The sequence below is a fragment of the Crotalus tigris genome, unplaced genomic scaffold (genome assembly GCF_016545835.1).
Source record: "Crotalus tigris isolate CLP2741 ecotype Arizona unplaced genomic scaffold, ASM1654583v1 scf7180000017633.3093840, whole genome shotgun sequence".
NCBI classification, from domain to species: domain Eukaryota; kingdom Metazoa; phylum Chordata; class Lepidosauria; order Squamata; family Viperidae; genus Crotalus; species Crotalus tigris.
In genome coordinates this window covers 1,276,527-1,564,884 of record NW_024096527.1, presented here as the reverse complement: position 1 = coordinate 1,564,884, position 288,358 = coordinate 1,276,527, and the positions used below count along the sequence as shown (strand labels likewise).

The window sequence follows — 288,358 nt, the reverse complement described above, 5'->3', positions numbered from 1 at the left end:
TAGGTTGGATCTCTCTTTGATAAGTTTCCATCCATTGTTTCTTGTCCTTCCTTCTGGAGCTTTAGAGAACAGGTTGACCCCTCTTCTTTGTGGCAAACCCTCCGATATTGGAACATTGCTATCATATCACCCCAATCCTTCTTTTCATTAAATTAGACGTACTCAGTTCCTGCAACTGTGAAAGTTTTCATTCTTCCATTATTTCTTGTGCTATTATCAAAAGCTTAATATGTAACATAAAATAAAACAAAGGGGTATAAGAGATGGAAACTATCCTACAGTCCAGGAACACCTATGATAGGAGCATGGACAGAAATCTTTCACTCAGAGTCCTGTTATCTCTAGGCAGCTATATGGTCCAATCAATAGACTCTAATGAACTCTTTCAGGAGTACAGTATTTATGGGGTTGGATCAAAAAAGTCAAGATGGTGACTGCAGTGACATAATCAGTGCCTTGTCTCTGGACTCTTTTTTTCTCTTTTTTGGCATACAAGCGCAGAACGGGAGAGCTAAATGACCAAATTGCATGGCCGCAGCAGAAAGAGAGTTCCACACAAAATATCTTAGAAGATTATGGATCCATTGCGATATGGGCGTTTGTGATTTTGGGCCTTCTCATCTGCTGTGTCCAATGTTGCTCGAAAGAGTGGTAGCATTGCCATTCAAGAAGGTCTTGGGATAAACGACGGACACTGCTGCAGCTTGAAAACGAAGTACTCCTTCTTATTTGCTCATTTGAAAAATAAATGTCTTTGTCAATTACTGAATTTGTTTCCCGACAGAGATATATTTATGTATCTTTTTTTAAAAAAATATTTCCTAACTATTTTAAAGTTGTACTTTAAAAGTATTATGGTTGGTCACCCAGTCAGCCAGATGTTTGGACTGTATTTGCCATTTTTATCAACCTATTAAGTCCTTCTCAAGGATTTGGGATAGGCAGATGTGGATGTCTTATAGTGTTACATCCTGATTGTCGCAGGATGTAAGATGTTCTGAGAAAAGCTGTCTTTTGCAATTGACCGATGGTGATTTTGTCAATGCCAATGGCGTTCAAGTGGTGCTCCAGCCAAACTCAGAGAGCACCAAGGACCCCTCATTTCAACCCTGAACTACAAATATTCTCCTTTAATGGTGCTCCAGGTGTTTTGGGATTACAGCCAAAGTGCCTATTGCTAATAGTACTGCCTTTGTTTTCTTTTGCCACAGTTTCTCTATTTCCATTTGCAGGTCTTTGTATTTTATTATCTTCTCCAGTTCTTTATCTTCTATTCTGCTATCTCCAGGTACTGCCATATCCATGATCAGAACTTTTTTGTTTTTCTTATGAACAATTGTTAACTCTGACATGTTATGTGGCAGGTGCCTGTTTGAATTCTTAAGTCCCAAAGCACTTTAGCTTCTTCGTTTTCTTTTAGTATGATTATAAACACAATAACATGAAATCACAGTTGCCAGTTCTTTAGCTGGCACATGGAGTTCTTCTCAAGACCAAGAAGTCGTAATGTATTGGCATAACATACATGTGGATCAAAGCAGTGTGGCTTTTTGTAATTGACAGATGGAAATTTTGTCAATGCACAGATGTTCTTGTTATTATTGTTATCTATAATATACTAATATTTCATGTGAAATAAAAACACAATACATACTTATCTATATAACTGTGTCCTCATCTTGAAGGCAGATGCTTGTTGTCTAGGAACTTTCCACAATAAATCTCTATTTAACCTTTTCCAAATATTTAATAATTTTGAATTCTAGAGATGAATCATTTGTATCTTCGTGGACTACAAAACAGCATATACTAAAATTGGATTGGGTATCCTGCCAATGTTTAGTATGAGCTAAGCTTCATGAACATGGTTTAATTTGTTTGGGCACAACATCTTCTGTGAACACTGTCATTCTTTTAGGGTTAAGGATGATATATGAACCCTTCCTTTGGTGAAAGCGATTTCTTTCCATTTCCGTGGCTGTATTTCTAAATTACAGTTATTATAATTAATGGCATGCAGGGAGAGTGTATTTTGGCAAGCAATTTTCCCAATCCAATGGGGCTTATGCATAATTCACCCATTGTGTGCTTAATTAATTCTTTATGCTGCTCCAGTCAAGCTACCCGAAGTCAAACTAACAATTTACAATTTGTCCATATGGTATTAGAGTTAAAACCTATAAAATGCAACAAAACTCCACATTGTTCCTCTCATCTCATGACCTGGCACCAACTACTTCATGAGCAGCTATTGTCCTCTCTCTGTAGTCCTTCCAGAAGCCTCCCAACATACTAACATGGATACCAATAGCAATACTGGGTAGGACTTAGACATAATGCTTTACAGCACTTATGAGTGATTTACAAATGTCAGCATATTGCCCCCAACAATCTGAGTCCTCATTTTACCAAGAAGATGGTGTCCAGAGGAAGGGCACCATCACCAAAAGAGTTCAGCCCCAAATCCTGGGTGTTGTCATTTACTTAAAGTAGGGACTTGTAGCACGTCTGCCTTCCTGAATCACACTGGCTAGGCAGATTCCTTAAAAGGAAACCAGGCCTCCAAAGAACACGATGGCTGCACACCATCAAAGCTGACACCAGCCAAAGCATAAAAAAACTCAAAGAAGTAGTGCAAGAGTAGAAGATACGGTGTTGACCCGGAATCAGGAGAAAGCATAGATTGTGAATACGTGTGGATGACCCTGCTATCTCTGGGTACTTGCAGAGTCATGGAAGGTCACCCAGGAAAACACCCAATGTCCCAAGTCACCCGAGAACATGCAGTGTCTTTAGAGAAACACACAAAAAGAACATCTTTAGCTATTTCTGCTTCCTCTTACCTTATCTATGGTGTGCTAGACTTTCTGGGTGAATTCTTAATCTTATGTGTGCCAGCTTTGCTGGGTGAATTGTTTATGTAATCAAAAAGTATAAATGTAATGATTTCTTGTCATTTGGGGCTTCCTCTCTTTTAGAGGGGCCCGTCTTTGTTCAGCTGAATAAAAACGTAAAGCTTAAAAGGCAACTTCTGGTTTCCTGCATTTCTTTATAAAGCAACACCTCAGATCCTGCACAACAGTGGGGAGACCTGGCCCACAGAATCACCAAGAATAGGATAAGACTGAATGGATCATCATCAGGCAGATTCCACAAGGGATGGATAGTCTTGGAACTATCTAGATTGTAAGCTGTATGTGAAATCCCATAATAGGATTTAAAGGTAGAACTCAACAATTTGAATTGAACTCAGCAGCCTAATGGTATGGTAAGTAGTATGGTTCCCAAAGCAGAGGTGGCAAAGTGAGTCAAGATCATTTCTATATATGCTTCTGGATCAGCTTCAGCTTTCAAACAGTCTTCAAGAACAGCCCCATGCAGAACAAGTTACAATAAACCAAGAGTGAGATGAGAAGGATATGCATGACCATCAAAAATGCCTTCTGTTTCAGAAACATATCCAACCAGTGCACACAGGAAACAATGGTTGGAAACAAGCAACCTGGAATTAAGGAGAAACTTCCTGACAGTGAGGACAATTAACCAGCAGAACAGCTTGCCTCCAGAAATGAGGGCGCTCCATCACTGGAGGTTTTTAAAAAGAGACTGGACAGTCACTTGTCTGAGATGGTATAGGTTCTCCTGCTTGAGCAGGGGGCTGGACTAGAAGACCTTCAAGGTCCCTTCCAGCTCTATTCTATTCTATTCTATTCTATTCTATTCTATTCTATTCTATTCTATTCTATTCTATTCTATTCTATTCTATTCTACAATAGAGTTTACAAAGATCATCTTGGTCATAGCTGCCACCTGTTCTTCAAGCTGGAGCTTGGAGTTAATAGGACTCAGGGCAGATTAGTCCACATTGGAGAACACAACTGCATCCAAAACCATAAATGGATTATGTCTAGTTTAATGAAGAGAAGGACAAGGGGGGACAATATCTCAGGGGCTGCCACAAAGAAGAGGGAGTCAAGCTATTCTCCAAAGCGCCTGAAGGCAGGGCAAGAAGCAACAGATGGAAACTAATCAAGGAGAGAAGCAACCTAGAACTAAGGAGAAACTTCCTGACAGTTAGAACAATTAACCAGTAGAACAACCTGCCTCCAGAAGCGGTGAATACTCCAACACTGGAGGTTTTTAAGAAGAGACTGGACAGCCATTTGTCTGAAATGGTATAGGGTTTCCTGCCTGAGCAGGGGGTTGGACTAGATGACCTCCAAGGTCCCTTCCAACTTTATTATTATTGTTGTTATTGTTACTGTTATTGTTGCTGTTGTTGTAGTAGTAGTAATAGTAGTAGTAGTTGTTGTTGTTATTATTATTATTATTATTATTCCAGAATCTATTGGCTTCCAAATTCCCAGGTCATCCATAACAACAATCCATGTCATCTTAATTCCCATACCCAGCCTTGAAACCCAACTGACCAGGTCCCAGATAATTTTCATCCAGAGATCTCTGCAACTGCTGTTCCATGTCATCTCATCACAAAAACTCAGACACAGGCCAACAGTTGTCCAAACTCACCAGATTAAGTAAAAGCTTTTTGAGAAGGGGAACATCATCTCAACTTTCAAGGCAGCTCTTCCAAAGATCCATTAATGCCCATGCCCAACCTCCCATTATGTCCCAGGTAGCTCTCACCATTCAGATAGGATGGAGGTCTAATCCATTAGTGGCAGAACTGACTCCATAGAGGATTCTATACTGCTCCTACAAATGCATAGACTCTGAGGCCCAGAGAACCAAGAATGACACATGGAGTTACTGCTAAGTAATTTCTTTTATTATTTGTCTACAGACAGAATCTTGCCAAACTAAAGCAATTATCTGAATTACTGTAAATGTACCATGTTTCTCCAAAAATAAGACCGGGTATTATATTAATTTCTGCTCCAAAAGATGCATTAGGATTTATTTTCTGATTAGGGCTTATATTCAGGGAAATATGGTACTATGGTACTATGTGTTCATCTGTCTGACAATGTTAAATGGTGCTTATTTTGGTGGTGGGGCTTATATTATGAGCCTCCTGATTTGTGCAGCTGATTTCCTGGTTTGGTCTATCCCAGTGATGGCGAACCTTTTAGAGACCGAGTGCTAAAAGAAAGAAAGAAAGAAAGAAAGAAAGAAAGAAAGAAAGAAAGAAAGAAAGAAAGAAAGAAAGGCATGAAGTTTTCCATGTCTGCTGCCAATCCTCTCCTGCCTCTCTTGCTCCTCTTCCCAATCACTGCAGTCTCTGATTTGATGCCCCACCCCACCCTGTGACAAAGCCCAACAAATTTTGCACACCTGGAGGATGTCTTTGGATAGCATTAGGGAGAACATCTTTTTTTTTTTTTTTTGAACACTTGAGCAGCTAAGGGTGTCCTAAGGCCTGTCCCTCTCCTGGGCTTGACCTTAGACAGGGCCAGACTGAAAAAAAAGAGGGTTCATTAAATGCAAGTGAGGACCCAGCAAAAGTATGAGCAGGGAGCTTTCAGTATAAAATATCAGCTGCTCTGTGCTTTTGACCTTTCTGCCAGATCCTGAAACTCTTGGAAAGGAAGCCCCGATGAGGTAAGCACTTGGGAGAGGAGGGTCCTTCCGAAGCACACAGTTGCAACAAATCTCCAGGGCAGTGGAGTTGCAAGGGCAGTGGCTTTGCTGGTTTCCAAGAAATCTTCAGCTGCCATGGGTGGGCGAGACATCCCACTCCTATCTGCAAAAGGAAAGATTGGGAAGGCGTGCGCCCTTTGCCTGGGAATTGCCACTGTCCTTTTCCTGTTTTGCTTTGTTGTTTTCCTGATTTTGTACACGCAGGAGCGCCACGAAAAGACAATTGCCCATCAGGCTCTGGAAAGCAAATCCCGGGAAAAGGATGCCATGTGGATACAACTGCTGTCTAGCAATCAGACCCTGATTGAAACAGAACGTCTTCTGGAGATGAAGAAAAGGGAAAACGAAGACCTCAAGTGTACCTTGGCCACCACTAACCAGACTTTAGGAGAAAAGATACGGCTTTTGGAGGAGGCAGAACAGGAAAGGTCCCGGTTACAGGAGCAACTGGGAATTGTGAAGCACAACCTCACAACGATGGAAGGGCACTGGAACTCCTGCCAGGCTGAGCTGGTAAAATACTTTAATAATATTTAAAAGCAAATTCCTAAAAGAATTCTAATCCCTCAACCGGATGCCATCCGGATTCATGGGAATGGGAACTTACACTGTCACCCTCCAGGATAGCCATGGTGTAGTCTGGCTGGGAATTCTGGACATTGTAGTCTCTGTGTATCAGGAAAGCATGACATTGGGGATGGTGGTTCTCATTGTGTGTTTTAGGGTCTTCGCCCACTGCTCTCCATCTGTCATTGAGTCAGCAAAAAACAAACAAATCCACCAGCATGAAATTGTGGTCAATGCTTCTGTTCCCAGCCTTTGTAATCTTCTGATTTTCCTTCAAGATAATGGTGGACAAAACATAATAGTTCTTACACATATCTCCAAGCTGACCTTGGGGTAGGGTGGGGTGTCAGAATAAGAAAGAAAATATTGCTTTGCAATTTTGCATTGCAAAACATTGCAATCAGTATTGCTAAGGACAATTTAAGCCTGCTTCACTCATGAGCCAAGGCAAGATGAAGGCAATAATATGGGAAAAGAGCAGAAAAAGAAATTGCTAGCCCATATTACTTTGGTGGTTAGGCCTTCAGAACAGTAGTTCATCTCTCAGAAAAGTAGATGAATGTAAATTAGCAGAGGAGCCAAGGATGTCTTCTCATTTAGCTCCATCGACACATTTAATCTCAATCTGGGGCCCTTCTGAAGTTTTTGATCCTAATTTATTAATCCTTTGCTATTTGGTTTGGGGATGATGGAAGTGGCTATTCAAAACATCTGAGCAGGATCAACTTAGTTCCTTCCTTCCTTCCTTCCTTCCTTCCTTCCTTCCTTCCTTCCTTCCTTCCTTCCTTCCTTCCTTCCTAATCTGAAACTTCTGTATTTTACACATAGAAATCCATCAGGAGACAATAGCTGTTAAGCAAAAGTAACAGTCTTGACAAGGTCACAACAAGGCGACACAGAATTGCCTTTAGTGCTGGATTGCAAGAATAGTGTTTCTCCAGCTCCTTGTCTGCAGCCCATGGCACATGTTACGTTGGGCTGCCAATTCTGGGCAGTGCAGTGAATGGACTCCTGGATCCCCAAACTACAAAATGCCTTGCACTTTAACCCCAGTGATTTCAAGAAATGGGCCAAAAATATTGACTTATTCCTGGTGACGCCACTGCATCATTGATTACACCCCCAAGCAGTCATTGGAGGTTGGGGGAAAAAACCGGCTAGAAATGTTTAGTGCCCTTGTAATCTAATTGGCAGCTGAAAAAGACATTTATTAAACCATTCATCTTAAAATTTAAACCGAGTAGACTAAACAATTTGGGGTAGGGTCTTAAGGTCTTTATCTATCCTAAAGACCTTAAAACCCTACCCCAAATTGTTTAGTCTACTCGGTTTAAATTTTAAGATGAATGGTTTAAACTTTAAGTGCTGTATTGTGGATTTCTAAATATATTGTGCTTGCTGACATGTAACCCCACTATATATCATGGGAGAAGGACACAGACATAAAAATGGAGCTTAGATATGGGAAAGAGGGAAATGGTGGCTTGGTTGCTGTTTTTAACAATGAATGCATGTATGGCAAACCTCAACGTTGCCGATTCATAACAAAAATTGCCAAGAGGGGCATAAATCGCCTTCATAACATAATGGCACAGGAATGTGATTCCACTCCTCCTCCCCCCCCCCTGTTCCTATAAAGTAGGGACCAGGGAGGTGAGGGAGACACAAGCTTTGGGAGAGATCCCCCTGTGTCCTTTCTTCTGCGTAGAATAAAAGTTGTCCTATCACTCTCTACCCTGGTGTGCGGGTCATTGTTCTTCCACAAACCAGGCACAAACCCAGCTTTTCTGGGACAGCAGTCCATTACCTGAATATGCTGAGGATCAAACACACCTGCAAAGTGGCTCTTCCCACTGGGGGGGAGGAGTGGAAGGAGAAAAGGTCCTGCTATTTTCCTGCAGATGTTTGCAATCTCAGTAAATGCCAGGCTTCCTTTTGTGAGTTGCGAAGTGGGAGATTTAAGGGCACGGTCCTTTCCCTAAAAAGGGGAAGGGCGTACCTCAAGGCAGAAAGATGGATTCGCTTAATGAGCCCATGATTCCCTTAACAACTGCGGTGATTTGTTTAGCAACTGATGATGGAAGGAAAGGTCCTAAAATCAGTCATGACTCAGTTAACAAATGTCTTGCTTAGCAATGGATATTTTGATCTCAGTTGTGGCCATAAATCAAGATTACCTGTAATTCAGGATTCAGGCACCTGTAAAAAGGGTCAATAAAGTAAAAGAAGGTAGCCTTGATTGTGCAGTCACTGCCCTATTTTTTAAGGAGCATCATAGTCTACAAGACATGAAAAACAATTTCAGTTGCACAATTGTGACTGCTGTTTTGGTTTTTTTGACCACCCTCCCCCTGGCAGCCTTGCAGAACACCATGGTTATCCTCAGTTGTTGTGTTCTCTTTAGTGGAACTTACAATATGGACTCCAGAATAAAATATAACTTAATACTCTTTATTACATAAGACTTGGATACATAGCATTTGTCTAGTCCTCTTCCTGTCTGTTGCAAAGCCTCCTGGGACTTGTAGTCCAATCGTCTCAAAAGACAATTTTTGCCCAACTATGAAATGAGCATTTATTTGTTATTTTTTGTTAATCAGATTTATATAGTTGCTCAGAGCCACCCAGAGTTGCTTCTGGATGAGATGGGCATCACATAAATCTAATAAATAGATAAATAACCATAGCCCTGACCAAGCCTCTATCTTCCCAATTTCTAGCATTATAGTTGGTTAACCTTTATCTTCATTTCTAGCACATCATTCACGAAAATATTACATTTTTTGTGGCAACAATCACCCAACAAGCTGCAGAAGGACAGAAACTCAAAGGTGAGGCAAGAAAAGGAACATGTAATATATTCCTTTCAGAACTAGACCAACGAGTGTGAAAACAATCCTGCAACCATGAACAAACCTTCATCCATCAAAATGAGGAATTTGGTTCTGATTTGCTGGCTCTCGTTTCTCACGTCCTCCTAGGCATGAGAAAGTTCATTTTAAGTTCTATCTTCCTGGGCTGGAAATGAAAGCCTTGTATTCTGTTCCTGTTCATTCTGACATCACTTCTTCTATCAGTCATGCTTGCTTATAAATGGCATGAGTTTTCATGAAGGTGATCATTAGACATGTGATAAACAATGATTGAACATGTTCACTTTCTGTTTAAAAATGGGCACTTTGGAATTTGGTCAAGTTCTGAATGTAGTTATTTATTTTATTTATTAGATTTTTTTTTGTTATCCAGGCTTTATTACTTTGTAAATAATTCAAGGCAGCAAACATATGTAATACTCCCCCCCCCATTTTTCCTACAATAACAACCCTGTGAAGTGAATTGAGCTAAGAGAGAGTGACTAGCCCAAAGTCATGCAGCTGGCTTTCATACCTAAGGCAGAATTAGAACTCACAATCTCCTGGTTTCTTAAACCAGTATTATACATTAAAACTTTTATCTTTTCAACAGTCCATATCCCATCCCAATACCCCTACATACAATTTTAATCTACAATTTTAGGCCCAGTGCTCTTCAACATCTTCATCAATGATTTGGATGAGGGGATAGATGGAGAACTCATCAAATTTACAAATGACACCAAGCTGGCAGGAATAGCCAACACTCCAGAAGATAGGCTTAAGATACAGAAAGATCTTGACAGACTTAAACATTGGGCGCTATCTAACAAAATGAAATTCAGTGGTGAAAAAATAAGGTTCTACATTTAGGCAAGAAAAACCAAATGCACAGGTACCTTGCTCAATAGTAGCAACTGTGAGAGCAATCTCTGAGTCCTAGTGGACAGTCTTAAATATGAGCCAGCAATGTGCTGCAGCTGCCAACACAGTGCTAGGCTGCATTAACAGAGGGATAGAATCAAGATCACGTGAATTATTAATGCCACTTTATAATGCCTTGCTAAGGCCACACTTGGAATACTGCATCCAGTTTTGGTCACCATGACGTAAAAAAGATGATAAGACTTTAGAAAGAGTGCAGAGAAGAGCAACAAAGATGATTAGGGGATTAGAGGTTAAAGCATATAAAGAATGGTTGCTAGAACTGGGTCTGTCTAGATTAATGAAACGAAGGACTAGGAGTGACATATCTCAGGGGTTGCCACAAAGAAGAGGGAGTCAAGCTATTCTCCAAAGCACCTGAAGGCAGGACAAGAAGCAACAGTTGAAAACTAATCAAAGAGAAGCAACCTGGAACTAAGGAGAAATTTCCTGACATTAAGAACAATTAATCAGTGGAGCAACTTGTCTCCAAAAGTTGTGAATGCTCCAACATTAGAAATTTTTAAAAAGGGATTGGACAACCATTTGTCTGAAATGGTATAGGGCAGTGTTTCTCAACCTTAACAATTTTAAGGCATGTGGACTTCAACTCCCAGAATTCCACAGCCAGCAGTGCTGGCTGTGGAATTCTGGGAGTTGAAGTCCACATGCCTTAAAATTGTCAAGGTTGAGGAACACTGGTATAGGGCTTCCTGCCTAAACAGGGGGTTGAACTAGAAGACCTCCAAGGTCCCTTCCAACTCTGTTATTCTATTCTAAGTGCTAGAACTCAGCAACACTGTTTTTCAGTTGAGAGAAAGAAACCAAAATGCATTCTAATTTAGATTTTCTATAGTTTTTTAAAAAAAAAACAGAAAAATCTGAGGTCCCATTCCCTAAACATAGAAATCCTGGCCCTGTAGTGATTCTCGCCTCTCAATAATGTTAGAAGATTGTTTAACAGATTTATTTTAAAACACTTTTTACCTATTTAGCAGGACAGAAAACGCCCTCTAAATTTAGGGATATTTCAAACTTGTTTGTTGGATGCAAGTACAAGAGATAAGCAAGAGCCTCAGCATCTAGCATATGGTTGCTAACTCTTCAGGCAAAAATTTGGAAGTAGGTTGCCATTGCCTTGTTCTAGGGCAGATATGTCAAACACAAGGCCCGGGGGGGCTGGATGCAGCCCGCGAAGTGGTTTCATGTGGCCTGCGAAGCCATCCTGGAAACAGTGAGGGAACCGCCCCCTCTGCCTTGGCCCTGGCCCAGGCCAGCCAGGAGCCAATGTACAATTTTGTGGTGGCCATCTATGCTGAAACACATTCAGTCTTAGCTCCATAAGCACCTCCCCCCGCATGGCCTGAGAGGAACAGTGAGGCTCCTCCAGTGGACCATGCCTTGGCACTTGCCCTGGTCCCACCCCCTTCTGCCAGAGACCTTCAGATCTATCCCACTCCTGCCCAGGCCCCCACAGGCACCCTTGACACGAATGATGTAGAGCTGGCCACACCTACCCTGTAGGCCACCCCATCCACGCCCACCCAGTAGGCCGCACCCACCCTGGCCACACCCACCCGGCCCCCTGAGGGCAACTGCAATGCTGCTGCAGCCCTCAGTGAAATTGAGTTTGACACCCTTGTTCTAGGGTTCCTCAAATTCCCAATGTACAGAATAATAGACTTGGAAGGGACCTTGGAGGTCTTCTAGTCTCAAGTAGAAAATATCTATATCATTTCAGAAAAAAGGTTGTCCAATCTCTTCTTTAAAACCTCCCGTGTTGGAGCACCCACAACTTCTGGAGGCAAGTCATTCTACTGGTTAATTGTTTTATTAAAAAATTCCTCTTTAGTTCTAGGTTGTTGTTGTTGTTGTTAATTGCGAAGGTGTGTCCGACCCATCGCGACCCCATGGACAATGTTCCTCCAGGTCTTCCTGTCCTCTACCATCTTCTGGAGTCCATTTAAATTCACACCTACTGCTTCAGTGACTCCATCCAGCCATCTCATTCTCTGTCGTCCCCTTCTTCTATTGCCCTCAATCTTTCCCAGCATTCTCCAGTGAGTCCTTCCTTCTCATTAGAGTTCTAGGTTACTTCTCTTTATTAGTTTCTATCCATTGTTTCTCGGCTTGCCTTGTGGTGCTTTGGAGAATAGCTTGACTCCCTCTTCTTTGTGGCAGCCTTTTAGATACTGGAACACAGTTATCATGTCACTCCTAGTCCTTCTTTTCATTAGACTAGACATACCCAATAATGTAGTTTACATTGTTGCTGGTTCCCTCTTCAAGAAGTGAGCAGGGCACTCCTTAGTCTTTTGGAATAGGCAAGGTTAGCTAAATACTTACAAGGTTTTCTGCAAGATGTGGTCAAAAAAGTCAAGATGGCAGCCACAATAGTATGATCAAAGTTTCCTGTTTTATAAGTACTAGTACAGTAAAAGGAGCCGAGGTGGCGCAGCAGTTAGAGTGCAGTACTGCAGGCCACTTTAGCTGACTGTGTTCAGCAGGTCAGCAGTTCAAATCTCACCGGCTCAAGGTTGACTCAGCCTTCCATCCTTCCAGGGTAGGTAAAATGAGGACCCAGATTGTTGGGGGCAATGTAAATATATATATATATACATTGCTTACTGGTGTACACTGCTTAGAGAGTGCTTGCACTTAAAGCGGTATATAAGTCTCATAAATAAATAAATAAATAAACTAGCCATTGAATGTGCTGATTTAGAAGCTTACACTTTAGGGAAGGGGAGGAGATAAAGAGGGGGTAGCAAGCAATTATCCAGGTAAAATGCTTATATGGAAATCTGATGCGCACTTTCTTGCCTGCCTTAGATATAACTGAACATCTTCTGGAGCAGCTCAGCAGCAAAACAACGCAGTTGGCAGATGCAAAGCGTGAATTCCAAGAGGAACGGTAAGACCAGCCAGATAAAATAGGGCATATTTACCTTAGTTTCCATAAAAATACAAAGATTTGCTTGCTGGATTGGGTCAAAAATCCATCCGCCTTATAATCAGATTTCCAGCAATGGTCATCCAGATGTTTCTACAAAGTCTACAAATGGGTGACAGAACCATAGTCTTCTCCTACTGCTGTTCCCCACAATTGTTTGAAGGTTGATTGCTTCTGTATAAGGGGGAGCTCTATTTTTCTAAAACAAAAATTCTAATGTCTGGAGGTTTCTCTTGAAAAGTCTACTTGTAACAAGTTCTATAGCTGTTGTTTGATTAGCTCCCATCATCTTGGCATTAGATCCTGGGAATATTGCGAAAAAATGGCCACATGAAGGCAAGAACCCTTTGCAATTTGTGTATATTTGTGTATATACCTCCTTCTGATGTCTCACATTGGAGTAAGAAATTCAACATTACTGTATTTATAAAATTTAGCAGTATGTATTCATTTCAAAGGAATAGAAAGTACAGGATCAGCCGTTTCTTCAAGAGCTAGTATATTCAGAGAGATATTGCCATGCTGGCCATTCTGGCCGGGCATTATGTGAGCTGTTGACTTTTCCTCCAAATCAAAATGGTCTACTTTTCACAAGAGTTTTACCACTCCCTGTAGGTTTATGTTCCATTTTCCACTGACTTCATTGTTTCTTCTTTCGCCCATCCTCCTATTGTGTGAATACACAAATCAGCTCTAACAGGAAGGAGGTAGGCAGTTCTTAGAAATTTATTTTGGCAACTACCAGAACCTCTCAAATTCACATCTGAGAAAATTGTCCAACACACTGGACTTTTCCAAATAGATCCTAGATGAGTTTAGTGCGGTGTTTCTCAACCTCAGCAATTTTAAGATGGGTGAATTTCAACTCAGCTCTGCTGGCTGGGAAATTCTGGGAGTTGAAGTTCATCATCTTAAAGTTGCCATGGTTGAGAAACACTGGTTTAGTGGATTTTGGAACTGAACCAGGGGCTGGACTAGATGATCTCTAAGCTCCCTTCCAGCTCATGCATTGGATTACTCCTCTTCTAAGTTCCTCCTCAATCCCTGAAGCGATAGGACCTTCCTTCTCTTCTCTTGAGACTGTGATAGCTACTGCAGAAATAAATGCAGAATCTCGCTGGTAGTTGCTTGAACTCTGTGCTTTACAGTATTCACTTTCACATCTAATTTCACCAATTATTTATTTTCCCAGAAACAATTTTGACAGATATCGGCAAGAGGTTGCAAAGCAGGCACAAGAAAATGATATCCCATGCAACAAAGGCATCCTTAGTGATTTCAACCTGGTTTTTCTGCCCTTCATCCTTGGTGAACTTCTCCTCTTCTTATAATCTGATTGATAGGAGATGGACATTTCAGCCTCTTTTCTCTGCACTTCTGTGATGGACAGTTGGTTTGGGAGGTTACTCCTCCACTCTTCAAAGCCCTTCTAACTGTTGGAGGTGTAACTGTGGGTTCAAACGGCTTATCACCATTTTAACACTAAAACAGGTTGTATTCACTTAAAGGCCAGCATTTGCCTGTCTCTCGCGCACTCCTGGAAAATAAAAACTGGTATCTTATTTCTCCTGCTGGGTTTCTCCTGTTTTGGTTTTGATATATACTGGAATCTCTTATGGGGTGCAAAAAGTTGGAAAACTTTTCCATGAAGTACAAAAATGCAGAACACTGTCAAGCACCAGGGAAATCAGGGGATTCCGGCAGTTCAAAGGAATATAAAGGTTTATTGCAAGCTTAAGTTCTCTACAAGAATCTGATTAACTAATGGTCAAAGGAAATGAGTGGGAGATAAGAGAGGAATTCAAGGTGGGCTGGACTTAGATCTCTTATGGGCCCGCAGCGACTCATGACTTATGATGCGTTTGACCCCTCCCTCAGGTTAGCCTGATCATCTCCTACAAAAACATCATTCATGGGCCATTGGCAAAGTGTTACTGAATTTGTGTCTACTATGTGATACCAAAGGAGAGAGAGAATGTGTGTGTTGGAGCTCAGGACAATTTGACATTGACTTCTAAGCAGCCAATATGGGCATGGGGCCCTGTTCCATCTCCAAATGCCTTGTATTTGGTCTACTTGAGCACTGACGATGTAAGCTTAGTATGGCAATGAAACATCTGCAAGAAAACCACCAAGCTCGGAGAGCACCAAGGACCCTACAATTCAACCCTGAGCTAGCCATTTGTAAGGCTTTGAAGTCGCATTTTGCCACTTTGGACATCTAGCTGCATAGTAGAATCTGCTCAACGGTTGCATTAAATATGGCAAATTTTCTTTATTTTGGCTGCTGATTACATTATATGGTTTTTTAATATATTTGATATGGGGTTTATGTTTTATATGCTTTTTCAATATATTTTGTTTATTGTTTGGGGTTGCGTTTAGTCGTATAGTTGAGATAGGCAGTTATACAAATTGATATATTGGTAATATATAAACAAACCAGGACTACTTGGAATAGCCATACAATACCAATAGTTCAGGAGCTACGCTGTTAACGGTTTGTTTCCTGGTACTGGTTTGTTGTGACTGATTATTGTTCTCATTTGCTTTTTCCAATCTGTAGAATGAAAGAAAAAAAGTCAGCAAGGAACAATTACAAAGCAATCCAATCAAGCGAGCTCAGAATCCAGTAAACAAGTATTAACCCTAAAACAACTAGCAACGCTTTAAAACAATGTACCTTTGAAGCTGGAAAAATAATCACTTTTATAGCCTCCCTTCCTTATGGAACCTGGCTATTGGGCAGTTGCTGCTCCAGCTCCAAGGTAGACCTAGGTCAGGAGTAGGCAACCTTGGCTCTTTTATGACTGGTGGACTTCAACTCCCAGAATTCCTGAGCCAGCCATGCTGAGGGGAAATGGAAAGGTTTCTAAGCTGAGCCATGCTGGCTCAGGAATTCTGGGCGTTGAAGTCTACGAGTCATAAAAGAGCCAAGGTTGCCTATCCCTGACCTAAGGTTACCAAACATTCATCAAAAAGAGGGCAGGTCCTCCTTTTTCTCTTCATATCGTTTGTCTGGTAGTCATAGCCTTAAAATCAAATAGTGTCTCAATCTTTTGAGCCTGGAGGAACCCTTAAAACATTTTTCAAGCTTCAAGGAATCACTGTACACTCAGGCTCAAGAATGGGCCAGAGGTTACCAAATATTATATTCATTTCATAGTAGACCTGTATATGCATCAACAGTGTTCTTAAACTAAAAATAAAGAAACTTTTTCCTTTTCTCTGCCTCCTTCTTCTTACTCCCAGCCTCTGTGGGTAAGGAGGGGTAGGGCCAGCCCAGCCCCAGATCTCTTGCACCTGCCCTAAGATGGAGCCTCCCAGGCATCTGCAGAAAGGCAAGCATGCCAAGGTGGCATGCAGGTTTGGAGGCTCTGGTGGCATTGGCGTCTCTCTCTTGCACATGCTGTCTTACCACCTGCTGCCCCTCCCTCCTCTCCTCCTCCCTCCTCAGCTCAGCTCCACTTACTTCTCATACCTCAGCCTGGACTTTGCTCACCTCCCTGCTTGCATGTGAGTGATCCTTGTCCCCCACCCAGGGTGCATGCACATTCTTGCACTCTTTGGTGGGGAATCCCAAGGTTGGAAGGCTTTTGTTTGGTCTCTGCTTTTTAAAAATAAATCAAAATCTCTCAAGGAACCATTAAGTGACCTCTCATAGAACCCTAGGGTACCATGAAACCCAGGTTGAGAAACCCTATTTTAATTTCCAACCGAAACTCCTTTCCCAGAGTAGAGTCAAGTTAATAAGCATCACTTTAAAATGACAAAGAGTTTAATTAGTTGCATGCTGAAGGTTTTGTCTCCCAACCCATCCCAGCACCATAGGCCAGTGGTGGCAAACCTATGGCATGCATGCCAGAGGCGGCACTCAGAGCCCTCTCTGTGGGCACTTGTGCCATTGCCCCAGCCTTGCCTCCCCTGCAACCCCCTCCTCTCCAATAGCCCCCCTGGAGGAGAGTCGCCCCTGAGTGTGGCCCACACGGAGCAACGCAGCCAAGGACATGGCAGCCAGGCAGCGTAGACAAGACTCTGCCCTCATGCCCCATCGCGCACAGTTGATGCTACGGGGCGTGGGCAGAGGGTGTGGCTGCCACGGCACTGCTGGGCTGCCTGGGTGATCTGCGGCGGGCCCTGGAGGTGGTGAGTGGCCATGCGGGCAGGCAGGTCGGAGGATGGGGGGTGGGGCAGGGGACGGAGCGGAGGCAGGGTCAGTTTTTGGGCATTCGGTCTCTAAAAGGTTCACCATCACTTCCCTAGGCCAACAGCTCCTGCTAGCAGGTTTTTCCTCAATGTGTTCCCTATTGTGTACCTGTTTATTCTCTTGTAATCCCTTTCTCTCCAATGAATGTAAATACAGATAATAAACAGTGTGTCCTTTTTTCCCCATGTGTCCTCTTTTCCAATTAGCCATGTTGTGCTTTGCCTACTCAGATAACTGGTGACCCTAGACAGATCTGCAGAGCACATGTTCTGTCTCCAGAAAATATGACAAGGAGGGAATCGGCAGCAGGCATTTTCAGCGCAGCCTCCCTGCTGTGAGAACTCCGTTAACTCTGGATCTAAGAATAGTATCTTCACTCCTGACATTTAGGAAATAGTTAAAATCTTGTTCTTTTGAAGAATATTTGGGCCATAAAAATGAGGGATGCACATGCTGGAGGTAAAATATAGCATGGAGTGAATGTAATGCTGGTTAATGATGGTTCTGAGAGAGTTTGTACTTTATGTCATTAGAATGCAATTTGAGATACATTATTATTGCGTTTCAGGATAAAAAGTGTCCATATTTATGGCTGACTAGATACCCCTTATAGACTTTCATGAAATAGAAAAAAATGCACATATCATTTGTGGTTTTCATGATTAGAAGAAAACTGGATAATAAAAAATAGCTTTTTCTGGAACCATAGAGCAAGAGATACAGTAATATTGTAACTGTGTATTTGCTGCAAAGAAAATTGGGGAGCTCTTCTTTCTATTCCCTTTTACTTTTTTTTCTAACACTTCTGCTTTTTTTCTTTCTTTGCTCCTTTTACTCGTTATGTGTTAATTTTATGTTCTTTGTAAGACTTTTAATTAAAACTATTTTAAAAGATTCACTATTTTGTTGAGGTTGCTTGGGTTTGTACTAACTGAAGTAGCACATCAGCCCAGTAAACTCTCCCATTATGAATCATTTTTATGGTGTCCTACACTGTGTGAATCCAATTGTGTTTTATACAGTAAGCCATAGTTTTGTCACTGTTTGAAATGTAGGAATGGAGACAGAAACTGGGAGAAATAGAAACTGTGGGAAATGGATAGTTAAAAAGGGGGAGAGAAAGAACACAGGCTTTTTGTTGGCTGTGTGTTGCCAGACCCACAAAGTAGCCAAGCCCACATTACAATATGTACAATATGAATTTAGCACTGTGGTTCATAAATCCCACCATTCTGGAATAGTGGAATGAGCCAAGGGCAAGCCTACAGCGTAGCCCAGTGCTTCCCACACCTGGATAAATTACCCCAGATTGTCTAAAAGTGGTTTTTCTTTAGGTATTGACACACAACCCATTGCCCTATCAAAACAGCGACTTTCTGATAAGCTGCTTTGGATAACGAAGAAAAAACTTCCGAAAGTCCCGCCCCAGCCAGATCTAAGCAGCAGAAAGGCAAGCCCGCTTGACAACTGGAGTACATCTGCGCAGACTAATAAGAAGAGACGTAGTGGCGCCTCTCTCTGGAGCCGGCGGTCGCATGAGGCGGCCTTGACCAAAGCTTCGGCAGAACTTCATTTCCCAGAAGCGATTGCGGCGGCTCCAATCTATCTCTCTCTCTCTTTCTGGCTCAGCTGGCAGGTGGGCGAGAGGGCTGGGAGAGGTTGCAGCTGCAGGCGCTTTGCGCTTAAATCTCCAGGCGCGCCTCTCCGCTGCGCTGGTTAGGCTTTTTGTTGCGGCTTGGCGGAGGTTCCGCCGAGGAGTAGGAGAAGTTGCAGGGGGCGCGGAGACCCGAGGCGCTGGGAAGAGAACGGAAGTCAAAGTCCACTTCTACAGGCGCGCCCCGGGAAGCCTTTTCCTTCTCCTGCTGTTTGCGAACGACCTCGGAGGCGGAGAGCTGCTCTAGCGGGTCGGGTCCTGTCGCCGCTTGTACCCCCATGTCAGGATTTTCAGTGTCCCTTCTTGGTTTTTTTTTTGTCCTGATTCTACCGCCTTGCCCCAAACTTGGCAATTTGCAGGGGGGGGGGGATGTTTCTTGGGGTCAAGGTATAACATGCCTTACAATGTCCGCCTCTTCTCTCTCTTGCCTATCGGAAGACCGATATAAAACCCAACCGGGATGAAAAGGCGGAATGGCTTCACGACGGATGCCCTCGGTTCCCTAGCGTCAAGGTCTGCTGTTTAGAAGCCCTCCCAAAAGCTGGTGCTTTTTAATCTGTATTTTTTTTCCCTCCTCTGTTGGCTGAAGGGTTCCGTTCCAGTCCCGCGGTTGGCGAAAGGGACCGCCGGGGATCGGCCACCCCCGCCAGCCATGGCCACGGCAGGAGGAGAAGGAGGAGGCCAGCCCGGATTCCGCTGGGATAATTGGAAGGCGTGGGCCGCTCTTTCCACAGCCGAGTTTGCGATCATCTTCATTTTAGCGGCCGGACTAGCGCACTTCGTAATTCATCGAGAAGGGGAGGCCTGGCCGGATGGAGACACATTGTCCCCCTTGCAGAGAGCGAACCAAACCATCCAGGTGGCCGCAAAGCGCTGGGAATCTTGTCGAAATCACACGGTAGGGCGGATTGTGATTGACGGATGGCGTGGGAGTCGGGGAAGGGAGCGGATCCCGGGCATCTGCAGCCCACGGGGAGCCTCCATTTAATAAAGCGAATTGCATTCCCGTTATGCCTACTCTTTGTCCCATAGGCCAGGTTTCAGTTTCTTTTTCCAGAACTCCTGCTGAGGTGCGTTACGACGCGTCCAGCTAAGTAAGTGCATGTCTGAATATAGCTGTCGCCACTATCGACGTCAGAACGTTTCGTTTTTCAGTTTTAAAAGTTTTTCTTTACACGTTTACTCAGAAGTAAGCCCTGGTAAAGTCACGTGGGAGGGGAAAGAGAGGAACTTTCATAAAAGTGTGCAAAGCAATCTAGTTTTTTGTTTGATAAGGATTTTTGTGTGAACGTTAGAATGCGGGTTTGCTTGTTATTTGCTTTTAAAATGAGATGGAAAGCATTGAAATGCATCTTTGATCAGGTGCCATCTAGCCATGAATAATTATTTTTGCCATCATTTAAAATTTTAGAAATTGTGGAAACAGTGACACTATTTCCTACTGTAGCTGCAGACACTATTTCCTACTGTAGCTTTATTGTTTGTACAATAAAGATGCTGAATCCTTGAACTGGATCATTGCTTTGGACAGATTTTGTGGTACTGTGTCAAACACTAGAGGGAGACAGAACAGCATCTCCATAAATTGCTTCATTTAGTTTCTATTTCCCAGTAAAACTCCAGGATTGGGGGAGGGCAGAGGAATGAATGACAGGTGTTCCTTCCAACCACAAGGTATCCGGAACTCCCCAATCACTGAGAGGGATGTTAGTTATCTATTGCTTGCAATACTATCAACTTTGAACTTTCAAATCCCAAACTCCAATTATGTTTGAAGACATTTTTGTAGACACAAACAAAAGAAAGAGCAAAGTCCAAAACTTGTTTCCCTATGATCTTATCTTGAAAACATTTTAAAACTGAGTTTCCATATACTTTGCTTCTATCAAATCCCTAAAACCAATATCCAAACATCTAAATCAAAACTATCCAAAACTCTTTTAAAAAATGTTGAAATTTGGACACGGATTATGGCACCAACAGAAAAACTGTGACAACGTTTTGTTATCTTGATGATACTTATACTTCAGGAAGAACGTTTTCCCAGCTTTGATTCAGGTAACTCAGCTAAGCAAACGGGGGGGGGGGGGAGAGAGACAGGAGAGGTCCTTCTAGTTTAATGGTCCAAAGAGATGGTGTGTAATAGAATACATAATTTCTATGAAGAAAAATGAAATAGAAATGTTTCATCTTGAGAAGACTGGCAAGGGAGATGAGTTAAAATGCAATGGAGTTAAAGTGCAATGGGGTGTAATTTCCATTGGTGGATGGTTCTTCAGAGAGCCCTGGATAAGAGTCGGGGGTACCTGCATATAGGGAGGAAATGGGAGGAAACTTACAGCTCCATGTGTAGCTGTATTTTGAAGATACAGAGACGATTGTGATGATTCTCCTTCCATTGAACAAGATATTTATATCCCATCTTTATTTTTCAATGCATAATTCAAGTTGGCCAATACTTCCCCCCGCCATTTTCCCCTTTACAACAACTCTGTGGAGTAGGTTGGGCTCAGAGAGTGACTGATCAAAGTCACCCAATTGGCTTCCATAGCTAGGTCAGGACTAGAACTCACAGTCTCCTAGATGAGTGGTTCTCAACCTGTGGGTCGGGACCCCATTTGGGGTTGAACGACCATTTCACGGGGGTCGCCAAACAACGCAGTCCGCCATTTTTTTCCCCCTTTTCCTTAGCTGTGCTACTCCCTTTTATTCTATTGGCTTTTGAAAGCCAATAGGAATTGTCCAGGCTGTCTCTGCCCTGCTGAGCCTGCCAAAAGTCCCATTCTGCAAACGGTGCTGCACCAGTTGAGTAGTCCTCGACTTACGACCGGTTGAGTAGTCCTCAACTTACGACTGGGGGGTCACGGCATTAAAAAGGTTGAGAACCACTGTCCTAGATGATTGGCCCAAAGTTACCCAGCTGGCTTTCATGCCTAAGGCAGGACTAAAACTCAGTCTCCTGGTTGCCTTAACCACCTAACCAAACTTGGTTTCTTAGAATTAGAAACCAACAGACAATTTTGGTAGGAAGGAGATAAACTGAGAACAAGTTAATTGCAGGTTCCTATTAACTTTTGCAGAGAGGCAGTAAAACATCTAACTTTACTGTGATCAAAGACCTAATAATTTATTATTCTGTTTTCCTTTTAATCTTGTTTCCCTACAAAACCCACCCTGAGAGGAGATGTGCTTTATAAAAACTGTATAAAAGGAACACTCATTAAAAGGGCTGGGGCACTATGCTTGTTTTGGAGTCTATTCTCAAATATGTAGAATTAAACTTTACAGCAGTGTTTCTCAACCTTGACAATTTTAAGGCATGTGGACTTCAACTCCCAGAATATATCACTCAAGGAGCTAAATTTAACCTAGTATTTCTGCCTCCTGTTTTCCTCACAACAACACTATGAAATTTCCTAACAGGACAATAAACTAGTGGAATAACTTGCCTTCAGAAATCGTGGGCATTCCATCACTGGAGATTTTTAAAAAGAGGCTAGACAGTCACCTATCTGACATGTTATAGGTTCTCCTGCTTGAACAGGGGACTGGACTAGAAGACCTCCAAGATCCCTTCCAGATTCTATTCTATATTCTATTCTATTCTATTCTATTCTATTCTATTCTATTCTATTCTGTTCTATTCTGTTCTATGTTCTATGCCAATGATGACGAACCTTTTAGGGACTGAGTGCCCCAAAAATGGCTCCACCCATGCCCTGGCCCTCACTCCGCCCCCGTTCTGCCCACTCTGCCTCCATCTGCCCCCAGATCCGTCCCTGGCCCCACCCACTCTGCACCCGCCTGCCCTGCCCCCACTCCACCCCTGCCCACCTGCAGGGCCACTTACCACCTCCACGGCCAGCCGCAGATTGCCCAGGTGACCCAGCAGTACCATAGTGGCCATGCCCTCTGCCCGCGCCTTGCAGCATCAACTGCACACAACGGGGCATGACAGTGGAGTCTTGTCCCCGCTGTCCGGCTGCCATGTCCTTGGCTGCGCTGCTCCGTGCAGGCCATGCCCGGGCACAACTCTCCTCTGGGGGGGGCTGTTTGGGAGGGGGCTGCAGAGGGAGGCCGGGCTGGGACGTCAGCATGCATGCCCACAGAGAGGGCTCTGAGTGCCGCCTCTGGCACACATGCCACAGGTTCGCCACCACTGTTCTATGTTCTGTTCTATTCTATTCTATTCTATTCTATTCTATTCTATTCTATTCTATTCTATTCTATTCTATTCTATTATTCTATTCCATTCCATTCTAGCTGAGAAAGAGACTGACCCAAAATCCTCCTGCTGGTTTTAAAAATATTTTATATATACTTATGTTGATTTTGGGATGCTGTTTTTTTTTTTTTTTTTGTAATGGAGTGTGAAGTTTAATTTTTGTATAGAATTTTTGTCTGGCAAAATCCAGCCCTGCATATAGCATTGAGACAAAATCTCTGAGACACAATTGCCTTCAAAACAGATGTAGAAAACTTCCTCCTCAACAGCTCATCTTTGAGGTTTGCTTGTAACGACGATGTTCTCTGAAAGGATTGTGGGTTTTATTTCTTTTTCCTCCCCTGTCTGCTACAGAAAATGCTAGAAGCAAATACATCCAAACTGAGCTCCCAGGTGGCTGAGCTAAGCGGTCGTGTGCGTGTGAAAGAATTAGAAAATAAAGTTCTAGAAGGTGAGAAGAGCTGGGGGGGGGAGTTCTTCTCATACTTTCCAACCCAATGCAATGGTAGAATGAAATTATATATAGGTTGTCCTCGACTTATGATTGTAATTGAGCCTGGACGTATAGCTGTAAGTTGTGCTAGTCATTAAGCAGATCATCATGTGACCTACCCAATTTTACAACATTTTTTGTAGTATTCCTTAAATGAACACCACTGCCATTAAGAAAATGCCACAATCGTTAAGCAAACCCATTGTTCACAATGGGTCGGGTTGTTTTTTTTTACTGGAAACTAGAAATAAACACCAGTTTCCAGCAAAAAAAAAAAAAAAAAAAGAGCTGCAATTGGAAAGAATTCCAAAGAGATTCTGTTAGCAAAGCTTGGCTCCTATATTTATTTTTATACTAGCTGTACCTGGCCACATGTTGCTGTGGCTCAGTCTGGTTAAATCAGTGGTTCTCAACCTGTGGGTCGGGACCCCATTTGGGGTCGAACGACCATTTCACGGGGGTTGCCAAACAACGCAGTCCGCCATTTTTTTCCCCTTTTCCTTAGCTGTGTTACTCCCTTTTATTCTATTGGCTTTTGAAAGCCAATAGAATAGACTCTCTTGAATAGAGTCTAATTCTATTGGCTTTCAAAAGCCAATAGGAATTGTCCAGGCTGTCTCTGCCCTGCTGAGCCCGCCAAAAGTCCCATTCTGCAAACGGTCCTCGACTTATGACCGGTCGAGTAGTCCTCGACGTACGACCAGTTGGGATCACGGCATTAAAAAGGTTGAGAACCACTGGGTTAAATGGAAAAGAAAGAAAAGAGAGAGCGCACGTAGCATGTGTTGCTTTTACATCCAACAGATGGCGCTGTTTTTGAAAAAAAGCATGGTTTTACCTGTCACAGGTGTGACATCTATACAATATAGGTATATAAAAACGTGCGTATTTGAATGCAACGTTGTGTCAAAATTTCAAAGCAATCAGTGAAGAACTTTCGAAGATTTAAGATTTTCAACAAACAAACATTTACATTTTTATTTATATAGATTTCCTCTCTTGGGGTTTTAGTTAGCCAGCACCTTCTACATATCTTTATTTCTGTAGAGTTAACTTGTCTGAAATTATGACTTCCAGGTGGCTTCTCCTACAGAACTTTAAACTCATTAGAAATTTCTGATTAATCTATTCCTTTCACACCCCTCGTCCTTCTCTTCATTAAACTAGACATACCCAATTCCAGCAACCGTTCCTTATATGTTTTAGCCTCCAGTCCCCTGATCATCTTTGTTGCTCTTCTCTGTACTCTTTCTAGAGTCTCAACATCTTTTTCACATAATGGTGACCAATTTGATTGAATATTTTCTGGGATAATAGCAGAAAAACATTGATATGTGGTCAGTTGCTTTGGGGCTTCTTATCTAGCTTTGTTTCTGCCTGGAAAACCATTTTTTGTCTTTTTGCTTCAAAGTAAAAGAAATGAAACTTTTATTTATTTGTTAAATTTCTACACCACTTATCTCACTACCCAAAAGGACTCTTGACTGGCCTGATTTGGGGACTTGACGATTAGAACTGTCTATGATTATAGAAATACTGTTTTATATTTGTGTCTGTCCTGAAGAAAGTTGGAAGTTTTTTATTTCCTGACCATTTTTCCTCTTCCACAAGCTTAATATTGATATTTTCCTGATCTTTTCTTTCTCTAATTCCCTTTATTCTGTTTCTTTATATTTTATCCTTTGTTGAAATTTAATATTTTTTTTTAAATTGCTTTGGAGGTTGTAGTAGCATTTCTTTTTTTTTATAGTAGCTCTTTATAATAGTCTATAATAGTCTTTATAGCAGCTCTCCTTTTTTTCTCTGTCTGGCAGATGAACTTGAGCTCTTGAAAAATTGGACTAAGAAGCTTCAGGATTTAACGTAAGTAAAGTTTGCATTTAAAAACAGTCCTCAACTTGCAATATTTACTTAGTGACTGTTCAGAGTTATAATGACATCCCCCCCACAGCCGCATGATCAGAATTTGGACACTTGGTAACTGACTGATATTTATGACAGTTGCAAACTTCTGACAAGCAAAGTCAATGGGGAAGCCAGTTTAATTTTAACAACTGTGCTACTAACTTAACAACTGCAGTGAGTCATTTAACAACTGTGGCAAAAAAATTATAAAATGGGGCAAAAACTCACAGCCTCCTAGTTTCTAGTCTGATGCCTTTTAACCACTACACCAAATTGCCTTTTAACATCTTGATTAGCAATAGACAATTTGGGATCCATTGTGATCATAAGTCGAGGACTACCTACAGTTTATTGATAGTATGACCATTTGGGTGGGGTAGGACTCTACTGTGACTGTAAAGATCAGATCTAAGATTTAATCAGCATTGTACCCTCTAAGTTATGTTCTGCAATTAAGGTGAGACAGATGGCAAATAAATCAAATAAATAAATTTACTAATTAATTCATGAATTACTGAACTGACAAATGGCTCTGAGAGAAATGCATTTACTATTATTTATTAAATTTATTTATTATATGCCACACATCTCACTATCTAGAGCAACTTTGGATAATTTACAAATACCTAATCAATATCAGGATCAACACAATAATAAAGCTGAGGTAGGACTAATTTTTAAAATCAGGTTAGCTTTTCAGGAGCATCTGGAGGTGATGTCAAAGAAGCTCTACCCCTTTTCCACACATTCTGTGGAGCTTCAATAGTATGGTTGCCATCTTGACTTTTTTGACACACACATCCCGTACAGGGATGTCCTGAATCCCTTCATTTAGCCAGCCCAAACTCTTCGCAGGCTTGCTGGCTGACTTTCAGTTTGTCTTTCTTACAGCAACCGCCAGAAGGAGGTTATTGTCCATTTGCAACAGCAACAATTGTTGATACCTGACACTGGGCACCAAGTCCATCTCCACGTTGGCCTAACCTCCGTGTTGTTTGCCACTATTGTCATCCTTCAGGTTTAAGAAGCACAAGTGGACGTTACAGGGCACAATGTGAAAACAACCAATGTTTTGCTTTTTCATATCAGCGGCCTTCTTGGTGCTGTCTGATGCCATATCTAGCATATCATCTGAGGGATACGGGTATTAACATTATCTAGAAGAATGGTTCTCAACCTTGGCCACTTGAAGAGGCATGGACTTCATCATGCTGGCTGAGGAATTCTGGGAGTTGAAGTCTGTACTTCTTCAAGTAGCCAAGATTGAGAAACAATGATCTAGAATACAGTGGTGTCTGCAGCATGTGGTTAAAAAAAATAAGCATGGTGGCCACAGTCACAAATCCACTTCATATATTTGCAACACTATGTGGCCACCATTTTGATTTTTTTTTTAACCACACCTTGCGTACATCCCTGTTATATAACTAAACTTTGGAACAAGACCTTGATAAGAGTGTTTAAGGACTATCCAGAAATGTTCCTTTCTTATCCCAACAATGTAATTCCTCCCCTATATCACCCCCACACAAACACAAATCTTAAGTTCAGCCATGTTTAAATTATTTTATTTCTCCTGGAATTCAAGGAAGGCAATAAGTATTTTCATAATACTTTATTCATGTTAAAGTGTCTACCCAGAACTAGGAAAGAAAGGGATGAAACTCTGAGTTGTGATTTCTGTCAGCTCTTTGAGTTTGTATTCCGCTATATTCACTTTCTGCCTTACATTTGAATTTTTTTAAAGTATTAAAGTTTGTATGCAGCTTTATGTGCATGTCATAATTTTGCCTGACCTGCATAGTTTGCACCTTAATTGTAATTTTATGTTATTTTAACTCTTTTGTGCATTTTGATATTACTTTGCCTTTGGATTGTTTGTATCAAAAAGCGGGTAAGAAATTTAAATAAAACAGACAAATGTGTTCAGTGCCTTCTTGGATTGTATTGTATTGCAAACTTTAAGGTTGTGCAAACGTAAAAAAGAGGATAGCGTTTCAGGTTGCCTAAAGCTTGGAAAATGCAAAAATTAAAAGGTTCCCTGAAAGTTGCTAGCCAAATGAATTGCCCAAACTTAAATTGTGGGATAGCCCTTCTAGCAAGTGCAGCTTTCTCCCACATCAGAAAGAGAGTTTCCATCCATGTTTGGTTGGGGAATTCTGGGAGTTGAAGTTCACACATTTCCAAGTTGCCAAGGTTGATAGAGAATTTGCTGTCATGACTGATGATGTGGCAGCAAATTGATCTTGGATGTTTAGAGACCACATAGTGATTTTCCCCATACTGGTCTTCAACGGGGTACATATCACTGCTATCATTGAGACCATCCATCTTGTGTATCATCCGACCCATCCACTGTGATCATCAAGTTCGCAGATGACACCACCATGGTGGGTCTTTACAGGTGGAGATGAGACAGCGTACGGGGGGGAGGTACAAAAACTATCCTCATGGTGCCTAGAGAACAACCTGCACCTGAACATTGGCAAGACGAAGGAGATGGTGCTAGACTTCTGAAGGAAAAGAGAGGAACCTGCCCCACTTTACATCAGAGGGGACTGTGTGGAGAGAGTTTCCTCCTTCAAATTCCTGGGAGTCTACTTCTTTGAAGATCTTACCTGGAAAACTAATACAGCCCAGATGGCCAGAAAGGCCCAACAGAGACTCTACTTCCTCAGGATTTTGCAGAAGAACAGGGTAGAACGACGACTCATGACCTTCTTCTACCGGTCTACTATTGAAAGTGTTCTCACGTATTGTATTGTGATTTGGTATGCTGGCCTGACAGCTGCGGACAGGAAGGTATTGCAGAGGGTAGCGAGCACGGCACAAGACATCGTGGGCTGTTCCCTGACTCCACTGGATGACATCGCCAGGGCCCGTTGCCTTGGCAGAGTGAGGAAAATTCTCAGGGATGACTCGCACCCTGGTCAGTACCTTTTTACTCTCCTACCATTGGGTAGGAGATACAGAAACATAGCCAGCCGTACCAACAGGCTGAAGAACAGCTTTTATCCATGGGCTGTCAGGCTTCTGAATGGGACATAACTTTATAACTTTATGCATGACAGACTTGTGAGGTCGGCATGATGTGCAATTAGTTCACAGGGTGAAATAAGTTGGGGATTTGTAGTTACCATGAGTTTGTGGTGAGGGGGGGGCACAGAGGGAGGCTCAGTCAATTTCACTGTATACATGTTATACTTTGATAATAAAGGGTTTATTATTATTTATTATGTTTATTATTCCTCTTTCCTTCCACTTTTCTCAACATTATGGATGTCTCCAGAAACCACAATCCTACTTCTACTCCAGTAGTCTTCAACTTAGAACCATTTGTTTAGTGACCATTTGAAGTTACAAAAGTAACTTATGAGTGGCTTTCAAATGTACGAGCATTGCAGCATTGCCATTGTGATGTGACTGCATAACTGAATTGACAACTGCAGTGATTCACTTAACTGTGGCAAAAGTCATAAAATGAGGTGCAATTCACTTAATGGCCTCATTTAGCAACAAATTGGGCTCAACTGTGGTCATAAGTAAGGACTACCCGTACAGAACTGTAATCCAGCTATGGTAATAAGGTTGGTATTCTCACAGATTTATCATGGGACCCATGAAGAAAAGTGATTAGTGAACTTCAGTTAAACAGAGCACATGTATTTGTGCTTCCTGGCCAATTCTTTGTGCTTGGTTCCTCCTACTAATGTGAGCCTAGGCGATTATGTCCATAATTTAATTAGTATTACATACAAATCAAATCAATGACTTCTCTAAATTTAGGGCTATGGGTTGATTCTGGCTTCAACAGTGATAAATCTAACTGCATAAGGGAAGGGAAGGGCTTATGAATGATTATACAGGATTTTTATTTTTATTCATTTACGATATTTATATCCCACCTTTATTAAGAGCCGTGGTAGTGCAGTGGTTGGAATGCAGTATTGCAGGCTAACTGCCCGCAGCCAAGAGTTCGATCTTGACCGGCTCAAGGTTGACTCAGCCATCCATCCTTCTGAGGTTGGTAAAATGACCCAGATGGTTGGGAGCAATATGCTGATTCTGTAAACCATTTAGAGAGTGTTGTAAAGCACTATGAAGCAGTATATAAGACTAAATGCTATTAATATTATTTTCAGAAATAATTCAAAGTGGCAACCCAACCCAACATACCTTCCTCCTATTTTATACACAGTAACAACCCTGTGAAGTGAGTTGGGCTAAGAAAGAGTGACTGGCCTAAGATCACCTGGCTGGCTTTCATGGCCAAAGTGAACTTGCAGCCTCTTGTTTTCTAGCCTGGGGCCTTAACCACTACACCAAACTGGCTAAGAGAAATATCTCAGAATTGATTTCTGACAGGTATTGTCTTCAGACTTTTTTATAGCTTTGTCAAATAGATGTCTCTGCCAATTCGGGAGTCAGATTCCAGAATGGTGCTGAGTGTCTTCTCCAATAGGGTCTAGGACAGAGGTAGGCAACCTTGGCTCTTTTATGACTCATGGACTTCAATTCCCAGAATTCCTGAGCCAGCATAGGACAACTCACTGTAGCCAACTTGTCACGGTCAACTTGCTGCAAGATAGCAGCAAGCTGGCCATGGTAAGTTATCCCATTCCATCTCCAATAAATTGTTCTTATGCCCAGGTTCTTGTTATGCTCCATCAAATCACAGCCAACTAATGATGACTGAATAAAAGTTCTGTAAGTTGTCCTGTTGCTGCATCATGAAATTCCAACAGTGATATGTTAATGACAGACAGACCCCTTTCTGCATAGAAATCTATCAACTGTTGTCCTGCAATTGTTGCAGAAAGCTCCTGTCCTTTACCTGCCGTGCAAGCCCAGATAGGGGGAAAGGATTAGACTTTTATTTGCAAATAAAAGGTTATCCAGAAGCAGATTCCAAAATGGGCACACATACAATTTGGAAAAACATACATTGCCATGAACCAATCATGGAAGCATACATTGCTATAATCCAATCATAAGCAACATCATGCACACATTTTCAGAACTTGACTTGCAACCGGTCACTAGGTGAGCGTGCGATTACAACAGACCTGAACAAAGGTACTAAAGACCCAGATTTGAAGCTACAAAAGCATTGAAAAAAAATGACTTATGACCATTTTTCACATTTACAACCATTGCAGCATCCCCATGGTCATACGATCAAAATTTTAGATGCTTGGAAACCGATTCATATGTATGACCATTGCAGTGTCCTGAGGTCATGTCATCACATTTTGTGACCATCTGAAAAGCAAAGGACACTGTAACCATCATAAATATGAGAAAGTTGCCAAGAGCCTGCTTTCATGCCTAAGGTGGGGCTAGAACTCACAGTCTCCTGGGAATTAGCCCAAAGTCACTCAGCTAGCTTTCATGCAAAAGGTGGGACTAGAACTCTGAAGTCTCCTGGTTTCTGGGCCAGTACTTAAATCACTGTACCAAACTGGCTCTCAAAAGGATGTTTATAATAATAATAATAGTACAGTTGGAAGTGACCTGGAGGTCATCTAGTCCAACCCCCTGCTCAGGCAGGAAACCCTATATGTTTCAGACAAATGGCTGTCCAGTCTTTTCTTTAAAAATTCTAGTGTTGGAGCATTCTCAACTTCTGGAGGCCAGTTGTTCCATTGATTAATTGTTCTAACTGTCAGGAAGTTTCTCCTTAGTTCTAGGTTGCTTCTCTCCTTGATTAGTTTCCACCCGTCGCTTCTTGTCCTGCCTTCAGGTGCTTTGGAAAATAGCTTGATTCCCTCTTCTTTGTGGCAGCCCCTGAGATATTGGAATACTGCTATCATGTCCCCCCTTGTCCTTCTCTTCGTTTGCCGTCGCTTTTGCCAGTTAGCAAAAAAGTTGGCAACATTGGGGGTGGTACACAAGTTCAAAAGCATGGCTCCCCTCTAGGTTTACAGTCTAAAATTGGCCAAAGCAAAACAAAGAAATTGTACTCTACGCTTTGGATGAAAAGAAGGCAGAAAAAGTGTGGGTTATTACTTAACAAAAAAAGAGGTTACATTTGAGATTCTCTGGATTCTTCTCTCAAGATGCTCTTTCTGAAGATGCTAGTCTGCCGATAGCTGAACATATTGCAAAGAGCTCTACTGTGGTCTGTTTATTGTGGTTTGCCATAAGCCACAAATGAAGGGTTTCTCTTACTTTGAGGAGGCCCACGCTGAGCAATTTTAGCAAACGAAGAGCAGGCAGAGCTCGCAGTACGTCAACAGAGAGTGGATGTAAGAAACCTCACCTGAGAAAGCCATGGAGCCCTCGGCCACGCGAGCCACACTAAAAGTGCTGGGTTTGTGTGCCCTGTTGCTGCTCCTGGTGGCTGCAGTGACCATCTCAGTGGCAGTGATGGTGAGGCAGTCGGAAGCGGCCCGCCAGCTGAGAGGGTGCCAGGAGCGGGCATCGAACGAGACGGCATTCCTGACATCGCGGGTGGCCGAGCTGGAACAGGAAAGAACCAGGCGAGAAAAACAACTGGAGAAATTGGCACAGAGGGAGAAAGACCTGCAGAAGCAACTGAACCAAGCCAAAGAGGGCAAGAAAAGACTCAATGCCACTTTGATGGGCTGCTTGGACAACATGGTATGTGTGGGGGCAGTGGGGAATGATCTTTGGAGGCGGGTGGCATGTTGGAAGGCTGATTACGTTCATGGTAGCTAAAGCCCAAGGAATACGAAGCCGTGCTGCATCAGTCTAAAGCAGTGTCTCTCAACTTCGACAACTTTAAGATGTATAGACTTCAGCTCTCAGAATTCCCCAGCCATCCACTGTGCTGGGAATTCTAGAAATTGTAATCCCCCAAAAAAGCAGGGGACATCCAATTAGGAAAGGCAGGTTTGGTCCAGCACCTTCCAGCTGGGGATGAGGATAGCAATTCAGTGGTTGCTTTGAACCATGAGATGAGCGGCATATAAATTTAATAAATAAGTTTTAAAAAAAAAGCTTCTGCAGGATCCAATCTGGGTCGGTCACCGAGACCAGAGGTTTATCCTTCCAAGCTTTCAGACTCGTATTGGAGTAATTTTTCCATGCCATCTGTACCCGTTGTGTTGGTACTTGCCAGTGTCTTAGAAACTATGATAGACTGCCCCTGTACGGGAAGGTTCTGTTTAGCTACTGTGGCTAATAAATGCTGACAGATCTCCAAAAATAAAAGTAGCTCATTTGGTTTAGTGATCATTGCCATAACATACTAAGGGAAGGACTTTTGGTTTGTGCCTCTTGAATTTACAGCCCCCCAGGTTCTGTGGGTTCCCATTGAGCAAGTCAATTGGGTCGCGGGATGGGTGAATTAAAGAGCCAAGTGCTCTGGATCCCAAACTCAAAAGCAGCCCATTCTCTCAGCCCAACCTACCTCAGAGGGCTGTTGTTGTGGGGAAAATATAACGAAAGAGTAGGTATGTTCATCGCCTTGAGTTACGTATAAAGTAATAAGGGTGGGATAAAAAGTATATAATCTCAAATTTAAGATTATTTGTTGCATTCAAAAACATAGATCTCATTCTTTTTGTGACCTTGTTTTGTTTTAATGTGTCAGCATTTTTAATTATACTTAAAGGTTTTAAAAGTTGAAAGTCACCCAGGCCAGCCTGGATCAGAAAGGTCCCTGCCACTGAGTGGGATGGTTCCCCTTTTAACAGCCTGTAATTTGCTTTTCTGCTAGTAGTCCTTTAAAGACAATGTCACAATGGTGCAACTGATGTTACACCATTTTCATATGCTTCTATTGATCATCTTGACTATTTTGATACAGCCTTGCTTTCTACTATACCAGTTCTCCCAACCTTGGCAATTTTAAGATAGATGGACGTCAACTCCCAGAATTATCCAGCCAGCATGGAAGTTGAAGTCCACCTATCTTAAAGTTGCTAAATTGGGACCTCTGTACTTTATTAAACTTTTCTCCTTACTTTGATGCCCTAATCTTTTGGATTATCCCCTTTTCCAAGGCTATGATTCCCATTTTAAGAAAGTACTGTTAATGTATGGAAAAATATTAACTTGCCCCAAAAGGAAATAAGAAGCTGGAGATTCTCCATCTGTTTTGGAATAGGGTCAAACAAGCCTTGGGAAATTATAAGCCTATAAGGCTGAGAACACCACCTGGTAAGTTTAAGATATGTGCTTTGGCTCCCAGAATTCCATGTTGATTGGGTAATTCTGGGAGTTGGTCCACACATATTAAAGTTGCCAAGTGTGAAAATTATTGGACTATATAGTATTTGAATAGAATAGAATAACAGAATTGAAAGGGACCTTGGTGGTCTTTTAGTCCAACCCCCTGCTCAGGCAGGAAACCCTATCCCACTTCAGACAAATGGTTGTCCAATCTCTTCTTAAAAACTTCCAGGTTGGAGCACCCACAACTTCTGAAAGCAATTTGTTCCACTGATTAATTGTTCTAACTGTCAGGAAATTTCTCTTTAGTTCTAGATTGCTTCTCTCTTTGATTAGTTTCCATCCATTCCTTCTTGTCCTGCCTTCAGGTGCTTTGAATAATAGCTTGACTGCCTCTTCCTTGTGGCAACCCCTGAGATATTGGAACACTGCTATCACATCATCATGATTTGTAGTATACTAGTTGCATTCTCTGAATTGTCCCACACAATCCTGCAAAGAATCCTTTTTGCAAAGATGCACACATCCTTTGGTTAGGAAACCTATTTTTAAAACACCACTGTAGGTGAGAGAGCGAGAGCAAAGAGGTCATAAAATGGAGGCCACAACCGCTTATTCCTAGCCTGGCACAGACACCCTCAGGAGACTTTACAGCTAAACCTATAATTTAGCAACGCCTCCAGGTTGGCAGTCCCGTTTTAAAAAGACTAAAAAAGAAAAGTTCTGACCAGCCCCTGCTGGAAGGAAACATGGTTGACAGAAGATTGTGGACCTGCATCTATTAAAAGAAGTATAAACAGATACAATTACCAAGTTTGCTGAGAAAAATAAAAGGCAGGCAAGACTATAAAGGTTAACCAGGAAAATCAATTTTCTCCCTTCATTGTTTTCCAAAGCTGCTGCATTGTAAGAGATGGAATAAAAAGTGGAAGGGATTTTTGAGGGAGTTGATAGCAAATATATGCAATTATCAAAAGGATATCTTTCTGTTCACGTTGATTTTCATTTGGGGCAGTTTCCTTGCCAATGAGTCACTTAACATTAAAAAAGTAGGCTCGTTGTACATGGAGTTCTATCAATATTGCTGTTCTGCAGCTCAGAAATTGATGATCCCTCTTTTCTATTTGAAGTTGTCTTCTGTTGGATCTTTTGCCTCAGCTTAAGCTAAATGTTAAGTTGGCTTCCTTCCAATAGCAAGCTCGCTTGCAACATTTTTTAAGCTTTGAGCAAATTTCTGGAGCAACACTGCATGTCAAGGAATGCATGTGTCTGTCATTCAGAGGTGGTTGCATAGCTGTTGCATTTATCCTTAAACCTCCTGCTGCTCCATTTTTTTCACTTGAATGTGTCTTGCCTTCTACCCGCCTCTCAAGAAGAAGTCGAACCAACCAATCAGTATGCAGGATACACAACTCCACACAACATGTAGTTGTGGTTTGGGAGGTGTGAGTGTTGGCCTGTCTGCAACCATCTGCAACCTATGCTTTCCCATCAACCACTTTGTGGTGTAGGTATACATTGATGCCTATGCACAGATATGCACAATTCTAGAAACATTCTCCAACCACATCCCTTCATCAAACTAATATTTCCTATAGGTGGTACATGTCCACAACATTTTCTAGCAAGCATCTGTGCTAGTTCTTATGTGTCATTAAAATTATTGATTTCTGCTGGCAACCTGGTTGCTAGTTTATCTGATCTAGGTTTGCTGAATCTTATTTGACCTAGGTTGCTGAATCTTAGCTCATGACAAGCTTCTGTTTATCTAGCACTAATTCATTATGGCATAACTTGTGGCATAGCTCTGGCTGAGGCTCTTTCATAAACTGAAGTGAAAGTACCAGGCCTTCAGTACTGCAGGTGTTCAAGCAGGGGTGGGCAATTATGGCCCGTTTATGATCTGTGGACTTCAATTCCCAGAATTCCTCAGTCAGTGTGCCTGGCTGAGGAATTCTGAGAGTTGAAGTCCACAAGTCATAAAAGGGCCAAGTTTGAAGATCCCTGTGTTAAAGGATTTGCCTCAGCTAGACTTTGAAGGAATAGCCGATTCTCTCTGGACCAGCTAAAATACAGCCTTCTCAGGGGCAGAGAAATAAAATGGGTAAAGACTTGCTGTATGTGCTAGGTTGTGTTCTCAGGAAAAAAAATCGCAATTAGGCATATCCACCTTAGTCAAAATGGCAGATGTGATGTGAGGAAGCTCTGCCTTTTTTTTTAATGTGTGGCACAACTTCCATTGCAGTGCCATGGCCCCCATCTTGACTTTTTTGGCCATATGCCCCTGGCCTGACCATAGTAAATGAAGGCCTGGAGAGGGTGGAGTCACACTGATTCTGGTGAAGTCAAAGCTAGTAGTAGGCAGACAAAGACAAAAGTGGGTGGGGAAAATTTCTTTTTGTTATACTCCATAGCAAGGGTCTTCAAACTTGGCCCTTTCATGAGTTGTGGACTTCAACTCCCAGAATTCCTCAGCCAGTGTGCCTGGATGAGGAATTCTGGGAGTTGAAGTCCACAACTCATAAAAGAGCCAAGTTTGAAGACCCCTGCTCTACAGCATTGTTTCTCAGTTGTGGCAACTTGAAGAAGGATGGAATTCAACTCCCAGAATACCCCAGTAGGCTCATTGTGCCTGGTTTTATTACCTTTTTTGCCACATTCATTAAGCAAATCACTTCAGTTTTTAAGTAAATCAGGTGGTCGTTAAGCGAAGCTGGCTTTCCCCATTGACTTGCTAGTCGGAACTTGCTGGGAAGATTGCAAATGGCAATCATGTGACTCTAGGAGGCTGCAATCATTGTAAATACACGCTGGTTGCCAAGCGCCCAAATTTGGATTACCTGGCAGCAGGGATGCTGCAACGGTTGTAAGTGCAAGGACCAGTAATAAGTCATGTTTTTCAGTACTTTTTGTAATTTCAAACAGTCACTAAAATAATTGTTGTAAATTGAGGACTACCTGTAATTGTTAACAGCAAAGAAACAAAGTTCTTTTCTTTTTAAACTTGTGATAATTTATTCTTAGAATATAATCGCTATGCATGGTCAGGAAATTCTTGTTCAGAAATAGAATTTAGAATGCTGGGAGTGCTGACTTAATACATATGGAAGGCACCTGACTAAAGATGGAGTCACTTTGGTTTAAGCTCCATGTAGGCTTTTGGCAATAATATGGTTTTCCATCTTCTTCTGAGATTTTGTTTTCAATTACCAGTCAAGTTTGCAGCCCAGGGATTCCCAGGATGTTTGAACAGGTCCAACTCTGCCTAGGTTTGGGTGAATTTGCTAGGGTTTGTTAGATGGTTGAGCTATATTACGAATAGTTCTCCCTGCTCCCTCCTATTTTACACCATTAACTTCTGTCTTGCTTGCAGATCCTCTTGAACGCTAACCTGTCAGCTCTTCACAGTGAAATGTCCACCCTTCAGGCAGAAGGTATGAAGATGGACAGCCAGAATGGCGCCTTGCTAGGTAAAGCATCAGGTTGTTATTATTATTATTATTATGGTTCAATGCACAGTCAGTCAGATATTTAGACTGGATTTGGCATTTTTATCCACCTATTGAGTCCTTCCCAATACAGGCAAATGTTATTGTTTGATGATGCCAGGACTCTGGGCAGTGTACAAAGTTTAAAAAATGATTAAAAAACCCACTAAAACAGTGTATAAAGTTTTAAAAAATGATTAAAAAATCCACTAAAATTTATAACTACAGAAAATCATTAATTAAAATGTCTTTTTATGTTTATGTTATGGTTTTATGTTTAAAATCATAAAAAACAACAGGTTGCAAAGTTCTTGGACAATGATAAGGAATACCTGCAGAGAATAAATGTGAACTGGTAAAGGATTGTATCCTGGAATATATCACTCTGATTTTGCAGGCTTTCTCCCTACCTGACTGTGGTTTGTTTCTTTCATTTAAAAAGTAAAATAGGACTCTTGACAAAATTCAAAAAAAGAGATGACTGTCTGCCATACAACCCCTCCAGTCTTTACAATTTTGGTGTGGCCAAGAATGGGACACAAGGCACCAAGTAACATTCCAGTTACTTAATTCACCTGTTTTGTGATTCACACAGTACATGGAACTGTGAATGCATTGCATGGGCTGGTTTCATAAAACATTCAATGGCACAAAAAACTAAGGAATGTTAGAATCCTAGGCCTGAAGGGGGTGAGGTGGTCTACTCACTGCTCTGCACAGAAAGCCAGATGAAAATAACCCAGGCTAATATCCATCTATCCCAATGTTTCTCAACGTTGGCAGCTTTCAGATAGGTGGACTCCAACTCCCAGAATTCCCCAGAGGAAACCACTTTTTCAGAAGTGGTTTGCCACTGCTTCCTTCCTAGGGCTGAGAGAATGTGTCTTGCTTAAAGTGACTCAGCTGTCTTGTGCCTAAGACAGGGGTAGGCAACCTTGGCTCTTTTATGACTCGTGGACTTCAACTGTGCTGGCTCAGGAATTCTGGGAGTTGAAGTCCACGAGTCATAAAAGAGCCAAGGTTGCCTACCCCTGGCCTAAGAAGACTAGAATTCACAGTCTCCTGGTTTGTTAACCACTAATCCCTTTAACCACTAGACAAACCTGACTCTTCTAAGGAGTTAAGGGAGACCAGTGTATCTATGAAGGCACAGGTTTCCCCTGATGCAGAGTTGGATGCAGGATCCTTGGCTTGAAGCTTTCTCTTTCCTCTTCCCCAAAGTGGAGATGACCAAACTTGAAGAGAAACTGGAAGAAGCAGTGGGAACACGAGATGTTATAGAGGCAGAGAAAGGATACTGTGAAGCACGGGAGAAGGCGCTCCAAGAAAGCATGTGAGTGAAATGATTCGCTCTAAGTCAGGGGGTGTCCAGCCTTGGCAAGTTTAAAACTTGTAAACTTGAACTCCTAGAATTCTGGTTGGAGAATTCTGGGAATTGAAGTCCACAAATCTTAAAAGTTGCAGAAAGGAATGGAGCATTATGCAGAAATTTCTAATGAGCCTAAAGGTTGTTAGAAGAAGCCATCTGAAAATCATAAATAACAATAAAGGTTGTCTATCTATCTTATCTAAACGTTGACAAGTACAAATGTGAAAAGCAGGAGTTGCTGGCTAAATGAAACTGCAAGTAGAGCAGTGGTTCTCAACCTGTGGGTCGCGACCCCATTTGGGGTCGAACGACCATTTCACGGGGGTCGCCAAACAACGCAGTCCGCCATTTTTTTCCCCTTTTCCTTAGCTGTTCTACTCCCTTTTATTCTATTGGCTTTTGAAAGCCAATAGAATAGACTCTCTTGAATAGAGTCTAATTCTATTGCCTTTCAAAAGCCAATAGGAATTGTCCAGGCTGTCTCTGCCCTGCTGAGCCCGCCAAAAGTCCCATTCTGCAAACGGTGCTACAAGTTGTCTGCAGCGAAGGCGAGCTGTCTGGAAGTTTCCACCCCTCCCTGCTGAGCAACTACTAAAAATGTAAGTAAAAGAGGGCCAGGGGTGGGAGGTAGGAGGCCGGCGGGCGCAGGGAGGGTTGCTAGCGCGCGTGGGTGCCTTACCTCCCTTGGGCTGGGCCAGTTGGTGGCCCAGCCGGTGGTCGCCCTGCGCCGTTGCTGCCCCTTGCCAGCTACGCCTCGGCTGGCGCAGGGGGCGGCACTACGCATGTGCGGCGCTCCCGGGCAGGGAAAGTCCTCGACTTACGACCGGTTGGGTAGTCCTCGACTTATGACCAGTTGAGTAGTCCTTGACTTATGACTGGTTGAGTAGTCCTCGACTTACGACCGGTTGGGGGTCGCAGCATTAAAAAGGTTGAGAACCACTGAAGTAGAGGAAAAACAATACCTGTATATAAAGTTTAGAGCTCAAGGCATAACAGCAGACAGATGAGAAGTAAGCTTTTTTGATAGAAAAGTAGATAGATGAGTAAAAAGGGCATGGGGAGGGCAGTGGTTTTAGGCTGTCCAGATTAAGGTGTTGGGTAAGATAAGGGGTGTTGAGTGTGATGGGGGGGGGTAGGATATAAAAATGTGTCAAACAGCTCTTTAAGGTGTGGCTGAACTCCTGTGTGTGTTTCAGTTCACCGAGCCTTTGCAAACGCTTCTTTTTAAATAAAACTTTGTTGCTGGAATTCCAAGTGAGTTTGTTTGTTTTGGGATCTTCAGCCACATTCCAGACATTGCCAAGACCCCTGCTCTAAGTGGATTCAGAAAGACCAGAATGTCTCAGTTAAGAAGATCCTCTCTTGTATCATCACACAAAAGGGTCCGTGAAAGAAAAGCTTAAAGAATTTTAATTTGCTTTTTTTTTTAACCCTTTGCCCCCAAAAGATTCCACTGCAGAGCACTGGAGGTAGAATGAAACAAAACTCCAAATATATCCAGCTTTTTCAGATAGCAGGTGCTGTGCTGACAAGCGTCATTCTTCCCCTTGCAATGTTTAACAATGGACAAAATCTCAAAGGATTATTGAATCTCCTGAGAATGCAAAAATCTCAGCCTCCTTCCTTTGCCTAGGATTTCCTGGATACACTTGAAATCTTGCACAATTTCAAGAGGGATCGCAGCCCCATCTTGTGAGATTTCAGTGTGGTTCTCTCTTTATTATTTGGTTTTGCTTTGGAGAAAGAGAAGAAATCTGGTGTATGTTTTGATCTCTGCCTCCTGAAGTAAGGAGGGTCAAAGCCATCAAAGGGTTTATGGTCAGCTGGTCCTTTCAGAAAGTAGGGCATGGAGTGAAAGGGACAGGAAAGGCAATGGAAATAAGGACATTGAATGGAGTTAACACTGTGTTTCCTTTCCAGGTTCCAAATTAGAGTAAAGCCAGATAGATAGACAGACAGACACACAGCAGTTGGTGGACTAGATGACTTATAAAGTCCCTTCAAACTTTGTTATTCTATTCTGTTCAATAGAATATCTGTAGTTCGGGATTGCAATGTGGGGATCTCTGTTGCTCTCTGAGCCTGATTGTTCGCTTGCAGGTGTTTCATTGCCCAAGTAGGTAACATAATCAGTGTGAGGGAAGGTAGGGTTTGTGCTTATTTATATGTATTAGCTTGCCCTGTCAGTTTACGTGAATGGACGGATGTCCCAAAGATGCTTTTTCAAAAGGCAACTAGACTTCATTTTTCTTAAAGATGTTGTCAGAACTGAAGAAGCTTCTTGGACGAGAAGCAAAACATCTTCAAAGAAAAACAGTTGCCTTTTGAAAAAGCACCTTTGAGATAACCATGACCTGGATGACTGAGAATCTCCATAGACCAGTGTTTCCCAGACTTGACAATTTTAAGGCATGTGTTGAAGTCCACATGCCTTAAAATTGTCAAGTTTGGGAAACACTGCCATAGACGGATGGAGGGATGGAGGGATAACAGGGTATTTATATATCAGCAACAAGAAACCTGAAGGTCCTGTGATAGACTCTGGCATTGGCAGTCCCGTGATGGTAGTTAGGGGATTCCTTCCTCTGTGTAACTGTTTGGAGGGCTGTTGGCAACCAAAAAAAGGAATCACAGCTAAATGGAGAAGGGGAGAATGATCTGGTTATTGGGGTGCTTCCAACTCCTCAAGTGATCAGTTATAAATCTGGCTGGGCCACTGACCCCTTTGCAAAGTGGCAGGTGGAAGGTCTATTCAAGGCCTTGTCTGAAAGTGCAGCTTCTGGATCTGCTGCAGCAGTCGAGAGCCAGTAGCGTTTCCCCTTTGACTGATGTGCCTTCCTGCCTTTTCCTTCCAGGCACAGCTACCTGGCTGAGATCGCCTCCCTCCAGCACCGCCTGCAAGCCCGTTCCTCCTCTGCCCGCCGCAGGTGCCCCCCCTTCTGGTACTTATTGTGGGGACTGGCCAGTTTTTGCATTCTTTTCCGGCTTGTAAGTTTGGGAGCAGAGAGAAGGGGGTCTCTGGGGCAACCTTGCCCAAGGGGGTGTGTGAGAGTCCTGAGGAGAGACAATCTAAAGGCAGTTGGGAAGCAGAGGTCACCTCTGTGTTGTTGGGATGTCAATTGGTAAATGATGGATGGAAATGGAAAGTGGAGCGCTCCACCCAAACTTCAAAGCTCTTTGCAAAAGTTCATTTTGGACTTTTTTCAAGAATGAGCTATCTATTTCTCTAAAATCTGCTCTTGGAGGAGGAAAGGAGAGAGAAAACAGCAAACAGAAAGTTAAAAAAAAGGAAAAGGAAGTGCTAGAAAAACAGAAGAGGGGAATCAGAACGAAAAGGATCTGCCACCTTTGCTTTGGCTCCCCCCACCCTTTACTTTGGCTCCACCTATCCTTGCTTCTGTCCCACCCACCTTTGCTTTGGCTCTTTCCACCCCGACTTTGACCCCACCTATCTTTGCTTTGGCTCCACCCATCTACTTTGGCCCCACTCACTAATGTTTTGGCTCCACTCACCCCTCATCAGTTGATTTAGCCCCACCCACAAAGGACAGTGATGTGCAATAATTCCAAAATATTTTCTTTGGCAGAAAATAATTTGCCCCTTCCAGATTGCATGGAATAAATAATTCTGTACATCATTGGATCAAAGTTGCAGGGGGGCCACTGAGAACATCAAGCCCACCCCTCAGGAATCCAAGATCCTCCCCTGCACTCTTCTTCATTTTGGCTCTCCGTGTTTTCTTGCTTGCTTATTGGCATTTTGTCATTTTTATCAAAGAACTGACACATTTTTTCTTCTAGTTTCTAATCCAACAACTTAAAACGCTACACCAAAGTGTCTTTTTTTAGCCTCTTCTGCTCTCATTTTATTTTCACTGCAATTGTATTTTCACAGTTTCCTCTTTTAGAAACTCTCACTTATTCTGAGTTTTTTTTTCTCCTATTCCTTCTCCTGCCTTGGAACTCCCCTTGCTGTTAATGTATGAAAATCTGCTTTTCTGAGTTTCAGCATTCCCTGTTGACTACAATGGATTTTAATTTTCTTTAAAATCAAGAACTCCAGCTGTTTATGGTCATTTCTCCCCACTCACCTCCTTTTTCCACCTAATCAGTGTAGTCCTCCGTATAGGATCAATTCATATATTCAAATTCCACAATAAGTCTTTGCAATTAAAAGTCCTCTTTGAAATTAAACCAGGACTTACACTGACCAAATCACAGAATAAGGGTGATGAGACTGTATATGTAGGCTGAACTGAAATTAACCCAGAATAAAACATCAGATTTTGGGTTGCTTCATCATTATAATAACATAATACTCTATAAGAGGAGTGTCAAACTCACTGTATCATGTGACCTGTTGCGACATATTGCAATTTTTTCCCCTTTCTGGAGATGGGCTGGGCGCCGCTTCTGCATGACACCCCTGTTTTATAATACCGAGATCAGACGAAACCCCTGGTCCCGGTGACCAACCCAGATTGGATCCTGCAACATTGTCCTGGGACACGTATATTTACCTTCATCTGTGACATACTCTGCATATGTTCAGAGAAAGTTTTAAAAATTCTGATTTCTAAGTTCTAAGAAGTAATTTCTAATGCATCAGAGCACAGCCATAGATTCTGTTCATAATAAAGGAACATATTTAATTATATAAGAAATCAAACACTGGGAAGGTAGTTGTATATATATATATGACTTAGAAAGGAAATCCCATTAAATACAATGGGATTGACTTCTAAGTAGATAGCAGATACAGGAATGAATAGTAAAGCTGCTTATTCCATTCTGATCTTAATGCCAAAAATCAATCATTGAGGTTTTTTTTTTTTAGGAGTTATTCATTCTTAAAAGAGCAGGAAATCAAATGAATTCAGGGAAGGCTTTTTGGCTGTTTATTTTTGCTAATATTTATTTTTATAATCATATACAGTAAGGATATTTTCAGCTCCTAACCATCTGGTACCTTTGTCAGGCTTACTAAGAAATCAATTTTCCACTTTCATATAAAAAAGCAGCACCAGGTTAAAGGAAGCTGATTTATGCCATCATAAATGTGTGCAAATTACTAAGGTGCTGTGAGAATCTGCTTTTTGGTTATTAACTCATGTTATTTTACTTCCTTCCGTTTCCTTCTGCTTAAACACATTTTTATTATGTTTCAGGAAGGGCTGATCTTTTTCCTCTAAAGCAACTAACCGGACCCTGAAAAAGATGGGAACTGATGGAAGATATCTTTTTTTTAACCCTTTCCCCCCATACTTTAAAGGAGGAAGGAGAGCAGATAGATCCTCGCAAGAGTGAACTGAAATGCAGCTCCTCGACTTACAACAGTTCACTTAGTGACTTTTCAAAGTTACAACAGAGTTTTAAAAAGTGATTTATGAACATTTTTTTATATTTATGACCTTTGCAGCATCCCCCTGGTCACGTGATCAAAATTCTGCCGCTTGACAACTGACTCATATTTATGATGGCTTGCAGTGTCTCTCCAGGGTCATGTGATCCCCTTTTGCGACTCTTCTGACAACCATGTTACTAACTTAACAACCACAATGATTCACTTAACATCTATGGCAAGAAAGCTCATAAAATGGAGCCAAATTCACTTAACAGATGTCTCCCTTAACAACAGAAATTTGTGGTCGTAAGTCCAGGACTACCTATATTATGTTTTCAGGAAGAAAGCAAACAGATAAAAACAGCTAAAGATGTTTAAATTGGAGAATAAAAATATACCAGCCTGAAGTTTTATGCTGAATTAAAATCATTTTCTAATTAGTTGACTATTTTGTTATGTAATTTAATTTCAGTATTTCAAGTATTGAGATTAGAAGCACACTGGGCTCTATGTGTCTATTGAGATTCTCAGGTCATGGTCGTCCCAAAGGTGTTTTTTCAAAAAGTAACTGGACTGTCTTTGTTTTTCCTTGAGGACATTTCGCTTCTCATCCAAGAAGCTTCTTCAGTTCTTTTCCACCATTCAGTCAGAACTGAAGAAGCTTCTTGAATGAAAAGTGAAATGTCTTCAAGGCAAAACGAAGAAAATCCAGTTGCCTTTTAAAAAAGCACCTTTGGGACTGGGTTCTATATTAGTGAGTGTCAACTTTGACAACTTTAAGATATGTGGACTTCAACTCCCAGAATTCCCTGGCCAATGAATTCTGGGAGCTGAAGTCCACATGTCTTACAGTTGCCAAGGTTAAAAGCATCCTCTTTAACCAATGTTCTCCAGATATTTTGGATTTCAATACTCATAACCCTTAAAGTTATAACTGGGGATTATGGATTTAAAACCTAAAATGTTTACAGGACAACAGGATGGGAGGACTTATTAAAACTTTGGAAAATTTTAAATGAGGAAAAAAAACTCAGGCCAAGACTAGAAACAGTAGAAACTCTAAACTTATTTGTGTAATGTTTTCCTTTTTTTATTATTAAAGTAATAATAGAATCTGGAATTCAAATTTTGAAATTACTGGGTGGAAGAGTCTGGACTAAGAGATTCAAAAAATAAAATAAAATCCATATCATATGCCATCCACATTTAAATTAGGAAGCTCCTTTTCATGTCCTGTTATGATAGCCTTCAAAAGGAATTAGACAAATCAATAGAAGAATCCGATATCATTAGTTATGTGGAGCCTCCAGTTTAAGGAGTAATCTATCTCTGTACAGCACTTGTTAGAGGAGGTCAGGAACGGTAATAAGCTGTTCTTTTTCAGCCCTGCTTGGAAACTTTCATTTACTGGGAGAGAGAATACACCAGATAGACTTTTGTTCAGATTTTGTCCAATTCTCAGGTCATGTTCTCAGTAATGCAGGAGCCTTCCAGCAGAGGGCAGTGCCTGCTTGTACTATATTCTCTGAATTTATTTTTATGCTCCTTCATTTTCTTTATTGCAGCCAGAAATCTTAAAATGACAGGTTAGCTCAGCAGGGATGGGCTTAGGTGGCAGACCCCCAGGAAGAATCCTACGGCTGTAGGCTAGACTGAGAAGTCACCCATACAACCCAGACAATAGCACAACATGCTGTAAGGTTGCCAAGGAAAATACCAGGATGCATCCCGTTCAACTATAGAGAAGACATTATCTTCTAACTTTTTCCCTGCTAACATTCAGCAAGAAAGGGGGAGTTGTGTGTCAGAAGCACCTTCAAATTATGGGCATACAACCTTCAACACTGAGCAAGTAAAATAAGTTAAAATAGGTCATTAGATATACAGGTGGACCTCAACAGACACTCACAATTCAGTCCAAAATTTCTATTTGCTAAGTGAGACATTTGTTAAGTGAATTTTGCCCATTTTACAATCTTTTTTGCTACAGCTGTTAAGTGAATCACCCCAGTTTTTTAAGTTGGCAATTCAGTTGTTAAGTGAATCTGGCTTCCCCATTGACTTTGCTTGACATAAGGTAGCAAAAGGTAATCACATGTCCCTGGGACACTGCAACTGTCACAAATATGAGTCAGTTGCCAAGCACCTGAATTTTGATCATGTGACCATGGAGGCGCCACAAGAGTTGTAAGTGAAAAATGGTCATCAGTCACTTTTTTCAGTGCCGTGGTAACTTTGAATAGTCACTGAATGAACTGTTGTAAGTCGAGGACTACCTGTATAGCACATGTAAGAAGTATGTAAAATAAATAGGATTAAAACTAAATGACATTTGCCCACTATTGGGCTATGTCAACAGCATTTTCTCTTGCCAGCATGAGGTCTTCCTCCATACATTGAAGGACATTTTATGCACCGTAACATATGTGAGACGGATTATTCTTCTCCACATTCACACAGAGTGTCTTCTGTAAAGAAGCCCCATTTTCTTACATCATCCTTTGATCTTCCTACCCAAGAGCTCAGTCTATTTAGTTTTATTAACTTGAGAAGAGTTCATTTAAAGTTCCGTTCCAGTCTACCCAGAAATTAAGCCACACTTTCTAATTGCTCCCATAAAGAGCAATTGGGATTTCTAAATTGATACCAGTCATAAGGCATCAGTGGGAACTTCCCCACCAGCTCCCATCCCATTCTGCTCTGTTTCAAGTATCACTGAGGAAGTAACAGAACATTCCAATCAAAATGGAAAAGAAAAAAAAATGGATGGATGGAAAGATAAACTTCACAGACAAGCAGTAAGGCAACACCATTTGGAAAACAAAATCTTCCTACCAGCTCTGGTTTAGAAGCCTAATTACAATTTGTCTAGACTTTTGAATCTTTTCATAGCTACCCAAGAGGCCAAGATTCCATTAAAGAAGTTTTTTTTCTGAAAAGGAGATGGGAAAATAAGGAAAGCTTAAATTACTTACTGCTATCCTGACCTGCTTTTTTCATTCATTCATTCATTCATTCATTCATTCATTCACTCACTCACTCATTCACTCATTCATTTTCACTAAAGCAAAAACTGAGGGAGCAGTTTTTGGTGAATTTGTGTTCGAAGAGATGAAAAGATTAGCTGCCTTGCTTGTAACCATGGTGGAGCCTTTTAAAGGACATTAAATTCACAAGCCTCTCTCTCTAATCACTTTTGGAAATGGCCTATTAAACATCTTTAACTATTAGAGATCTTTGGAAAAACAAACTTGAAGAATCTTCATTGACTAAGTTTATCCTGAATTCTTAACAAAAGAAAAACGTAACTATATGCTTAAAAACAAAGAATTTGAAATAAACAACAAAACACTAAGTAAGATATGGATCTAAGAAAGTTATAAACAGATTAAGGGTCCAGATAAATTTAGAATATTGACTTTCCTATAAGATTTTGGAATTAATTTTTCTTTTCTTTCTCTTTTTTCTGCACTTTTTGTTCTTTTTTTATTCTCTTTCTCTAAGTTTAGTTTGTATTAGTTTTGACTATTGCAATTAAATTTTTAATAAAAATTATGTTTAAAAAGGTTGAGAAACAATGGTTAACTGTTTCTTGTGTGTATACCCATTAACGAATAAGCTGCCCCTTGAATTTTTAACCAAGATAGCATGAAAATGTGCCACCCACAAATAAGCTGTCCTAAGGGTTGATATATCTGCCAATGGGACTGTGCAAGGGTATACGAGAAATACGGGTAGTATAAAAAAGTATAAGATAAGCCCATCTGCAGATATTTCAAACCCATTTTGTGTCGGGGGGGGGGGCGATCTGTATGGTTTTGTGGTTAAATTTTTCAGCTTATCTGCAAGTATATACAGTAATACAATGCGACGGAAAATGGGTGGCTGACAGTTAAGAAAAAGTAAACACAAAGAAAGAAACAGATCACAAGCAGCCAGAAGACAAATTCTACACAACAATAAAAACATCCTAAGGGTTTAAACCATCCCTTTTCTCCCAGTCCTGAGAGAACAGCCAAATTTTCAATGACTTCCTGAATGTCAACAGTATAGGAGCCATATGGCGGCTTCCTAGCCTGTTTTTAAAACCTCCAAGGATGGAGGACTCAATCTCCAAAGGCTGTTGCCTAGTTCTCACTCTCAAGGAGAGCTCTTCTATATATTTAAATGAAATCAGTGTTTCTCAACCTCAGCAACTTTAAGACTGGAGGCTAAAACATATAAGGAACGATTGCTGGAATTGGGTATGTCTAGTTTAATGAAGAGAAGGACGAGGGGGGACATGATAGCAGAGTTCCAGTATCTCAGGGGCTGCCACAAAGAAGAGGGAGTCAAGCTATTCTCTAAAGCGCCTGAAGGCAGGACAAGAAGCAACAGGTGGAAACTAATCAAGGAGAGAAGCAACCTAGAACTAAGGAGAAACTTCCTGACATAACAATTAACCAGTGGAACAATCTGCCTCCAGAAGCGGTGAATGCTCCAACACTGGAAGTTTTTAAGAAGAGACTGGACAGCCATTTGTCCGAAATGGTACAGGGGGTTGGACTAGATGACCTCCAAGGTCTCTTCCAACTTTTTTATTATTATTATTATTATTATTATTATTATTATTATTATTATTATTATTATTATTATTGGTCATCGCACAGTCAGCCAGATGTTCAGACTGGATTTGGCATTTTGTCTACCTATTGAGTCCTTACCCAGGACCTGGGATAGGCAGATGTGGATGTTTGATGGTATTACAGATATCGTCGCAGGATGGAAGCAGTTCCTAATAAGGCCGCCTTTTGCAATTGACTAATAGCGAATTTGTCAATGCCAATGGTGTTCAAGTGGTGCTCCAGTTGTTTTGGGATTGCACCCAAGGAGCCTATGACTATTGGTACTACCCTTGCTTGCTTTTGCCACAGTCTTTCTATTTCTATTTGTAGGTCTTTGTATTTTGTTATCTTCTCCAGTTCTTTCTCTTCTATTCTGCTATCTCCAGGCACTGCCACGTCCACTATCCAGACTTTTTTGTCTTTCTTATCGACAATTGTTAAGTCTGGGGTGTTATGTTGCAGGTGCTTGTCTGTTTGAATTCTGAAGTCCCAGAGCAGTTTAATTTTATCATTTTCTATGACTTTCTCTATTTTATGATCCCACCAGTTTTTGCTTACAGGCAAATGATATTTTTTGCAGATCTTCCAATGCACCATTGTTGCTACTTTGTCATGCCGCTGCTTGTAGTCAGTCTGTGCAATCTTCTTGCAACAACTTACCAGCTGGTCCACTGTTTCTTCAGCTTCTTTGCATAGGCGACACTTACTGTCTGTTGCTGTCTTCTCAATTTTGACTTTATATGCATTTGTCCTTAAGGCTTGGTCTTGTGCAGCCAGAATTAGTCCCTCGGTCTCTTTTTTCAATTTTCCTGCTCTTAGCCATTGCCAGGTTATTACTATTACTATTATTATTATATGATGGGTGGACTTCAACTCCCGGAATTTCCCATGGCTGAGGAATTCTGGGAGTTGAAGTCCACACATCTTAAAGTTCATGAGATTAAGAAACACTGGTCTGGAGACTAAAACATATGAAGAACAGCTGCAGGACTTGGGTTTGGCTAGTCTAAAGAAAAGACATAATAGCAGTATTCCAGTATTTGAGGGGCTGCCACGAAGAAGGGGGGGGGGTCAAACTATTCTCCAAAGCACAGAGGGCAGGACAAGAAACAATGGTTGGAAACTGACCAAAGAGAGAAGCAATATGGAATTAAGGAGAAACAGTGAGGACAATTAATCAGTGGAACAGCTTGTCTTCAGACATTGTGGGCGCTCCATCACTGGAGGTTTTTAAAAAGAGACTAGAATAGATAGTCACTTGTCTGAGATAGTATAGATTCTCTTGCTCGAGCAGGGGGCTGACTAGAAGACCTCCAAGGTCCCTTCTAGCTCTATTCTATTCTATTCTGATCTAAGAAGGAGTAAATTACCTGGTGCCTAAATGCTAATTAGATAGCCTTTTAAGCTGTATTTAAGACAGGATGTTTTTACAGTTTTGATGCAGCCATTTTATTGGAGAAAGAAAAGGGAATAATCTCAAGGAAATAACAGCAAATTGTAGAGTTATAAAAAAGATAATAGATAGTAAAACTGCATGCAATTGTGAGGAAATTATTAAACCAACAGGACATGAAATGTGAGAACAATAGGACAGTTTCCATGGAGCAGAGATAAACAGGGCTTTACAGAAAATAAGCTAATTGGAGATTCTATTTAGTGATAACAGGGAAGCAGCAATGGTGGGAACAGAAAGGCAACAAAAGATCTAAGACCCAATGATTTATGACTGTATAGTGATAGTCCTTTAAGGGGACATGCTTTGTCGAGAATTGGATAAAAGGAACTTATCCTGAAACAGACAACATGCTTGATTTGGAGCCTATTCCCAAGCATCGTTATTCTGCAGAGAATAAAGCTTTGCAACAATCTCTACCTCTGTTGTAATTCAATTGGGTGGAACACATCAGGCTAAGAATCTCCAGTATTCCTGAGACAATCTCTCTCTCTCTCACACACACACACACACACACACACACACACACACACACAGAGAGAGGGAGAGAGAGAGAGAGAGAGAGAGAGAGAGAGAGAGACTTCTGCGACTGCTCAAAGTTACAACGGCATGGAAAAAAATGAATTACGACCAGTCCTCGCACTTATGACTATTGCAGCATCTCCATGGTAATGTGATGAAAATCGGAGTGTTTGGCAACTGACATGTATTTACAGCGGTTGCAGCATCCTGTGATCATCTTTTGTGATCAGGGGAAGCTGAATTCACTTAATGATTACATGATTCGCTTAACAAGTGCAGTGATTTGCTTAACAAAAAGATCATAAAATTGCATGTGAGTCGCTTAACAATCACCTTGCTTGGCAATGGAAATTCTGGCCCCAATTGTGGCCATAACTTGAAAACTACGGATACTTGCAGACAGCTGTCAGAGGCATCATAGTTTGAGATGTAACATCACAAGCAGTCACCCATTAAAAAAAAAAGATTAAATAAAACCAAGACCTTGTTTAAGGAGCGACTTCTGACCCTAATTATCTGTATCTGGGGCCCAGTCCAATGGAGTTTTGTCAAGATTGGAGGGATTAGAGCAGTGGTTCTCAACCTTTTTAATGCCGCGACCCCCAGCCGGTCGTAAGTCGAGGACTACTCAACCGTCGTAAGTCGAGGACTACTCAGCACCGTTTGCAGAATGGGACTTTTGGCGGGCTCAGCAGGGCAGAGACAGCCTGGACAATTCCTATTGGCTTTTGAAAGCCAATAGAATTAGACTCTATTCAAGAGAGTCTATTCTATTGGCTTTCAAAAGCCAATAGAATAAAAGGGAGTAGCACAGCTAAGGAAAAGGGGAAAAAAATGGCGGACTGCGTTGTTTGGCGACCCCCGTGAAATGGTCGTTCGACCCCAAATGGGGTCCCGACCCACAGGCTGAGAACCACTGGATTAGAGGTTGTTTATATAAAATGAAGGGTGACAAGCCTCCCAGAGATTTAGCATCTTATTCTAAGTCTTCAATAGATTTTCAAAAGACCTCCCCTCCTCCCCAAATCACAATGCCCCAAATTGCCATGTGGTCCTAGAATATGGAGGTGCTTTCCAAAGAGCTTATGGGTCCCTCAGATGATCGCTTGGGTGGCCAGAAGTGACTGTTCAACAGTTCACTTAGTGCCCGTTCGAAGTTACAACAACACTGAAAAAAGGGATTCATGACCATTTTTCACACTTGTGACCATTGCGGCATTCCCACGGTTACATGATTTACATTTGGATGCTTGACAACTGACCCACATTTATGACGGTTGCAGTGTCCCAGGGTCATGTGATCCCCTTTGGCAACCTTCTGACAAGCCAAGTCAATGGGGGAAACAGATTCACTTAACAGCCGTGCCACTAATTAAACAACTGCAGTGATTCATTGAAGAAATGTGATGAGAAAAGTTGTAAAATGGGGCAAAACTCACTTAGCAAATTTCTCACTTAGCAACATACATTTTGGGCTCAATTGTAGTTGTACGTTGAGAGCTATTGTACCTGTAGGAACCACCTGTAGCCTAAGGAACCATCCAGATTCTTCATGTCTTTTTACCCACCAGAACCCACCAGAGCAACAAAGATGATTAGGGACTGGAGGCTAAAACATATAAGGAACGGTTGCTGGAATTGGGTATGTCTAGTTTAACTAAGAGAAGGGCAAGGGGGGATATGATAGCAGTGTTCCAATATCTCAGGGGCTGCCACAAAGAAGAGGGGATCAATCTATTATCCAAAGCGCCTGAAGGCAGGACAAGAAGCAACGGGTGGAAACTAATCAAGGAGAGAAGTAACCTAGAACTAAGGAGAAACTTCCTGACAGCTAGAACAATTAACCAATGGAACAACCTGCCTCTAGAAGCAGTGAATGCTCCAACACTGGAAGTTTTTAAGAAGAGACTGGACAGCCATTTGTCCGAAATGGTTTAGGATTTCCTGCCGGAGCATGGGGTTGGACTCGATGACCTCCACGGTCCCTTCCAACTTTATAAAATTTTCCTTTCCTTTCCAATCTTATGCAGGGGCATATAATTAGTAGGTCTCCCAACACTGGATTTCTAATTCAACCCTACATCTCCATGGCTCTCTTGTTCGTGATTCAGTTTTGGAGGGCAAAGAGGAGGAAAAGGGCAGGACAGGACATGATTGCTCTACTCTGTTTGGCTTCTGTGCAGCATAGTGTGTGCTGTTTAGGTGACAAACATCACTTTGGGTTGATCCCACCCTCTGCCAAGAGATGTCGTTGACGTCTTTCAGAGGGTCCTCTGAGACCAAGTTAGTGAAGAGGAGGCCATGCCGGCCTTGTTTTGACAAGGGGGTGAGAGTGGGCCGGCAGAAAACAAACAAGGAAAGAGGAAGCCTTCTTTGATTCACTGATAACAAAACTGCCTCCTTGGAATGGCGGCTGTGTTATGCTAACCCATAACCACCAGCTTCTCCAACTAAGCAGGAAGGAAACAAGGAGCCAAGTGGGAGGAAATATTAATCAGATGCCATATAAACAATTGGAGATGTATGTCGCCACCCAGTTGAACCCAAAGGCTGAATCGCAAACTGACCAAGGCAGTTGATAATATGATGGAGAAGAATGCATACACCATGGCCACCTTGGGCCTAGACACCAAGGACGGCCAGCCAAAGCGGGATTGTGGCTTCTACATGAAATATTTCTTCCTCTTCCTCTCCCTCATCCAGTTCCTTATCATTCTGGGACTGGTACTTTTCATGATCTACAGCAACCCCCTGGAAGGCACTGAGAAACACCTCAAGGGGTTGACAAACCAGCTTCAGGAGAACGATAAGAAGATCAAAGCCCTCAACGAAGAGATTGGCAAACTCAAGCGCCAGCTGAATGCCACGGAGAAGGAAGGCCGTCTGTTACAGACTCAAATGCTCAGGTTAAACACCACCCTGAGGCTTTGCAACAATGAAAAGGTAAGTCCTGGGAGAGGAAGAACATCGCCCCAGACCCAGCCTTTTTCTACTCACTTATAGTCATGAAGTTGAGTTCCTTTTCCAAAGGAAGGAGGAAAATGACAAGAGCCTGGACAACGAGGGTGGATTATGAAGTGCATGAAAGATCTGCCCATTAAATAGGGCATTACAAATTAATTAAATATTAAGTTATTTAATTTAATTTAAATTTAAGTTGTTACCCTATGGCATGGGTAGGCAACCTCGGCTCTTTTATGACTCATGGACTTCAACTCCCAGAATTCCTGAGCCAGCTATGGTAAGGTTGGCGGCCAATAAATTTTATAAATAAATCAATAAACAAATTTAATATATTTCATTTCTTTATGGAATTTGCTGTTATTTCTGGTGACAATTGCTTGCATAGAGGGAAAGCCAAATCTTTCAGTGAAGGCGAAGGGTGTGGAGACACGTTTGAATACAAGCACGGCTATTAGTCATGATGGCTACGTTAAACTTCCATATTCAGAGGCTGTCTCTGAAGTAGCAGATACTAGAGAATAAACACCAAGGAAAAATACTTCTGCCTTTAGGCATTGTTGGAAATAAGATGTGTTGGATTCTTTCAGCTTCAGATGATAGCACTGCGATTTAACAAAGTAGGTGTTTTGCAACCCCCAAAGCTGTTCAGATCTTTTCTAGAGACTGTCTCCAGTCCTAGGAACTTTGGTGGGGGAGGGGCAGAATTCTAGATCATTAAACCCTTCTAGGATATTGAACACTTGCTGACAAACAAAAGAGGGATGGCTTTGGGGATGCTGCAGAAGACAGAATTGAAGTAGATTGACTCTAAGAGGAAGGGATGCACAGACCCATGGAAAGTGAACAGCTCCTTGCAAGAGAAGGTTAAACACCAGGAGTGGCCAATTTGTGAACAATCTTCTCCCAGGGAGTGGAGAAGGACATTTGTGCGAAAATAGCTGATGAGATTGCTTGGGTAGTGGGGGATTTGTGCCCAACCAGGCATGGAAGAAACATAATGACAGGTTGTTTCCCATTTCAGTGTAGTTTGTGATAGTTAATTCTTGTATAGATTGGATATTTTTTAAATGAGATTAACCATTTCACAACCACAGTGGTGTTTATACACCTATTGGAGGCTGATTTAATTTCTTAGAACTCATACAAGCCATTGGTTAAAATCTATTTAATCAGAGGAGTCTCCAAAGCTGAGAAGGCTGGAAAGCAAGCCAGCAGCTGTTCTGTTATTCCCCAGCAGCTATTGAAGAAACATAATAGATTTTCCATTCTTTTCTAGATAAAGCTGAAGGAACAACAGCTGAGCAATACAGCAGCTCTCTCAGCAGCAAATGAAAATAAATTCAACTTGCAGCTTTTGAATATTACTTGCGTTGGTGAGTATTGCAAACCCATCTTTAGTCTTTAACACATAGCCAGAGAAATCTAAAGTGATGTTTTCTACCTATACCTCTTTCTGATTCCTCCTTTCAAATACTGTTTACATTGTCTTTGGGCTGTCTTTGAAAACAGTTCAAGAGGTTTGATTGGTGCAAAATGTCAATATTTGGAGGGTGGATGGGCCAGGAAACCAGAGAACTGATTTGCCATGCAGATAATCTTTCACTCCCTAACTCTGGTGTCTGACCATCTCTGACCATGGTGTGGGTAGAATAGAATAGAATAGAATAGAATAGAATAGAATAGAATGGAATGGAATGGAATAGAATAGAATAGAATAGAATAGAATAGAATAGAATAGAATAGAATAGAATAGAATAGAATAGAATAGAATAAAGAGACCTTGGAGGTCTTCTAGTCCAACTCCCTGCTAAAGCAGAAAACCCTATACCATTCCAAGCAAGTGGCTGTCCAGTCTCTTCTTAAAAGCACCCATAACTTTTGAAGGCAAATTATTCCACTGGTTAATTGTTCTCACTGTTAGGAAATTTCTCCTTAGTTCTAGGTTGCTTCGCTCCCTGATGATTTTCCATCCATTGTTTTTTGTCTTGCCTTCTGGTGCTTTGGAAAATAGGTTGACCCTCTCTTCTTTGTGACAGCCCCTCAAATATTGGCATACTGCTATGTGAACATTGTTATGGGAGGCTGCAGTTCTAAAAAGTGACTTAGCTTAATTATATGTAATCAGTATTTTAATTTTTTTCTGATTATAATTGCAAAGACATCTGTGGTGATGTGGTGGAAGAAGAGGGTTCTTTAATGCACACAGTCTTGTTCAGTTTTGCAGTATTGACCGGCTGGCTTTTGTGCTTGTTGCTTGGTCTACAGCACAAGTGAGTTCTCTGGAGAAGCGGCTGGTGGCCACAGAGCTGACAAGCCAGATGGAGCGAGACAGCTTAAGCCGGGACAGCAAGTCTTGGCAAGACAAAGCCGAAAATGCAGAGAAAGAGAAGAACGAATGCCAGCTAGACAAACTCCAGCTGCAAACACGGGAACAGAAGTACCAGGAGCTCAAGTCCACAGTGGTCCAACAGCTAGAACCTGCCCTTCAGAACTTGAGGACTTCAGGGGACCAGTTTTTGAATTCCTATGAGGGTCGTGGCTGTTACCGCTCTGAGGTTGAAAACACGTTCCGCTCTCTCTTCAGAAATCTACAGACCCATCTTGATTCTGTGGGACAACAACTTGACAAGAAGGCCAACGAGGTGACTCAAGAGAATGCCCTGTTGCAAAGCCAGAAAGCTGCCTGTAAGCAACACCTGCAGGAACGGGACCAGCAGATCAGAGTCCAGCAGCAGCAGTTTGAGTGGCAGAAGAAGGCCCTGCAAGAAGCCCAAGAAATTCAAACTCAGAAAATAAGAGGCGAATACAGGAAGATGCTTGATGAGACCGAAAGCTTGAAGCTGCAGCTCCAGCAGACCAAACAGGCCTGCATCAGCCTGAGGGTAAACAAAGACCCCACTTTCTGTTCCTTTTGGGCAGGGTTCCTCCCCTGGCATTTCCACTAGACCCGATCTCAGCAGTTCAGAGATTCTACAAACAGCTGCTGCTAGAGTGGCCCTGGGCTGTAGAAGCTTCTACAAGGGATGGCAGTTGACCCCCCAAAAGCAGGATGGTGGCTGAGGCTGAGCCCTGCTCTTTTATACCAGTGGTGCCCAAGGGATCTATGTAAAAGAGGGGTGGGCCCTCAATTGCACAATTGTACGCACCCATTGGTGGGATTCAGCTGGTTCTCACCACTTCAGCAGAACCGGTAGCTAATTTTTTGTTGCCCAGGGCCAGAATGGACTTCCGGAAGCAGTGTCCACACAGAGAACCGGTTATTCACATATTTGAATCCTATCACTGTAGGCACCCCTGGGACCTTCTCATCTGCACCCAAGTTACTCCTGGGTGGAAGGGCTGGTCTCAGCAGTCCCAATTTAGGGTGGGGGCAGGCTAGCGTTGAAGAGCTATGCAGAGAGTCCTCAACTTACAACCACAACTAAGTCCAAAATTTCAGTTGCTAAGCCAAACAGTTGCTAAGTGAGTTTTGCTCCATGTTACGACCTTCTTGCCATGGTTGCTGAGTGAATCACTGCAATGGTTAAGTTAGTAACATGGCTGTTAAGTGAACATGGCTTCCCCATTGACTTTGCTTGTCAGAAGATTGCCAAAGGGGATCACGTGACCCTGTCATAAATACATGCCCGTTGCCAAGCGCCCAAATTTTGATCATGTGAATATGGGGATGCTGCAACGGTTGTTAAGTGTGAAAAAAAGTCATAAATCACTTTTTTTCAGGGCTGTAGTAACTTCAAACTGTCACTAAATGAATGGTTGTAAGTCAAGAACTACCTGTAGATAGTATGTAGAAATAAGCAAATCTGTTTTTTAAAAAAATCCCTTTTTTATGAAACGTCTATTTAGTCTTTAGGGTTTATGTTAACCCAGCCTCTTTGCTATCCTGTATCTCCTCTGCATTCCATTCACTTATGTAACTTTAAAGATTTAAATAATTTTCTAAGCCAGAAAAGGGGATTCGTTGTGGCAATAGAGCAAAATGATACTAAAGGAAAAGAAAAAATTAGGAGGGTCCATCTCTGATTTTAGAAAATGCCGCAAGATGTTTTGTAGGATTTCAGGATGCTAAATATATCTTTGTTTGCAAGTGGCATTCATGAAAATAAAACACGTATAGTATAAAACAAGATAGCTTTTTAAGAAAATAAGTATTGGAAAATCAACTGGAGTTTCACTTACTCTCTTTTGTTTAGTCTATTTCTGGAATTAAAGGCCAGGTTTAAATTGGCTGGCCTGATTTTTACAACTGCATGATCAGGCTGCTGAAATTAGGAGATGCATTGTCTATTTTTGGTGCTGTAGGTTTTTTTTTTTTCATTTTTTTTTAAAAATATAGGTTGCTAGGGGTTGCATTCAAGTTTTGTGGAAAGGTCAATGAACTTATTATTTTAAAAACAACATCCTGAAAATAAAACACAGAGACTGAAGACTTTAAGAGGCAGAATTGTGGCTATTTGTCACAAAAAAAAATATTGATGATTTAGAGTCATCAAGTTAATTAGAGCAGTGGATTCAAGATAGACAAATAAACTTGGCACTGTAGAATTCTCTTACAAAGCTCAGTGCTGGTTAGAGGCTTATAAAATTAGGAAAACAGGTAAATTCATGGAGGATGGATTTTGAAATGAGGGCTAAATGAAAACTCTATTGTCCAGTGACAGTCTACGTTTGATGGCCAGCTATTTTTGGAGAAGGAGAGCAGCAGGTAAAATCCATGATTCGCTTTGCTATGCATTTCCTCCAATCTGGTTCCTGCCGGACCCATAATGCATGATGGAATGGACCTTCAGTAGATCTTACACTTTTGAAAAAAAAATACAGTGTATTCCTCTTACCATTTCTTTTAGCTGGATCTATGCATTTAATTTTAAATAAAAAACAATGCTATGCTTGTTCCATAGACTTCAGCTCCGGGCAACACGGCTTTAAGGAACCCGTTAAGTCTGGGTCCACCTAATTCCTTTGGCACCTTTCCAAGGAGTTTGGGGAACACTGGAAGTCTCGGGAATCCTATTGGAGCTGCAGCAAGCTCTAATGCCTTCAGCAATCCAAACCTATGGGGGAGGCCAAGTTCACCTGCTCAGCCCAGTTCTGGATCTCAGCGGAATCTAAGCACAGCTGGTAAGTAACCCTTTCCTGAAAAGAATGGTTCCCTAAGATGCCTCTAACTGACCTAAGACCTCATGTCTACCACTCACATCACATTGTTGAGAGATAAAGCAAAAGGCTCAGTGCTTTTAGCTTTGAGTATATTTAAAATTGCAGGGACATAATTATTGCTTATTACTGGATTATAGTTGCTAGCCAACTGTAAGATTGCATCATCAGTTTTCTGACTCTGAAGGGTACAATTTTGTAGAATAACAGAATAACAGTGTTGAAAGGGACCATGGAGGTCTTCTAGTCCAGCCCCCTGCACAAGCGGGAGACCTTATATAATTCTGGATAAATCTAGTCTCTTTTTAAAAATCTCCAGTGATGAAGCATCCACAACATCTGAAGCAAGCGACTCTACTACTTAATTGTTCTCACTATCAGGAAATTTCTCCTTCTCTTCTTAGTTGCTTCTCTCCTTGGTTAGTTTTCATCCATTGCTTCTTGTCTTGTCTTCTGGTGCTTTGGAAAATAGGTTGACCCCTTCTCGTTTGGGGCAGCCCCTCAAATACTAGAATACTGCGATCATGTCACCCCCTAGTCCTCCATTTCTCTAGACTAGACATACTCAGTTCTTGCAACCGTTCTTCACATTTTAGTCTCTAGACTCCTAATTATCTTTGTTACTCTTCTCTGCACTCTTTTCAGAATCTCAAGCTATGGATGATTTGAAAGCGAACTCCAGATATTTAAAGTCCTTAGCTTATGCTAAGCCAGTGGTTCTCAACCTTTTTAATGCCGCGACCCCCAACCGGTTGTAAGTCGAGGACTACTCAACTGGTGCAGCACCATTTGCAGAATGGGACTTTTGGTGGGTTCAGCAGGGCAGAGACAGCCTGGACAATTCCTATTGGCTTTTGAAAGCCAATAGAATTAGACTCTATTCAAGAGAGTCTATTCTATTGGCTTTCAAAAGCCAATAGAATAAAAGGGAGTAGCACAGCTAAGGAAAAGGGGGAAAAAATGGCGGACTGCGTTGTTTGGTGACCCCCATGAAATGGTCGTTCGACCCCAAATGGGGTCCCGACCCACAGGTTGAGAACCACTGTGCTAAACTAATGTAACCTCAGCAAGCTTACAACATGTGGACTTCAAATCCCAGAATGGGTGTGCTGGCTGAGGAATTCTGGGAATTGAAGTCCACATATCATAAATGTGCGGAGATTGAGAAACCCTGTTCTAAAGTGATACTGCTTATTTTCCTGCTGTGATTGCAGTTCACCTGCCTTTTGGTAAACGGTACTTATTTTAAAATAGCTACTCTTCAGTTTTCCCTTACTCCAATATACAAGAGCTTGAAGGCTCCACCTTAAGTTTACTTGGGTGGCAGATAGAATAACTGTGTCATTGGCATGTGAATAATAAAGACAATAGAAGGTGAATTTCATTTTTTTTTTTACAAAGGTTGAGTTATAGAACAGACCCAGAAATTGAAACGAGACCTAGGGTTCACCCTTGCGTAACCCCGTTTTGGATAGTGCTAGAGCTGGGAATCACCAAAGGTTGCACACCTTACTCAAACAGTTTTTCCATGTAGCTTCATAATTAGCACCTGAAGGCAGGACAAGAAGCAATGGATGGAAACTAATCAAAGAGAGAAGCAGCCTAGAACTAAGGAGAAATTTCCTGACAGTTAGAACAATTAACCAGTGGAACAATCTGCCTCCAGAAGCGGTGAATGCTCCAACACTGGAAGTTTTTAAGAAGAGACTGGACAGCCATTTGTCCGAAATGGTATAGGGTTACCTGCCTGAGCAGGGGGTTGGACTAGATGACTTGCAAGATCTCTTCCTATTATTGTTGTTGTTGCTGTTGTTGTTGTTGTTATTATTATTATTATTATTATTATCAACCATCGCACAGTCAGCCAGATGTTCAGACTGGATTTGGCATTTTGTCTACCTATCGAGTCCTTACCTAGGACCTGGGATAGGCAGATGTGGATGTTTGATGGTATTACAGATATCGTCGCAGGATGGAAGCAGTTCCTAGTAAGGCCGCCTTTTGCAATTGACTAATAGCAAATTTGTCAATGCCAATGGTGTTCAAGTGGTGCTCCAGTTGTTTTGGGATTGCACCCAAGGAGCCTATTACTATTGGTACTACCCTTGCTTGCTTTTGCCACAGTCTTTCTATTTCTATTTGTAGGTCTTTGTATTTTGTTATCTTCTCCAGTTCTTTCTCTTCTATTCTGCTGTCTCCAGGCACTGCCACGTCCACTATCCAGACTTTTTTGTCTTTCTTATCGACAATTGTTAAGTCTGGGGTGTTATGTTGCAGGTGCTTGTCTGTTTGAATTCTGAAGTCCCAGAGCAGTTTAATTTTATCATTTTCTATGACTTTCTCTATTTTATGATCCCACCAGTTTTTGCTTACAGGCAAATGATATTTTTTGCAGATCTTCCAATGCACCATTGTTGCTACTTTGTCATGCCGCTGCTTGTAATCAGTCTGTGCAATCTTCTTGCAACAGCTTACCAAGTGGTCCACTGTTTCTTCAGCTTCTTTGCATAGGCGGCACTTACTGTCTGTTGCTGTCTTCTCAATTTTGACTTTGTATGCATTTGTCCTTAAGGCTTGGTCTTGTGCAGCCAGAATTAGTCCCTCGGTCTCTTTCTTCAATTTTCCTGCTCTTAGCCATTGCCAGGTTTTATTATTATCTGCTTTCCCAGCTATTTTTTTCATGTATTGGCCATGTAGTGCTTTGTCTTCCCATGCCTCTATTCTGTTCTTCATTTGGTCTTTCTTGTAGGCCAGTTTGGTCTCTCCAGTAGTTAGTAAGCCTTCCTGATATACTAATTTCAGTGCATCTTCATCATTGTTCTTCAGATATTCTTCCAAAGCCATTTTTTCTTCTTCAACCATCTGATGTACTTGTAGCATTCCACGCCCACCTATTTGCCTTGGTAGATAAAGTCTATCAATGTCACTGCGTGGATGAAGGGCATGATTCATTGTCATTATTTTTCTGGTCTGCCTATCCATTGCTTTTAGTTCTGCTTGAGTCCAGTCCACTATTCCAGCTGTGTACCTAATGACTGGGATTGCCCAGGTGTTGATTGCCTTTATGGTATTTCCTCCATTGAGTTTGGACTTTAAGATCTTCTTCACTCTCTTGATGTATTCACCTCTAATCTTTTTCTTGACTTCAGTGTGCTTGATGTTGTCAGCTTGAAGGATACCCAAGTATTTGTAGTACTCTTCCTCATCCAGACTCTTAATGTTATTTTCGTGGGGCATCTTGATTCCTTCAGTTTTCACTATTTTTCCTTGTTTGATAGTAAGTGTGGCACATTTGTCCAAGCCAAACTCCATTACAATATCTTGGCTATATATACGGACAGTGTTGAGCAGCGATTCTATTTCAGATGATGTTTTTCCATACAGCTTCAGATCATCCATGTAAAGGAGGTGGGATAGTCTAGCAGATGTTTTTGATGTTTGATAGCCATGTCCTGAGTTATTCAGTATTGTTGACAGAGGAAACAGTGCAATAACAAATAGTAATGGTGATAATGAATCTCCTTGAAATATTCCTCTCTTGATATTAACCTCTCCCAGCTTCTCACCATTGATCTGCAACTGTGTCTTCCATTGTGCCATCGATCTTTGCACAAATTTTCTGATGTTTCTACTGACTCCTGTTATTTCTAGGCACTTGATTATCCAATCATGTGGCAGAGAGTCAAATGCCTTTTTGTAGTCAATCCATGCCACATTCAGGTTGGTCTTCCTTCTCTTGCAGTTTTCCAAGATCATTTTGTCTATTAGGAGTTGATCTTTTGTTCCTCTGCTATTGGGGCGGTTTCCTTTCTGCTCAGGTGGAAAGAGATTGTTTTCAACTAGATGCTGTTGTACTGCATCAGCTACCACACCAGTTAGTAATTTGAAAGTTGTTGGTAAGCAGGCAATTGGCCTGTAGTTACCTGGTGTTGCCCTTTTTGCTGGATTTTTCATTATTAGGTAGGTTTTCCCCTGTAGTTACCTGGTGTTGTCCCTTTTGCTGGATTTTTCATTATTAGGTAGGTTTTCCCAGTTGTTAGCCACTTTTCAATTTCTCCTCCTTGTAGTATATTGTTGAATTGCTTGGCAATGAGTGGGTGTATAACAGTTAGATGTTTCAACCAAAACCCATGCAGTTCATCTTCACCTGGTGCTGACCAATTTTTGATTTTCTTTGCTCTTTTTTCTACCAGTTTTGTTGTTATTACTAGTTCTTTCATTTCAACTTCTGTTTTATTTGCATCCACCTCTTTTAACCAAGCCGCATCCTTGTTGTATTTCTTTGGGTTATCCCATATCTGCTTCCAGAACTGCACTGTTTCTTCCTTGTCAGGTACTGACTGATTCCTTGCAGTTTCTCCATTGATGGATTGGTAGAAACGTTTCTGATTGGCTTGAAATTGGAGGTTCTGCCTATAGTTTGCAATTCGAGCTTCATATCTACTGATTTTCCTGGCTATAGCTGTTATTTGTTGCTTTATTATTTCCAGTGCTTCCTTGATCTTCCTTGTTTCTAAGTGGTATTTCTTGATTAGGTATTCTTTGGTCTTCTTTTCTTCATCTTCTTTTCTTTCATCTGTTCTAGCTTGCTTGCATGTGATCTTAACTTGCTGATCTTATTTTCTAGTCTAACCTTCCATTTTTGTGGTGCACTGGTTGTTTGTTTTTCTTTTTTGTTGATTTTACATCCCAGGTATTCTGTTATAACTGCAGCTGTGCTGTACATTAGTTGGTTTGTTTCTTGCAGTGAATTGGTGCTTATACTTGCTATTGCAGTATTTGCATCTTTTAATGCTTGTGCTAGCTGTTTCTTTGGAACAAGCTTCAATGCAGGCAGCCTTATTCTGTTGTTTTTGTGCTGTTCTAGATGCTCAATTATTCTTTGTTTCAATTATATTATTATTATTATTATTATTATTATTATTATTATTATTATTATTATTATTATTATTATTTGAAGCAGTCAGCAATTTAGGAGACGGTCACATTTTTGCCTGTAGCCCCTTTCTAGGGATTGGATCAAAGGCTGTCTTTATATCTGAAAGGCAGCCTAGAAAGCAAAACAATTTTCTGCCAGCTCAAGACAATGATGAAACTTTAACCATCCCATCCTACACCCAGCTCATTCTCTGCCACATTGTCATAAAACAGTGAGTCACCTAGCTTCCCCTGAAAATGTATGGCATAATCTGTTAGAAAATGCTTAATGGGCTGAAGAATTTGGCCAGAAATTTGTCAGCAAAGTCTTGTCCCCATGGTGTTGGAGCATTCACAGCTTCTGGAGGCAGGTTGTTCCACTGGTTAATTGTTCTAACTGTCAGGAAGTTTCTCCTTAGTTCTAGGTTGCTTCTCTCCTTGCTTAGTTTCCATCTGTTGCTTCTTGTCCTGCCTTCAGCAACTGTTCCTCATATGTTTTAGCCTCCAGTCCCCTAATCATCTTTGTTGCTCTTCTTTGCACTCTGTACTCTTTCTAGAGTCTCAACATCTTTTTTACATTGTGGTGACCAAAACTGGATGAAGTATTACCCACCAATCAGAGCTTATTGTAAAGAGTTCAGTTGTGATCAGGTTTCCCAATAGCTGAAACCTGCAACTGGAAGCAAAGTTCAAAGATCTCAGCAGGGGATATAGGAAGTCAACTAAATGGAGCGTTCTGTTATTTATTTATTTATTAAATTTATATGCCACCTGTCTCACAATCCAAAGTGACTCTGGGCGGCTTAGATTGCCATAAAAGCATAAATACAAAAAGATTAAAATTAATCCAAGAGGGATTGGATTGATGCTAAATGCAGCATGGTAATGCTGAACCAATTTTCTCAAATGAGATTAACTGACCCACCCCAGAAGGGGGGGGGGGCGGAAAGGCCAATGCCAAATTTATCTTTAATTTATTGTTCCAACTGAGCCTCCTGCTTTCATCTTTGAAGCAAGATCTTATCGAATTTTTCCAGATCAAATAGTGTATCACTCAGTGTCTATAATTATCATTAAAGGCCCTGTAAATTTCCATTAGTTTCACACACTCTTGATTATATTGGGGATTTGTGTTACACTTAGTTCTGCTATTCTTTACTGAAACTTTAACCATTAGATTCCTATCTGGATGTCGAGTCAAGGCAATTAGACTTCTTTTCTTTTTGGTTTGAAACATTTTGCTGTTTATCCAAGTAACTTTCAGGAGTTACTAAAAATGTCTAATATGTCCATCTCATCTTTTATGATTCAATGAGCTGTTAAGGCTGGAAAACTATTGATGAGCTATAAAGATGGGCAATAGCCCTTTTAAATTCCCTCTACTGTGTAATTTGATAATTGCTCTCCAAAAAGATTTTCGCCATCCAATATATTAATTAGAAATAATTATTTCTAGCCAGCTAGTTGTCACATTGGAAACTAATCTTGCAAAAAAAATAAGGGAATGATTGCTGTCAGGCTAAAACAATTTTTAAAAAATTATAGTACCTTGTTGGTAACATTTGAGGATATTATTGTGTAGAAAATGGTACTAATATCCATAAAACCCCAAAAGGTGAATTCTGCCCTCAGGAGCTCATTCAACCAACCCATTTATACTAGATTAAAATGGTGATCAATTATTTAGTTATTACATTTCCCCCCACTTCCATTTTGAAGATGGTCAACATAGCAATTATTTCATGTTTTTCCTCCATAACAACAACCTTCTAAGAGAGATTGGGCTCAAAGTCATCCATGGAGCCCTGTGTCTTGGGCTGGACTTGAATGTGGGTCTCTCCACTGCTTCCCCAATAACTACCACTGTACACCTTTCTGGCTTTCTATTTAGCCAAGCCACACGTACCTCCACACACATTATTAGTTCCCTTATTTTTTACACAGTAAAATTTAGGAAGGAATAGACCACTGGGCAGATGTCATACCATTGCATGAATATATACGGTACTGTACCTAACAAAGGGCCAGTATTAGGGCCCCACCTAGTATTAAGATAACCAGCAAGAATTAAATTAGTATTTGGGTGCATTAGAAACAATTCCAACAGACAATCCTCAAACTCAGTAGTTTGGTTTGGTAACTTACGTTATAGAAAATAAATGTTCATTTCAAACTAGTGTCCCTAGCCAGAATAACACTGGCTCATGACTAAAATGGATAAAAATCAGGAAGGAGAAGAATACAATTGACTAAGAATGCACTCAAGACAATCGAGGCATTGGAAAGATTGTAAGGGACTGAAAATTGAGGCAGGGTTACATACAAATACCGCTGCTCTTAAAGCACTGCTAGACTCCAGCTTTTAACCACAGATCATTGGGAATTAGCTCCTGCAGTCCCAAATTTAAATTGAAAATATTCATATAATTTCTTGCAAAGTGATAGAGGAAAACTTCCTTTGGCTCCCATTAGCCAGCCCTAATCTTTATTCTGCACTACATCATGACTGATAAACAATTGTAAATTGCTGCAATGGTAGAGCAGAATCCACCAAAAATATAATTTAGAAGATACCTGCCCTAAGATAACATGGCAAAGAACATGAACCACCCTTTCCAAATTAGCAATATAAATATCAAAATTTGGAGCCACCGTCCAATTGCCTTATGTTAGAGAGAAGTTCTGACACTTGCTTGGACCTTCTGCTTAAGAATTTGGAAATGATACTTATAGAATGATTCTTGGATGCTCAACAGGAGATTTTTGCTGATCTCCTGGAATAAAACAGGAGGAGCAGTTTTTCCTTCAGGAACTTATTGGACAGTATTGATATGATCCTCTAGTACAGGGCTTTTCAACCAGTGGTACGGGTACCACCTGTGGTACATTGGCACCTGGCAGGTGGTACGTGACCATCCTAGAAAAGTGGTAGCGGGGGAGGGGAATGAGCTGAGCACAAGCCTGAGCGAGAGATGGCTGGAGCTGCAGGGCTGTCAGGGCTCAGCGGAAGTGCCAGGATCAGTGCCGCTTTCCAGCTGATTGGCGCTTCTTCAGGGCTGTCAGGGCTCAGTGGAAGTGCCAGGATCAACGCCAGGCTCCAGCTGGAGCTCGGCACTGATCCTGGGGCTTCTGCTGAGCCCAGAAGAAGCGCCGATTAGCTGAAATGTTGCAGCATCTCCAGGGTCTTGTGATTTACATTCAGATGCTTGGCAAGTGATTCATATTTATGACGGTCACAGTGTCCCAGAATCATGTGAAGTGACCAAAACCTGCTGCAACCACCCAGCAGATGGGGGGAATTAAAAACCAAACACCCCCCTACCCCACTCCCGCTGCCAATCCTCAACAGAAATGCTCACAACAATGAAAACCTCAGCCAGGAGGAAGAGCACCGCCGGGTGGGCAGACAGGTGTCTTGCTCGGCTGTGGCTTGGGGGGAACTTTTTTCAGTTTCTTGTAACTTCGAACAGTCACTAAGCGAACTGTTGTAAGTCGAGGACTGCTTGTACTTTATCACTTTTTTCCTTTGTTTTTTTTTTTTTTTGGTCATCAAGTTTTTGACACCTTGCTAGGCGACTGGTGGTACTCAGATATTGCCACATCCTAAAAGTGGTACAATGGGTGAAAAGGTTGAAAAGCCCTCCTCTAGTAAGTAATCTGAGAATAGGATAGTAGAGTTTAATGATGTTCATTACAGGCTACCCCTAGCTTAAAAGATAGCTCAGGCCAGAAAGGACTTGGTATTGTAATTTTGGTCAAATTCAAGCCAATAAGAAACTTAATTGGTACCAGCTCTTAAACTAAAGCAGAAAAGCAGAATATGTATGTATGTATGTATGTATGTATGTATGTATGTATGTATGTATGTATTAAATTTATATGCCTCCCATCTCACTATCAAATGACTCTGGCCACACGAGGCGTTATTATCACTAAGAAGCACAAATTGGGGAATGGAAATAGTTCTTCATTTCTCCAGCGTAGTTACTGTTCTCTGATCCTTGTCCCAAATTACACAACTGTCTTGAGTTCCTTCTCAGTTCTTTCTTAACATGATATTTAAAATATGTGAGCATGGATTGTTAGAGTAATAATTCTTCATAGTTTATTTTGTCACTTTAAGTAGAATGGTCTTTTGCAACCTGGTGTCTTCCACATATGTTGGGATGCACCTACTGAAGAGAATTTTTACCCAAATATTTTGACTTGGGGGGGGGGAATAGATCTTGTGCTTGTGGTAGGAAGGCTGGTGTTCCTTTCATTACTATGTGCAAATTTATCTCTGCTTTTTCTTTAGAACAAAATAAACTCCAGGAGATCTTAAAGGCTGCTGCAGAGACTGGAAAGTTGCCAAACATAGTACCAGTGAATCCAGTGGGGCAGCCAAGGTATGTTTATATATCTGTGGTTTTCAAGTTTTCCAATCAGAGGGCAGTATCAGGTTATATTTGAGTGGGCTGGAGAGCAGAGTTTGTGCAGCAAATGCTGATTGATTTTGTACCAGAGGGAGTTGCATAAACACTTAGGTCCATCTCGAAGTTGAAATATTTGGTCTCCAACAGCAAAATTTCTGAAACTGACTCTGAGATTAAAACAAAATCAAGAACAGGTAGCAAATAGCGGTTTCAAAGAATTAGATTATGAGCATTAAAGCCATGTAATGTGATGCCACCATAATCTCAGAGGTTTTCAAAAGATTATTGAAAAGAAGGAAGATGAAGGGGGTGGGATCAGTTCAAAGTTATTCACTGTGATGGCTAAGCAGACTGCAAATCACAAGCAAACCATCTCCGTGAGGTATTGAGAAAGGAAAAGCTGTGGAGTGCACACAATGTTTTTGTGTGCTTCCCAAGAACATCCAGTTAGTCGCTGTGAAGAACAGGATGTGAAATTAATATCAACCTTGACATGTGTCCAAATTCTAATGACTGACTAAGTTATTTTGACAATCCTCTTAATTCTTTCCATGTATTTTGCTTTTCTTATTCCAGGAGCTAAAGGAAATGTTGACAAAGACAACTAAGAATTCAAAACAGCCCCTGAGCATAAGACTGAAGTGTTGAGTGGGGACAGGAAAACATTCACCTCTGTGGAAAAGACTTCAAGCAGTAATTGAAGAGAGAAGGCCTGGAAGAGCTCTCCAGCCAGTGGAGTGGATCTCAAGTTGGGATCCTGCCCTCTTCTCTAACACAACTGACATTTAATTCTAGCTCAGTCTTGCACACTGATCCGGTCTTTCACTGATCCAGCATTGATTTCCTTCAGTATCTTTAGGTTCATTCAAATATCTTACCCTTTCATCAAATTGAGGATCCATTGATGAACATTCCACATGAATCATTCTATCTCAGGTTGTTTTACTTGTAGAATTATGGCAGGCATAGAATGTGATCCCTGTGACATCAGCCAGGTGAGATATGGATGCCATCCGTCAATATTTTCAGTGATTTCATACCTCTACTACACTTGTTCGAAATGAAAGCAAAAAGGATGGAAATTGTAAATGCACTCTTCACCTAAATGAAGAATTATTGTTCCTGCAGTTTTGTAAAATGCTGTGGCATATTTATGTATATAGCTTTATGTAGGCATGCACACATATATTGGAGAAGTATTTCTCTTGATTATTAGCTGAGATGAAGGTTTCCTGTTCACCACTGGCATCTGATTATCCAGTCCACGGAAACTGGATAATCTGTGGTATCCCACTAAAGTTGACCACAATTACTGTATGTCTGATAACAGAGTTGAAAAGCTCTTTCTCTTCCCTGGTTTGGTCAGTAAACCCATCTGACATTTGTTCTATTACAATAACAAATCGTTCTGTGGAGATAAACTGCTATTTACAAAATATATTCCATTCAAATGATTAAGAGGAACAATATGGAAGGTGCACAACTAATAAACATCCTATGAAAATCTAGCAGAGTAGTGCTTGATTTTGATAAGAACTGTTGTTTTTACTTCGTGTAACAGGACTGGGAAAGTGAGCTATTTATGAGAAAGAACAAGGGCGATCTAACCTTAGGTTGCTTTTGTCAACTTCCTCATCTCCCACCCACAAAAATCTTTGTGTCGCAGGACAGAGTTTCAGTTTTCTCTGGCAAGCAAAATTTCTCAGAGAGAAATTCAAAATAGGGCAAGAGTAAATTACTAAAAATGCAAACTTTTTTTCTAGGTATTTGACAAACATGGATGGCCTTAGCTCTGGTTATGTTGGGAAGCAGTGATGAACACCCCCCTGTGTTATATTTCTTGAAATAATACAGGTAGTTCTTGACTTACAACCTTTCATTTAGCAACCATTTGAAGTTACAACAGCACAGAAAAAAGTGACTTACAATGGATCCTCACACTTACAAATACCGCAACATCCCCATGATCAGAATTTGGGTTCTTGACAACTGGCATGTATTTACAATGGTTGCAGCATCCTGGGGTCGTAGGATCACCATTTCTGACTTTCCTGCCAGCTTCCAACAAGTAAAGTCAATAGGGGAAAACTGATTTGCTTAATGATCATGTGATTCATTCAACAACTGCATTCTTTTGCTTAACAACTATGGCAAAAAAGGTTGTAAAATCAGGTGTGACTCACTTAACAACTACCTTAATGAAAATTCTGATCCCAATTTTGGTCGTAAGTCGAGGACTACCTTTACTGCGCTCTCTTTCCCTTGCCCCACTCCTGATATTATTATTATTATTATTATTATTATTATTATTATTAACAACAAAACAACAATAATAATAACAATAGTAATAATATTAATAATAATAATAAAGTTGGAAGTGACCTGGAGGTCATCTAGTCCAACCCCCTGCTCAGGCAGGAAACCCTATATGTTTCAGACAAATGGCTGTCCAGTCTTTTCTTTAAAACTTCTAGTGTTGGAGCATTCTCAACTTCTGGAGGCCAGTTGTTCCATTGATTAATTGTTCTAACTGTCAGGAAGTTTCTCCTTAGTTCTAGGTTGCTTCTCTCTTTGATTAGTTTCCATCCGTTGCTTCTTGTCCTGCCTTCATGTGCTTTGGAGAATAGCTTGACTCTCTCTTCTTTGTGGCAGCCCCTGAGATATTGGAACGCTACCATCATGTCACCCCTCGTCCTTCTCTTCATTAAACTAGATATACCCAATTCCAGCAATCGTTCCTTATATGTTTTAGCTTCCAGTCTCCTAATCATCTTTGTTGCTCTTCTCTGTACTCTTTCTAGAGTCTCAACATCTTATTTACATCGTGGTGACCAAAACTGGATACAGTATTTCAAGTGTGGCCTTACCAAGGCATTATAAAGTGGCATTAACAGTTCACGTGATCTTGATTCTATCCCTCTGTTAATGCAGCCTAGCACTGTGTTGGCTTTTTTGGCAGTTGCAGCACACTGCCAGTTCATATTTAAGTGATTGTCCACTAGGACTCCAAGATCCCTCTCACAGTTGCTACTATTGAGCAAGGTACAACCTGTCCTATACTATACCTGTGAATTTGGTTTTTCTTGCCTAAATGTAGAACCTTACTTTTTTCCCCACTGAATTTCATTTTGTTAGATAGTGCCCAGTGTCCAAGTCTGTCCAGATCCTCCTGTATTTTAAACCTGTCTTCTGGGGTATTGGCTATTCCTGCCAGCTTGGTGTCGTCTGCAAGTTTGATGAGTTCCCCATCTAGTCCCTCATCCAAATCATTGATGAAGACGTTGAAGAGCACTGGGCCCACTACACACTTCCCTCCATGTAGATGCAGTTTCATTGAGGACCACATGCTGAATATGGCTGGTCAGTCAGCTACGAATCCATCTGGTGGTGATGCTGTCTAGGAAACAAAGCTTCACTGGTTGAAGTTGAGAAGAGAATATCAAGAGAATATCTACCATGGATGAAGAGGATTCAGTTTGCTTCTGAGAAAAATCCAAATCTGTATATGCACAGATAAAGGCAATAGGAGGGAAGGAATAACAGAATAACAGAGCTGGAAGGGACCTTGAAGGTCTTCTAGTCCAACCCCCTGCTCAAGCAGGAGACTTAATACTCTTCCAGTCAAGTGGCTCTTCTTAAAAGCCTCCAGTGATGGAACACCCATAACTTCTGAAGGCAAGTCATTCCACTGGTTTATTGTTATAACTGTTAGGAAATGTCACCTTAGTTCTAGGTTGCTTCTCTCCTTGATTTGTTTCCATCCATTGTTTCTTGACTTGTCTTCTGGTGCTTTGAAAAATATGTTGACTCCTCCTTCTTTGTGGCAGCATCTCAAATATTGGAAGACTGCTATGATGTCACCTGTTGAGTCCGTCGCGAAATGGTAAGACACGAGAAGCAGTTGTAGTTCTCAGGAAACCTTTATTCTTCAGTTCAGCTTACATTGGAATATGGCGGCAAAAGCCCACACCTCGCAGCCTCCTTTTATAGGACTTTCCCGGGTCAATGTGTTACTTTTCGCGCGCCAGCACTTGCGCATGCGCACAAGCACTGGCGACAGCCTATCTGGTCCCGGGCAGCTTGCACCTGCCCGGGACCGCCTGCAATGCCCCGAGCTGACTTGCAAGGCTCAGGACATAACACCCCTTTTCCCCGGGCTAAAACTACGACCAATGCCAAATAATACACAACCCACTCTTAGTACAATGCTCTGCTCCCCTCCATGTTCGGAGTTCCCCTGTTTCCATTGCCTCAGTGTTTCTACCCTTCTACTGGCTCTGTTTAGCCAATAGTGTTATGTAATCCTCTAAGTACTTAGGAGATTTCCTTGCTCTCTGTGACCTCCTAAGCTCTGGGTGCTTGCCAGGTACTCCCTGACTGAGGGGTGACGTGTGCCTGTTCCCTCCATTCTGCCTTGGTGATCCCCAAGGACTGTGCTCCAATGCCTGGCCTGCTTGTTTGCCCACCGGGCTCGTCAGGCCAGGGCTTCTTCCAGTGTATGACCTAGTTGTCCCGCCTAGCTGTAGGCTCTCTGGCCCTTCTAAGTGATTGTCACTGTTGGGCGTTTCTGTAGAACCTCCTAGGTCCATCCAAGACCTGTCAGGAGGCTGTCTATCCCCTGAATCCCGTTCTGTGTCCGGGCTTGTGTGGGTTTCAGTACTGTCCCAAAACTCAGTTGTCCCCTGAGTGTAGTCAGAGGTGTTGTAGTCGGGATTTGGTTCCTCGACCACCTCCCTGTGTGTTTGCCCCCTTCTAGGGACAGGGTTGAAGTCAGGCCAACTAGGAGGAGTGTGTGTCAGCTCTCTTGCAGGGAATGGATTGTTGGGATGCTCCCGGGTATTCTCTCTGACTGGAGTACTGGGTGATACGGGTGAAAAGTGATCATGCCCCCGGGGTGACTCCCTGGCTGGAGTAGGCGTGAATGCCTGATAACTAGTTAAGCTCCTAGAATTCCTGTTTGGAGCACTCGCGGAATTTTGGGATGGAACGTTTGTGGCTCCCTCATTGGTAAAGGGCAGCATTCCATGCCCCTCCCTTTGCCCAAAGGGCTCCCCCTCCCCCCCTGGAAAAGACCCAGGAGTCTCAGCGGGAAGGTCCTATCTAGGGCGAAGTTGGTCAATGTGCCGACGCAGGACACGACCATTGTCCAGGGATACCTCGTAGGATAGAGGACCTGTGACCCTGGATATAGAAGAAGGGACCCATGTATGACCAGGCCCGTAATTACGAGTCCAAACCGGGGCACCCACAAGTAGTTGCCTAGGTGCCCTGGGGTGTGAGACAGAAGGAGGCAGTCTGTCCGGATGCAACCGGTCAAGCTTGGTAGTCAGTTTGCGCCCCCAACGAAGTTCAGCTGGGCTTCTCCCTGTAGAAGTGGACGGTGTGGTGCGATAAGAAAGGAGGAAGTCAGCCAACCTGTGATGCCAGTCCCCGTAGGTGAGCCTCTTCAAGGCGTCCTTGGTGATGCGAACCATGCGTTCAGCCATACCGTTGGTGGACAGGTGGAAAGGTGCAGAAGTGGCATGACGAATCATGTTAGCCTGCAAGAAAGCTTGGAATTCGGAGGAAGTGAATTGAGGGCCGTTGTCAGACACAATGACGTCTGGAAGCCCATGTGCAGCAAAAATCCCCCTCAGTACCTGAATCGTCTTTGCAGTGGTGGTGGAAGAGACAGGTACAACCTCAAGCCATTTTGAATGGCTGTCAACGAGGGCCAAGAAGAATTGACCCTGAAAGGGCCCAGCGTAGTCAATGTGCACCCTAGACCATGGAGATTGTGTTTCCTCCCATCTATGCACAGGAGCTTGGGGCATTTCAGGGCGTGAGCGTTGACAAAGGTGGCAAGCATGCACCTTAGCTTCTATGTCTTTGTCTACACCTGGCCACCACAAGTGGCTGCATGCAAGAGCCTTCATTCGTACAATGCCAGGATGACCCTCGTGGAGGGAAGATAAGACCCTAGTCCTCATTGAGGTGGGAATGACAACTCTGCTTCCCCAAAGCAGACAACCCTGAGAGGTGGACAACTCGTTCCTTTTAGACCAGAAACTCTGAAACTCAGGACTAGGACAGTGCTCAGGCCATCCAGACAAAACCCAAGAAAGGACACGTGAGAGTGTGTGATCTGTGCCTGATTCAGCGGCTACATCCCTGGCATTCAGGGGGGACTCGGGCAAGGCTTGAATGGAGAGAATATTGATGGCTGGCGCGGGGTCAGCCTCTATTACCGGCAGGGGTAATCTACTGAGGCCATCAGCATGGCCCATTTCCTTCCAGGCTTGTGAAGTAGGGAAAAATCATATGCAGACAAAAAGATAGACCACCTGAGCATCCTGGGGGAGATGATTTGGGGAGTTTGTTTACGTGTGGTAAACAGTCCCAACAAAGGCTTATGGTCAGTGAAGACCGTGAAATGCCTTCCATACAAAAAATCATGGAATTTTTTAATTCCAGCAACAACAGCTAAGGCCTCCCTGTCTATTTGAGCATAGTTGCGCTCAGCTGAAGACAATGTCCTAGAGTAATATGCAACAGGAACCTGAGTTCCATCAGCCTTGAGGTGGCTCAGTACAGCACCCACCCCATAAGGGGAAGCATCACAAGCGATGCATACAGGAAGGGACTCATTGAAGTGAGCAAGTACACTGTTAGAAGTGAGCAAGGCCTTGACCTCATTGAAACTGGCCTCATGTGTTTGAGACCACTGCCATACTGCCTGTTTGTCTAATAGCCTGTGAAGAGGCTCAGCTACACTAGCCTTATGTGGAAGAAAGGAATTGTAGAAATTCAGAAGGCCTAGAAAAGCCTGTAGTTCGGCCTTAGACTGTGGCCTAGGGGCTTGCATAATGGCTTTTAGTTTGGATTCAGCAGGATGAATCCCAGCAGCATCAATTTTGAACCCCAGAAACTCAGTAGAAGGTACCCCAATTTTACATTTGTCCTTCTTGAGTTTGAGTCCCGTTTTCCTGAACCTTAACAGGACAGCCCTTAGCCTTTCAGCTAGAATGTGTGTGGAGTCTCCTGCAATTAAGACATCATCAAAATAGGGGCAAACCCCTGGTATACCCCGTAGTGTGTTTTCCATTACGCTTTGGAAAATCCCAGGAGCGACATTTACTCCAAATTGAAGTCTCTTTACCTTGAAAGCCCCTCTGTGGGTCACAATAGTCTGAGCTATAGCAGCGTCATCATCAACAGGCAGCTGTTGATATGCTTGAGCTAGGTCAAGCTTTGCAAAAACGCGCCCCCCCTTGAGGGAGGCCAGGATATGACTGACCACAGGAACAGGATAGGCATGTTGCTGCAATGCCTTATTTAGAGTGCATTTGTAATCAGCACAGATGCGAATGTCCCCATTTGCCTTAAGAGGCGTGACAATGGGGGTCTCCCATGGACTGGAGTCAACAGGTTCTAGAATTCCTTGTTGGATCAGTTTGTCCAACTCAGTGTCAATTTTACTCTTTAAAGCAAAAGGGACCCTTCTTGCTTTAATTCTAATGGGAGTGACCATGGGGTCTAACTTTAATGACACAGGGGGTCCTTTGAACGTGCCCAGCTGGGGGCTGAAAACGTCTGCAAATTCTTTTGGCCTCCCCCTTAACACACACTCTGGAGTTTTGAAAATCCGTTAACACAATGTCAGAAGGCCTTAACTTGGCCTGGGTTCCACTGCCGGAACAAATCTTCCTAAATGTGTGCATAGAAATGATCGAAAGTGCAGACCCCGTGTCCAGTTCCATAGTTAATGGAACCCCTTGTAGCTTCACCTTAAGTGACAGCTTTTTCTTAATGGGCTTATGTGTGTCTGTCCTGTAGATGCTTCTTCGCGAAGCGCAAAACCCCACCCTATTCTGGCTGGGGACCCTGGTACCTTTCAGGCGCAATTCTTCCTGAGGTTGTACCTTCTGACGGCCCAGGCACACAGCTGCAATGTGTCCTTGTTTTCCGCACGCCCAGCAGATAGTGGAGCGGAACTTGCAGTCGTCTCTCTTGTGGCGACCCCCACAACCGATGCACTTGGGGAGAGCTGAAGAGCTTCCTCCTGGTTTTCCTTTGTGGGGTGGAGACGGTCCACTTCCACGTCCGGATCCTCCTCGAAGTTCCTTTGGACTTCTTCCTGGTGCACGGATGCAGCATCTGGACTGTTTCTGATCGGCCGCATGTTTTTGATGGCGCCGCCCGCTGCTTCTTCTGCGGTGACCTCTCTCAAGGCATCTTGGAAAGACAAGTCCTCCTTGGCAAAAAGTCTCTGTTGCAACTCTCGATGCCTTAGCCTGCACACAAATCAGTCCCTCAGTCGTTCTTTGAGGTCCTTGAACTCGCAATGTTTGGCGGCTTTCCTTAGTGCGGTGATATACTCCTTGGCCAATTCTCCGGGTCGTTGATCCCTCTGCTCGAAGGTGTGGCGCCACGCGATGATGGACATCTTGGGTTGGAAGTGCTCCTTCAGTAACTTCTTTAGATCTGCGTAGCTGACAGACTCTAAAGGAACAGGTGCTGCGGGGTTCTCGGCGATTTTGAATGTGTCTTGACCGCAAACGCACAACAGGGTGGCAGCCTTCAAGCTCTCTTCCCTCACCTGGTTCACCTTGAGGTAGTTTTCCACCCTAGCTACGTAGGACTCCCACCTCTCTGGATGTGAGATGCCGAATTCCAATCTTCGCCATTTCGTATCAGGAAGGGTCTATCAGCCAGCCTACCCCCGAATGCATGCTGGATTGGCGGGCAGCTGCCGAGTCAACGCCGTTCCTGCCGCTCCGGACTCACTCGGGTAAGCTTACACCTTCTCTTCTTCGATGTAAGGCATCCCACCTTCGTCGCCAGCATTGAGTCTGTCGCGAAATGGTAAGACACAAGAAGCAGTTGTAGTTCTCAGGAAACCTTTATTCTTCAGTTCAGCTTACATTGGAATATGGCGGCAAAAGCCCACACCTCGCAGCCTCCTTTTATAGGACTTTCCCGGGTCAATGTGTTACTTTTCGCGCGCCAGCACTTGCGCATGCGCACAAGCACTGGCGACAGCCTGTCTGGTCCCGGGCAGCTTGCACCTGCCCGGGACCACCTGCAACGCCCCGAGCCCACTTGCAAGGCTCAGGACATAACATCACCCCTGCTCCTTCTTTTCACTAGACCAGTGGTGGTGAACCTATGGCACAGGTACCAGAGGCAGCACTCAGAGCCCTCTCTGTGGGCACGCACACCGTCACTTCAGTCCTAGGCCTTCAGCTGGGTTTTATAAAACCACTGTGTACAAAAATAAAAAGGTTCAATCAATCAGTCAATTTCAACTTCTCGTGGGGGGAAAATGATCTTGCAAAGTTGGAATTGATTGATTGAACTTTTAAGTCCCACCCAGTCTGCCATTACCACCGCAGCCACATGCACCCAATTGGCCACACACACCCAATGGGCCACATCCACCCGGCATCCGACGATGCATAAGTGGGTTTTGGGTTGCAGTTTGGTGTCTAAAAGATTCACCATCATTGCACTAGACTGTACAAACCCAATTCCTGTAGCCGTTCTTCATATATTTTAGCCTCCAGCCCCCTAATCATCTTTTCTGCATTCTTTCCAGAGTCAAAACTGAAAAATTGGAGTTAGGATTTTGGAAATAATTTTTCCTAAAGCTTGAGCGTAAGAGTTTTTTTCTTTTATTTTTTGTAGCATGAGCCTGAAAGCACAGAACAAACTAGTGGAAGAGGAAGGGGTTAAGCTGAAGATGAAGGAATGTGAGATGACAATGCCTAGCTGAAGTTAAGCAGAGTCCCTTCATACTTGGTTAGAGATTCATCGGAAATACCATGGTGGTTAGCTAAATAAGGAAGGGGAAAAATATAGAAGAACAAATTGAAAAGGATGTTGGTTTTGTTGCTACATGACTACATGCACGAGCTGATCAGGAGTTGAACTTAAGTTTTTCTTTTTCAGAGAGACATGCCACCAATTATAACTCCAGAATCCCCAATACACCCCTTACCCCCAATTTGTTTTCCCTGAATTTCACATCTACTGTCTACCTCTCTAGCTTCTTCTGAACTGCAAGAAATTGTCTTGTGTGAGAATCAGTGGTAGATCTGTCTTGACTCTTAGGAAGGGACATAACTCAGCCTGGAGCAGGTGAGGGGGAAAAAATCATGGTTGCAATGTGTGGAGTTGCAACTTATGTCGTCTCATCAGCTATCAGGTGGTGCAGATATAACGGTGACAATTCTATGATGACCTCAAGCACAGGTTGTCATTATGATCACAGTGTGGTTGCCTGAGGGCATTGCTGTTCAGCTATAATGTGGCTTCCTTGGCTAAGCCATAATATAGTTTCCTTGGCTTTGATATGATCTCCACTCATTGATTTAACCTCACTCACCATTGCAGTTTGTCAAACATGATTTATAGTTAATACATTATATGCACCTACCTAGTTTGGGTTTAGTTGTTGAGTAAACCATGGATAATTAAAACAAAGCTTAGGGTGCTCTGTGAACACAACTAGAGTGTTTGTATGTCAAAATGTGATTTATTTATTGGATTGAATTTATTTCTTGAATTTAAATAGCCACTTGTTTCTTGCATATGGCTCTGGGGGGTGTACACAATTAAAACAGAAGGCTAACCAGTGTTTCTCAACCTCGGCAACTTGAAGATGGGTGGACTTCAACTCTCAGTATTCTCCGGTCAACATGACTGGCTGGAGAATTCTGGGAGTTGAAGTCCACCCATCTTCAAATTGCTGAGGTTGAGAAACATCGAGCTAAGCCAGTGGTGGCGAACCTATGGCACAGGTGCCAGAGGCGGCACTCAGAGCCCTTTCTGTGGGCACGCGTGCTGTCGCCCCAGTCCTAGGCCTTCAGCTGAGTTTTATAAAACCTTTTCGCTTTAGGCCTCCACTGCTGTGTGCCAAAAAAAACAAAAGGTTCAATCAATCAATTTCAACTTCTCGCAGGAAAAAAAAAGATCTCGCAAAATTGGAATTGATTGAACCTTTTAGTCCCACCGTTACCACCGCAGTCACACTCACCCGATGGGCCACGCCCACCCGGCACCCGATGATACATAAGTGGGTTTTGGGTTGCAGTTTGGGCACTCAGTCTCTAAAAGGTTCGCCATCATTGAGCTAAGCCATCAACATAATTCAAACACAATTAAAAACTAGTTAGAAAACTATGGATGTTGGGTAGAGAAAAGCCGGGATTGAAGAAACGAGAGTGAACAGCAAACATAACCGGGTTTGCTGCAATGCATTCCACTACCATATCTGCCTGCTTTCTTATGCTCCACTTAGTGTGTCAAAATCTGCAAGATGGCAGGTGCCTTGTCACGACTGAATTCTGTTTTACTTATCTTGTTTGTTTGTTTGCTTTTTAAAATTCCCCCCCCCCCGTTCTTTTTGTTGTCATACACCTACCGGTATTAAAATAAAGAGATCTTTAAAAACTTTGCCAAGACAAAATTAAACAGAAAAAAAACCTTTGTGCATTAAAAAGATGGATTTTTTAAAAATATAATTTTTACTGAAGTACTTTTTAACAAGATAGAAATAACACCAAAGGAAAGAGGAAAAAGGGGAAAATAGTGAATAAGAAAGAAAATAGAAAAACGAAATAGAAATAGAACAAAAATGGCATCAATCTTTTTCACAGTAGTTATAAATATAGTTATATTTTATCCCTCTCTCTAAGGCTACATCATAATTTTCTTGTTTCCCTAGCTTACTCTTTTTAATCTCCAAATCCATAAATCACAAATTCTTTTTTCTCCCTTTTCAGTAAAAAATCCATAAATGATTTCCAGTCACTGATAAATGTAGCTGTTGTCTTTCTCTAATTAAACAAGTTAATTTTGCCATATCTGTTTGTTCTGCCATCTTCACCAACCAATCATCCTATGTGGGTATTTCAGAATCTTTATATTTTTGCACATAAAATAGTCTCACAGCAGTAACCGTATGTAAAAGTAACCTTCCTGAATCTTTTCTAGTTGACTGTCCACTAATACCAGCAAAAAAAAAAAAAGTTCTGATTTCAGATGAAAGTTGATCTTTGAAATTCTTTGTATCATTATATGTATTCAGCTCAGAAATTTCTGTCTTTTTATAAGTCCACCAGACATAATAAAAATGACCCTTCATGTTATCCATATTTCCAACATAAATTTTAAGTACTTTTAAACATTCTAACAATTTTCCAACATCATTTTATCAAAATTCACTTTAAAATTAATGTAAATTTCAATCCTTGTAATATTTTCCCACTTTTCCATCAATATGCTGTGCCCAAAGTTTTTAGCCCATTTTATCATACAGCCTTTCAACTTGTTCTTTTTCTGTTTCAGATTTCATTTTGGTAATTAACATGGTTATCATTTGTCCATAGGTCAACTTCTGCTTCTGTCTTTGGCTGCTCAATTTCAAATGTCCTATTATCTGCCTTAAATTTTCTCCTTAACTGAGAAGATGGAATATTTTAAGGAACATTTAATAAACCACAGACAGAAAGAAAAAAAATCCAAATGACGTGCTTGCTACGTGAGTCCTTGCAAATTATTGGCGTCTTCTTCCCTCCCCATAGAAAATTCTACTTATAAGGTTTTCCTCTTCTGCCAGGTTTTGGAGAACGGTAAGGTCAAGCCCCTTAGTAATGTTCATTCTGAGTAGTCAGACAGGAAAGGAGTTGATGACCTTCATTGTTCTGGCGTTTAGCAGAAATCTGGTGTCGCCACCAGATAAAGAATGCAGCCTCCGGGTTTCTCCTAGAAGGAAAGGTGCAAATCAGAATGATTGATGCCTCCTTTTCAGAGGCCATCACATCTGAACAAAGACTGGGACGCCTAGGACAAACACAGGGCAGAACCAAGAAGCTTAGAGATTAAACTTTCTGTTTCCCATAATGGATGAATGGCTGCAAAAGTTGAGGCAGTTAGCAGAGATGGCTAAATTAACTGCTTTGATTAAAGGGGAAAAATGCAATTACTTTTCGTTTCTACTTGGAAACCGCTTCTGAACTTTGTGCTTGAGGTGGAAAAAAATTGAAACTTTTGATTTTGGGTTTCACTGATTAGATAGGTTTGCTGTTATAGAAATGGCTAGTTTATACTATTATGTAAAAGGAAAAAGTTGAGATTTCATATTATTATCATCTTATTCTACTGCACCAAAAGGAGTTGGAAGTCAATGCCTTTTCTTTCTTTTTTCCCCTTTTCCCTAAACTTCTCCCTTCCCTTCCCTTCCCTCTCCCCTATTTTCCTACTATTTTCTTTTTTTCTTTTATATTCTAAACTAATAAAAAATAAAAGTTTCTGTTTCTAGGAGCTTCAGAAACAGAAGACTACATATCCTTGGTTCATTTTATTAGTGCACAATCTCATTTTTCATGCACAATCTTTCAGAAATCCAATTTTAAATGAGAAAAGTACTGCAAGCACATTACTGAAGTGCAGTTGATCCTTTGTATCTAGGCTCATTTACAAGTTTTTTTTTTCCTACACCATGAAAACAGCGTTCTTGTACTAAGATTCTCTTTGTTTAGTGTTGCACCAATGTATATGTGATATAAATCAAGGCTGCTTTTGAAAAATTGCCAGTGCTGACACAGTAATTTGCATTGTGAATATTTTGGTGTGGTATTTTCCTGACCAACCCAGGCATTTCTGCTCCCACAAAACACCACACATAAATACCTTTGTTTAAAGTTTGCCTTTTTTTGACAAAGTTCATTAATGTACGCGGCTACCACTAGCTTGTTAGAATCATAGAATCATAGGGTTGGAAGGGATCTTGGAGGTCTTCTAGTCCAGCCCCCCCCTCCCCCCCCAAGGCAGGAGTCCTTATACAATCCTGGACAAATTGTTATCCAATCTTCTTTTGAAAGCCTTCAGTGATGGAGAACCCACAACTCCAGGAGGCAAGCTGTTCCATTGATTAATTGCTCTCGCTGTCAAGAAATTCCTCCTTAGTTCCAAGTTGGACCTCTGACAAGCATCCACCCTGCCATTTCAGTCAACTCAAAGTGGATGCTGTCCAGAGGCAGCAGCCTAGTTATTTTGACAAGAGGGAGAAAATTTCATCCCTCCCCTCCCCTGGCAGTAGTCATGCAATAATTAAAATCAGATCTCTACCAACCACCCAGTCATTCATTCCTTGAAGTGGCCACACATCACTGGTGGTCTTAAGTCATCCTTAGGAATTTCTTCCAATCCCTCCACTATATTTACTGGAAGTTTCATTCCACAGGTTAAAAAGCTAAAAAGTTAAAGTTAAATGGTTAAAGGACTAGGGGAGACATGATAGCAGTACTCCAGTATTTGAGAGGTTGCCACAAAGAGGAGGGGGTCAACTTATTTACCAAAGCACCTGTAGGCAGGACAAAAAACAATGGATGGAAACTAATCAAGGAGAGCAGCAACCTGGGACTAAGGAGAAACTTCCTAACAGTGAGGACAATTAACCAGTGGAACAGCTTACCATCAGAAGTTGTGGGTGTTTCATCACTTGAGATTTTTAAGAAGAGACTGGACAGTTACCTGTCTGAAATGGTATAGGAGGGGGTGGACTAGAAGACCTCCAAGGTCCCTTCCAGATCTATTCTAATTGATATTATAAAAAACAGAATAACAGAATAACGGAGTTGGAAGGGACCTCGGAGGTCTTCTAGTCCAACCACTGCTCAAGCAGAATACCCTATACCATTCCAGACAAGTGGCTGTCCAGTCTCTTCTTAAAAGCCTCCAGTGATGGAGCATCCACAACTTCTGAAGACAAGCCGTTCCATTGTTTAATTGTTCTCATTGTTAGGAAATTTCTCTTTAGTTTTAGGTTGCTTCTCTCCTTGATTAGTTTCCATCTATTGTTTCTTGTCTTGCCTTCTGGTGCTTTGGAAAATAGGTTGACCCCCTTTTCTTTGTGTCAGCCACTCAGATATTGGAACAGTGATATCATGTCATGCCTAGTCCTTTTTTTCATTAACCTAGACATACCCAATTCCTGCAACCATTCTTCATATGATTTAGCCTCCAGCTGCGTAATCATCTTCATTGCTCTTTTCTGCACTGTTTCCAGAGTCTCAGCATCTTTTTTATAATATAGTGACCAAAACTGGATGCGATATTCTAAGTGTGGTCTTATTAAGATTTTATAAAGCGGTACTAATACATCACATGATCTTGATTCTATCCCTCTGTTAATGCAACCTAGGACTGCATTGTCTTTTAATCTTTTCTTTTAACTGTGCTGAATTTCTCCACCATTCTCCTTGGCTGAATGACACCACTGTTGGGTTCATCTACGGACAGTCTGACAGACAGAAAAAGAAAGCAGTTCTTGTATTTTTCCACCTCTGACATAATCATACACTTGACGTTCCCCCTTGTTTGTCTTTAGCAGCTGACAGCTGCTAAAGAAAGCATGCTGGCCAATTGTTGGCTGAACCTCCAGGACTCTTGTTATGTTCATAAAACCACGAAAGAGGGAACATTCCCACCAGGCACTCTCTCCCCACCATATTTCCTTTTGCATTGTTTGTGACCAAAGATTGTGAAACCGATTGATGGCACAGACATCAGTCGAGTAATTAATTACTTTGCCATTGTGGAAACCTTCCCCCCCATCCACCCACTTTCTTAGTTTGTGTCCTGGCAGAGGTATAAGTGATGCTGGAAATCCTTCATTTGTTATTCATCTAGCCAACGTGAGTCTTTCCTGTTTGTTTGAACTTCTGTCATCTTCATATACATGTGGATTTGGTTGTGTTATATTGAAATGGAGGTGGTGGGTTTGCTCGGCCCTCCGCCTTTTTCCTTTCCAGTGACTCATAAATTGTAGCGATAGCTGGCTCGCCCTGTGATGTCCCAAGATAAAAATAATAAAATGGAATGGAACAAAAACCAGGATGTACTTAATGAGGCACATGTTCACGCACTCCCCTACAAAATTGAGAAGTGGCTCAGTGATGGCAAATGTCCTTTTGAGCCACTATAAATAATATTTTACAAGTCTCTTGTTTCCTCCTCAGAGATTGCAGTGACGGGAAGCGGGAAATGTCTGCGTAGTCTTCCTTTAAGAATCCTGTCAAATGACCCAAGGCAAGGCACACAGCCTTCATGACAGCTGCTGCAGTGCTTCCAAGCATGGCCCAAGAGGTTGTAGGGTTGATTCTCAGCCCCTTCTTGCTTCATTAATTTCTTCCAGAATGGGATGAAAGACTCTAGCAGGGATACTATTATCCAATAAATTAGTAGCATTAAAACTAGCCATCAGTTACTACAACAAGCAAAACTAAAGAAACAACAGCAAGATCATTTTACAGAGGGACAAAATAATTGGATGCAAAGTGCCGTTGGCAAATATCAGGATATCCATGCTGAGTACAGAGAGAAGCCAAAGCTTGTTTAGTTGGGAGTGTTGTTTCACAGAATCATTGACATGGATGTCCTTAGCTTTGAAGAGCATTCGGAAGCTTCAACTGATGGCAGTTCCTGGGGTCCCTAGGATTACCCATGTTACACCACTGCTCCGTGAGCTGCACTGGCTGCCAGTCTCCTTTCAAGTGTAATTCAAGACCTTGATTGTTATCTTCCATCTCTCTCTGCTCCCTTTTACTGTTTACTCTCTCAGCTTAACATCTTTTTTTCCAGCAGTGGGCAGATTTCCAAACAAAGCACTGGATTACAAATGTCTATGGAGATTCTTAGTCATCCAGGTCATGGTTGCCCCAAAGGTGCTTTTTCTAAAAGGCAGCTGGACTTTGTTTTTCCCTGAAGACGTTTCGCTTCTCATGCAAGAAGCCTCTTCAGTTCTGAAGTCAGAAACTGAAGAACCTTCTTGGATGAGAAGCAAAACATCTTCAAGGAAAAACAAAGTCAAATTGTCTTTTGAAAATGCATCTTTGAAGACACTGGGTTGCAAGTTGCCTACTTTTAGTGCTTGTTTTTTTAATAGTAATTTTATTAAAAGTTACAACTAAAAAGATTAATACTAATACAAACCAAAAAAAGAAGAGAGAAGATGCAGAAATGAAAAAATAAAAAATGGGAAAGAAAATAAGGGTAAAGAAAACAAAAAGAAATATATAAAGAAATGACTTCTCCCTTCATCACAGGTATAAACAATTTTAATAATGTATCACCTTCTCTTAAAACACAGTAAATGATTTCTTCTTCTCCTCATATCTCATCTCTTATAAATCCTTAAAAACTCTTCATTTCAGTCCTGATCAGCGAAAGTCAATTAAGGTTACCTAAGATAACTACATATCTATTTTAATGCTGATCAAATAAATCAACTTTCTATTCTTTTTTGTTCTTGATCTCTGATCACTACAAATAATGTCTCAGAACTTGATTTCTTTTCATTTTTTCTTTGTCCCTTTTTTACAAAACTATTTGTAAAAGCATGAACAAATCTCTTTTGTAAATCCAATATAGGAAAGTTACCTAGGTCCCTCTTTTGTTTTGTTGTTTGCATATCCCATTTAATTATTCAGTTCCATTTTTAGTACTTGTGAACACCCAAGATATTCTCGGAAATAAATATGGAAGTTTTGCAATACGGCAGATTCTCATTTGTTTATTTTCCTTGATTAAAACAATATAAAATAATACCAATAAATTCAAGAGAGACAAGGAAACTGGGCAGGCGCCTGAAGATATGTTGGTTCCCTCGGCTATTGTGTAAACTATTTCAGGGAAAGTGGAAATAACACAAACTCCACCAAGAGCAGAAGATAGCATCAGTTCCCTTCTCCTCATGCCATGATCCAGCTGGAGAGAAAACCAACTCCATCAAACCATAAACCAGGATAGACCCAGTCAAGCTTAATCAAAACACGAAATGTTCACTTCAGAATAAGTTTGAGTCTCACTGTCAAACGTTGGTGTGGGATGGAGCCTTGAGCTTTTGATAAAGAAAAAAAATACAGGAAAGAGAAATACAAGGATATGGGTAGGAAAAAACCCTTTGCTTTTCTTACCTGCTTATTCTGAGATGCTAATAATAATGTAAAAATGCAAGGCATCAAGAATAGGGTGCTTTACATCAGTGTTTCTCAACCTTGGCAACTTTAAAATGAGTGGACTTCAGCTTCCAGAATGCTGGTTGCAGAATTCTGAGAGATGAAACCCACCCATCTTAAAATGGCCGAGATGAGGAAACACTGCTCTGCAGTACAAGGGAAACCTCACAAAAACTATGGCTCTTTTAATAATTTGTTAAAACACTCCTGTCTTTTGCACAGTTGCTCCAGCTGTTCCCAACTCTTATGTGCATACATTTGGGGAAGCTATTTTCTCTTGCATGCCATTAATATTTTACGCATGTGATGGTTTGCTCCATCGTTATGGAAAGTTAGAAGGACAGCCAAACTTATTTTTCTTTCTTTATGATCAAAGGATAAAGAGAAGGATTAGTCTTATATTTACATTCTAAATAAAGCTGCTTTTTGGAGGTTTCCTTCCTCTTCACCTTGAGAAGAAAAAACTAAAATCCTTTATGAGACAGATCACTCAGCAACAATTAAAAGTGAACGCCTCTCTTCTGCCTACGAGGAGAGGAAGACCTCTTCGGAATCTGAATTTTCAAGTGGCATAAACTTCTGGAGAGCTGGAAGCAACTGATTCTAACCAAGATACAAATAGAGATACTCAGTATCTGGTACCTTCTCCTGAAGGCAACTGAAGCTGCTAAAGGAAAGACAGAACGCCAGGAGGAAAAAGTAGGCAGGACCAGGCCTTCTCAAACAGATGATTTAGGCAACATGAACATTTAGGCTTTGTCACCCCTGATTTTGCTTTGAATCCAGATTCCTCTCTGAGGGACTTCTCAGACTGTAATCACAAGCAGATTTGAAGAATAACAGAATTGGAAGGTACCTTGGAGGTCATCTAGTCCAACCCCCTGCTCAAGCAAGATGGGTGGTCTTGAAAACCAGGTGGGCAGGATATCTCTGCAAAACAAGGAGGAGACAGGACTGTGTGGGGAACTTGGCAAAGAAGGAAAGGGCCATTTGGTCTCTCTCTGTCTCTCTCTCTCTCTCCCTCCCTCCCTCCCTCTCCCTCTCTCCCTGTCTCTCTCTCTCTCTCTCTCTCTCTGTGTGTGTATTAATCAAGATGGGAAATAGATGGAGTTGGGAGAGCTGGAATCACCCAGTGCACTAGGCCCACAAGTCACCCACCTGTTGGATGAATGAAGTCAAGGTCCAAAATTAACACTGCTATAATCTTTAAACATCCAGAAAGTTGGATAGGAGTACAGCATCTGCAGAACAACTGCTGGGAGAAAGGACTATGGGGTAGGCATAAAAAAAAATCAAGATGGTGGCCACAGCCATCTGATCAAAGCTGATTATCAAAGCTTTAATGGCACTGATGTGATTGCCATCTTGATTTTTTTTTAACCCTATCCACAGACACCCTGCATACAAGCAACAGGAAGAAGAATGCAGCCCATTTATGGCTTTGGATAGTTCAACTGCTTCTATTGACAGCAATAACACAGGATAGGTGTTACATAAATTATTATTTTGCAGCAGGGATTCTTAACTGTGGATAGATTTCAGGGGCTCCGTGAACTTAGATGGGAAAAAATAGCCAGCTTATATTCACTAAGCTCTACCTGAAATTTAGCTGAGAAAGAGTCTGTAGGTTTCACCAGACTCTGAAAGGGATCCATGGCACAGCAAACTTTCAGTGGGTCTCAACCCAAGATTTGAGAATCCCTCTTGTATATCTTTGAAGCAAATCTCAGCTTCTGAACCAAGACAGATCTGGCTATGGCAATCAAGTCTTTTAGCTGGATACAAATCTCAATAATTCCTAATCAGCTTTTCTACAGGTAATTCTTGACTTATGACTGAATGATCATAAAACAAATGTCCCTTTTAATGACATTTCAGTGGTCATTAAGTGAACACTGCAGTCATTAAGCAAACTGTTATAAGCTGGTTTTACAGAAAACCAGCATTTATTTCTGGTTATTGGCAAAAGAGGGGGTGTGGTTTTGTGTGCTGCCTGCATCTCATGGATGGGGCTTTGCTTGTGTGGACTGGTTGCTGGCATGGCGCAGGCCGGTAGCTGTCCATGGACCAGGGGTTGGGGACCACTGATATGGCTAGTCCATGTATGATATGCCATATGTTAAATAAATAGACTGCATGATATGCCAGTTTCTTCTATAATATATATATAGGTAGACGTCATCTTGCAATAGTTCATTTATTGACCCTTCAAAGTTACAACAGCACTGAAAATAATCACTTATGACAGTTTTTCACACTTATGACAATTGTAGCCTGTGGTCATGTGATCAAAATTCGGATGGTTGGCCACTGGTATGTATTTATGATGGTTCACTCTCCAGGGGTTAGGTGATCACCTTTTGCAACCTTCTGACAAGCAAAGTCAATAAGGAAGCCAGATTCCTTTGACAATTATAGCAAGAAAGGTCGTAAAATGGGGCAAAACTCACCTAACAACTGTCTTGCTTAACAATGAAAATTTGGGGCTCGTTTGTGATCGTAAATCGAGGACTACCTGTAGCAATTGTGACTATAAAACAGGATACCGCCTCATTCAGACTAGTAAGGGATACACCCAGCATGAAGCATCTTGTTTTAAAAGGACTATAGAAGCATGCATGATGTGTGGATTCCACAGAAATCCTGCAGTTCTGCTGTAAGCTCCCTAACCTGTTCAGGGAAGTTGCACTGAGATCCCAACTTACAAAATTCTTAGCACATCTGGAAGGCGCCAGGTTAGGGAAAGCTTCTGTAGCAGACACTAACTCCACCACTCCCAAGGCTGCCTCTGGAGGGATAATGGCGATGGCTCCCCAGGAAATATCTGCTTCCCAGTTGTGTTTATGATTACAGATGGACCGAGAGCCGCCTGAGAAGGGAAACTCCAGTCAGCCATTTCCTGAATTGATTTTCCGCTCAGAGTCCCGCAGCAGGAAATCTGGCTGTGTTCCCAGTGTGAAGCCTTGATGCAGATAGGTCTGCCAGGAAGGAGAGAGAGAGAGGGAGGGGGGGAGGGAGGGAGAGGGAGAGAGAGAGAGAGAGAGAGAGAGAGAGAGAGAGAGAGAGAGAGACTGGAGAGTTTTCGGTGGCCATGTCCTTTCTTTTACCCAGACCAATCATGTGGGACCCCCAATTTAAAGAATGAAAATAGAACAGAAGAAAAAAAACTCCACCCATGCCTTGTTCAAAACCCTTTGAGCCCCACCCCCACCCCCCTGGAGCTTCACTGAAGAGAACCTCTGCTAATGTTACTGAATAAAACGCAACTGGCTGGCTTCATAAATTGGTCTAGTAAATCTTTTTAAAGTCACAACGGCTGGGGGGGGGGGTGGAACCATTTCAAGATATGGGAAGCAATCAGTAAGGAGAGTGTTTCTGGGTTTTTTCCCCCTAAATTAGCATCCTGGTTCCTGTAATAGTCATCCAATTCCCACTCACCCACCCAAAATTTCATATGCAGGATCCAAACACCATAACTTTTCCTTCAAACTTAACTAAAAAACTCAGCTATTTCCATGAATTTGCCTGATCCCTTTCGTGACTATTTGTCTTGAATACAATTCATTTCCTTTTTAAAGCTTTAGATAATTGTTGAAAACTTTAATCCAGAAGAAATTAGACAGTAAAGTTGGTAGAAGCCACTTAGTCACTCATTTAGTGGGAGAGTCTGATAATTATATTTGAAGGGACCACTTCAACATGCCTTCTATTCTTCTGCCAAAATCCTCTTTACCACCACCAGTACAGCTTCTAACCCTAAATCAGTGTTTTTCCAACTTTGCTGGGGTATCCTGGGAGTTGAAGTCCCCACATCTTAAAGTTGCCAAGTTTGCAACACGCTGCCTTAAATAAAACTCCCATGGCAGCCTCTCCCTTAATCTTCCACAAGCACTTCCACAAGTGCAGAACCACCTTCAGCCTCTGGATGGCGCCATGTGCTGATTAGTTCAGGGCTTTTCAACCAGTGGTACGGGTACCACCTGTGGTACATTGGCACCTGGCAGGTGGTACACAACCATCCTAGAAAAATGGTAGCGGGGGAGGGGAATGAGCTGAACTGGTGGCAGCACCACACAAGCCTGAGCGAGAGATGGCTGGAGCTGCAGGGCTGTCAGGACTCAGCGGAAGCGCCAGGATGAGTGCTTCTTTGGGGCTGTCAGGGCTCAGTGGAAGCGCCAAGATCAGCACCAGGCTCCAACTGGATCTCGGCGCTGATCCTGGCGCTTCTGCTGAGCCCAGAAGAAGCGCCGATCAACTGGAATGTTGCAGCATCTCCAGGGTCTTGTGATTTACATTCAGATGCTTGGCAACTGATTCATATTTATGATGGTCACAGTGTCCCAGGGTCATGTGAAGTGACCAAAACCTGCTGCAACCACCCAGCAGACGGGGAGGAATAAAAACCAAACACCCCCCTACCCCACCCCACCCCCACTGCCAATCAACAGAAATGCTCACAACAATGAAAACCTCGGACAGGAGGAAGAGCGTCGCCGGACGGGCAGGCAAGTGTCTTGCTCGGCTGTAGCTTGGGGGGCACTTTTTTCAGTGCCATTGTAACTTCGAACAGTCTCTAAGCGAACTGTTGTAAGTCGAGAACTACCTGTACTTTATCACTTTTTTCTTTTTTGGGAGGGGTCATCAAGTTTTTGACACCTCGCTAGGCGACTGGTGGTACTCGGATGTTGCCATATCCTAAAAGTGGTACAATGGGTGAAAAGGTTGAAAAGCCCTGGACTAGTTCATGGCTTGTGGTCCTCCTTCATTTGCCAATACAAAAGTCTTTGAAGATGATTGCCAAGAGCTCTTCGGTGCCCACTTGGCCTGTCAGCCGCCCTAGCTGTCGCCGTGCCAGTCGCAGCTGCTCTGCAGCCAACACCAAGTCCGTAACCTGGTACTCAACAAAGCATCTCAAGGCCTCCAGACATTTCTGCAAGCTAAGCTGGTGACGTGCTTGCGTTGGGCTCGGGGAATCAGTTCGGGGGTCGCCACACCTGCAGAGTGAGAATATAAGATTTGCAGTTCTGAAATAGATGGTTTATTGGCATGCATGAATTACGCTGCATTGTTACTTGCATATTAATAGGAAATGTGCAGCTTCTGAGCATCTGCAGCTGAGATCCACAGAAGAATGCCTCAACAAGATACAAGATCTTCTCAACCTGTACAGGTAACCTTCGACTTATGGCCGTAATTGATCCAGAATCACAGTCATAAGTCATGGTGGTCATTAAGCAGATCATCATATGACCATGCCTGATTTTGCAACTTTTTTTGTGGGGGTCATTAAGCAAACCCATTTTATTCAATGGGTGTCTTTTTTGCCAGAAACTGGCAAAAAACATTGAAAATCACACTCGTGTAAATGTGAACTGGTTGTCAAAACATCCAAAATGCAAACATGTGATCGTGGGGAGGGGGCACTGAAGCTATCAGAACTCCAGAACCAGGTTGTAAGTAGCTTTGGGGAAGTCCATCATAACCTCAAAAGTTTGCTAAGCGACTGGTTGTTAAGCAAGGCCTACCTGTATATATGCCTAAGGTTAAAGGTTTTATCTCCAATTCCCAACAACTTAAATTAAGATATTATCTCAGGTCACATCCACACAACTTCTTTGATATGCTCCTGTTTGTGTAGCTGGCGGGAAATATTGCCCTTTATTCTGTAGCCACCGTATTATCTCACTTACTATACACCCCCAACAAGCCCATGCTGCATTGTTGTCTATACAGCTTTAATGCACAACATTCTAAGAAACATGACTGGCAGTTCCCTCATCAGATATTTCAGCCCCCGCCCAACATCATCCACCATGTAAAAAGTGCAAGTTATGGAGTTTTTAAACATATGTTTCTTACAATATACACATCCACCCTCAATTCTCCCCACTGCCTTCTTTTCTCCTGTTCTCACATGCGTGCCAGCTGTTCCTGCAATGCGTTCAGGAAGGCCACAATCCCATCTCCAGTTTTGCAGGACAACAAGCAGGCAGGGCCTACACCTAGTCTGTCACAGGTTCTCAGGAGATCTGCTTGGTCTTCTTCTCCGAGTAGGTCCATTTTGTTCAGAACCAGAAGGTAGGGCTGTGTCTCATTTGACTTGTCGGGAGACAGGACATCTACCATGGATATAGTTAAGTGGTCAGGCTGCTGAGCTGCTAGTTTCCCATCCAAAATGACCAGAACAAGGTCTGCATCATGGACCCTACAATGAAATCATCATCATCATCATCATCATCTGCCTATCCCAGGTCCTTGGGAAGGACTCGATAGTAGACAAAAATGCCAAATCCTGTCTGAACATCTGGCTGACTACGCGATGATCAATAATAATATTTCTTAGATATTTTCTTTTTTTATTATTATTATTTTTTCTTTTTCTGTTTTTTCTTTTCTTTCTTCTTGTATTTTTTTTATATATTGTTGTTAATTATTTTATAATTTGTTTAATTAACGTATTTAGATTTGTTTATGGTTTATAAGTGTTTCAAGATTCTTTTAAAATTTTTTTAATTAAGCCTGTATTCAGCTCTGGGAAGATTGGGGGAGGGTAGGGGAGGGGTGGGAGGGTGTGGGGGAGGGGAATCTTTTCTTTTTGTAAAACCTAAAAATTTTCAATAAAATAATAATAATAATAATAATAATAATAATAATAAAAACAATAAATCATGCTTTAATTCTCTCCTAAGCTACACCCTCAAGAATCCTTGTTAATTTCTAATTATAAACCCTACAAGGAAATAATTTAAAAAAACATGCCTTAATTCTCTCCTAAGCTTCACCCTCAAGAATCGTTGTTAATTTCCTAATTATAAACTTTTGTTCCGAGAGCCATCTTAAGGTTTATTTTAACAGACATCCCCAATGAAAAGATGCAGATCATAAAGAAAGTGAAGCTTTTTCCATAATGCAGCCTTAATTACTGCACATATAAAAACAGGGTGGAAAGGAGCTTAATAAATTACCCTCTGGATGTCTACCCCTTCTCTTGTTTTGAGAATGATGATAGCCAGATGTTCTATCTGGACCGCATTTATCATGGCTCCCAATTGATGGATTTTTCTCCTACATCCTTACCCTGTACTTTGCACTAGGTAGGAAAGCAAGCACCAATCACTTTCCTTTTGTGGGTGTTTGAGGCCATATGATTTTTCACCGTTAGCCCAGTATGCTGGGGGGTTCTGAATCCCTACATCTTAAAATTGCCAAAGTTGAGAAACATTGGTCTAGTTCAGGGATAGGCAACCGTGGCTTTTATGACTCGTGGACTTCAACTCCCAGAATTCCTGAGCCAGCATGGCTCAGCTTGGAAACCTCTCTCTTTCCCCTCAGCATGGCTGACTCAGGAATTCTGGGAGTTGAAGTCGACGAGTCATAAAACAGCCAAGGTTGCCTACCCCTGGTCTACTTAAATATTGGTCTAGTTAAAAAAAGATGGGTCCGGTGTTTCCTTCTTCCATAAGTGAGCTTCTTTTAAAAAAATTCTAATGCAGTGGTTCTCAACCTTTTTAATGCCGCGACCCACAACCGATCGTAAGTCGAGGACTATTCAACCGGACGTAAGTCGAGGACTACTCAACTGGTGCAGCACCATTTGCAGAATGGGACTTTTGGTGGGCTCAGCAGGGCAGAGACAGCCTGGACAATTCCTATTGGCTTTGAAGAGAGTCTATTCTATTGGCTTTCAAAACCCAATAGAATAAAAGGGAGTAGCACAGCTAAAGGGGAAAAAAATGGCGGACTGCGTTGTTTGGCGACCCCTGTGAAATGGTCGTTCGACCCCAAATGGGGTCCCGACCCACAGGTTGAGAACCACTGGTCTAGCGTTTCACTGTTCCACTGGTAAACTTATTAAAAAAGAAAAAAGAAAAACCACCACAGAGGGCAGCAACTACTGACTGCAAGGAAGGGTGCTTTCCTTCAACCATTGAGAGTAGTTAGTTCTACAGGTAATCCTTGACTTACGACCACAATTGAGCCCAAAATTTCTGTGGCTAAGCAAGGTGGTTAAGCGAGTTTTGCCCCATTTTATAGCCTTTTTTGCCACAGTTGTGAAGTGAATCATGTGGTCATTAAGAGAATCTGGATTCCCCCATTCACTTTGCTTGTTGGAAACCGGCTCGGAAGATTACAAATGATGATCAAATGACCCCTGGACAGTGCAACTGTCATAAATACATGCCAGGGGCCAAGTGTCTCGATTTTAATCACATGACTATGGGGAGACTGCAATGGTTCTGTAAAAACTGGTCATAAGTCAGGGTTTTTTTTAGTGATGTAACTTCAAATGGTCACTAAACGAATGTTGTTAACTCGAGGACTGTCTATAGTAGACATGTTTGTCTATCATGAAATTTAGTGCTGCAGGCAAACCAGACATCATTGCTGGGATGAATCCAGTGGAACCCCTAGTTTTGATGGGCAGCAGGAAAAGATAAGCCGAGATGGCCTTCCTGGGAGGGGAGGGGGACCAGGGACGAGTAGAAGATGAAGCCATGCACCCAGCCCTCATGCTTTTTGGGATAGTTCTTCACCTAAGAAACTTGCTTGCTGGATGATCTAAATCTGTTTAATTTGGATCCTAGGCTAGGCCTTTGCTTGTGCCGAACCATAGCAGAAGCATACTTGCGACCTGCTTGTTCAGCTGTGTCCCCATGAGGTTGCCTCCCTCTCCTACCCAGCCCATGAGACAGGCCCAGATTGTCCATAGTAGGACTGCAGTTAAAGCCAGATTTTCCTCCTTATTCCAACAGGCTCCAAAGGCAGCTTCAAGATGCGTTAAGACCTGTTAGGCTCTGCCAGGCATTATACTGGGGACTGCAATGATTGCAGATGGAAGCAATCAAAGCAGGAAAGAGATTGACAAGAAGGACAGCCAGTTTCATGCCACTATAGGTAGTCATCAACTTACAACCACTTGTTTAGTGACCGTGCAATTTACTTAACAACTGCAGTGATTCACTTAACAACCGTGGCAAAAAAAGGTCCTAAAATTGGGTGCAACTCACTTAATAACTGCCTTGCTTACTAATGGAAATTCTGGTCCCAACTGTGTTTGTAAGTAAAGGATTACTTGTAAAGTTGGATGGATAGCACTCTTCCTCAGCAAGGGGGAAAGACCTTAAGACAACCATAATTAACCACAACTACTCAGTGAAATCTCTAGAGATAGCTTACATTTGACTTCTCATAGCCACATAGCTAACCACTGTTGGAAACTGGAAGTTGGGTCCCCTACTTACATTTCTGTGCCCTGTACTGCAATATTTGTGAAGTGGGGGGGGGTAAAGGATGGCTCCCAATGCACAACCCCCTCCCATTCTGATCCTCCCCTTCCAGAATTCCTTTCACCTCTGCCGAGCTCGGCTCACTCCTTCCATCTCAATCACATCTGTGGTATTTCTCAGGCCTGCCGTGTCGCTTAGCACCACAGGGAAGCCACCAATGTTCAAGGCAGTCTCTACTATATCTCGTGTGGTCCCTGCCACCGGAGAGACGATAGCAGTTGGCTTTTGGCCTACAGAGTAAAGATTGTCAAGAAGAGGAAGACAATGGGTGAATTCACATGATATTCTTAGCTTAGCTTAGTTACAGAATTAACCCACTTGCTCGGTTCATGCAATACAATGAACCATAATCTAACCCAGGGATCTCCAAACTTGGCAACTTTGAAGACTTGTGGACTTCAGTTCCCAGAATTTCTTAGCCAGCCATGCTGGCTGGGGAATATTGGGGAGTTGAAGTACACAAGTCTTAAAGTTGGACAAGGTTGGAGACCCCTGATTCAACCAATTGTCTGTAAACTCCCACAGACTAAGCCAAACACAAGATTGAAAAGATTCACTTTAGAGATTCAGTGATGTAGTAGGGACAATGTTGAACCAGGCCCAGTGAGATTTAGGTCTAATCCACCCATATCCACCAAAGCTCATTTGGTGACTGTACGCCAGTCACTCTCTTCCAGCTCAACTTCTGCCCAAGGTATAATGAGAAAAAAATGGAAGAAGGAGCTATGTACTCCCTTAGACAAACTCCTAAAGAAAGCTGGGGTATAATTCTAAGGAACAAATACATTCACTTAAGCTCAGCATCTTCCCTGAAGCTGCTAGGTTTTAGCTATCTTGGTTAAGCTACATAAATTAATCCAAGCCATAAGTGTAAACTCTAAATTCCCCAAACTGCCCTGGAGACTTTATATGTGATTATTGGAAATAAATACTATATTATTCTGATTTGTTTTGCAGCATGCTCATTTCCTTCTAGATAGTTTTTTTTTTCAATTTAAAATAACATTGGGGGAAAGATAAGCTGTGTGGGAGTAGCCTCGTATTGGGAATCCCAGCCATTAAGAGTTTCCTGAACCATAAGTGGTTGCCATAACATAAAAAAGGCGAATATGGCTAGAATTTCCCTTAAACCTAATGGGCAAAAAATTTTTCTGAAGGACATCTGAAGACGTTTCCAGCATCTGGAAACCACCCTCCCTAAAATAATTTAAACAAGGAAAAGCGATCTCCCCTTGGCTATTTATAGAATAACACAAAGCTAATTAAAATGAGTCTCCGCAAAAGGGCAAGAAGGAACAACAGGGAAAATTGTTAACGCGCTTTGAGGTGAAAATATATTTGCTTTGCATATTATTGGTTTGCTCATGGTTTGGTAACTATTCTCATAGCATTATCAAGCTGACCTTTAATAGTCTGTCCAAATGAATCTTCCTCTGATGTGCAGCGGACAGGATTTCAGCTTCTAAAAAAATACCTTTCCTAAAGAACAGTTTGTCTTTACTTGCTTATGATTTTTTATTCATTCAATAGACAACCAGTGACCCATTGGGTCATCCTTTGTCAATATTTATTTATCTAAAGAGATAAACACAGGCAAATGACTTTCAATTTCCTTCTCCAATGACTTTGTTTGTGCAAAGCTGGCAGACAGTGTCACCTGACTGTGACAGCACTGCAGTGGCCTCAAAAGTTTGCAAATATAATTGGTCTGAAGATTCTTAAAATTTCAACTCTACAAGAGTAATGGGTCCTGGATTTGTATATATTCTTTAAGTTGGCATACTTGAGATACTTTGATTCAAAAATTGCTGGGCTGTGATCCACTGTTTTGGCTAATCAAAGGTTACAAACAGACAGCAGAGTTTTGGTAATATATAAATTTCATTTACCAGTGTAGCGCACCCCATGGGATAGGTTTGAGTGTCCCAAAGTTTGAGAGTTTGAGTGCTAGGGCCATTTGCTATTACCATTCCCTTGTAACGTTTACTGATTTGGGACATTTAGGCAGCTGAGAAGCTAGAGTCCTGTAGTTTCTCTTTCTAGCCCAAGACTAGAAAAATGGTAAAGCAGCTCACTTTTTACTTCCATCTGAAAAACAGCCCATCTGACAGGTTGGTAGAGTAAAGCAGCGTTTTTCAACCCTTGTAATTGTTAAATGTGTGGATATCAACTATCAAAATTCTCTGGATTTTGGTGGCTCTGGAGGACCACCAAGATTTTCACCTGATATTCCTTTTCTATTCCATCAGCCTATCAGCCAGTCTATTTTTTGACAGAGGTTTGTCTGTCTTGCAGAAGACTAATAAATAGGCTGACCATTCTCAGTGTATTAAGCAGGATGTACCTGTAATGGAAGCAAGAATGGTTTATAAAAGTAGAAATGGATGAGATATATAATGAACAGTATCAGTGCAAAATACCTTTAGTTAGATTTCCTTTTCTTTTTCTTATTTCATGCTTTAATTATTTTTATTACAATTTCTTATTCCTTTTTAATAGTTTTGTGTAACATTGCTAAAGCTATCTCAGGATTGTTCTTTGTTACTCCAAGGACAGTAGTGTTTTTAAAATGGATTTCCTTGTTATTGTTTTATTTCCTTGAATTCTTTCAGAACAAATCGTAGTATTGTTAATATTATTTTCCGGGGGGAATCTTTTACATGCTCTATTATTAAACAAAATTGACAAATCAGGAAAAGGACCCTGAACTTTTCACTAGAAGACAAAGATACGTATTTGCGTATTTAAAATTACTTGCATTCAAAGTTACATCAATTAAATTTTACGATATGCTATTTCTGAAAAATTGCACTTCGATCATTTTTCAATGCTAAATGGGCGTTATGGGGTATGCAGGCATTAACATTGATTTTAGAAATGACTATTAGGAAGATTTAGATAGATGCTGTGGTTTTTACTGTAGGAAATATGGAAAAAAATATTATTATGGTTGGTCACATAGAAAGTCAGATGTTTAAACAGGATTTGGCATTTTTATCCATCTATCTTTCTGAAGGACCTGGGATAGGCAAATGCTGTTGTTTGATGGTGTTAAAGGTACTATCGCAGGATGTAAGCTGTTCCAAGTAAAGCTGCTTTTTGCAATGGACTAGTGGGGATTTTGTCATTGCCAACAGTGTTCAAATGGTGCAACAGTTGTTTTAGAATTGCACCCAAGGTGCCTATCACTATTGTTATTATATTTGCTTTCTTCTGCCACAGTCGTTCTATTTGCAGGACTTTGTATTTTGTAATTTTCTCCAGTTCTTTCTCTTCTATTCTCTTCTCTCTCTAGGCCAGTGTTTCTCAACCTTGACAATTTTAAGGCATGTGGACTTCAACTCCCAGAATTCCACAGCCAGCAATTGCTGGCTGTGGAATTCTGGGAGTTGAAGTCCACATGCCTTAAAATTGTCAAGGTTGAGAAACACTGCTCTAGGCACTGCAATGTCCACTATCCAGGTTTTTTTTTTTTTTGTCTTGCTAATTGTCAACTTTAAGTCTGGGATGCTTTGGGGCAGGTACTTGCATCAGATGCCTTTCTTTTTTTATTTATTTTTGCTACTGTTTCAGTTTGTTTTGTTTAATGAAATAATGGCAAAAAAGCATATTAAAACACGATCGCAGCCTTCAGAGAGCTCATGTGGTAACTATTCCTTTGTCTTAATGGTTTCAGCTTTGTTGTTCAGGGTCTTGAGGAGGTTTCTCATAAAAGGTGACTGATGAACTTTTGAACTTTTTAGCAAAATCCTGAAAGACTCCTGTCTTCATCCCTTGACCACTCTGACCACCCACTCTCCCATTCCACCATTCCACATGTCCCCGGTGCTACTCACACAACTGGTTGAGAAGGCTGCTCTTCCCAGCATTAGCAGGTCCTGCAATGACTACATGGACCCCGTCCCGCAGCCTCTGCCCGCGGCGGCCATCTTGCAAATGTTCTCTCAGCTCCTTCTCCAATGCCTTGACAGTGTCTTCCACTATGGGGGGGGGAAAGACCATCATGGCGGATGCATTGGCCATCCCTCCCTCCCTCCCCTGCTTCTTTCCCTCCCTGCCACTGTTTTGGAGGACTAGGATCTTGCAAGAAATCCTCTGGTTCCTTTCCTGGAGCTCATGTCTAGGAATGATCCTCAATCACCCAGGTCATGATTATCCCAAAGGTGCTTATCTAAAGGCAGCTGGACTTTCTTGGTTTGGGGTTTCTTCCTTGAAGATATTTCATTTTTCATCCAAGCAGCTCTTTAGTTCTGGCTTAATGGTGGGGAATTCCCTACCATTCAGCCAGAACTGAAGAAGATTCCTGAATGAGAAGTGAAACATCTTCAATAAAGTCCAGTTGCCTTTTGAAAAGCACCTTTTGGGATTTCCTGGAGCTTGTTCACCAAAGGACAGCTTGGACTCAGTGAGTTTCTAACAGCAATTTCCAAAGAAAAGAAGGGACACAGGGGTGTACAATCACTGCAGCACCTATGTGCAAGGAGTGATTAAAAAACTCAAGGACTGGCCTAACTGTATGATTTAAGCTCTGGCTGCTTTTTATGTGTGTCACATAAACAGATGCTGCCTTGATTGCGCTGCTGTGGCTGACATCTTGCCTTTTTGACCACACCCTGAGGACCCCCCTGAGCAGAAGAAAGACTTACCTTGAGCAAGGACATCATCCTCAATATTGTCATCTTCACTGAAGTCGATGTAGGCCTCGAGATGAGCCAGGGTCTGCAGAAGAAAAGGACTGAGAGCTATTTTTCTCCAGGGGGAAAGAAAGAGGAAGAGGGGGAGAAGTCTGCAGAGAAAGGATATTTAAATATTTATGGAATATTTGATGACTGTTCCATATAAATGAGTAATAGTCTAATCTAAAAAAATGAGTCTGACAGTGCCTTTTCTGATGGGCTAATAATTCTATTAAAAGACATAAGGTTTTATGAGCTGATATGTCCCCCTACATTGGCCTAATCACTCAATGCATGAAGTAAGTAGCAACTCATAGGGCTGGAAGGGTCCTTGAAGGTCCTCTAGTCCAACCCGCTGCCCAAGGCAGTAATCATTATATCATCCTGGAAAAATGGTTGCCCACTCTTGTCTTGAAAACCTCCTACGATGGAGCACTCACAACTTCAGGAGCCAAGCTGCTCCACTGATTAATTGTTCATGCTGTCAGGAAGTCCCAAAGGTGCTTTTTCAGGAGGCAACTGAACTTTCTTGTTTTTCTTTGAAGATGTTTCACTTCTCATCCAAGACGCTTCTTCAGCTCTGACTGGATGGTGGGGAATGGAAGGATTTATACTCCTTGCAGACAGCTGGTCATTTGCATTCTTTTAGAGAGTCCTTGGGGCCATTTGGAGGTTTACCTGTGTCCTCAGGGTCACCTAAGTTGTGCAAATGTGTGTGGAGCCTTCTTGGCTGCAGGATGTTTTCTGCCCTGTGTCCCTTCACTGTTGAAAACAGGTGCAGGCTGTTGGGGATGAGTCTGTGTTGTCTGCATCCCAAACTGAAGCGCAAATGGTTCCTGTAGTCTGCCATGTTTTCTGGAAATCCATTTATACTCCTGCACCCTTCAAAGGGTGTTCATCCTGCAGCCAAGATGTCCATAATGCTGAGGGGAAAGGGAGAGGTTTCCAAGCTGAGCCATGCTGGCTCAGGAATTCTGGGAGTTGAAGTCCACGAGTCATAAAAGAACCAAGGTTGTTTACCCGTGCCCTAGATTATAGAATATGGTGGTCCCCTTTTGGGGAATATGTGGGGTTGAAGGCTATGCTTTATTAATCTATCTTGATGTTTACCATCTTGTATGTTTGTGTGTGTGTGTGTGTGTGTGTGTGTGTGTGTGTGTGTGTGATTATAACACTTTCAACTCTTTTTATTACTGGACACAATCCAGAGTTATTATGCAGCCAGTTCTAGAAATTTGACAAAAAATACATCGGCAATGGTCCAGACAATAAAATGAAGGCATACATAGCATTTATTTTTAAACAAAATCCAGGCTTGAAAGAAATGTGTTTCCTTTCCTTCCTATATCGATCCACATTTCAGGGCTTTCCTGCTTCCACATAATGCTTTTTTTAGCCTCTCCAAATATTTGAGCCTTTGTTTGTTTACTGTAACAGATACCTCATTCTTCAGTACAAGGAATTATCAGGTGTGTTTTAGAGCAGATTTTTTCAAACTTGGAAATTTAAAATGTGTGGATTTCAATTTGCAGATTTCCCCGGCCAGTGGTAGCTGAATAGCTCTGCAAGTTGAAATCCACACAGGTTAAAGTTACAAAGTTTGAGAAGCCCTGCTCTAGACTAGAGTACTAAGTAAGAGGGTGAAAGAGATATGCACCACACAGAACATAGTATAACAGGGCTGTAAGGGACCTTGGTGGTCTTCTAGTCCAAACTCCTGTTCGAGCAGGAGACCTAGTACATTCCAGACGAATGATTGCCCAAACCTTTCTTCATGAGCCAGCAATAAAAATTGAAAGTTGGTGGAAACGCAGTATCTCAGACAGGCTTGGACAATGCTAGTTATTGATTGATCTCCCTCGTTTCTTCTTAAATGCTAATAATAATTACAACAGAGAATCCAAAAATAACATCAAAAACAGAAAATAAAACCAACATACACCTTGCCAACAGTTAAAGGCCTGAGGAACTAAAATGTGGGTTTTTTTGGCCCATCTTTTTAAAGGCAGAGAGAATGAGAACAAAATGAGAAAACCTTCTCATGCTTGCCAGATTTTTAGGAAAGGTCTGTTTTGCAAATGTTAACATCTGGACAAGTTCAGATGTTGCAATGAACCAAAAGGGCATTTTAGAACATTAAAAAAAAAATGTGAGAGGCTGACAGATTTATGAGAAAAAGATTTGTGTGAACTGACTACAAGCCCTGTGCTGTGGCAGTTTATTTCCAGCTGATTGGGTTTGCACAAGGCATTTAACTATAAATGGGGACTAAGGCCTCATAGCTAGGAAGGCACCTTCCAGTTTGTTTGTTTATACCCAGTCACTCTCTCTCAACCCATTTTTATACCCATCTTTATTATTTTTACAAATACCTCAGGGTGGTAAACACATCAAACACACTTTCCTTCTATTTTCCCCACAACAACCTTGTGAAGACATTTGGGTTGAGAGAGTGTGACTGGCCAAAGTCAATCAGCTGGCTGGCTTTCATGGCTAAGGCAGGTCTTGAACTCATGGTCTCCACTTTCTAGCCTGCTGTTTTAACTGCTTGAAGTCAAGATTGCCAAACAAAGGCTATCATATTCTGGCCATGTCATGCAAGCTGACTCACTTGAAAAGTCAATCATGCTTATGACCACTGCAGCATCTCTGTGGTCACATGATCAAAATTCAGATGCTTGGCAACTGGCATGTATTTATGACAGTTGCAGTATCCCAGGGTCATTAGATCACAATTGCAACCTTCTGACAAACAAAGTCAATGGAGAAGACAGATTCATTTAACAACCTGTATTATTAATTTAACAACTGCAGTGATTCACTTAACAACTATGGCAATGAAGGTCGTAAAATGGGGCAGACTCATTTAACTATCTTGGTTAGCAATGGAAAGTTTGGGCTCCATTGTGGTCGTAAGTCAAGGACTATCTGTATTAATAACTGTTTTTATATTTCTATTTTTACTATATTATAAGCCACCCAGAGGCACTTTGAATAGCAAGATGGGCAGCATATAAATTTAATAAACAAATAAACGGAGATGTTTCAGTTTCTAAGACTTCTAAACACACACACACACACCCTTCAAACTTGCTCCTTGCCTTTGTGAGGGTGTCAGTCCAGCGCTGATAGAGCTGACCCAATTCCCCGTCCATCTGACGTAAGGCCTGCCGACGCTGGCCTTCCGTCTCAGCATGAATCAGGTCTCCTAGGCCTTCAGCTGCTGTGAGGTCTAGCTTGCCATTCTGGAAGGCCCGTTTGGTGAATTCTCCAGGTTCAGCAAAGCGCAGCTCAGGAAGTGCACCTGAAGTCAGGAAGAGACTTTCTATTGCTTTCCCAGTAAAGAGAAAACCTTCCCTTGCACCCCTAAAAATGGTTGGGAAAGAAAGATTAGCCAAAATATTGAAGGACCCACCCAAAGCGTTCAGGACGCCGCTCACCACAGCTGGGCCACCATGCACATGGAACTCAGCACTGTCCTCGCCTGTGAAACTACCTGGTCCTGAAGAAAAATAACGAAGTTGGAATTAATTCAGTAAATGAATTCAATAAATGACAAGGTCCATTCAGTTCCTCAGAGAGAGGCTTCTGCTTCCTCCCTTAAGAGAGTTCAAGAGAGTTTTTCTGGTGGCTGAAGAAACTTAAGACTCATAGGGCTGAAACGGACCTTGGAGTTCTTCTAGCATAACTCCCTGCCCAAGGCAGAAGTCCTTATATTATCCCAGACAAAATGGATCTCCAATTTGCTCTTGAAAATCTCCAGCGATGGAACACCTACAATTCTGGGAGGCAAGCTGTCCCATTCATTAATCATCCTGTCAAGAAATTCCTCCTTATTTCCAGATTGAATCTCTCTCTGAAGAGCTTCCACCCATTGCTTCTTGTCCTGCTTTCAGGTACTATGGAGAACAAATCAATACCCTCTTCCCTGAGACAGTCCTTCAGGTATTAGAAGACAGCTATCATGTCATCCTTAAGGCTTCTCTTTGTCAGGCTAGTTCCCTTAATCGTTCATTGTATGATTTAGCCTCCAGAGCTAAATTATTCTCTGCACTCTTTCTAGGGCCTGAGCATCTTTTTTGTATCATGATAAGCGCTTCATAAAAGTATCCGTGGTGGGTATTCAAAAATAAACTGTCCTCGATCTGCAGGGTTTGAAGTCTGCAACTTTAGACTATCCTGGCTTAATTTATCATTCAGACAGTAATGATAAATTCAGTTGGATGATGGGACTTTTTAAGCCAGTACTGGCAATGATTTAACCACATTAGATGAAGAAATAATTTCACACATCCTGAATCCATCTCTAAACAATCTGATCAGAAAACATTGAACTCTGATTATCCCAAAGGTGCTTTTTCAAAAGGCAATTGGACTTTGTTTTTCCTTCTTCAGAGCTGAAAAAACTTCTTAAATGTCTTAAAGCGAAATGTCTTAAGGAAAAGCAAAATCCAGTTGCCTTTGGGACAACCATGACCTGGATGACTGAGAATCTCCATAGACACTGACTTCTGATATTGTAAGAGGAGAAAAACGTCTCTCTTTATATTTTCTTCAAACTGGTCTTACCAGCTTAAACTATTTTTCCATTAGTGTTTTCCTTTTCTAAAAACCTGAACACCTTTCCTGGAAGGAAAGAGATTTCCTTTCTTTCTTGTTTTTGGATCCTGTTTTGGAGTATAAACTTGCTCGACCTTCAGATCAATCTCAAAAATTGCTTTCACAGGCTTAACAGGCTAACCAAAGATAATGAGAGAACAGGAAATGGCCAATGGAATATGGAATGTGGTATTGTCAGCCGAGGCTGAAGCATACCTAAAGATGAAGGAGGCACATAAGCAGGGTGGACAAAAAGCCAGGAATCTTGTCTAAAAGATCCCTTTGGGAGACAGATAAGAAGGGGAAAAAATCGTTAAACGAAACAGAGGAAAACTTGTCACCTGAACCAAACAAAAGAAGTTGGGCCTAAATACATGGGAACCCCTCCCACCAAGTCCCATCAGTTGCTACCAGAGTTGTAAATCAACAAGGCTAGACTAGCTGCCAGTCTACAATCTACTGTATATAAACAGGCAGCAAACCCCACACTCAACTAGCACTGAAGATGTTACCTAATCAGGTAATGAAACATCTGCAAGCAAATAACCAAGCTCAGAGAGCGCAGATTCTGTTACTCTACCCTATACAAATAGTTTCATTCTTGGAATCCCTCATTCTTTACCTTAGCTACTTCAAAGGGCTGACAGATGGCCAATACTTTTTTTTTCTTTTTATGATCCTGCAATCCCTTAATTCATAGTAGAGTTGGGGTGACTGAATGGAGTTGAGCGTTTACTGGTCCAGATGCCCTTCCTAACATCTATGCAGAGTTTGTAGCAGATATTTTCTCTTTGCGCCCTGAGAGAGAAACATCAGCTGCTACCTAGGATTGAACTCTCAACCTTCCAAATGTGAGGTGAGCGTCTTCACCACTAAGCCATCAGGCTGCTCCAGTCAGTACCTTAATTGGACTATAGCAATTAATTGTACACACAGCTGCCCTTGAGGAAGCTTGTAGTGATTCAGCATTCAATGGCCTAGTTTACGGGTGTCAAACTCACCGCATCATGTGACGTGTCACGATGTATCGTGACTTTTTTCACATTGCCGGAGGTGGGGCGGGTGCAGCCTCCTCATGATGCAACCAGCCTGTGGGCAGCAGTTTGACACCCTGGCCTACATAGTGATGAACATTTCTGACTTGACTAATGCTACACCTCTACAGTATGAATTGCATTAGCTGCTAGTCAGTTTCCAGGTGCAATTCAAGACATTGAATTGCTTACTTGTAAAGTCCTACATGGCTTAGGATCTGCTTATGCTGCAGACCACCTGCTCCAAAATGAATGTCTCCATCCTGTGAGAATTGGAAGAGAGGACCTGCTATGGTCTTGTCCCCAAGGAGTTGTATCTGCAGAGGTTTTTCAATGGTGGCATTCCTCTTATGGAAGCTCTCTGTTGGATTGTGTCATTATGGTTTTTTTGATAGTCTGTTATTTTAATCCTTATTTTTGCTGTAGATTTCTCAGAAATATTTGGAGTGGAATAGCACAGAAATATCAATAATACAAATAAACAAAATGAAATCTATACATTCCAAAGGGCACCAATGAAAATGATCACCGGCAGAATTTTAGTTCTAGACTGAGCTAGAGCCAAAAGGAATGCTACCTATTTCTTTATTGTGACAGGAAATCTGCTCCATTCTGTAAATTGCTGGGTTCTTGGGGTTTTTTGAGCTTGGGTGGCCTTTTGCAGATGTTGCAGGCTCAATAATATCATCTCTCTTCCATGCTCTGATAATCTAACCTAGTAATCAAACGTCTGCAGAAAAACAACCAAGCTCAGAGAATACCAAAAACTCAACAATTCACCTCTGAACTATGTGTAGAGTCTGTACTTCTGGAATCTGTACTTGTTGTTGTTCAGTCTGAGAAACTATCTCCTACCAGTCTAATTAAACATGACATCTTTTATGTGGTAGTCTTGTGTAGAAGGTCTTTATCTGTTTCATTTCTTTCCTCAAGGGGATCATGTTGCATTAACTGGTCCCTTCAACTGAACTTGATAATAACCACCAATTTTCTTCACAATGATTATGGATTGTGCCCTCTTCCTTCATAGGTTACAAACCCATCTGAATGTTTAATTGCTGTAATAATTTAGGGCCAGAATTACAAAAATTACTACTCCAGAGGAACACAGCTGAGCATAAACAGCCAAGAAAAAAAGTGCTTATTAGAAATAACAAGGTGCACGAAGCTGATGAGAGCATAATACTACTGCATGATATTTCAGAAACTTTTTAAATATAAGAGATATGCTGCTGTGAAGGATTTGGGGGCTTGTTTAATACAAGCAGTTAGAGCCAAAGAGTGACTTATTTTTTAGCATATCCCAAAGCTCATTCTAAAAATGGCACTATTCCTTATAAATGGCACTATTCAACAAGAAGCATTTTAAGAAAATGTAAAAAGATGAATTTTGGGATCTAAAAAGCCATTTATAGAAGACTTGCCAGCTTGGTGCTGGTCCTGCCTGCAGAAGTTAAGAACTTAATTGCTTATTTAAGACCAGGAAAGGCTCCACAATGATTCGATTCCTGTGTTAATTAAAAGTAATTCAACTCCGTGAGCACCAATTTTGGCTTTACTGTTTATATTTATAGATAAATATGCCTATATGTCTATTTACTTGTAATGATAATTCCCATCTTTACAAAAGGGAATTCAACAAATTACAGACTCATCGGTTTGCTTAATTAACTGCAAATGTGATGCGATGTCAGATGTGTGTGTGTGTTTGTGTGTGTGTGTGTTAGAGTGACTGAGAAGTGGAGAGATTGATTGGAACAGGAGAGCCTCCTGGTGGAAGAACAAACTGGCTTCCAAAAGAATTATTCTACTATTGACCGACATCTAATGCTCTAATAATACTTAACAGAGACATATTAATCGTTAGTAGATAGTGGATTGTTTAAATCAACAGAGGGGAATTAATTTCTCTTACTGTAATGTAATTGAGGTAGAAATCCAATATTTCTCATATATTTGTTTCAATACCTGATCTACCTTGAAGGGCTGCTATAGTGCTGAAAGTCTAATAGCATTCTCTTTTCCTCACTCTTATACCAGAGAGCATCAAAGTGGGGCAAACTTGAGCTTCTTCCTCACACTCTGTTTTCTCACATTAAACTCATGTTTTAGTAATAGTTTCCATATATTGTCTTCAAAGAAATTCTATAGTCTTCTATAGATGATAGGTCCAGCCTACATTCACTGATTATTTTCAGATTATAACAAGTTACAGTAACTCCATAACATACAGGTAGTCCTCAAATTATGACCACCTTTATTATTATTATTATTATTACTATTATTATTGTTATTATTACCTCTGAACCCAAAATTTCCCTTTCTTTGATCCCTCCAATAAGTATCCATAATCTAATGCTTTCACATTAGAACTGTGACCCTGTCATTTGGGGGAAAAGGTGCAATTATTTTACATATACATTTATTCAACTGAGAGGGGCATTGCCAAGACAACAAAGAATTATGTATCACAAACTTGATAAAGCTTTAACGTTGGACAAGAATCAATACAGCAGTTGTGCTTAGGTACTTTAAAATTCTAACCTGGGAACCATAGTACAAGGCCTCTGTCCAGGGTTTCAGAAGAGCTGGGATCACATATCCTACGTAAAGTAGCTGTTCTTGCAGGTGGTGGTTCCTTTGTCCCTGTCATGCAGAGCAACGCTGAACAGCTAGCTGGGCCACTGGTTCGAATCACAGCCACTCCACACTTTCCTTGACCAGAAGACAAGGCAAAGATGGTGTCCCTCTTTGCAGCCTGGCAATATAACCTGGAAAACAGGAAGGAAAAAAGAGAGCCAGTTTGGTCTAGTGGTTAAGGCACCAGGCTAGAAAATAGGAGACCACGAGTTTATGAAAGTCAGTACATTTCTTCTGATGATGACAAACATGTCATCCATATATCGGCCCAAAAGGGGGACATAAGTCACAAAGCTACTCCAATACTGTCAACGTAACTTCTTCACGTTCAAAAGAGAAATGTATGAAAAAATAAAAGGGATATCCATCGGATCCCCAATATCAGGAGTCATTGCAGAAACAGTCCTGCATGAACTAGAACACCGTGCATTTCAAAACGACACACCTAGATTTTGGTGCCCCTACGGAGGTGACACATTTGTCATCATCAAAAGAAATGCACTGAAAGACTTTCATTACTGAACTCCATCTTCCCAGACATACAGTTCACAATGGCTGAGTAATTACCATTTTTAGATCTGCTTGTCACCATATAGGACAGTGGTGGCGAACCTCTGGCACGGGTGCCAGAGGCAGCACTCGGAACCCTCTCTGTGGGCACACGTGCCATTGCTCCAATCTTGCCTCCCCCCGTGACCCCCTCCTCACCAGTAGCCCTCCTGGAGAAGAGTCACCCGAGTGTGGCCCACGCGGAGCAGTGCAGCCAAGGACATGGCAGCCAGGCAGCGTAGACAAGACTCTGCCCTCATGCCCCATCACGCACAGTTGATGCTGTGGGGTGTGGGGAGAGGGCGTGGCTGCCATGGTGCTGCTGGGCGATCTGCAGTGGGCCCTGGAAGCGATGAGTGGCCCTATGGGCAGGCAGGGTGGGAGCGGGGCGGGGGTGGAATGGGGGTGGGGCCAGTTTTTGGGCACTCGGTCTCTAAAAGGTTCGCCATCACTGACATAGGAAGACAGAAGCCTAGAAACCACGGTTTATCGAAAGGCCAACAACAACTCAGGCATTGGCAAAGAGTTGTGTCAGAACACTATATGGCAGTGTTTCAGAAGCAGTAGAACACAGCTTCTGAAATCTGCAAGTGGGCATCGCACACAGCCCAGAGACTACCATACAAAGACAAATCATGCATCACAAAGATCGCTTGGAGATATGAGATTCTTCTAATGTAATCTACCAGATCCCCTGCATGGATTGCCCCTGTGACTATGTAGGATAAAAGAGGAGGAAGCCTACCACCACATTGCAAGAACATAAGCAAGCAGTCAGACGAGGAGACCCAAACTCATTGGTAGCCTCACACTGCAATGAACAAGGACATACATTCAATTTCGCAGCTACTAAGATTGTTGGCTATGCAGGTATAAAGATAGCCAGGGAAATAATTGAAGCCTGGGAAACCTCCTTGTCAGTCAAAGGAGTGCTGGTTTATCACCGACTTATCAGGTACTTGGGAGTCAAGGATTTGGCAGCACAAGGAAACAACAGCCAATAGCCGCCCATCAACACACCAATCAACAACTAAAAAGCCACACACAACCAGGCACCACATAATATTACATATTACAAAACACACATTCTGTTAGAGAGAAGTTCCCTGAGGATGCGAGTCCAAAAGCTCAGAAAATTAAACCTCTGGTTCCGGTGTCTAACCCAGATTGGATCTTGCAACATTTTCTTGGGACATGTATATTTGCCTTCATTCAGATAATGACCATTCCTAATTAATTAATTCAAAAGTGCTGTGATAAAGTGATTAAGCACTTGATCAAAATGTTACCTGAGCCCAAATTACTGGAACCCCAAATTTACAGCAAGTTTCCTCCTACCTTGTGAAGAAAAAGTAGAGAGAAGAGGGTACTCAATTATTACAAGTTGTTATCACTGTAAGAAAAGTCTAAATACAAATCTGATAAATAAATACAGGGGTCAGTGATGCCAATCTCAGATTCTTAACAGAGGAGGAATATAAAATAAAATATGCAGTTGTAGTGATATGTGGCAGCAAATTAGGCAACAGTCAGATAAGAGGCAGCTGAGCCTACCAAAGCAATGGGAGTGTAGCAAACATCTCAGAAGGGACACCTCTACCCCTTTCTTGGTTTGCAAATGCCAGGGGGGGGGGAGAGGGGGGAATCTACTTTCAGATTTGCAAGATCCTGTTAATGTAACCTTACAGTAAAGACTATGCCATAATCGCGGGCATGTTTCTTGTCTGGACTACCTTGCAAGGCTGACAGTAACACTGTGACACTACTTTTCTGCAAGAAATTTCAGAGAAGCATATATCATTTATCCTCACTGCTCTCTTCTGTGAGAAGTTAGACTGCAGTGTTTCTCAACCTTGACAATTTTAAGGCATGTGGACTTCAACTCCCAGAATTCCACAGCCAGCAAAGCTGGCTGTGGAATTCTGGGAGTTGAAGTCCACATGCCTTAAAATTGTCAAGGTTGAGAAACACTGAGTTAGAGTGAAAGTATTCTAGACTATGTATTATGGGCACTCATCAACTCTGTACAAATAGGGTTGCCCAGTCCACTCCATGGAGCTCTTGAATCTTTAAGAACTAGAAAGCTGGCCAACAAAAAAAGAGAAATATGCTCCTGAAGCTGTTATAACTTACACAGAGGCAACTTTCTCTGTTGGATTCCTGTCTTCTATGCAGTTGTTACAAAGGACTGACTCTTTTAGAGGAGAAGGCAGCAGTAAATTAGCCACGGTAAGACCATACTTGGAATATTGCATCCAGTTTTGGTCGCCACAATATAAAAAAGATGTTGAGATTTTGAAAGAGTGCAAAGAAGAGCAGCAAAGATGATTAGGGGCCTGGAGGCCAAAATATATGAACAGTTATAGGAGTCAAGTATTCTACTTTAATGAAAAGGACCAGGGGTGATATGACAACAGTGTTCCAATATTCGAGGGGCTGCCACAAAGAAGAGGGAGTCAAGCTATTCTCCAAAGCATCAGAAGGCAGGACAAGAAGCAATGGATGGAAACTAATCAAGGAGAGAACCGATCTAGAACTAAGGAGAAATTAATCAGCGGAACGGCTTGCCTTCAGAACTTGTGGGTGCTCCATCATTGAAGATTTTGAAGAAGAGATTGGACAGGATCCAATCTAGGTCAGTCACTGGAACTAGAGGTTTCATCTTTCGAGTTTTCAGACTCATGCTGGAGCCCATCCTCAGGAACTTCTCACACAAGTCCGAAAGTTTGGAAGACAAAACAGTTGGTCCCAGTGACCAACCTAGATTGTACCCTGCAACATTATCGTGGGACACATATATTTCCTTTTGTTTGTGAGAGATTGAACAGCCATTTGTCCGGAATGGTATAGGACAGTGGTGGCGAACCTATGTCACGTGTGCCACAGGTGGCACTCAGAGCCCTCTCTGTGGGCACGCGCGCCGCCCCAGTCCTAGACCTTCAGCTAGGTTTTATAAAACCTTTTTGCTTTAGGCCTCCACCGCCATGTGCAAAAAAAAAGGTTCAATCAATTTCAACTTCTCCCAGGGAAAAAAAAGATCTTGCAAAGTTGGAATTCCTTGATTGAACTTTTTAGTCCCACCCAGTCTGCCGTTACCACTGCAGCCACGCCCACCCAATGGGCCACACCCATCCGGCACCCGACAATACATAAATGGGTTTTGGGTTGCAGTTCAGGCACTAGGTCTATAAAAGATTCACCATCACTGGTATAGGATCTCCTGCTTGTGCACGGATGGACTAGAAGACCTCCAAGGTCCCTTCCACCTCTGTTATTCTAACCTGTCCGCAGGAAATTGCATATCAAGAAAATCACCTCTTCTCACGTGCTTTCTCAAAGGAGAAACTTAGTATTTACAGCCACCCACCTGCAGAAGAGCTTGCTGACCCTTCGATTTCTTACAGGCAAAAGCATTCTTTGCAAGAAAAGCCACATCGCTCCCAAGAAGCAATTAGAACAAAATCGTTCCTTTCTTCCCCCGCCAATTGTCCTCCTCCAACCCCATCCCGTCCAGCCTTCTCCCCTATGCAAAATCCCCAGGCTTCCTTTGCTACCATGACCTGACGTTCGTTTTTGGCTTCAACTGAGGGCAACGTGCCCTTTTGCAATGTGATTGGTTGAGGGGCGGGGCTTCGGAAGGGGCGGGGCGCCACGGTCTCCCTTTTATGGTATTCTATTGCGGGGTCTGTAACTCACAGCTTTGTGCGTCCTCCTTCCGTTGGGTATTGATTTGTTTCATTGATTTGTTTACGTAAGCGATAAACAATACGTATGCAGCGTAATCTTGCATAATTCAATGTAACCTTCAGCTTATTTTTTTAATTTTTTAAAGTGCTTCTTGGCCGGAGTGTGCAGTGTTTAAAAAAATAATTCGGGAGGCGAGATGGTGATGGAATATTAGAGGGCGGAGAGGGGAAAGGAAGCCGAGAAGTATTTTTTTAAACGAGGTCACACGAGGCTGCTGTTGGGCAGAAGATTTAGCACGCACTCTTCGTATGCTCAGGTGTAGGCTTGTCTTGCATGGCAGGTGGCTCTCAGACCAATTAAATCCCTGTCTGTACATCGCCTCCCTAGGTGGAAAAGCCATGCACGCATCCGCAAGCTGAGAGATGACGTAGCAGCCTTGCTCCGCGTGGTGGGAAGCTCTTGGAAGGATCCTGACAGCAAGTGGGTAGCCCTAAAATAGGAGAACAGAAGCCGGTATAATTTTATTGCTGATTTATTTTAAACCTGTTACTACAATACTAAATTTGTATATTTTTAGCCCGTGCAAACCACATTGTAGCACCCGCTTCCCCCGCAGCTCTGGTTGTTTGCTGCAAGAAAACGTACATAAATCACCCTTCCGCAAAGCAGCCGTGCCTAAGAAACATGAATTTTATTATCCGAGGTTTCCTCTGCCGCTCGCAGCTGCAGGAGGAAGATGCTTTGAATCTTTATTTTTTTCCCAGATTTAAAACCGCAGAAGTGACCGCTTAGGACGTGGCCGAGAGGGAGACCGGCTTACGAGGTTTAAAACTGAAAGCCCAAAGCGGATTTAATTTAGAATTTGCACTGAATGTTGCTTGTGGGGCCCTGGTTATATAAATTATACATTTGTAAAAAGGCCTCCTCCCACTTGATAAATGCAAAAGTCATAACATCCTGATTTGGGCGTGACTGTTTTCCTTCAAATACAAACTGGAGAGACATGAGGCTGATCGTGATTTAGGGGATGATTGTAAATTAATAAAGAAGTTAGTGTTTGGGTGCTTAAAACAGCTGTCGGCCCTGATTTAATTCATGCTTTAGGCTAGCCAACTTTGAAATCTGGAGTCAGTAAATGAGAAAATGAGCTCATCTGATTATCATAGCTATTTTCATCTGCAGGCCTATTTTGCTTATTCATTTTATCATGTATTTATTTATGCTCTCCCAGGGAATTTAAGCCACATCCCAGCTTTTCCACCTTTTATCTTTACAACCACAGCCCCAGGTAGATTAGATCTGAGAAAAAGTTACTCGCCCATATGAATATTTATGGCATGAAAATTTGAACTGGAATGTTCGTTTTCTGCTCCAACACGTCTTTTTAAAAACTTGCTCTTAAGTCCTGCGTTTGGCTTTTATCTTCTTATATTGTGCTGCGGTGTTATCTGTGAGTGCATTATTTATGTGAAAAGGATTGCAATAAAGTTGAGCAGAAATTTTAGAAACTTAGCTATAAGCAAAGATTTGCAGTAGGTGGCAGCATGTAGCCAACCTTGGCTGATCTTGAAAAAGCTAAGCAGATGAGACCTAGTGCTTGGATGGGAGGCCACAAAGAATCTAAGGGCTATAAGGCTGACAAGCAAATAAAGACTAGCTGAAGATAAAGGCAAGCTGCCTCCATATTGTTGCCAAAAAACAGCCTGACCATGGCCTTAAAATTGCCAGACATCAAGCATATTATAAGGGTGATTTTTATCTTTGAATCCAGTATTTTTCAACCTTGGCAACTTTAAGATGTGTGGATTTCCCAGAATTCCCCAGCTAGCACCTTGGAATTTGGAAGCTGAAGTCTGTGCATCTTAAAGTTGCCAAAATTGAGAAACCCTGTTTTAACCTTAAAAAAATCTTGTAAGGTGGGACAGTTATTTCTCTATTACAGAAAAGATGGGAATGGGAGGTTTTATGTCTCATGATGTTTTATGTTTTAAATTCAGCATCCATCTTTAACTTTTTCAAATTATTTTGGAAACGAGGCCAAACTTGGAATGAAGAAAAAGTCAAGTCAATTGAAATGAAGCTATGCCATGAAAACTGAGATAGGGATGTATCTAATTTAGGAAAGTGCAAATAATCTGGGAGGCTTTTCTTTTTAAACCTAATGGAAGCTGCTGCCAGGACCAACAGGATTATTGGTTATTTGTATACAGTACCATTACAGGTTCTTTTAAATCAGCATGCCTGGCTGAGGAATTCTGGGAGTTGAAGTCCACAAGTCATAAAAGGGCCAAGTTTGAAGACCCCTGGTTTAAACTTTACCCAGGTCAGTGGGCTCTAAGACCCCAGGGAGCCAACAGAACCACACAAGTATTTTGGCAACACCCACCCAAACACTCGAAGGCTAGTGCTCACTGCCCACACTTTTACTACAGCTCCTATTGATTCAGTGACGGTTCAAAGTCACAATGACACTGAAAAAAAATGACTTATGACCGTTTCTCACACTTACAACTGTTGTAGCATCCTCATGGTCACATGATCCAAATTTAGATGCTTGGCAGTCGGCATGTATTTACGATGTTTTCAGTATGCCAGGGTCACGTGACCATCTTTTGCAACCCTCTGACAAGCAAAGTCAATGAAGTTAAGTGAATCTCTGCAGTTAAGTCAGTAATACAGTTGTTAAGTGAATGTGGCTTCCCTGTTGACTTTGCTTGTCAGAAAGTCACAAAAGGTGATCACATGACCCCGGGACACTGCAACCATCATAAATATGAGTCAGTTGCTAAGCAGCTGAATTTTGATCATGTGACCATGGGAATGATGCAATGGTCGTAAGTGTGAAAAACAGTCATAAGTCCCTTTTTTCAGTGCTGTTGTAACTTTGAACAGTCACCAAATGAACTGTTGTGAGTCGAGGGACACCTGTACTTTTTCAGTAACTCAAGGTGGTGATCATGAATGATACAAGTACAGATACTCCTCGACTTGCGGCCACAATTGAATCCAAAATTTTTTGTAGCTCAGCAAACAGAATGACATTATCACATCGTAGCAGACCAGTCATCATTTGGCTGCCCCCTTACCTCCCCCTATGTGTTTTATATGACAAAGATATGTGTGTTATCTTGACATTTATTAGAGTATATATAGTAGCATAATATGAGACACTATGCTTCTACGAACTGTAATCCACAAAATCTTATGCAATATATTGGCAAAACCATATTTATATGGTACTAATAGTCCTTGATTTACAATAATTCGTTTAGTGACCAAAATTACAATAGCAGGGGGAAAATGACTTATGACCGGACGTTGCATTTACAACCATCATAGCTTTCCTCACAGTCACATGATCAAAATTTGGGTGCTTGGGAATCACCATGTGTTTACGATGGCTGCAGCATTCCAAGATCATGTGATCACCATTTGCGACCTTCCTCACCCACCAACTTCCAAGAAGCAAGGTGGGTGGGGGAAACTGGATGCACTTAATGACCTATCATACTTATGACCATTGCAGCATCTCCCTGGTTGCATGATCAAAATTCAGACCCTTGGCAGCTGAATCATATTTATGATGGTTGCAGTGTCATGTTACCACCTTTTGCGATCTTCTGACAAGCAGAAGTCAATGGGGAAGCCAGATTCACTTAACAACCGTGTGACTAACTTAACAATTGTAATGATTCACTTTACAACAGTGGCAAGAAAGATTGTAAAATGGGGCAAAACTCATTTAACAACTGTCTTGCGTAGCAACGAAAAATTATTTGCTCAATTGTCATTGTAAGTCAAGGACTAGCGGTATGGAGTTAGCTTGCTACTGTTTTTTTTTCAATTTCCTAGTCCAGAGATTTCCTGGTAGTCCTCCATCAAACTACTATCTAGTTTCAATCCTGCTTAGCTTTTTTGATATCAGTCAGATCAGCTGGATCTTGACACCATCTATGATGTCAAGCGCCAATATACCTGTGACTTTTGAAATTATATCTCCACCTGATGAATTTCCCCATTCTTTCCCATGAATTAGTGTTTTCTAGTTTCCTATCCGCCCAAAAATCAGCTTTAAAGTGGGTCAGCCCTTGGTGACTTCATTTCCTTCACATTTATTGTCAGGTACTTTATAAGGCTGTTTTTTTAAAAAAAAATCAGCAAAAGGAATGTTTATCTCTAGTTACACCTGTTCTAGAAGGAGTCTAGAAATAACAACTTGACTTTTATGATATGAAGTTATTTGAAGTCAAGACAAGGTAGGGAAACAAGGATAAAGGTCATGAAATGTAAGGATTTAGAGAGAACCATGCTAATAGATGTGGCACAGATTAAAGAATTTCCTGAAAGAGTGAAATATCCAATCCAATTTCAATTCAAAAGTGGGCCCAAAAAGCTGTACACTTTCCCCAACCTGCTTTTCTGTAGATCCAGCTACTTTTTAAAAATCTTTTACTGAAAAGCAACAACCCACCGCAGAGACGGGAAACCCATAAAAACTGTAGTAGACCACAGAAGTATGTGGAACATCATTTTTAAAGAATAGAGAAACCTCCAAATTGCCCCCATTATGCAAGCTCCATAAACTGTAATTTGTGGGGTTCATTCACACAAGATGTGGCAGACACAAATATAGGGCATTTGACTATGAAAGGTTCAGTATTATAATAGACCAGAGATCTATCCTCAGCTATTTATAAGAAGTAGAACATCCATATTAAAAGGCAGCCAATCTCTGAGCTCCTCAGATATGGGACAGTTTGACAAAATATCTTCTTTGCCATCATTTTCCATTTCATTGCATTGTTCTCCATCATGGATTTACTGTTTTCATTTTTATTCCAGGCTCTGGGCTCTGTCCTAATTTAACCTCCTCCTCTTAAAGGCTGCTTTTTTTTACTACTGTCATTTAACTGTTTTTATTTCACTTCTGCTAAAACCCAGTAATAGCCATTACTAAATACATTAGTCTGGGTGAAATATGTAGAACAGGGTTAGAAGGGGGGGGGGCAAATTCAACATATATTTAGGGGAAATTATACTATCCGTGTGCTGTGGAGAACCAGGAAAGTATTAACAGTTCTGTCAGAGGATCCCAATTCAACCCCGGGCACGCTGCTGACAGATGGCGCTCGGGAGTCGCAGACCAACCAGATTATTAAACGCTCTTTGCCGTCTCTTCGCTTTCCCCCCTCCTTTGTCCCTCGGTCTGCGCGCTGGCTTGCTCGGAGGCGCTTTGGGGCGCTGGAGGCGTTAGGAAGGGCCATCCGGGGCAGGTGCCGCTCACCTGGGCCGAGCAGGGAAGCCCCCTTTCAGGCGTCCGTCGCTCCAGCCCGGCCCTGATGGCGCGCCGGCTGCCGCCTCAGCCCAGCTCCGGTCCTGTACTCGCCACCCTCCCGTCCTGGCGGCTGTGAGACCAGCCCCGGCTGCTTTCTTGGCTCGGATGAGCCGCCCGCATCCCGACGCCGCACTGCGATGCTGTTTTCCTGGTGCAGCCCTCAACCTTGAGCTCGGGAGCCACGATGCCAGAGACTGGGGCGGCAGGACCGGCGGCGAGCGTCCAGGAGAACAAGCGAGGGGGAGGCGCGATGGATGGGGAGACGGCCGCACCACCTGCCACCGGGGTCCTGGGTGAGTAAGCGCTGCCCCGGGCTGCCGTCCCGGGCCATGGGGTGGCGATGGCGGCGCGCGCGCGGGACCGTGGCTAAACAAGGGACCGCACCGGCGGCTTTTCCGCAGTCGGCCGTAGATGTTGCTAAGCGCGGACTTTGTCGAAGTTGGGGAAGACTGGAGGGCGGCTGCGTCCCTTCCACGGTGGAGATACCGGCTGGAGGGCGCCGCCTGGGAAGGCGCGCCTGTGCGGGCGTGGAAGGGGTTGCAGTCGCGCTGCCGCCGCCGCTAGTCTATTGTCTCGCAAGCGGGCGTGACTCCCCCGACCCAAGAGCCCACCGACTTCAATCGACGGATTGGGGGGGGCGTCCTCGAAAGCCTTGTGGCTGGGCACGACAAGCAGACGCGGGCGCCTCGTGGATTTGTAGTCGAGCGCCCGGACCTGACCCCTCTCGTCTCCTCCGGAGGTCTGCCGGTCTTCGGGGTGCAGGTGGGTGCGGCGTCTCCCGCCCCTCCAAAATTTTCGTCCCGCCGGCGGAGGCCGAAGGAGACCGGCCCTGCAGGTCCACTGCGGCGGAGGCCATCCGCGTCGTTCCTTTGGATGGCGCCGCCATCGGGGAGGTTGGTTTCGGCGTGGCCGTGGCGAGGGGACCTTAAAGGTCACGGCGAGAGACTTCGAGGGCGCGCCTCGGCTTCTCCCAAACCCAGGCTCTCTAGACGCGCAGGACATGGGCTGCGGGTGATGGGACTTGTAGTCGAGAGTGCCTGGAGGGCGCCGGCTCCGGAACGCGGGTGGGAAGAAACCCGAAATATTTCTTGAGATTGTGCTGAGAGAGAAAACCCAGCCATTGTAGGAGGGACAAGATTACATTGGAAATGAGGCCTCTCCCCTCCCTGTGTACCTGTTGGAAACCTCTGGCCAGAGTGAGGTGGTCTTCTTTTCCCCCTCACTCTTCCCCTTTTGGCCCATTTTGGGTGGAAAGACACCTCAAGAGTTCAGTGTATGTGCAGGTAATGTGTGAATGGGGTGATATTAGAGCACCTAGAGTTCATACACTGCTTGATATTTTAAAATTTCTCCAAGAGGCTAGGTGCGGGTCATGCAGTCCGTGACTTGCCATAGGTGCAACAGGGTGTCTGTCCTTGGCCAATTTTGCCTCAGTACAGTTTAGCTACAATTTACACACTTACACTTGTTTCCCCCCCCCCATGTTTTTGTATAAGAGTTCTTCCTGGAGGAAAAGCGGAATATAAATCTAACAAGTAAAGCGATGGAAATTATTTCTTTCACAGGCCTAATCTTTCTTCAAGGTTAACTGGAAAAACTGGGAAAAACCTGGGGCAAATCTGTGGGAAAGAGTTTGGGGTGGGAATTATCTGTTTGAGATATGATTCCCCTCTCCCCTATGGATTGAGAATCCATGCAAGAGAGAAGTGACAGGCAGATTTTGGGGCTGGATGGGTCACTCAGCTTTCATGTGTCTTGCTCCACTACCTTTATGGATAGCTAGTTCCCACTGTTTTAATGAAGCTTTGTCTGATCTGCTGCCCCTTATCTTGGTTGAACTTAAGTGCCTTAATTCCCAACTAGTAAGGCTTAAAGGCAGAGGTCTTCAAACTTGGCCCTTTTATGACTTGTTGACTTCAACTCCCAGAATTCCTCAGCCAGGCACGCTGAGGAATTCTGGGAGTTGAAGTCCACAAGTCATAAGAGGGCCAAGTTTGAAGACCCCTGGCTTAAGGTATTGGATTTCAGCTCTCACAAACTGCAGTCAGTACTGAACTGAAATCCGTAATTAAAGTTAAACACATGGGTTGGATTCATAAACTATTAAACCATATTTTTTTAGCTACAATTTATTGAATAAAGCACACTTGGCAGGTTCCACACAATACATTAAATTATTAAAAATAGTGTGCTAAACCACTAGTAGTTTTAACCATTAATAGTTGCCTGAGCCTCAATAGATGGATTCCTACAATGCATTAAGCCCTAAGCTATGGTTGACAAGCTGTAATTGTGCCTTATATCTGAAAAACCAAAACCTCACAATCATGTTATGGGTTAGTGTAATATGTGTCTAGAATTTACATGGCCAATTATATTAAATTGCTTAGGCATAGGTGCATCTCTAGATATTGAAAAGAACAATGTGTTTTATCTCTGCTTCCTCAAATGAAGGAAATTCCAGCAATACTAAACAGCTATTTCTGAGGACAGCCTCAATAGAAAGTATTTTAGTAGCTTCTTTTTACCTACCTTATTTCTTTCTAGTACAGTAGTCTTTCACCCCACCAAAGATTATAGCCTGTATTTAGTTCTGTGAGTTAAAACTATTGTCTCTTAATAAAACAGCAAAGAATCAAGCAAGGTAAAAAGAAGTATGATCTCTTAGGCAGAGATTTTGAACCTGAAGATGGTTGTTCGGACAAAAAAGAAAAGTTTTGCAGTTGTGCCTATAAGAATGTGCACTTTTGCAAATTAACTGAATCCTCCAATTCTTTGGGTTGATTTGGCCCAGAAATATATCTTATTAATATGTAAATTAATATCACAAACTAAATCTATTGGTGTAAATAGCAGAAAACTTTAATTACCTAGAATTCTAGCTGTTTAAAAGTAGAAAATGCTTAACTGGTCAAATAAAGCGGAACAGCTGTACTGACATGCTATGCTGAACTTGGTTGATTTTAACCTTGTGTGACATTTTAGTAGCCTAGCGATTTGTCAGAATCCCAGCCTTTTGATTCAGTTTTGATTCACTATATAGGGTGAATCCTGAAAATGAGTTAACTCGGAACTCAGATTAAGCATGTTATATGAATCCAGCTATGTAGAGACTTTGCATTGAAGCTTGCTGACATATGTGTGTGTACGTGCATGTGCATATATTCTCACTGTAGTGCCAACCTCAGCCCACACTACAGCTGTGCCAAGGAGATTTTGGGCACCCACAATGCCCAGCCTGTTTGTTTCATTGCCTGGAGTCAGCGCCCACAATCGGCAAAGACAGGACTCCTTTGTCAAAATCCCAATTCCCGTTGGATTGGCTGAGATGGGGGAATAATTTTTCAATCTTGTACCATTTCTTCCTTGTTCCAGAATTTTCTTAACAAATGGAGGCTGCAGTTCTGAATCTGTTTAATTGAGGTTGTATAACTTCTTAGCGTAGCCTAGTAGAAAAACTTGTGCAAACTGTTAGTATGGGAAAGGAGAGACAAACAACCTGAAAATTAAGAAAGGAGAAATAGGGATTGCTGTTTTATGCAGCAAATCTTTATAGCCCGTTCTTTCCCCCTTATTTTGTAGCATTATGATGTAGACTACTCTTATATAGGGAGGTTCCATATGGGTTAGATATCCTGAGGAAAAGCTGTAAGGGTAAACAATTAAATGGATCAGCCCAAAGTATGAGATCCTATTTCTGATAATAGCTAATTTTTTCTCTCCCATCAGCAGATGGTATTCCAGAATTAAATATAAGATCTATCTTTCGTAACTTTAAAGGCAATATCCTCTAGATATATTGGACAATAATTCCAATTACATTTGGGGATGCTGAGCAAGCGTGGTAGGATTTATTTTCCAGCACAGCTGAAGGGCACCAGATTGGGGAAAGTTGGCTTAAAGGATTCCAAAAGATCTGCCAAGCTAAAATGTACTCAACATACAAGGAACATCTACTAGATCTGTAAACAGGATGTCATACATCGTGTTTCCAAAATGACTTACCAGATGCCTCCGAGAAGCCCATCAGCAAGACAGGAAATTTGCCAACCCCTCCCTGTGTTATTTTCCTGCAGGGATCTGTTAACTGGGAATAGATTTCCTTTGAACAGGGAGTTTCATTTATTTGCTGTTATTCTACGAGCATCAGTGTGACTAGCTTTATCTCCCCATTTTATACAGCTGAGTCTCAAGCAGATCAGAAAGGAATTTTGCCCTTCTTTGAAATGTAGTCCATATTGGCAATAATCAATATGTGTTGATTGGAATCTCAGTGTGTTGGAATCTCAGAAGTGGGCACATACAAAATAACACATCCCTTAGTATCTTAACTCGTGACAGCATAATGATTTCTGAACCAAGATCGTGAAACAAAGAAGAATTTTGTAGAGCAGCTGGTTGCATGCCACAAACTGGAGAAGCACACTAAAGTTCCCAAGAAGTGTAAATTTTTAAAGGAGCACATATTTTATTTACAACACACTCTGCTATAAGAAGTGATGATGGCTACTATATATAAGTAAATAAATCCACATTCATAATTTAGTTTTCAGTCTTTCTGGTCTTGAATAGCCTCCTTTTCATCTAATTTATGTGGGCTGCTCTTGTATTCATTCAGAGGGTTAATATCAATTATTTCATGGTGACTAAATAGAACCACCATATTTACATATAGTATACCTCTGAATAACAAATACGAGGAGTTGTGCAAACAATGTGGGGATTGGTTATGGGGGAAGATGATGCCCAATACTTTGTTCTTACTATGTTGGAAACAAATACAGGTAGTCCTCGACTTATGACCAAAGGTGAGCCCAAAATTTCTGTTGCTAAATGAGACAGTTGTTAAGTGAATTTTGCCCATTTTACGACCTTCCTTGCAGCTGTTATTAAGAGAATCACTGCAGTTGTTGTTAGTAACACACTTGTTACTACTGACTTTGCTTGTCAGATATTCGCAAAAGGTTATCACATAGTCAGGAACACATGATCAGGGACACTACAACGGTCATAAATATGAGTCAGTTGCCAAGTCTCAGAATTTTGATCACATGACCACAGGAATGCTGCAACAGTTGTAAGCATGAAAAATGGGAGTTGAAGTCCACAAGTCATAAAAGGGCCAAGTTTGAAGACCCCTGGTTTAAACTTTACCCAGGTCAGTGGGCTCTTAAGATCCCAGGGAGCCAACAGAACCACACAAGTCTTTTGGCAACACCCACCCAAACACTCGAAGGCTAGTGCTCACTGCCCACACTTTTACTACAGCTCCTATTGATTCAGTGACAGTTCAAAGTCACAATGACACTGAAAAAAATGACTTATGACCGTTTCTCACACTTACAACTGTTGTAGCATCCTCATGGTCACATGATCAAAATTTAGATGCTTGGCAGTTGGCATGTATTTATGACGTTTTCAGTATGCCAGGGTCACGTGACCATCTTTTGCAACCCTCTGACAAGCAGAGTCACTGAACTTAAGTGAATCTCTGCAGTTGTTAAGTCAGTAACACAATTGTTAAGTGAATGTAGCTTCCCCATTGACTTTGCTTGTAGGAAAGTCACAAAAGGTGATTACATGACCCCGGGACACTGCAACCGTCATAAATATGAGTCAGTTGCCAAGTGGCTGAATTTTGATTATATGACCATGGGGATGCTGCCAATGGTCGTAAGCATGAAAAACGGTCATAAGTCACTTTTTTCAATGCCGTTGTAACTTTGAACTAAGTGAATTGTTGTAAGCTGAGGATTACCCATAGTAGTCAACAATGCTCTCAATAGTAGCTTGTTGTTGTTAATTGCGTAGTCGTGTCCGACCCATCGCGACCCCATGGACAATGTTCCTCCAGGTCTTCCTGTCCTCTACCATCTTCTGGAGTCCATTTAAGTTCACACCTACTGCTTCAGTGACTCCATCCAGCCATCTCATTCTCTGTTGTCCCCTTCTTCTATTGCCCTCAATCTTTCCCAGCTTTAGGCCCTTCTCCAGTGAGTCCTTCCTTCTCATTAGGTGGCTAAAGTATTTGAGTTTCAACTTCAGGATCTGGCCTTCTAAAGAGCAGTCGGGGTTGATCTCTTCTAGGACTGACCGGTTTGAACGCCTTGCAGTCCAAGGGACTCGCAGGAGTCTTCTCCAGCACCATAGTTCAAAGGCCTCAATTCTTTGGCGCTCAGCCTTTCTTATGGTCCAACTTTCATAGCCATACATTGCAACTGGGAAAACCATGGCCTGGACGATACGCACTTTTGTTGGCAATAGTAGCTAGGCGGTCCATTTTACTTTTCCATAATCTGTGGGTTCCAGTTGAATTGGGACTGCAACTCCCATAATTCCAAATTCATACTGACTAGGAGGGACCTTTGCCTTTTGACTTCAGGGACCTGTTCTGATGATAGCTATAAGACACATTTATTTCAAAGTGTCCAGGGACAGAGGCTAAATAACTCTGCATTTGAAACGTGAGGAATACACAGGAGGTGGCAGAGTAGGCTGATGTCTCACTTTTTTTTGTTTCACTTATAGATAGTCCTCAACTTACAACCACACATTTGAGCCCCAAATTTCCATTGCTAACCACGGGAGGTGTTAAGTGAGTTTTGCCCCATTTTATGACATTTCTCGTCACCGTTGCTAAGTGAAACACTGCAGTTGTTAAAACAATTGTTCAATGAATCTGGCTTCCCCGATGATTTTGTTTTTCAGAAGGTCGCAAAAGTTGCTCATGTGACCCCAGGACACTGCAGCCGTCATAAATATCATCCAGTTGTCAAACGTCTGAAATTTGATCATGTGACTGTGGGGATGTTACAACAGTCGTGTGAAAAATAGTCATCAGTCACTTTTTTTTCGGGGCAGTTGTAACTTTGAACGGTCACTTAGCATGGTTGCTAAGTCGAGTACTACCTGTATGGATGGCCCTGCTGTGGCCTTTCAGTGCAACCATTATGGAAACCCTGATGTGGCTGATCTGGCATGGAAGCCAGCCTGGTATAATGGATAAGGTGGTGGAGTAGGAATCACAGTTTCCAGTTTTTTCTTAGGCACAGAGTCCCTGGGTTATTTTGAGCCAGAAAATAAAAGGGTGATTTCTCTTCCCCCAGTTTTAGCCCAGGCAGCGAAACTTTTATTTCTCAGGAAAAGGACTAGATAAAACTATTTCCAAATAGTGGGGTGTATTTCACACTCCAGAGAATCCTTGGGGCCTCTCTCTCAATTAACAGCTGCCTGAAGGAGACAAGTCCTGCTTGTCTTGACATGTTTGCTTCCAGATGTGCTGATCTTTGTAGCCCATTGGCTTTGGGCTAGGTTCTGCCTTCACACCCATCGTCTGCTACTGCCTGTTCCAGTCCAGCTAGATTCTTGCCACACAAGCTTCTAGTCCTCTTTGCTAACAATAAGCTAACATTTCCGGGTTGGATTCCATCTGAGCAGTTCCAGAATACAGGCAGTCCTTGACTTGGCACAGAAAAATGGCACAGAAAAAAGTGACTTATGAGCATTTTTCACACAACCGTTGCAGTCGTGATCAAAATTCAGATGCTTGGCAGCTAATTCACATTTATGACGGTTGAAGTCATGTGATCCCCTTTTGCAACCTTCTGACAAGTGAAGTCAATGGAAAAGCCAGATTCATTTAACAACCGTGATACTAATTTAACAACTGCAGTGATTCACTTACCAACCGTGGTAAGAAAGGTCGTAAAATGGAGCAAAACTCACTTAACAAATGTCTCACTTAGCAACAAACATTTTGGGCTCAATTGTGGTTGTAAGTCAAGGATTACCTGTACTTATTAGCTGAGCATGCTTGCAGTTGGCGTTCTGACACATTTGGAAAACATTCATTTTGGAGAAGGATCTACAGGTGTTCTTGGCTGGAATTCTGCTCTTGAATAACAAGACAATGTGGCAGAAACATTTCTGAAGATAATGATTAAAGGAATACAATAGTTAATTGTCTTAGAGAGAGATCCAGTAGCACACATAGTTCTTCCTTCCTTAAGCCAACTTTCTGACCAGGTTCCCGTATCACAATAAGTCACGAGAGCAATAATGGGAGAATTGGGGGCTGCAGCACATCCTTACCTTAGGGCAGACATGTCAAACACAAGGCTCAGGGGCCGGACGCGGCCCGCACAATGGTTTCATGTGGCCCGCGAAGCCATCCTGGAAACAGTGAGGGAACGGCCCCCACGGCCTTGGCCCTGTAAAATTTTGTGGTGGCCATCTATGCTGAAACACATTCAGTCTTAGCTCCACAAGGCCGTCTAGAAAAAGTGAGGAACCAGCCCCTGCTGTGTGGGCCCTGCCCCCTGGGTGCATGCTGGGAAGGTGTCGCCCTTTGTGAGGAATGAAGAAATGGACCATGCCTTGGCATTTGCCCCGGTCCCACCCCCTTCTGCCAGAACCCCTCAGATCTGTCCCACTCCTGCTCAAGCCCCCACAGGCACCCTTGATGCGAACGATGTAGAGCTGGCCATGCCCACCCAGTAGGCCACACCCACTCCATCCACACCCACCCAGTAGGCCCCCCAGCCCCCCCCCTGAGGGCAACCGCAATGCTGATGGGGCCCTCAGTGAAATTGAGTTTGACACCCCTGCCTTAGGGATACTGTGATGTTACTGGAAAACTCATTTACTTATTTAAATCAAATTTATGTGGCTGTCCATCTCACGAAAAGTAACTAAGCAAAACAGTAAATAAATTAAATTTTTAGATTTAAAATTTAAATTAAAAAAAAAACAGATTTCAGCCATTCTAAAAATCTCTAAAAAGCTATAGGCATTTAGAGCTTATCTTCTTTTGGAGTTAAGATGGGCAGCTACAGAAATCAATCAATCAAACAAACAAATAAATAAAATTATGCCTTTTTCATTATAGCCAGCCATGAATTTTCTGCACAGGTATGTATGGATCCTGAACCCACCCCCGCTATCACTTATAGGCCATGCTTCAAATTCTGGGAAATGAAGTTTCTTCACATCTCACCAGGGAAGGTTTTGTTTCCTGCACATGATATCTGATGCAAGGCAAACCAAATTCTGGTTTTTGCTCCTGCTGCCAATTTTGGACCTTTTATAGCTTGTTAGTGGACAGCGGGGAATATAGATCAATGGAGTCAGTCTAGGCTGAAAAAAGCCAAAACTACTGGGAAATCCATCATTGAGTTGTTGCCATAGAAATGTCTAGCTTCATCATTCCCACCGCCTCCCCCTCCCCATTTCTCCATCTTTTCAGCGGAGATTTCCCAATAGTAAGTATACGTAAGAAAGCCCTTATTGGTGACGTCTGGCTGGTGCTATCTTGCAACAGGATAAAAGGGACCCTTTTGTGCAAGCTTGTGTGTGTGTGTGTGTGTGTGTGTGTGTGTGTATTATCTGCATATCAAGATGAACCAGAGAGAAAGAAAACCTGAGTCTCTTGAAGAGGGGCTGGTTTATAGGTCTGATACGACATTTAGCAAGAACTGACTAGCACTGCAAGAAGAATGCACTAAATAAAAGAAAAAAGAGCACTTTATTTTTCTTGATGATGCATTGACGAAGTAAAGCATCGGTACGTATAATGGGTTATTAAATTATTCTGGCTTTTGTATGTATTTCTTTAGAACATCTTTGCCTTTTTATTTTTGGAATGGCAGATCAATGGACTTCCAACTGTGATACATAGACTTCTAGGGCTGCAGTTGTAAATTAAGCCCAGCTTGAGGTGGTAAATACTTCACCTATCAATTTTTTTTTTGCCTCTGTGGCAGCTAAATGCACAGGCACAATACTTTTTGCAGAGGAGAGGATTGGCAGCCCTATGAAGAAAGAGCTAAACTTAACCAAGGCACAGTTTGGGGGTATGAAAGAGGAAAGGCAGACTGTGTAATCCATGGATGTCCAACCTTTTGGCTTGCCTGGGCCACTTTCATTGAAGAGGAATTGTCCTGGGTTGCATTATAAAATATATAATATAGCTAATGTATCTAAATAATGAACTTCCTTTATTTTTTTATATTTTTCATTATAACATTGTGGGGGGCTGCATAAGTAGCTGTCCAGGGCTGCCAGTTGGACATGTCTGATATAATCTAAATTGTTTTCCACCAAGCTTTATATTTTTCCTGCCTCCTTACGTCAGGCCTTACTCCTGCACTGAAATGTTTCTGCTACTATGTAATCAAAGTGTTTATAGATCCTTTCCAGCAAAGTGAGAAACTGATATTTCCCTTCTGAGTCCAGCCTGTCAAAATATGCCCTAATACTCAGATTGCCATGGGGTAATGGGTGGCCCCCAGAACTCCTTCTGAACATGTATTAAAAAAATAAGCATGAATAGAAATGTATTTTTACCGATGTGCTTGCATAAGTTTGTCTGAACATTTTATCGGTAGATTTGCATTGTTCATTCAGAATTTCATGTTGCACTGTTTAATATTGATGGGGTTTCCTATCATGCTAAGAATATAGATTCTGGCTTGTTCAGTATCAGTTTCCCATTTGACTAGGTAGGTATCCAGCCATGCGTCTTCAAATTTTCTTGCCTGCAATATCCATCATCCTGAGCCAGGATGAATATTCTTGTCACTAGCTGGACATAATTGTATAGGAAGTCGTTGACTTACAACCATTCGTTTAGTGACTGTTTGAAATTATAACAGCGCTGAAAAAAGTGACTTATAAGTTATAAACACTTATAAGTGTCTATGACCATTGCAGCTCGGATGCTTGGCAACTGACTCATATTTATGACGGTTCAGTGTCCCAGAGTCATGGGATCACCTTTTGCAACCTGACAGGCAAAGTCAGTGGGAAAGCCACTTAACAGCCATGTTACTAACCTAACAGCTGCAGTAATTCACTTAACAACTATAGCAAGAAAAGTCATAAAATGGGGCAAATCTCACTTAACAATTCACTTAGCAACATAAATTTTGGGCTCACTTGTGGCTGTAAGTCGAGGACTACCAGTAGCCTAACCTAATGAGAGGGTGGGAAAAGATTTTTCATTGGGAAAAAAATCTTTCCCTGTTATTTTCTCTGACATTTGGTCTTCTGAAACACTGTCTCTGAACATGAAAGCTCTGGTGGCTTTGTAAGGTAGAGTAGCAATTGATAGCCCTAAGATAAGCCCTGCTGGATCAGAAGAGGGTGGTGCTCCTAATCCAGCATCCCATTCCAACCTCTTAATGTGAGGGAAACTGCACCTGGAGGAGCAGTGGGGGGAGTTTTGGCAACCCAGAGCTTCCCCAGAAACAAGCCAGCATTCAGAGCCTGAGCAGTCCTAAGCTGGATGGGAGAAAGAAGAAGAGGTTCAGGGTAGTCACATCTTAGAATCTCTCGGGATATATCTAGTACAGTGATGGTGAACCTTTTAGAGACCGAGTGCCCAAACTGCAACCCGAAACCCATTTATTTATTGCAAAGTGCCAGGCCCACATCAGCATTGTGGTGCCCTCAGGGGGGATGGGGGGCGTGGCCCACTGGTGGGCATAGCTGCGGTGGTCACAGCTGCGGTGGTCACGGCAGACTGGGTGGGCGTGCTGGGGTGTGTGGGCCGGGACCAGGGTGGTAGGGACCAGTCCCTCGCCATCTCCGGGGCATCCCCAGGGAGCCAATGCCACTCACTCACTTCCTGCCCCGTCGCTTCCAAATGCCACATGCTCGCTATTCCGGCGAACTTTGCTGGGGCAACGGCGTGCGTGCCCACAGAGAGGGCTCTGAGTGCTGCCTCTGGTACATGTGCCATAGGTTCGCTACCACTGATCCAGTAAGTTAGAAAGTTATAGTTTTAGTTTGGCAAGATTCTGTTCACTAGATGTAAGCAAATAAAGGACTGCACTTGATTGGATTTTGCTGTGTCTTCTCCGGGCTTGGTCCTGACATTCCTACGATTCAGAGGAGAAGAAAGGCGGGTGTCTCACAGGAGAGAAAAGAGAGGGCATCCAAGTCTCCTTTCAATGCATCTCAGCTCAATTAAAAGATGCCGGTTCCAAAAGCACTCCATGATTCACCATCTGTACTTCTCTCTTTACAGACAAGCTGTTTGGGAAACGTCTGCTGCAGGCTGGGCGTTACATCATGTCCAATAAATCGTGGATGAAAACGGTCCCCACAGAAAACTGTGATGTGCTGATGACTCTGGCAGGTGTGTGGGGTCAGGGAGGTGGTTGCCGTTGATTCTCTCCAAATGTAATTAGAATTGTGATTTTAATTTTCCTCTCTCTCTGCGACTTCTCCCAAAGAACTTCTGCAGTTTGACATTCTGAACCAGTCTAGTTGTGATTGCTGAAATAGAGTTGCTTGTAGATTGTGGTGGCTTCCAGGTGCTGGGCCTTCTCAGGATTCACAGTAACCAAATTAGAGTTGGATTCAGATGATCATGTTTAGGGCTATGTAGACCCATTGTTAGAGCTCTGTTGACCTATTACTTCTATAATTCCCCCCCCCCAGCTGCTATGGGTTTTAGGGGGGGGTTGGTATTTTTTTAACATGTTTAGTCATCCAGAATCATGCATTTCAGATCAATCTCATAAATAAGTGCACCAAAGTGCTTGCTTTGGCTTAATAGATTGGATGGACTCATCCAATTTCAAGACATTGATAAAAACCATACTTTAAAAATTCATAACGTTGTGAATTTTTGCACATAATGTTTGTGCAATTTAGCTGGTTGAATATTATCCTACTCCTGAGGAAATGATTTATGGCAGTCCTTGTTTGTTGTTTCCTCCAAAATTTATAGCTTTTTTTTTTAAAAGGACAACGTGGTTACAAATGTCTACCTGAGAGTAGATATCCATTATATGGGAGGAGTGCATAAGCCAAAATACTAATCTAGGGGAATTTTATTCAATGTACCCAACTAGGATCTGTTTTGAATAAAAGTAATAAGGTGGACAAGTGAAACAACAAAACTAAATGATTCAGCAAAAACAAAATAAATAAATATCTACCCTTGGATTAACTCCTGATCACAGCCTCCATATTGTTGTTCTTGTGAAGAACAATGGAACTAGCAAACTTCAAACTGGTGAGGTTGCTCTGTCTCTAAAAAAGCAACATTTCCCAGTGTGAGTACCTGCAATGGTGATGCAGATTAACCTAGCTGCAAGTGCCCAAATTGACTAAAACCTCAGGAAATTGCCAAATTTCACAAGATGTTGTATTCTTTGGAAAATGTTGCAAGATGTGAGGTTGGAGCATCAACATTTTTGGAGACTTCACACATGACTTCAGCTATTGTTTAAACTTATCATTAAAATAATTTTCACACTATATAAGGAAAATATATCATGTGTCACAGTGCTGAAAGGCATGTAACTAGATCCTGGCTTGCATTTCTGTTAACAATGCAATGATCCACGTGCTGACTGAGAATTCTTCCAGTAGAATTTAAGACCAGCTAACAGTTTCAGTTAGGAAGACAGATCAAATTAAAGAAAATATGCTAAGCCCAGAAATGTTTTGGTCAACCCTAGAATAGAATTTATACACTTTCCTATACCTTTACTTTAATTTGTTCCCCCCACCAATAATTATTTTTCTACATATTTCCAAATACAAGTGTAGCAACCTTCCTTATACGGGGAATCTTTGACTTGAGACTCCAATTGAGCCCAGAATTATGGTCATAAGTTGTGCTAGTTGTTAAAGAGGTCACCATATTATCATGCCCAAATATATGGTTTTTTTGTAATGTTCATTAAGCAAATTGTCCACAATGGGTGTTTTTGTCAGAAACCCGAAGTAAACTCCAGTTTCTAACAAAAAAACCCCTGTAAATCTGGTGAAGTGACAGCAGGATACCACAAACAACTGTACATCTGGGCCAGTTGCTGAGCCCCCAAAATGCAGTCATGTAACTGGGGAAGAGGCAGCCATGATAACTTTGAATTTGGTTCATAAGTAGCCTGGGGAAGTTTGTTGTAACTCCGAACACTTGCTAAGCAACCCATTGTAAGTTGAGGACTACCTGTACTAGTGCTTCTAGGTGTGTCAGACTACAATTTCCATTGCCTTTGGTCAGCATGGCTAGAAAGTGATGGGAGTTGTAGTTCAACATATATGAGTAGTTCCCACTGCTTCTATAGGCCCAGCATATCTTTACTCAGAAATAAGCCACATGGAATTCCATGGGGTATATTTTGAAGTAAGCAGACCAACTTAATTATTCTGTTTGTAAATTGCAGCTTAATTAATTTCCCTATCCTATCTAAAAACTGCATTTCTCAAACATCCAATTTATATTTTTCCCATCCATAACTGTGTTGTTCAGTTCCGAGGAGACAACTGGGAAAATAAAAGCCTAACCACAGTTATCTCAGCTCTGTAAACTCATGCCTAAGGGAGGACTATAACTCCCCGTTTCCTGGTTTCTAGGTCAGTACCTTAACCACTATTCCAAACTAATTCTCAGTTTAGGTGATGAATAGAACTAAACTAGTGTGGTTTAGAAACCAGTTTAGGGATTACCAATATATGTGAATCAGACGCTTATGATTAATTCAAGGAAGCATGGATAAAACAGACCATGACCTAATGTGATAGGGGAGCTCAGCCAGGGTGTGAGAAGTTGTTTTTTTGCCTCTTTGTGTTAGCAGAAGGAAGAAAGTGTGCTTGAAAGGAGATACCAACCCAGGACAGATGCCAAATCGTAATTGAATATGGAGGTGCAGGAAAGGTGGGGGAAGGAACACTTCTGCACTTAAGCTTTCAGGTTCCTTTTGAAGCACCATCAGTGGGGAGGCATTTACAAGCAGATAGCACTTGGGAGAAAGGAGCTTGCATCACCCCAAGTCATTGAAAAACATAGCTAAAAACTAATGACTAATTGCATTGTGCAGCTCTTCAGCCACTATTGCAAAGGATGATCTGTTACGACATTTAAGGATATTCTGTAGGAGTAATGATTCACCCACAAGTCCAGAGGAGCTCCAACGTTCTCATAACTGATAAATTAATGTCAGGCCCCAAAACCAAGAAAGACGTGCTGATTCTTCCAAGCAATTTGGAATCAGATCTCATTGGTTGGCTACACAAGAGGGATTCAGAATCAGAATTGAGCTGGAAGGGACCTTGGGGGTCTTCTTGTCCAACCCCCTGCTCAGGCAGGAGACCCTATACCATGGACAAGAGGCTGTCCAGTCTCTTCTTTAAAATCTCCAGTGATGAAGCACCCACAACCTCTGAAGGCAAGCGGTTCCACTGGTTGATTGATCTCACTGTTAGGAAGTTTCTCCTTAATTCCAGGTTGCTTCTCTCCTTGATTAGTTTTCATCTATTGTTTCTTGCCTTGCCTTCTGGTGCTTTGGAAAATAAGTTGACCCCCTCCTCTTGTTGCAGCCCCTCAAATACTGGAATATTGCTATCATGTCACCACCTAGTCCTCCTTTTCTCTAGACTGGCCATAACCAATTCCTGCAACTGTTCTTATGTTTTAGTCTCCAGGCCCTTAATCATCTTTGTTGTTCTTCTCTGTACTTTTTCCAAAGTCTCAACATCTTTTTTGTAACGTGGTGACCAAATCTGGATGCAGTATTCCAGGTGTGGTCTTACTAAGGTTTTATAAAGTAGTACTAATACTAATAGCAATTTTCTTTATTGTTCTGCACTGATAGACAGAATTGTGGCAACTAAGTACTCTACTAGCTACATCCGGCATATATTCTGAGCTATTAGGGAGGGCTGTCTTCACCCTCTTTCTCTCACATTTAATATCTGGAATGAGCTGCCTCTTATTCCTCTGGAATGCACTCTCCTGGGAATGCAGCCTACTATATCCCATCACAATCAAGGTTCCTACTTGACGGTTTTGTTCAGACATAGGTTTCATCGTCCGCTTTGCAAGCTTTGACCTATGTCTTCAACACTGCATGGCCTCCAAGCCTTCTAGCAGTTAATTTGCTAATGGGCAAATTGATGCATCTTCTCTGTTTGATATCAATGGATATGTATGAACATTAGGGCATCCTGCAGTAGGCATCCAGCTGTTTTACATAAGTTTTGCTGCAGATGCATATTTCAGTCACAGCAATAACCTACTGAAAGACAGTGTTTTGCTAATGTGCCCTTAACTTAAAAATTGATGGCACTTGGTTTTTCAATCCGCAGAATAAAGAATACAGCACTTAGCAAATAGAGATGCAGTTCAACAAATCATGATTAAGGGACATGATACAGTCAGTGAAAAAAGAATAATAGCATAGTTAGCATTTTCTTCTAAAAATGTGGATATAACATAGGCTCTTTACCATGAGTTAAATAACCCTAGCCTTAACCCAATCTAAAGAAAATATCAAGCTGGCATGAGTCTAAGTGTGACATTTGTTGTGTGGATAGATTTTATGTTGCAAGATTTTGGCTGAATGTTGGGAGAAATTCTTGGTCCAAAGTGGTTCGTTATTGGAATGAATTACCCAGTGGTGATGGATTTGAAGGTCTTCCAGCATTGATAAAGGAGAATATTTGTAGCTCAGAGTTGACATGAGGGCCCTTGTTGCTCTCTGAGCTTGGTTGTTTTCTTGCAGACCTTTCATTACCCAAACCAAGTAACATCATCAGAGCATGGATGATGTTACATCTGCAAGAAAGCAACCATGCACAGAGAGCAACAAGGTCCTCTCAGCATCCTTCACTTTATCCATGGTAGTGGATTCATCTGGACCTAGAGAGAATTTCTCATTCGTTCATTCATTCACAGAGGATTTCCCATTTATTTATCAATCAAATCTATATGGCCACCCATCTCACACGAAGTGATTCTGGGCAGCATACACTTGCAATAAAACTCAGGTAGTCCTTGACTTACGATCACAGTTGGTGACCAGAACTGTTGCTAAGAAAAGTGGTTGTTAAGTGAGTTGTGCCTCATTTTTATGACCTTTTTGCCATGGTTGTTAAGCAAATCACTGCAGTTGTTAAGTGAATCATGCAGTCGTTAAGTGTATCTGGCTTCCCCCATTAACTTCGCTCGTCAGAAACTTGCTGGCATGGTCGCAAATGGCAATCACAATGACTCTGGGATGCTGCAACAATTGTAAATACATGTCGGTTACCAAGCAACCAAATTTTGATAAGATGACCGTGGGGAGGCTGCAATGGTTGTAAGTGTGAGGACTGGTTGTAAATCACTTTTTTCAGTGCTGTTCTAACTTTGAATAGTTGCTAAACAAATTCTTGTAAGTTGTGCATTACTCATAAAACATTATACAAAAGCCATTTAAAATAGTTAAATATGAATAAAAAAATAAGGTGACAAAAGGGATCATATCAGATGATGCAGCCCACACAGAGGCTCTCTGTTGGCGGGTGATCCCCAGGCTTCCTGAAAAAGTCATGTTTTAAGGAATTTCTGGAAGGGTTGGGGCCAATCTCACGGGGGGGGGGGAGGGGAGATTTGATGTCCAAAGGTTGGATACCAGAGGCCAGCATCTACCAAACAGGTTCACGCTAAATACCAAATCCAAATACTCCATGCTAGGGCTTAACATAGATCTCTAAAAACATACATTCTTGCAAATGTTGGGTTCCATTTAAAAGCATATGCAGTATTCCGATATTTTCACAAATTAACAAGGTACACGTTTTGCCCTAAACAGAAAAAATTGTAAAAAGGAGCTGGTTTGGAAGTAAAATGTGACATCAATTTACAAAGCTGGTATGCATTTAAGGACTCAACTAATTATTGTGTTCATGGATTTGTTGGTATGAAAGAAGAAAAGTATCCCTGTTTATAATGTCATGGGAAACTGTACACTCTCTGTAACTAGATCATATGTAAGGGTGTAGGTCATTGGTGGCGAACCTATGGCACGCGTGCCAGAGGCGGCACTCAGAGCCCTCTTTGTGGGCACGTGTGCCATGCCCCGGAGATGGCAACCATCCCTCTTCAACCAGCTACCTGAGGTCCCACATGGCCGGGTGCATCCCGGCATGGCTGGTTTCCCTACCCCCCTATCCCGTCCCTCCTGGCCTTGCATGCTCTCCTTTTCCCGGGCACGACCCACTGCATCATCTCCTCAGCCAGCTGTCCAGCTCAGAGGCAGCTTCTCTGAACTGCTGGTGGTGGACTGTGGAGCCACAGAGTGTGCTGGTAGAGGAGCCGGCAGGCTGTGGCTGCTGATGGACACAGTCAGCCCCCATGTGCTCGCTGGCCTTTGTGTGCGGGGGGCGTCGATGACAGGCAGCAACTGCCCCAGCCCTTGCCTCACCTTGCTCCGTGGCAATGGTACCCCTGCCCTACCTCACCCTGCAGGATGAGCCTCCTGCCCACCATCCCACCTGCCAGAGACCCCCTGGATCTCCCCCAACCCTGCCTGGCCCCTACAGAATCCCTTCCCATGAGCAACATCGAGGTGACCACGCCCAGTTTGGCCACACCCAGCCAGTCTGCCACAGCCACGCCCACCCAGTGGGCCTCGTCCCACCTGGCACCCGGCGATAAATAAGTGGGTTTTGGGTTGCAGTTTGGGCACTCGGTCTCTAAAAGGTTCGCCAACACTGGTGTAGGTCTATACCAGGGGTGCCAAACTCAATTTCATTGAGGGCTGCATCAGCATTGTGGTTGCCCTTGGGGGGCCGGGGTGTGTGGCCAGGGTGGGTGTGACCTACTGGGTGGGCGTGGATAGAGTGGGTGTGGCCTACTGGGTGGGCATGGCCAGCTCTACATAGTTCGTGTCAAGGGTGCCTGTGGGGGCCTGGGCAGGAGTGGGACAGATCTGAGGGTCTCTGGCAGAAGGGGGTGGGACCGGGGCAAGCACCAAGGCACGGTCCATTTCTTCATTCCTCACAAAGGGTGACACCTCCCCAGCATGCACCCAGGGGGGCAGGGACAATGCAGCAGGGGCTGATTCCTCACTGTTTCTAGATGGCCTTGTGGAGCTAAGATTGAGTGGGTTTCAGCATAGATGGCCATCACAAAATTTTACATTGGCTCCCGGCTGGCCTGGGCCAGGGCCAAGGCAGAGGAGGCCATTCCCTCACTGTTTCCAGGATGGCTTCACGGGCCACATGAAACTACTTTGCGGGCCGCATCCGGCCCCCGGGCCTTATGTTTGACATGTCTGGTCTATACATATGTTGTATATATAGTATGTTTAAATGTGTGTTATGTATGTGTACACTTTGAGAGCAACTAAATTTCATTTTTAATGTGTGCCATTGTGCCCACAGTAAAAAAAAATGACAATGAAGGTTGTCTGTCTATCTATCTATCTATCTATCTATCTATCTATCTATCTATCTATCTATCTATCTATCATGTAAAGTTCACTATAAAATGTGTCCAAACCATGTGATAGAAAACACAGCAACACACTATACCAGGCTAAAATGGGTTTTGGTGATGCGTGATCTATTGTGCTGCAAGAGCACAATTCTTTTCTTAACATTTGATTGGAACCAAGGCATTATGTTAATCCATAGCATGGTTTATTTGGTTAAAATATGTGAGCACAGCAATTCTTGTTTCATTATCCTGGTTTAGGCTGTTATCTGAATCTGTCCGGAGTGTCAGTAATCATAGATTATATTGTGCAATCATATTGCTTGATTTACGGGACCCAGATACCACTACCCTCTCTTACAACTTTTCTCTATTTTCCTCTGTCTTTTCCATTTTTTTCCTCAACATTCACAAAATCCATTAAATAGAGAAAGATGGAATATCTTTACAGTGACTTATGACTGATAGCACTTACTGCTTATTATTTAAAAGCACATGCTCACTCCGAACATTACTTTATGCTCGTTAATGACTTTAATCTACTTTGTATTAATATTAATACTTGACCTTCTCTAAAATAAGCCTGCAGTCATCTCAGCGATGTCCATAACAAGATCATATGTGGTCCAGCAGTTAATTAATTAGACTTAAATAGCATCATAGGCACATGACAGTTAGAAACTTCAAGAGAGACAGAAAGACAGAAAGTTGTGCAAGAGAATTGGAGTGAGAACAAATGTGCCAGTTTGTTTGTTTGTTTTTTTCTCCACTACATCAGAGCATCAGAAGAGACTGTGCAGGTTTTAAACAGCAGCAATAGGAGGCAGTAAATAGAATGATTCATGGAAATTATTTTCACTGTCCTGGGAAAATAATACTTAATTGGGTTGCGTTCACTCAGCATCACTACATACTTTGGGAATGAGCCTAAAACTATTTTCACTAAAGGCCTACCAAGCTTATTAGATTTGTATTCTGGCATTCCTCCCAGAACTCAAGAAAGTCTACGTATCTAGCTTTCTCTCCAACTCTTGCTCACGGCAACAATCCTGTGAGGCAGGTTTTGCTGAGAGACAAGGACTGACCTCAAATCCATCAGTGAACTTCATAGTGGAGATGAGTTTGATCCTTGATATTTACTGCAGCAAAATATATGGGGAGCTAGAATCTCTTAGGACAGGAGTGCTGACAATGTAAATAATCCACTGTGACCTTGCACAGAGATGGGAAGCATAAAGGAGGGCATCCTCTCTAAGCTGTGAAAAAGGAGGGAGGACATTGAAGGTTATAACATGGTTGCAACAATCACAACTGTCAGAAGACAATTAATTGCTGGGTTCTAGTGAGCAATAAAGATTCTGCACTGGCTATGCTGGGATGGACGTGTGGGAGACTTTAGCTTAGGTGTAACCGGATGCAAAAGAGGAGATTCTGACATTGAACACTAAACCACACTTTTGGTGATGCGCAGTCTAAAGTTATTCCTGGACAAGGATAGAGTCATCGGGCTGATGCAATAGATGTGTCAGTTTTGATGGGGGAATTGCTTAATGCATGATTTGAAAACTGCAGTGGATGCAACAAACAACAGCAAGTGAGATGGCTAGCTGCTATCATAAAATACCACTGATTGCCATTTGGTTCCTGGGCTAATTGAAACCTCAGAAAGATTTACAATATATACCGGTAAGAGAACCCCTATAGTCAGCAGCTTCTGCAAAATTGGATTACTATGTCAAAATTGGCAAGATGGCGAATGGTGTGTATCACAATAAAGTCCATCAGCTTACACTGACTCTGTGTCAGTGACTCTGCCATATCGCTGACTTTGATGCACAGAGCCTTGGAAGCGGCTATCCATGGAGATATGTTTGATGTCAACCAGGAAGAAGGTTTTCTGCATTGTTTTGGAAGTTGTTTGGCACGTACATCTTGTTGAGCACTTTTATATTCATCTCAGCATTTGAGAGTTTGTGACAGAGCTGCCACATGAGTGGATATCCACCAATTAGGTTGGTTTTTGCTGACATGGAGGCCCCATGTCACTATACCAAATTATGCCAAGGCCTGTGATTGCCCTTTTATTTTCTGTCTCTTGGGCGTGCCAGTCTTACCCAATGTCATATTCGGCATTATTTATGACGCAGGGAACACTTAACTGGTGCCTCCTAATTATAGCTGAACTCTAATCCCCAGAAGGCCCAGCCAATATAGCTAATAATTAGGTATCCAGAGAGTACCATAGTAGGTTTCCAGCTCTGCTCAAAAGCATTGGAACCATGCATGTGGATGTTTGGGGTGTGTTTTTATGTTTGGCATGAGTGAGTGAGTGAGTGAGTGAGTGAGTGAGTGAGTGAATGAATGAATGCCATTAACTCCCAATTGGGGGAAGCGCTACTAGTCTTTGCATAATTAGAAATTGTGTTTCATCCTACCAGATACAACTGATGACCACACATTACTATGGTTGTTGAACCACATCCGTTTGGGAATCCCAGAGCTCATCATCCAGATTCGGCACCACAAGCACACCCGGGTCTATGCATTTTTTGTCACAGCAACTTATGAAAGGTAAATCCTCTTGAAGGTTGGTAAGAGGGAAAGATGGGCAAGTTGTCAGCAATAGATGGGCAATAAAGACTTAGACAGCCTAATACAGTGATGGCGAACCTTTTAGAGACCGAGTGCCCCAAAACTGGCCCTGCCCCCACCCCCACTCCCCCCCATCCCGCCTGCCCACAGGGCTACTCACTACCTACAGGGCCCGCCGCAGATCACCCAGGCAGCCCAGCAGCGCTATGGCGGTCACGCCCTCTGCCTGTGCCCTGCAGCATCAACTGTGCATGATAGGGTGTGAGGGCAGAGTCTTGTCTACGCTGCCTGGCTGCCATGTCCTTGGCTGCACTGCTCCGCGTGGGCCATACTCAGGGGCGACTCTCCTTCACGGGAGCTGCTGGAGAGGAGGGGGTCGCGGGGGGAAGCAAGGCTGGGGCAATGGCACGTGTGCCCACTGAGAGGGCTCCGAGTGCCGCCTCTGGCACCCTTGCCATAGGTTCGCCACCACTGGCCTAGTAATTTAACTACTGCTGGAGGAGGCACTAGATTAGAAGACTAGTCTAAAGCAGGGTTACTCAGCCTTTGAGCATGCTGGCTGGAGAATTCAGGGAGTTGATGTTCAAATATCTTAAAGTTGATAAGCTTGAGAAACATTGGTTTAAAGACTTGGAGATGGAGCAAAACCATGAAAATGGATATATTTTCCAATATTACATGGTACAGGCATATATAGAATCAGACTACAGGTAGCCCTCGATTTACAACCATAACCGAGCCCCAAATTTCTGTCACTAAGTGAAACATTTGTTAAGTGAATTTTGCCCCATTTTACGAAGTGTCTTGCCACAGTTGTTAAGTGAATCACTGCAATTGTTAAGTTAGTAACATGGTTGTTAAGGGAATCTGGCTTCCCCATTGACTTTTCTTGTCAGAAGGTAGCCAAAGATGATCACATGATCCTGGGACACTGCAACCGTCATAAATATGAGTCAGTTGGCACATGTCTGAATTTTGATCGCATGATCATGGGAATGTCACAATGGTTGTAACTATGAAAAACGGTCATAAGTCACTTTTTTCAGTGCTGTTGCAGCTTTGAATGGTCACTAAATGAACTGTTGTAAGTTGAGGACTACTTGTAATAGTCCATTTGAGCCAGGATTATTTTTTCTAACGTCAACAAATCTCAAGGGTCTCGGGAGACAGTTTTTGTGCTATCACCTTTTAATTTGGAGAGCTTGGAGTTCAACTCAAGAGCTTATGCATGCAAAATTAGAATAGAGTAGAGTAGAGTAGAGTAGAGTAGAGTAGAGTAGAGTAGAGTAGAGTAGAGTAGAGTAGAGTAGAATAGAATAGAGCTGGAAGGGACCTTGGAGGTCTTCTAGTCCAGTCCCCCACTCAAGCAGGAGAACCTATATCATCTCAGACAAGTGACTGTGAGACTTACAGAAAAGATGGCTGAAAATACATTTCTTCCTGGACTTTTTATGTAGGACAGTGTCAGGCCCAAACCCAGAGATGACACAGCAAAATCCAATTGAGTTCCACGCTTTATTTGCTTATACCTAATGGACAGCATTGTCCCAAACAAAGCTATAAGCAGTCCTCTTTTAAAACCATTCATTTAGTGAATATTCAAAATTACACTGAAAAAAGTGACTTATGACCAGTACTCACACTTACGACTGTAATAGTATTCCCATGATCAAATTCTGGTTGCTTGGCAACCAGCATGTATTTATGATGATTGCGGCATCTCGGGATCGTGTGATCACCATTCATTACCTTCCCAGTTGGCTTTCAACAAGAAAGTCAATGGGGGAACCAGCTTTGCTTAACAACTACACGATTCACTTAACAACCATGGCAAAAAAAGTCATCAAATTGGGTATGACTCACTTAACTATTGCCTTAACGATGGAAACCCTGGTCCAAATTGTGTCGTATGTCAAGAACTACCTGTGTAACCTTCTGCTCTGTTAGATATATCCTGAGAGATTCTTTAGGGCAGTGGTTCTCAACATTTTTAATGCCGCGAGCCCCAACCGGTTGTAAGTCAAGGACTACTCAACCGGTCGTAAGTTGAGAACTACTCAACTGGTACAGCACCGTTTGCAGAATGGGACTTTTGGCGGGCTCAGCAGAGCAGAGACAGCCTGGACAATTCCTATTGGCTTTTAAAAGCCAATAGAATTAGACTCTATTCAAGAGAGTCTATTCTATTGGCTTTCAAAAGCCAATAGAATAAAAGGGAGTAGCACAGCTAAGGAAAAGGGGGAAAAAATGGCGGACTGCGTTGTTTGGCAACCCTCGTGAAATGGTCGTTCGACCCCAAATGGGGTCCCCACCCACAGGTTGAGAACCACTGCTCTAGGGTGTAGCTATCCTCCCCATAAGAGACGCCACAGTTTCTCTGAGAAAGCTGGAACTTTTTAGGAAGCGATTGGACACACATTTGTCTGAAATGGTATATAGGGTGTCCTCTCTGAGCGGGGGGGGGGGTTGGATTAGAAGACCTCCAAGGTCCCTTCCAACTCTGTTATTCCTCGGTGTTGACAAAACTCTGCCCCACTGCTCCTCCAGGTGCGTTTCCATCAGAGAGAGAGTGCAGAATGCAACATACTATAGGTAATATAATCTGTGACGTTCTTGTAGTCTCTTAAAGGTCATCTGCTGAGTCCAGTTTCTCCTTAATCAAAGTAAACATAAAATAGTAAAACTCCTTGCCAGGTTACAGAAAGCAGTAGGTGGATCTTACTATATTTAATGTTGTAGATCAGTCTTTTTCATTCTGGTGTCTTATAGTTGTACTGAGGGGCACCAACTTGACAATGGTTGGTATATGTACATCAAAATCAATACACGACAAATGTATTTATTAAATTTTCATGCTACCCAGCTCACCGTCAGGTGCTTCTGGGCAGAGAGAAGCCACATTATTCCAGCAAATGTAGAAAACACGAAACAAGGTAGAGCAGAAATTGTGATCCTTCTTTTACATTTCTAGCCAGCATAGTGAAAGAAAAGGAATGCTGGGAGCTGTAGTTTAGCAGCTTGAAGGGTAACAGGTTTAGTGTTCTAATTCTAAGTGGATTTTCTTAGAGCCTTTTTCCCATTGCTGATTTGAAATATTTTTCACCCACCTTTCGGTCAGCCAAAAACTACTGGCATGGATTCCAGTACTAGCTAACATTTTTTGCAGACTTCAATTATCAAGATCATCTTCAGATTTCTCATCTAAAATCTGAAGGTGAACCTCATTTTCTCACTTTCCTGCGTGCCCCTCTCTTGGCAGTTTGCTCCGGGGGGCAGACGAGATTGGTTTGCGGAAGCCTGTGAAGGCCGAATTTGGGGGTGGCATGCGCAGTTTCTCCTGCGAGGAAGATTACATCTACAAGAACATAGAAAATGAACTCTATTTTTTCACTTCTCAGGTGAGTCCTCTGGGGCAGTGAAAAGGAGAAAATCTCCTAGCGCTGATGATGTTTCCTAGTTTGGGTAGTGAAACATTGGCAAGAAAACAAGCAAGCTCAGAGAGCACCAAGGAACCCTCATGTCAACCCTGAGCTAGAAATATTCTCCTTTATTAGAAAAATCTCCTTCCCTTTGGTTCTAGTTGCTGTTTGGTAGGAATCCATTGATTGTTAAAAACCTCTACAGATGATCATGCTGGGTTGATCGAAAGATTTGCTAGGTCAGACAAACTCCGGGTTCCACAAAGATTTATTGTTTCAATGATCTCAGGAAAGGAGGCAGAGACCTCTCCAATCTGTCCCCAAGGAGCTGTTTTTTATTAATAGTTTGCCACTCTGCACAGAGGCTCTGTAGAGTCCTTATAGCTAATGGCCCTCCATTCCTCTTTCTAACTCGGTTAATAAGCAGGACTATGCGTTGCATTCATGTCCCCAAAGCTTTGGACGAGGCATCTGAAATCCCTATGAACACTGCCCACAAATTGCAATGTTTATTGAAGGCAAAGAGGGAGGATCATGTTGATAGGATTGCATTCATTTAGTGTGAAATTCAGTGAAATTCAGTGGAAATGAAATCAAATGTCATTCAAAACTAAGAATGCCTCACGGCTAGGCGTGTCATCATCCAGACTTCTGAATCTGGCAGCCTAATTAGCACAATATTTCAATTAGACTAATAGGCGAATTCACCCACTTTGCATTCATTGGATGCATTTTGAACACAAGAGAGTACACTGACACACCCTCCTCTGGCTCTCCCTTCTTACCCCATGAGTTCCATTTTTGGAGATCAAACGTTCTTCCTCCCTCTGGGATCCCGTGGGATCATCCACTTAGCCCTTCATTGCCAAATGCTTTTGTTCATTTAGGGCAGGAGTCTCCAAACTTGGCAACTTTAAGACTTGTGGACTTCAATTCCCAGAATATCTTAGCCAGCCCTGCTGGCTAAGGAATTCTGGGAGTTGAAATCCACAAGTCTTAAAGTTGCCAAGTTTGGAGATCCCTGACTTAAGGGCTTCCCTTTCTAACTCCTGCTATTTCACGTGCTGTGTATCAAAACAGGGTCAGTCTGGCTCACAGGGCACCCCTATCCAATGGCCCCCATATTTGCACTCTGCTGTTCCCAGCTACGGTAATAGCTTTTTAATGAAGAAAAGAACGAGGGGGGACATGATAGCAGTGTTCCAGTATCTCATGGGCTGCCCCAAAGAAGAGGGAGTCAAGCTATTCTCCAAAGCACCTGAAGGCAAGACAAGAAGCAACGGATGGAAACTAATCAAGGAGAGAAGCAACCTAGAACTAAGGAGAAACTTCCTGACAGAACAATTAACCAGTGGAACAACCTGCCTCCAGAAGCGGTGAATGCTCCAACACTGGACGTTTTTAAGAAGAGACGGGACAGCCATTTGTCCGAAATGGTATAGGGCAGTGATTGCGAACCTTTTACAGACCGAGTGCCCAAACTGCAACCCAAAACCCACTTATGCATCGTCGGGTGCCGGGTGGGTGTGGCCCATTGGGTGGGTGTGGCTGCGGTGGTAACGGCAGACTGGGTGGGACTAAAAAGTTCCATCAGTCCCAACTTTGCAAGATCTTTTTTTTCCCATGAGAAGTTGAAATTGACTGATTGATTGAACTTTTTTTTTTGCACATGGCGGCAGAGGCCTAAAGCGAAAAGGTTTTATAAAACCCAGCTGAAAGCCTGGGACTGGGGCAACGGCATGTGTACCCACAGAGAAGGCTCTGAGTGCCGCCTCTGGCACCCGTGCCATAGGTTTGCCACCACTGGTATAGGGCTTCCTGCCTGACCTGGGGGTTGGACTAGATAACCTCCAAGGTCCCTTCCAATTTTATTATTATTATTATTACATCTGCAGATCAGGTCTGCCTGCACAAAGCAGTATTTCCTGCACAGACAGCTTTGTTGAGTGGGGTTATTTTCTCAGTCCTGGAACAGTCTGTCCTCTGTCTTTGCTTTGGATGGAGTCGTGTGTCCTGAATCACAGCCGGCTGGAACAATGTGGTCTAGTAGGAGAGAATGAATGGCTTTCAAGAGAGCTGTAGAGACCTGATCCAGCCATGGACATGGCTTTGAATGAGAGGCTGGTGACCCAAACTCTTCATGGCTTGTCCCTCCTGCTTTCAGGAACGCCAAAACATCATCAGGTATTGGCTGGAGAATCTGCGGGCCAAGCAAGGTGAAGTGCTGCACAACATCCACTTCCTGGAAGGGCAGCCAATCAGTGAGTTGGGGATGGGGGCTAGCAGGTGGGAGGTGCTAAGTGCTGTGCCTCTGCCAGTTAAAACCAGAATTTATTTTTTTTTTTTTTGCACAAGTTTCCATGCCATGCTGAAACTTCTCTGGGCCATGTCTTTCACACTTGCTCAGTGTTAGAAAAGTCTGATTTTGAAACTGAATGTTCATATACTTCTTATTCGAATTTCTGTGGCCACCCATCTCACATGTCTGACAACGAGCAGTTTACAAACAATTAAAACAAATATAAAAACAAAAAAAGAATGATATAACCCTTTAAAAATAAGAGGAAAATAACATGAAAGCATATAAAAACGATGTTAAATACATAAAAGGTACAGCCCATAGTATTCCTTTACTTACGACCATTCATTTTGCTATTGTTCGAAGTTATGTCCGGCTTGAAAAAAGCAACTTATGACCGTTTCTCGCATTTAACAATGTTGCAGCATCCCTTTGGTCACATGATGAAAATTTGGGTGCTTGGCAACCAGCATATATTTGCCGTGGTTGCGACATCCCGGAGTCAGTGATTATCAGCCAGCTGCTAACAAGCAAAGTCAATGGAGGAAGACAGATTCGTTTAACACAGGGGTCCTCAAACTTGGCCACTTTAAGACTTGTGGACCAACTCCCAGAATTCCCCAGCCAGCATGGTTTAACAGATAACACGATTTATTTAACAACCACAGTGATTCGTTTCATGAACGCAGCAAAACAAAGGTTGTAAAACTGAGTGCAACTCACTTAATGACCGCCTCACTTAATGACAGAATGTCTGGTCTTAATTGCAGTCATAAATCGAGGATGACCTGTAATACCATTCAGTAAAACAGTCAATGCAGCCACTGGTCCCCATGGTGGTTGGTTAAACCATGTCTCTGAGACCTTGCAAAAAGCCAGAAAGGGATATAATGGCTACCTCAAATTAAAAAAAAATAACTAATCTCATAAATCCAGGCATGCTCGTGTCCATTAATTTGGATTGTCTTATCTGTGATTTATTTTAACACAGAGAGTGGTTGGATTGGGGTTAGCAGCTGGAATACTTGGGCCAAACCTGGCCCTTTGAAGCAAAAGTCTCAGGTCCTCCCCTGTCGACCTTGAAATAAAACTGCTGTAATTGGAATTTTATCTGAACATATTGGCTGAGACAGGCACCACTTCTTCCTTCCTTCCTAAGGGGCACCTTGTAAATTGACTCATAGATCGAGACCATTTTTAAAAAGAACATTTAATATTCACCTGCCAAATTAGATGCTTTTGTTCCTTCCCTTCCCTGCCCCCAATTCCCATGTTCAAACCATCCCTGAAATGGATCGTGCTGAAAAGAATTTTAATCAAGTGAAAATTTAATTAGGGCAAAGTGTAGAATTGCAAGTGCAGGAGAATGAAGAAAATTAACAGAAGAACATTAGTCTTCGCCTTCCTTCACCCCTGGACAGCTGAGGCGCCATCTAAATATTTAATAGAAATCAAGTAATTACCAATTTCCCTGAATTGTAGCTCCTTGTGGGATAGGGTGGGGTGAGGCCAGATGAGGGGGCTAGATAGCTTAAAGCACCCTAGTCTTAGAAAGATGAGGGTGCTGTAAAGTCAGAGAAGGTAAAATCTTTCAGTGGCTGGAAATGATGGTTATAGCACAGATAGTCCTTGACTTACAATCATTCGTTTAGCAACTCTTTGAAGTTATAACAGTACTGGAAAAAAGTGACTTACAACCAGTCCTTGCTCTTATGACTATTGCAGCATTCCCATCAGAATTTGGATGCTTAGCAACAGGCATGTAGACAAGACGGTTGCAGCATCCAGGGCTCGCCATTTGTGACCTTCCCAGCTGGCTTCTAATAAGAGAAGTCAGTAGGGGAACCTGGATTAACTTAACGGCCACATGATTCACTTAACTACTGAAGTGATTCATTTAACGTGGCGGGGAAAAAGGTCACAAAATTGGGTGCTACTCACTTAACAACTGCCTTCCTTAGCAATGGAAATTCTAATCCCAATTGTGATTGTAAATTGAGGACCATCTGTATTTGCACATCAGGAAACCAGATAGCACCAAAGATAAAGAAATTGCACAGGAATTGTACCTAGTTCAAAAACGGAAATGAAATAAACGTGAGGGATGAATGTGAGGAGGAATAATAAAGATGTGTTGGTTATTGTATGAGGCCTAATCATTAGGTCCCACACATGTTATTTTAGTCTATCTTAATCATTGCTGTCAAAAGCATCAAGGCACATAAAAAGATGAGCTTTGTTCATCTTGACTTTTTTCACCATGCTGTGCAGACACCCTGATCACTATAATAATATATCCTAAACATATATTAATATACACTTGAAAGGAAGATGAGGTTGAATTTAAAACAGTCACTCTCTAAAAGAGATTAAGAGGGGAAAAAACTGTTTATCCTTCCAAAAGCCACACAATTTAATCCTATGCTGCTATCTTTTAGAAAATCCCTTAACATTTATCACATAGAGCAGATCATGGTGGAAAGCAATTTTATCACCCCATGCTGATTTTGGACTGTTATTCCTTGGTTCTTGGTATTTCCTTTTCCAATATAGTAATATATCCATTGTTTTTCGCTGTTTGCCACTGTTTCCTGCCTGTTTTATTGTTCTAATAAATTGCATGACATCTAGATTGGTTCTGTTGATTGAGATAGTTTATAAACTGAACAAAGGAAATTTGGATAAATATTTATTCATGGTCTGTTTGAGGGCCATAACACACCACATGTTTATTATTCTTTTCTCTCTCTCTCTCTCTCTCTCTTTGGTTTTTGTATTTTGAGTTCAGTTGTTCCTCTTTCATATTGTGGTATTTAAACGGAGCAAGCTCAAATTGTATTGATTGTCCTCATGCACCAAATGATCAAGCTTGCCTCTGGGTCTGACTTGAGCGTAATTAGAAAATAAAAAGAATAAGCTGGCTTAGTCTCTTGTTTGAAAGAGTTTACACCTGTAAGGCAAACAAAACATAGGCAAAACAGGACAATCCAGAACTCTCTAGGGCAGGAAGAGGAACAGCCTCACTGTTTACCTTCTAGTAAATAATTGCTATTTTATAAATAGACCAAAACAGAAACACCCACAGCCCATTGTAGTTCCTTGAGGTTAAAACTCATGGCACATTCTCAGCAGTCTGAATGGGCCTTCCACCTCAAAAGGATGCCTGCTTCATGCTCTGGAGTGCATTTCCAGATTCAGTCTGTTTTGTGGCCTATTGCTAGCACAGTGGCTATCTGTCCAGGGACATGCTTGACCATGGTAGTGTCAAAAAATGGAGTCCAGGGGTCTATGGTTAGTGTGGAGAGCTTAAAAAGAGATTTCTGGATCTTTGCTCTGCTCTGTTCTTCTTTTTTTCACAGTTCCTGAGCTGGCTGCTCGTGGCATCCTCCAGCAAGTCTTCCCCATCCACGAGCAACGGATTCTGAACCGGCTGATGAAATCATGGGTACAAGCCATTTGTGAAGCCCAGCCTTTGGGTATGGTCCCTTGATTCACATAGGTCACTGCCTAGAACATTTACCTCCACGCTTCTATTTTTTTTTCCACTGCATTCTACTAAAGTAGCTCACGGGATTTGTTTTGCTTTATTAGAGTTGAAAATTAATGCTCTTTTTTTCCCCATTTGAAATCATAATCTGCCTTTTGCTTGCCCAGCACAAAAGTCCTGACTCTCTAATATGATCTGAACCTAATCATTTATTTCATGCTGAGTCAGATCAGTATAAGCATTTTATGTGCAGATTTGCACTAAGTTCAGATCTGCTATAACCCAGGCAAACACAAGATAGCAGTAAAGGATTATTTTTCTGGATCTTTTTGCCGCCCTCTATTGGTTATACAGATCTTGCAATTTAAATACATAGGTAGTACAGTAGCAGTAGCAGTTGACAGCTAGAAGTTGCACATCATTTTCTAAGTGCGTGGAGTGGCTTTCGTACTAAATACGAAAAACAATACTCAATGGAAGTGAAAGAAACTGCGTATGATGGGGGGGAAAGGTTGGAAGTTAATTATTATTGCAAAAGACAAGGAAGAAAGATGGACAGAAAAAAGTAGTTGAAAAAGAACAATCAAAGAATAAAGACTAGAAGACTGAAAAGTCCCAGGGTATTAGAAAAAGTTAGGAAAGTGAATGGAGATATGATTGATGGGTTGACAGTCACTTAGATCTGGTATAGACTACCTGACAGCTGAGGAAAAAGGTCATTCTTGTTCCTTGTCCCTTTGTCATATTAATGAAATGTAATTTGTTCTTTGATTGAACTGAGAGATCTCTGTAAGTAGCACAGTTTCAGGAAAGAGTGATCTTGTCTTTTCTTTCATGTTTTGTCCTTATGTTCTCCTGAAACTGTCCCTCTTCTTCCACCAGATGAAATATGTGACTATTTTGGGGTGAAGATTGCCATGTACTTCGCATGGCTGGGCTTCTATACGTCAGCCATGGTGTACCCTGCTGTGTTTGGCTCCCTCCTTTACACCTTCACAGAGAATGATCAGGTGAGGCATTGGAGTACAGAGCGATGGCATGGTGGCCTTCTGGATTTGTCCTACTTCTGTCTGAAGAAGCTGAGAATCAGATTTCTGGTAGGCCTATGTATATGCGGCAGTCATCTTCATTCTTTCTGTTTTTTCATAATTCATTACTTTTTTCCTTCCTTCTCTACGTCTCTATCAAATAATAGCAGTTAAACTATGGACAGTGATGGCAAACCTTTTAGAGACCGAGTGCCCAAAAACTGGCCCCGCCTCTGCTCCACCCCCACCCCACCTGCCTGCAGGCCACTCACCGCCTCCAGGGTCCACCGCAGATTACTCAGGCAGCCCAGCAGTGCCATGGCGGCCACTTCCTCTGCCCGCACCCTGCAGCATCAACTATGCGGGATGGGGCATGAAGACAGAGTCTTGTCTACACTGCCTGGCTGCCATGTCCTTGGCTGCCCTGCTCCGTGTGGACCACGCTTGGGGGCAACTCTCCTCCCGGGGGGCTGCTGGTGAGGAGGGGGCTGTGGGGGAGGCGAGGCTGGGGCAACGGGACATGTGCCCACAGAGAGGGCTCCAAGTGCCGCCTCTGGCACGCATGCCATAGGTTCGCCACCATTGCTATAGGATATTTGGCACCTTAGACCCCAATATCCATTAGAAGCCCCTTAAATACCTTGTGAACTGTGAACTATAAAGTTTGAAATATTAGATATTTTGAAACAGCTAAATATTTCAAATATTAATATATATTTGAAATAGTCAATATTGTTGGGGTACAAGCCAAATATCCTACAGCTTAATTGTTATTATTGATAGAGGTGAAGAGAAGAAAGGAAAAAAGTAATGAAGTGAGGAAAAAAGAGAAAGTATGAAGATTACTGATGTATATACATAGCTGGAGAAGACTCCTGCGAGTCCCTTGGACTGCAAGGCGTTCAAACCGGTCAGTCCTAGAAGAGATCAACCCCGACTGCTCTTTAGAAGGCCTGATCCTGAAGTTAAAACTCAAATACTTTGGCCACCTAATGAGAAGGAAAGACTCACTGGAGGAGGGCCTAATGCTGGGAAAGATTGAGGGCAATAGCAGAAGGGGACGACAGAGAAGGAGGTGGCTGGATGGAGTCCTGCTTTATGATCATTTAACGCTCCAATTTTATTTTTGCCAAGAAGCTCCTAATCCTGTTAGGCAAGGAATTGCAAAGGAAAAACCAGAAGAAAATTAAGTGTCAGCAATTTTAGCATCGCCATTTTACAAACTTTCTTGCTGCAGTTAAGCGAGTAACTGCAGTTGTTGAGATGGTAACACAGTTGTTAAGTGAATCTGGCTTCTCCATTGATGTTGCTTATCAGAAGGATGCAAAAAGGGATCATATGACCCCAGGATACAGTCATAAATATGAGTCAATTGCCAAACATCCAAATTTAGATCACGTGATCATGGGGATGCCTCAGTGGTCATAAGTGAGAAAAATGGTCATACGTTTTTCAGTGCCATTGTAACTTTGAACGGTCACTAAACAAACTGTTGTAAGTCAAGGACTACCTGTATAGGATTTATGTTTGTTTCTTTAGAACAGTTTATTGTGTTATTCGTTCCTTTATTGGCTACTTTTCAGAGTTATCTGTGCCAGAGTAGCTCATAATGTTATTTAAAAATCCTAATCTGGTTATTCCAGAGATATAAAATTATAATAAATAAATAAGATACTAATGAAAACTACAAGTAGAATAAAACAATTGTTTAAAAACCCCAGTTAGGATAATTAAAGAAAAACTCTATGTTTGCCTTAAAAATAAATCATTGAATTCACACATAACTTTCTAGGAATATATTTCTAGAAAATTAGTGGAAAGGGCCCCATGGCCAGTTCTCATCACCCCAAAACTTTTTATTCATTGATTTTATTTATGAAATTTATATGCTTGTAAACCTAGCAGTTTGAAAGCATGCAACTGCAAGTAGATAAATAGGTACTGCTTTGGTGGGAAAATACCAGGGACATGACAAGATCCCCTTCAGGCATCCCCTGGGCAACTGTGATATCACCTGATAATCCTTTCAACCTAATCCTTTCAATCCTTTCGACACGAATATAGTAGTAATTTATAGGCCACCCTTCTCACTCTCCAAAGGTTCTCTGGATTATCGGAGGTAGGCAACCTTGGCTTTTTTATGACTCGTGGACTTCAACTCCCAGAATTCCTGCACCAGCATGGCTCAGCTTGGAAACCTCTCCCTTTCCCCTCAGCATGGCTGGCTCAGGAATTCTGGGAGTTGAAGTCCACGAGTCATAAAAGAGCCAAGGTTGCCTACCCCTGGGATAGGTGAATTCTTGCTGAAGGACCATAGAATTGAGCCTCAGCTTCGGCTACAAATTATGATGATGTGAAAATGTTGATACATGCATTTTGATATTGTGATGAATACATGGTCATATTAAAGGCTCGGGTAGACTTCTTTGGAATCAGGGAACGTATGTGTCACTCAGGGTGCATAGGTGTTCCATTTATAATAATAATAATAATAATGATAAAGTTGGAAGGGACCTTGGAGGTCGTCTAGTCCAACCCCCTGCTCAGGCAGGAAACCCTATACCATTTTGGACAAATGGCTGTCCAGTCTCTTCTTAAAAACTTCCAGTGTTAGAGCATTCACCGCTTCTGGAGGCAGGTTGTTCCACTGGTTAATTGTTCTAACTGTCAGGAAGTTTCTCCTTAGTTCTAGGTTGCTTCTCTCTTTGGTTAGTTTCCATCCGTTGCTTCTTGTCCTGCCTTCAGGTGCTTTGGAAAATAGCTTGACTCCCTCTTCTTTGTGGCAGCCCCTGAGATATTGGAACACAGCTATCATGTCCCCCCTCGTCCTTCTCTTCGTTAAACTTGACATACCCAATTCCAGCAACTGTTCCTTATATGTTTTAGCCTCCAGTCCCTTAATCATCTTTGTTGCTCTTCTCTGTACTCTTTCTAGAGTATACTAACCCATCATATACTTACCCATCAAACCCTTTGCAACATAGGTTTGCAGCAACCCCTACAGGCAGCTGTGGGCAACTCTAAATCAGCCTGTAATTGTTGCATGATGTTGCATGCAAGTATGGATGGAAGTCAGTGGCTTGGGCCATGTCACAACACACACTGTATCCTCTCCTTTAACCCTCAAGAGTGCCAATGGGTCTGAGCAACTAATGACAACATTCTGGCAGATTGACATGGATGCAACTGATCCCTGGCCCTGTCTTAACTTTATAAAGGTTAAAACCATTTTTCTTTGGCACTTGGAACCAAATAGGCTATGAAAGTAGAAGTGCTGAAAAGGTGTAATATGATCAAAGCCCTGAACTTTTGTGAATCTTTTGATGTCACATTCTGCCAAATGAAGATTTGTTTGTTTTTTTAAAGGAAGAGATAATGATACAAGCAGTAACTGGGTTACTTTCACTTTAGAGTCCAACTTGGCTTTCAGCTGTTGAGGTAAAGACTTCCTTCAGTTCTTAACGAGCAGCCTCTCTGTGGATAGACAAGGAGGCTAATCTACCACCTGATAGCTAAGGAATGTAGACTGGTGCAGTTGTGACTCTTTGAGACTCTAAGCATACCATTATGTGGTGTGTATTACAGTAAACTCCAGACTTGTGCCACTTAAGACGAGATCGCAAGATCTTCCTTCTCCAAATGCAATCATACTTGGCAAACCACTGAAAGTAGGCAGAAATAGAACAGGGATGCTTGGAATCGGTTAGAACTTAACTGGGTCTGTTCGAAGTCCCACTTTGTGCTATTCTAACAGTGGAAAGCTTTATTTCTCTACCAAGAAGACAATCTAGAAACAATAAGTGTCCTTTGTAATTCTCTCCAGGATCTTGTAATCAGATTACCTACCTGCATTCACTGGGATTCTGCTTACTATCCTGGCTAATGATTTGACATTTTCTCTATAGTTTCTCAGTGTTTAAAAATGTAACCAAAAGACCCTAATTCAACCTGTAGCTGCTAATGCCGTAAGTTAATTAGTTCTTGTATGTTGTACCTATCCATTCCCTATGGACATGTACAAAAATCCAGTGCCTTTAAATGATGATCAGACTTAAGTTAACCAAGGATGGATCTGACCTCTGTAATAGATAGTCTTCAATGTGCAACCATTTGTTTAATGACCATTTGAAGTTACAACAACACTGAAAAAATGACTTACAACTTTTACAACTGTTGCAGCATCCCCACAGTCACATGATCACAATTTCGGTGCTTGGCAACCAGCATGTATGTATGATGGTTGCAGTGCAACCCTCATGTGACAGCCTTTTGCCATCTTCCCAGCTAGTTTCTGACAAGCAAAGTCACTAAGGGAAGCTGGATTTGTATAACAACCACATGATTCACTTAACAACCGTAGTGATTCGCTTAACAACTGTGGCAAAAAAGATCATAACATCGGATTAACCACCACCCTGCTTAGCAACTGGAATTCTGGTCCTAATTGTCATTGTAGATGGAGGCCCACCTGTCATCATAACCAATTAAGTAAATGAAAACTATCAAAGGCTGTGACGTCCCAGATGAACTTCTGGGAAACATCTGAGCATTGTTAAGAATAGGGTGGTGGATCAGATGGATGATTTGATCTTTTGAAAGGGGATCTTCTCTCTTGCTCAATGGTTACTAGTATCCATGGTTAACAATGCACCTTCCAGCTTCAAAGGCAGTCTACCTTTACTAGGGTAACCTGCTGTATCCTCCACAATGCTTCTGATCACCAACTAACCCTAAGGATTTTACCACCAAACCAGTCCCTATTTTTTGGCTTCAGAGAGAGAGAGAAAAAATCCTGATTTTATATATATAATGACTAGGTATGAGTACGACAAAGGAACCTGTTTGTGCAAAGGTGAGATGTCAAATCCAAGGAGCGTGTGAAATGTCCCTGTTTTGAAATATTTCAAGTGCAGCATCCTATTTTGAGTGGAACAGACTGTCTGGAACATTTTGAAAAGATTTCAGATTCAAAAACAGAGATGCTGCAAGCCTAAAACACTTACATTTGTTGTCTGAACAATCCCATCCTCAAAGCAGCACCATTCATATTTGAAATGTGACATGTCTGAAATTTTGTGCTAGGAATGTTTTGGAATGAAACATTTGGCACACTACTGCTAAGGTGCAGAGGAAAGGGCTGTTCCCTTCATGTCATCAGATCTATCTGGCTGGCCATTATGGAAAGGTGAATTTTGAGTTAAATTATAGGCCAAGATTACTGGTTTGTAATAAGATAAGATAACCTTTATTGTCATTTTTATACTGTGGGCACAATGGCACACATCAAAAATGAAATTTAGTTGCCCGCTCTCAAAGTAAAACACATACATGACACAGACCTAAACATACTATGAACAACATATGTATAGACCCACATCCCTACATATACGTAGCAAACAAATATTAAATATTGTCCATCTTGAATATATAACGGAAGGAGGAAGCTTGAGAGTTCGCAAGGGTAATGCTGTATGGAATGAAATTCTGGCTGAATCTGGATGTTCTGCTTCGGATACCACGAAGCCTCCTCCCAGAAGATAACAAGGAAAACAGGTCGTGAAGAGGATGTGTAGTGTCCCAGATAATCTTACGGACTCTGCTCAAGCAGCACTTCTGTGCTATGTCCTGGATGGAGGGAGGGAACTGCCAATGATCTTTTCGGCCATTCTCACCGCTCTCTGCACCGCCTTCCAATCCTTAGTGCTCTTTGAGCTTGGTTGTTTTCTTGCAAACATTTCGTCCCCCACACTAATATCTACCCAAACATCTATCCAAATTAACATCTAACATCATCAGTATGGACTAATAATCCTGAGCTACAAATATTCTTCTTTATTGTGACATACTCATCCCAGAATTGTTGGAGTTGATTTTTCTGATTGATGGTTAGCTGGGATAGGCAACCCTCTTTAGAAACTGTTAAACTGTCCAAAGAGTGGAAATTCCAGTCCTTCTGTTGCTCTTCATTAATCATCTCTTTCCCTCCTAATTAGACCAGCCGGGACATTTGCTCTGTTATATTTGCCATCTTCAATGTTATTTGGTCCACCCTGTTCCTGGAGGAGTGGAAACGCCGGGGAGCCGAATTTGCGTACAAGTGGGGAACTTTGGACACACCAGCAGAATCCATTGAAGAGCCTCGGCCACAATTCCGGGTCAGTAGTATCTCATCTAGCTCAGAAAAGAAGAAAATACAAGTTTAATAAATAATAATTTGTGCTGTCCATGTCCATGGAAAAAATCTAGGCATGTCACACACATATATCTCAACATTCATAGTCATCCACCAATCATTTAGCCCAGGACTCTCTGCTCTGATTTATTAATTAAATTTATATGCCTTTGTTGGGTCTAACATGGCACTCCTTACGATTTTAAATGGGCACCTGTTACTTGCAAGAGGGAGAAAACTCTATACAGCAAGGCTAGGGAGATAGATTTGCCTAAAATCCAGTCTTCCCTCTAACCTAGTTAGCCCCCAAAAGTTGAGAACCTGGAAAAAAACTGAGTGCCAGCAACATGGACCAAAATCTGCAGGTGACGGCAGGAGTAACAAAAGAATTACAACTTACAGAGCCATAATGGGCTGGTTCCATAACGGTTCTAACGCGAAGACTACCTGCAGTTGTTCTCTTGATCCTGTAACAAGCCTAGGGAGAGTCCCCAAAGAATCCCCCAAGAGCCCCCCCCCAACTCTTGGTGATGTCAATGGCGTCATCTCCTTTCTTTACAGGGTGTGAAGCGCATCAGCCCAGTGACCAACACAGAAGAGTTCTACTACCCGCCTTGGAAGCGGTTGCTCTTCCAGTGTTTGGTGAGCTTGCCCATCTGTATCTTCTGCCTCTCCTTTGTCTTCCTTACCATGCTGGGCTGCTTCGAATTGCAGGTGAGGTGTTCCTGGCATTGTGGGTAGACAGGGCCCACAATCCAGTCCATGTGCCTTTTCTCATTTACTGTTTCCATCAGATGTCCTGGCTGCTCATCACACAATACTGGCCTTCTCTTGCCCCAGTCTAAGATTTAAACAGTGTTATGCTGACCCTTAATGCTCTGAAAAGAAAAGGGATGTTTCGGCTATCACAGAGCCATGATGTATAATTTTTACAATGCTTCCTGCACTTTCAGGGAAGATATATTCATTTTACATCTTACTCAGTTTAATTACTCAGTCATTGTTAGTCCTGGGGGGGGGGTGGCATCATATCTTGTGGAGGAGGGTGGGAAATAATGCCATTGGCTGCTCATGAGCCAATCATCATCCTTAGAATATTCTCCCAACCACTACTATCAATGAGGATAATGCATTTTATTAGCTAGCCAAGGCTGCAATGTAAATTTAGATAATATATCACTATTTGGTCATGAATATTATATCAGTCCTGAATAGCAAGGGTTAAAATATCCCATGCAATGCAACTGAATAAACCAGAATAGTAGCACATTTAATTTCTCTTAGCTTAGCTGTGGTTCTTCCATTGTTTCCCCACTGAGGATGTTGCTGATCTGGATAGCAACCACAGCTGGGTACCATATTACTATCCTAACAAATTGATGCTTTGAGACAACACATATCTAAAGCAGATGTGTGGACTCCCAGTATTTATTTCCTAGGAGAGATGGCTGGGGAATTCTGGGAGTTGAACTCCATAGATCTTAAAGGTGCCAAGGTTTGACAAACACTGCTGTAAAGGTTCCCTAAAGATGCAATTCACATCATTCAATTGCAGTGGTTCAGGTATGGCCTGCACATCTTAGGAAAAGCAGTAATTAGTGCACTACGTTTGGGAAGTAAGAGTTGCTGAAGCTAGAAGGTGGATTCATTCTTTGGAACAGCCCCTGTGGACATTCGACTTGCCTCCATCCTTCTGACATTTAGGAAAACACTTAAACTGAGCCCTTTTGTGGAGCATTTTTAGATTGAGCTGATGCCATCTGTTAATTAGGCTACTAATTGAATGACAGGATTAATCTGGTGGATATGTGCTAGTAATTGATGTTATTGATTGATATTGACTGACTTCTATTATTACTTTATCACAGATATTATTTTTATACAGTGTATTGGCAATGTTTTAAATGTGTTTTGTTAACCAGCTAGAAGTCTTGATTGAAATAGAGAAATGTAAATTGAATGAATGAATGGAAGGATGATAGATAGATAGATAGATAGATAGATAGATAGATAGATAGATAGATAATAGAGATAATCCTTGACTTATGATCACAACTGGGACCAGAATTTCTGTTGTTAAGCAAGTCAGCTAATAAATAAGTCTCACTCAATTTTACTACTATTTTTGCAGTGGGTGTGAAGTGAATCACTGCAGTTATTAAGCAAATCAGGTGATCGTTAAATGAATCCAACTGTCCCCATTAACTTTGGTTGCTTGAAGCTAGATGGGGAGGTCACAAATGGGGATCACAGGGTCCTGGGATGCTGTAATCATCATAAATACATGCTGGTTGCCAAGCACTTGAATTTTGATCCCGTGACCGTACTGTAATGGTCATAAGTGCGAGGACCAGATGTAAGTCACTTTTTTCAGTGTAACTGTGAATGATTGCTAAATGAATGTTTGTAAGTAAGGACTATCTGTAGGCAACTTTGTTGGTGGTCAAACTAGCTTAGGGTGGTTGTTTTTTTGGAAAATGCTTAAATTCATAGCATAGAAATAATTGAGCAATAGAAATTGGTAGAAATAAGGAGCCTCTGCCCTTACGAAAAGCCATTTGTCTTTACCAATGTGATCTAACCCTGGTTCTCCAATTTGTTTCTTCCTCCACCTTGATCAGGAATTTGTGCTGAGCATCAAGGAGCTGCCACGCCTTGTTCGCTTCTTGCCCAAAATCATGCTGGCCGTCATCGTCACCGTCTGCGATGAAGTCTACAGAAAAATTGCCTACTGGTTAAATGACATGGGTAAATATCCACAATGCACATCTTCTGATCCAAAGAAAACTAACCTTAAATGGATCAGAGGAAACTTTTTAATTGTGTCCAACCCAAGAGATGCGCAGAATCTGGGAATTTCTAGAAGCAGTCCAGATCATCGTTTCTCAACTTGGCAACTTTAAGACAAGGTTTTAAAACAAGGTTTTGCATGCTAGTAGGCATTTTCTCTCCCCCCCAACTCCTTATTTTGATATATTTTTTGTTTGGGGAAAAATTGCTCTCACTCTGGCAAACACTCCTTGGTTTTAGAGGTATAGCAATAGGAATTACCTTCAGCAGTTTGATTGCCATGCTTGTGTTATTTTAAAACTTACAATAACTGATGAAGGTCATAATCAGGTGCTTTGAAAATCTGCTTCTTGGAAAAAAAGAGAAGTTTTTGTTTCTGGCCTGTAGTTTTTTTCATAGAATGCTGAGACATCAGTTATGAAAGATAGAGAAGCATTTGCAAGATCGAATCTGGGTTGGTAACTGGCACCAGAGAGTTACTCTTCCGAGCTTTGGGACTCATGCTGGAGCCCATCTTCAAGGAACTTCTCTCTACTGGAATATGTGCTAAATACGACGCACAGAATAGCCCAAAGTACGTATTCCAGTAGAGAAGCACAAGTCCCAAAGCTCGAAAGAGTAAAAGCACAAGTCCCAAAGCTCGAAAGAGTAATTCTCTGGTCCCGATGACCAACCTGGATTGCAACATCATCCTGGGACATGTATATTTGCTTTCATTCGTGCCTGGCTGAGGAATTCTGGCAGTTGAAGTCCTCAAGTCATAAAAGGGCCAAGTTTGAAGAGCCCTGGTCTATGGAGATTCTCAACCATCCAGGTTATGGTTGCCCCAGCAGTGTTTTTTCCGAAAGGTAACTGAACTTTCTCGGTTTTCTCCTTTCAAAACGCTTTGCTTCTCATCCAAGAAGCTTCTTCAGTTCACCAGGACTTCACCGGAACTGGAGAAGTTTCTTGGATGAGAAGTGAAACATTTTCAAAAGAAGAAAACCCAAGACAGTCCAGTTGCCTTTCGGAAAAAGCATCTTTAGTTCATACAGAAGCATTGCAACAAAAGTACCTGAAGCTACGGTTAAGCTGGGATGGACCCTCACTTTATGTACTTCTTCTTAGCTTCTCACCAGCACTTGCCTGATATAAGATATGGTACCAGATAAGTCCATTTGGATCTGATCTGGCAAGTCTGGCCATACCTGTCAAGTGTCATTCCTGTGCCTCCACTAAATGCCAACTAATCGACAATCAGTCTCTAGACTCCATTGCATAGACAGCAGATAATGGCCTGTATCAAATTCTCAGCCATAACGTACATCATCAGATATATAAAAAAGATGGCTACTACTCAGAGAATGTTTGCCAGGAATACCAGTATTCATTAAATTGTTGACACATGGTACCCAAAGAGGTTTGTTTGATTGATTGTTTATCATATTTATTGATCACCCATCTTACTGCAGGGACTTCTGGTAAGGCTCACCACAGCCACTGAGAAGTATAAGGAACCGCCTCAGCTAGCCACCCAAGAAAGCAGAACTCTTGAAACAGGCATTGTCTCAAAAGGAAACTTTTATTAGGGGTTAGTGACTGTAGGGAAGTCAAGGCGAGATCTGGGGAAAATCCCCTTAAACGGTATAGTTCAGGCATGTCAAATTCACAATGTCACGTGACGTTGCGCAACGTATAGGGCCGGTTTTGCCATTGCTGGCAATGGGGTGGACGCGGCTTCTATGTGACACGTCCAGCCCACAGGCCGGCAGTTTGATACCCATGGTATAGTTAAACTAGTAATATTCTTCCTCCCACCAGAGTCATAATGTCCATTTGAAATTCAGCCAATCCACAGCTGGCACGATGTATGGGTGACCGGTACTTCTCAAGGTCTTCTCCAGTTTCTTTTCTCTGTAACTGTCTCCCTGATAAGGGAGACACATTCCTTTCTCAAGTGGTTAGAGGCAGGAGAGGAAAGGTAGAAAGCAAAAGTTATCCCAAGCGAAAGCAAATTCCCCCCCCCCCCTTCCCTCAGCAGAATGGCAGGCCCCAAAACAGGAGCACATAAGCATGGAAAACAAGAAGGATTTGGGGCCCTGACAAGAAGACAGTTTATTCTGGTTGTAGAAAAGACCCACCTAATTCCAAACTGCCACGTTTTACCTCCTCCTCATTCCTTTTCCTTGCAGAAAATTACCGCTTGCAGAGTGCCTACGAAAAACACCTCATCATCAAAATGGTCCTGGTAAGTCAAGCCTTTTTGAAACTTCTGTTTCAGTTCTAAAAGTAGGACACAGTCTCAAAAAATCTAACAGGATGAGTTTCTCCAGACAGGGGCCTATTAGTTTTGATGACTTCAAATTTTTTTGGTGAGCCTCTGTTGCCGAGATTAGATTTAGTCTTCAACTTACAGCTGGTTGCTTAGTGACCATTTGAAGTTCCGATGGACCTATTGGGGAGATACCTGTGACCCAGACTTGATGTGCTGATGGTCAGCTCCTTGCCCCCCCCCCCGGGGTCACATTTCAGACTTCAGGTACTTGGCAAATAGGCCACATAGATGGCAGTTTGCAAGGTATTTTACAAAAACAAATGGCCCTTTGTTTTTTGGCAAGACTGGGCCATAGCAAACCATGGGTTCACTTAATGACCACTGTGTTTGCTTAATGACCACCATGTTTACTTAAGGACTGATGCCAAAAAGTTCATAAAATCATGTAACCAACTTACTTTAGTCCTGTCACATTGTAGCTCCATGACGGTCGTGACTCAATGGCTATCTGTAATGCTTCTATTTAATGCTGCTAATCACACTGATCCACCCAAATGTTGGTGGTGATGGGGTGTGCAAAAATGCACACTTTCTCTTTATCTGGACTGTTGATTCTCAATGAAAGTCATTTTGTTTTGATTTCAGCAGGACTGTTTTTGTTAAACGATTCAGCTATAGCCCCTCCGTAAATTGCCCAAACCTAGAGATAAACAATGAGACAGTCTTAATCTTGTTACATCAATTCTTTCTCTTATGGCTTCTCTCTCTTTCTCTTCTCCAAACAGTTTCAATTTGTAAATTCATACCTAAGTCTTTTCTACATTGGATTCTACCTCAAAGACATGGAGCGCCTCAAGGAGGTATGGCATTCGTGAATGTGGGAGATCACAGCCAAGGGAAAATGGGAAGGGGGTAAATTGCACTGGGCTTCATTCCAACCAGTAACAGTGTTGGTCAAAGGTAAATATGCCATTTTTATCAGGATATGTTTACGTCCAAAAATGTCCCCGGGGCATTCAAAAAAGTTGCATCCCAGAAAGCCAAGGACTATCAGCCACTTTGAATCCATTCCTAACATGGTTTTCTTCCTTCCTTCCTTTTTTTATGGGTTCTTTTAATTTTTCATGGTTTTTTTCTCTCTCTCTTTGTCTCTCTGTCTTGTCCGTATTGCCCTCCACAGCTCCTGCTCATCTTTTCTCTCTTGCAAAGCCTTGTGCGTCAGCTTAAAGACGCGGTCCTTCCCTCCATCACTCTGCAACTTCACCTCTATCTCATCTCCTTTAAGGGTTTGCTGAGTTTTTGCTGGCATCTGGGCATCTCCAAAGTAGGATCCTGACGATGGAGGGTATATGGAGGGTGTGTGTGTGTGTGAAGAGGAATAAGCAGGCTGCAGAACCTCAGCTGCAATCCCATTTATTTGGTCCGATGCATTGTAAGAAGACTTGCTTTCCCATTACCAAAAGAAAGAGAAGTTTTGCAGTTACAGCTCTGACCAAGATTTACTTAAGATTGGTGAAAAATGATGAAACCAGCATGGGGTGGGCTCAACAGGCTTTCAGAATGGAAAGCAAAAAGAGTTTTGAAGTAATTGAGTGCTCACCTGCCTACAACGCCTTCAAGAAATTCTGATTTTTGGCAGGATGGTGTTGTCCTTTGCAGAGAAATAGGATACTGGGAAAAATGTGTTTGGTTCAAAGAGTCACACTTCTAGAGTATTTTTTTGCCTTCAATCCAAAATGCTGCTCCATCCTAAGACTTAAACACTCTTAGATAAGAAATCACATATAGCAGGCTACAGTCTTACGACCACTTTCTGGTAACAGAAACTTAGCTTGTTTCCAAACAATAAGAATTAAGATCCAGATTGTAGGGTCTAATAATACATTTTGGTAAGAAAGATAGTTCCTAAATTTGCAAATAACTGCACACTTAATATTAGATTAATTTTGACATTTTAAAGACAGGTTGGTTTCAGCTAAATTAGTATTCTAGGACTTCCATCTAGTTCCTCTTATTTAAGCTCTTGCTTTATTTTTTATTATATCCAGATAGTGCGGACTTAGGAATTTAGCTTCAGGCCCTTGTACCCTTCTCATAAAAAAAATTGCTTATACTTCTTTCTTAATGGTAAATTATATAACTTAGCTTTTTTCTCCAAATTATGCCCAGTGATGATGGTGATGATGATAGATTTACATCAGCAAACAATCTCAGCTAGATACTTAGATGAAAGGAAACTAGAGAAATAACATCAGCATATGATGTTAATCTATTTAAATGGTTACTTTTTAAGAGGCAAGTCAAATTAAGGTCTAAATAATTTATAAAAGTTTGCCTATTTCTCACAAATGCATTATTTTGACTTTTTTTTGCTGTTGAAGCTTAGAGTTATAGAATGAAAGGGCTGGAGGGGTCTTAAGATCTACTTCAAATTTTCTTGATCTTGACAACTTTAAGATGTATAGACTTCAATTCCCAGAATCCCTCAGCTAACATGTTGCCAAGGTTGAGAAACACGGATCTCACTACATCAATCCCAAGGCCATCCATCCTTGTTTGTTCCATTGTTGACCAGTTTTTACCATTAGGAAAAACCTGCCAATGTCCACCCAATTGTATGATGTTTTTTATGGCAGTTGTTCAGTGAATCCGTGGTGTTACACGAACTCCATTATTTGCTGTGACTCATTTTTGCTGAAAACTGGAAGTAAACTCCAGCTTTCAGCAAAAATGTTGTAAACTGTGGTCACATGACTGCAGAACACTGCAAATGGCCATAAATGTGGGCCAGTGGCCACATGTCCAAAATACAGTCATATGACTATGGAGGGAGCCTGGTCATCAACACTTCAGAACCAGGTTGTAAATACTTTTTAGGGGTCCGTTGTAACTTCAAACAGTTACTAAGTGACTGCTCATAAGTCAAAGGTTGGCTGAGGAATTTTGGAAGTTGAAGTCCATAAGTCATAAAAGGGCCAGGTTTGAAGACCCCTGTTTTATGGAGACCCCAATTACAAAGAAAACTTTCTTACAACTGATAAGCGTGCAGTATAACATGAAGGGAGAAATTGCCAACCATGTTCCTGGATTCCATATGCTCTCCAAAGCAATTCTTAAAAATTGGTGAGTTGTCACAGCTTTGTTGGAAGTGAGCTCATCTAGTCAGGCAAAAGTGAAAGTGAATATAAGCTAAAGTAGTAAAGAGTAAACTAAAGAGTGGAGGCCAACTTCAATGTTTATGTCTTCTGATACTTTATGATTCATTCTGACCATCACAACAACCATTTTGTGAGCATACCCACAACATTCTCTCAAAATCTGAAATGTCCCCGCTAGAACAAAAAGGGTTTGGAGGCTCTTGCTTTCTACGTAGCCGAGGATTGAGGTTTCCCCTTAAAATAATATTTTTAGGATGGCCTATAAATTTATTGGATGGTTCAATTCCAGAGATGAGTAGCTATTGTTACTAAGGAATAACTGGCTGAGAATGACAGGCAGGGAGCACCTTGTCCTACTTCATCAGCCAAAATAGATGCTTCAGTGTGTCCAGCTGATTGACCATCTCACAACTCTCCCCAGGTATGAGGGGCAGAGGGAATACTATTGTGAACAAGAGGAAGAGCAGCTACTAAGACAACTGTCAGATAAAAGAAAGCTGAATCCAGGGTGAAATTGTACTCTGAAAAGTCATCTCAAACAAGACCCTCCCTAGTTCTCATGAAGATGAAGTATTAATACCACTTTATAGTACCTTGGTAAGACCGCACTTGGAATACTGCATCCGGTATTGGTCGCCACGATATTAAAAAAAGATATTGAGACTCTAGAAAGAGTGCGGAGAAGAACAAAAATGATTAGGGGACTGGAGGCCAAACCATAAAGAACAGTTGCAGGAATTGGGTATGTCCAGTTTAATGAAAAGAAGGATAGGAGTGACATGATAGCAATCTTCCAATATCTAAGAGGATGCCCCAAAGAAAAGGAGGTCAACCTATTCTCCAAAGCACCCAAAGGCAGGACAAGAAGCAATGGGTGGAAACTAATCAAGGACAGAAGCAACCTAGAACTAAAGAGAAATTTCCTGACACTGAAAACAATCAGTGGAACAAATTGCTTCCAGAAGTTGTGGGTGCTCCAACACTAGAGCTTTTAAAAAAAGAGTGGACAGCCATTTGTCTGAAATGGTATAGGGTTTCCTGCCTGAGTAGGGGGTTGGATTAGAAGACTCCAAGGTCCCTTCTGTATTCTATAAGATAAAGGGAGGGGTTAAAGACTTGTAAGATTCTGTTACCATAACCTCATGAAAAAAAAAATAGTATTGAGCTGCATGACTTTTGCTTCCTAGTCTTGTCTGTCCTGAAGGGCTAATACCTGGATGCCTTACTCTTCCCTCCTGCCTTTTTCAGATGCTGGCTACACTCCTCATCACCCGCCAGTTCTTGCAGAATATTAAGGAAGTCTCTCAGCCCCACTTATACAGCAAGTTCAAGCGTGGTGACTTCAGTATGCAAAACCTTCGGGAGGTGACCCATACCCTCTTCCGCCTGCTGACCCAGAAGTACACGTTCACCACATCGTATGGCACCAACCCTCGGCACCCCAGGCATGGTGACTCGCCGGCGGGCCATAGGCCAGAGGTCCACGAGGCCCCAGAGGGGGCCGCCAAAGGGGAGAAGAAATGCCTCAATGGGGGGTGCGGCGTGCCTGAAGAAGAGGAAGAGGAGAAGAAGGAATCGGACTCAGAAGACGAGAGCATCATTGACTGTGGGTTGAAGCTGAAAAAAGTGAGCTTTATTGAAAAGGCCGACCGCAAGACGGGGGATCCCAGTTTAGAGGACATGAGCTTCCTGGAAGAAGGTAGTCCCACCATGGTGGAGAAAGGGATGGACCCGTCCTCGGTCTTTGAGCTGTGTGAGGATGATGATGAGAGTGATGAAGCCTCAGAGAGCCCGTTTAAGACCCTACCAGAAGCTAAAGAGCCAGCTGTTATTATGCGGACTCGGAGGGCACGGGTGGGCAAGAACCTCACAGAAGGGGAGGAAGAAGAAGAAGAAGAAGAGGAAGATGGTTATGAGAATCGAAGACATGCCAGATCCTCATGGATCGATCCACCAGAGGAGAACTACACCACGCAGCTTGCCCAAGCCGAAGTGGAGAGCTGCATGAAAAAATATGAGGTAAGACCCACATGTGCTTCTCTAATAGGCAAGCAGGCCATTAGTGTGATTATTGATTAATTAGTCTATTTAATTAATTGGTATTTGGACCTTTCTTTAAAAAAAAACTATCCATTATGAAAGATGGTGACTTCTGAAAGTTACTCATTTTTGCTATCTTTGGAGCTCCTTCCCGCAAAAGAAAACAAGGCGGCTTCAGACACCAAGTGCTAAACTTCAGAATAAAAGAAGTTTAGAAAAGAACAAATGAGTAAGGTGCTGCATGGGCTTTGTAGTTCTCTCTCGCACATGCACACACAAGACATCCTGACATTTTGATCCTGTCCCAACCCAGGACACTTTTCAAGATTACCAGGAGATGTTCATCCAATTTGGCTACGTGGTCCTCTTCTCGTCGGCTTTTCCCTTGGCTGCACTGTGTGCCCTGATCAACAATATCATTGAGATCCGGAGCGATGCCTTCAAGTTGTGTACGGGGCTCCAACGGCCCTTCGGGCAGAGGGTGGAAAGCATTGGAGAGTGGCAGGTGAGCCTGGATTTTTCATCTGGATGCAACTAACCAGTGGAACGGCTTCCCTTAGGAAGTTGTGGGTGCTCCATCACTGGAGGCTTTTTAAAAAAGAGATTGGAGAGACATTTGTCTGGAATAGTAGAGGGTCTCCTGCTTCAGCAGAGGGTTGGAGTAGAAGACCTCCAAGGTCCCTTCCAACTCTGTTGTTCTGTTCTGTTCCAACTTTCATGAAGGCAACAGTCCCTCCCTTTAATTTATGACCATTCATTTAGCAACAATTGGAAGTTACAATGGTGGTCATGCTGCACCATTGCAGCACCCCCATGGTAACATGATTCGGATGCTTGGCAAGTAGCCTGAATTTATGACAGCTGCAGGGTGTTGGAGGTTTTTTTTAGCATATGGTGTACATAGCCAGGGAAGGTTACAGTGTTTTTTTTACCACAGGGTAGTTCTGGCAGCCTTACTAGTTCACACATGCAAGGCTATCCATGGTGCATCATAGGGGCAAACTAGCTTTGCACCAGCTGGCTAGCAGCGTTTGGAGCTGCAGTGTCCCAAGGTCTCCTGATCCCCATTTGTAATCTTTCCAGATGGCTTCCAATAAGCAAGCCAATGGGGAAAGCTGGATTCACTTAACAGCTGCACAGTTTGCTTAACAACACTGGGAAAAAGTCATGACATTCTTGTGCTGTCACGTGATGAGTCACTTAATGACATTGCCTAACAGAAAAGTTCTGGTCTCAGTTGTGTTTGTAAACTGAGGACTAACTGTATTCTGAGGTAGATTGCACCTGATTATGAAAGCTTTATTTAGTTACCTAAAAGCCATTGATTGACAGCTCACTGCTCCTCTTCCACAAATGAATTTTCCCCCCCTTTTGGTGAAAATCACTGGCTCGGTAGCCATTGCCACATCATACGAGTCCCGTAACTACATATTGGTTGAAGGACATCTCGTTTTGCCTGTCACTCTACGGCTTCCCTCAAGTTTGCTTCCGTTACACTGTATGGGTAGTCCTCGACTTACGACCAAAACTGAGCCCAAAGTTTATGTTCCTAAGTGAGTCAGCTGTTGAGTGAATTTTGCCCTATTTTACAACCTTTCTTGCAACAGTCGTTAAACGAACCACTGCAGTCGTTAAGTTAGTAACATGGTTATCACGTGAATCTAGCTTCCCCCGTTGACTTTGCTTGTCAAAAGGGGATCCCATGATCCCAAGACACTGCACCCATCACAAATAGGAATCCGTTGCCAAGCAAAGGATCACATGACCATGGGGATGCTGCAGTGACTTCGAACTTCAGTCACTAAATGAGTACTGTAAATGGAGGACTACCTATGTATTATGCAGCCTTTCAAGTTGCTAAAAAAAGAGAATGATTCTTCTGAAGTTGGTCCCTGAAAGTGTCTCATTTTTTAAAAAGGCCTTTCTCCCCCCCCCCCTTCCCACTGCAGAAAGTGATGGAGGCCATGGGCGTCTTGGCAATTGTGGTGAACTGTTACCTGATTGGCCAGTGTGGGCAGCTGCAGCGTCTTTTTCCTTGGCTGAGTCCGGAAGGTGCTATAATATCTGTGGTGGTGCTAGAGGTAAGACTGTGACTGGCTTCTTTCTTTCTTTCTTTCTTTCTTTCTTTCTTTCTTTCTTTCTTTCTTTCTTTCTTTCTTTCTTTCTTTCTTTCTTTCTTCCTTCCTTCCTTCCTTCCTTCCTTCCTTCCTTCCTTCCTTCCTTCCTTCCTCCCTCCTCCTTCTTCTTCTTCTTCTTCTTCTTCTTCTTCCTCCTTCTCCTCCCCCTCCTTCTTTCTTCTTCTTTTTCTTCTTCTTCTCTTCTTCCTCCTCCTCCTCCTCCTCTTCCTCCTCCTCCTTCTTCTTCTTCGTCTTCTTCTCTTCCTCCTCCTCTTCTTCCTCCTCCTCCTCCTTCTTCTTCTTCTTCGTCTTCTTCTCTTCCTCCTCCTCCTCCTCTTTTTCTTCTTCCTCCTCCTCCTCCTCCTCCTCCTCCTCCTTCTTCTTTTCCTCCTCCGTGTATAGTCCTCGACTTACAACCATTTATTTAGCAATCATTCGAAGTTAACAATCGCACTGAAAAAAAAAGTGACTTATGACTGTTTTTTCACACTTGCGACCGATGTATCGTCCCCATGGACGATAGAAGAGTATATACAGCAGGGATGGGCAACTATGGCAACTTTACAACTCCTGGACTTCAACTCCCAGAATTCCTGAGCCAACAAAAGTCCAGATGGAGGCTGCCACCATGTAATGGAAGTCCCATTTTTTTTTTTTTTTAGGTGCAGTGGCAACTGACTCATATTTATGACAGTTGCAGACTCAGGGTCCCCTTTTGCGACCTTCTGACAAGCACAGTCAATGGGGAAGCCCTTGACAATCATGTTGCTAACTGAACAACTGCAGTGATTCGCTTAACACCTGCAGCAAAAAAGGTTGTAAAATTGGGGCAAAGCTCACTTAATAATTGTCTTACTTTGCAACGGAAATTTTGAACTCAGTTGTGGTAGTAAGTCGAGGACTAATTATATTATTCCTTTGGTGGACTTCCTAGCTCTCTTTTCTACTGTATATATTTCATATTTATCCAACTACTGAGAAAGAACAGCTGATAATTAGAAGGAGCACTGATACGTCATGATTACAATGCCAGGTTTTTGTTTATTTTGTCCTTTTTTATGATTGTTTTATTTATTGCTCATTTACGGTTGTTGTAAGCTGCACAGAGTTGTGTAAGATGGGCAGCCATATAAATCTTTTAAAAGAATACATTGCTGGATTAAAGCCCGGAACAACAGTTGCACTTATTTTATTATTTTAATAATTTATTATCTTAATAATGATTATGCACTCCAGACTTCACCACTACAGGTATTCCTCAACTTACGACTGCAATTGAGCCCAAAGTTTCTGTTGCTAAGTGAGACAGCCGCAATTTTGCCCCATTTTACGACCTTTCTTGCCACGGTTGTTAAGTGAGTCACTGCAGTTGTTAGGTTAATAACAGGGTTGTTAAATGAATCTGGCTTCCCCATTGTCTTTGCTTGTCAGAAAGTCACAAAAGGTGATCATACAATGCTGGGACGTTGCAACCGTCATAAATATGAGTCAGTTGCCAAGTGTCTGAATTTTGATCATGTGACCATGGGGATGCCTCAGTGGTCGTAAATGTGAAAAACGGTCATAAGTCACTTTTTAAAATTTGGTTGTAACTTTGAATGGTCACTAAATGAACTGTTGTAAGTCGAGGATTATCTGCATTAGGGAGGGGCTGTCTTCATCCTCTTTCTCTCACACATAATATCTGGGCTGAATTCCCTCTTACTCCTCTGGAATGCCCCCCCTCCCTCCCTCCTGGGGTTCCACCTCCATTGCAAGAGCCCCAGAAACACCCTAACCCCCCCAGGCCTGGGAACCCGAGCCAAGTCTTAGGAGGAAACTTGGAAAGTGGGAGCTGAATATATCTTTGGGAATATTTTGGACCACATCATGCAAAGACAACTCATTGGCAAAGATCCTGATGTCTGGAAGCCTTGAAGGCAATGGAAAAAAGCCAAGAGAAGACTGCAAGATTAGATATCATCATTGGTGACTCATCTCACAAGACCTCAAAGTCTAATGATTACTGAACAGCCCTGGCGAAGGAACATTTGTTACATCGTGAGGAGTTAGAAGTGACTGAATAGCAGTCTGTTTCCTGTTGCAGAAGTACACGTTATGCCCAGATCTGAATTTAGCGGTCTGACTTTGAGTTAGTATAAGATCTCAAGTGATAACACTGAAAAATGGAAAGATACCAGACATTGGTTAAATGTTCATATGTTCATATTAGTAAAGTTGGAAGGGACCTTGGAGGTCATCTAGTCCAACCCCCTGCTCGGGCAGGAAACCCTACACCATTTCGGACAAGTGGCTGTCCAGTCTCTTCTTAAAAACTTCCAGTGTTGGAGCATTTACTGCTTCTGGAGGCAAGCTGTTCCACTGATTAATTGTTCTCACTATCAGGAAGTTTCTCCTTAGTTCTAGGTTGCTTCTCTCCTTGATTAGTTGCTTCTTGTCCTGCCTTCAGGTGCTTTGGAAAATAGCTTAATTCCCTCTTCTTTATGGCAGCCCCTGAGATATTGGAATACTGCTATCATGTCCCCCCTTGTCCTTCTCTTCGTTAAACTAGACATACCCAATTCTAGCAACCGTTCCTTATATGTTTTAGCCTCCAGTCCCCTAATCATCTTTGTTGCTCTTCTCTGTACTCTTTCTAGAGTCTCAACATCTTTTTTACATCGTGGTGACCAAAACTGGATGCAGTATTCCAAGTGTGGCCTTACCAAGGCATTGAAGAGTGGTATTAATACTTCACGTGATCTTGATTCTATCCCTCTGTTAATGCAGCCTAGCACTGTGTTGGCCTTTTTGGCAGCTGCAGCACACTGCTGGCTCATATTTAGGTGATTGTCTACTAGGACTCCGAGGTCCCTCTCACAGTTACTACTATTGAGCATGGTGCCACCTATGCTGTACTTGTGCATTTGGTTTTTCTTGCCTAAATGTAGAACCTTGCTTTTTTCACCATTGAATTTCATTTTGTTAGTTAGTGCCCAGTGTTCAAGTCTGTCCAGATCCTTCTGTATCTGAAGCCTGTCTTCTGGAGTGTTGGCTATTCCTGCCAGCTTGGTGTCGTCTGCAAATTTGATGAGTTCCCCATCTATCCCTTCATCCAAATTGTTGATGAAGATGTTGAAGAGTACTGGGCCCAGAACAGAGCCCTGGGGCACCCCACTACACACTTCCCTCCATATAGATGCAGTTCCATTGAGGACCACTCGCTGAGTACGGCCGGTCAGCCAGCTACGGATCCATCTGGTGGTGGTTCTGTCTACCCCACATTTTTCTATCTTATCAAGTAGTAGGTTGTGATCTACTTTATCAAATGCCTTACTGAAGTCCAAGTAAATTATGTCCATAGCATTCCTCTGATCCACTAATTTTGTCACTTGGTCAAAGAATGCAATAAGATTTGTCTGGCATGATCTATTTTTGACAAACCCGTGTTGGCTTTTAGTAATGACTTTGTTTGCGAACTTGCAAGTTTGAGACTTTCCAAGATTTCAGCCCATTTTTAAGAGTACATACATAATTTTTCATTTAAGCAATTTTGACGGATGTAGACACTATCTGTATATATAGTGTAGCAGAGGCCGTGGCATCTGCAGGTACTGATGACCTTTTGTGGTAAGGGCCCGTGCATTTTATTATTTCCTGTAGCTCATTTTGTTATGTAATTTTCCATATAAACAAATGAGGTTAAAAATAATAAAAAAAAACACCTCTCTTATGGAACAAAAATGTTGATTCTAGTTTGCTTTCTGCCTGTGTCTGTCCACTCCACTACCAGACCAGGAAATCAGCTCCGAAGGAAGGGTAAAACTCCTTTATTGAGATTGGTTGAAATAGCAGAATTTTGCAAATCTGATGTAGGTACTATACCTCTCTCCCTTTCTTATACTCCTGTGAATTAGGGAAATGTCTAAGCCTCTTCCTAATATGATTTGTCTGTGCTGGATTTACCATACATATTTGCATATAAACCAACCTCACATTTTTAACCAAAATACCATGAAAAAATATCATCTGTAGTTAAGCCAATTATAAAGATTAAAACATACAAATATGTTTAAAATTGGCTTATCCACATTTTTTTCGTAGATAGCACATTTTTTTAATTGTATTTTGGACAAAAATGTGAGAGTCAGGTTACCCATAGATGAGCTTTTAATCGTTATTACATACAGGGTACAGAGATACACAGGCACTTTTTAAAAGAATTACTGTATATAGTTGTGAATAAGTCCATCCCTGGATAAGCCAAACCCAATTTTGGGGATGTATTTTAGCAGGTAAAACTCTTGGCTTATCCACAAGTCTCTATGAGAAGTTATGGCAAGTTTATGTTCCATTTGGGTGACGGACGTTGTCTAGCCTAGTGAAAAGAAGGACCAGGGGTGACGTGATAGCAGTGTTTCAACATCTGAGGGGTTGCCACAAAGAAGAGGGGGTCAAGCTATTCTCCAAAGCACCAGAGGGCAAGAAAAGAAGCAATGGATGGAAACTAATGAAGGAGAGAAGCAACCTGGAACTAAGGAGAAACTTCCTAACAGTGAGAACAATCAACCAGTGGAACGGGTTGCTTTCAGAAGTTGTGGGTGTTTCATCACTGGAGGTTTTTAAGAAGAGATTGGACAGCCATATGTCTGGAATGGTATGGGGTCTCCTGCCTGAGCAGGACTAGATGACCTCCAAGATCCCTTCCCAACTCTGTTATTCTGTTGTTCTGCATCTCCGTCAAAGTCATCTTCCTTACTCTTTACAGCCTGTCTCTCTTCTCTCCACAGCATTTTGCCCTTTTGCTCAAATACATTATCCAAGTTGCAATTCCTGATATCCCGGCCTGGGTTGCAGAAGAGATGGCCAAGCTTGAATACCAGAGGCGAGAGGCCTTTAAGGTGAGTCTCACAAGAGCGATGCACAAATTTGTGTTATTGGTTTAGGTTTGTTTTTTGTTTTTTGAATACAGGTGGTCCTTCATTTACAACCATTCATTTAGTGGCCATTCCAAGTTACAACGGCATTGAAAGTAATGACATGACCAGTTTTGACACTTATACACTTAGGTTGTATTGATGACAGTTGTAGTGTTCCAGGGTCATGTGATCACCATTTGTAAACTTCCCAGCTGACCTCTGACAGAGTCAAGGGGGAGGGTGGGGAAGCTTAATAACCACATGATTCATTTAAGGCTGCCATGATTGGCTTAATAACTTAGCTAACTTGGCTTAGCAAAAAAGTTGCAAAGTGGAGCACAACTCACTAAACTGTCTTAGCAATAGAAATTTTGGGTTCAGCTGTAGTCATAAGGAGGACCTGCAAGCTTAATTCCAGCCTATCATACAAGGGCAGGCTAAGCTCGGCTTTTTAGAGCTTTTGTACTGCATTTGGGGCAAATTGTTGCTGTCACACCAAAACAGTGACTTCCAATCAAGAAACTCCACTCTCTGGAGCAGCATCCCATAGTAATAAGAGCTGCCCCATCTCTCTGAAAACCTAGATTTAGTCCTAAGTCTGGGGTTTGTCTAGGATCCCTGTTTGGTTTTTTTTTTATTAAAAGTTTTAAAAATTTTATACAATAAATATCCCAAATCCCTCCCCCCTCCCCCCCTCCCCACTTCCCAAAGCTGATTACAGGGTTACAAATAAACAATCATAATCTAACTAACATTACCTAACTATACAGTCAAATCCATAACATGCTTTAACTCCTTTTCAAAGTAAATATTAACAAATTAAATACAAAAATAATATAATTAAACCATAAAACTAAGAGTAATATAAATTCTACCATATTAAACTATTAGTAATAATCTGAGATTTACTCATAAGCTAGATAATACTTTTTAGCCTCATATTTATTCTGAATATAATCTATCCATCTTCTCCAAACCGAAATATATCTTTCTTGTGAATAGTCCTTCAAATAAGCAGAAATCTTTGCCATTTCTGCTAAATTAGACACCTTGAGTATCCATTCTTCCATAGTAGGCAAAGAATCTTTCTTCCAATATTGCCCCACCAATAACCTTGCTGCTGTTATAAGATTCAACATCAAATTAATCTCTTTAACATCAAAATCTACAATAACACCTAACAAAAATAATTGTGGCGTAAACTTTATCTTTCTCTTAAAAATCTTTTGAATGTTCCACCAAATCTTAATCCCAAAAGCTTTTATATTTGTACACGTCCACCAAATATGAAAATAAGTTGCATCTAAGCTTCCACATCTCCAACATTTGGGCTATAAATTAGGATACATACAGGATAACTTTTGAGGATCCAAATGCCATCTATAAAACATTTTATAAAAAATTTCTCTTAAATTTTGAGCTTGAGTAAATTTTACATTTCCAACCCAAATTGTCTCCCATGTGTCCAATAGAATCAGCTCTTGAATATTTTGAGCCCATTTTACCATACAATCTTTAACTAACTCCGTTTCAGAATCCAATTCTACTAAAACATTATAAATTCTCTTTATATGGCTTCATCCCTGTTTGTTTTTTGTCATCTGTAAAATTATTTTAGTTCGGGCTGGCCATTTGGTTTTAAGTTTCTTTATGCTGTTTTGTTACGGTTTTTCAAGTACAGGTAGTCCTTGACCTACAACCACAATCGAGCCCAAAGTTCCTGTTGCTAAGTGAGACATTTGTTAAGTGAGTTTTGCCCCATTTTACAACTCTTCTTGCCACAGTTGTTGAGTGAAACACTGCAGTTCATAAGTTAGTAACCTGGTTGTTAAATGAATCTGGCTTCCCCATTGACTTTGCTTGGCAGAAGGTCACAAAAGGTGATCACATGACCCGGGGACACTGCGACCGTCATAAATATGAGTCAGTTGCCAAGCCTCTGAGCTTTGATCATGTGTCCACGGAGCTGCTGCAACGGTTGTAAAGTGTGAGAAATGGTCATAAGTCATTTTTTTTCCCAGTGTCATCGTAACTTCAGTCACTAAATCAACTGTTGTAAGTCAAGGGTTATCTGTATGCTGGCCAGAATCCATTGGAATTGGGCAGCTAATAAATTCAAAAAAATAAATAATAATAAAAAACTAGATTCTTGGAAAGGAATCTAGATTTATTGAAAGGAAAAAAAATATAATAATAATAGTAAAGTTGGAAGGGACCTTGGAGGTCATCTAGTCCAACCCCCTGCTCAGGCAGGAAACCCTATACCATTTCGGACAAATGGCTGTACAGTCTCTTCTTAAAAACTTCCAGTGTTGGAGCATTCACCACTTCTGGAGGCAGGTTGTTCCACTGGCTAATTGTTCTGTAAGGAAGTTTCTCCTTAGTTCTAGGTTGCTTCTCTCCTTAATTAGTTTCCACCCGTTGCTTCTTGTCCTGCCTTCAGGTGCTTTGGAGAATAGCTTGACTCCCTCTTCTTTGTGGCAGCCCCTGAGATATTGGAACCCTGCTATGATGTCCCCTCTCGTCCTTCTTTTCATTAAACTAGACATATCCAATTCCAGCAGCCATTCCTCATATGCTTTAGCCTCCAGTCCCTTAATCATCTTTGTTGCTCTTCTCTGCACTCTTTCTAGAGTCTTAAAACATATATTTTAAAAAATCCTGGAAACTGGAAATGTGTATTAAAGCCTCCATTTACCAATGAGTAGCTAAGGGAGGGCCTCTATGATCCTTTTGATGCAGAGGGATATTATCTCCCAGTTGTCACAAATGAAAAGAATCTCTTCCAGCCCCGTGGTATTTTGCAGCTAGCTGCTCCCACTCCCAGATAATTCCATTTACTAATTTGCAAAATATCCATCATTATGTTTGATGTAGGAATGTGACCTTTAAAAACAATTCAAGCAGCAAAGTACGGAGCACAATGGCTGCTTATGGGATGGCACACGCTATATTCCGGAGCAAGTGTCCCTGCCCCAAACAATCATCTTTCGGAATGATAGTTTATTATAGGCAGTCCTTGATTCACAACAGTTCATTTAATGAGCGTTTGAAGTTACAAAAGCACTGAAAAAAGTAACTTATGATCATTTTTCACATTTACGACTGTTGTTGCATCCCCCTGGTCATGTGATCAAAATTCAGACCTTAGCAACTGATTCATATATGGACAAATGGACAGGACTGAGGTGAACTTGTGACTCAGGGGATACTGGAATCAATCCAGATACCCCCCCCACCCTCACCCCTTAGGTGCGACCCTATACGGGGTGATGGAGGAGTTGCACACGGGGGAGGGGGGAAGACCTTAATCCTGAATCCACTTAATCCCAAAGTTACCGATCGAATGGTGTGTGAGGGAATGCAAGCTAGGAACAAAAGAATGTGTATTAAAGGAGGCACGCTTGGGTTACATTTTGAACAGCTGGGGCCAATGATGCGCTCTAAGAGCCGGAAGCAGACGCTTGATAACAGGACGCTTGATAACGATATATAAGTCTACTCTCTATATACTTGCCTTTTAACCCTGACGATGTCAAATGTATTTTGACAAAAGCTAGGTTGGTTAATTAAATTTTATTCTCTTAAAACATTCTCTTGGTGATCATTGTTTTAATAGTATGGAAATTCCCAAGAGTCATATTTTTACTTTTATTTTTAATATATGTATGTATGTTTGTATGTATGTATGTATGTATGATTGCCGCAAGTGTGGCAAGAAAGGTCATGAAAATGGGGCAAAACTCACTTAACCACTGTCTCGCTTAGCAAACATAAACTTTGGGCTCAATTGTGGCCGTAAGTCGAGGACTGCCTGTATTGAAAATCAGGGTGATAGAGCCCTCTGCCTGTGAGTTTAACAGGTGTCAAAAAGGACAGAGAGTCTTCAGGGAAGAAAAGGGGGAGCTGTTGGAGGCTGCAATAAATCATTAATTCTTTTGTCGTTAATCCTCCCCAGAAACACGAGAGACAGGCCCAGCACCACTTCCAGCAACAGCAGCGTCGTAAACGGGAGGAAGAGGAGCGTCAGCGCCACGCCGAATATCACGCCCGGAAAGAACGTGAGAGCAGCCGGGAGGAAGGCAAGGCTAATGGTGGCGGGCAGGATTCTGGACACGAGAAGAGTCAGCCCAAAGGGAAGGGTCCAGGAGGGTCGAGCCACGGATCCGAGAAACCCAAACGGCCCAGCTCCCTCCTGGCCACCAACAACGTTATGAAGCTCAAGCAGATCATCCCTCTACAGGGCAAGTTTTTATCAGGGAGCACAGGGGCAGCTGGCCCTGGGACGGCCCGTTCACCCCAGTCCCCCACTAGTACTGATAACAAACTACCTGGGTTCCTTAGTTTCAAGTTCCTTAAGTCCCCAGAGACAAAACGGGAAGCCAACACTGAGAAGGTGCAGTCACCCACTAAGCCTTTCAACCCCAGCAAACTGTTCAACTTCAGCAAATCCGAAGGGGGCAATGGGGCATCCTCCCCGCCACGGCCCGGCCCTTCGGCAGATGCAGGCGAAAAGCCTTTGGCCAGCAGATCACATCTCAACGGGTTGGCAGATGAGGAGGTGTCTGAGGACCTGGAGATCCGAACAATGGTGGTGCAGGAGGAGGGGCTGAGCCACAAACCCTAACCTCTTGGTTGGGAGTGAGAGCTGGGGAGGGGTGGAAAGGAAAGCGGGGGTTGCTAGTTGGTTCCTCAAGCAGAATTGGGGCAGCCTCTGCCTTTCATTGGGAGAGGTCTGCTGGGTCTGTCAACCCTTTTCCAAGCAATTTCAAGGTAACCCTGGCTGAGATTTACATCTGAAAGAAAAAAACAAGAAAGAAAGTTGAAGATGGTTCCAGAGAGGTTTTCGTGGAGACTCGAGAGAGGTTTTGATGGAGGTTTGGCCTGGAGACTCAGTTCTGATACTGATGGTTACTGAGCTAAGTCAGATTTTAAACTGAGAACTCCCAAGAAGAAGGACAGCAAACTGCAAGGTAGAAGTGAAGGATATGAAGCAGAGGGTAGAGGGCGCTTCCACTAACCTTGAACAGGTTGTGTTACATGTCTTTCCCCTTATTTGGGCCAGGAAAGCATCCTGGCTCAAACGGATTTTCTAAATTTCAGCCCACATTCAGAACTGATCACATTCCCAGATGCTTCTCTGTCTTTAACACAGACGGACAAGACTAGAAAAAAAAAGTTGGTGCAATTTCCTGTTTAAGAAGTCACAACCTTTTGAAAAAACATCATTAATCTTCATTGGAGTGTTTTGACTTTCCCTCCGGAGTTTTGTTTAGCGAGAGCCCCTTCAGGTATTAGGTAGAATTTCAGCCATAGCTAGTGCAGCCTTCCCCTAGGTGTAAATATTTCTAAGAGCCACAAATACTGGAATCTGATGGGAGGAAACGTTGCATTGCTTTCCCCTCCTTCCATTTAAATCAGGGGTAGTCAACCTTGGCTCTTTTATGACTCGTGGACTTCAATTCCCAGAATTCCTGAGCCAGCTTAGCTGGCTCAGGAATTCTGGGAGTTGAAGTCCACGAGTCATAAAAGAGCCAAGGTTGACTACCCCTGATTTAAATGATAGCTCAGTGGTTCTCAACCTTTTTAATGCCGCGACCCCCAACCAGTCGTAAGTCGAGGACTACTCAACTGGTGCAGCACCGTTTGCAGAATGGGACTTTTGGCGGGCTCAGCAGGGCAGAGACAGCCTGGACAATTCCTATTGGCTTTTGAAAGCCAATAGAATTAGACTCTATTCAAGAGAGTCTATTCTATTGGCTTTCAAAAGCCAATAGAATAAAAGGGAGTAGCACAGCTAAGGAAAAGGGGGGAAAAAGGGCGGATTGCGTTGTTTGGCGACCCCCGTGAAATGGTCGTTCGACCCCAAATGGCGTCCCGACCCACAGGTTGAGAACCACTGTGATAGATGGTCCCCACGCAACCCCGTTTCTGCTTGAAGAACAGCCTTACGTGGCAGCAAAGCCGAAGAGGCTGGGAGGGGAGGGGGAAGATTGGAACCATTGTCCATGCATGATTGACATCTCTTGCACTCAAACTGAAAAAAAAAAACCACGGTGACTTTCACGTTTCGGAGACACGATTCTAAAGCTGCCGCAGTCGATCAAAAAAAGAAAAAGAATCAGGGCAAGTTGTTATTAAGAGTTCTCGAAACAAAGATCTACCACATATTTTCTTTCTACAAACTCAGTAATAAAGAGATCAAGAAATAAAGGGATGGGGGATAAAATCTAATTTGGAAGGAACTATTATTCTTTTCTTGCAATAAGGACCTTGACCTGTGACAGGCTGTGCCAAGGAGATTTTTTTTCTGAATTTGCCGCTTAATGGGGAAAGCAGATACAGGTAGTCCTCAACTTACGATCACCATTGGGATTGGAAATTCCGTCACTAAATGATCCAGTCGTTAAGTGAGCCAAGCCCTATTTTATCACCGTTTGCCATGGTCATCAAGCAAATCATACATGCCACTTCCCAAGTGCACAAGTGACTGCGAGGATGCCACAACAGTCCTAAGTGCAATGGCTAGTCGTAAGCCACTTTTTTTCAGTGCCATCATAATTCTGAACGGTTGTTAAATGAACGGCCGTAAGTCAAGGACTACTTGTAAATGGAGCTAATTTATAATGACTTCATTGAGAAATCCACGCAGTTGGCTTTGCGACTGCTGCTGTTGCTGTCTTCTGAAATACTTCTTTCAAATTCGGAGTCCAGCCTGTATGTCAAGGATTTCCTGGTCATTTCTTTAGCGGTATTAAGTGTTAATACTGCTTAGCTTTTTAAATATTTAGGTGCATCCACTTGCTGAGTTGAGAGGAGAGAGTTTAAGCTAAAAAATAAATTAAAAAATCCAGAATTCATATTCAAATAAATAGGAGGAGGGTAGGAAGAATGGAATTTTGCCATTAACTTGTCCCCAAGTAGATAATAGCTATAGTTATCACCTTCAGGAACTTTCTACCACTTTGGAAATGGGGTGGGTGGAACTTTTTTTTTATCAGGCAGTGACTACCGGTATTTGTACTTTTGCCCTGTGGCCTAAATTTCTCACAACTGGTCTGGATAGGAAGGGAGAAAAAAAAAAAATCCTCCTTTAATCTGGCAGCTGCTTTTAATATGCAAATCACTTTCCAAAAAAAAACCCCAAAACCCTGCTGTGGCTTGTTTTGTTCCTTTTCTTAAAAAGAGCAATTGAACCCGTAGCCGAAAAATAGCAGTATCTCCTGGTTTCCAGCTTTGCAGGATCTTGGAATGTAGTTTTGTTAGCAGACATGGCCTCTGCCCCCACCCCACCCCACCCCCAACACAGATCTACGGCAGCATCTCAAGTTTTATCAGCTTCCCCAAATTAAAGGAAAACTGCTTTGTCTTTTCTTTACTAGTCCAAAGGAGTCGGTCGCTTTGCAGGACGGAAAAGAAGTGACTCTAAAGGAAGGGATTTCTCTTTATCTTCTATACACAACCCCCGTCCTTCTCCAGAGCAATTTTGCCATCGCCGGCAATACATAATTGACTGCTAATATATTTGCTCCCCACAAGCCAGGTTGGAGAGGGATTTCCAGCAGGTGCTGGCCACCTTTCTGGCCTGCTCCCGAAAACGCCCCTCAGAGGATTTTCCGACCACTAAATCCTCCAAAGGGAAAGGGGGGAAAAACAATAAGCAAGTTCTGATGTCTTGTCATCCAAATCACTCCTTTGTGCGATGGGGAAGCCAAGTACTGGCCTCGCTGTATTTTCACCCCATGCAGAATGCAAAAAAAAAAAAAAAGGACTGACCTGCATGGCTTTGATGCTCAAAGCTTCCTCTTTTTTTTTTTTTTTTGTGGTGGCATCACTTTCAAGCTGTTTCGCAAGAGCAATAACACAACACTAGCAGCTACCAAGTCCATTGCTGGATGCCAAGGAAATGGCCATGAGAGAAAGACTGGTATGTTGGCTTGGACTCGTCCTGCACCCGTGTGGGTTTTTCAACGTAGCTTTTCTGTCTTCTTCTATCAAGTTGGCAGAAGAGAATCCCACTCGCAACTCTTAGCTGGGACACCAAGGATTGCTCTCTTCTCTTGGTGGACTTGCCTGCCTGCATTTCATTCCCTAGCTAAAATGGGCCACTTTCATTCTGCTGAATGGTTGGAGTACGAGATGTCATCGGGATAACCATTCCATCCTCCTGCTTCTTCACTGCCTAACCACGGAATGCATTTTTCCCAGTGACCCAGTGCTCATCAAGCTTTGCCATGCCAGCCAAGCAGAGCTTAGCCAAACAGGCAATTCACAGAAAGGCACGATTTGAAGGCACCAAGAATCCTCCCAAGCCAGATGGGATTTGAGGTGGGCAGGAAGGCTCCTTTCCCCTCCTCTCACGTCCCCCCCCCCCAAAAAAAATTTTTTTGCAGCACCCCAGGCCCAACCCAGATATTGATCTCAGAGTACCTACAAAAGCACTGGCCTCTTTCATGTCTTACTCTTCTGAGTAATTAACTGTACCAGAGGATTCGGTTTTTTTTAACTGGAGGAAAGCAAAGGGGAGTATTGTTTTTTAATTGATTGATTTGCTGCATTCTAATTTATTTCTCTGACTTGAGCAAGGAGACGAGGGTGGGAGAATCTCAGTTTCTTTTTAAGTTATTTTTGTCATATTTTTGTAAATTTGGCAGAAATGCAATAAAATTATATTTCAACAAAAGGAATAAAAGTGGGGTAGGGCAGGGCTGACACCAGCAACTTCTTCAGCATTTCTTTACACAAAGGCCTTGTGTGATAACTTTTGCTACAGAGGATACATTATAAAAAGGTTGAGGGGATCATTTATTTCATTTATATGTTGCCCATCTCACTGGGTGGCTAATCTGAAGCCTATCAAATGTGGTTTGTTTATTATACTGAGGGTTATTTAATTGTGACTTTACAAGTGCCACTCATTTTTGGCTGATCCACAGAAAATGCTGTGCCAAACTCAAGCCACATTACTGCTTAAGTGCCGTGTGTAAAAGCAACCACTGCCTTAACATTAGTAAGGCTTCAGGGAGGCTTTAAAAATAGTTTCCTGAAGTTTAATTTGATTATATGTGTGCAGAGAATATGAGAATGTGTATATATGTGAATCTATATGTGTACATATGCATGTGCCTTCGAGTCCTAGTGATTGCCTGAAGTAATCCTTGCAGTTTTCTTGGCAAGGATTTTTGGAAGTGATTTGCCATTGTCTCCTTCTTAGGGCTAAGAGTGATGGGCCCAAGATTGCCCAGTTCGCTTTGTGCCTAAGGTGGCAGTACAACAGTCTCCCATTTTTTAGCCTAGAGTCCTTAGCCACTGAACCAACTGGCTCTTTTAGCAATACAACCATGTGTTAATTCCATGTTATTGGAGTTATACTTTGCAACTGCTTAAAATAGCCTTTGGTGACCCTGATCTAGCTAAAAGTAATCTGGCTTCATATCTTGGGCTAAGCAAGGGATCTTTTTAGGGTACATTTTGAACTCTTGAGAATATGGCATGTGTTCTCACAAAATCTCTTTTGGGGAAGAGGCTGACTGCTCACAAAATGGTTGACATGAGGGATGCAAGTCCTTCATGCAAAGGCAATTTGCCATTTTTTCTGCTGGAGCTGGTACTTTGCAAGCCTGTCGTTCATTTCCTTAATTAAAGGGTTTCCTAAAAATTGTCCGATGATCCACAGAATTTTATGGGTTCTGTGAAAAGTAGTTGAGGTGTACACGGACGATCCTAGAGGTAACACCATGGATCATTTTGTTAAAATATGGCCAGATTCTACGTTTCAACTGCAAAAAAATCTGGCCAGTCACTAATTTTTGCTATAATCTACTGGTTATCTGTGTTTACAGCCCTAATCCAGCAATCCTATTTTAAGTATCAGAGATTTGTCAGATTTTGGGAGCAACAGACACAAATCGATTCACCATTTTGATTATGTTCTATCAAACTCAAGTGTTGACTTTTAGCAACCACACAGACAAACCTTCCAGAATTATCTGCCCCAAAACTGACTCTTCATGTATTATTATTCATTCATTTGGGTTCACTCTATGTAAACTCCATTCCTATTTAACAGACACTTGGGTTTAGCTGACCCCGCTTTCCTTCCATTAGTCTACACAGCTATAGCAACCTGGTTCATGTATTTTGTTGAGTCAAAACCAAACCACTCCTATTATGGCAAGGTTAAATTAATGCACAACAACCAAACCAAAAAACGAAGTCATGAGTTTCCCCGCCACACCAAATCTGATGTTCTCTCTCTGTAATTTGAAACTAGGTTCCTGTTGATTTTACACTATGTAATCTTACAGCTATGAATCAGGCAGACTATGGTTCCAGTTCCACAGTCACATATTGCCATAACTGACAAAGTTGACGTATTGACCATATATTAGAAAGGCACAGCTTGAGTTTTCAGACCACATGAAGTCCTTATACATATAAAATTCCAATCAAATTAAATTAAGTAAAAAGGTTACTTTTACTTCTACATTAAGAATTTAGAAATAGAGTAGTCTCCAGTGGGGCAGAATCCACTAAAACCAAATTATTTTTCCTAGATTACAAAGTATTGCACATGCATAATTTGAAATGCATCAATATAGTTTGCAGAATTCATCAAAATACATCATCATTTGACTTGGTGCACAATGGGAACTAGGCTCATTAGGAATTCCCCCCCCCCAATCTGTATTAAAGATGATGCTAATTTATTACTTGGCAATGAGAACAATTGCTGCTTTTCACTGTAAAAACCTAGCAGTGATTACAGCTATCACATCTAAAAAAATTATAAGGTGAAAAACGTCTATTAAAAGAATTAGGGAGTTTCAGCTGTTGAGAAAGGGCAACATAAAAAGGATGCATTTTTAAATAGAGCTAAAACATTCAGAGCTTGGAGTCCTGGGTGCAATTTATTTGATTTTTTAAAATCCCACCATTATTATTTTATAAGGTGGCTAACATACATAACGCTCCTTTCTTCTATTTTCCCACAACAACCCAGTGAGATGAATTGATCTGAGACTGGCCAAAAGTCACCCAGCCGGCTTTCATGTCTAAAGTGGGATTAGAACTCAGCTTCCCAGCACTTTAACCGCTACAGGAAACTGCATCAATAAGAGATAGCCCACAGGCCTCATGCCAACTCAGACACCACATCTACACCATCCTGTGACAGCTTATGTCAGGGATGGGGAACTATGGCTCTTTTATGACTCATGGACTTTGACTCCCAGAATTCCTGAGCCAGGGCTGGCTTACGAATTCTGGGAGTTGAAGTCCACGAGTCATAAAAGGGCCATAGTTCCCCACCTCTGCCTTATGTGAATAAGCCATTCACCAAATCCACACATTCATATCTCTCTCTCTCCCTCTCTATATATATTCTGAGGTTTTCGCGGGTGTTTGTATATAGGTTTTCTCCCGCGTAAAATTGGAAGTGTCTTGGCGACGTTTCTACGAAGTCCCATTCGTCATCTTCAGGCTGGTGTTTTCGGCTTCGTGCTTCTAGGAGCAATGTGTGATCGAAGCTGTTTCTTCCTTTTAACTGCCAGTGGGGGTATGAACTGATTGGGTGGGAGCTTGGCTGTGTTCTGACTGGGTGGGGGTGTGTTCTGATTGGTTAGGGGCTTGGCTGTGCTCTGATTGGATGGGGGCTTGGCTGTGCTCTGATTGGATGGGGGTTGGCTGTGCTCTGATTGGATGGGGGAGTGTTCTATTTGGGTGGGGGCATAGCACAGCACAGAGCACAGCCAACCCCCCATCCAATCAGAGCACAGCCAAGCCCCTAACCAATCAGAACACACCTCCATCCAATCAGAACACAGCCAAGCTCCCATCCAATCAGTTCATACCCCCACTGGCAGTTAAAAGGAAGAAACAGCTACGATCACACATTGCTCCTAGAAGCACAAAGCTGAAAACACCAGCCTGAAGATGACGAATGGGACTTCGTTGAAAAGTCGCCAAGACACTTCCAATTTTACGCGGGAGAAAACCGGAATAACCAAAGACCTACACACACACACACACACACACACACACACACACACACACTTGTCTCTAAACTAAGTCAATCTGCTTTGATGCCCAGGCGTGATGTTGCTGCAAAAAGACCAAGGGTGTGGTCACACAGCTTGCTTGCTGAAATAGCCAAAGGATATTGGCAGAGAATCACATCTGTAGCAGCATGTCAGTTACTGAAATAGCCAGTCACTATTTCATTTGCCTGAGAAATCAGAACAGTTTTCTTCGTTTGTTAGGTTCCCAGCTGACCTAAGGACAGGCGACCATAGCGAGAGGCTGCCAAACAGAAGAGGTGACTGTAGCCCAATAGACAATTACTTAGAATAAGGCATCTCATGCCACCTGGGCTTAAAATGTTAAAGCACCTCATTGCACAAAAGTGGGGTAGGAAACCCTTCTGCTTTCAAATCTATGTTCCCTCTGGATAAAAACTGTTGTGGGCTATGGAACAGGGTGAAGAAGTGGTTGGGTCCAGAGCTATTTTAAAAAGTGGGGACTAGAAGTCTGCAGAAGTATTTATAATTATTTTGACCTTAAAGATATTCGAACCTTAGAATGAGTATTCTGCACTGTACCACTCTTACCAAGAGTGTTTCCAACTTCAAATCAGATTTCAATCATTTTCAAAATCTACACTTGGAGGCTGATCTTCAAATCCAACATCCAACAGACAGACGCATGTTCTCTAACACACACACCTCTCTCTTTCAAGCAGCTGGCTGGAGGACAGGACACTGACCCCTTTACCAGGGAGCTGATTTCTTGCACAAGGGGTTTGCAACTAATCTCAGAACTGCAGGCAGCTCTAGAGAGCGATGTTGCTCACCCTTGGCCTAGAGTTTCTAATAGAGTTGTTTTTTTAAAAAAACAAGAACTCGCCCAAAGTGATGAGAAATATCCCGCTTTATTCTACTTGAAAAGTTGCACAGAACTGGTCCATCCAAAGAGTGGTGCAAAAGAGATGCCGGGCAAGCCCAAGTGGGTTTTTGCTTGCAATCTATGACCGATGTGCTAATGAGTTTCCTGGGGTGAGGGGGAGCCAGAGGGTGGGGGAGGAGGAGGCAGGCCAAAGAAGGTAACATGATAACACAACATTTGCCAGCAAACTGGGTACAATCTTCCGCTAGGGATCATCAGCTGCAGAGAGACCACCGCAAACAACCTGATCCCCCCACCATTGCTGGAGAACAAAAAATGGTATGCAAGTAGGAACACACCTGGAGAAGGATGGGTAAGAAGAAAGCCCGCCCACCCACCCCTTGCGAGTTCCTCCTGTTATCGAAACAAATGTAAGTCATGACATACACCGGTAGTTGTACAGTAATTGTGAGATGGAAATTCTCAGTAATAGGAACACAATGGGGAGGGGGTGCCGTCAGCATGAACTGAACTCCCTCGAGAGATCAGCTCATTTTTCAAAAAGAAGGGGTAGCAACAAAAGTGGATTTGTTTTTCATTTTTTTTTTTAAAAAAAAGCACTGATCACAGATTAAACATCATTATTTTCTGACTCTGAACATGAGAGCGCAAGCGAGCGCACGCATAAATAATATAAAACAAAAATGGAAAAAGAAACCTCCCCCCCACCCCAAAAATAAATATAACTGGCTTCTACAAAGTCAGAAACGGGATAGGCTGCATGATGGAGGGCGGGAGGAAGAGGCAAGGAAGAAGGCAGAGGGCTGACAGAAGTGTGCATGTGTGTGTATGTACATGTGCGTGCCTGTGTACACACTAAAAGACACACAGAAAAAAATAAAAATAAAACCCACACAGGAAGCGCCTGTAAATTTTAACACAGAAGACTGGGGAGAATTTTAAGTGTCCTCATTCATATCTTGGCTGTCTGTCCGGGCAATTTTGCGAGGTGGGGCAGAGTTTTCACCTTCTATTTCCACTTGCTCAGGATCTCTTTTCTTTGCTGCATTCTAACGGGGGAGAAGGGAAAAAAAAAGACAAGAAAAATTAGATTTGCTTGACTCCCTCTTGCTTCAAGTCCCCAAATCTTTTCTCAGGGTTTTTGAAGTTGGATTCTCTCCCAAAGCAAACATCAGATACCAATTTTGCTTCCAGCAGGGTAAACAAGCAAGCAAAAAGTGGTATGCCAGAAGCTGCTTATTATCTATCCCAAGTGAGATTCCACTAGAGTTATGGATCTATAAGTTGTTTTTAATCCGCTGTCCTCCCTATACTGTTTTACACACACACACACACGAATGGTACTTGACAACAATATTCACAAAACCCCTACCTTTTTGTCCCACTGCTGATGTAGGTAACGCAAGAGTATATTTGTCTTTTCTGTGACAATTACTGTTGAAGAAAGGCAAGAAAAAAACCCGATCAGTACAGAATGAAACAAATCCACAAGAAAGCACTGCAGGGTTCTGGATTTTGCTGACTGCAGGGTTACGGGAGAAGGAGGCTGCCTGCTTGGAGAAGAGAGCTTAAACCAAACACAGAGAGGAGCTGTCACTCAGCGGGGACAGCTCACATTTCACATGCAGAAAGTCACAGGTTTGATCCCTGGAGATCATATCTCCAGCCAAAAGAAAATTATTTCCACAGGATCTTAAGTGGCTTGTATAAATCAGGGAAGGTGCAATTCTGGCTACAGAACATATAGGAGGCCTTTAACCTTATTCAGGACTAAATAATAAAACTACAGGTAGTCCTCAACAACCATTCATTTAGTGCCCAATGTTACAATGAGAACTGGTTTGTTATATATAGTGGTTAAGGCAGGGTTCCCAACCAGGGGTGCGAGAAGATATTCTAGGGGGTGCGAAAACTTGGGTTTTCAAAATTATAGTGTTATATGCATAATTCGTTGCCGTTATTTTGAACTTTTGTAAGGGGTGCGAGAATATATCAGCAGCGTTCTAGGGGTGCGGGGTATAGAAAACGTTGGGAACTGCTGGGTTAAGGGGTTATCCTAGAAACCAGGAGTTTGGTCGTCTCCTAAGCATGAAAGCCAGCTTGGATGATTTGGGGCCAGTGATTCTCTCAGCCCAACCCACCTTGCAGGGTGGTTCTTGTGCGGGAAGGAGGGAGGACCCCTGGCTTTGGCTATAAGGACTTATAGCTGTTCATTGAGTGGCCATTCAAAATTACAAAGGCACTGAAAAAAAGGGATTTATGGTCACTGCAGCATCCCCAGGGTCCGATGATCAAAATTTGGGTGCTTGGCAACGGGCATGTATTTATAACAGTTGCAGTGTGCCAGGATCCATTTTATGACTTTTCTTGCCACAGTTGTTCCCTCGCTGACTTTGCTTGTCAGGGGGCCGCCAAAGGGGATCATGTGACCCCAGGCATAGTGCAGCCATCATAAACATGAGTCAGTTGCCAAACATCTGAATTTTGATCATGTGACCACGAGGATGCTGCAATGGTCATTAAGTGTGAAAAACAGTCATAAGTCACTTTTTCAGTGCTGTTGTAACTGAACGGTTACTAAATGAACTGTTGTAAGTTGAGGACTACCTGGATTCCTTTCAGAGCAGAGGCCCCCACCTTTTGGGCATCAGGGACTGGTTCCATGGAGAGAGGTTTTGCCACGGACCAGATGGTGTGTGTGTGGTTTTGTGTGCTGCCTGCATCCCGCGGATGGGGCTTTGCTTGTTTGTGCAGACCGGTTGCATCCCATCCTATCATTCTAAGGTGATATGATGGGATGCTCTGAGGGAGGGGTCCCCAACTCCCAGTCCATGGACCGGTACCGACTGCTGGCATGCCGTGGCCCGGTATCGGTCCTGCCTCAGAGCATCCCATCATACCACCTTAGGATGATAGGATGGGATGCCATTCTCAAGAGTGCTCTTCTGTGTTGTAAGTGCAGCCTGCTCCCAGGTTTACTCAAGAACAAGTTTCAAAAGAGGGCAGGAGAAGAGTTAAGAGCAGAGAAGGTGTAATGCTCACTCTAAATACAACCCAAGACGTGCAACAGCACATGTACGATTATGGCTTCAAAACAGTTCTGCCTCCACTGCATAAAGCAATTGCTCAGCAGAGTTTGAAAAAATAGACCTTCACAGTGAAATTTAAACTGGAATCTGGTTTATAAGGTACTCTAAGGATAAAAAAGCACTATGATCTTCATACTGTATTTGCTGCATGGCTTGTGGAAACGTTCAGATCATTCTCTTATCCACATAAGGCCTCTGGGGAGCCGTACAGAGATAGTATTGAAGAAAGTACATGGCAGCTATTAGAAAAATATAAGCTTACTCAAAAAGACAGGAGAGGCAAGAAAGAAATTCAAAATTGGCTCACTCCCTTGGGCGTAAGAAAGAGGGAAGGAAAAACACTGGCAAGCATTTGTGTCTGTATATGTGAATCAGTCTTTACTCCTGATGACTGCCCTAGATAAATGCCTTGGGTTTCCTTAGCAAGATTTCAGAAGCAGTTTGCCATTGTCTGCTTCTTAGGGCTGAGAGTTGTGACTGGCCCAAGGTCACCCAGCTGATTTGTGCCTAAGGCGAGACTAAAACTCACAATTTCTCGGTTTCTAGCTTGGTGTATTAACCACTAGACCAGTGGTTCTCAACCTTTCTAATGCCATGACCCCATAATACAGTTCCCCATGTTGTGGTGACCCCCAACCACTTATACATCACTGGGTGCCAGGGGCGTGGCCAAAGAAAAGGGGGAAAAATGGCGGACAGCCTTATTTGGCGACCCCCGTGAAATGGTCGTTCGACCCCAAATGGGGTCCCGACCCACAGGTTGAGAACCACTGCACTAGACCAAACTAGCTCTTTTATTATCTGTAACTGACAGTGAACAATCAATTGAAATCAAAATTATCCATTGTTCTCAGACCAGCTGCGTTTCTATTATCACAGCCTACATCAACACGGTTGAGACACATACATACAAACCAGTATTTCTCGTGGTATCTATTTCCTGACCTAATCTACTTTGAAGGACTGAGAGACATTTTCAGATGATGTCTCACCCTGTACACAAAAGCCTCAAAGAATATAATCTGTGCCTACGAGTTTCAAGATGCAGAACGTACCTTTCACACTAAGAGCACTGCCTCAACTTATTCAACAACAATCACTTGCTATTTTTGGAGTCAGGACTTGGAGAAGATGGTGGTCACTTAATCCCAGGCACCTGTGGAGATGTGATTTGTGGCAGCAGAATGGGACCGGGCGCCTGGGCGCCTTACAGCAGGGGGTCTCCAACCTTGGCAACTTTAAAACTTGTGGACTTCAAGTCCCAGAATTCCTCAGCCAGCATGGCTGGCAGGAGAATTCTGGGAGTTGAAATTAACAAATCTTAAACTTGCCAAGGTTGGAGACCTCTGCCTTACTGACCAGATATATGGCTTCTAAAAAATAAATAGTAAGGATCGTCAAAATGATTTGCGCATGAAGCAGCTAGTTATGAATGGTTCATGCCACGAGCGTTTAGACTAGTGGTGTTGAACCTATGGCACGGATGCCAGAGGCGGCACTCGGAGCCCTCCCTGTGGGCACACGTGCCGTTGCCCCAGCCTTGCCTCCCCTCGCAACCCCCTCTCCAGCAGCCCCCCTGAAGGAGAGTCGCCCTCGAGCACGGCCCACACATGGAACAGCGCAGCCAAGGACATGGCAGCCAGGCAGCGTAGACAAGACTCTGCCCTCACACCCCATCATGCAGTTGATACTGCAGGACGCGGGCAGAGGGTGTGGCTGCCATAGCGCCGCTGGGCTACCTGGGCGATCTGTGGCGGGCCCTGAAGGCAGTGAGTGATCTTGTGGGTTGGCGGGGCGGGGGATGGGGGAGAAGAGCAGGGGCGGTGGAGCGGAGGCGGAGCCAGTTTTTGGGCACTCAGTCTCTAAAAGGTTCGCCATCACTGGTTTAGACACTTCAATTTTTATATCTTGCAAATGTAGAGTAACAATGCAGTTGTGCTGGGCAGAAGTGCTGCAGTGAGTGGGTTACTAAGAGCAAGAAGTATGCTGCTGGGGGCCATCAGCCTAATTATTCCAGCTCGCGGGGTCCAAAAGAGCCTTTTCTGCTGTGGCACCTGCCCTATGGAGCATCTTGTTATTATAATATTATTACAACATAGAGAAGGACTAGGGGGGACATGATAGCTGTGTTCCAATATTTCAGGGGCTGCCACAAAGAGGAGGGAGTCAAGCTATTTTCCAAAGCGCCTGAAGACAGGACAAGAAGCAACAGATGGAAACTAATCAAAGAGAGAAGCAACCTGGAACTAAGGAGAAATTTCCTGACAATTAGAACAATTAATCAGTAGAACAACCTGCCTCCAGAAGCGGTGAATGTTCCAACATTGGAAGTTTTTAAGAAGAGACTGTACAGCCATTTGTCTGAAATGGTATAGGGTTTCCTGTCTGAGCAGGGGGTTGGACTAGAAGACCTCCAAGGTCCCTTCCATCTATTCTATTCTATTCTATTCTATTCTATTCTATTCTATTCTATTCTATTCTATTCTATTCTATTCTACTATTCATCATTAATAGAACTGCTAAGTTTCTCTTAGGCTTAGCAGCCATATGGCTAAAATGGCCACGCCCAGTCTAGTGATTTTGTGCTGTGAGAAAGTCAGTCATGCTGGACATCCATCTTGATATTTTGGCAAATTCCAATACTATCAATGAAATAATATTTTGCTGGAGCAGCTTGGGGCGGGGGGGGGGGGAGACCATTAGAAAATTGAATAAGAGAATGCTGGTATTTTAAAAAATAAATCATGAGGATCAATTAAAAAAATACTCATGCAAGACTTAATGACAAATAGACTGCAGGACCCCTAAGGTCCATCTTACTCATCTCTGCTAGCCCAGGAACTGCATCCAGCCCCCATGTTGAGTCACACTGTTAAATAAAAATCAACTGATCTGTGCATTCTAAAATACAATGTAATATTTTAAAACTGATAGTGCCCCCATTTTTTGATATGGTCCTCTTGCTGCAGTCCTTTGACATGCCCCAGCTTAAGTGATGTAGCTTGAAAACGCTGGACTAATTTATAAGAAGACTAAACAACTCATGACTAGTTGGGTTATCATTTAGAAACAGAAAAAGAGAATGATCAAGGACAAAAAAAGCTGTGTGAGCAGGAATGATTAACATCCTGGAGGCTTGATATAGCTGACCAACTTCTGGCAACCAATAGTGGACTGATCTACTCAGACTCCAGCAGGCTGGGGGGTGACTGCGCTGTGATGGCGCAGTGGTTACAATGCTGTATTGCAGGCTGACTTTGCCCACAGCCAGGAGTTCAATCCTGACCGGCTCGAGGTTGAATCAGCCTTCCATCCTTCCAAGGTCAGTAAAATGAAGACTGCAGTATTGCAGGCTAATTCTGGTGACTGCCAGGGGTTCGATCCTCACCACTCCCATCATTTCGCGGTCGGTAAGAGGACCCAGATTGTTGCGGGCAAGATGCTGACTCTGTAAACCGCTTAAAGAGGGCTGTAAAGCACTGTGAAGCGGTATCTAAGTCTAAGTGATGTTGCTATTGCTACAAAAGCTTTGGATGGTTGCATGGCATCACAGCAGTATTGAAGTGACCACAAATTTGCCAAATTTCAATCCCACACAAGTCACAGTTCCTGGACTTGGGACACATTCTATAACAGTGGTTCTCAACCTGTGGGTCAGGACCCCATTTGGGGTCGAACAACTATTTCACAGGGGTCGCCAAACAACGCAGTCCGCCATTTTCCCCCCCCCTTTTCCTTAGCTGTGCTACTCCCTTTTATTCTATTGGCTTTTGAAAGCCAATAGAATAGACTCTCTTGAATAGAGTTTAATTCTATTGGCTTTCAAAAGCCAATAGGAATTGTTCAGGCTGTCTTTGCCCTGCTGAGCCTGCCAAAAGTCCCATTCTGCAAACGGTGCTGCACCAGTTGAGTAGTCCTCGACTTACGACCGGTTGAGCAGTCCTCAACTTACGACCGGTGGGGGGTCGCGGCATTAAAAATGTTGAGAACCACTGTTCCATAAGGTAACCTAGTTGAAAGGCCTTTGTTCAAAAATGGTTGCTCAGTGATGCATTGTTTTGCCCGATTAAAGGTTACAAACGCAAGAGTTTCAGTAGTATATAGCAATAGCACTTAGATTTATATACTGCTTCACAGTGCTTTACAGCCCTCTCTAAGCAGTTTACAAAGTCAGCATATTACCTCCAACAATCTGGTTATTTTACTGACCGCGGAAAGATGGAAGGTTGAGTCAACCTGGAGCTGCTGAGGATCAAACCCTTGGCAGTCAGCAGAATTAGCCTGCAATACTGCATTCTAATCACTGGCCCACCACGGCTATATAGATATGGATGATGTAACTTAGAAGATACACAAAGAATTGACAGCACGTACTGATGACACATCCTTGAATTTCTTATATCTTGTTCATGTAAGGCTGCACAAGGTTGAAATAATCCTAATTCTATCCCATAATTTTAACCCAATTAAATGGTTGGTGTCAACTGCCTATTTTATGCATTTTCCGTCTTTTATAGCCATGGTTGAAAGTTTTTCCATATTTATGCATATTTAGCATATCCAATTTCATAAAGCTCATATAAACGTATTTCTAGCAAAGAAATAGTAAAATAACGCTTCTATATGCAATCCAAATCTATCTCATACTGCTAAATAATAGATTGTAATGAACTATCTATGTTTCAACATAACTATAAGCTTGAAAGAAGAATCAACTCTTTCAGAAGAGTTCTGGATTAAAAACTGAAGTTTTGATCTGACTCTGTATAAAAAGGTACAAGTTACCTATATTTTTAATTGTTTAGAAATATAAAATACACAAATTTCCTTTATACATATACAGTAACAAGTTTCCACGGACAGTGTACAGGAATTACAAAAGCAGGCAGGGACTTACTCTGTTCTGATGGATATTCCCGTGTTGGAAGATAAACTGAAGGTCTTCTGTTCTGTAAATATTTTTTTTTTAAAAAAACAACAAAAAGTTATGCTGTGTTTAAGAGGCTATTCAGTCCCCATATTGTTAGGCATTCAAACTGCAATTGTAATTGAATATTTATTTTTTTTATAAAATAAGAAAAAGATAACTTTCCAAACAGATCATCTGACATCATGTCCTAATGAAAGCTGACTTGATGCTTATTATTTGCTGGAATTCTCCAAAGAGTGCAGAATCTGTCAGGTCCCAGTTAGATTCAGAAAGTTATTCCTTCACTCCCAAATAAGCATAGGCTGACCATTTAATGTATTTATTAGATGTATATCTCACTTCTCATACAAGAGAGCAAAAAACAAGACACATACCACTCTCCTCCCCGTCCCTGCTAGGTTAAGAAAAGGACTGACTCAGTTACTTAATGGGCTTCCATCAGTAAGAATGAACAAAAATCTGGGTTTGCTCTGTTTCTAATCCAATACTTCAGTGTTTCCCAAACTTGACAATTTTAAGGCATGAGGACTTCAACTCCCAGAATTCCACAGCCAGCAACGCTGGCTGTGGAATTCTGGGAGTTGAAGTCCACATGCCTTAAAATTGTCAAGTTTGGGAAACACTGCAATACCTTAATCACCACCACAGTCTCTCAACAGCATTGGACAACTATGGAAGTTAAACAGACTCTGCTTCTAGATCAGCGATGGAAAACCTATGATATACATACAAAAGGTGACATTGCCACAATGTTTTGGGTGACACACCAACATGCACTAAACACCCGACAACTATTCTCAAAAGCAGGGCCCATTCTCAAGCGATTTTCGAAGACTGCACAAGAATAGGTTGTGCTCTCTTGTGGCTTTCAAACCCTCCAGAAGTCACATAAGAGGACCGTGTTCTTGTGCTGCCTCCAAAAATTACACGAGAATGGGGTGTGCTTTCGCACAATTTTCACAGGCTGCACAGGACCTGGAAGAACATTTTTCTAAAGCCGCTTCAAAAACAAAGCTCTTGTGCAATCTGGAGTTGAGTAAGCCGCAGGGGCAAAGGGAACATCATCCTGGGGACCACACACGACAGGACTGTATTTTTTGCTAAATAAATGAATATGTAGAGAATTATTTCTCTTTTGTTCAGGGGTGTGTGTGTGTGTGCGCGCGCGCGCAGCACACCAGCAGAGTCAAGTTAGGTATTTCCTGAATTTTTGACCTACCAACCCCCAAAAGTCTGCCATCACTGTTCTAGATCAGGGATCTGCAACCTTGACAACTTTAAGACTTATGGACTTCAGCTCCCAGAATTCTGGCCGAGGAATTGTGGGAGCTGAAGTCCACAAGTCTTAAAAGTTGTCAAGGTTGTATACCCTTGTTCTAGATAAAGTAAGACCTGGCCTGACTCTTGAAGAAAGGCATTCAACAGCTTAATTCCATATAACAAAAGCATTCATTTGTTTTGTTACATATACAGATAATCCTCCACTTGCAACCATTCCTTTAGTGAATGTTCGTAGTTCCAGTGGCACTAAAAAAGTTATGATTGTTTTTCACACTTATGACCCCTGCAGCATCCCCATAGTCACGTGATCACAATTCAGACACTTGGCAACTGGCATGTACTTATGAGGATTGCAATGTCCTGGGATCACGCGATTCCCTTTTATGACATTCTGACAAGCAAAGTCAATGGAGAAGCCAAATTCACTTAACGACTGCAATGTTTCACTTAACAACTGTGGCAAGAAAATTCATAATAGGAGGCAAAACTCACTTAACAACTGTCTTGCTTAGCAATGGAAATTTGGGGCTTACTAGTAGTGCACTGAGGACTACCTTATTTTCTTCCTTTTCTTTCTCACATTTTTCTTTTTCTTTAAACACGTTTGAAGCAGGCTGTTGGACAGTGACAAATTGCTTAAGATATTTAACAGTATCTTTCTACTGGAAAGTGTTCTGACCCATTGTACCTGGATGGAAAATTCCAGATTGATAGAAATTTAAGATTTTAGTCTGTGTCAAGTACAGTTTTCTTCTGCTACTCCCCTGATCAACTCCATCAAAAGTTCTACTTCCATTCACCTGAATGAAAGTGTGTATGAAACACACTTTAGCTAACGGTTTCCCCTTTCCAGTCGTTTCTGACTGTAAAATGGCAATTCTCACCTGTTTCTTAGCTAAGGGAACCAACATTGTCCAAAGACACTTCTGTGGTCATGTGGCCAGCATGACTATATATCAAAGCATACAGAATGCTGTTACTTTCCCATCAAAGTGGTACCTATTGATCTGCTTGCATGCTTTTGAACTGCTGTGTGTGCAGGAGCAGGGACAAGTAACAATAGCTCACCCCTTTGTGTGTCACTCGGATCTCAAACCCGTGCTGTCAGCTTTCCAGCTGACAAAGTCAGCATCTTTAACTGCTGAGCTATCATGCCCCCCCTCTGAAACACCCTTTATCCAAGTTCTATTACAAGTAGTCTTCATTTAGCAACAATTGGAACCAGAAACTCAGTCTTTAAGCAAAGTGTCGCTAAATAAAACCACAAACATGCATATTCTCAGCTTTTTTTTTTTTTGCTTTATAGACATGAAAAGGCCAAAAATGCGAGGACTGGTCACAAAGTTACTTTTTCATCTCCACTGTAACTGTGAACAACTGCTAAACAAGGCAGTGGCTAAACAAGGACTAGCAGTTGTAATCAATTTACTAATATTTTCTTTTGGGAGTTTTTTCTTTTTAATGTATTGCAATATGAGACTGATATAGATTCAGAATTTACAAAAATAGATGAATTATATGAACACACAGAAAGAAAAAGGAGCCACTATCAAAAGGTTTATAGCTATGACAGTTTAAAAATAAGCTAATCCTTTAAAATATCACCGAATTCTTTCTTATTGTAACAACCTATCAGGTGGGATTTTTTTTTTAAAAGCATTTAGAAAAAGGAACGAAAGGTAACCAGCTATTAATACACCTTTCTTCACTTTCTTATAACACATATAGAATTAGATCTGCGAAATTAAATCTTTCAGAGATTTTTCTGCTATCAGCATCTACTAACTCTACTCAAGACGAGGATTAGCCAGCATACATTAACAAAAATAATGCAGGGTATAAACATGGGCATGGATAATTAAGTCTCTGAGACTGATGTGCATTTATTGATTCATGTTGTCCTCAATTGCCATTATCTGTTTTTTATTATCTTGTTTATTTGTATTGAGTTTTTCTTACCCTGGTTTGGCCACTCAGAGTCACTATTGCAAGATAGGTACCTATATTAATCAATTAAATATATAAATAATCCTTGATCTGCAGGAAGCCTCCAGCTAGGGACCCTACAGCGTTGCCATAAAACTTTTGGCCAGCTATGAATGCCATTCTCATGAATTTGCAACCAAAGGGACAAAGATACTTACTGATGCTTTGCATACAGAATCTGCGTGGAATCGGCTGAAGTTGCTTTTGTTATAAACTGGCAATCCTTTCAGAAAGTCAGCCTAGAAAAAAGAAATTCCAATCACAGGCAAGTAAACTAGATCTCCTGGATCTAAGGTAATGCCCCTCTGATCCCAGATTGGCCACACCATATTTTTAGCAACCAGCAGGGCATATTTCCTTTCAAAAATGGAATTTTTTCCTTTAGCAGTTACCTTTCACCGTCTAATTTTCTTTGATCTCCCATCTTTATAGCTCTCTCTAAATAAATCTGTGCTACATAGGACAAACAAGCCATCTGTTTCAGACCGGTAGGTAACTCTTTAACTTGCATAAGCATGTGCTCCAATCTTTCTCCATCCATAAAAGACAAGGGGAAAGGAGCACAAATGGAACAGTAATCAAAGCCATATTCTTAAAACCTGAGGCTAAAACGGAGTCCTCTAGCTGTACTTTGAGCAGACTCTAGACAGTCAACAGTCTGAGATGCTCTCATTTGGATTCCTGAACTGAGCAGGGTTGGAGGCCATGGCCTAAACACGCTTCCTAGTTTGGGGACTGAATTAAGTACAGGTAGTCTTCGACTTGCAACAATTCATTTAGTGACAGTTCAAAACTACAATGGCTGAAGTGACTTAGGACTGTTTTTCACACTAAACGACCGTTGCAGCATCCTCATGGTCATGTGATCAAAATTCAGACACTTGGCAACAGGCTCATAATTAGGAAGATCTGTGGTGTCCTGGGGTCACGTGATCATCTTTTCTGCCCTTCTGATCAGCAAAATCAATGACAGATTCACTTAGCAGCAATTTGCTTAACAACTGGGGCAAGAAAGGCCGTAAAATAGAGCAAAACTCACTTAATAAATGTTTCGCTTAACCACAAAAATTTGGGGCTCAACTGAGGTCGTAAGTCGAGGACTACCTGTACAGTAGCCTAGCAGAGGGTACTGAGCCTCCACACAAGCTCCCCCTCCCCACAGACACCCCCAAAGGCAGAAGGAAGCTGGAGGAGGAACACCTCCTCCTTAAGCTTATCCGGGCGATGTTCAACCCAAGCAAGGTCTCTGGAGCTTTTCTGATCCACGGCTGAAAACTAACCTCCCCACCCACCTCGCAACCCCATCTTCCCACTTCAAGCGTTTCCCTAGCCCTCCTGGCAAACCTTCCAGCCCCCTCCCTCAGAAACCTACGTACATACATATGTACATACCTGCATACCTACACACATACACACTCCTCTAGGCCTCCTCCCATGGTGGGGTCCCGGCCAAGCCCTCACGCACGCACCCCAAACCACGCACCAGCCCCCCCCCCCCGATAAGGCCCTCCTCCCTGAAAAACCTTATCGGCGCATGCCAGGCGTCTGGCGGCCCTTCCTTCCCATCCGAGACCCCCAGGCCGGCCCACCCCCGGCATCATCCCGCCCCTGCATAGCGCCTGGCACTCATTGCGCCCGGTTTAAGACCACCACCCGGCACGCCCCCTCCCCCGGGGAGCCCTGCCTCCTCCCTGAAGGGGAGGGGACGCAAAGCCGGCGGGGGGGCTGCTTCCATATCTAGGGCTGGGAGTGCCCACCTACCATTTTCCCCCACCAGGCACCTCCTCACCAACTTCTCATCGTCGTCGTCCTTCTCCTTCTCCTCCTCCTCCTTCTCCTGGGTTCCCTGCTCGGCGACGCCCATCAGAAAGGCCATTGGTCGGCTTATGGCGGAAACTGAGTTCCGATTGATTCATATCGACGTCGCTCCGAAAGGAGTACCCACCCTCTCTCTCTCTCTCTCTCTCTCTCGCCCTCCGGTGAACTACGGAAGGGGAAAGGAGAAAAGACGGAAGTAATCCCCGGATGAGACGGGCTTCCTCGGTGGCTTCATGGGAAATGTAGTCCGTCTAGAAAAGGGAATCGTTCTTTTTCAGAAACCCAACCTTCCCCAAATCTTAAGTGTTTATCACTTGCCTCGTTTGAGATTTCTGGGAGTTGTAGTTCAATGGATTTGAAGGATATATTTGGGTAAAACTGGAGGCGTCTTTCGTGGTCTGTTCAGGCTTATCAATTTCTAGAGGCATTTTCTGATTACTGTTGAAAATAGATATTGAAATCTAACTCTACAACTACACGTTGCAATGAGTTTGGTAATGGCCACCAGTTTAGATGATTTAAAACAGGACTAGAAACACGTATAGAATTTAGTTTACCAATGGCTATGAATTCTGATAGGTAGAAAGGACTTTCAGAGTCAGACAATAGGTAAAATACCATATTTTCTAGGAAACTGGGAAAGGGCTATTATTCTCCAGTCTGTCTACTTAAACTGCACAATTCCAGGATGCATCTTGTAACAAGGAAGTTATTTACTTATATTGATATATATAACCACCTATTTTCACCCAGGCCTTTGGGGAGGAAGAGTGAGATTAATCACACTTGCCTTTATAATGTTTTATGGATTACAGTTACATAGGTGTGCAGACTTTTCTAGATAAACAGCCTGTAGCCAGTTTTGATTATTCTTAGAAAAGTAAGCAGGGATGGACCTGGTTAGCACTTAGATTACTACTAGAAATCCCAGAACTATAGATTAGATTGGGAACAAAAAAAAAAAAAAAAGATGCAGGTAATCCTCAATTTATTCAGTCCAAAATTTCTGTGGCTAAGTGAGACAGTTAGGTGAGTTTTACCCAATTTTGTGACCTTTTTTTTGACACAGTTGTTAAGTTAGTAATAGGGTTGTTAAGTGAATCTGGCTTTCCCCATTGACTTTGCTTGTCAGAAGGTTGCAAAAAGTGATCATGTTACCCCAGGATACTGCAAACGTCATAAATATGAGCCAGTTGTCAAGTGTCTGAATTTTGATCATGTGACCATGGAGCTATTATAGTGGTCACAAGTGTGAAAAATGGTCATAAGTTGCTTCTCCAGTTAATATGCTTCAGAACAGATATTTTTCAGATCACACGTCTTGTCTTAAGATACTCCTTGACTAATGACCACAATTTATCACAAAGTTTCTGTTGCTAAGCAAGACGGCTGTTAAGTGAGTTTTGCCCATTTTACAGCCTTTCTTGCCACAGTTGTTAAGTGAATCACTGCAATTGTTATATTAGTAACATGGTTGTTAAATGAATCTGGCTTCTATTTTAAGTTGTTAGCTTTAGGCTCCAAGGTGTTATAGAGCAGGGGTGTCAAACTTGCAATGTCACATGACATGCTGTATCACGACTTTTTTGTCATTAGTAGCAATGGGGTGGGCGTGGTTTCGCTATGATGCATCCGGCCCGCAGGCCAGCAGTTTGACACCCCTATCTTAGAGGATTCTTTATTGAATATATGCCTTTACATCAATGTTGCCTCTTAGTGCCTACATGCATACATGTTCTCTATGATAATCTATATCTCTAACGGTCTTTCAGGCCTTCCAGCAGTGCCCCCATCACCATTGTAACTAAGTTCGTTCCCTTCCTGCTGGTCAATCTCTTCTCTCTCCTACCACCTTTCCTAGCGTTAGAGCAGGGGTAGGCAACTCCCAGAATTTCTGGGAGTTGAAGTCCATGAGTCATAAAAGAGCCAAGGTTGCCTATCCCTGCATTAGAGCCTTCTCCAGAGTTGGTTCTTCAGTAAGGAGAATATTTGTAGCTCAGGATTGAACTGGGAGTCCTTGGTGCTCTCTGAGCTTGGTTGTTTTCTTGCAGATGTTTCATTACTCAAACTAGGTAACATCTTTAGTGGAGAAGGGAGAAGAGTTTGCTCTCTGTTCATACAGAGAGACTTGCCTTGTCAGTAAGAGTGGTAAGAGTGTTGTTTTCTTCTTGGTAGATCTTTAGAGCAGGCTGTTGTCTGTTGTGTGACCTTGTAGTTTCTTGATTGGGGTATTGTTTATTGCTTGATTGTTGGTCTAGTTACAGGGGTAGGCAACCTTGGCTCTTTTATGACTCATGGACTTCAACTCCCAGAATTCCTCAGCCAGCATGGCTCAGCTTGGAAACCTCTCTTTCACCTCAGCATGGCTGGCTCAGGAATTCTGGGAGTTGAAGTCCACGAGTCATAAAAGAGTCAAGGTTGCCTAGCCCTGGTCTAGTATTAATCCTGGTGTTAATTTTGTTGTAATCTGCTTTGGATATTTTTACAAAAAAGATAGATAAGTCATGATTATAAGAGCTCCTCTGGGAGGAAGGCCAGTGTAAAAAAAAAAATAAAACCATCAAATGAGGAAAGAATCTGCTATATAAGGGAGAGAGTTACATCTCAACTGCAATTGCTTCTCAAAATTTCCTTTTATTTAAATGCATGATTCTGAATAGTCCCCATGGAGAAAATGGAGAAAATAAATCTAAGAAAACTAAATGGAAGCTGCATTCTTTCTCACTCTCTTTTAAGTGTGACTAGGGTCAACTCCATTCCTCTCTTTGCCTAATCCACTCAGACCCAAATTGACCCTTCCTGCCCCCTGCAATCCCATCAAAATGAAACAATAAAAGCTTTCTCACCAATTCACAAGTATCCCCCAAGGACAGCCTTAATAAGGGAACTGCAACATATGCAAGATGAGAAAGTCCTTAACATTCCATTCTCAATCAGCTTGATTATCTCAATATTACATCTCCTTAACAAAAGGTCCTGAAAAAGCCACTTTATCTAACAATCTAGGTACACAGACAAGGACCTGCCTACTACCCCCAAACTGATCCTTAGTACTTCCCACCTTGTAGCCTTCAACCTCGATAAAAAGCTTTGCTTTCCCATTATTGAAGGTTCCTCTTTCTTGTAAAACAACTATGCAACCATCATTCCAAGAAACAAACTTCTCCATAGTATTATGCTGTGAATGTCTGAATTTTCCATGACAACCAAGATTTAAATTGGACAACAAAAAAAACCAATTATATGATAGGAGGAACACAAAGATTTCCAGAAAAATAGCAACACTTAATATTTACATCTTACTGTTTTTTTAAAAAAACAAAAGGACATGTTTATTTTGATGTTTGAAACAGGTTTATATTCCTTCTTGGAGAAATTTTAGATTCACAACCAAAATAGGAACCACTATAATCACCCGTGTGTAAAGGATGCCATGTGGAACTATATCCCACATTGTAGCATTTTCTAGCAAGAAAAAGAACTAATGTGTCAAGCTTCCAACTTTGTTTGAAAGGGTCTCACCAGTATCAATTTTAATGAGTCAGAGATTTCCTGCCTTTCAGCATTCTTCGAAGGATCACTTCGATCCCCTTAGCTGAGCGGATACGTCGAATCCATCCATGTTTGTGCTTTCGCTTGATATTTGATGGCTGGTACTCATTGCCCCGGGCTCTTGGACGAATCTGCTGATAGTTCCAGGGCACAACTGGCTTAGGAATGCTTTGGAAAGCACTGGCAGACTCTGCTGACCGAAAGGAGTTAAGAATCTGTTGCCATGGGGTGGAAAAAGCAGACGAGATTCGACGCTGCCAAAAGAGAGAGGTCATACTTTGTGCACCAACAGCAGAAATCTGGGAAAGAGAAAAGAAGAAATAAAAAATAAATAAATATTGTAAAGGTCAATTTTTTATTCTGCTTTTCCTCTTACGCTCTGAATGGTACAAAGAATTCCTCTCTTGCTTGACAGCCCTACAAGGATGATTAGCATATGCTTTGCTTGGGTTATTGCATAAGGATTTTCTTATTCTAACCTTCCTTTGCTGATGCTTAAACTTGCCTATGAAAGCAACCCCATTGTCAGACATATGACCCCGAAGTTGTAAATAATTAATGGGGACAATTTAAATAAACATGATGCTGTTTGTTTGGGTCCTGGCCTATGTCCTCCTTCCTGCAAATTTTAAAATTGACAGCACAAGAATTTTAAAAAACAGCATAGAAGGAAAAGACCTCTGATTAAGTATGGATAGGAACAAAGGGTTTACTGGAATGTTTTTGGAAGAACTATTGAGTTATAAAATAGTGATCAACAATGTTGAGCCTTTGTCCACATGATCACAGGAGTATCCAACTTAACAGCGTTTCACTACTAATATAAAATGATGAAGAAAGGATCACGTTAATCCTTTGATGACTGACTGCCTGCCCGTAAAGCCACCTCGAGAATTTGAGTTATTTTTCTGAGAGCCAATTTGAAGCCTACTTACCTACGAACAAACAGGTGGCTACCAGAGTAGGGCCTCCTCAGTTGTGGCACCCTTCCCAAAGAAGGGGGAGTTCCTGTTGCCTGCATTTAGAAAGGTAGCAAATCAGGCAAGGCTTTATTACCTTAAGCTGGTATTATTCTATTCCTACCCTTAGCTATGATTGTAATGTATTTCTACTACTGCATTCAAGTTATGAAAACATTCATTTTAAATATTTTAAATTAAATATTAATGTTATTAAGGGCTATAGTGACACAGGGCCAAGGAATAGCTCTAACCAGAGAAAAAATTGAGCTCCCTGACTTTATGGTAAAACACAATTAATTTCATAAGTACTCTATCCAAGGAGGATATGTATACAGATAATCTTCAACTTACAACCACAAATGGGCCCAGAATTTTTGATATTAAGGTAGTTGTTAAGCAGTCATATCCAGTTTTATGACCTTTTTTACAATTACTGCAATTGTTAAGTGAATAACTTGGGTCATTAAGCAAATTTGGTTTTCCCCATTGACTTTGCTGGCCAGAAGCCTAGTGGAAAAGTTACAAATGGTGATCATGTGACCTGGGGATGTTGCAACCACTATAAATACATGCCAGTTGCCAAGCACCCAGATTTTGATCACACGACTGTGGGATGCTGTGACACTCAGAAGTGTGTGGACTAGTCTTAAGTCACTTTTTTCAGTGCGGTTTTAACTTTGAATGGTTCTAAGTTGAGGTCGTTTGTATGTGGCACACTACAAACTGCATCGTTGTTACTCTGACTGCCAATTAAATGCTTCAACCAGAGCACAGCATTTAAAGTTGCTAACAGATAACTTATTAGGACCCCATCAATAATCTATCTTATTTCATCCAAGATACAAAAACATGAACAGTAAAAAAAGACTGCCACCTCTATAGTTAAAGCCATTCAACTGAGAACTTCCTATCTAGATCAAATTGGGGTTAATTGTCAAGAGGATCTTACCTCATTATGTGAATATTTTTCATATTTCAACATGCTGTATTATTTTCCCTTATTTGATTTGATATGGTATTATAGACTAATCAATAAATCATAAACTGAACTACTAAGAGGAAGAATTTCTTAGTACTTCTCTGGAGAGACAAGAAAAGAAGACAAGGCAATTTACCTTTGTCTTGAGAATCTAAGGGTCTGGATTCACCAGGGGCTTTCCGGAGAAGCTCAAGAAGTAAACATTCTCTGAATGGAGAAATGTTGACGCACAACCTGTCCCACCCTCATCACACCACCTTCAGTACAGTAACATCACATTAATCAAAAGCAATAATGTACTTTCACAAAGGCTACCAACAGAGAAGCAGTCCCTGTACATGTTCAGAGGGCTTCTTACTGTTATCTAGACTAGTGTTTCTCAACCTTGGCAACTTAAATGCTGGTGGGGGAATTCTGCCAAGTTTGAAGACCCCTGAACTAGACTAAGCAACAACGTCTATGGAGATTCCCAGTCATCCAGGTCATGGTTGTCCAGAAGTGCTTTTGTTTCAACTGGACTTTGTTTTTTTCCTGGAAGGCGTTTCGCTTCTCATCCAAGAAGCTTTTTCAGCTCTGGCTCAGAACTGAAGAAGCTTCTTGGACGAGAAGCGAAACGTCTTCCAGAAAAAAACAAAGAAAGCCCAGTTGCCGTTTGAAAAAAAAGCATCTTTGGGGCTAAGCAACGATCTATTCCCGGGACTTTAAGGAGGCCGAGCAGAGAGAGGACTGGTGAGCATGCGCTCTGCCTCTTTATTCCCCGCCGCTCCCGGGCTTCGCGGGGCTGCCTTTCGAAGCGCAGGTTCACCACATCCCGCAGAAACGGGAGCGAAGCCGGGACTCTGAGTCTGCAGCAGCCGGTTTTCGCTCGCGTGAGGCGCCGAGTCGCTGCCTTCCTCCGCTTTAATACCTCCCTCCGCCCCCGTCCCGACCCGAACACCCGTACTTACTCTTTCTTGAAACTGAAGTCCTTGCGGTTCGTGATATGTCAAACGAAAAGGTTAAGCAGCAGGGGAGGCGATTCGCAGCGATATCTTCCGGGTCATGTCAGTTTTCCCTGCCGGATAGAATGGCAAAGCTCGTTTAGCTTGTAGTTGCGAACGCTAAGAGTCGAGGGAAGGAGCGGTAGCAGCTTCACCCTCTATCCCAGGGCGATTGCTGCCATCTAGTGGTTGTTCCTATTTTAGCAGCCTAAATCCGGTGGCCCAAATAGAGCCGGCTCAGCCGGCTGATGTCAAGAAGTTTATTTGAATAACCACGCCTTCTTGGTAGGCGCGTTTAACCAATGGTCTGTCTTCGCTGTCACCACGCCCCTCTGTCTAGAAAACAGCGAAAAGGGGGGGCGTTCCCCAGAATTCTTTGCGTGGGAATGTAGTTGTTTATCACCACTCTCTAATAGATCCTAGTAATTGCAATAGGATAAAATAAATATTGTATTTGTAAGAATTTAAGGCTTTCCTATTAATCAAAGTGTTATTAACATTCGATCAACGCAAACTTCAAATTGTATTCACCAATTTGTTTGAGTCAAATGTGTCAGTGCAGTATTTGATCGTCAGTTTCAAATACTGAAAACTCATTAGTATAAAAAATGCAATCATAATGCTCAATATGACAATCAATTTATTAATCATCACCGTTCTGTGAATATTTGAAAATGTTATGTGCAGTAAATATATACACCTCATTTCATATTATACATGAATATGTTTATGAACCATTTTCATTTAAAAGTCTTATAAGTTGTCTAAGGGGAGCAAAAAGATGCTTTGTTGATCTCATCGCATTTTTCTTTCTTCTACAGCAGTAGCCCTTACCTCTTGCACAATAATTTGTTCCATTCATCTAATGACGTGAACTTCATCCACTAAAGGTAACGTCATTGCCTACTTTTAAGGCAGTGGCACAAAATTCTTTAGGAGATTTTCTGCATAAAAGACCTGTATATATTTGACATCTATAAAAGCAACATTACTCATAGCCGCCACTCCAATCCGTAAAAAGCGTTGCCTTAAATTTAAAACACTTCAGAAGTGAAATTGAAAAACATTTTGCAAAAACCAAAAAGACTACATCCCCCCCGCATGCCTAGCGGCAAGTGATCCTTACGCAGTTTGTGGCTACGGTTCCCGGCCATAGCGATGATGGAGAGTTTGAAAAACGTACCAGAAGAGGGCGCCTATAGCATAAGCCAATCAAAAACAAGTTGTACACTACACTTCCCGTCGTACTTTGCAGCTGAAGCCTGCCGTCGCGCGGTTAGATGACGTTACACAGGGGCGTTTCTGCTCCATACTGGTTGAGGGGGCGTGTCCCAGGGGCTTCCGCCGCCACCGCCGCGGAGATTCCCAAGATGGCGGCACTGGCGGAGAGGGGGTACGCGCTGTCCTGCGGGCGCCTCGGCCGCGGCACACGAGTCTCTGTCTTCCACGTCAAGCTGACTGAATCGGCCCTGCGAGCCTTCGAGGCCTACCAGGGACGCAAGGTGGGTCTTCGAGCCGGGAGAGGGGCGGGGTAGCGACCCTCCCCTCTTATTAGGAGAAGTTGGTTTTGGGGGGGAAAGAGAGGAGTAGCCGCCTCCTCTTAATGCGAGCTCGGAAAGTGGTGGCTGGAAAATTGGGGGGCTCCTTTCCCTCACCAACCCAGCGTTTGAGAGGAAAGGAAGGTGGACTCCCCTTCTCCTTAATTTGGTGAGGGAGCAGGAAGAGGGACCCTCTCTCCTCAAAACTAGTCTTCGAAGAAAGATGTCCTCAACAAGAAACAAATGGCTCTTTTAAGGACAGAGCCCTTATTCCAAAATATAGGGGCATGCAGGAGTGTGGAATGCTGCTGATGAAATCTTTTCCCTGCCACAAAAAGAAAATAAACGACCTGGATTAGAAAGAAAGAAAGAAAAACACTACTTTTCTAGCAAATCTAGATGTAAGAAAATGTGAAAAGGGCAGGGTTTCTGCCCTCCCCCCAATCAAAAAATAAATACCATTCTGGGAAATGTCTTGCTTCAGCTCAGAGTAAAAACTGAGCAACCGACCATGGAAAAATATATACCAAGGAAATGTTTATGCCTTTCACTCGATGCTTCTCCTTTCTAACATCAAAGATGTAGCTTGGCAAAAATCTCTCTAGGTAAAGGCTAAAGTGCTACTGTAGAAGGTAATAATAAAAAAACAGTTTGTCGTACCTTTTAAATAGTCAATTAGAGAACTGATCGTTGATTGGAAATTAAACAACGAGTTGGGATGTTGAGTGCAAAATATAGGACTTGAATTTTCGGAATTGATTGAACTCTCTTAAAAGGGGGATCTTTTTTTTCTTTCAACAAGAAGGCTCTCTTAAAATGGATGCAGGACACATAAAGGTACAAATCTCCTTATTGCTATCTCCAAATGTGCCATAGAAGTTAGTGAAAAGGCTATTTTCATAAATATTTAAAGGAATGAAGTGATTGGCACATGGATTGATTTGGGGATCTGTTGAAATTAGACACTCCCTTGTTACACCCCCCCCCCAGCCAGCAAAAGCTCCCTAAAAGTGCTTAACTCTAATAAGATTTGAATAAACTAAATATGAGAAATATCTAAATAATTAGTCGGGTTTCGTTGGAATACCTTAGAAAGAAATATGCTTTAAAATGTGTTTAAAGAACAGTATTGATAACTTCTGGGAAGGAAAGTAGAATTTGAATTAGGGTATGTGGCTAAATTGTATAAATAGATTCCCAAATGTTAGAAAAAGTAAAGATTTTTAAAAATGCTCCTGGAAAGTCAGCTTTTAAAGGGAAATTTTGGTTTCTATTTTGTTTCTATTTTCCATTATTAGGTGTACATGAGGAGGACCTGAACAGGTTCCTCGACTTTCATGTTGTAGCATAAAGGGAGAATGAGCAATAACAATGAGCTCTCTCTCTCTCTGTGTGTGTGTGTGTGTGTAGAGATAATTGAAATAAAAATCCATGAGGATGGCAGCTTCCTTTTTCCTTGCTCAATTGTGCTGAGTTTGGGGGGTTGCCCAAGTCTTGGTCAAGGACTGCAGTGTGAAGAGCCTATCCTGTATAGCAGTGGACTCAAGTGCTTTGAGTATATGTGAGGATTGTAGCTTGTAAAGGGCTCTCTTTTCTCATTGGACACTGGCCATGGGAAACATTTCACCGATTTCCTGCTGCTGTTAGCAGTGTGAAAAGAACAATTGGGCCCTCCATAGTAAACTGATTGATTGGCTAATAGAGGGCAAGCATTGTGGCTGTTATATTTTTGAAAAAGGTGACAGATTTAAAAAGTTTATTTTAAAAAAAAAAGTTACATAAACACTTTGTGCCATTGGTAAGTCTTCCTTGGATGGCATTCCAAGGCATGCAGTGATGCCTAACTCATATTTTTAATCTTTAGATCAAGAGAGGAAGTTGAGATAATGCTAGTGATAGAAATATCCCCACCATCCATCTTTTTTTTTTTTACTTTTTTTCCAATCTGAAAACATAGAACTTCTGTATTTTGGCCTAAATTCTGCTATTAATCCGTAACTTAAATAGACCTATTTTGCAGCTTTGGGAAGATAATTAAATAGCCTCTTCCTGTCCTTCATATCCTCAGTCTCAAGTGAAAATTCTTGGTTCTGACTTATTCGCTTCCTCCCCCACTCCTTGTTTTACCATGAACATCAGTATGAATACACTTTAAAGGGATGCAGGGTTTTATTTTTTTTTATTAAGCTGGAAGACTGGAATCTGGCTAGGGTAAGGGCTGTTTCATTGTAAGTCACCGCTGCTGCTTACTGTCTTGTATTAAGTTGTGTGAACTCTGATGACGGAGATGCTGACTTAGATTTCTTGGGGGGGGCTGCCAAATGCTGTACTTTGGAAATGCTCCTTTGGAGGGAGTGTCGAAATACTCTGGTTGCCTAAGTGAACTCTTGGAAAGAGTTTAAGCCATACGGTTTTGAAAGAAAATATTGAACTCCTTTTTAAATAGTGATTTTTTAAAAAAAAAAAAACAAAAACAAATTGTGCCTGTTCTTTAAAATATAACAATTTTGCTTCCAGTTCTCCCCTCCATCCAAGTTGAGCTGCAGCAGCCAAGAGGCAAACCTGTTTATCATTGGCAACCTCAGCTTCCAGTAAAGGCAGTATGGGATTGTGTCATTCTTTATTTTTAAAGTGGGATGTTGGTTACCCGGTGGGCCTCAGGCGAGCTAAGAAGAGGGCTCCTGCTAATTACTAGCTGAATACTGATCACCTTATCATGGATTTCTTACTGCAATTACTTCCAAGGACATATTCATCAGTTGCAGAAAAAGTTGGAGAGAGAATGATATGAAATAGAGGAAGTGCTTGATGCTTTTCTCCAAAAAAGGGCTTTCTCACTTGTGGGATTTTTGTGGACACAATTGTGTAACTTGGGTGAGCATACAGAATAGGCAGATTATGTACATTTCCTGAAGAAGAGAGGAAGGGGGTTGGTGGTCTTTCACTATCATCATTCCCCAATTAAGGCAATAAATTACAGCTGTGGGATTTCTTGGCCTTATGATCATTTTGGGGCTGTAATCTTTAATTATTGCACAATGCTGTTGTTCCAATGATTGCAATAAAAATTAATCTTATGAAACTTCGGTCCAGTCCTACCAGCAATGCATCCTTTATAGAAAACTGGAGTTGGCCAGATCTGATTCTTAATTCTTCAATATAAATACTATCTGATAAAGCCTCCCTAGGTTTTCAAGTTGGGGCCTCTTCCAGGAATTAAACCAGGATTCTCTTATATGCAGAGCAGGTTCTTTATTATTAGCAGTGACTCCTGTCTGAATTGCCTTTCTTCTTTTTAATTTAACTGTTCAGTCTAAACCTGAATGTACCTCTTGCGTGTGTTGTTCACTGTAACACTCTTGCAGGTTTTACAAGAAGAGGCCATTGCTAGAGGTCCTTTCACAGCAATAGTTTGGAATGGTGCATTCTGTTGATGCAAGCTAAACTTGATTGCATCTGCTACACATCCTCTCCATGTCCTTTTTTCCTTGTTACCTTCTGGGAGGAGGCTTTGTGGTGTCGGAAGCAGAACACCCAGATTTAGTCACCGCTTTGTTCCATGTTCCACACAGTATCAACCTTGTGAACTCTCAGATTTCCTCTTTCTGCTATGTATTCAAAATGGACAGTGATTAATATGTATATATGTATATATAGGTATGTATATATGTATACATAGGTATGTATATAGCATGTGTGTGTGTGTGTGTGTGTGTGTGTGTGTGTGTGTGTGTGTAAAAGTTATCTTATCTATTTTCTGTTGACCCAAACTGGACCTGGCATGTGCAAAGTTGCTTTATTTGGCCATTGGAAACTTTTTTATTTGGCTTTGCGATCCTACTTTAGATCCCCGCTTGATTTTGAAACACAGTGGTTAAATTTCTTATGGCCTAACATTAGTTGATACATCAAATTCTCTGTTCGTTCATAGAAGCTCCAGATAATTCCTTTGGCCTGTGTTTCCTGCAAAAGATAATAGGGCGTTATGTATGAAAGAGAAAGAGCATGTATACTCATGAAGTGTTTAGTGCTGGAAAGAGCATCAAAACCCATCCATCACCATTTTTAAATTCAGATTCCTACAATAAGCATCATTAGAAGTTGTGGCTTAAATGCCCTTTCCAGTGCTATGATGCAAAGTTTTAAAATATACTAATCCTGTTCAGTGTTTATCTCATCTCACAGTAACTGACCAATAGGGGAAAAAAATCAAGAGCAACCTGATAAAGATGGGTGATTTTCATCGATGAACAGAACTTGTCACCTCTGCATTGCCACGTAAAGAGAGTTTGACTGTTTGGCCTGCTGGGGTTGTAGAAATTAGGCTGTGTCTTTATGTGGGCTTGCTACACATTAATGCACACAGTATTACAAACATAATTCGCCATCAGGATTAAGCACCCTGTACAAGTGACGCCAGCTGAGCAATCTATTTGTGATTTGCAAATTGATTACAGATAGATAGTATAATGGTTTGTTCAAAATGGCAGTACCTGGGCCTTCGTGGGGAAGGTCTCTGAAGTCAGTGGGACATGATGAATGGTTGCACACTTGCAGTTTTCTGATAAGAATAAATAGATACTTTTCAAGAGCTGTCTGATGGATAATCCTGAGTGCCTAGAAGTTTGATTCAGTGGCCAAAGATTTGAAAAATGTTATATGTCTCTGTGCACTTTGTCCTTGCAGAATGCTGAGGGTGGCACCTATGAATGTGAAACATCCTTTTGTCCAGCCCCACCCTATATTTAAGTCTTCTCTGACAGGTCTCTATCCTCTCTCCTTCTGGGGAAGGCAGTTCTGCCACACACAAAACAGCTGGGTGGATTTGTCTTGTTTGCATTGAGGTGCCTCTCCCCCTCCTCTTGCTCACGCACATCAAGTGCTCATGCACATCAAGACCTGTGGTAATTGAAGTAGTTGTGACATCCTATGAGTAGTCAGATTGGCAAGGAAGTGCCTCCTTGGAGACTACGTATTTAAGTGACTGGCAGTGATTCAAAGGAACAGAGTAGTTAGGAAATCCCAAGCCTAAATCTTGCTTTGAGAGGACAGCTCAGAGGCAAAGCTTCTGTTTTGCATGAAGACAATAGGTTGGGTCCTCCGAATCTCAAAAACCCAGTTGATGTTAAATATCATTCTGTCAGAGCTAATTCTAATCTGAGCAGGTTATATCACAGGCAGTAGGCCAGGTAACATAGAGGAAAAAAGGGGAAATGCAGATATATTTGTGTTAGTGGTTGCTAATGTAATGTCTCTTTGCTAAGTGTTTATATCTGATATGATATGATAGATAGATAGATAGATAGATAGATAGATAGATAGATAGAGATAGAGATGGATATACATAGATATATAGAGAGATAGATATATAGAGAGATAGATATATAGATAGATATAAATATATAGATATATAGAGAGATTAGATAGATGATAGATAGATAGACAGATAGATATAGAGATAGATATAGATATAAATATAGATAGATGTAGATATATAGAGATATAGATATAGACATAGATATATAGATATAGATAGCTATATAGAGACATGGATGGATGGATGGATAGATAGATAGATAGATAGATAGATAGATAGATAGATAGATAGATATGTATATTAGATATATAGATATGTGTGTATTTTTATATATATGGATGGGGTTATTTTTTATTTTATTTTTTCAGAATATCTTGTTTGCAAATTGTTGTAGGTGTTTTGTTTATAGGAAAAAATTGTTGATTTGTGAACTTCCATGCTGAATGGAATTGATCATATCTGTCACCTGTACAATATAGAATTGTCTTAATGTGGAGATAGATTACCTGACTTTGTAGTAGCCCCATATTCCATTTACTACATCATCCTTTTAACCAGAGATTAGGCTGATGACATCTTGGATTATAAGACCTCTGTTAATTCTAACTTGTCTCTTTATTTCTAATCCTGTAGCATTATCTCCCTATGTTATTAGTCTTCAAAATTGTATTTCCTGCCTGGTCATATGTATTACTTGTATCTGATTCACTGGCAGTTGAGAAATGATACAACTCTTTCCAGTTTTGCAGCATCTTCCCTCGTGTGCATCCCCTTCAGTCTTAGATACACAATTGAGCGCAAACCTTATTAAGAAATTTCTCAGACCAAAATTCAACTTACTTTGGATCTGAATAACAGAGGTTTATTAACATATATTCAATATGCGTATGTGTATTTATCATTTTTAATATTGTTAGCCACCCAGAATCATGTATTTGAGAGGGGCAGCCATATAAATATAATGCAGATTGTCCTCACTTAGTGATTCGTCAGTAGTTATAACACTGATGAAAAAATAACTTTGTAACAGATCTTCACATTTCTGATCTTTCCGGGTTATAAAGCAAAAGAAAGCTGAACTAAGATCCTAATGATGGTCATAGTTTCACTTAGCAAACTTTGCTTAAGTGCTTTGCTTAATGACCAAGTTGCCAGTCCCAATTGTGCTTGCTAAATGAGGGCTACCTGTAAATAAATATGAGCATGGTACCTTCCAGGGAGATGGTTTCTTTAAAGGTAACTGAAGAGCAAGTCAAGTTCCAGAGAGATAAGTATGTCAGTTCCCATACTCTTATGGCATCTGACAGGCAGACAGATTTTAAGACACTGGAGATTTATGGGTTTATATCATAATGCAGCGGCCATTGGGTCAGGAATGCTGCTTTCACAATAAAACTTATTACTTTTAAGCTGCTGCGAAGTGTGGGTAGGCACACAAAACATATGAAAAGTCAGCAAGTAGGAGAAGTTAACATTCTGCTTTTAGGAACATTTGGTCAATTCTTATTTGTAAAATAGACCTGATAATAAAACACATGACTATTCTGATTTGATCAGAATTTGCTACTTTCTCAGCTTGTTTTTTATGTTGTTGGGTTGTTGTTGTTTTTGATGCACAGGGGGAAAATTGCCATTTTTTTTTTCTGAAATGAGTGCAGTTGCTGTGGGATCCAACAGCAGATCTGAAGATTATTATGCAATGTCTTTCTTTGCTGCACACTTTGTTAGTGGTTTACTTCTCCCTGGGTATGTGGGTGATAGTAACAAATGAGGTATTTGGAGCAAGGATAGTGGAGGCCAATATTTACAAAGCAATATGGAAATACAGATTTTAATGAGTTGCTTGTGTTGTTTTTCTAGCCACTGTTTTAGATCTGCCTCTTCTGTTGTAAGACAAAGTGATCAACTCACTTTTGCTGCTCTGTTGCTCTCTAAAGAATTAAAGTGAAGGAAGGGTATTTTGTAATAGGACTAGGAATTCTGCCTCCTGCATGGGACAAATTAAGCATCTGGAGGTTCATGGTTTTTTTTTAACCTCTGGAATTATTTTGTGAAGTTGCACAACAGAATAAAGGAGGAACATATGTCAATTAAGGACGGTAGGTGTCTCTTAATCCGTGGGAGTGGTTGACCAGCATATGCAGGTGGAAAATGCTGGAACAGACTGTGCTCTTCTGGGAATCCTCTGAATCTCGCCAGCTGTGCAGGACTGTGCTACTCAAACAGGCAGTTTCACAAAGTTTGGCCCAGTCTTTGGGGAATGGTGTTGTCCTCAGGGAATAGATGTTTTTTGTCTAGAAGCCCATAATATTTTAGGAAAATGTTTTCAGACAATGTTCCTAGAATCATCTGAAGCTGTTTTCTGCTAAATCTGATAAAGATGCCAACATAAGCTTCTCATGCAGAGTGGTCACTTCCAGATATAAACGGGAAACTTTCTATAAACGCTTTTTTTTCCCTTATTTCGGTAATCTGTATAATCCTTGCCTGCAACTCTCCCACTTAAGTACCAGCAGCAATTTGGTCCTTTGGAGCTTGACGGGGGCAATTGAATCTGATGTTACCAGGTGTTCATTATTCTCACATTTATCTTTTCTATCATTTTGTTAGTTGCCTGACTCATTTCAGTAATGTGATGGGTTTGCATGTAAGTTTAAAAAATAAATCTAGTGTTACCAAGGTAGATGACCTTTTTTTCAATCTGACGAATGGACTCAGCCTATGAGCAGTATAGTACGGCTGCACAATTTAAAAAAAACATTTCAACAGGCCTATATTTAATTTTAATTTTATTTTTTCCCCTTTGGTCACGTTGACTATTTCAACTTTGCTCAGGTCTGAACTCAGGATTTGGAGCCATGTGTGGCTCTCAGGTTTAGCATCTCTGCAGTATTATTGCCCAATTTGACTGGCAGAGGTTCTCCAAGGTCTTGGCCATAGAGACTTCCTCAGTCCAGTTACCTGACAATGTTTCTAAATGCAGATGTCAGAATTGATCATGAGACCTTCTGCAGGCAAAATGGGATCCTGCCACAATACCCTCTTCCTCTAGGACAGGGGTCCTCAAACTTGGCACATGTATGACTTGTGGACTTCAATTCCCAGAATTCCTCAGCCAGGCATGCTGGCTGAGGAATTCTGGGACTTGGTCCACAAGTCATAAAAGGGCCAAGTTTGAAGACCCCTGCTCTAGTGTTCTTGAAGGAGGTAGACCATATCTCTACAAGGTCAACAAGGGCTAAACCAGGGACTAGAAGACCTCTAAAATCCCCTCCAGCTCTATTCTGACTTTGAATTCAAGCAGATCTTCACCGTTGCCTCTTGCTCTATCCCAGACATGCTGGTATTTCATCACCACATACCTGTGACCTGGCCAGTTTGCAGATTGACCCAGTCAGATGAACACAGCTAGTTCTCAACTTACAGCCATTCATTTAGCGATTGTTCGAGGTTACAACAGCACTGAAAAAAGTGACAGCTGGTCTTCCCACTTAGGACCCTTGCAGCATCCTCATGGTCACCTGATTAAAAATCAGGTATTTGACAATCAGCATATATTTATGACAGTTGCAGCATCCTGGGATCATGTGATCCCCATCTGAGACCTTTCCAGCCAGCTTCCAACAGGCAAGGACAGTGGGGGAAGCAGGATTCATTTAATGACTGCATTATTCACTTACCAAATGCAGTGATTTGCTTAAAAACCATGGCCAAAAAAAGGCATAAAGCCAGGTGCAACTCACTTAACAACTGCCTAGCTCAGGGATGTTAAACTGCCGGCCCACGGGCTGGATGCGTCACAGTGAAACCACGCCCACCCTATTGCCAGCAATGGGCAAAAAGTCCCGATACGTCGTGCGACATCATGTGACATTGCGCGTTGGACGTGCCTGGCCTAGCTTAACAAATTCTGGTCCCAATTGTGGTTGTAAGTCAAGGACTACCTGTACTCATTTTCAGTAGGAATTGGAGGGTTTTTAGTTTACTCTGCCATCTTTACCCTAACCAACAAAACCATTTCCTCCTGTGACAGCTCCCAAGCTAAGCAAACATTTCCAAAGGTTTTGTCCAGTTGAGTGAGATTCCAGGGTATGGCAGTTTTTACTTCCAAACTAAATGCAACCAAGGATTGTGGGCCCTGCCTCTGGATAATAGTCACATACTTCTCAAAACAGGGCAGACCGAAAAGCATCCACAGGAGTCCAGCCACATTCTACATTGATGGATTGCGTACTGGTTAAAAAAAAATTACATTCATACTTAACTCTAAGCTTGAACAATATGAATTGAATATAAATAATATACATTTAAATAATACATTGCAGTGGATATAAATAAGCTAAGAATAAGCTGCCTTTTGTAGGTGGGAGCATTTTAGGAATTTTGAGAGTATGTGATAGCAGACATGTCATGGCAGACATTTTTCATAAGAGATTTGTGTGGATACAAAATAGCTTATCCTAATGGAAATGGTCAGGCCCAAAATATCAATTTACTTTGAAGGTAAGTAAAGTTAAAGTAAGCAATTAGGGCACCCAGTGTTAAACAAACATGGGAGGAGTCTCTCTCCTCTCCTCCCCCCCCCCCCCGCACTCCCTGGCTATACCTTTTTTCTCTTTCTGATATCTGCTTTAACAAAAGTCTGTACAGTTCTTTTGCGGTGGACTTTTTGCCTGAGGGCCTGATATTAGGAAACCTTAAGCTGCCTGCTTCTGAACTGACCTTATGTACGAAGCCTATTTACAGCTGCAACCTGGCTTAACGTTGCACGTACTGCACATGCTTCTAACCAGTCACAAAAAGCATTTATTTATTGGATTTTTAACCTAACTTTACTACTTTCTAAGTAACTCAAGGTGGCAAAAATATGTAGTACTCCTTCCTCCTATTTTCCCCACAACAAGAACAACAACAACCTTGAGATGGGTTAGGCCAGGGGTAGGCAACCTCGGCTCTTTTATGACTCATGGACTTCAACTCCCAGAATTCCTGAGTCAGCATAGCTGACTCAGGAATTCTGGGAGTTGAAGTCCATGAGTCATAAAAGAGACGAGGTTGTCTACCCCTGGGTTAGGCTGAGCTAGAGTGACTGGCCCAAAAGTCATCCAGCCAGCTTTCATGCCCAAGGCAGGACTAGAACTTACAATCTCCTGGTTTCTAGCCTGCACCCTTAATCTGGCTCTCCGGTAAGCATTCCTAAGCTTATTGAATCTTGAAAGCCCTTACAGTAATATCTTATTGGAAGAGTTCTGCAGTTGTGGGGCTGTTCCTAAGAAGGCCCTGGCTTTTGTCAAGCAACGTGCTTGCTTTTATTGGCCTGCCCACAAGAAGGGTTCTGAAGGCTGATCTAAAAGTACAAGCAGAATAATGTGGCCCCAAACAGTATACAATTTTAGAGGTTAATACAACAGGTTAAATTGGACTCCTAGCAATGTTGGCAATCAGTGCAACTGAAAGAGAATTCCTGTCCCAGCTTTGATCTCATCTTACTAATATATAACTAAGTTGCATTTTATATCAGCTTGAAATTTCTGATCATCTGCAAGTATGGCTTCACATCAGGATTGGTGGCGGGATGCCGGACTGAGAAAAATTTGTATCAGAACTCATCATCTTTGTCTTGCAATGAGTTACACTTTTGTAATGATTTAATTTTATCCTAACAGCAGCCGCTGTGATAACGGATAACAAAGTCTCTGTATTAAGTGGTACTTTTGTCTTTATACTAGTTGTGAGGGAAACGGAAAGCTTCTAATCGCGTTTATGCCCTGCTTGTAGCATCTCCTAAAGGTATTTGTTTGACCATTCTTGGTCACAGGTCATTGAGTTTCACAGAACATTGTTCTGGTTTTTCGGGCCCTTGGGTCTCTGTGACCTCATTTCTGAAAAGTACAGGAGGGGAAGCACCAATCAAATACAGCAGCATATTTCCACTATTCAGCTTGCTAGTGTGCGACCCTAAAGAACTGTCCTATGAAATGCGCTCAGCCCACCTGTAACTTTATTTTCTTAACGTAGCACACTAGAGTGAGTTGTTACAGGGCAGCCCCAACCTTTCACAAATTTCCTTGTATATAGGATGGTATAGGGGTCTCCTGCTTGAGCTCCAAGGTCCCTTCCAACTCTGTTATTCCGTTATAAAGGAAATTAAGATATGGGATTCTAGTGTTATATTTCCCCCCCCCCCCGATGTATTAGCTTGCAACTCAGGGCACTTTTTGCACATGGAGTGTATGCGCACCTTCAAGTCCGTTTTTGACTCCTAGGGAATGCATGGACTAGTCCCTGCTGTTTTCTTGGCAAGATTTTTCAGGAGTGGCTTGCCACTGCCCCCTTCCTATGAGTAGAGTGTCATCATTTAAGCCCCCGCTGGCAGTCCTGGAATGGCATGACCTGGTTGCAGGGTCACTGCCCAAGCAGAAGTTGGCACCTGTCTGCCCTGGTAGTGGAAGTTTCCATCTCCTGTGAGATCCTGTCATTCCCAATTTTGCAGGAGTGTTGGTGACTGGTTGCCCCACTATTAAGAACATATTTGCAGCTGTATGGCATGAGAATTTTCTCTTCTATTTAAAAAAATGGTTTTTAGTGGGCATTAAATTCTGGGTAATTACAATACATATAGTATTTAATCTTAAAAAAATGAAGTTTCTGAGGTTCTTTTCAGAACTGATAAAAAAAATGAGTGGGAGCTGTTTGTGTATAAAATAGCATTCCCCAACTTTGTGCCTTCCAAATGTGTTGGACTAGAGCTCCAATAATCACCATGCTCTTTAAGAGGGATAAACATTTAGTCTAGCACATCTGGAAGATAACAGCTTGGGACAGATGTTGTAAGCCATGTTTGTTCCTCTTCCAGTAGGTATGTTTTTCCTGCTTTCTTTCTTAAGCAGTGAGTTGTAACCAAATATGTAATCCTGCTACAACAAACCAGCTGAACCAAAGCTGGGATAGGGAGCTTGTAATAACAAAAAGTAAAAAATAAATTGAGCAAGGAAGTGGGTTTTGGTTTTCAAGCTCCTAGAGAAGGAAGATGAGAGGAATCAATGCAGCCTTTTCAGGAGGGGGGGGGGGAGGTTGTTTTTTTGGCCAAGGCTTTAAAACAAATTCAGTGCCCTAACAGCTTGGGTCACTGTTTCTTGAAACAGGGAGCCAGTAATTATATACTCATTGGGCCTGGAGAACACCGACTTCCCTTTTTGCAGTAGAGAACCAAGTTTGTTGGCTTTGCTTTGGCCCTTTCACCTTTGAAATGGGGGGATATGACAGTCTGCCTCACAGAAAGATTTCTGGGGAGGGGTTGGAGTGAGTACCAGCTGCTTGTGGAACTTAGAAGACCCAGTATGTAGAAGACAAAATCGACAGAGACTGCAGGAAAACAACCAGTGGCAGGGAAGCATTACATAAACATAAGAAATCCAATTCCATGGCTTTTCTTATCTTGTCCAGCATCCTGTTTCTCACTGTAATTCACCCAGAAGCTTCCAGGAACCACAGACGAGGCATGAGCGCATTTGCCTCTCTGATTGCTGTTTTTCTATACCAGTTCATATCCTCTAATTCTAGAAACAGTGTACGGCAACTAAGACAGTTTGGCAGCCACAATTGAAAATGTAAGCAACTCAGAAATACCCAGGGCATGTATATTAATCTCTTCAAGTCCTAATTATAGGATTTTGTTCTTCTGGAAATGAACACTATTAAAGAACAATGTACTTTTCAAGTGAATAGGCTGAGTAACTGAAATTCTCCAGGTAAATCAGAAAAATTAAGAAAATATCTGATTCGCTCATAGCGAATGCCATTATTTGTGTGGATATTGAATTGAAGATATATGTTACTGAGGGCAGGATGTGTGTGCTTAAGGACACTCATAGGAGAATTCTTCACATTAAAATTATAACTGTAAACAAATGTAAACATTAATTCCATCATAATGCAATTGTATACAGTTTTGTTTCTAGCTAGGCCAACAAAGTTGCAACAAAAATCCAGGAACTTCTAATCAGTTACTTATTGCAAAAAAAGCTAAGAAGCCATTATGAAAGAATTTTAGCAATTGCTGAAATCATCAAATGTAATGATGATAAATGTTTTTGTTTCCAAGGTATGGGACTAAAATTGGTGATAGATGTAGTGTTCATAAGTTTGTTGTTTTGATGATGTCCTGATACAGTATCAGATTGGTTAATCTGACTGTATGAAAACTACTTTCACATTTCCTTAGAAGGTCTTTCCTTTTTTAAAAAAATATATATAGAGAGAGATATTTTATTAGTTTTTAACTATAACAATCTCCAGTGCCTGGTATACAACATGTTGTCTTGGTTTATATTTTAACAAGAAAAAAGGACAATAATAATTAATTAACAATCAATAATAATTAAATTTGATAATTTCATAATTAATATATTTATTAATTATACATTTCCTTGATCTTCCCTTCTCCCATTTGTATTCTCCTTCTTCAACCTTAGCCAAAATATAATTCTTAATATTTTCTATATACAAATGATTAGATATAGGCATTTTTATATTTATATAAATAATAATAATCTCTCTATATAACATTTTTTCAGCTTATATTATTCTCATAACCATCATCTCGTTAGTTCAGCATACATCCTATTTTTATAATTATTGTTCGCTTAAATTCCCTTATATTCAATCCAATTCTTATCAGTTATAATTTCTTCATATTAGTCATCTAACTGTCCAGATTTTCCCATTTAGGTACATTCTTCCAATATTTTATATCATGCATTATAAAAATACTATACTTTTTATCTATCTTATAATATCTAGATATAACATCCTTTTTAATCAGTTTATATTTCACTTATATATTAATAAAAGTTACATCAACCTATTTTAAAAGGAAAGTCTTTCCTTTTTTAAAGGGATTATTGCTAGTCAATGAATTCTGTAGGCCTAAATCAAAAATTTGTCTCACAAAGTTCAATGAATCTTAACCCCAGGTAAATATTTATAAGTTTCCTATATTCCCTTATCCTAATTCAGTAAAGAATTAAATGTGTGGTTCATTGCTTGTACTTGCTTAATGGTAAATCTATTGTGGATTAAAAACAAAAGTAAATAAGGAACTAAAGAGAAATCGGGGTGTCCAACCATGGCAACTTTAAGACTTGTGGATTTCAACTCCCAGAGTTCCCTAGCCAGCATGAGGAATGGCTCGCTGGGGAATTCTGGGAGTTGAAGCCCACCAGTTGAACCCTTGACTTTAAATATTCTAAAGTGGACTGTCTGAGGACCACAGCCCTGCCAAGCTACATGAGCTCCCAGTCCAATGAGGAAAATAAAATAAAATTTTTCTGTGGACTAACATCCTAAAATCAGAAAACCCAATATCCTTTAAGGGAAAACATTATTTGCAAAAAATAATAATGGAATTTTTAAATGTAAAATCAAGTCTTCCTTGACTCAGGTTTGACTCTTAGTGTCTGCCTGACACTTCTTTAACTGTTTTCTTGGCAACATATGGTAATGGCTTGCCAGTTTAGTCTTAGCTCTGGTCTTCATGACTAGCCAGTCTAAAGTTATTTACTTTTTCCTAAGTTAACTAGAGCTGGACTATCTGCTGCCACTGCTGTGACATTACATGGAAGATATTTATTATTGTTAATTATGCGTTATCAAGTTGTTTTCAAGTCCTAGTAACCATATGACCATATAGATCAGTGGTTCTCAATCTTTTTAATGCCACGACCCCCAACCGGTCGTAAGTCGAGGACTATCCAACCGGCCGTAAGTCAAGGACTATCCAACTGGTCGTAAGTCAAGGACTATCCAACTGGTCGTAAGTCAAGGACTATCCAACCGGTCGTAAGTCAAGGACTTTCCCTGCCCGGGAGCGCCGCTCATGCGTGGTGCCGCCACCTGCGCCGGCCGAGGCGTAGCTGGCAAGCGGCAGAGATGGCGCAGGCCGACCACAGGCTGGGCCACCAGCTGGCCCAGCCCAAGGGAGGTAAGGCACCCGCCGGGCCCCACACGCGCCAGCAACCCTCCTTGCGTCCGCCAGCCTCCCACCTCCCACCCCTGGCCCTCTTTTACTTACATTTTTAGTAGTTGCTCAGCAGGGAGGGGTGGAAACTTCCAGACAGCTCGCCTTCGCTGCAGACAACTTGCAGCATCGTTTGCAGAATGGGACTTTTGGCGGGCTCAGCAGGGCAGAGACAGCCTGGACAATTCCTATTGGCTTTTGAAAGCCAATAGAAGTAGACTCTATTCAAGAGAGTCTATTCTATTGGCTTTCAAAAGCCAATAGAATAAAAGGGAGTAGCACAGCTAAGGAAAAGGGGAAAAAATGGCGGACTGCGTTGTTTGGCGACCCCCGTGAAATGGTCGTTCGACCCCAAATGGGGTCCCGACCCACAGGTTGAGAACCGCTGATATAGATTGATTTTCTCTGTGACGATCTATCCTGTTCTTTCATATCACCTAATAGCATCCCCATTTGTAACTAAGTCCATCTATCTTGGTGCTGGTCATCCTCTTCTTTTCTTCCCTTCCACCTTTCCCGGCACTAGAACCTTCTCCAGAGACCTAGATATTCACTTCAATGATATCTGAAGAATAATAATTTGAGCCTGATCATCTGTGGCTCAAGTGAGAACTCTCTGTTCATTATTTCAATGATCCATTAGTTTGTACTTCACTGTCCATGCTATTCTCAGAAATCTTCTCCAATATTCAAGTTCAAAGGCATCAATGCTCTTCCTATCATTTTTTTAAAGTCTAACTTTGGCTTCCAGAAAGTGTTATGGGGAATATCATAGTTTCTACAGTTCTGATCTTTGTAGCTATAGGTACATCATGGCATTTGGCTATCTTTTCCAAGGCCTCCACGGCTACTCTACCATGGGCTAGTCTGCAAAGTATTTCTTGATTGCTTGCTACTTTACTGTTGATGGGTGATCCTAAAAGGAAGAAGCTGTCCACCACTTTGAGTTACACAGAATTTTCTAAAGTCCATCGGTGGCAGATGGTTTTTATCTTTGTGATTTGACACTCTGCATGGTAAGGTAAAATTAAATATCTGTGCCTGAAATGTGATCTAACTCCTGGATTGACCTACTCTTTTCCTTGCATTCAGAAGAAATAAAAAAAAGGTGGCTGCTACTTCCGGTTATGCCCTCCAGATGTTTTGAGATGGACTCTCCACACAGTCCCAGCCATTATCCAGCATGAGGGCCAGAAAGACTAGAGTTTTTTTGTGGAGAAAGAGCTTGGGATCCAATAAGGTCTCTTAAAATAATAATGGACAGATGTCAATTGCTGTTTCCCCTGTGGAAGTAGTTAAAATTCAGTCTTCTATTCTCACACAAGGTTGACAAGATGTCAAATTTGAACCATAGAATCACTCTCTTTTTTTTTAAAGAAAATATTTATTGGGTTCTTGTACGCATTCAATTATTAGACTCTAGGTCAGGGGTAGGCAACCTTGGCTCTTTTATGACTCGTGGACTTCATTCTCTTTCAGTTCTGATTAGATAGGCAGAAATCTTTGGGCGCAGGCAGTCTCAAAGTTACCCCAAGAATTGTGAAGTGTTTAAAAGTAAAAAACAACAACAGTCAGAACCAGTGTGGTAATCTCTGAAGCTTTTAAAGCAATAGAGATATATATGAAAACCATCCGGCAGTATAATTGCTCTGAGCCCATGTTCTGAATCCGCTGAAGCTTCCAGGTAGTCTTCAAGGGAAGCAATTTGTGGAGCACATTACAGTAGTCCACAGGAGATATCATGAAGGTGAGCAGGAAAGGTTGTAACTGACCCAAAGAATGGATCTATGCCGGGGGTTCTCAACCTTGGCAACTTTAAGACTTGTGGACTTCAACTTCCAGAATTCTTGAGTTGAAGTCCACAAGTCTTAAAGTTGCCAAGGTTGAGAACCCCTGATCTATGCAAAGGCCCTCTGGGCAGGAACTATGAATTTAGGAAGACTATCCTGAAATCAGAAGACTTCATGCTCAAAATCACTGGGTCTTGTGGGAACTGAATGTAAGCCTGTTTGTCCTCATCCACATCATAACAGAGTCTGGGCACTAGGACAGAGCTTCGGCTACATCTCCTGTCCGCTTACTGTTGAGATGTAATGATGAATACAGTCTGCATACTGGTGATTCCATGGTGGTACATATCTTCACCCAGTGGCTCTTGTGGAGAAGAGAAGCAAAAGTGTCTAGCTTGAAGGCTCTCGTGGTAGAAGGTCCTTTGGCCCTACCACCATTGACAGGGTCTCCCCAATCAGAAAGAAGGAAGACCACCTCTAAATCCAACCCTCACAGATAATTGACAATGATCAGGGACCTCTTTCACATCAAGCATGATTAGGACAACCACACTTCCCCTATCCTGATCCCGACACAGGTCATGCAGAAGTTAGTCAAATGTGGATTCAGCTCTATATCCAGAAGGGTCTCTGCAGTTACAGATCCACCTCTACTTTTAACAATTTCCCCAAAAAGAAAAGTTTGGAAACTGTTTAAGAGATTGAGGAATAGCTTTTTGACGAAGGGGCATCTGTCTATCTTTTTCAAGGCAAGCAGGAACATTCTCATACTCAATAAGTATTCTTCACTACTCAAACTCAACTTTTGGTTTGCTCACCAGTTGGGAAGGACAGGAATCCTCCTGGACTGAATCCTCCTGCAATTGTCAGTTTCTTCAAGACCCAAGAGGCTCAGACTCATCCCACATAACCTTGCAGATAACCTGGGTTATGGCTTTTAGTTCACAACTGATCTGGTTGAGTTTTCTACTATTTGTAACAAGACTATCTTATCAAGCAGCTGTGTGTGCTGTAATCTCTGCTTGCAAAGCTTTCAAGTTCAGATAACGGTCCTGCTAGCTGTGAATTTGGGAGGACATAATTGCAATAGTATTATAGCATAGTTAATATGGTTTTTCTTTGATTCTGTATAGGCTATATTGTTTGGTATCAGCCTGGAGGGTCTAGCACATTGTTTCTCAACCTTGACAATTTTAAGGCATGTGGACTTCAACTCCCAGAATTCCACAGCCAGCAATGCTGGCTGTGGAATTCTGGGAGTTGAAGTCCACATGTCTTAAAATTGTCAAGGTTGAGAAACACTGGTTTAGCAAATCTATGCTGGCCTGACCATTGATACTGTAACTGATTGTTGCCTCATTTTCCCCCACCCTAGTCATTTGCCATTCTCAAGTTGGATTTTGACCCCTGGTTTTGACTCTAGGAATGCCAGTCTTTGCAATGCAGTCCTCTACAAATTACTTCCAGGTTGGTGTGCTTAGGATTTCAGAATTGCTCATTGAGTAGAGCACGCAGACAAATAAAAACATAGCCACCCATCAGATCACACAGTGAAGTCTAGACAGTGCTCAGCCACAGAGTCCCAGGTCTGTCTGTCTCCTTGTTTTTGAACACCGTCTTATTGAGGAACAGCTTTTAATCTGAAGAGCTGTGCCGTTAAAACAAACAGTTGCTATTGCAGGAGCTTCGTGTTGTGGTTAACTGTTGGTGTGCAATAATACATTTTGAGTTTGAAATGTTTCTTGCTTGAACCACTCTCACTCACATTAGGAACAGTTATTTCAGCCTGATCAAATTTTAGTGTTGTTCCAAATATTCTGATTCTGATTTTAAAATAGACCTGAAGCACTTTTGCTAAGGTAGGAACAACCTTTTCTGAAGTCTGTCTGTAAGATTGAAACATTTCTGGGATGCCAGACACTTCCAATATGATCATAACAGACTGTTTTAAACCCAGAATAGAGCGTTTCAGGTTCAAAACATTTCAAGTATGGAACATTTTGTGTACCCTAAGCTACCCATGTTTATACACAAGCCTGCAATAATGCTCTAGGACTGGCTTCTCTGGCACTGGGTTTTCTCCTTGTTGCCAGTTTGGCTTTGTCTGAATTTTGGAAAAAGGTACCCATAGATTGTATGTTTGGGACAAGAAATAATCCTTCTGTCTATTTTGCAAGCCCTAAGTTTGCAAAATGCTAACTTGCTTGAGTTATAATGTGCAATTTTGCTAACCTGTTTCTGCATTTCTTTTGCTGCGCAACCAAAATGATTTCAAAACACACCAAAGAGTTTAATCCCCTAGAATTGTTACTTTCTCTCTTGCCAATTCCTAGGAGGCAGTTTTAGGCTTTCTTTGTGGAGCATGTATGCATGAATGAGAAAGGCAATATAAGCAACATGTGGTTCAAAAGTGCACCAGCTCATAACCAAATAATCTGATAAGAAGTAAACAAAAAAATCTCCCTTTTCCCATTTAGAAATGTTTTCTTTTCTGGTCACATGGAATCTTTAATCTTATCACGGATGACGACTCAGCTTGTAAACTTGAACTAGAATTGTGGATAAGCTGTAAATAATATACTGTCATTTCTGCAACTGCATTGTAAGTAAGTCTTAAAATCCGGGAGGAGGAACCTGTACCTCTCCAGTTGTTGCTAACTTTTAGCATTCACAATCTGCATAGCCAGTAGTGAGTGTTGCTTATTGCGAACCTTCCTCCACATCAAGTTTGCAATGCAGGAGTTTAAACTTTAAATAAGTTTTTTTTTCTGAATGTCCATATGGGCTTTTGAGTTGCTGAGTATCAATCACTGATCGTGTTTTGTCTTGGAGTATGAGTGTTTTCTATATGAGATAGACGGCATATCCATTGAATAAATAAATGAATTATTTTAAAATTTAAAGTTTACTTTCAACCAAGAATATATATAAAGTTGCTTCTACTAGCTTATGATGACCGTATTTATTAAGTACACGCTGGGGGCTCTTAGGTGAGATAGGTAAAGGTTTCCCCTGTCCAGTTGTGTCGGACTCTAGAGTGCAGTGTTTATCTCCGTTGCATAGCTGAGAGAGCCAGCATTGTCCAAAGATACTTCAGTGGTCATGCGGCAAGCATGACTATATGCTGAGGCCCACAGAATGCTATGAAGTGGTAGCTATTTATCTACTCATATTTGCACACTTCCAAACTGCTATCCGTGTTTCCCCCAAAATAAGATAAAAGAGGCACTAGGTCTTATTTTCGGGGGATGTCTTACCTCAGGACTGCCGCTAGGTCTTATTTTCAGGGCATGTCTTACCTCAGGACTGCCGCTAGGTCTTATTTTTTGGGGATGTCTTACCTCAGGACTGCCGCAGCCAGGCTTCCGATGCCCTGACACCTGTCGCGCCATTGCTTGACTTCTTCAGCAGTCTCTTACCACCACTTGCAGCTGGACGCATGTGGCGCATTGTGCTGTTGCCGCTGCTCCTGGCAAGAAGCCGTGTGGTGCTTTGAGCCTTTGCTGCTCATGGCAGGAGGCTGCGCAGTGCTTCAGGCCTGTGGCAACGGCTCAAAGCACCGCGTGGCGTCTTGCCATGAGCAGCAGAAATGGCCTGAAGTGCCATACAGCTTCCTGCCGCGAGTGGCGGCAACTGCGTGAAGCACCATGCAGCCTCCTGCCTCGAGCAGCGGCAACGCTGAAGGCACCATATGGCCTCCTGCCTCAAGCAGCGGCAATGGGCCAAAGTGCTGAGAGGCCTGGCTGCGGCGGTCCTACCGGTAAGTTAAGCAGATGCAGGATGCGTGGGGCAGCTCCACCTCTCCATCCCTGCCTAGCTTGATTTTTAGGACTGCGCCTCGCTGCAAAACTAGAGCTTATTTTTTGGGTAGGGCTTATATTAGGCCCACCTCCAAAAATCATGCTAGGGCTTACTTTCGGGGAAACACTGGGCAGGAGCTGGGGTAAGTAACGGGAGCTCAGTCCATTGCGTGCCTCTTGGGTGTTGAACCCAGGCAGCTCTTTAACCATTGAGAATTGTGCCTGTCTCCTACATGAGACAAGCAATAAGCAATGTCAGTTTGCAGAAGCAGATTACTTCGGAATTCCAGGAGAAACAAAAGTGGGATCTGGATCTAGTAGAACTCTGTTCTGATCTAATAAAATAGCTTTACTAACCTAACGCCTAGGAGATCTTTGGGACTATAACTTTATAGACTAAATGGGCACACACATTCATGTACAAGTTGCCCTTGCTTGATGACCGATTGCTTAGCGACCATTCAAAGTTACAAGGTGCCTCCCCAGAGCTACTTATAACTCATTTTCAAAGTTCCAACAGCTGTACACACATACACATGCATACGTGTTCCATTTGGGGCAACTGGCTCACATTTACAGCCATTTGCAACGCCCCATGGTCGTGTGACAAATTTTCAACATTTTTGGCCAGCTTTCTCTGTTTGTTTTCAATTTCTAACAAGAAATGCCCATTGGGAAAAATGAACTTGCTTAGCCACTGTGACATTTGCTTAACAATCACCTCAAAAAGGGTTGTAAAAATGCTGTGTGATCACACGATCCATTTAACAACCTCCATGAGTTATGACTATAATTCCAGGCTCAATTACAGTTGCAAGTCAAGGACTACCTCTGTGTGTATGTACTGTATGTAGATCAGATGCAAAGCATGATAGCAAATTGGAGAGAGGGATTGCACTTTTTTCAATGCCTTTGTAACTTCAAATGGTCACTAAGCGAACCGTTGCAAGATGAGGACTATCTGTATTGCTGATGGAGAAAAAATGTGGAACAGTATTTCATTGCAAATCCAGTGTAAGCCAAAAAAGTGGCTCAAAAAAAGACAAATGGATTTTTACTTCCCTCAAAGTATTATGCTAATTCAGCTGTCGGAAGTGATTAGGCACAGGCAGATTGCAACTAGCTGAGTTGATGTATCTGAGATCCAAAACTCCTAGCAGGTACAAGATAGGAGGCTACGCCCTGAGGATGAATCATGTATTCCTGACCATATATGCTCAGTCAAAATTGATGATCAGTACCCAAGTCAAGTTGAAAAGTCTTTTCTCAAAAAATAGTCCATTCCTGTCTGTCCCCCAAATGTTCTGTTTCAGAATATATTTTATGATGCCAGGACTAAGAAGTTTTTTTTTATTGCTGTTAGATTGTTGGAATTAGAACTTTTGCCAATCTACTGCTGATTGCCTAGATTCCATTCAAGGATTACAGATAGATTCTATTTAAAAATCAAAACAAACCTTTGAATATTGGCTCTTAGCAAACAGCTATTGATTTTGTGGCTTACTAAAGACATTTCACTGGCTATTAGTAACACATTTCCTTTGCTCTGTTTTATTAGGATTGCTCTTGTTAAAAAGTGTAAAGAATAGATTCTCCGTATTTGAAAGTAATATGTCTTTACGCTACTTTATACCAGTTATGAAAAGGGGATGGAGAAGGCTGCCATTTTCTTGCCCTGCTAGCGTATTTACTGCTCGTGAAGGAAGCATTCAGTGGGAGAAAGTCTATATATGCTTGGCACTCCTGCATGTATAAGCAGATGCCTTTTGGTGAGTTCCTCTAGATTGGCCCAGTTGATCTATTCCCATTCTTAAATTAAGATTGTACAGGTACCCTAGAAAAGTTGTCAGCTACTCCTATTTGCATGTAGAGGGAAATGCTGCATCCTGGCTAATTATCACTTCAGCAGTGTGATTGCTGTCGCATCAGGGTGCCTATTAGTAAGCCCTTGTCCTGCCATCCGACCTCATGCCTTCTCTCCTCTGGGTCCTTTCTCTGGCACGCCCTGTGAAGCCTGTTGGATATTTTGATTCTTTTTTGTTCCCCCAAAGAACCAAACGGTTTATTAACGTATGGAGGAAAAACTCTGCCTTCACAGGCCATAATATCTCTGTAAATGGCTTCTCCTTCCTGCCTGTTACTGCTCTGCCTTATCATTCTTCATTTGTAGCTGTGTTCTTGGCAGAGCCTGCAGAGGAGAAAAAGATGGAGAATTATATTTGTTTATTATTTAACGTATGATGAGAACATGCCAGAAGAAAAGTAAACGTATGTACACAATCCACGTAATTATATACAAACTTCTATGGGGGTATAGCAGTGACCTCACACCTGGATGTCCAATTTGGCTGTTTATTTACAACCCCCTTTTATATCTCACCTACCTCTCTGGATTCAAAGCAGATTACAATTAAGCAAACATACATTTAGCAAATCTGCGGAAGGTAATAGGAAAAATTGCAAGCTAACGAACTGCAAATATTCTCTTCTATCAGTAACTACGAAAGAAGCTAATTAGGGCCAACACTCAGTGAAATAGCCAAATCTTAAACACTTTCCCCAAAGTCAGGAGCTTCAGTACATTTTGTACTGTGGAAAGTAAAGTACGGGGGGGCAGCCAGTGTGGGTACAGCTTACTGAGCCCCCACTCCCTTCATTTCGCACTGGGTGGAGATCCTTAGCAGATCCTTCTTAGAAGAAGGCCCAAGACAGACTGCTTCTTGTCAAGAGAGATAGTCCTGTAAGTAATCACAGAGCTGGGCCATGTTATCTTCAGAGGTATTGACCTGCGTTTTGAATTGATCCAGGAAGCAAATTGGAAAACAGTCGGTGTGATTACTGTATAGCATCAGCAGTCCATATCTAAATCTGCTTCCCCAGTTAGCAGATGGACTGCTGCCCTTTGGACAGTTGAAGCTACAAGTTGTCTTCAAAGAGGGCCTCATATAAAGTGCACTGGAGGAATATGTCCCTGATCTGAAAGTTACTAGGCAACAGCCTTGCCTGAGCATTTATATACGATTACTAGCATACAGTGTGGAGAGGTGCAGTGTTATTTCTATCTCAGATTCCTTGTGGTATGGTGAGGGCCTTGTGTGCTCCAGACCTGGGCTGGATCAGGTGTTTTCCTGGGAGACATCAGCAAGTGGAACAGGGCTGGCTGGACATTGGTCGATGGATATATTTCAATTAGCTTCTAGATATAAATTTAGAAGAGGTAACTAGCCTTTATTGTGCCATGAAATATGAACATGGTTCTGTGGTTTCTTTTTCTGGGAGAGAAAAAAAACCTCTGTACTGATGGATTCTTGTCTGCCGTTATGGAAATAGTCGCTATTATCTTGCAGTGACAGAACACTTGATGACTTCAGCCGCCATTCCTAGCAAGCTTGCCAGCCCTTTTCTTTTGCTGTGCTACAGCAGCATCTCAAGGGGGACCCATGAGCCCACATAACCTGAGGAGCTCCTAATGAAGCAAGAGACTCTCGGCTCTCTTGAGGCTTGCTGAGCTGCTGGCAGGTAGCGCGCCTGCTGTAAACGGTGCTACATAGCGAATTGATAGTCCTTTCTGCTCTTACTTTTAAAAATGCAGGTAGTCCTTGACTTACGGCCACAGTGGAGCCCCAGCGTTTCTGTGGCTAAGCGAGACAGTTGTTAAGTGAGCTTTGCCCCATTTTGCAACCTTTCGTGCCACAGTTGTTAAGTGAATCACTGCAGTTGTTAAGTTAGTAACATGGTTGTTAAGTCAGTCTGGCTTCCCCCTTGATTTTGCTTGTGAGAAAGTCGCAAAAAGTGATCACATGACCCCGGGACACAGCAACCGTCATAAATATGAACCAGTTGCCCAGCATCCGAATTTTAATCGCATGACTATTGGGATGTTGCAGTGGTCGTAAGTGTGAAAAACAGTCATCAGTCACTTTTAAGTGCCATTGTAACTTTGAACAGTCACTAAATGAATGGTCATAAATCGAGGACTACCTGTGTTTTTGCCAAAGTTGCTAGTCAAGAATTTTTTTTTTACATAACTTTTTTCTGATCTTTCAGCCTCATATCCCAGAACTGCTACTTATGCAGATGATATGGAGGAGCTGGGAATAGGAAGAAAAAAACACCTCATCCTTGAAGGCTGAGTAGGGTATCAGAGATCATTCAAGGCTACAACTTTGCAAGTCTCTCCTTGCAACTTTCCTAATATTATTGTGACTCGGCACTGACAATAATTACAGATATCCACTTTAACCAAGTTGAGCTACTACAGACAAGCTTGAAGGAGAAACAAAGACTGTGTTGGGATGTGTGCTGAAAATTAAGCATCATTTTGGCTTGCTTCTATTTAATAAGAACATATGTATAGTTTTTAGTTACCAAAATGTATACATGTGTACTCTTCTGATTAGAGATAACCTTCAACATACGAGATAAATAAAATGATAAAATCTATTCATAAACTAATAATAAAACTGCTAAAAACTAAATAAACCTGTAACTTGTTGAATGAGCTCATATGCTGTCTTAAAGAGGTTTGCTTTGTCAGCTCTGGAAACATCAGTAGGGGGGGAGGACATCTCCTCTCAGGAGGCAGGCTGGTGCAGAGGGAGGGGTAGTACTAAGAAAGTCAGTCTCTGAGACTCGGTCTTTCTGATTTTTGCGAAGGTGGATATGTAGAGTATCCTTTCCCCATTAGGTCTTAAGGAGCCAAGCTAAGCGTTAATCATTACAGGTAATTTCCAAGTCATGAGTGTTCACTTAACGGTAGTTCAGAGTTATGAAATATGCGCCCCCTAGTGCTTACAAGCAAGTCCTGAAATTACGAATATGGTAGCACTACGGCAGTTGTTCGCCCTTAGGAGCGACCGCAGTGGCACTGCAACATTCACCTTGGTCATTCCCTCCCTCCCCACCCCCATCCTGGATCTTCCTAGGCACCAGGCCTTCAATACTCCCCCTGTGCAGATTGAGCTCCTTCGCTTTCTTGGCTGCTCCATGTCTTTGGTGCATTCGCAGAGAATGGAGGCCTAAAACCATGCAAGATCACGCGAGAACCATGGGGTGAGATCTCATGCTACTGATCTCGCGTGATCTCTCGGTACTTTAGGCCTCTGTTCTCTGCAACAGAGAATGGAACTGAAGCCAGGGGACATTTCCGTGGCCCTCCAGCAGCCCAATCTGGGCACCAGACGCCTTCTCCAGACTGCTGCTGCCTGGATCTGAGGCTGGGGGACGCTTCCGCGGCCCTCAGGCGGCCTGTTTTTGGGCAGCAGCGGCCTGGAGAAGGCATCCAGCACCCGGATCGGGCCGCCAGAGGGCCACAGAAGGGTCCCCTGGCCTCAGATCCGGGCAGAAGCAGGAACTGCGGCAGAGAGGAGGCGGATCTTTTCAAGGTGAGTCTGGCATGGCAGGAAGGGAGGGGGAAGCATGAGGTATCTTAGTGGATCAGAAAGGCCTTGGGGGCCTGTTCCATCCCTAGGCCCTCCATGGACTTCCCCACCCTGAGATACCTCATGTTCACTTAACGAGCCACGTGTGTCTTAATGAGCAAGGGAGCTATCTCGTTTGAGGTATGAGAGTCACTGTGAGTTTTTGACACTCGTAACTCCGGAACTGCCCGTATATGGGGATGGCTTAGAATGATTTTTGGTGGCCATGGGGAGTAGGTTTATAGTGCAGTGGGCAGCTTCTCTAATAGAAATGTAAGTCTAGTGAATCAGGGCAGTCTCCATTTTAGATCATTGTTTCTCATCCTTGGCAGCATGAAGATGTGTGGATTTCAATTCCCAGAATTCCCTAGCCAGCCAATCAGGTATCATTGGAAAACATTGTGAAGAAAACCCGTCCTTTCCCTGTTGTTTGATTTTGGCAGTTGATATTTTAGAATAAATCTCTTTGTACATGGAAGTTCCATTAGATCTTTGTGGCTGATACGTGAACCTTTAACAATGACAAACAGAAGTCAGTTAAAAAAATTAAAAATAGACACTTTTAAAGCTCCTAAAATGGATAGGATGCTCCTGGCCTTTTTTTATAGCTATCAAATCAGTCTGCTTTAGCTCAAAGAGAATAGCATCACCGTTAATGCTTAGTAAGTCTTGTGACTCATCTGTATTTTTCCCCCTTTTGTATAGGATTCTGTGGGTTTGAAGCCATCGATCCAGTTTCAAGGAAGTCAAGGGGTAAGTTGAAGGATTGTGCTTGATTGTTAAAATATCCACTGGATGTCTGAAAGCCCATATATATTTTTCTTTTAAAATTCATGTGACTTCCCCTACACAAATTAAAATTGTTAAAATGTAATAAAAGAGAGCAACACTAGACAAATCTATCCGTACTATTAATATGCATTAATAAACAATTTAAACCAGTGTTTCTATTCTGACCATCTTGAGACGCATGGACTTCACTCCCAAACCTCTCAGCAATGGCTATAGCAGTGATGGCGAACCTTTTAGAGACCGAGTGCCCAAACTTCAACCCAAAACCCACTTATGTATTGCCGGGTGGGCGTGGCTACAGTGGTCATGGCAGATGGGTGGGTGTGGCCAGCTCAATGTTGCTCCTGGGGAGGGACGCCTGTGGGAGCCGGGCATGATTGGGGGAGATCCAGGGGTCACTGGCGGGTGGGGCGATGGGCAGGAGGCTGGTTCTGCAGGGTGAGACGAGGCAGGGCGGGGGTGCTATGTCAAAGGTTAAGACGAGGCAGGGGCCGGGGCGGCTGCTGCCTGACACCATCGGCCCCCGCACACAAAGACCAGCAAGCACATGGGTGCTGGGATGCATCCGGCCACGTGGGACCTCAGCAAGTTAACGGGCAGTTGCCATCTCCGGGGCATGATGCGCGTGCCCACAGAGAGGGCTCCGAGTGCCACCTCTGGCACGCATGCTATAGGTTCGCCACCACTGGGCTATAGTGACTGTTGAAGCCCACACATTATAAAGTTACTTAGATTGGGATGCATTCATTTAAATAATTATAAAACTATTTTTAATGCTACACTTCAAACATTAAAAGTTCCACTGGTTATAAATGTGTATCATAGTGAACTCTGATTCTTCCCAGACTGGTTTAGGGTGGCCCCACCTCTAATCAGAAATAATATACGGCTTGTGGCTGCTAAGTAATTTCAACAATTTAGATAGGAAGTTAAATAGTTGCTCTAGCAAGCAAGCTGTCGCGAAGCAGCCAGTTTATTTATTTATTTATGAGACTTATATACCGCTTTAAGTGCAAGCACTCTCTAAGCAGTGTACAGTTGAGATTTTTTTAAAAAAAAGATTTTAGGAGAGCGTCTCAAAATATTGCATGACCTTACATAGCTTTTTACAGTTAAATTGCTGAGTTTGGAGGTAATTAAATGAAATGTGAAAGGGACTTTCCTAGTCCTAGTTCCTTCCCTCTGTGTCACGTGTGGAGACCGTGAGGTGACCAGAGAAGATTCTCACTTACTTTGTGCATAGAAAAGTTATAAACTCTGAGTCTGCCCAGTAACATGTGGTTTCCTACTGCCTCTTCAGTCATGAGGAAACGTTCATTGAGTGTAAACCTGGCAGCGTTTGAGATGGTTGAGGTGTCCCTAACGCAGCGTACGGCTCAGAAGAATTTTCAGAGATCCAAACCGAGTGACCTGCGCTCCACCTTTGTGGCTTCATTAATCATTCGGTATGGTGATGTATGAGCCAAGATGCAGTGATGGATACAGGTCATAGCCCAGCGCAGCTTTTCTTGGTAAACATCTTGCCAAACGTGGGAGGGATTCACATCCAGAAACCCGGGACTGTCAAAATTGCTGGCTGCTATTTTAAGCTATTATCTGCTTTAAATTCTGCAGTGCTACAGTTAAAATGAAACTGTGTGGTCCGGATAACAGTAGTAAATGGAGGAAGAGGAGGAGGGACCTGAATGAACTTGATTAGACCCTTAACCACTGTGGATATAAACCCCAAGCTGCAGAGCTTTTGAATTGGAAGAACAGACGCTCACCTGTAATTGTAGCCTGAGGTGAATGAGACAGGAATTAATTGGCTTGCTTAAAAGAGAAGAAACTGCTGGGTGGCAGGCTGAACAGAGCTCTGCCGAGTGGGGCTCACAAGAGTGAGTGCAGGCAGGAGTCCCCTGTTTGCCTCTCTGTCAGCAGAATTGTACTTCCCTGAGAAGGAAGCAGGACGAAGCCAGAAGGGAGTCAAGGAAACAAAACTGGCTTGGTTGAAGCAGCTCAAGATTATCTGATTGGGGAGATGGAAAAGCAACCCTGCCAAAGGCAGCCACCTATTAGCCATAGAAGGAGCACACCCTGATTAGCACTTTGTTGTCCTGGCTCTGTGCAACTGAAGGATTGCTCCTTCTGCTTGTTCCTCCATTCCCTGGGAGGCAGGGGGTCATTGGGAAGCTGCATCCATCCTTTCAGCATGTGTGTTGTGCTTTTAAAAACATTAGTGTTTTTAAGACAGGTCTAAAAGAGCAATAGGACCTTGGTGACAATCTTGGAAAGATTTATATATCCGCCTTTATAACTGCTGAATTCATTGGGCAGGTTTGTAGAGGGTGATTGTGATTATTCCCATAGATGAAAATGTTTTAAAATAAAAACCCCATGGTTAGAGACAGTCTACCTTATTAACCAGACTTTGAGGACAATCAGGTGTTTGATATTCTACTCCGCACAGTTTTTGACCTTCCAGGCTCGTAGTTACTAGCTGTTGCAAGAGGTAGCATAATGGACCTTGGTCTGATCCAACAGAGCATAGTGACAACTTGCCAGCTTGGCTCTAAATATGTTTTCTTTATTACTGCTCTTGGATTCAAGTGGAGCTGGCTTGTCACCTTGGTTATGGGAAGTTTGAGGAATAACAGTACCTATCTTAATTACTTAATCACCTCACCCAGCTACAGCCTTGTTGATTCCGGTTAAGATTGTATAAGTTGTGGGTGTCCTCCAGTTGTGTCAGCTTCAGCTCCCAGAATTCCCCAGCCACTGTGGCTGTTGTTGGGAGTTCTGGGAGCTGAAGTCTGCATATCTGAGGGTGCCCTTCAGATGTAAACCTTCCATGCTTTTGAAAGGTCCAGCGCAGGGGTCTTCAAACTTGGTCCTTTTATGACTTATGGACTTCAACTCCCAGAATTCCTCAGCCAGGCACGCTGGCTGAAGAATTCTGGGAGTTGAAGACCACAAGTCATAGAAGGGCCAAGTTTGAAGACCCCTGGTCCAGAGGGTTGGTGTTTTTAAGCCAGTTCTACTAGAGCTGTCTTTTCTCAGTGCCTCCTTCCCTCAGGACAGGAGTCTCCAACCTTGGTAACCTTAAGACTTGTGGACTTCAACTCTCAGAATTCTCCTGCCAGCCATGCTGGCTGAGGAATTCTGGGAGTTAAAAGTCCACAAGTCTTAAAGTTGCCAAGGTTGGAGACCCCTACCTTAGGGCCTTTCCCAGACCTCATGAATAGATAGCTGAAAGGTCAAGATTCACAAATGATCAGGGTTGCAACTGAACTTGAATGCTAAATAGAGAAATGCTTTTCTGGCCTTTTTGTTTTTTAGATGAAGCCTGCTTGAAAATTCTTTAGCTTATAGAAATCTACATACTCTAGTACACCAGGTGGGAAAAGTTAAGAGTACATAAGGCCAGTGTTTCCCAAACTTGACAATTTTAAGGCATGAGGACTTCAACTCCCAGAATTCCACATGCCTTAAAATTGTCAAGTTTGGGAAACACTGCATAAGGCCAATCTAAGAGTTCAGGAGAATGACAAATGGAATTGTGGGAGGTAATGGATTTGGGGGGAACCTCAACCTGAGTTAAGAGTCTTGCATTACTTCTGAAAAATCTTCTCAGTTCAAGTATTAGTTTCCACCAGAAAACAAAAAAAAAGGCCGTTATTCTATTCTTGGGAAAACTTGGCTGAAACTAAACATTTTCTCATTTTGGTGATGTGTTATCTTTGTTTCGAACAATTGCTTGCAGGGAGCAAAACCAGCAGCTGCAGCTCTTCTATTTTTAAGGGCAGGTGGTGTCCAGAGGAATAAACAGCAGCAGCCTCAGTCTGCCATCAGAGGTTTGCTGCATCTGCAGAGAGGCCCAGAGGCCCTTGAGTGTCTGGCATAAATAATAATTCCCAGGGACCGGTGGCAAGATGCGCCCTAGTCCTGAAACAGGCTTGCTTGTAACAGAAATGTTAATCGGGGACTGGAAATCATGCAGGGTGACCCTTTCCTTCTGTGCTTCGTTGCATTTCCTTAGAGGACCTGTGGCTTTCGGTCTGTCAAAGAAATTCTGCAAAAGCACCAAAGCGCTAGTAGGTATGGGTGGCAGCAGAAGAGATGCTTCCGGAACATTCGTGGACCTTTTGCTCATATTCATACTTAGAACAAAAAAAATGTAGATTGTTCAGGCAGAAAGCTGTTTCCTGACAGGGTTTTTTTTTTTTTTCATCTATCAGGGTCTTGGGGGGGGACCTTTTTATTTGTTTGCTTTAAATGCTTTATTTATTTTTCATGAGGGAACAGGTAAATGTTGGTGTGGTTACCTGGGAGGGGGCAATTTATGACACCTGTGTCCATGATGTCACCCATCCCACAAATAACTCCAAGTCATCACTTTGCTGTCATTGGGGCTTATAACAAACAGCTGTGAACATGTATGTATATAATACCTTGTTCTCTCCTGCATGGATGCAAGAATATATATGCAACTCACTGGATTTATTAGCAGTCTGGAATTAATTATAGTGAGCCACTTCTAATCCCCACTTCTTTCTTTAGCAGTAACTGCTTCTAGACCAGAGTTTTAGCCTCAATAGAACCCCAAGATTTTTATTCTCTGCCATTGCCTTTGGTTAATTTCATGGTGGACCACCTTTTTTTGCATTTATCTGGAGAAAACTCTTCTATGAACCAACCAAAATGGGAACACAGAATAAGGATTTTGAAGGATCTACGTTTTGTAACTTCTCATCCCAAGAGATTCTTTTGCATGCTTTCCAGTGTTTCATTGTCACTTTTCTCTTTAAGAGAGGTTTCTGCTGACCATCTGTTTTATTCTTATTTAATCTTTTCTTTATTGACTTTTATTTACTCTGGTATTATCTATCTTCTGATTATCACTTTGTGTTATTTTTTTTAAATATAATTTTAACAAGGTTTAAAGATATTACAGTTGCCAGTTGTTTAAAACAGATATTACCTATATATATATATATATATATATATATATATATATATATATATATATATATATATATATATATATATATATATATATATATATATATATATGTGAGAACATGGTGGTATAACAATTACTGTTGTATAAAGAATTATAGATATTTTTTAAAGTAAACTTTACCTCTAATTTAAAAAAAAACTACAAATACTCAACTTACAAAAGTTCATTTAGCGGACCATTCAAAGTTCCAGCAGGATTGAAAAAAGTAATTTATGACCGTTTTTCACACTTAATAACGGTTGCAGCAGCATCCCTGTGATCACATGATCAAAATTCGTACACTTGGAAACTGACTCATATTTATGACGGTTGCTGTATCCCAGGGTCATGGTGATCATCTTTTGCAACCTTCTGACAGGCAAAGTCAATGGGAAAGTCAGATTCACTTAACAATTAGTGACTCACTTAACAAAATTGTGGCAAGAAAGGTCATAAAATGGGGCGAAATTTACTTAAATGTCTCAACAACAGAAATTTTGAGCTCAATTGTGGTCATAAGATGAGAAATACCTATATAGTGGAAAAAAAGGGGGGAACTAAACTACCTGGGAGGAAAAGGGGGGGGAGACAGACAAGAAACAAACAACAAAAACATTTTAAAAATAAAGAGCAATGAGCAAAACCAAAGCTAAAAAAAAAACATAAAGAAATAGAAATTTTCTATTTTTTTCCTCTACCCGAGACTTCGAAATTTGGAGTATTAATTTAGCTGAGTGGATATCTCACCTGGAATAAATCACCTTCTCATTTCTTAGGTCCTTAAAGAAGGCTGCATCTCTTTCTGGGTAGATGCACCGGATTCTGCTTCTATCCCCTCCAAAGCCAATCTTTTGATTTAATTAGACTCCATAATTGGCTGTACTTTCTTTCACTGGAATTCAGACCTGTTTATCTTTCTTGCCGGGACAGATATTTATATTTCCTATTCTTCTAAAACAGCACATCTCAATACCGAGACCAGACTGCCCAACAGGAGTTCGGACATTTTCCTTTTATCTCTCTAATATTGGCAAGGACAGCCCTCAGGGGAGTTTTGATTGCATCCAGCAGTATGTGTCCAGGTGAGGAATGCTCTGTGTTTGCAGGAGCTGCTTCCTGACGTAGACGTGCCTATGGGCTCTCCCCTGCAAAGCCCGGTCCACCGCTGTAAAAGAGTGGTGTGCATCGGGCGTGACCTGGTACCAAGCAGGCCCCTGGAACAAAGGGCTCAGTGAACTAGAGAATAATACAGGTTGACAACCGAGAAGGCAACAGTGGCTGGGGTCAAAACAATTTACTTTCAATGGGATAGTGTGTGTGTGTGTGTGTGTGTGTGTGTGTGTGTGAGAGAGAGAGAGAGAGAGAGAGAGAGAGAGAGAGAGAGAGAGAGAGAGAGAGAGAGAGAGAGAGAGAGATTGTGACAAAAGCTTAATTTCTGACTCCCCCCCCCTTTTTTTTTTTTAATACAGCAATGGTAACATTCAGCTGGATTGCCTTGGCAGCATCCAGGACAAAATCACTGTCTGTGCCACCGATGAATCCTACCAGAAGGCAAAGCAGAGCATGGCCCTGGTGGAAGAGGAGACACGGAGCCGGGGTGCCATTGTCATCAAGCCTGGAGGGCGTTACGTTGGTAAGTTTGAGGCTTTTTTGTTTTGCACACAGGGAGACGCATGTGAATTCAACACCGACCTGGAAAGTGAATAGTGAAAAGTTGCATATATAGCCATTAGTCGGTAGTAGCATTGGAGATTATAGACATTTCCTAAACAAGTGCAGGATAACATTTACAGAATCCTGTTGTTTGTGATTATTTAGAACAGAGTTTGTTAAACTAGGCAACTTCAAGTTGTGTGGACTTCAATTCTCCAGCCAGCTAGAATCAGGAAGTTGAAGTCCACGTATCTTAAAATTGCCAAGTTTGAAAAACACTGGTTTAGAGGTAATCCAGCAGCATGCGTTGTTTGTTTTTCTAAAAACAGGAAGGAAAAGTGCATCGAGTAGCAAATAATGGAGACACAAACAGTTAATCAGCCTTTCTTCCTACCATGCTGACTAGAGAATATTGGCTTTAGTCCATACAGCTGGATGGCATCCAGATTGGTAGGACGTTGGCCCAGTAACTGCTTCGCGCCCACCACCATTCCACTCTTCCTTTCATCAAAAGCAAGAGTCAGAATCTTGCACAGACTCCTGTTCATCACCTAGAGCAGGGGTCTTCAAACTTGACCCTGTTATGACTTGTGGACTTCAACTCCCAGAATTCCTCAACCAGGCACGCTGGTTGAGGAATTCTGAAGGTTGAAGTTCACAAGTCATAACAGGGCCAAGTTTGAAGACCCCTGACCTAGAGTATTTCCAACAAAGGGTTCCCAGTATAGAATTTTGAGAACCACCTGACCAGATAGATTAACCCCAAAGGGGCTGGAGGGCAGTAGCACACATTCACTAGATGCATCATCTCTGATCTCTTGCCTCAGAGCCCAGGAGAGAGATCTTCCCAACTTCATGACTTGGCCTGTATTTCCCCCTCATCCTCAGCGAATCTGAACTTAGAAGCTGTAGGGGTTTATCAGCTGTGGTTGGCAAGATATCCTGACTCATCATTTTCTGAGTCAGTTGTACATTTCAACCAGACCAAAAGTCAAGCATTCAGGAAGGAAGTGTGGTCTGTTCTTCTGGGGAAAGCACAAGGGGTTTGCTGGAGCAATGCTTATCAGAGGAGCAGTGGAAGAGGTTGACTTGCTGGTGGATGGGAAACTACGTGCCTTAAATTAAACCATAAGGTTGGACTGGGAGAATGTCTCCTCCCATGTGGGTGTGCCTTCCTGGATATGACTGCTTAACTGCTTGTGTTTCTCCTGACTTTTTTTTTTTTTTTTTTTACTGTCAGTTGAAGCTGGCCTCGGTGTGGTATTTTTTTTACACACGATGTAGCTGGAAATATATTGTTTTTTTCTAAAATAAATGCCTTTTATAAAGCTCCTCAACAATCTGTGCTCTGTGCTGAAACTGCCAAATCAAAGACAAACTTTATGTCACAGTTTTTTTTTAAAGGGTTAGATAAATGGGTTAGATGTTGAGATTCTAGAAAGAGTACAGAGAAGAGCAACAAAGATGATTAGGGGACTAGAGGCTAAAGCATATAAGGAACGGCTGCTAGAATTGGGTATGTCTAGTTTAACGAAGAGAAGGGGGGACATGATAGCAGTGTTCCAATATCTCAGGGGCTGCCACAAAGAAGAGGGAGTCAAGCTATTTTCCAAGGCCCCTGAAGGCAGGACAAGAAGCAACGGTTGGAAACTAACCAAGGAGAGAAGCAACCTAGAACTAAGGAGAAACTTCCTGACAGTTAGAACAATTAACCAGTGGAACAACCTGCCTCCAGAGGCGGTGAATGCTCCAACACTGGAAGTTTTTAAGAAGAGACTGGACAGCCATTTGTCCGAAATGGTATAGGGTTTCCTGCCTGAGCAGGGGGTTGGATTCGATGGCCTCCAAGGTCCCTTCCAACTTTACTATTATTACTACTACTACTACTACTACTACTACTATTATTATTATTATTAAATAAAGAGGCAAAAAGGCTCTTTTTATTAAAACATTGTTTTTCCCCCTTATTTGATTTTGCCTTTCAGGTGGCATTTATCCCATTGTCATATCTGAATCAAAATTAGGATGTTAGGGAACTTTTTTTTTAAATGAAACATTTTCAAAGCCCATATCTTGAATGTGAATATGGGGAAATTTCTGTGAAGGTCAAGCACTCTAGTTCAGAACTGGGACAGCTGTCCCCAATTTGTGGCATGTGGCATGCAAAATAGGGCTGGCTTCTCTCTCTCTCTCTCTCTCTCTCTCTCTCTCTCTCTCTCTCTCTCTCTCTCTCTCTCTCTCTCCCTCCCTCCCTCCCTCCCTCTCCCTCCCCCTCTGCTGGTGGCTAAGATGAGCAACAAATGAGAAGAATACACAGGTTTCTAGATAGCAGGCTCTAATAGCTTGTATTGATAATTTTGGAATGCTCAGAGACAATTCAGAATTATACACGAGAGCCACTATGGTGTAGCAGCTAAGTCACCAGATTAGAAACCGTGAGTCTGTGAGTTGTAGTCTCATCTTGGGCCAATCATAACACTTTCAGCCCTAAGAAAGAGGCAATGGCAAACCACTTCCAAAATCTTGGCGAGAAAACTACAGGATTCTGTCCAGGCAGTTGCCAGGTGTTAGCACTGACTCAAAGACATATACAGAGAGAGAAAAGTTCAGAGGCCGTAGGATCCCCTTAATTGGCTCTATTCTGATGGAGATTGGACAGGTATCTATCTAAGAAGTTACAGTTTGGATTCCTGTTTTGAATTAAGTGGCCCCTTCCAGCTTCAGGATTTTGTGATACTTTGAGACCAGAAGTCTTTGCAGCTGCTTTGGGGAACTGCAATCTAGCCTATCTAAAAAGCTACAGGTTGGAAAAAGCTAGGGTTAGCGTCTTGCATCACAGCAGCATTGCCTACTGGAGGGAAAAAAGCTTAAAGCGGGCTTTGTAAAGTGAGGACTTACCCGCAAGAACTTGAAGAATAGACTACACTATTTACTACAATCAGAAAAAGAATAAGTGTGACTAGATTATTACAAACAGAGAGGCTGCATATATGCCAATGGCTAAATTGGACCAGCTGCCATTTATCATATTAATAATAGGAGATGAAAGGAACAATCTGGCTGCTGAGCTGATGTTCCTGCTGTTTGTAGAAATCAGAATTAAAGCTTTCATAGCTGAACTCTGTGGAAGTATTTAGTAATACAGGGAATGCCTAAGTTGGCATGAGGAGTTTGGAAAAGGTTCATAGCCACAGTGACATCTGCATTAGCCACAACAGCATAATATATGCTTTTAAGGAGAATTACCTTTGACATTGTTCAGAAACTTCAGCTGACTTGAAACCAGGCCACTTAGATAGAGGATGTGACTCTCTAGTTACAACAGCTTCATTGGTTCCTGATCCTGTTCAAGAGATAAAACAAATGGTTATGACTCATACAGTTCTATCTTTATAGCTAATCCTCACATTTCAATAGTTATAAATCTGCATTTTTGCTTCATCGCCATTCTGGTTGACCCAGCGCTGCCCATTTCTTATTCAAAGAAAGAATCACAACCTCAAAAACTGCAGAAGTAACTTAGATGTCAATAAGTGTGCTTTGTTGAATATGCTAAGTGTTTTTATAGGCTGTATGAATATTAATTTCAGGCTGACTTTGTCTGGAAAGAATAAAACAGCTCCAAGCTCCTGTGTTCTCTTCTTTTCCCCAATTTCCTCAATCCATAGGAAAGACCGTTAAGATGCGTAAGCCTGCACCAGGGGTGTCCGACACTGTTCCCTCACGGATACGCCCAACACCTGTCAACCTCGCCAGTGCCATCAAGAAGGGCAATAGTGCCGTCTCCCAGAGGCCTTTCAAAGATCGGGTGATGCACTTGCTGGCTCTCAAGCCTTATAAGAAACCAGAACTCCTCCTTAGGTTGCAAAAGGATGGCCTTTCTCTGCAAGATAAGGATTCCTTGGACAGCCTCTTGCAGCAGGTAAATTGATATTTCAGATATTGTTATAAAACGCCTACGTGCACCTGTGGTCAGCTGTTGAAGAAATGGAGTAATTTTCATTCAGGACAACCAGAGGTTGTTCACTAAATTATCCTAATAATTTAATCCAGCTTCAGTAACTTTAAGACCTATGGACTTCAGCTCCCAGAATTCTGTCTGAGAGTTGATGTCCACAAATATTAAAGTTGCCAAGGCTGGACACCCCTGATCTAAATGAAGCGTCCCCACGTAGAAGCTGGAGACTAGGGAAAGGCCACTGTCTCATTCTTGCTCATTGTTGATTGTTGTTAGATGCTTAATAACATATTAGATGAGTGATATTTTAGAAAACATAAGAGTGTACTGTACAGGTAACTTACTCAACTTATGACCAGTCACTTAGCCACTGTTCAGAGTTATGATGGGCATGACCACGTTTTACAATGGTTTTGCTGGCACTTCCAGTTTTTGGGGTAAAATTGCGAACAATGGTGCTTGCTTAACCGTGGCATTCTTTTTACAACTGCCACAAAAAAGATAGTAAAATTGGGTCAGCCACATGATTGACTCCTTTTATGACCATAATGGGCAAGTCCATTACAGTCATATCTTGAGGACTACATGTAATCAGGAGAAGTGGGAGAAGACTACTGTATATTTATAACTCTGAGCAGCCCTTCTATGCTGCTCTTACCTTGCTTCTTTGCTCGTACCAAGGTGCACATTCATTCTCTCCTCTCAGTAAAAGATTACTCAAGGAGCAGAACAAATTACAGAGGGATTTTCCTCAAAATTGTAGTCTTGTTGTTCCAGTTCTTAAAATCTTGTCTTCTTTCTCCAGGCAGCCAAGAAGTGCAGAGTTAGACTGTGAAGCTTTTGTTCCACATTCATGAGAGCTAGAACCTTTTCAGGCTCATAAGACAAGCCTTTTTTTAAAAAAAATGCTGAATCCTGCTCTTAACAGATGATTTGGCAAAACGCAAAAGGACCCCACAGATGTGTGGTTTTTCATGCCTCCCTGGTGCAATTAAGTCCTTGTCTGATGCTTTTAGAGGGCTGCAATTATACTTGGTCTCTCTGGCTTCCATCCAGTGTATTTAAACTCCTTTTCCTTCTGACCTGACCCACAGGTTGCAAACATGAATGCCAAAGACAGCACATGCACCCTGAAAGATTATCTTTACAAAGAGGTGCAGAAGGACTGGCCTGGCTACTCAGAAGGAGACCAACAGCTGCTGAAGAGGATCCTTTTCCGGTAGGAGCTCCGGGGTCTCTTTCAGAATGAGTTAACGTGTTTTAATTGTACCTCAATTTATTTATTTGTCCATTGGCTTATTTGTTTGTGTCTCATTCCTTGAAGACTCTTGAGTTGGCTTATAGATTAAAAGAAAAAGCAATACTTATAAAAAGAGATCACAGCCAATCGAAGGAGCAAAACACCCCATCCGTAAACCAAATCTTAAATAGAGGCTGCACAATCATCTAGTTCCAAGGCTGAGGAGAATAACTAGATTTTTAGTAGTTTCTTGGACATCATAAGGGTGGGAGCTGCATGGATCTACATGCCTGGAATTCAGGCACTGCAACAGTATAGACACTTCCTGGATCCCGTAAGATGACACTCTTTGGTCAATAGGATCCAGCATATACACACCCCGCTTGATTTTACTGGCTGAGTAGAATCAAGAAGTATAATACCGATCCAGTGGTCACTAAAAGGTTACTTCCTTCCGCCACCTTGGTCATTAATAAGTTTCCTCATTTGTTTTTGTTTTTTTCTCGGAATCTGCTTTTGGAGAATATTCTCTGGCAATTACAGGCAGAAGGAAGATTGAGGTCTCCTTTTGGAGACTCCCCGTCAACATGACAAAAATGACAATATTTTTCGCTTTCAAAGTTAACATCTTAGGGTAGCTCACGTCTGGTCTCGGATGAGACCAGCGATAGTTCACACTGGCGCAACCTATTAGTGCAGTGGTTCTCAACCTGTGGGTCGGGACCCCATTTGGGGTCGAACAACCATTTCACGGGGGTCACCAAACAACGCAGTCCGCCATTTTTTCCCCTTTTCCTTAGCTGTGCTACTCCCTTTTATTCTATTGGCTTTTGAAAGCCAATAGAATAGACTCTCTTGAATAGAGTCTAATTCTATTGGCTTTCAAAAGCCAATAGGAATTGTCCAGGCTGTCTCTGCCCTGCTGAGCCCGCCAAAAGTCCCATTCTGCAAACGGTGCTGCACCAGTTGAGTAGTCCTCGACTTACGACCGGTTGAGTAGTCCTCAACTTATGACCGGTTGGGGGTCACGGCATTAAAAAGGTTGAGAACCACTGTATTAGTGCCTCCGCTCCGGCCATCTTTTAACAAGTTGCCTTTAGGGATTGCAAGGGAAGCATGTTCTTGAGGGGAACAACCATTTTAAGAGAGCGGAAGTCACAAAGGCCAGGTTTGCTGTGTCCTTTACTCTTGCCATCGTTTTTCATGGAGTTGTGAGATGGTAAATCCAGACATCACTCTTGGCTGGCCATGCTGGCTTGAGCAGCTTTTGTGTCTCGCTCCTTGAGGCCTCCGAGTGGCCTGAAGTTCTACAATGTCCGGAAATGCACAGATTTTCCCATCCCAACTAAAAGTATATTTGGCCTTCCTGGGAACTGCAGATTGCTCTCCGGTGGAATATAAACATGTATAGATAGTCCTCAACTTAAGACTGGCCACTTAGCAACCATTCAAAGTTATGACAGATCCCCCCACCTCCCCCCAAAAGGTACTTACCCATTTTCAAAGTTCTGATGGCCACATGCACACACATTCCTGCAATCGCATGGTCACATTTTGGGTGTTTGGCAACCGACTCACTTTTATGGCTGTTTGCAGCATCCTGCGATCATGAGACCATAATTGTTTATGTTTTTTGCCCTTTTCTGGTGTCTGTCTCTGAGTTCTGGCAAAAAAAAAATGCCCATTGGAAAACGGATTCACTTAATGACCACTGTGTTTGCTTAATGACCACTGCAAAATGGGGCATGGTCATGTGGTGATCCACTTAAAAAGCATGACTTGCTATCATAAATTCCAGGCTCAGTTACAATCGTACATCAAGGACTACCAGTAAGACTTTAGAACGGTGTTTCTCTAGCTTGAAGATGTGGGGATTTGAACTGCTGGAGTTCCCTAACCCAAGGGTAGGCAACCTTGGCTCTTTTATGACTCGTGGACTTCAGCTCCCAGAATTCCTGAGTCAGCTATGCTGGGAATTCTGGGAGTTGAAGTCCACGAGTCATAAAAGAGCCAAGGTTGCCTACTCCTGCCCTAACCAGAGTGCTGGGAATTGAAATTCACAAATCCTCAACATGCCAGGGTTGAGAAATGCCATTTTAAAAACCTCAGTTTGAATTTGTAATAGCCCAGGATTGAGATTGACAGAGATTAAGCCCAAGAATCTGTTGTTAAATTGTATTTCCAAGTATCCCTTAGCAGATCGTGCCGACTTAAGAATTCTAGGAATTGTTCCACAACATTCCATATTCCTCAATCATCTTCATTGTGTTCTAGATCAATATTTCTCAAGCTCGGCAACTGGTTGAGAAAGGCTGCTCTAGATGCCTGGGAAAATAAGCTTAGAAATCTATGGTTAAAAATCTGCATGAAATTGCAGGATCCTTGGAAGTAATCAATCGTGATTTTCAGTTTTGGAGAATGGGCGAATTACAGCCCATTCCTCTTAGAGGCAAGCAAAATGGATCAAGAACAGAGTAAGAGAAGTTGAGCCAGTTTGCAAAACTTGTCCTTTTGCTTTTCTTGGGACAAGACACAGAATTATATTGTAATAACTGGAATATACTTTGTCGCCTTCTGGGCTTCTTTTGGTTCGTTTTTGTTTGCCCAGGCGGCTCCATCCGTTCCACTCTCTATTTTTAGGTTACTGCTTATCCACAGGCCAAAAAAATAAATACGAGAAGGAAGGGACATAAAAGTCGCCACCTCCTTTTCCTCTGGAGGACTTGAGTTGATACAACTGCTCCAGCCCATGCCCTGATTCTGTGCAGTCTGTGTATAATTTGTAATTTTCCATTTAATTATAATTCAGTAGTTGGGTTTCAGTGCCCATCAGTTCCCCTCATTTGCCAAAGAAAACTCCTGGACGTTCAGATTCTTGCTAAACCAACAGCGTCTCTCCTCCGAGCCAGCTGGGTTTACAAACTGTGGAAACTGTTCAAACAGGACAGGAAAAAAGGAAAGAGAGTTCTTGTTTGCCTTAGCAAAAAAAAAAGAAAATGTGTGTGCGTGTGTGTGAATCAGATGAAAAACATGGCAATAGAAACAGAAGACATGACACATGGGGGAAATTGAGCCATCTCTTGCTTAATTAGCATCGAGGAAGAGCAGCATTTGTACGAGTCCTGTCTGTTTCCTGTGCATGCATGCACGCACACCAGCACACATCCTTGTACAACACAGGGGAACTCCCAGAGCCTAGCCAGGTGAACACTTACCTTTGCCTTTGTTTGCAGTTGCTGAAAAAGCCTTCCTGTCCTACAAAATGAATTGCCTTTGCTGGCTTTCTGGTCAGGAAAATCCATCCAGCATTGGAGTAAAAAATATGGTCAGCCTAAAATGTAATCTTCACTAGAGAACCCTTGAGTGGGTCACCCTTTGAGAGAAAGGTAGTAAAGTCTGATGTGATCAGAATAAACACTAAAGTTAGGCTGGCTGTATTTTTTTTTATTCCAAGGCAGGATGATCCCATGAGATCAAAGAAGAGTTTATAGAACTTAAGAAGTCTGTATTAATTAAAAAGTTAGAACTTGCTAACAGTGAGGACAATTAACCAGTGGAACAGCTTGTCATCAGAAGTTGTGGGTGCTTTCATCACGAAGTTTTTAAGAAGAGAATGGACAGCCACCTGTCTGAAATGGTATAGAGTCTCCTGTTTGAGCAAGGGGCTGGAGTAGAAGACCTCCAAAGTCCTTTTCAAAACAGGAACAGGAATGCAGCACGATATAATACAGGTAGTCCTTGACTTACAACAGTTCATTTAGTGATCGAAGTTACAACGGCAGTGAAAAAAGTAATTTATGACCATTTTTCACACTTATGACCATTGCAGCATCCCCATGGATACGCGATTTATGTTTGGATGCTTGACAACTGACTCACATTTATGACGGTTGCAGTGTCCCCAGAGTTACGTGATCTCCTTTTGCGACCTTCTGACAAGCAAATCAACGGGGAAACCAGATTCACTTAAGAACCCTGTAATTTAAGAACTGCAGTGATTCACTTAGTGACATAAATTTTGGGCTCAATTGTGTTCGTAAATTGAGAACTACCTGTACAATACGATACATGCTACGCTATAATGGCAAAGTGTGATTAGACACAGAAGGAATTTGTTTCCGGTGCATAAGCTCTCAGTGTATATGCAAAACAACAAAGTAATAATAATCATCATAACCAAGTAATCATCATAATTCATATATCATAAATAGAAAAATAATTGTAGTGGCAAATGAACTTACTCAATAATAAGTCAGTATTTACTTAAGCTGATAAACAGAAGGACCTCAGACAGGCAAAAAAGCAGTGAGAATGGGAGTAACTGTCAACTTCCTGCCAGCTTCCCCACTGGTTTTGTGGGAAGGTGGCAAGGAGCATCAGAAATCACAACCGCGCGACTGTGGGGATGGATGCTGCAGTGCCCACCACTTTGTGAATAAAACCGAACATTGTGGAAATGTCAAAACCACAGGAGTAGTGGGTCGTGGATTTTTACTCATTCTTTAAGTTAGGAGATTTTAGGTTGCTTGAGAGGTTTGGTCATACGTAGAGAGGTATGTAGTAAATGCCTTCCACCATTAAATGGAGGGTTTTTTTTAAAAAAAAAAAACATTTGGCACTTTGATCCAGAATGTTTTAACTTGCTCCTGGCTCAGTGGCTTCGGTCGTTGATGCTTTCCTTGAGAGCCAATGCTGGGCTGTTCTTTTTCCAGGAAACTCTGCCCACCACAGAATCCCAGCTGCGTCCCTGAGAATTCTGCTCCCAGCCCCCCAAGGGATACCGCAAACGTTTCCTCCTCCCCTCCTCAGGTAAGTGTGAAACTCTCACGGCTTACATATCATCCAGGATACAAGGCTGATGTACCTTTTCAGATTGATCAGGCAGTTCCAGTTCTGCATACACAAATAACAGTTGAAGGCCTTGCTGTTGTCTTAAAAACACACACACCCTTGTTCTAGTGAAAAGTTTCACTCAGAGACAGCGGTTGTGTAAAGGGGCTTTCCAAGCCCATGCTGGCTAGGCTTGGTGTGCCGCAACTGTTACCCCATATCTGCCTTCCTCCCACCTCCCATACTGTCAGAAGGTGGTTTGTAAGCAAGCCTTCATAACTCTGCTTCCTTGATGATTTGTGGCTGTCCACAGGTGAGTTCCAGTTTCCTCTCCAGCCTGGAGGCTGCAGGGGAGCTACTCACTGGCCCCTCCCTCCTTCGTGGGAAATAAGGCTTATAAAGGTTAATTGTAAAGGTAATCACAATATATATAAGCTAAAAATTTATCGATGAATGTAATAAATATGTTCTTATTTAGCGGCAATAAAAAATTAGCTTAAATAAGAGATAGTAGATATTAAGAGAAGAGGAGAGGAAGTATTAAATATTGAAATAAGAAAAATTTTGGTTACTAAATTTTAAGATATTTGGAAATTTATCAGAAAATAAGAATATTATATTGTATTATTAATTGGTTGATGTAAGATGGCGAGAATTCAAATACCGTACTTTCCGGCATATAAGACGACTTTCGCAAGCGTTAAAATCGGCGCCGAAGTTGGGGGTCGTCTTATATGCCGAGTTGTCTTATACGCCAGAATATAGGTAGATAAGATGTTTATCCCAAACATTAGATCTTGTGATGAATTGTGATAAAAGGAATTGTGATTATTTAAAAGTTGGAAATTATAAATACTAAACGTTAAATTTAAATATTAATGGGAAACTAAAAATTGGGGGAAACAAACCAGGGCATTGATTGGCCTAAAAAGATTGAATGTTAAGACAACTAGGATATGTATAAACAAAAATTATTGATAAATGTAAGAAAGTTATTTTTATTTAATCGATATAAGAATTGTATTAATTTAAATACCATACAGTAAATACCAAGGGGAAAAGAGAGGAAATGTTTAATGTAATAGTTTGAGATCTGTACTAAAGATATTTGTATGTTATTGGATTATTGACCAATTCAGCCACCACGTTGCTTTTAGAAATTAGAAAATCAATAACCAATATTTTTTTTTTTCAAAAAATAAAATAAGGCTGTCACCTTCCTCAACGACCAAGCTACTCCACTCTTTCTGACATCAAGAGCTGAATCAAAGGCTTTGGCTGCATGTTCCATGAGATTTCTTGCTGTTTCTTTGCAAGAAGAGATTGATGGTGGAGGATGATCTTCCCCCACCCCAAAAAACCCAACCCCGGGCTCAGTCCTTAGAAGAGTTCTGGAGAGATCTTGAGCAGCTCTGCTCAGAACACTTTCCGTGACTGACACTGAAAGCTGTTGTGGTCAGGCTGGTAGGACATGGCTAAAGGAATGGGTACTTTTATCTAGGAAAGTGTAGCTTTCCACTTCCCCGATTGTCTGTGGAGATTCTCATCAGCCAGTCATGGCTGTCCCAGAGGGGCTTTCCAAAAGGCAACTGGGCTTTCTGGGGTATTTTTTTCCTCGAAAATGTTTTGCTTTTTTTCCAAGAAGCTTCTTCCGTTCTAGTTTCTGTTTCAACTTCCCTGTTTTAAACTTATGTCCGGTTTATCTTTGGACCAGCGTTTTTCAAACATGCCAACTTTTAAGATAAGTAGCCTCCAGGTCCCAGAAATCTGGAAGTTGAAGTCCACACATCTTAAAAGTTGCCAAGTTTGAAAAACGCTGCTTTGAACACATGTACACAAAAATATATGATGAATAGTCCATACGTTACAAACCTGCCCAAATGCCAAAGGAAGAGACACCTATAGAATGTCAGGGAGGCACGCTTGGGCAGGAGAAATCTGTGAACAGAGGGAAAGCACTATAACACCAGAATAGCGATATTATTGGCACTTGTTTTTTTTTTTGTTTTGTTTTTTTTTCTTTTAGGGAAAAAAAAAATCAGTAAATGCCAAAATGAACACAAACGTGGCCTTGTATTGCCCCCTAGTGGCAATAAATATTTTTTATTCTCGGATAAGTCCAGTTCTTCATTTTTGTATGCTTTTTAAAACATTGCTTTCATTATTAATCTTGTTTCTATTTCCTTTCCTTAGAAGCGACCCCAGCCCCTGGACTTTATTGACCCCCTCACCAACAAAAAGCCAAGGATCTCTCACTGTGCCCAAAGGACTCAGCCCACTTTCAATGGCAAACTCAGCTCTGCCAATGGGAAGGAGACCTCTTTGCCCACCATGGTGGCGGCTGATTCAGTCAGCTCTAGCTCTCTTTTGCCCACTCTGGAGCTACCTAGGCCTCACGACCCACTTGCTGATGTTAGCAATGATCTAAACCATAACGGCAAAGACTTTGAGATGGCAGAGCCGGCCGAAAGGCGGACAGCAAGCCGGTCGGCCGCAACCCCAGCCCAGACGAGCAAACACAATTGTGTTCCGCACTCAAAATCCAGGAAGAAGAAACATAAGGAACGAGAAAGGAAGGAGGAGCAGCAACAGGTCCACGAGAAGCCAAACTGTGAACTAAAAAAGGGTGGCTCCAAAATGAGCCCCTCACAAGACAGCGCAGGTGAGGATGGGACCCAGTAAGGGAACTGATGGATTTGGTGGTGTGTCAGATTCAGGGGCAACAAGAGACTTCGTAACATCTGGGACAGCTTCTGTGGCATCTGTCTACAGCAGTGTTTCTCAACCTTGACCATTTTAAGGCATGTGGACTTCAACTCCCAGAATTCCACAGCCAGCATTGCTGGCTGTGGAATTCTGGGAGTTGAAGTCCACATGCCTTAAAATGGTCAAGGTTGAGAAACACTGGTCTACAGCTCTTTAACAAAGCTGAATCTCCCTCTGTGGTCAGGCAGCAGCTGTGTAATCCCAGGAAAAGACATGTTTAGTTTAAGGCAGGGTGTCCTAACAATATAGATATATGATACTGGTGTATCTACAGATATATGATATCTGCATCCTTTGGGTGCAAACCTAAGCAAATATACAGAGGGAGACAGTAGGAGTATTGGCTCGTAAAAGTATAATTGCTGGGTGGTAGTGATCTTGGTTTGAATATAAATCATTCCTTGTTCAGTCCATGATACCACAAATAAAAGGAACAAGGAACAGGTAGTGAGAAATATGCTTCTCTAGACTTTGAAAAACTGCTGCAAACCTGCAGAGATGAGACAGAGGTAGACAAATCAGTTGGCTGGCCAGTCGGAAGGCAGTTTCTTTTGTGATCATTCCTCTAGACCAGTGGTTCTCAACCTTTCTAATGCCACGACCCCATAATACAGTTCCCCATGTTGTGGTGACCCCAACCACTTAAACATCACCGGGTGCCAGGGGCGTGGCCAAAGAAAAGGGGGGGAAAATGGCGGACAGCCTTGTTTGGCGACCCCCGTGAAATGGTCGTTCGACCCCAAATGGGGTCCCGACCCACAGGTTGAGAACCACTGCTCTAGACTCCACACAGAATAGGAATTTGTGATTGTGTTATGTTAGTCCTCCTGCCTCGTAAGCTGCTTCATTTTGTTGGTCTTTGGCTTAAAATCCAGCACACAGAAGGCTGGTGGCTGTGCTGTCCTCCACATAAGTATTTTGACCTATCCGGTGCATTTTGACCCTCCAAAGTCCCTCTTTGATGGTGTGGGAAGTGTGGAATTGCAATCCAGATTATCTTTTACATCCTGCTAATCAACTGCAGTAGCTTTGTTCCTTTTAATCTGAAGCAATCTAAAAGTTGCAAAATGGACAAACACTCAAGTTGAGTGGCTAGCGTTTTCAAACTGTGAATACCACAAAAAGTACAAGGAAGGGGAAAGAGGCTTGAATCCTGATGTGGATGAAGATTCTCAGTCATCCAGGTAGAATTGTCTGGAAGTTGAACTGTGGTAACGGGACTTGTTTTCTTTTTTCATTTGAAACATTTTCCTGCTTATCCAAGTAGCTTCTTCAGTTTGATTTAAGTTTGTTAAGGGAACCCATCAAAGTCCCCCAGGGTGATTTTATTTCTTACCTAATCTGAATAGGCTCATTAGGAGTGAATAAGCAGAGAGTTGTTGAAAAATCTCATTTAACAACTTTACAATAAATCTCAGATGGTATAGAAGAATTGTTTACTTTTTATTTTAAGCTCCGTTTTCCCATACATGGATATCCATCGTTGTAGCATGGACTAGTCTTGTTCAATTGGCCTTTTATAAAGTCTATAACCAAATCACCTTCCAGTCTTAAATCTCCAATTCCTAAAAGTGACCATGTTTTTATAGACCAGCCTCACTTTGGATCCGTAAGAGACAATCAGCATTAGAAATAGTGCTAACTACTAGTTTTTATATTTAATTGTGATAATAGGAAGTTGCTTTATACTGGAGTGGCATATCTAGTCGAATCAGAGGCTTCATAACAGCTTCTGATTCCTCCAGGGATAACAATTACTGCTGAGTTATTCTACCAAATGTGATAAAGCCTAGGATCTCCTGTGCTCCAGAAACGAATGGAATAAATGTAAAGCCTTGGTATTTTAAACTATTGCAAACTACAGCCTGGAGTTGTGATCAGCCTTTCTGATCCTTAATTTGTTTTTTGTCCATATCTGAACCAAAAATGGAATTCAGAGTGAATGTTCACTCAGGAATGTTCTCTCAGAGGTGTCCAACCGTGGCAACTTTAAGAGTTGTGGAGTTCAACTCCTAGAATTCTTGAGCCAGTTTAGCTAACTGGGGAATTCTGGGAAGTGAAATCCACATATCTTAAAAGCTGCCAATGTTGGACACCTGCGTTCAAGGCAGTACTGATACTAAACTTCCCCCTCTTTAACGAGCCGTGAGTATCTGAATTATTTTTTTCTGCACAACATTTTATTTTTATTTTATTTTATTTTTAAAATTTATAAGCCGCCCCACTCCCGAAGGACTCTGGGTGGCTAACAATAAAAAACCCATAAAACATAACAAACAACAATACAAAAACAATCATCCAGGGGTAAGGTTTTATAAACCCCAGGCCTGCCGGAAAAGCCAGGTCTTAAGTAGCTTACGGAAGACCAACAGGGTGGGAGCGGTCCTAATCTCCGGGGGGAGCTGATTCCAAAGCATGGGCGCCATCACAAAGAAGGCCCTCCTCCGCGGCCCCGCCAAATGGCACTGCTTGGCCAACGGGGCCCGAAGGAGGCCCAGCCTGTGGGATCTAACTGGACGTAGGGAACTATGAGGTAGTAGGCGGTCTCGCAAATAGCCTGGCCCTGAGCCATATAGGGCTTTAAAGGTAATGACCAACACCTTGAATTGGACCTGGAGACCAATAGGCAACCAGTGCAGCTCACAGAGGATAGGTGTAACGTGGGTGTATCGAGGAGCACCCACTATCACTCGCGCGGCTGCATTCTGGACCAACTGTAGTCTCCGAATACTTTTCAAGGGTAGCCCCATGTAGAGCGCGTTGCAGTAGTCCAAACGTGAGGTGACAAGGGCGTGAGTGACTGTAAGGAGAGCCTCCCGGTCCAGGTAGGGTCGCAACTGGTGCAACAGACGAACTTATGCAAAGGTCCTCCCAGCCACAGCTGTCAATTGATGTTCCAAATTCAGCTGTGGATCAAGGAGGACACCCAAGTTGCGAACCCGCTCTGAAGGGGGTATATTTTCCCCTGCAAGAGTCAACACTGGACAGTCGACATGATCCTTGGGAGGCAGCATCCAAAGCCACTCGGTCTTGTCAGGATTGAGCCTGAGTCTGTTAACCCGCATCCAGACCCTCACGGCTTCAAGGCAACGGCCCATCACATCGGCCGCTTCACTGAGAGAGCTCGGGGAGGAGATATATAACTGGGTATCATCAGCATACACCTCACTGTCCTCACCCAGCGGCGACCGACCCCTGTGCACGGGTTCCTCGGCCTTGGCTCCTGACCGAGATATTGTGAGGTAAATCCATCCCATGCCTCCTTCGTGTCTCGAATGTCACCCCCATCAGATGGATCGAACTGAGAGAGAGGAGAGCACCAAGACAGAGGAAAACCTCGATTGTACCCGGTGCCTTCGAGCGCCCATGATCATCGAAGGCCGCTGAGAGGTCAAGTAGCACCAAGACAGAGGAATAACCTCTGTCTCGGGCCCGCCAGAGATCATCCATCAGCGCAACCAAAGCGGTTTCTGTGCTGAAGCCGGGCCTGAAGCCAGATTGAAAAGGGTCTAGATAATCCGCTTCATCCAGAGACCGTCGGAGCTGGAGCACCACCACTCTCTCTACAACCTTCCCCACAAAGGGGAGATTGGAGACTGGACGGAAGTTATTTAAATCAGCCGGGTCTAGGGTAGGCTTCTTGAGCAAGGGCCTCACAACCGCCTCCTTCAGGGATTGTGGAAAAGACCCCTCCCTCAACGAAGCGTTGATCAACACCTGGAGCCAGCTTCGTGTCACCTCCTTGGCAGCCGAGACCAACCAGGAAGAACACGGGTCCAATAAACAAGTGGAGGCGCTCATTGCTCCCACCGCTCTGTCAACATCCTCAGCGGTCACAGACTCAAATTCATCCCATAAAACTGAGCTAAGACCTGCCCCAGTCATCTCGAAAGGCCCTGCCCAATCGGAGTCTAGGTCTGTCCGAATCCAAGCGATTTTGTCTGATAAGAATTGCACAAATTCCTCCGCTCTACCATGTAAGGGCTCCCCAGCTTCCCGAACATTAAGTAGGGAACGGGTCACCCTAAACAGGGCGGCGGGGCGAGATTCTGCAGACGCAATAAGTGCGGAAAAATGCGAACATTTTGCCGCTCGTATTGCCACTAAATAAGTCCTAATATAGGCTCTTAGAAGTGTCCGGTCGGATTCGGAGTTACTAGCCCTCCAGCGTCGCTCTAGATGTCTCTTCTGACGCTTCATCTCCCGTAGTTCCTCGGTAAACCAAGGTGCCCTCCGGGATCCACAATCACGGAGAGGTCGCAAAGGCCTGAATAATCCTGAATGGCATACAGAAGTAGCCCTATCCAGTCTAGCAGCCTACTTGCTAGCCATCTTGAGCCCTATTTTTTTAGATCCCCACTCTTGCATAAACAGATATTTCTTATTGATCCAAAACATTTTTATCTACATTTATTTAACAATTGTTAACAATATGTTTTTCAAGGGGTACTATTTTAGCTTATCCTAAAGCAGGAGTGTCAAACTCAATTTCATTGAGGGCCGCATCAGCATTGTGGTTTCCCTGGGGGGGGGGCGAGGGTGTGTGGTCAGAGTGGGTGCCAGCCTACTGGGTGGGTGTGGATGGAGTGGGGTGGGTGTGGTTTCGGCAGGCAGCGGGGTGCTCTCACGCTGCCTGCTGAAACTGGGCAGGTACGCACCACCCGGCTCATCTCTTGGCGCTGTGAGGAGAGCACCCCGCTGCCTGCCGAAACCCCTCCCCTGGAGCCATCAAGCCGGATATGTGAAGTAGGCGAGGGCCATTTGCTGGCCACTTCCAGACAATGGTCCATTTCTTCATTCCTCACAAAGGGTGACACCTCCCCAGCATGCACCCAGGGGTTGGGGCGGACACAGCAGGGGCTGGTTCCTCACTGTTCCCACACGGCCTTGTGGAGCTAAGACTGAATGCATTTCAGCATAGATGGCCACCACAAAATTGTACATTGGCTCCTGGATGGCCTGGGCCAGGGCCAAGACAGCAGGGGCCGTTCCCTCGCTGTTTCCAAGATGGCTTCACGGGCCGCATGAAACCACTTCATGGGCCGCATCCGTCCCCCGGGCCTTGTGTTTGACATGTCTGTCCTAAAGGGAATCCTGATCTTCATGAATTTCTGTCAGATTTGCCCACCATGTCCATTAAATCTTGGGAAGCTGTTTTAAAGCTTTTGAAGGTGATTTTTAGAGCATCGATCTGAGAATGTCAACAGTCCCATGACACCCTTTCTTTCTCCCTTTCTCCTCCTCCTAGGTTTAAACAGGACGTGCAACAGCTCCAGTGTCCCATCTTCTACATCAGGGAGGCCAGACTACTTGCTGTAAGTGTGGAGGGATCGGGGCTGTTGTACTGAACAGTAAAAGAGTGGCTGTTGCGTCAGAACTAGTATGAGCACTTGCATCTCATTAAAGCTGCAAAATTACTTTTCAGCATGCAGAGACCTGAAAAACAAGAGCTGTTTTCATTATAAGCCATGAGCTGCTGTGCTTGAACAAATCCAGAAATATCTCTTCCAATGACTATTGAAGCAGAGAGAGGTAGTCTCTGACTTAAAACCGTTCGTTTAGCAACCATTTAAAGTTGCAGTGGCACTGAAAAAAGTTACTTACGATCAGGCATTGCACTTAACAACCGTTGCAGCATACCCACAGTCACACGTGGTCCAAATTCAGGTGCTTGGCAACGGGCATGTGTTTACAACTTGCAAGTCCCGGGTCATATAATCGCCATTTGCGACCTTCGCAATCAGCTGCCCACAAGCAGCGTTACTGAAGGAAGTCAGTGTGCACTTAACAGCTGCAGGATTGACTTAACCAACAATGATTTCCTTAACAATCGTGCCAAAAAAAAAAAAATTATAAAGTCAGGCACAACTCACTTAACCATCTTGCTTAGCAGTGGACAATCTGGTCTCAATTTCAGTTGTAAGTTGAGGACTTCTTGTATAGGTGATAAAATTCGGTTTAGGATTTCCCTTCATAAAGGAGCTAGTGCAGGGGTAGGCAATCTTGGCTCTTTTATGACCCGTGGCTCAGGAATTCTGGGAGTTGAAGTCCACGGGTCATAAAAGAGCCAAGGTTGCCTACCCCTGTGCTAGCCCAATGTGCCAGCAATAGATAGATGCATGTTTTATTGTTCATTGTTTATGGCTGGTTTGCCTTTTGTTTGTTTGTTTATAGCCTGCCTTTATTATTTTTACAAATAACTCAAAGTGGCAAACATATACAGCACACCTTCCTCCTCCTATTTACACTACAACCACCTTGTGTGGTGGGTTGTGCTGAGAGAGAGTGTGACTGGCCCAAAGTCACCCAGCTGGCTTTCATGCCTAAGGCGGGACTTGAACTCACAGTCTCTTGCTTTCTAGCCTGGTGCCTTAACCACTAGACCAAACTGGCTCTCTTTGTAATTGAGCAACTCGCCCCTCTATACATTTCCATTACATTCAGTTAAATTGTTCTGTTAATGGCCACCAGCACAGCAGCAAATATTATGAGCAGATGGTATTAGGTCAGCAGTTCTCAACCTATGGGTCGTGACCCCATTTGGGGTCGATCAACCATTTCACCGGTTGGGGGTCGCGGCATTAAAAAGGTTGAGAACCACTGTATTAGGTGAAGAATTGCTATACTTCCCTTTGTCTTCAGCTGCCTGTTAATCTTCTTGTTGGTTAATCCTGAAATATTACTCATCTGAATGCAGCTGCACCATCTGTTTGGCTAGCAATAGCGTAATATTGACTGTCAAGTTCTTACAACTTTCTAGTCATTAGAATCATCCCTTATCACTTGAGACTTTATTTCCACTGTTCTTTTGGGGCCTGATATCACACCAGCCTTCCTCACCATGAAGCTCTGGATGGGCTGCATTGCTCCCTAAGACCAAATACTCAGGGAAAGTAGCAGGCTGGGGAAGGTTACTATCAGTAAAGGTCATCCATTACCCTGGGTGTGGAAGGCTTAGGCCAATGATGGCGAACCTTTTAGAAACCAAGTGCCCAAACTGCAACCCAAAACCCACTTATTTATTGCTGGGTGGGCATGGCCCACTGGGTGGACGTGGCTGTGGTGGTCATGGCAGATTGAGTGGGTGTAGCCAAGGTGGGCGTGATCACTTCACTGTTGCTCGTGGGGAGGGACGCCTGTGGGGGCCGGGCAGGGTTGGGGGAGATCCAGGGGATCTCTGGCAGGTGGGGCAGTGGGCAGGAGGCTCGTGCTGCGGGGTGAGGCAAGGCGAGGCAGGGCGGGGGTGCCACTGTCACAGAGAAAGGTGAGCTAGGGGCCGGGGCAGCTGCTGCCTGATACCATCGGCCCCTGCCCTCAGAGGCCAGTGAGCGCATGGATGCTGGGATACATCCGGCCATGTGGGATCTTGGCAAGTTAGCAGGCAGCTGGTTGAAGAGGGATGGTTGCCGTCTCCAGGGCATGGCATGCATGCCTACAGAGAGGGCTCTGAGTGCCGCCTCTGGCACGTGTGCCATAGGTTCGCCACCACTGGCTTAGGCTTACAAAAGTAGGTGAAATGCAAATGCTATCTACAGGTAATCCTCAAACTTTATAACCGTTCATTTAGGACAGTTCAAAGTTACAACCTTCCTGGAGAAGGGAAGATACAACCCAGTTCCAGCCACGTTTATGGTCGTTTTGCACCTTCCTGCAGTCACGTGACTGCATTTTATGACATTAACTGGCACTCATTTCAGGTTTTTGATAAAACTGTGCCCATCGCAAGCCACGGGTTTGCTTTATGTTCACCACATTCACTTAACCACCACAAAAAGTCACAAGACCCAGTTGTCGCATGACTGATCCAATTTACGAAAGTCATGACTTAACCACCATAATGGGCAGACTCTATTAATAGTCGTAACTTGAACGGACTTCCTGTAATTGTTTCCTTCGGGATTATTTCATTTTTTCATTCTTATCGCTGCTCCAGAAAATACGGTGCCATCTCTTCCTCGGAGCAACGTCAGAGCTACAAGAATGATTTCAACGCGGAGTACGGCGAGTATCGTGACCTCCATGCTCGTATTGAGCGGATAACCCGACGGTTCATGCAGCTGGATTCAGAACTAAAGCAGCTATCTCAGGGCTCGGAAGAATACAAGGTGGGGAGCTCAGAGTGTTGGCCAACTTCAGCAGCTGGCCCTTCTGGGCAGTTGAAGAAGATAGAGAGGGAACCAAAGTATCTTGGCTATAAGCTAAGGCAGCCTCTTCAATCCACAGAGGCCTTTGCAGAAAGAAATCTGCAGAAAAGGTTTTAGAAATAATTGTAATACGTGACATATCATTCTTTTGCAGATTATCCACGATCAGATCTTGCAAGAATACCGAAAAATTAAAAAGGTGAGTCACTGAGCTTCTTGTTCAAAACCAAACGCGTTTTGAGGTGAGAGAGCCAGGGATAAAAAATCCTAATTTTCTCACTTGAGGAAACCTTGGCTTGATTGGAAGCAGCTTGGCTGAAGAAAACAGGGATCAAATTGGCTTTCCTATACTTGATTCCTTGCACAGTTGCAGCTCCCTCAGTGCCAGGGCCATCTGATTCCTGGATCTTGTTCTCTAGCTCATCTGGGGGAGAGCACCAAGTTAGAGAAAGCTTCAGTTTGGCCGGCTGTAAGAAATGGAGCCTGGCAACAGTTATCTGCCATAATGGCTAATTTTAAAATTTGAAAATCCCTTTTTTAAAAGCCATTTTTGAAAGACTATAGGTGGGGGTAGGATGAATGAAATGGAATCCCAAATTCTTGTGCCTGTCATTTGAATTCAACAGCATGCAAAAGGTATATTGCAGCTATCCAACAAACTACTAACTTTTAATATGATGATTTAACTCATAGTAAGCATTGCCTGTTGCTAGCTGAAGTGTGTCAGATGGCAGAAACCAGCAAGAGGTGGCCCTTATTTTTCTTGCTATCAGATGGCGGCATCTGCTCACTTTCCTTCCTTCTGTTTTGTTTTCTAGAACTCTTAACTCAAGTTGGACAGGCAATTATTTGCCTGGTATTTTTATCCTAACTGAAGGCACTACCCCTCTCTCTCTCTCTCTCTCTCTCTCTCTCTCTCTCTCTCTCTCTCTCTCTCTCTCCCTTTAACCCTGGAGGTAGTCCTTGATTTACCACTGGTCACTTAGCAATCATTTGAAGTTAAGACAGACTGTCTTGGGGCTGCTTCTGACCCAATCGAAAGTACCAAAGGTCAGGGGGGGAGCATGGTCATGTGGCTGAACTTTGGGCACATAGCAAGAGGCTCACATTTACGACCATTTGCAGCGTTCCAGAGTCATGTGATTCCATTTTATGATGGTTTCGTTGAATATTGGCACTTCTGGTTTTCTGCAAAACTGCACCCGTACCAAACCAATGGTTTGCTTAACGACTGTGAGTTTGCTTAATGACCACCACAAAATAAGGTCATAAAGTGGGGTTGTCCACATGATCAGGTTACGATCATCATGACTATCTGTAACTCAAGGTGACGAACATACATAATATTGTTTCCTCCTATTTTCCCCACAGCAATAACGCCAGTGGGGTAGGGTGGGCTGAGGAAGAAAGTGGCCCAAAGTCACGCATCTGGCTGTCATGCCTAACGCAGGACTAGAACTCTCAGTCTCCTGGTGATTGGCCCAAAGTCACCCAATCAGCTTTCATAACATAAGACAGAACTAGAACTCACAGTCTCCTGGTTTCTAATTCGGTGCCTTAACCACTAGCCAAACTCCCTTCCCTACTGTAACATAGTCAGCCTTGTTCTCTTTCTTTTTTCTCCCTTGCAGACTAATCCAAATTACAGCCAGGAGAAGAACCGCTGTGAATATCTCCACAACAAACTGGCCCATATCAAAAAACTGATCGCTGAATACGACCAACAGCAGTTTCAGTCTTGGCACTGAGCCTGGAGGCTGAGTGAGACACCCAGATGGACGTCAACCTGTGAACAAGTCCCACAGCGAGGGAGAAGTCAGTCTCCAGCTTCCTGGGCTCAATGACTCAAGGATTTAATCCCCGGGAAAAGTCCATCACTGTACTGTACACACCCAGGAACCAATGTGGCTTAATCTCAGCGTTTTAAACTCTGTCTCTTCCCAGATATTAAAAAAACAAAAAAAAAGTTAAAGAAAGGAAAGTTTGCTTATTCTTAGATGCCAACAAATGAGCCTTCCTCCCCAAGAATTGACTGCTCTTATTCTCCCCACACACCTCCAATTGCAGGTTCAGTTTAGAGTAGGAAACAAAGGGTTGTCTGGGCTCTGTTGCAAATTCTACCAGCTGGGGGAAGAGCTCATGTTCCTGGGGTGGGAGGGAACAACCACAAACCTGTCTGTCCGCTGTCCATTAAATTCTTGCATAACTCACTGTTTTCTTGTTTGTATTTCTGCAATCTCCCCTTTCCTTCCTGGCCAGGATTTAGTGAACCAATCAGAAGCCGGATGCTGCTTTATTGTCCCTAGCATGGCTGGCTATTGTCAGAGAAGTTTCTTCACCTTTCCTGCCTTCTCTATGCAGCAGCTTAGTTTTCTGAATTGCCGACTGACGGACAGAATCTGTATCTGGATATTAATTTTAAAGAGGGGAATCTTAGAATGAAGTTTGTTTCTCTGATCAAGATGAAGAGTCCCGTTTCACTGTGAATGATCCTCAGATCATTCTGTGGTCTCATTTGGTGGGATCCTTAGCCCCCCCCCCATAATAGCAAATAGTGGAGGGGGGGAAGGGAGGCCTGGTAAAGTGTGGGGTCTGAGCTCCCCCCCTTTTTTTAAACTGAACTCCAAAGGGAACAGCACAAAATCAAAGCTCATATTAGAGAGGATGCTTCTTTTCTGAAGAATATATCCAATTTGCCAGCCCAAAAAAACCAAAAACAAAGAGTTCAGGCAGAGGATTAAAAAGCACAATTCTGCATCTGCCTCCTCCCCTTTCTAATTTTGTCGTTGTGATTTTCTTCTTCTACATCTGCTGGAATTTGAAAGATATGCTTGAAAATATTTTGTGAAATGGACCATCCTGGTAGTTCTTTTGAATTCAGAACATATTTCAATTCAGGTTTTAGACAGATGTCTTGAGCTTGTGGCAGGACTATTTCCCAGCATGGATGAAGCAACATATTTTTTTATTCAAAATGTTTTGGTCGCCCCCAGATAGAAATGGCGCCCTGCCTGAGGTCGCCACTTTTCCTCCTGATCTTTTCCTTCGAGTTAAATCGCCCAAGATTAAAAAAAACAGTCTCTTTGCAGTTTTTCACTCTTGACCATTCTTGTGGGCAAAGATGGGAGGATTATTTGCCAAACACTTAAGATAAGGCTGGCTGAAGATAAGATTAGGAGCACTCCATCCTCTGCTTGTTTGTAAACAGATTTAGCGTACTGTCCATCCTGAACAGAGGCCACGGGTAGGAGATGATTTTAAAAGCCGAGATGCTAAACACAGTAACGGAGCAGATGGGAGTGGATGAACCTGGTTCTAGGCATATTACTCAGGCATTCAAATTAATATTCTTCTGCTGCAGTTCTTGTATTAGATTGAAATGCAAACATTTTAGCTTCTGTGGACTTTCCCAAATGCCAGTGGAATCTGGCCCCAAACTGAAGTCAAATACTCCTGTTATAGGAGTGTGAAGACTTTACACCCTGCTCTTAAATTTTTGTAGTTGTGAAAAAGATGTGACTTACGGGGGGGGGGGGGGGATTTTCAGCAGGCAATTTGTGTATTGTCATGAGGTGCCATTTCCTGTGAAACAATGCTGATCAGTTTATGAGGCATTGGCAAGGCGGAAAGGGAACTGTAGTATTTGTATCCTGTACAGGACTGGACTTCAGTCTTGTGTGCTCTAGTCCTTCTGTTTCTTCACATTATCCCATTTTAATCGGCACTTGCAACTTCTGACAATCCTAAATCCCTTACCATTGTAGGACTGGGCTATCACTGAGAAAACATCATAGCAACATTACAAGGGAATCCAGTTTATGACAAAAATAGTAATTGGGTCTGTTTCTTAATTTCTTTGAAAGCTCTTAATGGAGGTTGGTTGCAGACCACAAAACACATCCAATCTAAATTCCCTTAAATAAGGAACTGTGTGAAATGGAAGGGCTGTAAGTTGACTGTTCTCTCTTTAATCTTTGGGGGGGGGAATCTTGCAGAGGGGGGGACAAATATTTTTGGAGGGAAATTATTAAAAGAGGGATCTCGGTTCTTTATATGATAATCTGCTCAATATAATATTTTTGAAAATCAGAGTTGGATACAAAGATGTATTGTGTACATTACACAAGTGTGTGTATATAAATATAATAAAATATATATTCTGGAACTTTCTAGAATTTGGAACAGAGATTTAATGACTATCCAAAAGAGGGAAAGTACTGTGAGGTTCTGCTTTGCTGCTTCATTCTGAGACTGTTTAAACGAGCATAGTTTTGTTTTTTAATTTTAAAGATATGTTATCTGCTTTATTGCCATCATAGCAGTTTATAAAGCTCCAGGCAAATATTTCTGCAGGGGTAGGTGGAACTTTGTAAAACACCTCCCCTCAAAAGCCTATTTGAATATGATTTAATTTATTCATAACGTGTTTTTGTAATACTTGTACAATGACAAATAAAAAGATACTTTGAGCCATTAAGTTATTTACAAAAGAATTTTAAAAAAACAGTTTTTTTCATGCTGCCAAAATTATACTGTTTAAAATACCATTTTGGCCTTTTTCTCTTTTGAAAAAAATGGTGGTGAGGACCGATTCTTACACACAGAGGGGAAAATAAAATACAAAGCTGAATACTGATTTTTTTTATTTTTACAGCACATAATAAAATCATTGTATTGGAAATGCATACAGGCTTTTTTGACATCTGTGTCTCAGTGTCCCAGGTGCTGGGACCTTTTAAAGTTCATATGAATTTTGAGAGAATCTCTGGCTTTGGGATTTCTGTGATCTGAGGGGTCCTAGAAGTGAACATGTTGAATAGAGATCTATCCCACTTTCCATTAAAGAGTTCCAAGTAGGGTACATGGAACAATCTACCTGTTAGGAAGATTGGACCGACAAGAGAATGACTGACAGATTCAACCAGCATTCTTGTCAGAAATGTAATTTTTGACTATTCTTCACTACACTAGAAAAACTTGAGGTAATGGAAACTTAACATATAGTCCTCGACTTACAACCATTCATTTTTTTTCAACTTCAAAGTTACAACAGCACCGAAAAATGTTATGTCCTTAACCTAATGACCGTCGCATCACCCTTCCAATTACATGGTCAGAATTTGGGTACTTGGCAATTGGCATGTATTTAGGATGGTTGCAACATCCTTAGGTCATGTGTTCACCTACCCTGCTGTCTTCCAAGTAGTAGTCAATTTGGGGAAGCTGAATTCGCTTAACAAATATGTGATTCACTTAGCAACTGCAATGATGCACTTAACAGCCATCGCGAGAAAGGTCGTAAGGAATGCCTCACTTTGCCACCACCTTGCTTAGCAACAGAAATTCTGGTCCCAATTGTTGTAATTTGAACACTACCCCAACTTGCTCCACATCAAAAAGTTGCAACCCCAGAATCGGGGAGAGTTCAAGAAATAGGATTCTTAGGGGTTAACTTCACTGTATAGTCATTTTTTTTAGTTTATGTTCGAAGCTGACAATGCAGGGAGTATGAAAGGCTGATCAGAGCAAGAAGTTGAAAAAATGCAGAGGCATAAAGGTTTGGGGGGGTCAATATCCATTTTTTTCTCCTCCCACATTTGTGCTGTAATCTTATCTTCATGCTATGGACTTAATCACAGGCCTATTTCCCTATCTGCTTTAATGGGCACAAAAATATCCATAGATTTTCCCAAAGACGTGTCACAAAATTGTGATTTCTAATCATCCTGAAATTCACATTTTAAAATGCATCTTGGTAGGTACATTGAGTTTTAAAGCAGTTCTACAAAATTTGGAGAAGCATGGGCTCCGAGGACAAATACTGCTTCAATATTCACATTAGGCCAGAAAATGCCAGGTAGGTCAGTTGCTTTGAAATGGAGAATCAAAGCAAATATTCATGCTTTGTTTAATCTCTGCTCTGTTAACCCCTTTCAAAATATCACAACCAAATTGGGATGTACCCTCTGCTTGAGCACCCCCCAACCAAGAGTCATGTAGAACCTCTTGACATAACTAAGTTCTCTTAACCACTGTTGAAGTGTTATTTTTCCCAACCGGTATCTTCTTTTCCTGTAATTAAAGATCATTATTTCCACTTTCTGAATGCTTTCTGATTAATCAGATTAATATTCCCCCTTGCATTTGGCGAATATGGTGTGGCTTTATTCTATGGGACTGTAAATTGCAATTTTATTTTCCCCTTTAGTCACGTTTTTCTAAAGGCAAAACTCTCTGTTTCCCTTTTAAAATCTAATTTCTGGCTGTCTTTTTCCCACTGGGTTCCCTTAAAGCAGTGATTCTCAACCTTTCTAATGCCGCGACCCTTTAATACAGTTCCTCATGTTGTGGTGACCCCCAACACATAAAATTAGTCCTTGACTTACAACAGTTTGCTTAGTGACTGTTCAAAGTTACAACAGCACTGAAAAAAGTGACTTATGACCATTTTTCACACTTATGACTGTTGCAGCATCCCCAGGGTCATGTGATTTACATTCAGATGCTTGGTAACCGATTCATATTTATGATGGTCACATTGTTCCAGGGTCATGTTATCACCTTTTGCAATCTTCTGACTAGCAAAGTTAGTGGGGAAACCAGATTCACTTAAGAACCATGTTATTAATTTAATCTCTCCCTCTTTCTTTCTCCCCCCTCTCTCCCTTTCTCTCTCTTCCTCTTTATTTCTTTCTCCCTCTCTTTCTCTCTCTATTTCTCCCTCTTCCTCTTTCCTCTCCCTCTCTCCCTTCCCCCTCCTTCTTTCTCCCTTTCCCTCTCTCCCTTTCTCTCTTCCTCTCTATTTCTCTCTCCCTCTCTCCCTTTCTCTCTCCCTCTCTCTCCCTTCCTTTCTTTCTCCCTCTTTCTATTTTTCTTCCTCTTTCTGTCTCCCTTTCTCTCTTCCTCTCTATTTCTCTCCCTCCCTCTCTCTCTTTCTCCGTCTCTTTCTCCATTTTTCCCTCTCTCTTTTTCTCTCCCCCTCTCTCTTTCTTCCTCCCTCCCTCCCTCTCTCTCTCTCCGATCAGGGATCGATTTGGAGGTGGGGAGGGGAGTGGCCAAGGGCTACCTGTGTGACCTTGAAGTGGCCACCTTTGGGAGTACCAACACTGCTCCAGCCAGGCTCGAGCTGGGCAGAGCGGGCAATGGGAGAAGAGCGAGCTGATCGCCTTCCTGGCAGCCGGGACTCCGGCGCGCCTTCCCAGCCAGCAGGACCTATGGTAGTGCCGGGATTGCGTGGCTCCCTGGAAAGGAACTTCCTGCCACACTTCTCAGGGGGTGGGGCACCCGGGCACAGGGCCAATCAGGAGCCCCGCAAGGGGGCAAGCCTGCATGAAGAGCCATGCCCTTTCTGTGGGGGAGGGACACGATGAGGGAGCCAACCAATCGTGGGACGAAGATGCTGCTGGAAACGCCATGCAGGAAAAACAGCTGACAGCTGCCTACCGGGCGGCGTGCAAGACTCCGGCATACCCTAGGATTGCCGCCGGTGCCTGGTTAGAGCAGGTGGCCAGCACTCCATCGTGGCCGGCTCTGGCAGGGCGGGGATTCTCTGGCATCATGGAACATGGCACGGCAACGTCACCAATGGGCGGGGCATCCTGAGGCTACCGGCACCTGGTTGAAGCAACTGGCTGGTGCTCCATTGTAGTCGGCTCTGGCAGTGGCGGCAGGGATCCCCCACAACTTGTGGCTTCTGCTGCGGTGCCCGGATTGGTTTCCCACCATGTGGGCATTGGAATGTTTGATCGGTATCGGAGCTCAGTGAGCCCGGAGCAAGGGAGCAGCCACCCCCGCCCACGGCTGTACCCCGACTCACCATCAGATGCCTATCACGGGCAGCTGGCCTGAGCCAACGAGGCATCGGCGATCGCCTCGAGCCACCGCCGCAGCCCGATGAGACCGTGCTGCGCCCGACAGGCAGCGTGTAATGGCCAATGAGTGCTGGGCGGGGGGTTTCTATTGAGTGTGCGGCACATTGTGGCCACTTCGATCGGTATCAGGAGTGGGGAGCGAAGAGCTGAGCTCAATGAGCCTGGAGCAAGGGAGCAGCCCCCCCCACGGCTGACCCCCGAGTCATCATTTTGATCAGCATCAGCAAAACAAATGTGGGCCTCGATTCCCACCTGCAGCCACGGGATGAGTCCTCTGCGAGGGCGCGCGCCATCTGGCTGCTTTGCTTTCCCCTCCGTAAAGCCAGGCACCTTGGGGAGTGGGGGAAAAGACTTGATCCCCGGGAGGCAACGTGAGGGCCATGAGGGGTATTGCAAGCTCACGGGAGAGGAAGAGGAAAAAAAATGGAAGAGAGTGAGGCCGCAACAGAGAGAGAGAGAGAAGGAGGAAAAGAAGGGGGCGGTTGTGAGGTTGGCGCTCAGGGCCGCAACGCAAGCAATCTCAAACAGCTACCTGTGAGTGAATGGCTCTGCCCCCTTCAGGCTCGCACTTGCTTCTGAAGTAAGAAGATGGAGGGAAGGGTGACATGGATCCTGCACAATGAGTCCCTGGGGAGGGCGGGGCCTCACTCTGAGCCTGCGCTCTTCACACGCCCTCAGTAGGGTTCCTGCAGGTCGTCGCCAAGCAGCTTGTTTTCAATTTCAACAAACGAGCTGTGAAGGAGGGGGGGAGGAAGGCGATGCTGCATGGGGAAAGAAAAGCCCTGACTTATGCGACCCCTGTGAAACGGTTGTTCAACCCCAAAGGGGTCGTGACCCACAGGTTGAGAACCGCTGGTATAGGGTTTCCCGCCTGAGCAGTGGGTTGGACTAGATGACCTCCAAGGTCCCTTCCAACTTTATTATTATTATTATTATTGATCATCACACAGTCAGCCAGATGTTCAGACTGGATTTGGCATTTTGTCTACCTATCGAGTCCTTACCCAGGACCTGGGATAGGCAGATGTGGATGTTTGATGGTATTACAGATATCGTCGCAGGATGGAAGCAGTTCCTAGTAAGGCCGCCTTTTGCAATTGACTAATAGCGAATTTGTCAATGCCAATGGTGTTCAAGTGGTGCTCCAGTTGTTTTGGGATTGCACCCAAGGAGCCTATTACTATTGGTACTACCCTTGCTTGCTTTTGCCACAGTCTTTCTATTTCTATTTGTAGGTCTTTGTATTTTGTTATCTTCTCCAGTTCTTTCTCTTCTATTCTGCTATCTCCAGGCACTGCCATGTCCACTATCCAGACTTTTTTGTCTTTCTTATCGACAATTGTTAAGTCTGGGGTGTTATGTTGCAGGTGCTTGTCTGTTTGAATTCTGAAGTCCCAGAGCAGTTTAATTTTATCATTTTCTATGACTTTCTCTATTTTATGATCCCACCAGTTTTTGCTTACAGGCAAATGATATTTTTGCTTACTATTATTATTATTATTATTATTATTACTATTATTATTAATCATTGCACAGTCAGCCAGATGTTCAGACTGGATTTGGCATTTTGTCTACCTATCGAGTCCTTACCCAGGACCTGGGATAGGCAGATGTGGATGTTTGATGGTATTACAGATATCGTCGCAGGATGGAAGCAGTTCCTAGTAAGGCCGCCTTTTGCAATTGACTAATAGCGAATTTGTCAATGCCAATGGTGTTCAAGTGGTGCTCCAGTTGTTTTGGGATTGCACCCAAGGAGCCTATGACTATTGGTACTACCCTTGCTTGCTTTTGCCACAGTCTTTCTATTTCTATTCGTAGGTCTTTGTATTTTGTTATCTTCTCCAGTTCTTTCTCTTCTATTCTGCTATCTCCAGGCACTGCCACGTCCACTATCCAGACTTTTTTGTCTTTCTTATCGACAATTGTTAAGTCTGGGATGTTGCAGGTGCCTATTTGAATTCTGAAGTCCCAGAGCAGTTTATTATTATTATTATTGTTGTTGTTGTTATCACCTTATACCAACCTGGCTGAATGGTTGTCCAAATTATTTCTGAAGATCTCCAGTGACCTGTCATGGACCTGCCCAGGCAATCGCCAGGAGTGGACTGACGTGAAGCCCCCTCCTCCCAAAAATCAATACCATATTGAAGAAAATCTTAGGTTACTTTGACATGTGGTCTTTTGGGTGTGAGTATAAAGCAGAATTGCAAGTAGAGAGCAGCAGACCCATCTCACAGATAGGGAAGGGCATGTTTCTGTTTTAACTTCCCTATTTCTGCCCAACAGTCCCCAAATGCAGCCGCTCCGAGGCCCTGATGGATTCCGCTCTCCATCCAGCTGAGTCACCTGGACAGGAGTGGAAAGTTACAGCTCAACTCTCTCCCTATTGTCTCTTGATCCTGCTTTGGTTCCGCTGCTGAAATTTTAATGTGCCAGCACAAACCGTGTGCAGAATATCAAAGCAAAGAAAGAGTTCCCCCCCCCCCATCAGCCTTTACAATTCCCAACATCTTGATTTTTAAAAAAGCAGCTGAAATGAGAGAATTCTTTGTTTAACTTTCTGGATCCCCCCCCCCCTTGTTTAAAAAAAACAAAAACAAAGGACTGTTTGGTCAGGGCACTTGTTCTCGAAGTATCTACTTCTGCATGGACTTTTGGAATGGAATCAATGCACTCCAAGTTAAACTTTCCCAGTGGAAATTTACCAGTAAATGCTCCCACAGCTGTTATCTTTACTTACCATATGGAAACCATCCAATATTTTCCTGACCAGGGAGTGGGATGGGCTTTGGGAACAGCAGTGGGGCAGAAATAGAGATGATCTGGGGTTCTGATCACCCATTTTGCATGCAGAAAACTTCAAAATGCTTATATCCCTGATTAATAATGCAGTGGATAGTTAATCACTCGGGAAAAAGGGATGTTTCTGAAGGTTTCCTGCCCATCAGTCAGTCAAACTGGCCCTGGGTGGATAAAAGAATTGAAGAAGGAATAGCAGTCTTGTATGTTTCTGAATACACATAGTCCTCAACTTACAACTTACATTTATTTAGTGACACTTCGAAGTTACCACAGTACTGAAAAAAGTGACTTACAACCAGCTCTCACATTTTTAATAGCAATAGCGCTATACATATAATATTTTGCTTCATAGGGTTTTATAGAATCAGCCTATTGCCCCCAACAATCTGGGTCCTCATTTTGCTGGCCTTGGAAGGATGGAAGGCAGAGTTAACCTTGAGCCGGTGAGTATCGAACTCCTGGCTGTGAGCTGAATTAGCCTGCAATACTGCATTCTGACCACTGTGCCACCATGGCTCCTATAATCATCACAGCATCCCACAGGCATGTGATCAAGATTTTAGGCACTTGGTAACCAGGATAGATTTATGACAATTGCAGCATCCCAGGTTCATGTGATTATCTTGAGACCTTCCAAGTTGGCTTCCATCAAGCAGTCAATGGGGGAAGCTGGGTTTGCTTAATGACCACTTAACAAGCATGGCAAAAAGCCCATAAAATTGGGCGGGGCTCACTTAACATCTGCCTTGCTTAGCAACAGAAATTCTGATCTCAATATGACATATTCACAATTGTTTCCTTAGCAATATAGGTAGTCCTTCAATTATGACCATAACGGACCCTGCCCATCACAGTCGTAAATCACGACAGTTGCAAAATGGATGGGTCATATGTTCAACTCAATTTTACCATCTTTTTTGTGGCAGATGTTAAGTGAACACTGAGGTTGTTAAGTAAACCAATGGTTCACTACAAGGCACAATTTTGCTAAAAACCAGAGGTAACTGCTGGTTTTCACCAAAAAATGTTTTTAAAATACAGTGACAACTCAGAAAGCTGCAAATGGCCGTAAATGCAGTTTGGTTGTTGAACCTTTGAAGTCTGGTCACATGAGTTGAGGGGGGGACTGACCACTGGAACTTGCAACTGGGGTGATAAGTAGCGCCCAAGTAAGTGAATTTATGACTCTGAATGGTTGGTAAGCAACCGGTTGTAAGTCGAGGATTATCTATAATGCAAACATGACAAGGCTATCTGCATGGGATGGTCAAAAAAGTCAAAATGGCAGTCAAAATACACATAAAAACCCAGGCCGAATTTTGATTGCATGATTCTGGAAATTATCTTGGCCCTGTGGACATCTCTGCAAATAGTTTACTTCTGTTTTTTCTAATAATATTTTAAAACTTTCCAGTTTAGTTGCCAGCCCTGAGAATTGCTATAATCTCCTGTCTGGGTATTAACTAACTTTGCTTTTGATAGTCAGTGGAATTCTGCTTGGTGCTACAAGCCACCCTCACATTCTCCAGTCAGGACAGTGGCAGACACAGATCTTCTGGTGGCATTTTTAACTGACCCATCCACCTCAAACCATTTTTCCATAAGGTAGACTGTTTCTCAACTCCAGCAACTTTAAGATGTGTGGACTTCAACTCCCAGAATTCCACAGCCAGCATGGAGTTGGTCAAGAATAGCCTTTGCAGGATTTGATTACAGGTTGTCCTCCACTTATGATGGCAACTGGGACCAGGATTCCCATTGCTCAGTGATCCAGTTATAAAGTACAATCACATTGCTTTGTGGTGGCAATCCCTGCAGTCCTAGCTGCTGTTAACTGAATTCCGCATTTGTTAGGCGATGCAACTTCCTGCTGACTTCCCACAACCAAAGTCAGTTGGGGAAACCAACAGGAAGTCCCAGGCCAGAAAGCAGGGAAATGGCTATTGCTATGTGTGCAAGAGGTGCTGCATGGATCAGAGAGGTTCAGGGAGGATCAAGGGCATGCATGATAGTGCAAGGAAGGCACGGTGAGGTTCAGGGAAAGTGCGTGAGGATGTGTAAGGGGCTGGCACAGTGCGAGCACAGAAAATAGCAGGGGAGGGGGGAGGGAGACTTACCCGTGACTTCCAACCTTCGCTGCCAGCTTCTCCATTGACTTTCTAGGGAAGCCAGCAGGAAAGTTTGTAAAAGGCAACTGCATGATCACAGGGTGCTGCAGCCTGTTGCCAAGCACCCAGATTGTGATCACATGACCAGGGGGATGCTGGGACTGAAGTAAATCTGAGCATGGGTCTAATCACCACTCCTTCAGCGGGTATGGTAATTTTGAAGGTCACTGAACAAAAGGAATATTTCATGCTCTGACTTGATAACAAGTAAATTCCTAATTATCTCTTAGCCATGATGTTTAGGAAGAAACACCTTGTGCAGAGCTTGACTATTGAGGATATAAATCAGGGGTTCTCAACCTTGGCAACTTTAAGTCTTGTGGACTTCAACTCCCAGAATTCCTCAGCCAGCAAGCTGGCTGAGGAATTCTGGGAGTTGAAGTCCACAAGACTTAAAGTTGCCAAGGTTGAGAACCCCTGAATGAATAAATGAACTAAAGGCTTCAAGAAATGGTCAGTGAGTAGTTCTATTTGGTTTTATAAACCAAAGAGGTGTGTTGAATTCACCAGCTGGATTTTGCCTGGTGCTTCCCTCACTTTAAAAGCAAGCTTTTGCTCCTTTTGGGTTGTTATGTTTTGGCTGCTGGATTAAGAATGTCTCCTCTCCAGAATTGCTTTGCTTGCCTTCCTGTGACCCAATGCCTGCCGCAGGCTTCATATCAGCCATTCCAAGCGTGCCAAAAGGGGTGGGAAGGGGGGGGGGTCAGACAGAATCTTCTTTCCCACTGCCTGCTAATGCCCTGGTCAGAGAAGGGGGAAAAAAAGGAAGAAAAAAAATAACCTTTCCAAGTTGGACATAGTAGTGTTTGTAACAATTGTGGCAGATTTTAAACTGTATTTCTTTTTATTACACAAATTCACAATTTTTTTCTTTCTTGAGAATTGGGATTTTTTTTTTGAAGTTTCCATCAAATTATGCTCTTGTATTTATAAAAAAACAAACCCTGATCTTTTAGATACAACTATTTCTAAACAAGAATTGTAAGCACTGTAATTCTATTCGTCTCCAATTTTAGGGGCTTCCGCTTCAATTGCCCTCCCCCCCCACTCCCCCGGCCAGCAGGTTCTCAAAAATGGAATGATACAATGCACAATATAACCATGAAAAACATTACTATACAAGCTTTCAAGAGAGTAGGGGCCATTAAAATAGTTGCATGCAGGGTACGGAACTTTGATTTCTTTGTGGAACCACCTTGACTTTATTTTTTTAACCAAACTCAGGGGAATCCTCTGTTTGCAAGTGCTGGGACCGCACCTTGATGCAATGAGAGGATTCAAGAGCGCCAAAATCCTCAAAAACAATCTGAAGTCGGTCTGATAATTTTTGATAAGATTCACTTTCCTGGAGTGGGAAATTAAGAATGATCATCAATGATGATGGAGGCAGCTGAGGATCAGCAGGCACAATTAAAACAACCCATCCAGGAGAAGTAATTCTAAAAATGAAACCTGCAAAAAGACGAGAAACAAAAACCTCCAGTGATGGAGACCCATGACTTCTGGAGGCCAACCATTCCACTGGTTAATTGTTCTCACTGTCAAGAAATTACTCCTCAGTTCTATGTCGAATCTCTGTTTGTTAAACTTCCATCCGTTACTTCTTGATATGCCTTCAGATGGTTTGGAAAATCGGCTGATCCCCTCTTTTCTGTGACAGCCCCTCAAATACTGGAAGACTGCTATCGTGTCATCCCTATTCCTTCTCTTCGTTAGACTAGACATATCCAGTTCTGGCAACCATTCATATGTTTTGGGCTCCAGTCCCCAAATCATTTTTGTTGCTCTTCTCTGCACTCTTTCTAGAGCAGTGGTTCTCAACCTTTTTAATGCCGCAACCCCCAACCGGTCGTAAATCGAGGACTATTCAACCAGTCGTAAGTCGAGGACTACTCAACTGGTGCAGCACCATTTGCAGACTGGGACTTTTGGCGGGCTCAGCAGGGCAGAGACAGCCTGGACAATTCCTATTGGCTTTTGAAAGCCAATAGAATTAGACTCTATTCAAGAGAGTCTATTCTACTGGCTTTCAAAAGCCAATAGAATAAAAGGGAGTAGCACAGCTAAGGAAAAGGGAGAAAAAAATGGCGGACTGCATCGTTTGGCGACCCCCGTGAAATGGTCGTTTGACCCCAAATGGGGTCCTGACCCACAGGTTGAGAACCACTGTTCTAGAGTCTCAACATCTTTTTTGCATTGTGGTGATCCCAACTAGTTGCAGTATTCCAAGTGTGGGTCTTACCAGTGCAATATAAAGCAATACTAACTCTCCATCTGAGGGTAGGACAAGAAGTAACAGATGGAAACTCATCAAGGAGTGATCCATCCTAGAACTAAGAAGAAATTTCCTGTCAGTGAGAACAATTAACCAGTGGAACGGCTCACCTCCAGAAGTTGTGAGTGCTCCATTACTGGAGGTTTTTAGGAAGAGATTTGAATAACCATTTCTTCTGAATGGTTTAGAGACTCCTGCTTGAGCAGAGGGTTGGACTAGAAGACCTCCAAGATCCCTTCCAACTCTGTTTATTCTCAATTCTAAAACCAGTTCTGTACTGTTGACCGGAAAATTGTTGAGCCTGATGTCAGATGATGTCTTCTGACCTATATAAATGTGGAGGACTGGCAGACATGGAGATGGGGATGATGTGGTCAGCTGAAGGCTGCAAGGAAACTTATAAAAAAAAAATTACAAGGACATATATAGTCAGAACATGGACACGGGGATGGGGGTGGGAGTGAAACAAATACATTAAAATGGGGAAAAGGCTACTAAAATGAGGACCCAGATTGTTGGGGCTATATTAGAGAGTGCTATAAAGCACTATGAATCAGTATATAAGCCTAAGAGCTATTGCTATTGCTATGCCTTAGAAATAAGTGACTTTAGGTAGATTTGAATTCAGGGCATGATCTATGAAAGTGATTCTCAAAAAGGACAATACTCCACAGGTGCTTTGCTGAACCCCACAGAATCTTTAGTTATAAATGTTTTGCTGAAAGAAGGAAAAAATGAACTTGTGATTTATGGGATTGACAATTAGAAAGAGTAGACAATGAAAAGAACGAAATTATGATATAATCTTAGTGAGAGAGGGTAAAATATAAGGGCATTTATGACCGATATTAAAATTGGAAGATGCTTCTTTATCATATTTTTTTCCCTTTTCTTTCTCATCTATTCACTCTTTTTCTTTATTCCTTCTCTAGAATTGATATTGTTTTTAGCTTTCATAACATGAATTTACTTATTCATTAAATTTATATGCTGCCCATCTCACTCTAAAAAGCGGCTCTGGGTGGCTTAAAATTAAAGTAATATTTAAAACATTAAATACAAAAGCAGGAAACAAAAAAGGCAAGATCTTTCTTCTCAATTAATCTACCAAACATCTCCATCAAGACCCCAAATTATCTGGCAGAGTCAGAATAAGCAAAAGCAATCTATGCATTCATCAAGAGAAAACTTTGACTAGAAGGCACCACACTTCCCAAGGAAAAACATAGAAGAACAGGGTTGGAAGGGACCTTGGAGGTCTTCTAGTCCAACCCCCTGCCCACGGGTATAGGAGATCCTATACCCATGGTGGTGAACCTATGGCACATGTGCCACAGGTGGCACGCAGAGCCCTCTCTGTGGGCACGCGCATCATTGCCACAGTCCTAGGCCTTCAGCTGGGTTTTATAAAACCTTTTCGCTTTAGGCCTCCACCGCCGTGTGCAACAAAAAAAGAAGGTTCAATCAATCAATTTCAACTTCTCGCGGGAAAAAAAAAAGCTCTCGCAAAGTTGGAATTGATTGATTGAACTTTTTAGTCCCACCCAGTCTGCCGTTACCACCGCAGCCACGCCCACCCAGTGGGCCACTCCAACCCAATGTGCCACGCCCACCCGACGATACATAAGTGGGTTTTGGATTGCAATTTGAGCACTTGGTCTCTAAAAGGTTCGCCATCACTGTCCTATACCATTCCGGATCTGGGATCTTCTCCAGAAATCGTGGAGATTTTTAAGAAGAGGCTAGACAGTCACTCGTCTGAGATGGTATAGGTTCTCCTGCTTGAGCAGGGGGCTGGACTAGAGGACCTCCAAGGTCCCTTCCAGCTCTATTCTATTCTAATTAGAGCAGTAGAAGTAGCAGTAGAAACACAGCATGCTGCAGCTTTCAATGAGGGGTAAACTGAAAGGACAATTGTGAAACAACTGTACCTATCTCCAGCAAAGGATTAGGTAGGTTGCATTGTGTTCTAAAATCTAAACAACACCTTCCAAGCGACCAGATGGCTTCCATTTGAAGATTTTGTGTAAACGTAAGGGCTAAACCCCAACAGGAATCCTCCTACTAATAACTGAACAAATTAGAAGGAAAAGCGGGTGCCTTTTAAAGATTCCCATTTTAAGAGCATGAGATTCTTAGAATATTCACCAAAAGGATAATTAGCCGACCCCTTCTCCTCTCCCATGCTTCCTGCTCCCATTCTGCCCATCTTTTTAATTTCATATTATTGCACTTACATAGTTTGTTTTTATTGTTTTATTCCTTTGTTGTTATTACGTTTACATTTTTTATCTCCCCCCCCCATTTTATTGTTGTAAGACATCCAGAGAAGGTCCATGGTGAGATGGGCAGCAAACAAATTTAATGAACAAACCAACAGGTAACTTTCTTGTAACCTGGGAGATGAGGGAGAAGAAGAGATCGGTGCCCCTTTAAGGGAGAACTGTGAGGACCCTGTGGACCCTTTCTGACTGTTGTATATTCTCCCCTTGAGAAGTTAAGGAAGAAATCAGAAACTGCAGCACTGCTGTTTGTCAAGAAGAATTAGGCAGGAGAAATGGGGAGCCCCCTTCCCTCCCCTCTGGCTGGCTGATGGCCAGAGCAGCTTTCGGGCTGTTGTGGCTAAGGAAACAAGTGGAAATCTACTCAACTTGGCATCGCTCAATGGGACCAAAGAACCCAGACAAAGAAATGTGATTTTTGGAGCCCAAAATTTGCTGAGGTTAGGGAATTCCAATGTAGAGCTTGGATTTCCTTGTTGCAGGACTGAACAATGTGTGATGGGATGGGGAAGGTGGGTGGGGAGGGAGGGGGGGAGGAATTAAAGAAACTGTTCCCAGCCTTCCCTTGCAAGCAAACAAGGCCCTCGCTTTCCGAATGATGCCACTGCTTTACTGATAAGGAGAAAGAATTGTTTTTTTTTTAACCTCCAATCGGTCACAACGTTGAACAATAAGAAAGCATTACTGTAGGTGGAAGAAAAAGAAGGAAGCCCTTTGGAACTGACTTCCTGAGGAAGACTCCCCACTCTGCTTGCTTTGTAGAAGTTGTAATTTTTTTTTCCCCAAAGGGAAGCTGACATTGGGCAAAGCTCCAGCCTCCAACAGAATCTGCGTTTAAAAAAAAAAAAAAAAGGCTTCCTGGCCCAGGCAGCCTTGCAAAGGCATTCTTAGAAAATAAAAGTGGCTTGGTTTGGTTTTAAGTGTCTCCATCTGTCCTGATGAAAATCCTGCATAAAGTGAGGAAGTGAGAGGTGAAAAAGCTACTTTATCAATTAGCCTTGTGCTAAACTGGCCACACCCAACTCAGCATGTGGTTGGTGAACAACCTCTTTTCTCCCGCCTTCAGACAATTTTGTAGGGTTTAATCACATTGCCCTTTATTCTCCCCTATAATAAAAGAGTGAAACATAGGAAAATGTTAACATTCTGAGGATTTAGTTGTTTAATTAATGCATATGGCCTCCCATGTCATATACTATACATTCAGATTGGTCTAGTACACGGGTCGGCAACCTGCGGCTCCAGAGCCGCATGTGGCTCTTTGAGCCTTCTCCTGCGGCTTCCAGCCTCCTACGCCATTTGGAGAGAGAGAGAGAGGGGGGGGAGGCACTTGCGCTTCCCTTCTCTCTTTCTCTTCCCCTCCCTCCCTCTCTCTCTCTTTCCCTCTCCCTCTCTCTCTCTCTCTGAGTGGGGAAAGAGGACTGGCAGACCAAGGGCAGGAGAGAGTCAGCTCAATTATAATATGTATCAGCTTGTCGGAGAACAGTGTGAAGCCAGCTTTAGAACAGCGTGAAGCCAGCTTGCCAGGTGAGCAGAAGATCGGAGAGAGGGAGAGGGGGGGGGAGAGAAAGGGAGGGAGACAAAGAGAGGGAGCGAGAGAGAGGGAGGGAGGGAGGGAGAGAGAGAGAGAGAGAACTCATGCACAGCAGCCTTATTTCTTTTTAATTAAACTTTTCAATCAAGCTTCCCCCCCTCACACGCGCAGGTTTTGCGGCTCCCAGTGTTTTCTTTTCTCTGGGAAACGGGTCCAAGTGGCTCTTTGAGTGTTTAAGGTTGCCGACCCCTGGTCTAGTAGTTAAGGCATCAGGCTAGAAAGCGGGAGACCATGAGTTCAGGTCCTTCCTTAGCCATGAAAGCCAGCTGGGTGATTTTGGGCCAATCACTTTCTCTCAGTCCAACCCACCTCACAGGGTTGTTATTGTTAGGAAAACAGGAGGAGGAAAGTGTGTTGCATATGTTCGCCACCTTGAGTTATTTGTAAAAATAATAAAGATGAGATACAAACAAAGAAATAAGACTCTGGATGACCGATAATCAAAATTAAATCGAAACACCCAACATTTAAAAACAACACCCATAACATAAAAAGAGTTGATCAGAACATTCCACATTCAAATCACTGTTATGTTAACTGGACTCCCCCATGTGCCATGGCCCCAGGCTAGATGGCAAAGTCACGTTTTTAAGATCCTATTCCAGTCTTTTAAAATATTTAACACCTCCTTTTCTGCAACTATTCCAGATGGAGTCAAGATCTAGTAGGATCTTACAATTGAACTCCATAACAGAATAACAAGAGTTAGAAGGAACCGTGGAGATCTTCTATCTAGTCCAATCCCCTGCTCAAGCAGGAAACCCTATAGCAGTGGTGGCGAACCTATGGCACAGGTGCCAGAGGCGGCACTCAGAGCCCCCTCCGTGGGCACGCACACCGTCGCCCCAGTCCTAGGCCTTCAGCTGGGTTTTATAAAACCTTTTCGCTTTAGGCCTCCGCCATGTACAAAAAAAAAAGTTCAATCAATCAGTCAACTTCTCGCGGGGAAAAAAAAAGATCTTGCAAAGTTGAAATTGATTGATTGAACTTTTTAGTCCCACCCAGTTTGCCATTATCACTGCAGCCATGCCCACATAATGGGCCACACCCACCCGGCACCCGACGATGCATAAGTGGGTTTTGGGTTGCAGTTTGGGGACTCGGTCTCTAAAAGGTTCGCCATCACTGCCCTATGCCATTTCAGACAAATGGTTTTCCAATCTCTTCTTAAAAATCTCCAGTGTTGGACCACCCACAACTTCTGGAGGCACATCTTTAAACTTAAGAGAAAGACATTGTGATTTGGGTTTTTTGTTATCAGTCCTTTGCTCACTTTTCACCTCGTGGCTTTAGTTCTGTCATACTGCAAGAAAAACTTTGGTCACCTGTTTCAAACAAGAGAACATATTGGTCAGACCTTTATAAAAACTTTCTTCTTCTGTCTTCTATTAAAGATAAAGTCCTTGGGGGTAAAACCCAGGTTTCCTTTCTTTGCAGTTGTTTCTACGGAGAAATTTGCTTGACTTGGTGCTTCCAAACATGATCTCCTGTAAGCATATCTCCACCCTGGCCTTGGCCTGATTACTTTCATTATTTGATATTTTTTGGGGAACTTGGTTTATTTAGGCATAAATGCTATGCAAATAAACATTCACTAGTAAAATAACAATAGAGTAGAATTTGCTTTGTTCTTATTAGCAGCTGCAGCACTAATTTTCATTCTTTGCAAAATCAGTTTCCTGCTTGGTCCCTGCCCCAATCCTGCAGGAATTGCTTCCCTTTTGAACTGCGCTTTTTAGAAAGGTTAGATGTCCTTAAACATATTCCCAGGATATGATATCTGCCGATCAATTTCACTTGGTTCAGTTGTTAGTATCTGTTAGTAAATCCGCATTAAATAACAAGGTTGTCTCAATATTTCTGGAAGAAACCAAATTGCAGAAGCTCCATTGGCATCATAAAACAAAAAAAAAAAGCTTTTAAGAAATTGTTCCTGTTCCATCCAGGAATCTGAATTAAGGCATTCCTGAAATGAACTGTTAGACCAGTGGTTCTCAAAGTTGCCAACTTTAAGATGTGAGGACTTTAATTCTCAGAATTCCCCAGAACTCCTCCAGAAGAGTGTCTATTTTCAGCTACTTCTGAAAGGCAGCGAAAGCTAGCTAATCTAATTTCTAACAAAAGGCTATTTCCCAGAACTCACCAGGCAGCAAAGAATTCTGGGAGTTGAAGTCCATACATCTGAGAAACACTGTTCTAGAGATTTTGCTTGGATATCCAGAGGAGAAGAATCCATCTCCTCCTGAGGTAACTGATTCTGTAGCCCACCAATTCTTGTTGGGCCATTTTTTCTAACATTCCTTCCTCTTAATTATTCTGCATTCTTCTTCTTTAGATGTAGGAGAAAACCCTTGATCTTCCTCTTGATGATATCTTTTCATGAGCTTTAGGAGCTTTAGCATTCCTCTCTCAGGCTTCTTTTTGAAGTCTAAATATCCTCAGAATTTCTTTCTTTCATAAGTCAAAGAGCTAAGCAGGACTTGGAGATACCTCAATGAGCGTGTATACAGAACATTAATGGAGGGTGCCATGTTCAGCTCCTACCTAATCCACCAGGAGTTTAAAAAAGTGGTTTCCAGCTGTGCCATTGGGCAAAGTAAGCATTGGCAAGGTTTGGGTGTGTGCGTGTGTGAAAGGGTCTCTACTTCTATTAACTTCTATTAACTATGTCTGCCTGATACATGCGTGCATGTACATGGTTCTTGATTTTCAAGATCACTCACTTTTGGGCAAATTAGGTGGGATTTTGTGGTCATTGTGGCCAAAAGTCATCTTTCTCATTTCTCCAAGGGAAGCTTCACCGTGTGTGTGTGTGTGTGTGTGTGTGTGTGTGTGTGTGTGTGTGTTGCAACTTCTAAGGTTGGCTTTTTGCCAGGAGTGGGATGAGGAAGGCTGACTGCAGAAGTGCTCTTACACCCAGAAGAGCTGTTTCCTAAGTTATGGTGGCTGTTTAACATGCATGTCCCACAGTTTTTGCTGCTAGGACATGCTAGATGCTTAGGACATGCTAGTTGCTTATCCCTAACAAAGGAGGCCTCTGTCCTGGGGGAGAGGGTGAGCCTTGCTAGCCAGCACCCTCACATTAAGGACGACCTTGAAAGAAGCTTCTTAGCCAGCATTCCAGCACTGAAGCTGCTTGCAGGAGCACCATGGGTGTCCCAGCTGAAAACCACCTTCCTTAGTGGTAAATAAGCTGAGGAAGCATCTCCTCATCCTTAACACAATTGGTAGGGGGGGGGGTTGGAGAGGAGGAGATGCAGAGCTCTGTTGGTGCTGGAAGAGCTGCTTCTAAAGCCAGAAGAACTGGCCCTTCCTCCCTCTTGCCATGGATGGGCTGAGAAGTGGGCCTCCAGCTGCCAGGAAGCAGCACCCACTAACAAATAAGCAGGTTTAAATTAACATGGAATTAAATATCTATTAAGAATGTGATCATTCCTCACAGGGTGAATTATTTCCCCTATCACTTGAAAAGTGACTACAGGCATTCCTCAACTTACAACCATTTGTTTAGCGAACATTCAAAGTTACAATGGCATTGAAAAAAAGTGACATAACCAGTTCTTACACTTACAACCGTTTCTGTATCCCTGTGATCAAAACCGAGCCACTTGGCAACTTATATCTATTTAAGATAGTTGCAGCATCCCAGGATCATGTGATCACCCTTTGCGACCTTCCCAGCTGGCTTCCACCAAGCCAAGTCAATGGGAGAAGTCAGATTTGCTTAATGACTGCATCATTCACTTAACAACTGCAGTGATTGGCTTAACAACCATGGCAAAAAATAAAATCAGGTCTGATTCATTTAACTGCTTTGCGTAGCAACAGAAATCCTGGTCCCAATTGTAGTTTCAGTTGAAAACTACCTGTATTTGGAAACAACCTTTGACAGGATCCGGGGGCCAAGCTCCAATTTGCAGAGGATGGTCTGAGGTCCCTGGGGACTCAGACTCTTCTCTTGCTTAACATTTAAGGCAGGGGTCTTCAAACTTGGCCCTTTCATGACTTGTGGACCAACTCCCAGAATTCCTCAGCCAGCGTGCCAGGGCTGCAAAAATCCAGAGAACAACAAGAGGGCAACAAAGAGGATTTTCTGCACCTGTTGGAGCCGCTTTATGGCCATCTGGAAACTTTGCAGTCCAGCTCAGATTGCCTTAGCTAAGACTCCATAAGGAACTTGTGGCACTCAAGGAACAGCTAGTTCCAAGGCTGTAGTTTGGTTCTTTCCTATAGTGAGGAAATGCACTACATGGATAAAGAGCCAAAAGACTTGGCAAGGAAATGTTCTTGTTTTTCTACAAATGAATTGTTGAATGAGATGTCGGTTTGGGTGGGTTTGGGGCTGATATCGTCTGCCTCCCTCCTCATGCCTTTAATTATTTAAAGCTTGGGTCCTTGTTAGACCACCCTAGAGGAAAAATACTGGATGACACTTGGAGGCTTTTCAAGAATGAGCAGGCTCAGGCCAATGCCACAGGATCCAGGATGAAAAATGAGAAACTTCTTGTCCCAAGAATTCTGGGTCAACTTCTCTCTTGAAATCAAGTATTAATTTAATTAAAATATTTATTCAAGGAGGATTATGGGGTGGGGTAGGGTTTTAAAAAATATCAAGACAGTGGCTATCCTTGGACAGACAAAGCTTGGGAAAAAAGAGATAGGGTTTTGATGTCACAGGCATAGCTACAATCTTGACAATTTTTTTTTACAGCAGCTCCACCCTTTTGCAAATGCCCCTAGACCCAGGCATGTCAAACTCGCAATGTCATGTGACATCACGTGACATATCGGGACTTTTTCCCCATTGCCGGCAATGAGGTGGGCGCAGTTTCGGCGTGATGCATCCGGCTCGCGGGCTGGCAGTTTGACATGCCTGTCCTAGACTTATATACAGTTCCATCTGATACTGACTCTGATCAGCTTACATAGCCTATTTCTGTAAACAGGGTTAATAAATTAACTAACCTTGTTTACAGAAATAAATATAGCACTACTTACAGAAGTAAATTCTGCACTGGGAAGACCACATTTGGAATACTGCACCCGGTCATCTGGTCACCACAATACAAAAAAGATATTGAGACTCTAAAACAGTGATTCTCAACCTTTCTAATGCTGTGACTCCATAATACATTTCCCCATGTTGTGGTGACCCCCAAGTGGGTGTGGCCACCAATAAGAGGGAGTAGGACAGCTAGGGAAAAGGGAAAAAAAATGCCGGACAGCATGGTTTGGTGACCCCCGTGAAATGGTCATTCGACCCCAAATGGGGTCCCGACCCACAGGTTGAGAACCACTGCCCTAAAAAGAGTGCAGAGAAGAGCAACAAAGAAGAGCAACAAAGAAGATAAGGGTTCTGGAGGCTAAACTGAACTGTGAACAATTAAGGGAACTAGGTATGTCCAGTCTAATGAAGAGGAGGTTAGCTGTGGTATGATAGCAGTCTCCCAGTATTTGAGGGGCTGTCAAAGAGAAGAGGGGGTTAATCTATTCTCCAAAGTACTTGAGGTCAGGACAAGAAGTAACAGGTGGAAGATCATTAAAAAGAAATCCAGAACTAAGAACCTTGAACTAAGGAGAAATTTCCTGACAGTAAGAACAATTAATCAATGGAGTAGTTTGTTTGCCAGAGTTGTAGATGCTCCATTGCAGGAGATTTTTAAGAAGACATTACAAAGACATTTGTCTGGAATGGTATAGGACCTCTTGCTTGAGTAGGGGCAGTAGTGGGTTTCAGCTGGTTCGCACTGGTTCGACAGAACCAGTAGCTAAATTTTGCTGAGTTCGGAGAACCGGCTGAATGCACACTGCTTCCGGAAGTCCAGTCTAGGCCTTGGATGCCCGGAGGAGGCCTCCTAGGCCTAGAACAGCCTGCCGGAAGTGCTTGGATGCCACTTCCGGAAGTCCGTTCTAGGCCTTGGAGGCCCAGGCCTGCATCCAATAAGAGAACCAGTTGTTCAGGTATTTTAATCCCATCACTGAGTAGAGGGTTCAAATATAAGACCTCCAAGATCCCTCTAACCCTATTAGTCTATGTTCTAAATACACAAAAACCAGTAACAGGGTAATATTATAACTTAATGCCAGAGATTGCTAAAAATGTGCATTTCAAACAAAAAGTAAAGGTAAAGGTTTCCCCTGTCCGGTCGTGGGGTGGTATTCATCTCAATTTCTTAGACGAGGAATCCAGCGTTGTCCAAAGACATTTCCATGGTCATGTGGCCAGCATGACTGTATGCTGAGGCACACTGAATGCTGTTACCTTTCCATTGAAGTAGTACCTATTTATCTACTTGCATTTACATGCTTTTGAACTGCTAGATAGGCTGGAGCTGGGCCAAGGAACGGGAGCTCACCCTTGGGTCTCGAACCCAGGCTATCAACTTTAACCACTGAGCCATCACGCCCCCTATTATTTCAAACAACCCCTCCACTAAACAGTTCATAGAATTTCTGCCCTGCTTAAAAAAAAACCCCTCAGATTTTAATGGCCTTTCTACAATTCATTGAAAGTGCTGAATAGATGGATCTTGAGGGGAGGGGCAAATGCTGTTCTCTAGGAGGATAGTAGTTATAAAGAACACCTCTAAGGCCCCCACTTACTGGATCCTCTTGTGAAGGGGCCTGGAGAAGACCTCTTCTTCCAACAGCCAATATTGTATGGTCAGGTGATGGTTTCTTGAGGAGAGGATGCACCACTATCTCCTTCAAGGCAAAAGGGAACCCCCTTGCTCAAGGATGCTTTCTCCACTGCCTTGACTGAATTGCCTGACACCTGTCTGGGGTTTTGAGCAATCATGCTGGCTGGGGAATTCTGGGAGTTGAAGTCCACACATCTTAAAACTGCTGAGGTTGAAAAACACAACTCTTAGAGATCCTCTTACTGAATTTTGGGTTATATGATTCTCTGGAAGATTTAGATTACACTGTTTTCCATTTCTCAACTTCTGTAAGCTTGTTCTGTAGAACCTGAAAGCTCACAAAATCTTTTTTGTTTCTTTATCCAATACACATATTGGGCAACTATGTTTTTTGGATGAAAGAAAAGAACAATGGGCAGCAGTCTCTCCCTGCGGGGCTTTTCAGAACACAAACAGGCTTAAGTACAAATTGTTATGAATGTAATGTGATGGGGGGGTGGGGGTGGGTGGATTAGAAGAGGGTACATTCCAGGACTACAGTACTGTGGTCTCTTGCCAGTTCTCCCTAAGGAATGGGGTCAATTGATAGAGGATTTAAAAAGCAGATTATCTTTGCAAGTCTTCCCTTTTTGCTTCCAAAGAGCTAAAACTTTAACTAGCTTAATGCAATGGATCTTAGAGCAGATTAGGGAATACCAGATCCAGAATAACTAAGATAATTTTTAAAAACCCTGTCTACAAAACTACCACTTCTTATCTGGGATTAAAGGTCGCCCTTTCAGAAATGTCTGCAAATTCCATCACAATATTAAATCCAGTGGTGGGATTCAGCCACTTTGCACCACTTCGGCAGAACCGGTAGCTAATTTTTTGTTGCCCAGGCCCAGAATGGACTTCTGGAAGCGGCATCCACACAGAGAACTGGTTGTTCACATATATGAATCCCACCAGTGATTAAGTACT

The 288,358-nt window shown here is 42.4% G+C and overlaps 8 protein-coding genes and 1 long non-coding RNA gene across 18 annotated transcripts in view; 5 read left to right on the top strand and 4 right to left on the bottom strand.

The window, feature by feature from the left end:
* The window catches only part of LOC120304287 (stress response protein nst1-like), a 13,492-nt gene extending 10,488 nt beyond the window's left edge, over positions 1–3,004 (top strand). Inside the window, exon 4 of one of the 2 annotated variants that reach the window (XM_039334674.1) lies at positions 502–3,004. In XM_039334674.1, coding sequence (XP_039190608.1) covers positions 502–655 — 154 coding nt within the window. In that variant the 3' untranslated portion in view covers positions 656–3,004. Of the gene's footprint in view, positions 1–496 lie in introns of both variants that reach the window. The other variant, XM_039334675.1, reaches the window with a different exon arrangement.
* A 2,565-nt stretch (positions 3,005–5,569) lies between these two features.
* LOC120304310 lies at positions 5,570–16,122 on the top strand. Its single transcript, XM_039334713.1, has 4 exons — positions 5,570–6,114; positions 8,924–8,999; positions 12,777–12,858; positions 14,090–16,122. Exons 1-4 carry the CDS (start codon positions 5,677–5,679, stop codon positions 14,226–14,228), a joined length of 735 nt encoding a protein of 244 aa, XP_039190647.1. The 5' UTR covers positions 5,570–5,676; the 3' UTR covers positions 14,229–16,122.
* Positions 16,123–52,787: 36,665 nt separating this feature from the next.
* On the top strand, positions 52,788–69,261 carry LOC120304309 (plasmalemma vesicle associated protein). The gene is made up of 6 exons (XM_039334712.1): positions 52,788–53,243; positions 54,541–54,637; positions 55,530–56,146; positions 58,166–58,385; positions 67,636–67,726; positions 68,330–69,261. Exons 1-6 carry the CDS (start codon positions 52,884–52,886, stop codon positions 68,334–68,336), a joined length of 1,392 nt encoding a protein of 463 aa, XP_039190646.1. The 5' UTR covers positions 52,788–52,883; the 3' UTR covers positions 68,337–69,261.
* Positions 69,262–90,374: 21,113 nt separating this feature from the next.
* On the bottom strand, positions 90,375–112,085 carry GTPBP3 (GTP binding protein 3, mitochondrial). Its single transcript, XM_039334711.1, has 9 exons — positions 111,908–112,085; positions 107,896–108,122; positions 103,134–103,220; positions 102,820–103,022; positions 99,689–99,761; positions 98,879–99,022; positions 95,107–95,272; positions 91,670–91,960; positions 90,375–90,749 (listed from the first exon to the last, which is right to left on the bottom strand). Exons 1-9 carry the CDS (start codon positions 111,973–111,975, stop codon positions 90,518–90,520), a joined length of 1,491 nt encoding a protein of 496 aa, XP_039190645.1. The 5' UTR covers positions 111,976–112,085; the 3' UTR covers positions 90,375–90,517.
* Positions 112,086–112,196: 111 nt separating this feature from the next.
* Positions 112,197–181,749, top strand: ANO8 (anoctamin 8). Of its 8 annotated transcripts, none has more exons than XM_039334707.1 (19): positions 112,197–112,262; positions 112,615–112,707; positions 129,591–129,701; positions 139,217–139,349; positions 142,630–142,768; positions 144,954–145,050; positions 148,448–148,564; positions 149,458–149,585; positions 155,597–155,758; positions 156,337–156,489; positions 158,397–158,523; positions 160,737–160,792; positions 161,605–161,679; positions 162,000–162,143; positions 165,226–165,996; positions 166,331–166,522; positions 167,967–168,098; positions 172,904–173,014; positions 176,991–178,483. In XM_039334707.1, exons 3-19 carry the CDS (start codon positions 129,635–129,637, stop codon positions 177,657–177,659), a joined length of 3,273 nt encoding a protein of 1,090 aa, XP_039190641.1. In that variant the 5' UTR covers positions 112,197–112,262; positions 112,615–112,707; positions 129,591–129,634; the 3' UTR covers positions 177,660–178,483. The 8 variants fall into 8 exon arrangements, with proteins under 8 accessions (XP_039190641.1, XP_039190644.1, XP_039190643.1 ...); XM_039334710.1 differs by having other exon boundaries at positions 112,615–112,740; XM_039334709.1 differs by having other exon boundaries at positions 112,244–112,291.
* A 4,192-nt stretch (positions 181,750–185,941) lies between these two features.
* DDA1 (DET1 and DDB1 associated 1) lies at positions 185,942–199,120 on the bottom strand. Its single transcript, XM_039334701.1, has 5 exons — positions 198,983–199,120; positions 197,380–197,460; positions 193,922–193,973; positions 187,308–187,369; positions 185,942–186,984 (listed from the first exon to the last, which is right to left on the bottom strand). Exons 1-5 carry the CDS (start codon positions 198,983–198,985, stop codon positions 186,874–186,876), a joined length of 309 nt encoding a protein of 102 aa, XP_039190635.1. The 5' UTR covers positions 198,986–199,120; the 3' UTR covers positions 185,942–186,873.
* Positions 199,121–202,344: 3,224 nt separating this feature from the next.
* Positions 202,345–205,619, bottom strand: MRPL34 (mitochondrial ribosomal protein L34). Of its 2 annotated transcripts, XM_039334699.1 has the most exons (3): positions 205,480–205,610; positions 203,527–203,606; positions 202,345–202,890 (listed from the first exon to the last, which is right to left on the bottom strand). In XM_039334699.1, exon 3 carries the CDS (start codon positions 202,864–202,866, stop codon positions 202,573–202,575), a length of 294 nt encoding a protein of 97 aa, XP_039190633.1. In that variant the 5' UTR covers positions 202,867–202,890; positions 203,527–203,606; positions 205,480–205,610; the 3' UTR covers positions 202,345–202,572. The 2 variants fall into 2 exon arrangements, with proteins under 2 accessions (XP_039190633.1, XP_039190634.1); XM_039334700.1 differs by lacking the exon at positions 203,527–203,606 and having other exon boundaries at positions 205,480–205,619.
* Positions 205,620–206,834: 1,215 nt separating this feature from the next.
* ELL (elongation factor for RNA polymerase II) lies at positions 206,835–263,970 on the top strand. The gene is made up of 12 exons (XM_039334697.1): positions 206,835–207,014; positions 234,101–234,148; positions 240,129–240,250; positions 240,638–240,801; positions 244,490–244,743; positions 245,874–245,998; positions 250,732–250,828; positions 253,043–253,511; positions 258,864–258,930; positions 261,549–261,720; positions 261,914–261,958; positions 263,391–263,970. The coding sequence occupies exons 1-12, from the start codon at positions 206,883–206,885 to the stop codon at positions 263,505–263,507; spliced, it is 1,812 nt and encodes a 603-aa protein (XP_039190631.1). The 5' UTR covers positions 206,835–206,882; the 3' UTR covers positions 263,508–263,970.
* Positions 240,725–247,897, bottom strand: LOC120304303. Its single transcript, XR_005555692.1, has 3 exons — positions 247,514–247,897; positions 244,068–244,164; positions 240,725–240,860 (listed from the first exon to the last, which is right to left on the bottom strand). It is a non-coding gene; the product is annotated as an uncharacterized LOC120304303 (long non-coding RNA).
* Positions 263,971–288,358: the final 24,388 nt, after the last annotated feature.

What these genes read in the sequence shown, in the direction of transcription:
- ELL (XM_039334697.1), top strand. Translation starts at nt 206,883, where the DNA reads ATGGCGGCACTGGCGGAGAGGGGGTACGCGCTGTCCTGCGGGCGCCTC. An exon ending in ATCCAGCAGTATGTGTCCAG is followed by an intron (nt 240,251 to 240,637) that starts GTGAGGAATGCT and finishes TTTTTAATACAG; the next exon opens with CAATGGTAACATTCAGCTGG. An exon ending in CCCCTCACAAGACAGCGCAG is followed by an intron (nt 253,512 to 258,863) that starts GTGAGGATGGGA and finishes TCCTCCTCCTAG; the next exon opens with GTTTAAACAGGACGTGCAAC.
- DDA1 (XM_039334701.1), bottom strand. An exon ending in ATTCTGTATGCAAAGCATCA is followed by an intron (nt 193,974 to 197,379) that starts GTAAGTATCTTT and finishes AAATATTTACAG; the next exon opens with AACAGAAGACCTTCAGTTTA. An exon ending in GGAATATCCATCAGAACAGA is followed by an intron (nt 187,370 to 193,921) that starts GTAAGTCCCTGC and finishes TTTCTTCAACAG; the next exon opens with TAATTGTCACAGAAAAGACA.
- LOC120304309 (XM_039334712.1), top strand. Translation starts at nt 52,884, where the DNA reads ATGATGGAGAAGAATGCATACACCATGGCCACCTTGGGCCTAGACACC. An exon ending in GGCTTTGCAACAATGAAAAG is followed by an intron (nt 53,244 to 54,540) that starts GTAAGTCCTGGG and finishes ATTCTTTTCTAG; the next exon opens with ATAAAGCTGAAGGAACAACA. An exon ending in TTTGAATATTACTTGCGTTG is followed by an intron (nt 54,638 to 55,529) that starts GTGAGTATTGCA and finishes CTTGGTCTACAG; the next exon opens with CACAAGTGAGTTCTCTGGAG.
- MRPL34 (XM_039334700.1), bottom strand. Translation starts at nt 202,866, where the DNA reads ATGACCTCTCTCTTTTGGCAGCGTCGAATCTCGTCTGCTTTTTCCACC.
- GTPBP3 (XM_039334711.1), bottom strand. Translation starts at nt 111,975, where the DNA reads ATGTGGCTTTTCTTGCAAAGAATGCTTTTGCCTGTAAGAAATCGAAGG. An exon ending in CGGCGTCCTGAACGCTTTGG is followed by an intron (nt 103,023 to 103,133) that starts GTGGGTCCTTCA and finishes TCCTGACTTCAG; the next exon opens with GTGCACTTCCTGAGCTGCGC. An exon ending in GGATGATGTCCTTGCTCAAG is followed by an intron (nt 99,023 to 99,688) that starts GTAAGTCTTTCT and finishes CCCCCCCCATAG; the next exon opens with TGGAAGACACTGTCAAGGCA.
- ANO8 (XM_039334704.1), top strand. Translation starts at nt 117,892, where the DNA reads ATGGGGTGGCGATGGCGGCGCGCGCGCGGGACCGTGGCTAAACAAGGG. An exon ending in CCTTCACAGAGAATGATCAG is followed by an intron (nt 149,586 to 155,596) that starts GTGAGGCATTGG and finishes CCTCCTAATTAG; the next exon opens with ACCAGCCGGGACATTTGCTC. An exon ending in ACATGGAGCGCCTCAAGGAG is followed by an intron (nt 161,680 to 165,225) that starts GTATGGCATTCG and finishes TGCCTTTTTCAG; the next exon opens with ATGCTGGCTACACTCCTCAT.
- LOC120304310 (XM_039334713.1), top strand. Translation starts at nt 5,677, where the DNA reads ATGGGTGGGCGAGACATCCCACTCCTATCTGCAAAAGGAAAGATTGGG. An exon ending in ACTCCTGCCAGGCTGAGCTG is followed by an intron (nt 6,115 to 8,923) that starts GTAAAATACTTT and finishes CTTCATTTCTAG; the next exon opens with CACATCATTCACGAAAATAT. An exon ending in CGTGAATTCCAAGAGGAACG is followed by an intron (nt 12,859 to 14,089) that starts GTAAGACCAGCC and finishes TTATTTTCCCAG; the next exon opens with AAACAATTTTGACAGATATC.